Genomic DNA, 288,358 nt, shown 5'->3' on the forward strand with positions numbered 1-288,358 from the left:
GCCCTTCCAATGAATATGCAGGGTTGATTTCGTTTAGGTTTGACTGGTTTATCTCCTTGCTGTCTAAGGGACTCTCAAGAGTGTTTTCCAGCACCACAGTTTGAAGGCATCAATTCTTTGGCGTTCAGCCCTTTTTATTGTCCAGCTCTCACGTCTGTACATAAATACTGGAAAAACCACAGCTTTGACTGTATTGGACCTTTGTTCTTGCTATACCTTGTTTTATTATCTCCATTTCACAGTCAGCTGAAACAATCGAGGTTAAATAAAAGAAACAGAACCTTACAAGTAACATGACTTAGATAATAGGAGATTTATTTTAAGAATTTGACCTTATGCATTTATGGGAACCGGTTAAAGCAGTCTTCATCAAGCTTTGTTTTGTGTCTGGGGTCAGAGTCTAAATCCAGCAAGGCTGGCAGTCAGGAAGGGAAGGTGATGTTAAGTTGGGCAGAGAATGAAATAGGTGGAGCCCATGAGGATGAACTGAAACTTCCTCTCTCTCTCTGTCTCCAGGACTTCAACTTTGCTGACGAGATGTCTTCCAGAACATGGTGTCCTTTAGCACAAGACTAACCAAGCGTTTGGCCCAACAAGGATCCTGCAGGAGCCGCAGAAGCTGCAGGCAGACTTGTGTCCCACACCACCCTGAGAGCCAGCAGGTAAGGGATGGCAACTGTGTGTGTAAACTGTATCCCTGCTGGGTATTCCAAACTGATCTTTCAAGCATAAAATGCTTGCAGCTGCTGCTGCAAGCGTACCAACTCTTGCACAAATGATCTTTGTGATTGCAGTAACTCACTACTGTACAAGGAGGTGCTGGGAAACAGAACTTGAGGGTAGCTAAGATCCACCCAACTGCATGCACAGTTTGCTGTGTACACTTACATGGCCACAAACTGGCTGTAAAAGCTTTCCTTGCGCTCCCTAATTTGGTATTATACGACTCTGATTTTTACATTGTTGCTCTTCTCTTCAGTGTAAAATTATACCTCATTATCCCATTTTGGTTTTAACTTGGCATTTCTATAATTAGTGATAGGTTGAACATATCTTTTTATGTGTACTGACCATTTGTGTTTCCTTTTCTGTGAAAATGCCTATGGAAGTCTCTTGCCTCATCTTTCTCATCTTCTGTTTATTGAGTCAGTAGAGAGCTTCCTATTTTCTTACTGTTAACTGTTTGTTGGTATTTAATTTGCTATCATTGGCTAATTTGTGATTTTTGTTTTCACAAATGGCAGCGCACTCCAGTACTCTTGCCAGGAATATCCCATGGACAGATGGAGGAGCCTGGTAGGCTACAGTCCATGGGATCACAAAGAGTCGGACATGACTGAGCTACTTCACTTTCACTTTTCTTTCTCTTTAAAAGAACACATTTCTTTTAAAATTTCACAGTGGTGAATTTTAAAGTATTATTAGTATAATTATATTTTATATGCTCATGAAATTCTTCCCTGTGCTAAGATCATGAAAGCACTCCAAAAATTTCACATATTCATGTTGTACTTTCCCATTCTAAAGTGTGCTTTGAGATCAGGTTCCAAGTACCATCATCATTGTTTGTCTCATGTGGAAAACCAGTTGTCTCAACATTCATTGTTGAAATATTCTTCGCTTTTTATAATCTATAATACGATTTACATCAAGTTTCTTGATTTAAATCGAGGTTCTATTCAACGACCATGCTGCTGCTGCTGCTGCTAAGTCACTTCAGTCGTGTCCGACTCTGTGCGACCCCATAGACGGCAGCCCACCAGGCTCTGCCGTCCCTGGGATTCTCCAGGCAAGAACACTGGAGCGGGTTGCCATTTCCTTCTCCAGTGCATGAAAGTGAAAAGTGAAAGTGAAGTCGCTCAGTTGTGTCCGACTCTTCGAGACCCCATGGACTGCAGCCCACCAGGCTCCTCCGTCCATGGGATTTTCCAGGCAAGAGTACTGGAGTGGGGTGCCATCGCCTTCTCAGATTCAACTACCATAGCCATACAGTAAACCTTCATAGCAGTTCTTAATGGAGTATGTTGGTAATTATTGACCGTGTGTGCATGCATAGTAAGTCACTTCAGTTGTGTCTGATTCTTTGTGACTCTATGGACCATAGCCCAACAGGCTTCTCTGACCATAGAATTCTCCAGGCAAGAATACTGGAGTGGATTGCCATGTCCTCCTCCAGGGGATATTCCCAGCCCAGGGATCAAACCTGTGTATCCTGCGACTCCTGCATTGCAGGCAGATTCTTTATCACTGAGCCACTAGGGAAGCCCAATTATTGACCATAGCGTCTCTCAAATAAATATTCAAATTATAATAACAAATAACAAATAATTGTATTAAAAATTTTATTGGAATTGCATTAAATTGCATTAAATTGGAATTGCATTAAATCCAAAAGTCAATTTGGATTGAACTAATATATTACAGTGTTTATCTTCACATGTAGAATAGCCGTCCAGTTATTATAATGAGTTCTAATATTATATAAAACTTTATTATTTGTAGGCAGGAAGCTCTTTTCTAATTTTCTTAGGATTGTTTTTAGGTATCAAATAGACTATTTTTTGTTAAAGAATATTGCATCTAATAATGAAAAATCTTTAATCTCTAATAATGAAAAAATCTAATCTTTATATTCAATTATTCTATTTTTACTTTCTTTTTCTGGCCTTATTATAGTGTTTGTGGTCTTTGGTAAAATCTTATTTTTTTATTGTGATAAAAACTCTTAACAAGATTTACCATTTTAGCTTTTTCCAGTGTACAATATTGGTAAGTATATGTACATTGTTGTGCAACTGATTTCTATACATTTTTCATCTTAAAAAACTGAAACTCTGTATCTTTTGAAGGACAACTTTCATTTTCCCCTTTCCCCCACAGTTCCTGCAAATACCATTCTGCTTTCTATTTGTAAGACTTTGACCATTTCAGATACCTCAATACAAGTGGACTCACGCAGCATTTGTTTTATTGTGGTTGGCTTATTTAACTTAACATAATGTCCTCAACCTTCATCTAGATAGCATATGACAGGATCTCCTTTTCCTAGGGTGAATAATACTTTATTATTTGCGTATTCTACATTTATTTATCCATTCATCTATCAGTGGGCCCTTGGGTTGCTTCCTCCTTTTGGCTATTGTGAATAAGGCTGCAGTGAATCTATATATGCAAATATTTCTTGAGATCCTATTTTCGATTCTTGTAGATATATACCAAAAATGAAATTGCTGAATCATGTAGTAATTCTGTGTTTAATTTTTTGAAGATTCTCCATACTGCTTTCTATAGCAGTTGCATCATTTTATATTTTCTCAACTGTAGTTCAAATTCTTTACTGCTTTACCAATGCTTGTTACTTTCTGTTTTTTTTTTTTTTTTTTTTACAGTAGGCATCCTAAAAGGTATGAGGTGATATCTGATTGTTCTTTTGATTTACATTTCTCTGGTAATTAGTAACACTGAGCATCTTTTCATATGCTTGATGACCATTTATATCTCTTCTTTGAAGTAACATGTGTTCAGGTTCTTTGCCTATTTTTTAATTGGATTATTTGAGTTTCTGAAATGTTATTGTTCAGTAATAGGAGTTATTTAAAAAAAAAACAACAACACATTCTAGATATAAAACTCCTTATAAGATGTATGGTTTGCAAATATTTCCTCCCATTCCATAGGTTGCTTTTTCTGCCCTGTTGATTATTTCCTATAATATGTACAGTTTTTAGGGCTTCCTAGGTGGCACTAGTGGTAAAGAACCCGCCTGCCAGTGCAGGAGAAATAAGTGATGTGGATTTGATCCCTGGGTCAGGAAGATCTCCTGGAGGAGGGCGTGGCACCCCTTCTGGTATTCTTGCCTGGGGAGTCCCATGGACAGAGAAACCTGGCAGGTTACAGTTCATGGGGTTGCAAAGAGATGGCCACGACTAAAGCAGCTTAGCATGCTCACACAGTTTTTAAGTTTGATGCAGTCCCATTTACCTATTTTACTTTTGTTGCCTGTGCTTTTAGTTTATACAAGATATCATTGCCACCCAATGTCACACAGATTTTCCTCTATAATTTCTTCTAGGAGTTCATAGTTTCAGGTCTCATGTTGAGATCTTTAATTCATTTTGAGTTAATTTTTGTATATACTATAAGAGTCCAAAATAATTTCTTGGCATGTGTATATACAGTTTTCCCAGCACCATCTGTTAAAAAGATTGTCCATTTCCTATTGTGTGAACTTGACTCTGTCAGCAAAGATCATTTGCCAGTTTCTTTCCAGGCTCTCTTTTTCTATTCCATTCATATATATGTCTGTTTTTATGCCAATACCATACTGTTTTGTTTACTTAGGTGTGAAATATATTTTGAAATCAGGAAGTGTGATGCAACCACTTTTTTATTCTTTCTTAAAATTGTTTTGGCTATTTGGGGTTCTTTTGATTCCTGATGAATTTTAGATTTCTTTTTTTCTTCTACAAACAGTATCATTGTGTTTTGCTAGGTATTGCATTGACTCTGTAGATTATTTTGGATAGTAATGGCATTTTAACAACACTAAGTTTTCCAATCCATGAACACAAAATATTTTTCCATTTATTTGTATCAGTGTTTCAGCATTATTCTGTAGTTTTCAGTGTACAAGTCTTTCATTTCCTTAGTTTATTCTTAAGTATTTTCTTCTTTTTGGTGCTACTGTAAAAAAAATTATTTTCTTAATTTTCTTATTAAATTGCTCATTATTAGTGTGTGGAAATGCTACTATTTTTTGTACATATTTTTGTACAAAAAATATTTTTGTATTTAGTTATATTGTTTTTATTGCTCTTCTCATAATATCAACTCTGACTTCAGATATTTTATCTACTTTGTTTTTTTCCCCTCATAATTTCTGCTCTTTTGTCATATTTTTCTTCTTTCATTTAAAAGCTTTTTTTTTTTTTTTAGCTTTTTATGATTTATTTTCAAATGATCAATTTTATCTGTATTACACAGATTTTGATGTTATATTGTCATGCCTGTGTGCTAAGTTGCTTCAGTTGTGTCTGACTCTTTGCAACCCTATGGACTGTAGCCCGCCAGGCTCCTCTGTCCATAGGATTCTCCAGGCAAGAATGGGTTGCCACGCCCTCCTCCAGGGGATCTTCCTAACCCAGGGACTGCACCTGTGTCTCTTATATCTCAGTCTCCTGTATTGGCAGGCAGTTTCTTTACCACTAGCACCACCTGGCAAGTTCTGTCGTCATTTAGTGCAAAATACTTTCTAGTTGTCTTTGAAATTTTTTTCTTTGACCTATGGATTATTTTCATCATTTATGTTCCAAATATTTAAGCATATTCTAGGTATCTTTTGTTAATTTTCAGCTTATTCATTCTTTATCATAGAATATACTCTATGTGAACTCAAACAGTTGAAATTTTTTGAGACTTGCTTTATGACTCAGACTATGAAGATGATTCCTGATGCTCTTATATAAATTTCTATTTGTATATAATATCTGCATACTATTTTTCCAAATTAATTAAAAATTTGTTGAGAGCTTACCAAAAATTCTCAAAGTTGGATTACTTAAACTAGTCTAAAATCCTTTATAAGTAAAGCAATTTTGTTTGGCTTCTTTTGTATCTTTTTCAACTTTATCACCCCCTAAAAGCTTTGATAAATTCTTTCATCACAGGAAGCCATAATTTTTGTTTTGTACATTATTATTTCATAAAATATTCCTCATTATTATAAAAGATTTATTAAGAAAACAAATACACAGTAACCCATATCTCTTTATTTTCTCATGATAGTGATAGAAATTAAGATCCCCATTACAAATTCATATTCAGTGCTACAATTAGGAAAAAATATAGCATATTAATTAAAATGCTTTTTTACAAAGGGTCTTGATTGCAACATTTTATTTAGCTATTAAAAATCTATTGTATTTCACCATCTTGTTAACAGTGTCTGCCAAGAAGATAATAAAATGAACAAGATGTAAAAAAGAGTTTTGTCTGATTTTTCCATGAGTACTTCAGCAAAATAACCTGCAAAAAAAGAATGAGGTATTGTTATTTTAAAATCCTTAATATAAAAATATAAAATAGCATCATTCCTTTAAAATTTAAGACTTACAATCATATGAAAAAATCAGTGAGTTACCAAAATGTACAATATGGTTGAACTTAATCTGGTTCATCATATATTCAGATGATCTGCAGGTTAGTTGTATTAACACTTACCTAACTCTGATGCTGGGGGGGATTGGGGGCAGGAGGAGAAGGGGACGACAGAGGATGAGATGGCTGGATGGCATCACCGACTCAATTGACATGATTTTGAGTGAACTCCGGGAGCTGGTGATGGACAGGGAGGCCTGCCGTGCTGCGATTCATGGGGTCACAAAGAGTCGGACACGACTGAGCGACTGAACTGAACTGAATGTAATATTGCTAAAATTAGATAATTTTATCTTCATTTTGAATATAGGAGAAATAATCTTAAGATGTTCAAATTGTTTTCCAAAAATTATGCACTATCAAGTAGGAGGTAAGAAGATTAAGTATTTAAGTTAGTGGAAAACCTTTATTTTGTTTGGAGTCTGTGCTCTATTTGAATGATGAGGAGCTCTGATATCACACGAGTAAATTTCTTGTTACCAGTTAGGACCTAACTTTCTGTTGGCATAGACTGAATATGTGGAATTACATTAACAAATAATTTTCTTTTGGAGAATTTTTAAAAATTTTTATTTTTTATTGAAGGATAATTGCTTTACAAAATTTTGGTGTTTTCTGTCAAACATCAACATGAATTGGCCATAGTATGCATATATCCCCTCCCTTTTGAACCTCCCTTCCATCTCCCTCCCCATCCCACCCCTCTAGGTTGATAAGGAGCCCCTGTTTGAGTTTCCTGAACCATACAGCAAATTCCTGTTGGCTGTCTATATTACATATGGTAATGTAAGTTTCCATGTTACTGTTACCATACATCTCACCCTCTCCTCCCCTCTTCCCATGTCCATAAGTCTTTTCTCTATGTCTGTTTCTCCATTGTTGCCCTGTAAATAAATTCTTCAGTACCTTTTTCTAGATTCCGTATATATGTGTTAGAATATAGTATTTATCTTTCTCTTTCTGACTCACTTCACTCTGTATAATAGGTTCTAGGTTCATCCACCTCATTAGAACTGACACAAATGTGTTCTTTTTCTGGCCGAGTAATATTCCATTGTGTATATGTGCTATGACTTCTCTATCCATTCATCCGTCAATGGACATCTAGGTTGTTTCCATGTTCTAGCTATTGTAAATAGTGCTGCAGTGAACAATGGGATACATGTGTCTCTTCCAATTTTGGTTTCCTCAGGGTATATGCTAGGAGTGGGATTGCTGGGTCATATGCTGGTTTATACTTCAGTATAAAATACTTTAGTATTCTTGCCTGGAGAACCCCATGAAGAGTATGAAAAGGCAAAATGATAGGATGCTGAAAGAGGAACTCCACAGGTCATTAAGTGCCCAATATGCAACTGGAGATCGGTGGAGAAAAACTCCAAAAAGAATGAAGGGATGGAGCCCACAAAAACAAGACCCAGTTGTGGATGTGACTGGTAATAGAAGCAAGGTCTGATGCTGTAAGTCCTGGTCAGGTCCATGAATCAAGGCAAATTGGAAGTGGTCAAACAGAGATGGCAAGAGTGAACGTTGAAATTCTAGGAATCAGCGAACTAAAATGGACTGGAATGGGTGAATTTAACTCAGATGAACATTATATCTACTACTGTGGGCCGGAATCCCTCAGACGAAATGCAGTAGCCATCATGGTCAACAAAAGAGTCCGAAATGCAGTACTTGGATGCAATCTCAAAAACAACAGAATGATGTCTGTTTGTTTCCAAGGCAAACCATTCGATATCACGGTTATCCAAGCCTATGCCCCAACCAGTAATGCTGAAGAAGCTGAAGTTGAACAGTTCTTTGAAGACTTACAGGACCTTTTAGAACTAACACCCAAAAATGATGTCCTTTTCATTATAGGGGACTGGAATGCAAAAGTAGGAAGTCAAGAAACACCTGGAGTAACAGGCAAATTTGGCCTTGGAGTACGGAATGAAGCAGGGCAAAGGCTAATAGAGTTTTGCCAAGAAAATGCACTGGTCATAGCAAACACCCTCTTCCAAAAACACAAGAGAAGACTCTACACATGGACATCACCAGATGTCCAAATGGTCAATGATGAGATCAGATTGATTATATTCTTTGCAGCCAAAGATGGAGAAGCTCTATACAGTCAGCAAAAACAAGACCGGTATTGCCAAATTCAGGCTTAAATTGAAGAAAGTAAGGAAAACCACTAGACCATTCAGATAAGACCAAAATCAAATCCATTATGATTATACAGTGGAAGTGAGAAATAGATTTAAGGGACTAGATCTGATAGACAGCATGCCTGATGAACTATGGCTGGAGGTTCCTGACATTGTATAGGAGACAGGGATCAAGACCATCCCCAAGGAAAAGAAATGCAAAAAAGCAAAATGGCTGTATGAGGAGGGCTTACAAATAGCTGTGAAAAGAAGAGAAGCAAAAAGCAAAGAAGAAAAGCAAAGATATAAGCATTGGAATGCAGAGTTCCAAAGAATAGCAAGAAGAGATAAGAAAGCCTTCCTCAGTGATCAATGCAAAGAAATAGAGGAAAACAACAGAATGGGAAAGACTAGAGATCTCTTCAGGAAAATTAGAGATACCAAGGGAAAATTTCATGTGGGCTCATAAACGACAGAACAGGTATGGACCTAACAGAAGCAGAAGATATTAAGAAGAGGTGGCAAGAATACACAGAAGAACTGTACAAAAAAGATCTTCATGACCCAGATAATCAAAATGGTGTGATCACTGACCTAGAGCCAGACATCCTGGAATGTGAAGTCAAGTGGGCTTTAGAAAGCATCACTACAAACAAAGCTAGTGGAGGTGATGGAATTCCAGTTGAGCTATTTCAAATCCTGGAAGATGATGCTGTGAAAGTGCTGCACTCAATATGCCAGCACATTTGGGAAACTCAGCAGTGGCCACAGGACTGAAAAAAATCAGTTTTTCATTCCAGTGCCGAAGAAAGGCAATGCCAAAGAATGCTCAAACTACCGCACAATTGCACTCATCTCACACTCTAGTAAAGTAATGCTCAAAATTCTCCAAGCCAGGCTTCAGCAATACGTGAACCATGAACTTCCTGATGTTCAAGCTGGTTTTAGAAAAGGCAGAGGAACCAGAGATCAAATTGCCAACATCCGCTGGATCATGGAGAAAGCAAGAGAGTTCCAGAAAAACATCTATTTCTGCTCTATTGACTATGCCAAAGCCTTTGACTGTGTGGATCACAAGAAACTGTGGAAAATTCTGAAAGAGATGGGAATACCAGACCACCTGACCTGCCTCTTGAGAAACCTGTATGCAGGTCAGGAAGCAACAGTTAGAACTGGACATGGAACAACAGACTGGTTCCAAATAGGAGAAGGAGTATGTCAAGGCTGTATATTGTCACCCTGCTTATTTAACTTATATGCAAGTACATCATGAGAAACACTGGGCTGGAGGAAGCACAAGCTGGAATCAAGATTGCTGGGAGAAATATCAATAACCTCAGATATGCAGATGACACCACCCTATGGCAGAAAGTGAAGAGGAACTAAAGAGCCTCTTGATGAAAGTGAAAGACGAGAGTGAAAAAGTTGGCCTAAAGCTCAACATTCAGAAAATGAAGATCATGGCATCTGGTCCCATCACTTCATGGGAAATAGTTGGGGAAACAGTGGAAACAGTGTCAGACTTTATTTTTTTGGCTCCAAGATCACTGCAGATGGTGAATGCAGCCATGAAAATAAAAGACACTTACTCCTTGGAAGGAAAGTTATGACCAACCTAGATAGCATATTCAAAAGCAGAGACATAACTTTGCCAACAAAGGTCTGTCTAGTCAAGGGTGTGGTTTTTCCAGTGGTCATGTATGGATGTGAGAGTTGGACTGCAAAGAAAGCTGAGCTCAGAAGAATTGATGCTTTTGAACTGTGGTGTCGGAGAAGACTCTTGAGAGTCCCTTGGACTGCAACGAGGTCCAACCAGTCCATCCTAAAGGAGATCAGTCCTGGGTGTTCTTTGGAAGGACTGATGCTAACGCTGAAACTCCAATACTTTGGCCATCTCATGCGAGGAGTTGACACATTGGAAAAGACCTTGATGCTGGGAGGGATTTGTGGCAGGAGGAGAAGGGGACGACAGAGGATGAGATGACTGGTTGACATCACCAACTCGATGGACATGAGTTTGAGTAAACTCTGGGAGTTGGTGATGGACATGGAGGCCTGGCATGCTGTGATCATGGGGTCGCAAAGAGTCAGATATGACTGAGTGATTGAACTGAACTGAGCTTGATGGTGGTTTTATTCATAGTTTTTTAACGAATCTCCGTACTGTCTTCCATAGTGGCTGTATCGATTTACATTCCCACCAACAGTACAAGAGTGTTCCCTTTTCTCCACACCCTTTCCAGCAATTATTGTTTGTAGACTCTTTGATGAGGGCCATTTTGACTGGTGTGAGGTGATAGCTCATTGTAGCTTTGATTTGCATTTCTCTAATAATGAGCGATGTTGAGCATCTTTTCATGTGTTTGTACTTTTGCAAATAATTTTGAAATGCTAGCTCCTCTGTAATTAGCAGTGTGCTCCATGTTGGAAATACACAGTAACTGAGACAGACAAAAACCTGTCTGATATTCAGAGGTCTGGAGAAATAACCCCCGATTTTGGTGCTTTCAAGGAGTGGTTTTATAATCAGAAAATAACACATCTTCACATTACATTTTCTTTTCAAGAACATATTAGTAATTTTTGAGTCATTATATAGAATGTGATAGTCTAACTTTATTCTGATATAAAATAATACATGCTTACTGAAGAAATGCAGGCAAAATAAAAGAAGTATTAACAAATAATTCATCTAATCTTAACCTTCCTGGGCTCACATTTTGTCCCCCAAATTAGCTTAATACTGAACGTGTATTTTGCTATCTGTTTTTTCCATTTTCCATTACATTTTAAATAAACATAAAATTATTAAATGCTTCTTGTGGGAAAATTTAAAATATCAACAAGTATAAAGAAGAAAAGAAACATTCACTATAGTGTTAGTGTTACCATCCGGGGTGAGAACTTTTAATATTTGATGATTTTTTTTTAGTAAAATACATTTATAATTATAGTATTTGAAATTTGCTGTATATAAAAGTCTTTTTTTTTTCATTGAAGCTTACATCATAATCATTTGGTCACTCATTTTCCTAATTGAGGCTGGTAAAATTTACAAAATTCTGGGAAAGTGATGTTTGCCTATATATCTTGATCTCTAGTTGTGAGTTTTCTAAATGGTAGCTTTGTTGAGCTGCAGTATTTTTGAGTGAATGAATCTAAGAGTTTTCGGTGGGTAGAGTCCACACTGTCTTACTGATTTTCATAATATTCTTAAGATTCCCAAAATCAGTGTCTTGAGAGATTTGTAGTCCTTTGTTCTGTAATTTGGGGTTGTAAAATCTTTTAGAACTGTCATAATATTTTAGGCAAAATGCTATCTTTTTCTTTAAGTTTTATTTGTGTGTTTGTAGTCTGTTTGCATCTTTTCCCAGAGCTATTAAAATTCTTTGCTAGGATGATTCTTTCACTGTGATTTGCAGGGCAAGTGCTTTAAAAAAGGATTCTTTCACAATGTAAACGTTTGGCGAGGGGCTGGACAGTGCAGGGGAAGGGAGCAGAGGGAGCCTGATGTGCACTGGGCTCTTTTGTCGTCAGGTAGACAGGTTGGGTAGACCATGAACTCTGCACAGATTCCTGTTCTGGCTCTGTCTCCTACCAGATATGTGATCCTCACTCTGTCTTCATCAGTTTCCTTATTTGACATCCAATTATGGTATTTTTCAGCTCCAGAATTTCTATTGGAATCCTCTTTGTATTTTCTATCTCTTTATTCACATTCTATTTTTTTTTTTTTTTTGAGACGTGTTCTCCTGGTATTTTCGTTGCTTGTTCATGATATCCTCTGGCTCTTTGAGCATCCATCTTTGTGCATCTAGGTCATTAGGAAATAATCTGAAGATTATTTTGAGGAAAAATATGATAACACACGTTAAGCACTTAGAATAATACTTGGTCTGCTCATAATGAATCCTCAACAAACATCAGCCTGTTGTTATGGAAGACCAGCCCTGACCCAGTCTTGGCTTTGGTGATATAAAAACTTTCACAGTAATCTCTGACGAATATTCTTCCTAAATGTATATAGAATTCCTAACCGGCAGTTGGGCCACCATTGCTATGAGTTGAGGTGAATCTTCACAGGACACCTGGTTTTAAATTTATCCTTCACTGATCCATATATGATGAATCAATAGTAAATAGTATCTATCACAGAAATGACTAAAAAACTGTTCTCATGTTGGTGAATCAAGATTAGCTTCATTATCAGGTTGGTGCAAAAGTAATTATGGTTTTGCATTGTTGAACTTTGCCATTTGATATTGGAATACATTCTTAAATAAATATGGTTATGTTAAATACATCATTTTCGGATAAGGCAATGGCAACCCACTCCAGTACTCTTGCCTGGAAAATCCCATGGACAGAGGGGCCTGGTAGGCTGAAGTCCATGGGGTCACTAGGAGTCAGACACGACTGAGTGACTTCACTTTTACTTTTCACTTTCCTGCACTGGAGAAGGAAATGGCAACCCACTCCGGTGTTCTTGCCTGGAGAATCCCAGGGGCGGCGGAGCCTGGTGGGCTGCAGTCTATGGGGTCACACAGAGTCGGACATGACTGAAGCAACTTAGCAGCAGCAGCATACATTTTAATACACATTTCTTGCTTTATATTTTTAGCTAATGACATTACTTGCTGTTTATTTTATATTTATTTTAGACTATAGAACTGATGTTAGACAAAAAGCAAATTTGAGTGAATTTCTCATTTGAGTTCAAAACGAATTGTAAAGCAGCAGAGACAACTTGCAACCTCAACAATGCATTTGGTCCAGGAACTGCTAACAAACATACAGTATAGTGGTGGCTCAAGAAGTTTTGCAAGGAAGACTAGAGCCCTGAAGATGAAGAGTGTAGTGGCCAGCCATTGGAAGTTGACAGTGATCGATTAAGAGCAATCATTGAAGTTGATCCTCTTATAACTATACAAGAAGTTGCTGAAGAACTCCATGTTGATTATTCTAAGGTCATTCGGCATTTGAAGCATATCAGAAAGATGAAAAAGCTTGATGAGTGGGGGCCTCATGAGCTGACAGAAAATTTAAAAAATCGTTTTTAAGTGTCATCTTCTCTTATTCCGTGAAACAACAATGAACCATTTCTTGATTGGATTGTGTGATGTTTGAAGAAAAGTGGATTTTATGACAATCAGCAATGACCAGATCAGTGGTTGGTCTGAGAAGCTCGAAAGCACTTCCCAAAGTCAAACTTGCACCAAAAAAAGATCATGGTCACTGTTTGGTGGTCTGTTGCCCATCTGATCCACTACAGCTTTCTGAATTCTGAGGACACCATTATACATCTGAGAAATACACTCAGCAAATTCATGAGATGCACCAAAAACTTCAGTGCCTGCAGCCAGCATTGGTCAACAGAATGAGCCCAGTTCTTCTCCATGACAATGCCTGACTGCATGCCACACAACCAATGCTTCAAAAGTTGAACAAATTGGGCTATGAAGGTTTGCCTCATCTACCATAAACACCTAACATCTTGCCAACCAACTACCACTTCTTCAAGCATCTTGACCACTTTTTTGCAGGGAAAGTGCTTCCACAACCAGCAGGATGCAGAAGATGCTTTCCAAGACTTCATCAAATCCTCAAGCATGGATTTTTGTCCTATAGGAATAAACACATATTTCTCATTGGCAAAAATGTGTTTATTGTAAAGGTTCCTATTTTGATTACTAAAGATGTGCTTAAGCCTAGTTATAATGATCTAAAATTCACAGTCTGAAAGCACAATTATGTTTGCACCAAACTAGTACAATGCCGTGGTAAAGACAGATTCTACTGGCATCAAATGAAAGAGATGATCCAAAGACAGTCCAGAAAGTGTCGTAAGTCAATAGAGAAGAGAATCCTTGTTCAGTAAGTACCCTAGGGTATTGGTTTACCAAGTGACAAAAGAACTGCTTAGAGTAATTTAACTTCTTACCTCAACATTATACATTTATTTAAATTTCATAAAGGTCAGTGAGTTTTATTTTTAAGTCTCTGCGAAAATTAAAAAGAAAATTAAAGTGAATTTTTATCAAAACTTTCAAATGACTATTTCCTAACATCTGATGTGATAAAAAATTAAAAGCCTATATTTGAAACAGTCTGCATTGAGAAACATCAAAAATTTAACATTGAAAGACAATTGTCAAGTGTGACATGTAGTTAATATTATTATTATATGTAAAATATCATAAAAAAATAAACAAAACATTTTTTATGATCAGTCAATTCTCAGAGAACGCATTCTAAAAAGAGGAAAGAAAAATAGGAAGTGGATCAGCTCTTTGGCATCAGAGTCTATCAGTTCAGTTCATTTCAGTCGCTCAGTTGTGTCCGACTCTTTGCGACCCCATGAATTGCAGCACGCCAGGCCTCCTTGTCCATCACCAACTCCCGGAGTTCACTCAAACTTACTGTCCATTGAGTCAGTGATGCCATCCAGCCATCTCATCCTCTGTCGTCATCTCATCCTCTGTCGTCCCCTTTTCCTCCTGCCCCCAATCCCTCCCAGCATCAGTCTTTTCCAATGAGTCAACTCTTCGCATGAGGTGGCCAAAGTACTGGAGTTTCAGCTTTAGCATCTTTCCTTCCAATGAACACCCAGGGCTGATCTCCTTTAGAATGGACTGGTTGGATCTCCTTGCAGTCCAAGGGACTCTCAAGAGCCTTCTCCAACACCACAGTTCAAAAGCATCAATTCTTCAGCACTCAGCCTTCTTCACAGTCCAACTCTCACATCCATACATGACCACTGGAAAAACCATAGCCTTGACTAGACGGCCCTTGGTTGGCAAAGTAATGTCTCTGCTTTTGAATATGCTATCTAGGTTGGTCATAACTTTCCTTCTAAGGAGTAAGCGTCTTTTAATTTCATGGCTGCAATGAGAGTCTAATTTAAGCTTCACCCAAACCATCTGAACTAGGAATACATTTCCATCTAATTTCCATCTAATTAATAAGGAGGCTGAAACTAAGGGAGATTCTTTTGCCCAAATCCTCAGCTTGGTAATAATGGTGAAGCTATAGCTCTTCCTTTTATGCATATGTCAAATTCAGTTTCCCTGAGAATCTCATTACACAAAATAAAATAATAATGTGGTATTTTTGTTTAGTAAAGAGTATAAGTTTGAAAATATTAAATCATACATAGGTATAATATCATTTATAAATTAAAAAAGAGAGATGACAACATGAAAAATTCTTTAATATTAGGTTAAAAATAAGATATAGAATTCATCCTGCAATGTCATCTAACTTTAGAATAAATGTAAAAGATTATAAAGCACATCATGTGCAGATGGTGGCTTTTGGTTGTTGTATTTTACCATTTTCTTCTATTATGCATTCATTTTTTTATAGTGAAACTATAAGAATCAATTTTAAAAAGGAAAAAGCATTGTGTGAATATGCTAGTTAAAAAATCTGTTTGTATTAACTTCTTTCCATCTCTTCTTTACCAAAGCAACATATCCTCTTTTCCAACTTGAAATGTATCAAAGGCCACTTGGGCTATTTTCATATTTTCTGCCAGCTGGCACAAAGGGAACATAGATTCATATTTACACAGGGGAATTGGGGGCAAGGGGTGACAGGCATTGCTTTTCTGCAGAGATGGGTTGTTGCTGCAGCTCCTCATGATTGTTAAAATTACTACAGCTGCGTGAAGTTTGACAATTCAGTCTTCTGATACATGCATAATTTGAATTTCATCAGTATTTACTAGCCAGTGAGTATAAATGGTATAATATTAACAATAATATTCTCAATTTTACTGACTTAACAACTTTATGAAATGAAAACTTAACCATTCAGTCCATAGTCTTCAAATGATTTTGAGCATCTCCAAGGTGTGCCCCAGGGACATGCGTGTAACCCAGGTGAAGTACTCTTGGAAAATAAATGAGAATGCAACATTAACTTATAAGTCAATACAAAGTATTTATAAAAGACCATACTAATTTTAACAAGAAAATAGAATAAATTAAATTAAAATAATTTGTAGATTTAAATTTTAAAAAGTACCCAGACATTATGAAAAATAAAGATGATGCTGTATACATAATATCTCAGAGGAATAATACTAAAATATTTACAAGTGTTTTCTTTGAAATTAGATATTCTCTTCCATCCAATAACTATCTAAGGCTTAATGGATAATAGAGATACTGTGGTTAAATAATATAAGAACCTATGGGCTATGTCATGCAAACTCTATTATGATAGGATTGGAAGTATTTTTTCCATACAATTACTTGACTTGTAGAGATATGTAACCCTAATTTTTGTGAATGACAGAATCAGAATTTTCAGTTTACTTTATCTCGGAATACCAAATTCCATTTTCCTGTGCCTGAGATTACCTAGGCCTATTTAACCATACCACTGGTTACAAAGAAATCACATTACAAAAAGTTAAATCTCTTTTCAGGGGATATGATTAGATGCTGAATTAATTCACATTACCTATTTACTCTGACAGAGTGTTCAGATGAATGTAGTTCTTTTCCCTATGAAGTGTCCTGAGCTTTAGATAGTCCTGCCTTTGTTGTCTTCAGTCGCCCAGTCATGTCCAATTGTTTGCGACCCCATAGGCTGAGCACACCAGGCCTCTCTGTTCTTCACCTCTCCTGAAGTTCACCCAAGTTCATGTCAATTGCATTGGTGATATCATCCAGCCATCTTATCCTATGACTCTCTCTTCTCCTTCTGCCCTCAATCTTTTCCAGTGAGTCAGCTGTTCTCATCAGATGACCACAATACTGGAGTTTCAGCTGCAGCATCAGACTTTTGAAGTAATCAGGGTTGATCTCCCTTAAGATTTACTGGTTTGATCTCCTTGCTATCCAAGGAACTTTCAGGCGTCTTCTCCAGCACCATGGTTTGAAGGCTTCAATTCTTCAGTGTTCCGCCTTCTTTACGGTCCAGCTCTCACAACTGTACCTGGCCATAGCCTTGACTATATGGACCTTTGTCAGCAGAGTAATGTCTATGCTTTTCAATACTTTTTAGGTTTGTCATAGCTTTCCTGCCAAGAAGCAAATGTCTTCTGATTTCTTGATTGCAGTCACCATCCACAGTGATTGTAGAGTCAAAGAAGAGAAAATCTGTCACTACTTCCACCTTTTTCCCCTCTATTTGCCATGAAGTAATGGGGCTGGATGCCATGATATTAGTTTTTTTTAATAGTTTTAAGTTTTTAGTTTTAAGCCAGCTCTTTCACTCTCCTCCTTCACCCTCATCTAGAGGCTCTTTAGTTCCTCTTCGCTTTCTGCCACTAGAGTGGTATCATCCGCACATGTGATGTTGTTAATGTTTCTCCCACCTATCTTGAGTCTAGGGTGTAATTCATCCAGCTCAGCATTTCTCATGATGTGCTTAGTGTATAAATTAAACAAGCAGGTTGACAGCAGACAGCCCTGTCATACTCCTTTCTCAATATTGAACCAATCAGTTGTTCTATACATGGTTCTAACTGTTGCTTCTTGACCTGCTTACAGGGTTTTCAGGAGACAGGTAAGGTGGTCTGGTATTCCCTTATCAGTCCACCTTGAAAGAGTTGCAAATTCATTAAAAAAAAAAAAAAAAAAAAGTCTCCTCTTCTGGGCGTGCTGGGACAAATGGGTAACATCTAGGGTCTTTCATTATACTTCTTAAACCCAAAGATAGAGCAGCAACCTTATTTTCCCTATAAGAAGAAATCACCTCTAACACCAAAGCATCTTTTTCTGATATTTACCTGGTTGCAATCTCAGTTTCCAATCTAGTGGAAACACACTGTGTCCCTTCCTGAAAATTGTCGCCTTGAATACTGAAATATCTAAACAATATGATCCAGGGTCATGGGGACCAGAAGCACATATTTTGCTACTGAGCCATTAACTGCTGTTTCATTTGATTCTAGACTACAGGAGAAACAACCCGTGGGATGCTGTATCAGTGCCAGGACCTGCTATTGCTTTATGTCCAGATCACACTAAAACTCTTTTCTGGCCATCTTGCTGTCTTTCCAGAAGCAGCCAAACCAAATTGGTATTAAGTTGCTTTCAAAGTTTAAAGAATTTACTAGAATATGTTACTTCTCCCTTAGAGTACAAGGTCCAAAAAATATTTCCTCATTTTGAAGTAAATATCCTGAGGATGTTGATTCTCAGTGTTAACTTGATTGATTAAGCAGATTCTTCTATTTTCAGAGAATACATTTCCCACCATTGGCATGTATATGTCTTATCATGGCCTTCAGGGTGGTTCCTACTTCCTTCTCTTCAGATTTTGTAAGGATGATGCTATCAGTAGACTGAATCAACATCATGCCTTGTGGCATGAAGATAAATTTAAAGTCCCTGCAGTTTATAATACAGAAACTAAGTGTTGATGACACCTTGAAGTCAGATGTTAATGATGTATAGATGTTTCTACCAGTTAAAGTCAACTGCTTCTCATGGTCTGTGTTTGTTGAAAAGGACAAAAATGCATTTGCCAAATTAACAGCTACATTTATCAGTTACAAGGACTATGTTAATATCCTGCAAGAAACACAAAACCTCTAAATAACATTTGTACTTAAAGTTACCATGTGATTCAAATTATAATAACTCACTCCTAATTTCCTAAACCCATGGACCCCTTAGCATGGGCTAAAATGTTGAAATTAACAAAAATACACTGGAATAATAGCCGTGGGATATTTCAAGTCTTTAATGTGACCCTTTTCTGTGTATTTTCTCCAGAAATGCTGGTTAGCTTTTTGTGTTTATTCCTTTTTTCCATGTTTTGTTTTTGGATGTTATATTTTGCATCTTTTTATTTTGTATTTTTTTAAACTAATTATTGTAGTTATAGTTAATTTTACTACTTGTGTTTTAACTTTACTACTAGCTTTATAACTGGTAATCCACTACTTTTACTACATATTTACCTTTATCAGTAAGATTTTTACCTTCTTATGTTTTCTTGTTACTAATTACTGCCCTTTCTTTTTTAGCTTAAAGAAGTCCCTTTAACATTTCTCTTAAAACCAGTTTAATGGTGAACTCTTTTGCTTGTCTGGAAACATAATCTCACCTTCAGTTTTGAATGACAGTCTTAACTGGGTAGAATATTTTTGATTGGAAGATTTTTATTTTCAGCTCATTGACAATATCATGCCTTTCCCTTTTGACCTTCAAACTTTCTGCTTAAAAAAATCAGCTTTCAGTCTTATAGGGGTTCCCTTGTTTGTCAAAAGTTGTTTTTCTCTTGCTGCTTTTAAGATTCTCTTTTAATCTTTAGCTTTTGACATTTTAATTAAAATGTGTTTATATGAATCTCTTTGAATTCATCTTGTTTGAGAGTCTGTGTTTTTTGAACCTGGATATCTGCTTCCTTCTCTGGATTGAGGAAATTTTTAGCCATTATTTAAAAAAAAAAAAAAAGACTTGTGCACCTTATTCTCTCTCTCTTTTCCTTTTGGGACCCCCTATAATGGGAACTCTGCTCTTTCTGATGTTGTCTTGATGCTCCCTTAGGATATCTTCTGTTTTTAGCATTCTTTATTATTATTATTTTTTTTGCTGTTCTGTTTGTGTGAGTTCTAAATACCTTGTCCAGGTCATTAATCTATTCCGCTGCTTCATCTTGTCTGCTGTTGAACACTTCTAGTGTATTTTTTAGTTCGGTTGTTGTATTCTTCAGTTCTGTGACTTCTGTTTGGTACTTTCTCATGTTTTTTCTTTGTTGAAAATCACACTGTGGTTATGCATTCTTTTGAGTTCAGTGAGCATCTTATGACCACCACTTTGAATCCTTTATCAGTTAAATTTCTTATTTTCTATTTATTAAGATTTTCTCCTTTTGTTGTTGCTGTTGTTCTTTGTTTGGAACGCATTCTTCTGTTTTCTCATTTTACTTGATTCACTGGATTTTTGTGTATTAGGCGAAATACCTCCTCTCCTAGTCTTAAGTCATGGCCTTATGTAGTCAATGAATCTTACTGTTTAACCTTGCCCTAGCTCTTGTTTGTCTCTCAAACCTTTGTGATTGTCTAAGCAGCCTGGTGGATTCTTGATAGGTTCCCAAATGAGATTTTGTCAGGTGCTATCAGTTTTCCAAAGGGAGGGGTCTCAGTCAGGCTGATTGGAAACCAGACCCACAGGCAGCAGCTGTATAAGTATAAAAATATATATAGTTCCTTGGAGTCACCATCATCACGCTCAGTTCAGTCACTCAGTTGTGTCCAACTCTTTGTGACCCCATGAACCGCAGCATGCCAGGCCTCACTGTCCATCACCAACTCCTGGAGTTGAATCCAAACTCATGTCCTTTGAGTCGGTGATGCCATCCAACCATTTCATCCTCTGTCGGCCCCTTCTCCTCCTGCCCTGGATCTCTCCCAGCATCAGGGTCTTTTCAAATGAGTCAGCTCTTTGCATCAGGTGGCTGAAGTATTGGAGTTTCAGCTTCAACATCAGGCCTTCCAATGAACACCCAGGTCTGATCTCATTTAGGATGGACTGGTCAGATCTCCTTGCAGTCCAAGGGACTCTCAAGAGTCTTCTCCAAACCACCAAACAAAGCATCAATTCTTGGGTGATCAGCTTTCTTTGTAGTCCAACTCTCACATCCATACATGACTACTGGAAAAACCATAGCCTTGAAAGGATAGACCTTTGTTGACAAAGTGATGTCTCTGCTTTTTAATATGCTATCTAGGTTGGTCGTAACTTTCCTTCCAAGGAGTAAGTGTATTTTAAAAATTTCATGGCAGCAATCACCATCTGCAGTGATTTTTGGAGCCCAGAAAAATAAAAAGTCTGACACTGTTTCCACTGTTTCCCCATCTGTTTCCCATGTGGTGGGACCGGATGCCATGATCTTCGTTTTCTGAATGTTGAGTTTTAAGCCAACTTTTTCCCTCTCCTCTTTCACTTTCATCAAGAGGCTCTTTAGTTCCTCTTCACTTTCTGCCATAGGGTGGTGTCATCTGCATATCTGAGGTTATTGATATTTCTCCCAGCAATCTTGATTCCAGCTTGTGCTTCCTCCAGCCCAGCGTTTCTCATGAGGTACTCTGCATATAAGTTAAATAAGCAGGGTGACAGTATACAGCCTTGACATACTCCTTTTCCTATTTGTAACGAGTCTGTTGTTCCCTATCCAGTTCTAACTTGTTTCCTGACCTGCCTACAGATTTCTCAAGAGGCAGGTCAGGTGGTCTGGTATTCCCATCTCTTTCAGAATTATCCACAGTTTATTGTGATCCACACAGTCAAAGGCTTTGACATAGTCAATAAAGCAGAAATAGATGTTTTTCTGGAACTCTTTTGCTTTTTCCATGATCCAGCAGATGTTGGCAATTTGATCTCTGGTTCCTCTGCCTTTTCTAAAACCAGCTTGACCATCTGGAAGTTCGCATATTGCTGAAGTCTGGCTTGGAGAATTTTGAGCATTACTTTACTAGTGTGTGAGATGAGTGCAATTGTGCGGTAGTTTGAACATTCATTGACATTGCCTTTCTTAGGGATTGGAATGAAAACTGACCTTTTCCAGTCCTGTGACCACTGCTGAGTTTTCCAAATGTGCTGGCATATTGAGTGCAGCACTTTCACAGCATCATCTCTCAGGATTTGGAATAGCTCAACTGGAATTCCATCACCTCCACTAGCTTTGTTCGTAGTGATGCTTTCTTAGGCCCACTTGACTTCACATTCCAGGATGTCTGGCTCTAGGTGAGTGATCACACCATCGTGATTGTCTGGGTCGTGAAGATCTTTTTTGTACAGTTCTTTTGTGTATTCTTGCCACCTCTTCTTAATATCTTCTGCTTCTGTTAGGTCCATACCAGTTCTGTCCTTTATTGAACCCATCATTGCATGTAATGTTCCCTTGGTATCTCTAATCTTCTTGAAGAGATCTGTAGTCTTTCCCATTCTGTTGTTTTCCTCTATTTCTTTGCATTGATCTCTGAGGAAGGCTTTCTTATCTCTCCTTGCTATTCTTTGGAACTCTGCATTCAGATGGGTATATCTTTCCTTTTCTCCTTTGCTTTTCCCTTCCCTTCTTTCACCACTATTTGTAAGACCTCCTGAGACAGCCATTTTGCTTTTTTGAATTTCTTTTCCATGGGCATGGTCTTGATCCTTGTCTCTTGTACAATATTCAAACCTCCGTCCATAGTTCATCAGGCACTCTGTCTATCAGATCTAGTCCCTTAATCTATTTTTAACTTCCACTGTATAATCGTAAGGGATTTGATGTAGGTCATACCTGAATGGTCTAGTGTTTTTCCCTACTTTCTTCAATTTAAGTCTGAATTTGGCAATAAGGTGTTCATGATCTGAGCCACAGTCAGCTCCCGGTCTTGTTTTTGCTGACTGTATAGAGCTTCTCCATCTTTGGCTGCAAAGAATACAATCAATCTGATTTCAGTGTTGACCATCTGGTGATGTCCATGTGTAGAGTCTTCTCTTGTGTTGTTGGAAGAGGGTGTTTGCTATGACCAGTGCGTTCTCTTGGAAAAACTCTGTTAGCCTTTGCCCTGCTTCATTCTGTACTCCAAGGCCAAATTTGCCTGTTACTCCAGGTGTTTCTTGACTTCCTACTTTTGCATTCCAGTCCCCTATAATGAAAAGGACATTTTTTTGGGGTGTTAGTTCTAGAAGGTCTTGTAGGTCTTCATAGAACCATTCAATTTCAGCTTTTTCAGCATTACTTATTGGGGCATAGACTTGGATTACCATGATATTGAATGGTTTGCCTTGGAAACGCACAGAGATCATTCTGTCATTTTTGAGATTGCATCCAAGTACTGCTTTTCAGATTCTTTTGTTGACTATGATGGCTACTGCATTTCTTCTAAGGGATTCCTGGCCACAGTAGGACTCATAACCCTGCTGACCTCCAAACCCATCAATTTGCAGGTATCCCCTTGTTGATAATTGTAGAAGTCAGAACTCTCAGTGCGTATTTCATTTCCTCTCTGAGAGGTGCAGTGAGGTCAAGGGAGAATGTACAGATGGTGTCCACCCCACTGTGTTCCTCTACAGCCTCTCGATATGTGGCGAACCTGACACCTGCCCTACATGCTGAAGCTTCAGGGAGTTTGTATCTCATATCATGGACTGTAACCCTTGGCACCTGCAATTGGAGAGATAAGCCTGAAAGGTCTGTCTTTGAAAACCATTTGGGCATATGTTTAGGAAATTGAAGAGGCTTTTAGGGAATGAAAATTTTATTACTGGATTTTCCAGCCAAGTGACAAGCTAGAGAGATTTTATTCATTATCACAAGTGAAAGTTGTCTCACATATTTCTTAGTTCATTTTGAAGAAAGTATTCTCTCTGTTGCTAACCACTACATTATGCTCAAGGAAAGCTAAGTGGGTTCCCTCAGAAAACACCAATGTTTAAGGCAGCCATGTAGCCGATCCTAAAATATGACTTCCTTTATTACTATTTGATTGCTCTCCTAGCAGTTTTTGTTATTATTTGTTTAAATCTGTCTCCACATTGAACTCTAAGCTTCATGAGTTGGCTTCATTTGCACTGCGGTTGTTACAAAGTAACTATCAATAAATACTTGTAGATGGAAAGAATTTCTTAATTCTTTATGCTTTAATTCATCAGAATCCTGGCATAACTGGAAAAGAGAGATGAACATTAGGGTGCCTGATGGAAATATGAGGAGGTTATTACTTTTGCTATCAGGCAGGTATATAAAAGTTTACTACGAAAGAGAAGCAAGCCTTAGTAATAGAACTTGAGTTCAAAGGCCTTAAGTGATCAGTGTTCTGTCTTTAATAGAATGGTCTGTCTTGAATGGAAAGGTCTCTGTTTGACTTTGCTTAAAGCCAACCTTGTGACACTGTTACCAAGATTAATGTGTTTTCAAAAAAGAGTTCCTGCTGGTTTCCACATTATGTATTTTGAACAACAACAACAACAAAAACCAGGAAGTAATCTTACTGAGTCTGATGGCTCATTTTTCTTCTCAGCACCCCTATATGATAAGCTTTATAATTCCCATTTTATAGGTGAGAAAAATCACTTCTTTTGCTAGCATGTTTTCCAAAATATAGATGCATATTTTGAAACTTGGTACTTTATAAAAAAAATGAATGTCACCCACTCAGCCATGTGACAACTTAATTGACACTATATCCCCATAAATTTATGTTTTATTGTTCCTCTTTTACCTATGAATTAACCAGTTATGACAGAGCCCTAAATCAGTTCACTAAATTATTTGACCTTTACTCTGGTGGTGAAGAAAATAGCAGTATATCTACTACTGCTGCCGAAGGAATCTTGGTACATCAGTGTTTTGTGAGAGCGGTTTTGGAAAATTAAAATGCCAAGTCATTTGGAGATAATCATATGCTAAAACACAGGAGTCTTAATTTATTACTGTATAGGCAGCCAAAGTTTTTGATTACTGTTTGTTTTGATCCATTATGCTGCTTTTCTTTCCAAATAAAGAAATCTATATTATAGATTAAGACTTAGCACTTCCAACTTTAGTTAATCTTGGTATCTAAATAATGTTAATCTCGTATATGTTATACTTATTGGGCCTTTTGCATATTTCATACTTGGCAATGTTACTTGTGGTTTGCATCCAGAATTTACTTTTCTTTTTCTTTTAAATATCTCTAATATTAATAGCTGAATACCAGCAGGCTGTATGTGCTTTTTGAGACTTACATTTCATTGTTATCTTGGGATACTAGTTGATAGATTGTTTAATTCTTTTACTGCCAGAGGTCAGATTATGATTTTGAGATCATTATATTAGAATCATTATACTTAAACACAATTATCTAATATAGAGATGTTCATATAAAGCCCTGGTCACATACTATGTATTTTATATTAAAAGCCAGATAATTTGTATTTAGAGGACCTACCCAAACAGGAAAAATCAAATTTAGGGTCTCATTGATAGGGAAAATGGCACAGTTGTTTTTCATCCATCATATGCTAGCTGTGTTTTATAAGAATTTGGCTACATTAAAAGTAATTTTGAAGTCAGGAAAGATAAAGTCCTGTTAAATAAAGTGTAACATGTGAAGTCCTAAGAATGCCAGGAGAAACCCAGGTTGTTCCTGTGTGATCTTTTACTCTAAAAGTTTAAACTTATAGAATCTTAATAGAACCTTAAACTCCCAAATTGTTAAGTCTAGAGAGAATGCTCTGCGGAGACAGACTTCTGTGGATTCCTGATCTCCTCTGGATACTTACTTAATGAACTGTGTGAGTATTTTATATAATTATCTTGTAAACACATTTGAACAGTGAGGGAAAAGTCAATAACTATTATAGTGACTCGTTGGCTTTCAATTTTATATTAAAAACCTTTTAAATGCATGTAAGTACTTTATAGTTTTAATCATAGCATGGATCTAGTTTAGTATGCTGGCCTTTTCAATCAACACATAATTAGCAGCAGAATACTGTTTTGGTTTTAAAATGAACCTTGTAATGATATTGCCAACTCTGTCTTCTCTCTCTTTCACTCAAGAAAAACAGCATGTAACTTCTCAAATGGGTCTTTGTTTTGATTTTATGCTGTATTATTCTTATTTTCTTCTGTATTATTTCTTCTGGAAGAAGAAATGAGAATCCAGCAGATCTTCACTGTATAAATTATGTGCTACACAGTGTGGTAAGTGTGGGAGAACACAGAAAAGAGTTGACCCTGACATTTATAATCTAATGACAAAAAGATATATAAACCAAACTACAAAGAAGAAATCAACATGCTAAATGGAAGTCACATCAGATGATATAAGCATGCAGAGGAAGGAACCACCAAGATCAGAAAAAAATGGAGGAAGAAGAGAAGGCTTCAGGAAAGAGGGGGATGTGAGCTGAATCTAGAAAGAAAAGAAAAGTTCCAAATGCAGATATGAGAATGCAGGGCTATCCAGGCTGGGAGAAGAAAACATCATTTTTCATCTTCTTCGATTACTTTTATTATTTTATTATTATTTCTGAAACAAAATCAAAAGTCTTAATTAATGAGATTCCATGGGTTTATGGCATTGTCTTAGGTAACAAGCATATCTCTGAGTTAGAGTATATTTTAATATTCTAAGCAGAAAGAAATTAGAATTTTGATGTACATAATGCACAAAAAACATGAAAATACATTATTACTCTGTAATTAATACTATTTATTCCCCATAATTCAAAATCATCAAATAAATTAGAATGCCATAAAAGTAATTAAGTATGAAAAATTTGCTTTTTATTGACACAGTGCAACCTAAATGGAAAATTTTTCTTAATATTCTGTCTAGCAGTAGTATTTATTGCTTTCAAAATATATTAATTATGCATTTAATCTGCATTTTACTTTGTACTTTAGAAAGTTTCCTAAGTTTTATTTTCCTTCTAATGTGATTTCTATGTTTATTGTTTAGAAATAATTGCATAATGCATATTTCTGGTCTATATATATGTATGTTAGACTCATAGATGCAAAATTAAAAGTTTCATATTTCTTTATGACATTATAATGAAACTCATTAATAACTACCCTGGGAACAAATTATTAGAAGAAATTATGTCTTGAGCAAAGAAATATAGTATAAAAAGGAGAAAGAACTATTTGTTCACACCAGTAAAGAATTTCAATAATGTTAAAAATATAACAAATTATAAAAGTTTCTATTTGAATAATTCATATGCAATGCATGTTAAACACTGAAAAAGAGTCCATTGAAAATTTCTAGCTAATTTGTAACACTTTACCTGAAACTTTAAACATATGCATATGCACCTGTAAATTTAAGACTGCTGAGACTTGCAGCCTGTCTTCGATTATCTGTGTTCACTTTTTTCCTTTGGCCTGAAAACAGTCCCTCTCAAATTGATCAGGTTTATATTATGTTTAACTTTGATAGTAAATAATTTGTAAAGCTTTCTAATTCTACTTTTTGTCAGTTATTTGATGCCATAGAATGTATTGTCATTTGCAATTAATCAAATGTGCAAAAATTTATCACTTATATTTATAGAATCTCGAAGTGAAAATGTTTAATAGCTATATAATTTCTCTCTTCCAATTATATATATATATATATATATATATATATGTATTTATAATGATACCTGGGTTCGAACCCTAGGTTGGGAAGTTTCCCTGGAGAAGGAAATGGCAACCCACTCCAGTACTCTTGCCTAGAAAATTACATGGATGGAGGAGCCTGGTAGGCTACAGTCCATGGGGTCGCAAAGAGTCGGACATGACTGAGCGACTTGACTTATTATTGACTTATTTACAATGATCACATTAGATATAAACTGTCACCTATTTTAAAATAACTTATCAAAAATAAACATCACCAAGTATATGAATATTATCAATTGCAGAAACATTAATATGTGTATGAAGTATATAAGTGTATACATTAATACCTACACAGGCATTTTCTGCCTGTATTCTATAGCCATTCATTTATACATTTATTTAACATAAATGTTGTGTCCCTACTGTAGGTGTGGAAGAGTCTATGTGTCAGGAATAGAAAAATAAATGAGATGTAGTCTATGCTGAGAGTTTGCAGTCTCCCACCTGATGTAGACGTATACACAAATAATTACAGTAAAAATCTGGTGTTACAGTAGAGTTTTGATTAAAATACTAAACATACAAAGAAGAAACATTCAAAATGTGCACTGTTAAAGCGATACTATTGCAAGAATGGTTTGTGGGAGGAAACAAATGTTACTCCTCTTGTGTGATGTCAACAGCCCAAATACTGAATCCACTGAACCCAGTGAAGGGCAGAAACTGGCATGTTTTCTCTTTTGCTTGGCCATTGCCAGAGAAGGTTGCAGAGTCTTAATGTTGAGAATCCCCAGGCCAGTCCTGCCTGCCACACAGACACTATGCCCCGTTTAGCCTAAAATGCGTGACGGACCCCACGCTCCTAAACCAACCAGGTGAGCCAGCGTGTCCGTCACGTGGGGATCAGGAATTTCCTTTGGAGATGGGGCTCTCAGCAGAGGGTGTTTGTCCTTTCTGTCACCCGACCCTCCACCTGTTGTTCATCCTTATGCCATGCACTTGAGCTCTCCCTGCCCTGCCCTGGAAGGTAGAACTTGGTATTTGGAGAAATTTCACCTCCAGGGAAGTTGTTCAGGAACAAATCTCAAGAATTCAGGAGGCACATTTTCTTTACTTCAGGTTAATGGAACTTAACACATTCGTTTTCAAACCACTTTGGAGAAAGGGACAGATGTGTATCTTTCTTACTGTAATTACCTCTCTAACCATCCCCTCTCTCTGATTCTAGAATCTTTTTTCTCTACAAACTTATTCTAGGATCTAAGATCCCTCACTTCCTACATCTTTGTAAATTATGTTTCAGATAACATTAGAGGAGAGTACCATGCTGCTGCTAAGTCGCTTCAGTCGTGTCCGACTCTGTGCGACCCCATAGATGGCAGCCCACCAGGCTCCCCCATCCCTGGGATTCTCCAGGCAAGAACAATGGAGTGGGTTGCCATTTCCTTCTCCAGTGCATGAAAGTGAAAAGTGAAAGTGAAGTTGCTCAGTTGTGTCCAGCTCTTAGGTCCTTGTTAATAAATGGTTTCACAGTGCTATCCCATGCCCCATGTACTCGTTCCTATTTGTCTTAATGTCAATTTTCATATTCCCTGTTGAGAATGAAATTGTGTAAAATACAAGGTTCCTGAGTTAATTTTTATAACCTAATTGCTGAATTGGAAGGCACTTGGCATTTGTAATGTGCCAATTTTAAAAATAACTAGAACATGTTTTTGTGTCACATCAATTACTCTTAATAAAAATGTCTATACTTACAGGACTTAACCTTTTGTGCCTAACCCATTGCTGCTTTGAAAGATAATCCAGGAAGTGGGAGGAGGCACACAGTGTTGGGCAAGGTAATTTTGGGAAAATGAGCACGTTCAGTGCCTAATGGACAGCAGGAATCACAGTCACTACAAAGCAGGTAGTGGAAGTTGCTAAGCATGATAAGGGCAGTATTTCTCAGCATAGCCTTGAGCCAGTAATAACAGAGAGAGAAGACATCCCTTTTTATAAGGGCCCTGATCTTATTATGAGTGCTCTGCTCTCATGACCCAGTCACCTCCCAGCGGCCCCTCCACACATACCTCATGCATCTCACTGGAGATTGTGGTTTCCCCATGTGGATTTGGGAGCAGAAAAGTTCAGTTCATACCAGTATCCACAAAGTAGGAAGAATGTTGTAACTGCAATGATGAAGTTTAGAAGTCTGGACACTGAGAAATGAGTTACTTCTTTTTCTGTGTAAGGGATATTAAAAAAAAAAGTTGTATAAAGCATGTCACTATTGCACTACATTTTGAAAATTGAGGAGGGTTTGGAGAGAGAAAATGTTCAGTTCAGTTCAGTCGCCCAGTTATATCCGACTCTTTGTGACGCCATGGACTGCAGCACACCAGGCCTCCCTGTCCATCACTAACTCCTGGAGCTTGCTCAAACTCATGTCCGTCGAGTCGGTAATGCCATCCATCCATCTCATCCTGTGTCGTCCCTTTTTCCTCTTGCCTTCAATCTTTCCCAGCATCAGGGTCTTTTCCAAGGGGTTAGTTCTTCGTATCAGGCGGGCAAAGTACTAGAGCTTCATCTTCAGCATCAGTCCTTCCAATGAATGTTCAGGACTGATTTCCTTTAGGATGGACTGGGTGGATCTCCTTGCAGTTCAAGGGAGTCTCAAGAGTCTTCTCCAACACTACAGTTCAAAAGCATCAAGTCTTCGGCCCTCAGCTTTCTTTATAATCCAACTCTCACATCCATACATGACTGCTGGAAAAACCATAGCTTTCACCAGACAGACCTTTGTCAGCATAAAATAAGAAATGATGAACTAGAGACTGGTTGCATGAGCATATCAAAGGAGAAAAGATAGGAAAATGACTCAAAGTAGAAATTGTAGGCAATGAACAGGATTCAAAAACTGCCTTTGCTAACGTCAGGTCTAATGCTTGTAGAGTTGCAGTTCAGTTCAGTCGCTCAGTTATGTCCGAGTCTTTGCAACCCCATGAATCACAGCACTCCAGGCCTCCCTGTACCTCACCACTCCCGGAGTCTACTTAACTGACGTCCATTGAGTCGGTGATGCCATGCAGGCATCACATCCTCTGTCATTTCCTTCTCCTCCTGCCCCCAATCCCTCCCAGCATCAGGGTCTTTTCCAGTGAGTCAACTCTTCACATGAGGTGGCCAAAGAATAGGAGTTTCAGCTTTAGCATCAGTCCTTCCAAAGAACACCCAGGACTGATGTCCTTTAATATGGACTGGTTGGATCTCCTTGCAGTCCAAGGGACTCTCAAGAGTCTTCTCCAACACCACAGCTCAAAAGCATCAATTCTTCAGCACTCAGCTTTCTTCACAGTCCAACTCTCACATCCATACATGACCACAGGAAAAATCATAGCCTTGACTAGATGGACCTTTGTTGGCAAAGTAATCTCTCTGCTTTTTAATATGCTATCTAGGTTGGTCATAACTTTCCTTCCAAGGAGTAAGCGTCTTTTATTTTCATGGCTGCATTCACCATCTGCAGTGATTTTGGAGTCCCCAAAAATAAAGTCTGACACTGTTTCCACTGTTTCCCCATCTATTTAACATGAAGTGATGGGACCAGATGCCATGATCTTAGTTTTCTGAATGTTGGACTTTAAGCCAACCTTTTCACTCTTTCACTTTCAACAAGAGGCTTTTTAGTTCCTCTTCACTTTCTGCCATAAGGGTGGTGTCATCTGCATATCTGTCGTTATTGATATTTCTCCCGGCAATCTTGATTCCAGCTTGTGCTTCTTCCAGCCCAGCGTTTCTCATGATGTACTCTGCATAGAAGTTAAATAATCAGGGTGACAATATACAGCCTTGACATACTCCTTTTCCTATTTGGAACCAGTCTGTTGTTCCATGTCCAGTTCTAGCTCTTTCTTCCTGACCTGTATATAGGTTTCTCAGGAGGCAGGTCAGGTGGTCTGGTATTCCCATCTCTTTCAGAATTTTCCACAGTTTCTTGTGATCCACACAGTCAAAGGCTTTGGCATAGTCAATAGAGCAGAAATAGATGTTTTTCTGGAACTCTCTTGCTTTTTCGATGATCCAGCGGATGTTGGCAATTGATCTCTGGTTCCTCTGCCCTTTCTAAAACCAGCTTGAACATCTGGAAGTTCATGGTTGATGTATTGCTAAAGCCTGGCTTGGAGAATTTTGAGCATTACTTTACTAGCGAGTGAGATGAGTGCAATGTGCAGTAGTTTGAACATTTGTGGCATTGCCATTTTAGGGATTGGAATGAAATTGACCTTCCCAGTCCTGTGGCCACTGCTGAGTTTTCCAAATTTGCTGGCATATTGAGTGCAGCACTTTCACAGCATCATCTTTCAGGATTTGAAATAGCCCAACTGGAATTCCATCACCTCCACTAGCTTTGTTTGTAGTGATGCTTTCTAAGGCCCACTTCACTTCACATTCCAGGATGTCTGGCTCTAGGTGAGTGATCCCACCATCGTGATTGTCTGGGTCATGAAGCTCTTTTTTGTACAGTTCTATGTATTCTTGCCACCTCTTCCTAATATCTTCTGCTTCTGTTAGGTCCATACCATTTCTGTCCTTATCGGGCCCATCTTTGCATGTAATGTTCCCCTGGTATCTCTAATTTTCTTGAAGAGATCTCTAGTCTTTCCCATTCTGTTGTTTTCCACTATTTCTTTGCATTGATCGCTGAGGAAGGCTTTCTTATCTCTTCTTGCTATTCTTTGGAACTCTGCATTCAGGTGTTTATATCTTTCCTTTTCTCCTTTGCTTTTTGCTTCTCTTCTTTTCACAGCTATTTGTAAGGCCTCCCCAGACAGCCATTTTGCTTTTTTTGCATTTCTTTTCCTTGGGGATGGTCTTGATCCCTGTCTCCTGTACAATGTCACAATCCTCCGTCTATAGTTAATCAGGCACTCTATCAGATTTAGTCCCTTAAATCTATTTCTCACTTCCACTGTATAATCATAAGGGATTTGATTATAGGTCATTAGGTCATACCTGAATGGTCTAGCGGTTTTCCCCATTTTCTTCAATTTCAGTCCTAATTTGGCAATAAGGAGTTCATGATCCGAGCCACAGTCAGCTCCCGGTCTTGTTTTTGCTGACTGTATAGAGCTTCTCCATCTTTGGCTGCAAAGAATACAATCAGTCTGATTTCGGTGTTGACCATCTGGTGATGTTCGTGTGTAGAGTCTTCTCTTGTGTTATTGGAAGAGGGTGTTTGCTATGACCAGTGCGTTCTCTTGGAAAAACTCTATTAGCCTTTGCCCTGCTTCATTCCGTACTCCAAGGCCAAATTTGCCTGTTACTCCAGGTGTTTCTTGACTTCCTACTTTTGCATTCCAGTCCCCTATAATGAAAAGGACATCTTTTTTGGGTGTTAGTTCTAAAAGGTCTTGTAGGTCTTCATAGAACCGTTCAACTTCAGCTTCTTCAGCATTACTGGTTGGGGCATAGACTTGGATTACTGTGATATTGAATGGTTTGCCTTGGAAACGCACAGAGATCATTCTGTCGTTTTTGAGATTGCATCCAAGTACTGCATTTTGGACTCTTTTGTTGACCATGATGCCTACTCCATTTCTTCTAAGGGATTCCTGCCTATAGTAGTAGATATAATGGTCACCTGAGTTAAATTTACCCATTGCAGTCCATTTTAGTTCGCTGATTCCTAGAATGTCAACACTCACTCTTGCCATCTCTTGTTTGATCACTTCCAATTTGCCTTGATTCATGGACCTGACATTCCAGGTTCCTAAGCAATATTGCTCTTTACAGCATTGGTCCTTGCTTCTATCACCAGTCACATCCACAACTGGGTATTGTTTTTGCTTTGGCTCCATCCCTTCATTCTTTCTGGAGTTATTTCTCCACTGATCTCCAGTAGCATATTGGGCACTTACTGACCTGGGGAGTTCCTCTTTTAGTATCCTATCATTTTGCTTTTTCATACTGTTCATGGGGTTCTCAAGGCAAGAATACTGAAGTGGTTTGCCATTCCTTTTCCAGAGGAGCACATTCTGTCAGACCTCTTCACCGTGTCTCAAGTGGAATTAAATGTGCATGTTGGTCATTTAAAGCCTTACTATTAAAAATAATGAAGATATGGTGGTAAGTGGCTGCAGGGCATTGCAGCTTTGGCGGTTCACAAAGCCAATACTGTTTACCACAAGTACACTCAAGGGAATAGAGAGTTCCTTTGAAAGGCATAAGCTCCCAGAGTACTTGTGTTATTTGTCTGAATCATTCTTTATAGATTAGAATATCCAGTCACCCAATATGGGAATGGGCATTTACTTATCTTTTTCTATTTTCTCCCTTACACATCATCAGTTTTGATCAAGTGATTAGGAAAATAAAGTTAGAAAACAGAATTTATTACCTTTCAAATGTCTAATTTATCCAGTTATGAGAAATCACACTAATCCTCAAAAATATTTAGCCTTTCTGTGCATATTTATGGTAAAATTAACCAGCATTATTAATAGAATACAAAAACAATTAAGATTACTCTAAAATTGTTGACATTAGCTAAACTCACGTTTTAAGCAAATGAGCTGAGACTCAAAAAAAAAAAAAAGTAATTGGCTTTAAATAACATGTTCTCCAAAACAAGGGGATAAAACTGCTGAAGCTTTAGTCTCTTAGTACTGAAAGAGATTTTGGTCTGTGATACCATCACTCAGGAACTGTGCATCTTGTGTGTGGTTTGTCTTCCTGTGAGAACTGAGGTATCTTGCTACGTAACAAATTACCCCCAAATTTGGCAGCTTAAAAAACCCAAACATTTATTACTTCATAATCTGTGGGTTAGAAATCTGCAAGTGGCTTAGTTGTGTTTGCCTCTGGTTCAGGGTCTGGTACAGACTGAAATGAAGTAGATGGCCTGGGCTAAAGTCATCTCAAAACCCACTGGTAGAGGATTGCTTTCATCATGATTCACCTGGTTCCTGGCAGGTCTCAGAAGATCTGAGATTCTACAAAAATATCCATGGTACCTTTATTCATAATAGTGAAAATTTGGTAATAAGTTTATCAACAGAAGAATAAGCAAAAAAAATTTTGTAGATTCATACAATGGAATATTATTGATAAGACATAAAATATTGAATCATAGAACAGTCCATCTCAAAATAATGAAGCCAAACATAAAGAGTATATGCTATATAATTTCCTTTATACACAATTCTAAACAATGCAAATTAATCTGTATTGACAGGAAGCTGATAAGTAATAGGCATGGTATAGAAGGACTGCAAGGAGGGGGAAAAACTTTTGAATATGAAGAAAATATTCTATAACTTGATTGAGGCATTGATTTCATGGGCAAACCAACTGTTAAAATTCATTGAACTATCAGTTAAAATAATTTAGTTGTATATAAATTATACATCAATAGAACTGATGAAAATATGTTAGCATAAGTGAACTCAATAAATGTACTGAAAGCAAGTTAAATGTCCCAGCGTTTTTGTAATATTTTATTTATGTATTTGGCTGCCTCAGGTCTTAGTTGTGGCATGCAGGATGGTTGCAGTGCACAGCCTTTCCAGTTGTGGTGTGTGGACTCAGTGGTTCTGCTGCATGAGCTTAATTGCTCCACGGCATGTGGGATCTTAGTTCCCCAACCAGGGATTGAACCTGCATCCTCTGAATTGCAAGGCGGGTTCTTAACCACTGAACTACCAGGGAAGTCCCTGCTGCGGCTGCTGCTGCTAAGTCGCTTCAGTCGTGTCCGACTCTGTGCGACCCCACAGACCGCAGCCCACCGGGCTCCCCTGTCCCTGGGATTCTCCAGGCAAGAACACTGGAGTGGGTTGCCATTTCCTTCTCCAATGCATGAAAGTGAAAGTGCAAGTGAAGTCGCTCAGTTGTGTCCGACTCTTAGCGACCCCATGGACTGCAGCCTACCAGCCTCTTCCGTCCATGGGATTTCCCAGGCAAGAGTACTGGAGTGGGGTGCCATTGCCTTCTCCGATAAATGTTCCAATTTGATGACAAGCAAATCCCATTGTTCTGATTCCATTTATCAACAAAGAAAACTAATCTCAGAGACAAAGATATTACAAACATTTTAAGTATCAAAAACTATAGAATACAGGAAAAAAAAATCCCACTATGTTTCATGGTCATCTCCTACACCATAATACTATGACCTGTATTTTAAAATTGCAGTGATTTTGTCATGTGATAGGTTCAGTTCAATTCAGTTCAGTCGCTCAGTCATGTCCGACTCTTTGCGACCCCATGGACCACAGCACACCAGGCCTCCCTGACCATCACGAACTCCCCAAGTTTACTCAAACCCATGTCCATTGAATCGGTGATGCCATCCAACCATCTCATCCTCTGTCGTCCCCTTCTCCTCCTGCCCTCAATCTTTCCCAGCATCAGGGTCTTTTCAATTATATGATTTCATATAAATGCATTTTCTTACATATGTGTTTGAATTGATTATGAATAAACTAACTTGAAAAATGACATCATTAGTGAATGATTGAAAGTCTGAGAGCAAAGTTATTCTCTATTCAGTACATTTTTTAAAAAGCATCATTACAACGTATCTGAAAGACATTCCTGGAGATAATTCTGATTATTATGCTCATAAGTAATGATTCCACCATTTAAAGTGAAATACTATTAAAGTTTTAAGTGGTATATTAAAGCAGTATGTCTTCTACTGTGTTTCTATAATTCTTAATAAATGCTACAGTATTAAAATGCAGTTATACTCTAGTGTGTATCTGGAATAGCATTATATGTAACGTTTCTATAACAATGTTTGCTTATAATATTATAGCTGTATGGGTTTATCTATAATACTTTCTGTAATAAGAATATAGTTATGTAATAGCATTTTTATAATTTATTCACATGACAGCTTTTCATAGTATGGTAATATTATTATTGTTCTTTTCAGCATTTTTCTTGAATGGGAATGAGCAGGTTGTTAAAAACATGATGTTTAGGGACTAGGATCCAGGGTATAATCTTTCTTTTTTCCTGAAAACTTAGTTTCTCTTTCTATCATTTCTTTTAATTACATACATATATATGTATTTGTGCATTTTTAAAGGGTGATGGTTTGTATTAAGGGATATTACTCATAAATAGAAGAGAGAATGGTGTGAAAATCCTGAAAGCTCTTCATGTAGATTCATTTTGCATTTCATAATTAAATATGTGAAAACTAACGTGGTACTATTCCACCATCCAGTTTGTGTACCGATACCGAGATTTGAATGCTTGGGTCCATGCTACTATTGTGCTTGGAATCTTTCACCTCTTACCAGTTGGACTTAAAAGGAGTGGAATGAGTTAGGGTAGGTCTTCAGATAAGTGTGAGTTTGATGAGGCAGTAGGGTGGAAAAAACTAATTTTTAACGATGAAAGAACAGATGTGAATAGTAATGAGAAATAGCCACTAAAGACACGTAGATGGATGCTGGAGAGCAAGAAGGGATCCTGCGTGGTGAGTGATTCTCTGAGAAGTCATGGGCAAATGGGACAGGGGATCTGTGGAATGCAGATTGATTCATGAGGGGTTAAGGACTCAATCATCTGGTAAAAGTCCTCATTTAATCTTAGGTAAAAATGAAGTCATCAACTGACTTAGTAGTTTGGAGTTTGGAGAGGACATTTCATCTCTCAGAAGGTAAGAGTGTGAATTTATTAAAACATTTAAAAGAGATGCCTGAAGACTCAGAGGTGTTCTCTGAGACTTCAGTGAGACCATGGATGATATCAGTTCAGTTCAGGTCAGTTCATTTGCTCAGTCATGTCCGATTCTTTGCAACTCCATGGACTGCAGCACACCAGGCCTCCCTGTCCATCACCAACTCCTGGAGTTTACTCAAACTCATGTCCATTGAGTTGGTGATGCCATCCCACCATCTCATCTTCTGTTGTCCCCTTCTCCTCCCTCCTTCAATCTTTCCCAGCATCAGGGTCTTTTCCAATGAGTCAGTTCTTCGAATCAGGTAGCCAAAGTATTGGAGTTTCAGCTTCAGCATCAGTCCTTCCAATGAATATGCAGGACTGATTTCCCTTAGGATGGACTGGTTGGATCTCCTTGCAGTCCAAGGGACTCTCAAGAGTCTTCTCCAACACCACAGTTCAAAAGCATCAATTCTTCAGTGCTCAGCTTTCTTTATAGTCCAACTCTTACATCCATACCTGACTACTGGAAACACCATAGCTTTGACTAGATGGGCCTTTGTTGGCAAAATAATGTGTCTGCTTTTTAATATGCTATCTAGGTTGGTCATAACTTTCCTTCCAAGAAGCAAGCGTCTTTTAATTTCATGGCTGCAGTCAGTATCTGCAGTGATTTTGGAGCCCCAAAATAAAGTCAGCCACTGTTTCCGCTGTTTCTCCATCTATTTGCAATGAAGTGATAGGACCTGATGCTATGACCTTAATTTTCTGAATGTTGAATTTTAAGCCAGCTTTTTCACTCCTTTTTCACTATCACCTAGAGGTTCTTTAGTTCCTCTTCACTTTCTGCCATAAGGGTGGTGTTATTTGCATACCGAGGTGATTGATATTTCTCCCGGCAATCTTGATTCCAGCTTGTGCTTCATCAAGCCCAGCATTTCTCATGATATACTCTGCATATAAGTTAAATAATCAGGGTGACAATATACAGCCTTGACGTTCTCCTTTCCCAATTTGGAACCAGTCTGTTGTTCCATATCCAGCTCTAACTGTTGCTTCTTGACCTACATACAGGTTTCTCAGGAGGCAGGTCAGATGGTCTGGTATTCCCATATTTCAGAATTTTCCACAGTTTGTTGTGATTCGCATAGTCAAAGGCTTTGGCATAGTCAATTAAGCAGAAGTTGATGTTTTTCTGAAACTTGCTTTTTTGTTGATCTAGTGGATGCTGGCACTTTGATCTCTGGTTCCTCTGCCTTTTCTAAATCCAGCTTGAACATCTGGAAGTTCATAATACATGTACTATTGAAGCCTGGCTTGGAGAATTTTGAGCATTACCTTGCAAGCATGTGAGACAAGTGCAATTGTGTGGTAATTTGAGCATTCTTTGGCATTGCCTTTCTTTGGGACTGGAATGAAAACTGACATTTTCCAGTCCTGTGGCCACTGCTGAGTTTTCCAAATTTGCTGGCATATTGAGTGCAGCACTTTCATAGCATCATCTTTTAGGATTTGAAATAGCTCAACTGGAAATCCATCACCTCCACTAGCTTTGTTTGTACTGATGCTTTCTAAGGCCCACTTGACTTTGCATTCCAGGATGTCTGGCTTTAGGTGAGTGATCACATACCATCGTGGTTATCTGGGTCATGAAGATCTTTTTTGTATAGTTCTTCTGTGTATTCTTGCCACCTCTTCTTAATGTCTTCTCCTTCTGTTAGGTCCATACCATTTCTGTCCTTTATTGTGCCCATCTTTGCATGAAATGTTCCCTTGGTATCTCTAATCTTCTTGAAGAGGTCTCTAGTCTTTCCCATTCTGTTGTTTCCCTCTATTTCTTTGCATTGATCTCTGAGGAAGGCTTTCTTATCTCTCCTTGCTATTCATTGGAACTCTGCATTCAAATGGGTATTTCTTTCCTTTTCCCTTTCTCCTTGCCTTTCCCTTCTCTTCTTTTCACAGCTATTTGTAAGGCCTCCTCAGATAGCCATTTGCCTTTTTGCATTTCTTTTTCTGGGAATGGTCTTGATCCTTGCCTGCTGTACAGTGTCCCAAACCTCTGTCCATGGCTCTTCAGACACTCTACCTGTCAGATCTAATCCCTTGAATTACTTCTCACTTCCACTGTACAATGTAAGGGATTTGATTTAGGTCATACCTGAATGGTCTAGTGGTTTTCCCTACTTTCTTCATTTGAAGCTGTTATTTGGCAATAAGTAGTTCATAATCTGAGCCACAGTCAGCTCCTGGTCTTGTTTTTGCTGACTATATAGAGCTTCTCAATCTTTGGCTGCAAATAATATAATCAATTTGATTTGGGTATTGACCATCTGGTGATGTCCATGTGTAGAGTCTTCTATTGTGTTGGAAGAGGGTGTTTGCCATGACCAGTGCATTCTCTTGGCAAAGCTATTAACCTTTGCCCTGCTTCATTCTGTACTCCAAGTCATATTTGCCTGTTACTCCAGCTATCTCGTAACTTCCTACTTTTGCATTCCAGTCCCCTATAATGAAAAGGACATCTTTTTTGTGTGTTAGTTTTAGAAGGTCTTGTAAGTCTTCAGAGAACCTTTCAACCTGAGCTTCTTCAGCATTACTCTTTGGGGCATAGACTTGGATTACTGTGTTGTTGAGTGGTTTGTCTTGGACACGAACAGAGATCATTCTGTTATTTTTGAGATTGCATCCAGGTCTTGCATTTTGGACTCTTTTGTGGCCTATGATGGCTACTCCAATTCTTCTAAGGGATTCTTGCCCACAGTAGTAGATATAATGGTCATCTGAGTTAAATTCACCCATTCCAGTCCATTTTAGTTCACTGATTGCTAAAATGTCGATGTTCACTCTTGCCGTCTCTTGTTTGACCACTTTCAATTTGCCTTGATTCATGGACCTAACATTCCAGGTTCCTGTGCAGTATTGCTCTTTACAGCATTGGAATTTACTTCCATCACCAGTCACATCCACAACTGGATGGTTTTTGGACGGATGGATAATGGTGGCAAGTTCTTACAAAACATGGTCCACTGGAGAAGGGAATGGCAAATCATTTCAATTTCTTGCCTTGAGAACCCCATGATCAGTATGAAAAGGCAAAAAGATAGGACACTGAAAGATGAACTCCCTAGTTTGGTAGGTGCCCAGTATGCTACTGGAGATCAGTGGAGAAGTAACTCCAGAAAGAATGAAGAGATGGAGCCAAAGCAAAAACAACACCCAGTTGTGGATGGATGATGTACTTCTTGATAAGGTAAAGCACATTGAAATGTTACTTCATGTACCAAGTTCTTGTAATTCTTAAAAAAGGTGAAAATAAATGATGCATTGCTGAAATACAGTTGTGAGCTTGTAATCTTTTGTGAAGTTTCCCGTGACAGAAGTTCTGTGTTTAATGAGTAGATTTGATCAGTTAATGAAACATTAATCATCAGAGAAGATAGACTTAAAAATTTTGATTTGTATATGTATAAAAGGGATTCAACAAGTTTCTTGTTCAGCTTCGTAGCTGGCTCACAGTAAAAATGGAACTCAGAGATTTTTATTTTCCACCCCACTGATTCAATCACTCTGATGAAGCAAAAGCAGCTCTGTCTTGAAAAATTACTTTAAACATGGCAATAAATCAAACCAAAAGCAACTTATACCGATTCTTTTATCTCTTCTTCTGACAAATTCAGGTATTGGAATTATAACAGTTTTGAGTAACAAACCAATTTGTATGTATCATGTCAATCTTACAAATTTTGAATTGTCCCAAAGTTCACATGTTTTTTCAAAGTTTAAATTTTTTTAGAGACAGCTTTAAATGAAAGGAGAACATACTTACGCTGGATCCTTCACAGTGATCTTATTTTAGTTTACCATTTCCATTTTATTTCCTTTTATCCTACATCACAAATACAGCTCACTTCACTCCAAATTCCTCCACTAGTTATTTGTCAGATCCATTCCATGACTTAACCAACGTGAATCCTTTACCTGGCATGCTTCTCCCACAAAACCTTGTCTCTATAGAACTTTTAACCTCTCTAGGTCCAGTTCAGTTACTGCCTCTGCCAAGGAACGTTCTAATCATTTCTACAAACTGTTCTTGTTATGATGGACTTGTGTGTGTGTGCGTGTGTGTGTGTATTAAGTGTGTAAAATCAACATCCTATCCACTTCTGGGAGATCCACCTCCTACCTGCTTCAGTGATTTAAATGTGAGTTTCTTTATTTTATAACCCTTTTTAAATGCTGATTAGATTATGAGTTGGCATCTTATGAGGAAAATCAAGTCAATTACAGTACCTTCTACCCTGCACTCTAGTTAACAGGTTCGGGTGTTAGCATCTGACTGAGAAAAGACCAGTTGTTACCTTTCCTTGTAATTACTACTTGAAGCTGGAGAGGTCTGTCTCTTTGAGGTGATGAAATTGAGCTGTAATACTGAAGACACTCACACCATAGATCGTAGCATGTCAGGTGATAATTATTATCTCTTTCAGGTTTGTCTGTATTGCCTTATTTTTTTTAGTGATGAGAAATATTACTTTAAAAACCAGAGTGGGGCTGGGGGGAGCAGGAGTACTAATTAAATTTTGAAAACAAAAGATACTGAAAAAGTTGTGATTTTTTTTTTTAAAGAATATTTGCCTAGCAACAATTAAGCCTTGTAGGTTAATTTCCAGGTAAGTCAGCTTACAGTAAAATCTTGCAGTCTCTTGAGTAAGACCAGCCCACTCTCAATTCCATGACTCTATACTTAACTTTGGTAAGTTCCCTAACCTCTCTGTGCCCCCTATTTATTCATCTGTAAAATGGGGATTATAATACCATCTGCATCTCACAGGTTTGCTTTGAGGATTAAAAGATAAAATATATAAAGAGCTCATTGCAGGGATAGTAAAACCTTAGCAGAGGTTTGCTGTTACTTCTGTTAGACAACTCTTTTAACCAACCTCTACATGATAACTCACTGTGAATGTTCTTAGTTTTCTCTGTGGAAACATGCTGACTTTTGTGCAGTTCACCCTAAAAACTTAAGGTTAGTTGATTCCTTTTTGGTATACCTATATTATTCTGCTCTCACAAAATAAGTGTTTTCTTCCCAAGAATGACTTTTGTTTGGTCTCAATTGTGTTCCTTCTAAGGGTACTTTTAGGTGTCATTTTGCAGTTTAGCAAATCATTATGAAAACCATTGAAATATGACTGTGGAAAGAAATGCTAAAAACTGAAAAAATATTTCAAAATTAGATTTATGCAAGAGTACAAAAACCTAGAAAGTTTTGCTCGTAAAGTAGCTCTGTAAAAGTCTGTCATTTTTTCTGAACCGACTCTGAAGACTATAGATTGATTTTCATGGTGTATTTTTAAAAAATAACGTAGAACTCAGAGGGAAAAACTTGCTACTTCATATAAAATGTTATGTTAGTCCAAATTTTCATTTAGAGTAAAATACTTGGAGTGTGTATGCATAGGTATGTACACTTGTATGTGTAAGATTATATATAATACATACATATAAAAACCTTTTATGACTTCATATTTAACAAAATTTTACATTTAACCTGTCAATTACAAGTCTTGATGGCAATAGATAAATAAGCTTCAATTAGATTTCCTTCCAGTTGGAATCATATTCATTTAGAGTGGTTGCACTCATTATTCTCTGTTGATTTCCTCAGATTGACCAATCTGGTATAACATCTGGTTAATTTTTGGAGTAGAAAAAAAATAGAATACTTGGTAACTTTTTTCAGTTAGTAGATCACAGTCGAGCACAGCTGAAACTACTTTTGAATAATTAAAAGCTGGATCTTTGAGGAACAAAATGTGGACATCATTATTTTTATCTGCCAAGACTAATAGTTAAAGGTTTTATAGATACTCTGGCTTCAGATAGCCTTGTTTTAATTATTTTATCATCCCTTTCACTCAGTCTCAATTCTTTCTCAGTCTCAAATTAAAATATAGTTGTCCTAACCCAGTAATCAACTCTTACCATGGCAGATGTTGCTATCTCCACTAACTCCTTTTGGATTTCCTAATCATCTTTCCAGGCTCCATACCACTGGTTCCTATACTGTAGAGAGCCTCAAAATAACTTGAGCAGCTTGTTAAAAAATATCCCCCAGTACTTACCCCCAAATTGCTTTTATCAGAACCTCTAGTCTGTTTGATTCAGATATACACCACATTTTTATAGGATTGTTTACTTTATTTAATAATAATTCTAACTTGTAACACTATGCCAGTACACTAGAAGAATCTTCTGTCTCTTATTTTCTGTATTTTTCCCCTTAACTTGGTAAAAGCCATTTTTTAAATCAACGTATAGTTGATTTACAGTATTGTGTTAGTTTCAGGTATACAGCATAGTGAGTCAGCTATACACACACAGACACACACGCACACACACCCACGTATATATGCATATTTTCAGATTCTTTTCCATTACAGATTATTACAAAATATTGAACGTAGTTCCCTGTGCTATACAGCATGTCCACGTTATTTATCTATTTTATATATAGTAATGTGTATATGTTAATCCCAAACTCGGCCTTAGCAGTCATTAGGGGAAAACAAGTTGCAGAAAAGGAAACATTAATGTATAAATCAATACATGAAATCCCTGAAGTCTCTATCTCGCTCTTTGAACCCTTATTTGAAATAAGGAGACAGTTCTGAGACTAGAAGGCCACAGAGAGTCTTGAATAGTTGAAAACTTGAATTATCATAGAATTGCTTCATCAGGTTTAAAGAACTAGTCCAGGAGGTCACAGAGAATAAGGGGTTAGGAGTCATTCAAGTAAATGGTCAAGTGTTAGTAGATAGCATTTAAATAGGAAGAGGAAGGAAGCCTAGACATGATTGTCTGGGGAAGAGCCTGGGCAATCCTAGTACCTGGTCCATCATCACATGTAGCATGTGGTGTGAGGACAAGAAATGAAATGGGTCAGGGATTACTGAAAAGGGGAAGTAAAAGATGCAAAATGCATTTAGTTTATTCTTTAAACTTTGAAAATTATCTTGTATTTATACACATTTAGGGACAACTACCACCATTTTTATGTTTCTAATAATGCTGTTAACAGTGTTGTACATAAATCCTCATTCACAATTTTGATAAATTTTTTAGGATGCATAATATTTTAAAAGGTTCTGGCATTTTATGCCTAACTGGAAACATTATTATTAAGTCACCCTGATTTACAACATTTTTTTAGTTTTAGTACTATAATAATTCTTCCATCAGTTGTTAACACTAGTTCCACATTCTTATTAGAATACTACGATATATTTTTATTTGTAAAGCACTTTTGAATTTATTTTAAATCATTTTTATTGAAGTATCATTGATTTACTGGTATACAACATAGTGATTCAATGTTTTCATAGATTATGTCATTTCAAGTTATGACAAAGAAATTCACAGGCCGTCCAGAAATTCACCGGCAGTTCAGTGGTTAGGACTCCATGCTTCCACTGCAGGGGGCATGGGTTTGATACCTGATTGGAGAACTAAGATCTTGAATACCATGGCCAAAAGTTACAAAATAAAGTTATGATAATATGTTGGCTATATCCCTGTGCTATAGGATATATCCTTCTGACTTATTTTTTGTATAGTAGTTTGCACCTCTTAATCTGTGACTCCTATCATGCCTCCCCACTCCCCTCACCCAGTTGGTAATCACTAATTTATTCTCTGTATCTCTGTTTCTGTTTTGGTATATTTATTTGTTTATTTTTTGGATTTCATATATAAGTGATAATATACAGTATTCGTCTTTCTCTATCTGCCTTATTTCACTAAATACTCTCCAGGTCCACCCATGTTATTGCAGATTTCATTCTTTTTTATGACTAATATTCCATTGTGTTTATACACCACATCTTCTTTATCCATTCATCTGTTGACGGACATTTAGGTTGCTCTCATGTCTTGGCTATGGTAAATAATGCTGCTATAAAGGATACATGAATCTTTTAGAATTAGTTCCTTTTTTTCTTTCCAGATATATACCAAGGAGTGGAATTGCTCAATCATATCATAGTTCCATTTTTACTTTTTTGAGGAACCTCCATACTGTTTTCCAAAAGGCCTGCACCAATTTACATTCCCACCAGCAGTAATAGTATTTACTAAGGTTGCCTTTTCTCCATATCCATGCCAACAGTTATTTGTGATGTTTTTGATGGTGGCCATTCTGATAAGTGTGAGGTGATACCTCATTGTGTTTTTGATTTGCATTTCTCTGATGATTAGTGATGTTGAGCATTTTTCATGTGCCTATATGTCTTTAGTGGAAAATATTTCTATTCAGATCTTCTCCCAGTTTTTAAGAAGTCTGATTTTTTTTTTGGCATTGAGCTTTATGAGCTATTTATAAATGTTGGATATTAATCCCTTATCAGTCATATCATTTGCAAATACTTCCTTCCATTCAGTAGGTTGTCTTTTTGTCTAGTTGATGTTTTTTGTTGTTGTTGTTGTGCAAAAGATTTTAAGTTTAATTAGGTCCCATTTGTTTAGTTTTGCTTTTATTTCCTCACCTTAAGGAGACAGATCCAAAAAAATATTGCTATGAATCATGTCAAAGAATGATCTTCCTATACTTTCTTCAACAGGTTTTGTGGTTTCTAGTGTTACATTTAGATATTTATTCCATTTTGAGTTTATTTTTGTATACAGTGTGAAAAAGTGTTCTAATTTCATTCTTTTACTTGTAGCTGTCCAGCACCACTTGTTGAAGAGACTGTCTTTTTACATTGTATATACTTCCTTCCTTTGCAGTAGGTTAATTGACCGTAATTGTGTGGCATTGTTTCTTGACTCTACTGTTTCATGGATCTATGCATCTGTTTTAGTGTCAGTACCATAATATTTCAATTACTATAACTTTGTAGTATAGTTTGAAGTCAGGGAGCGTGATATCTCCCATTTTGTTCTTTTTTCCTTAAGATTGCTTTGGCAGTCATCTATTCTTTTCCATAGTTCAGTTAGCATTCTTATTTAATGCTTTGAATTCTTTATATAGTAAATTATTTATCTCTGTTTCATCAGTTGTTTTTTCAGGGGTTTTTCCTTATTCTTTCATTTGAAACACATTCCTCCAACTTCTCATTTTGCTTAACTTTTTCTGTCTCTATGGAATTATGAGACAGTTTCCTATCCTGGTCTTGTAGGGTGATTTTTGTGGGAGCATCCTTATACAATCTCTGTGTGCCCAGTGGCTCTGGTGGGAGATGTAGTTTTGATGTGTTTGGGAGGGGAGGGGAGCTCAGCATCTTCTTATTTTGCCGTCTTGATCTCCTCATCTCCTCTCCTGTGCTTCCTTTTATGAATCTCTATTTAAAAATTATCTATTCTTCAGACCTTCATATTTAAATCAAGATTTCTCAGCCTTAGTGCTGTTGGTATTTTGGGCTGGGTAATTCTTTGTTGTGGTTGCTATTTAGGCATTGCAGGATCTCCCCCATGAAGATAGTAATAAAATGTGTCTCTAGACATTGTGAAATATTTTCTGAAAGTAAATTTGTACCTGGTTGAAAAGCACTGTTATAAATAAACTGTGACCTAACTGTTAATGAAAAATAAATTCTATTAGCAATTTGGATTGGCATTGAAGTAATCCTATAAATATAAGTGTAAAGAATCATCGTGACAATGTTCATGTTCTTAAGCAAATTCTCTTAGTACCAGCAATGAATTTCTAGCCTGTCTTCTTAGAGATTCACAGATTTGTTCTCCTTTCCTACAAAATATGTGATGTCCACTATTATTTCCATTTTCCACAATATGAGAAATTTATGGCTAAAGGAATGCTAGGAAAAATAGTAATCTTAATTTCTGAAATATTTTTTGGTGTGTATGACTGTGTATATATGCACTTTTGTATCTGAGTTGGCATGGACATAAGACTATATGTATTGTGGGAATTTAGGAAAAACTAAGTTAAGTGGATTCCACTTGCAATACAAGGAGAGGCTCAACTTTCTGAAAAACTCTTTGTGAATAATGGGGCAGGGAGTCAGCTGTGTGCAACAGATTGCTGAAACTGGAAATGATAAACCTGTAAGTAGTACCCATGATTTTAAGGCCACTGGATTTGATCAATACTGGTAAATATTCTTTTTCTAAATAGCTATTTGGCAAAACAACAGATGTCTCATTTCTGTTATTGTGCTGGTCTCTGTGAAGAAAAGTTCGATAAAGCCTTGTATAATCAATTTTCTCAGTTTTCATTTTTGCTATTGACTTTTGGTTTTTGAAAAATTAAGTTGGCTACCAGAAAGAATGTAAATTTCCAAAAAAATAAAGTAGAATTGAGATGAAATAAAACTTCTATCTGCATTCCCATTCAAAAAAATAGTGTTTTGCATATCCTAGCCCTATAATTAATTAATATCATATCTCTATAGTTAATCCTGAAGATTATATATCTATTTTAATATGTTGTTGAGACTCTTTCCTTGGCTGCTACCACCACAAATATGAGTCTGATATGAATGTAGAATGCCATCCATACTCTCTACAGGATTCTGTCTTGCTTTGCCCCCAACCCCCCAAACCAGAGAGGACACATTTACCTATAGGATGAACCATGTAAATATGTACTCTATTACAAAATCTTTAGACTTTTCATTCTTATGTGTTACCTAATATAAATATTAGGATGTTTTAAAAGTTTGACCTGAATTAAAATACTGAGTAAAATTTACAGAGGCAGTGAATTTTATAAACTGTATATAATAATGTCTGCATCATCAAAAATCATAAGCCTTACAAATCTCTAAAAGAACCCTTAGCTGTAAGTGATTGAACTGAGATGTAGCTGAATCCTAAGTAACAGAAAGTAAAATGTTTTTAAGGAGAAAATCCAATATGTTAGATAAGGAGCAAAAACACACAGGCATGTCTTGGTATTAATCCTATTTTTTTAGAAACAGTTTTTCATAGTGATGGGGCTTTCAGGGTAACTCAGTTTGTAAAGAATCCACCTGCAATGCAAGAGATCCTGGTTCGATTCCTGGGTCTGGAAGTTCTCCTGGAGGAAGGAATAAGCTACCCACTCCAGTAGTCTTGGGCTTCCCTGGTGGCTCAGCTGGTAAAGAATTCGCCTGCAATAAGAATGCTCTTTCTGAAGCAGGACTCAGTGCCTGAGTATGGAAAATCAGGCCTGATGTAAATTTTTACAGCAAAGAGATATAAGAGTTATAAGTGGTCAGATTCTGTAAACTGAAGTTATCTTCAAGTATGGGACTTCTAGTCACATCTTTACTACATTGATTCAAGTTGCTGTCATATATAAAGCAGTGCATGGATTCATGAAACATACTTTCACTAATCTTGAAAGTGAATAGAACAGTTCAGTAGCAAAAGCAAATTGGTTTTGAGAGAAAAGCGAAGAAAGAAATCTCTCTGGGACCTAGTTTCATCCTTTCCAAAAGGAATCTATTTGATTTTAGTGATAATAAACAGACACAAAATTTTAAAAACTGTTCATTTCTGACTTAGAAGAAAGCAATGTCAAGGAAATATGACTAGTTTTACAACATTATCTTTTAAAAAATAACATAGAGACTTCAATAATTTGTTGTGGTCAGGCTCATGGTAGATTTTTGTTGGTTTGCTTCAGAAGAGATGATCATACTTTCTGGAATGATATAAATGGGAATGGAAACATTCTTTAGGTTTTTAATTTTTTAATTAATTTATTTTTTATTGAAGGATAATTGCTTTACAGAATTTTGGTGTTTTCTGTCAAACCTCAACATGAATAGGTCATTGGTAAACATATATCCCCTCCCATTTGAAACTCCCTCCCATCTCTCTCCATCCCACCCCTCTAGGTTGATACAGAGCCCCTGTTTGAGTTTCCTGAGCCATACAGCAAATTCCCATTGGCTATCTATTTTACATATGGTAATGTAAGTTTCCATGTTATTCTTTCCATACATCTCACCCTCTCCTCTCCTCTCCCCATGTCCATAAGTCTTTTCTCTATGTCTGTTTCTCCATTGCTGCCCTGTAAACAAATTCTTCGGTACCATTCTTCTAGATTCCATATATATGTGTTAGAATATGGTGTTTATCTTTCTCTTTCTGACTCACTACACTCTGTATAATAGGTTCTAGGTTCATCCACCTCATTAGAACCGACTCAAATGTGTTCCTTTTATGGCTGAGTAATATTCCATTGTGTATATGTACCACAACTTTATCCATTCATCTGTCAGTGGACATCTAGGTTGCTTCCATATTCTAACTATTGTAAATAGTGCTGCAGTGAACAATGGGATACATGTGTCTCTTCCAATTTTGGTTTCCTCAGGATATATGCCTAGGAGTGGGGTTGCTGGGTCATATGGTGGTTTTATTCTTAGTTTTTGAAGGAATTTCCATACCGTCTTCCATAGTGGCTGTATCAATTTACATTCCCACCAACAGTGCAAGAGCATTCCCTTTTCTCCACACCCTCTCCAGGATTTATTGTTTATAGACTTTTTGATGAGGGCCATTCTGACTGGTATGAGGTGATATCTCATTGTAGTTTTGATTAGCATTTCTCTAATAATGAGCAATGTTGAGCATCTTTTCATGTGTTCAGTTCAGTTCAGTTCAGTCGTTCAGTTGTGTCCGACTCTTTGTGACCCCATGAATTGCAGCATGCCAGGCCTCCCTGTCCATCACCAGCTCCCGGAGTTCACCCAAACTCACGTCCATCGAGTCAGTGATGCCATCCAGCCATCTCATCCTCTGCTGTCCCCTTCTCCTCCTGCCCCCAATCCCTCCCAGCATCAGAGTCTTTTCCAATGAGTCAACTCTTCGCATGAGGTGGCCAAAGTACTGGAGTTTCAGCTTCAGCATCATTCCTTCCAAAGAAATCCCAGGGCTGATCTCCTTTAGAATGGACTGGTTGGATCTCCTTGCAGTCCAAGGGAGTCTCAAGAGTCTTCTCCAACACCACAGTTCAAAAGCATCAATTCTTCAGCGCTCAGCTTTCTTCACAGTCCAACTTTCACATCCATACGTGACCACTGGAAAAACCATAGCCTTGACTAGACGGACCTTTGTTGGCAAAGTAATGTCTGTGCTTTTCAATATGCTATCTAGGTTGGTCATAACTTTCCTTCCAAGGAATAAGCGTCTTTTAATTTCATGACTGCAGTCACGGAGAAATGTCTATTTAGGTCTTTTTCCCACTTTTTGATTGGATTTTTTTTTTCTGACATTGAGTTGTATGAGCTACTTGTATATTTTGGAACTTAATCCTTTGTCAGTTGTTTCATTTGCTATTATTTTCTCCCTTTCTGAGGGTTGTCTTTTCACCTTGCTTATAGTTTCCTTTGCTGTGCAAAAGCTCTTAAGTTTAATCAGGTCTCACTTGTTTGCTTTTGTTTTTATTTCTGTTGCTCTAGGAGGTGGGTCATAGAGGATCTTGCTTTGATTTATGTCATTGAGTGTTTTGCCTATGTTTTCCTCTAAGAGTTTTATAGTTTCTGGTCTTACGTTTAGGTCTTTTATCCATTTTGAGTTTATCTTTGTGTGTGGTGTTAGGAAGTGTTCTAATTTCATTCTTTTACATGCAGCTGTCCAGTTTTTCCAGCACCATTTACTGAAGAGGCTGTCTCTGTCCCATTGTATATTGCCTCCTTTGTCAAAAATAAGGTACCCATAGGTGCATGGGTTTATTTCTGGGCTTTCTATCTTGTTCCATTGGTCTATATTTTTGTTTTTGTGCCAGTACCATACTGTCTTGATGACTGTAAGTTTGTCATATAATCTGAAGTCAGGAAGGTTGATTCCTCCAGCTCCATTCTTCTTTCTCAAGACTGCTTTGACTATTCGGGGTCTTTTGTGTTGCCTTATGAATTGTAAAATTTTTTGTTCTAGTTCTGTGAAAAATGTCATTGGTAATTTGATAGGGATCACATTGAATCTGTAGATTGCATTTGGTAGTATAGTCATTTTCACAATATTGATTCTTCTTAGCCAGGAACATGGAATATCTCTTCATCTATTTATGTCATCTTTGATTTATGCCATTAATGTCTTATAATTTTTTGTGTACAGTTCTTTTGTCTCCTTACTAGGTAGGTTTATTGCTAGGTATTTAATTCTTTTTGTTGCAATGGTGAAAGGGATTGATTACTTATTTTCTCTGATTTTTCATTGTTAGTATATAGAAATGCAAGTGATTTCTGTGTATTGATTTTGTATCCTTCAACTTTGCTAAATTCCCTGATTAGCTCTAGTAATTTTCTGATAGTATCTTTAGGGTTTTCTATGTACAGTATCATGTCATCTGCAAACAGTGAGAGCTTTACTTCTTCTTTTCTAATCTGGATTCCTTTTATTTCTTTTTCTTCTCTGATTGCTGTAGCTAGGACTTCCAGAAATATGTTGAATACTAGTGGCAAAAGTGGACACGCTTGTCTTGTTCCTGATCTTAGGGGGATGCTTTCAATTTTTCATCATTTAAAGTAATGTTTGCTGTAGGCTATAATATATGGCCTTTGAGGTAGGTTTCATCTATGCCCATTTTTTGAAGTGTTTTAATCATAAATAGATGCTGAATTTTGTCAAAGGCTTTTTCTGCATCTATTGAGATTATTATATGGTTTTTATCTTTCAATTTGTTAATATGGTGTATCACATTGATTGATTTGCATTTATTGAAGAATCCTTGCATCCCTGGAATAAACCCATCTTGATCATAGTGTTGCTGAATTCTGTTTACTAAAATTTTGTTGAGAATTTTTGCATGTGTGTTCATCAGTGATATTGGCCTATGGTTTTCTTTTTTTGTGTTGTCTCTATCTGGTTTTGGTATCAGGGTGATGGTGGCCTAGTAGAATGAGTTTGGAAGTGTTCCTTCCTCTGCAATTTTTTGAAAGAGTTTTAGAAGGATAGGCATTAGCTCTTCTCTAAATGCTTGATAGAATTCTCCTGTGAAGCCATCTGGTCCTGGGCTTTTGTTTTTTGGGAGATTTTTGATCACAGCTTTAATTTCAGTACTTGTAATTGGGTTTTTCATAATTTCTATTTCTTCCTGGTTCAGTCTTAGAAGATTGAACTTTTCTAAGAATCTGTCCATTTCTTCCAGGTTATCTATTTTGTTGCCGTATAGTTGTTCATAATAACCTCTTATAATCCTTTGTATTTCTGCGTTGTCTGTTGTAACCTCTCTTTTTTAATTTCTAATTTGTCAATTTGATTCTTCTCTCTTTTTTTCTTAATGATTCTGGCTAAAGGTTTGTCAATTTTGTTTATCTTCTCAAACAACCAGCTTTTATTTTTATTAATCTATACTATTGTTTCTTTCATTTCTTTTTCATTTGTTTCTGCTCGGATCTTTATGATTTCTTTCCTTCTACTAGTTTTGGGGTTTTTTTGTTCTTCTTTCTCCAGTTGTTTTCGGTGTAAAGTTAGGTTGTCTATTCAATGTTTTTCTTGTTTTTTGAGGTAGGATTGTATTGCTATAAACATCCCTCTTAGAACTACTTTTGCAGCATCCCATAGGTTTTGAGTTGTCATGTTTTCATTATCATTTGTTTCTAGAAATTTTTTTATTTCCTTTTTGATTTATTCAGTACCCTGTTGGTTATTTAGAAACGGGTTGTTTAGTCTGCCTGTGTTTGTGTTTCTTACACTTTTTTTTTTTTTTCTTGTAATCAATACCTGGTCTCATAGCATTGTGGTTGGAGAAGATGCTTGATATGATTTCAATTTTCTTAAATTCACTGAGGTTTGATTTGTGACCCAAGATGTGGTCTATCCTGGAGAATGTTCCATATGCAAGAATTTATATTCTTCTGCATTTGGGTGGAATGTCTTGAAGATATGAATGAGATCCTTCTCATCTAATGTATCATTTAAGACTTGTGTTTCCTTATTAATTTTCTGTTTTGATGATCTGTCTATTGGGGTGAGTGGGGTGTTAAAATCCCCTACTATTATTTATGTTACTGTCAATTTCTCCTTTTATGTCTGTTAGTGTTTGTCTTATGTATTGATGTGCTCCTATGTTGGGTACATAGATATTTACAATTGTTATGTCTTCCTCTTGGATTGATCCCTTGATCATTATGTAGTGTCCTTCCTTTTCTCTTGCAATCTTCTTTATTTTAAGGTCTATTTTGTCTGATATGAGGATTGCTACTCCAGCTTTCTTTTGCTTCCCATTTACATGGAATATATTTTTCCATCCTCACTTTCAGTCTATATGTGTCTTGAGGTCTGAAGTGGGTTTCTTGTAGATAGCATATATATGGGTCTTGTTTTTGTATCCATTCAGCCAGTCTGTGTCTTTTGGTTGGAGCATTTAATCCATTTACATTTAAAGTAATTATTGATATATATGATCCTATTGCCATTTTCTTACTTGTTTAGGATTGATTTTGTAGATCTTTATTCTTCTGTTGTATTTCTTGACTATATAAGTCCCTTTAACATTTGTTGTAAAGCTGGTTTGGTGGTACTGAATTGTTGCTTGTGTGAAAAGATTTTTATTTCTCCATCAGTTTTGAATGAGATCCTTACTGGGTATAGTAACCTTGGTTGTAGATTTTTCCCTTTCAGTACTTTAAATATATCTTACCATTCCCTTCTGGCCTGCAGTTTCTGCTGAAAGATCAGCTGTTAAGTGTATGGGATTTCCCTTGTATGTTACTTGTTGCTTCTCCCTTGCTGCTTTTAATATTCTTTCTTTGTATTTATTCTTTGTTAGTTTGATTAGTATGTATCTTAAGAGTGTTTCTCCTTGGGTTTATCCTGTATGGGACTCTTTGTGCCTCTTGGACTTGATTGACTATTTCCTTTTCCATGTTGGGGAAATTTTCAACTATAATCTCTTCAAAAATTTTCTCACACCCTTAATTTTTTCTCTCCTTATTCTAGGACCCCTAATATTCGAATGTGGGTGCATTTGATATGGTCCCAGATGTCTCTGAGACTGTCCTCAGCTCTTTTCATTCTTTTTGCATTATTCTGCTCTTCAGAAGTTATTTCCACCATTTTATCTTCCAGCTCACTGATTAGTTCATCTGCTTCAGATATTCTGCTATTGATTCCTTCTAGAGTATTTTTAATTTCAGTAATTGTATTGCTTGTCTCTGTTTGTTTACTCTTTAATTCTTCTAGGTCTTTTCTAATTGATTCTTGCATTTTCTCCATTTTGTTTTCAAAGTTTTTGATCATCTTTACTATCATTATTCTGAATTCTTTTTTAGGTGAAGAAATTTGCCTATTTCCTCTTCATTTATTTGGACTTCTATATTTCTAGTTTGTTCCTTCATTTGTGCAGTATTTCTCGGCCTTTTCATTTTTTTAAAGTTATTGTATTTGAGGTCTCCTTTTCCCAGGTCAAGGAAAGTTGAATTATTTCCTTGAAGAAGGTTGAACTCTTTCTTCCTTTTGGTTTCTGCCCTCCTAAGGTTGGTCCAGTGGTTTGTATGAGTTTCATACAGGGTGAGATTTGTGCTGAGTTTTTGTTTGTTTGTTTTTCCTCTGGTGGGCAAGGCTGAGTGAGGTGGTAATCGGGTCTGCTGATGACTGGGTTTGTATTTTTGTTTTGTTTGTTGTTTGTATGAGGTGTCCTGCACAGAGTGCTACTGGTAGTTGGATGATGCCAGGTCTTGTATTCAGGTGGTTTCCTTTGTGTGAGTTCTCACTATTTGATACTCCTTAGGGTTAGTTCTCTGGTAGTCTAGCGCCTTGGAGTCAGGGCTCCCACTCCAAAGGCTCAGGGCTTGATCTCTGGTCAGGAATGAAGATTCCATAAGTGGTCTGTTATGGTAGTAAGTGAGATTAAAACAAATATCCAAAAATGAGAAAGCAAAGATGAACCCCAGACAAACGGCAGTTACAGAATCAGGCAAATAATAAGTAAAATAATGGAATATACACATATAGATATACATCCATGAGCAAAGTCAAAACAGTCCAACAAAATAAAGTACAGTACATTGACACAGTGAACAAAGGAAATAAAAAATTATATTTACCAGTTAAGAAAAAACTAGCTTAAGCACAAACTAGAAACCAAAACTAAAGTAAGGTGCCAAGTGGGGAATAAAGCAATGAAAACAAAACTAATAAATATATTGAAAGGAAAGGAAAGAAAGAAAAGAAACAAAGAATAGATATGCAAATTTAAAAGAGGTAGATGAAGAAGATTTATATACATTAAAGATTAACTGCAAGGGAAAAAGAATAGTAGGAAAGACAAATGAATAAATGTAGAAAACATATAATAGGTTTAAAAAATTAAAATTACAGAAAAGAAAAAAAAGGAAGAAGAAAGAAAAAAGAAAAAAAAAATCCACAGAATTGCAAAAGCCCAATGTAGAGGCAGAGGTTTATAACAATAGAAAGTGTGACTGAATATACACATATACATATACACCCATAAGCAAAATCAAAACAGTCTAACAAAAATGAAGTACAATGGATTGACCCAGTGAACAGAGGAAACCAAAAATTATATTTACCAGAACAAAACTAATTAAAGCACAAACTGGAAAACAAAGCTAAAGCAAGGTGCCAATTCAGGAATAAAGCAGTGAAAATAAAACTAACAAATATGTTGAAGGAAAGCAGAGAAAGAAAAGAAAGAAAGAATAGACATGCAAAGTTAAGTAGAGGTAGATAAAGAAGATTTATATACGTTAAAGATTAACTGCAAGGGGAAAAGAACAGTAGGAAAAGCAAGCAAAGGAATAAATGTAGAAAAAATAATAATAAGTTTAAAAAATTAAAATTAAAGAAAGAGATAAGAAAAAAAAAGAGGAAAACTCCACAGAACTGCAAAAGTCCAATGTAGAGGCAGAGCTTTATGACAACAATAAAAAATGTGAGAAAAAAAAGCTCAAAAACTTAATTGGATTTCTTAGTGCCAGTAAAATCGACAACTACAACAGAAGTGGAAAAAAAGGAAAAAAAAAAAATCCAAAAGAATCTACAGAACAAGTCAAAAAATAAGAATAATAAATGTTTTTCTTGAGTCACTGCAGTCGGAGTCTTTTCCTTCGCTGGGAGTCACCGTCCACTTCACCTCCCTAGGATGCCCTCCAGCATTCTGCCGATCTCTGGACCTGCTGTGGAGGCATCTCAGAGTCTATTCTGGTCCTACTCCTGTGTGTTCTTGCCTCCAATGTCCGCCGCTATCGGAGCTGGTGCATTTTCTTTTGTGGGAGCTCTCAATGGCCTTTTATATATTCCATAGACACAGAGTCTGCCTAGTTGATTGTGTGAATTTAATGCAGCTTGTACAGATGGTGGGAAGGTTTTGGGTCTTCTTCCTTAGCCACACTGCCCCTGGGTTACAATTGTGGTTTTATTTCCACCTCTGCATGTGGGTCGTCCACTGGGGTTTGCTCCTGAGGCTGTCCTGGAGGACTTGGGTTTGCCCCTGTGAGGGCCAGGTGTGGAGGTGGTGCAGCTGCTTGGGTCACAGGGATTCTGGTAGCACCAGGTACTCAGGGCAGTTGGCAGCTAGAGCAGCAGGAAATACAGTACTTTAAAAGGGTATGGCAAATAGTATTGGCCAGTACACTGCAGTATTCCTGCCTGGAGAACCCCGCTCCCTGACAGAGAAGCCTGGGAGGCCACAGTCTACAGGGTCGCAAAGAGTCGGACACGACCAAAGTGACAGTGCACGCACAGATGCAAGACTTTTTTGCCTGTGGCAGCTCTGCCTCAGTGAGAGTAGAGTGTGAAGGTGGCGCAGCTGCTTGGCTTTCTGGGACCCTGGCGGCACCAAGTGTGCAGGGACACGGACTGCCTCCACCACAGAGTTATGGCCCTATCAGAGTCTTTATTCCAGCCTCTTGTAGCTGGCGATCAGAAGGCCTCTTTGGCCAGTCTTTATCAGTAGCTCCACCCGTCCAGGCACTTAGAGGGCTCCCTTGCCTGGGGTCCTTCTCTGTTGTTTGGCGCCTCAGGCACATAGAGGGGCACCCCAGGCTGGGTTCCTATTCTGTAGATTGGCGTGTCAGTCACTTAAAGGGGCACCCTGTGCGGGGTCCTACTCTGTAGTTCAGTGTTTCAGGCCTTTGCTTGGCCAGCCTCTCTATTGTTCAGTTGCTGATGCTGGTGTGTGGGGAGAGAGAGGCTATGGTGATGGCTCCACCCGCTACGCATGACTCAGCAGTATCGCCTTGCTTCCGTGGCTGCCTGGCTTTTCTCCACCAGCATTTCCCACCAGAATCTCCTCCCTCACATCCCCTCAATCCATCTCACCACAGCAAACAGTAGCCCTTGCCCTGGGATTCCTCCACATTTCCTAAACTCCAGCTCCCAGCCGCTGCCCCTTCCAGGAGACCAGCGTTCCTGTCTGGGGTATGTATGGCTGCGGCAAGGACTGTACGATTCTCATTCCATTTAAGCTGCCACAGATCAGCTGTTTCACTCTCAGCCTTAATGTTTCTCCTCTGACTCAGACAACTGCCCCAGTGTGGGGATCGGACCCCTGCTTCAGTATCCCCACCTGCTGAGGGCAGGTCCAGTCCTACTGACACCACTGTTTTTTCCCCTAGTTCCTTCATCCTATCGAGTTTTGCGTGGGTCTATATATTCTTTCCCACTGGTCAAGTACTTCTGTCTGCTCTCAGCTGGTATTCTGCATGCACTTCCTGTGTCGGTGTATTCCTGATGTATCCATGGAGAGAGATGTACTCCATGACCACCTACTCCCCTGCCATCTCATTCTAGGTCTTTTATGTGACCTGATACAAATAGGTTGACAAGCTTACCATCCACTTACCTGAGTTGCAGCAAAGTTCTAAACAGGGCATGCATTTAAATGATCTATCCCAATGAGTCATGCCAAAGTGTATCATCTTTACTTCAAAAATATATCACTCTTTGAAAAGCTTTTTCTCTGTAGCTTAAGTATGAGCCAGGGAGCATGCGGTGGGTGGGAAGCTCCGATACTGAATATTAAACACTGCTTATCCATGTTTCTTTGATTAGATATAATTATTTTCTTGAATTAATGACCCTTGGATGTTGTTAAATTTCTTTTCAGGATATTGCTTAATTGCTTTTAACAAAAGTACAAATAGACTTCAATTAGAGAATGAATAAAAATGGCTTCTTAAGATCCTGATTTTTTAAGCATAAAGAAAAGAGCAGTATGTGAAATATGTTCCCTTTCTAATCATGAAGGATAAGTTATTTTTCCAGTGTATTAAGGGACAGATTATTGATTGCTTTTAATGTATATTTCTACATCCATTTTTCAAATAATTTTTTTTTTTTTGGTCTAAGTTTGCCTGTCACTATTACCATTACACAATAATTGGCTACCAGGTAAAGTCAGGAGATATTAGGTCATTTTAGCAGGAGCATTTTGTTAATACAGGCACACTTAAAGTGACTTAAAATAATTACAGATCTCTCTATGACCTTGAATTTTAGGCAGTCAAAAATTTAAAGGGACTGATAATCACAATGTTTTAATAGTATATTCAAATAATATATAAAGGCAGTTTTTCTGTAGATTATGTATGTCTTCCAAACAGATATACCTTAAAGCGTGTGGACATTTATTATTATCTTTATTTCTGCATAATGATTCTTCTACCATTTTCTTTGATCTGTTTCCTTCCTTGATCTTGTGTCTTTATACCCACAACCCAGATGTTATTGTGAACAGAAGTGACCATAGTACTCAGCCTGAGTTCCGAATGCTGTAATTATTTATGTTCAACAATAGGGATGGACTGCTGTTAAATCTGACCATCCAGCATTTTCCCTTAAGCATTGGGTTGACAAGTTCATACATGATGTCAGGTCCTAATTTTACAGTAACAGATCATAGATGAAATATTAATTGTGTGCATATTTTGTACACCGTGCTCGTGATAGCTCAGTGTATCATGACATAATACAAGGGAAAATTCAGCAAGAGGCCTAACCAGCTCCATATCTCTCTTTAATTTACTTTAATGACTTATTTTAAGATTCAAAGTCACATAAGTCAGAGTGCATCTTACGTCATTCTTATTCTGATAAGGCAGTATTTGATATTTTGAAAACTAACTGGCGTGTAATCACAATCAAAATATATAAGGGTTTTTAGATGCAAGAAAATGCCTTTCTATTCAATCTTTTTTTTTTTTTCCTAATAAGCCATTAAATGAGCAGCAAATTTCAGGAGATAAGGTTTAACTCAGTTTGCTCAGTGCATTTGTCTTCAGATTGCTTGGAAGAGAGCAAGCAGGGCAATCACCCACTCAAAGATATTGCCTGCTATCTAACATAATATGAATAAAATAGATATCACATTATACATATGAAAAATGATTTCAAGGGTAAATTCAATTTTATTTTTCTTAGAAGCTATTGCTTTAAAGAAGTATAATATTGGAGATGGAACACAGTATTGAAATACAAATTGAGGTATGAAAAGTGATCAAATGCAAAAAAAAAATGTCTAGGCAGAAAGGAAGATGGATGGTTAGAGTGATAGGTGGTAAAGACATCTGTATATGGCCTTTCCTCTACAAATAGTCACTATAGAATTAATCATTTATTTATATACAAATTTATGTTTACTATTTGTTGATAATTAGAAAAAATATGCCTTGTTGATATTTATCAATTAAAATTAAGAATAAAATGTTTTACAGTGTAATCCATTATAAGGACTGTGTTTACTGCTCAGCAGTGTCAAACAAGTACATATCAGCAGTAACTAAATGCCTTGGTTTTTAGTAATACTGCCCAAGTTTGTCAGTGACTTCCTTAGATACCCGTTTTTGCTTCAAATGTTATCTGAAATTATAAGTGACAAGGATCAAGTGAGTTGAGGGTAGTAAAGGGGTGACTCAGCTGTAAAATTATTTGTTTGAGGGCAGAAGTTGTAATATTCAATAACTAGGTTAGTTAATAGAAAAGACCATTTAAGAGTACAGAATAAAGCAATGGAGAAACTCTAAATTGAGTGCAGTTAATCAATACAATATATGTGTATATATATGATATATATATGTATCAGGATATATATCAATCTATATATATTTGTGTTTATGTTTATATATGTATGCATATGTGTGTATATGTGCATGAAAACACAGCATGCATTGAATCAATACATAATTCATAACCATGTATGTACATATATATACAAATATATTTACATATAATTTATATACTCACTCAGTGCTTTTGCCAGTAGCTCTCATATCCCAGACATTCTTTTAGGAGCTAGGGATAAAGCAATGAACAAAAAAGGCCTAAAATCTGTTCATACTGCCCTCAAGGAACTTGCATTCCAGTGAGGACATGTCAACAAGATAGCGAGTAATTAATGCCCTGGAGAAAATCAAAGGAGGGAATGATTAAGGAGTGTTACGAGTGGGGTTAGGAGTAGGGTTGAACTTTTACATGAATGTATTAGCTTTCTATTGCTGCTGTAACAAATTGCCACAAGTTTCGTAGCTTTGTACCTGACAGCAGGAGGAGAACAGTCCACAGGTTACTGCAAGAATTTCTGTAGAAGATAATGGTGGCTTGGTACAGCGAGGAGAGAGATATAGCTGGGTTCTGGCTCTGTGTCAGAAGCAGAGCCAGCAGGATTTGTTGGAGGTTTGCAACTTGAGTGGAAGAAAAAGTAGTTAGGGAACGTTCCAAGGTGCTGCTGGCTTTAATACTTGGGAAAACTCAGTTGCCTTTTATAGAGATGAGTAAGATTATGAGGATATCTGTGTTTTTGTTTTTGTTGTTGGAGGGAAGTAATATTCAGTGTTAGTTTGGTATATGTAAAGTCTAGGCTGGTTGTTGGATATTCAAATTAAGGATGACTAGTAGAGGGTCAAACATATGAGCCTAGAGTTCAGGGAGGACATAAATATTCATAAATGACAGATTGTGTATGATTTCTAAAGCCATGGCATTGATTGAGGTATTCAGTTATGAGTTTAGATAATAGAAGAGATTCAGAAATTAAACACTGGGACACTCCAAACAGAGATCAGGGAAAGGAAGAAAGAAATGAAAACACTGAGGTACAAAAAACAGAGAAGAAATAGGTTAGTGTCAAGTCCTCATAACCTGAAGCAGAAAGTGGTTCCAGGAGAAAGAGAACTGCTGTGTGATGTTGTTTTATGTCCAGAGAGTGGACAGCTGAGAAAGATCATGGGGCTTAGTGATCTCAGGGATTTTGTTGATAAAAACAGTTACAGTGGGAGGTAGAAAAATCAAGGGTTTAAAATTAGAAACAACAAATAAAGTGAATTACTTGTATATATTTTATTCTGAAAGAAATATTGAACAGCACCTAGAGGAGGAAAAAGGCAAACTGCAGTATTTCTAAGATAAGGGAAATAATTTACTATCATAGGGGTGACTTTACCGACAAAGGTCCATATGATCAAAGCTGTGGTTTATTTAGTAGTCATGTATGGATGTGCGAGTTGGACCATAAAGAAAGCTGAACACCAAATAGTTGATGCTTTTGAACTGTGGTATTGGAGAATACTCGTGAGAGTCCCTTGGACTGCAAGGAGATCAAACCAGTCAGTCCTAAAGGAAATCAGTCCTGAACGTTCATTGGAAGGACTGACACTGAACCTGAAGCTCTAATACCGTGGCTGCCTGATGTGAAGAGCTGACTCATTGGAAAAGGCCCTGATGCTGGGAAAGAATGAAGGCAGAAGGAGAAGGGGTCGACAGAGGATGAGATGGTTGGATGGTATCACCGAGTTTGAGCAAACTCCAGGAGTTGATGATGGACAGAGAAGCCTGGTGTGCTGCAGTCCATGGGGTTACAAAGAGTCGGACAAGACTGAGTGACTGAACTGAATCACTGTGAAAACTAAGATGGGCGAAAAGGAAGACCATCCATGAGTATATATGGGAAGAGGTTGGGATCTAGAGTCAAGTATACAGCTTAGCTTTGGCTAGTGGAACATGCAGTACATCTATAGTTACAATAAAGAAAACAAAATATATGTATATAGATATTGAAAGTGGTGGTGATATCTTGTAAAGATTTTCTTCTGATAGCTCAGTGAGATAAGAAATAACACCAGCTCACAGAGAGTGGGTTGTAGCGCTGTATATTTGATAAGAAAAGAAAGTGGAGGAATAGATGGATTTCAGAAGCATAGTATGACTTCATGTCACCACTATGGAGCTATCTCAAGTTAGTGACAGGATTTAGAGAGACTAGTTTTCTTGGTTTTGTGCTTTTTTCAGTCACATTCACTATAGGAGAGCAGACAGACAGTATGTGAGGAACTGAGTTTAACTAGAGTTATGGTTTAACCAAAGGACTGTATCAAACTGATAGAGTCCAAGGGGGTTGGAGTAACGTTCAATGGATTCTCTGTCATATTTAACCATGTGTATTTAAGGAGAGTAAGTGGGGCATTATGGAGAGGAGGGACCACAAAACGATTCTAGTATCAGTGGAGTAAAAGTCTTGGTAGTCTTGGATTCATGAACACCATGTGTTACTATTCTTCCACCCCGCCTCCCCCACAACCCCGATCCCGACCTCTCCCTGACTTTCTCTTCTAAGTCACATGGATTGCACTATCACCTTCTTTAAGACTTTGCTTAAATATTTTTTTTTATGAGGCCTTCCTATCCAGCCTGTAGAAAAGAATCCCAACTACATATCCCTCTCTATTTCCCATATTTTCTTTGCTTTTCTCTCTAGCACTTACTATCTGTGGTCTATTCATGTTTGATTATTTATCAGTATAGCTCTCCCCACTAGAATATAATCTTCACAAGTGTGGAACTTTATATTTCTGTACATGGTTGTTCCTCCATGTTCTGTAACAATACTGGTACCCAGTTGGCACCCAGTCAGCATTTTTAGGAATGGAGGATGGAAGCCTTTTGAAGTCCTCAAGGAAAATGTAGATGAATCAAACAGGAAACAAAGCTGGTAGATCACATCAGGTACAAGGTAAGGCTGTGCTTTGAGGCTTGCAATTTTAACACTAAATTAAATTGCTTAATCTAATTGATTTGTAGTAAGATTTCATCCAAGGGGCTTGAAAGTATGGACAGGCCTGGAATTTTGAAGGGATTGTGGGTGGAGAAACTGACAAAATTCTTCTCCTACCATATCCTTCTGAAGATCATTTGTACAGAGAGGTGGTTGAGGTGAACTGCACTTTTTTGGTAGTACTTCATTATAGATTTGATGGCATTAAATTCATCTGATTGTTTCAGATGAAGAGAAGATGTTATAAAACATAGTGAATGAGACAGCAAGTTTACTTGATAAACAATTCACTATGTTATAAAACAATAGTGAATGAGACAAGTTTACTTGATAAACAATTCCTGATAATCTTGGGTATATATTTGGAGCTTTTAATTATTAATTTAGAGTTAAAAAAACTAAGACTGATTGGGTGATTTCTATCCTGTATATTTCAGAGATGCAGGCATGGAGGAGGGTGGTGGTTAGGTTTATCTAGGCTGGCCTTTTATCAGTACCATGGACAGATGCAAGGGTTTAGGAAGTGGGGGTTCTTTGCAGTCAAGTTGTTACATACTATGGAATATGGAATTGGAGATTTAAAAGGAGGAAAATGAAAATGAGAAAGCTGATACATAGTAAGAACATGAACTTGAATTTGCCTCTAAGGCCTATGCTTTTTTTGACCATAAACCATGATCTACTGGCAATTATTGTATTTTAACCCCTCAAAAAATAGAATGTATGTTTATAAATATCAAAATCACTTAAAACATCACTAATTAAGTTTCTAATATATCTATATTCATTTCTAAGCTATGCAAGGTAAGTAATGTATGTTCTCAGTCATAAAAGATCTCATAGTCTAATGGGAAAGATAGATGTGCAGAGGGATTATTTAAAATGTTAGGTACTTTATAAAAATATGATAGAACACAGAGAAAGGAGAATGGCTGTAATACTTTCTCTGGTCAATAAAGTTAGACTTACACAGTTCTGTTAAATGAATGCATGGGCTTAGTAAGGGTATACATGAAGAAAGCTTGCAGATATTTTTTATTCATTTGTTTGTTTCATGAGAAATTAAGAGTGGCTTAAAAGCACTGACATTTAAAACCTGAAAAGCCCGCTTAGCCTGCCCCTCAGAGGTTTTATAGATATAAAAATTTCTAACTTCCAGAATGCATGAAACACTTTTATAGAGAATGCAAGTGTTTACCAGCTTCTCTTTTTTTGTGCTTCTACTCAAATCTAAAGAAAAATAATGCAGAGGTGATTACTTGAATTTTTTGGTTGATTTCAGTCATCATTTCCCACTAAGTGTTGGAGTATACTCTGTGTCTGCAGTCATTATTACAGGCATTGCTACTAGGGATTAAACAAAACAATGTATAAAATGATCTTAGCACAGTTCTGGGGAAAGGAAAGTGGTGAATACATGTCAGCTATCCAGGTACATCTTGTTGCTATCTTATAAGTATTGTTTTAGAGGTTTCAGGTTCATTCTCAAATTTCTTTCTTCCTCTGCTTATTCACTCTTCTGACCCTTAGGGTGATTTTACCCACTTGTATAAATTTTTAAAAAACTGTCTGTCTGCTAGCAATTCCCAAGTGTACACATCAAGCTTAAAAACAAAGCTAAATCTCAGGAGATTCTAGGTTTTTATACACAATAGGGGTTTGTTAGTAGAAAGACAGTGGATAGAAAGTAATTATTTTCATCACCTTGAGCGGCTATAACAAAATACCATAGGCTGGTGAGTTAAACAACAAACTTTAATTTCTTACAGTTCTGGAGGCTGGAAAGGCTGAGATTATGGTGCCAGCCTGGTTGGCTTCTGGTGAAGGCTCTCTTCCTGACTTGCAGACCACTGTGTTCTTGTTTTGTCTTCAAGTGGCAGAGAGTGGTAGCTCTGGTGTTTCTTCTTCTATTTACAATGGCACAAATTCCATCATATCCACCCACCTTCATGGCCCTCATTTAAACCTGATCATTTCCCACTGCTTCCATCCCCTGCTACCATCACACTGAGGTTAGGGCTTCAACATATGAATTTTGAGGGGATGTGAATTAAAGGCACATTGAATTTGAAATGTCTTTGGGACATCTAAGTAGAAATAGGTATAGAGAGTGTTAGTCACTCAGTTGTGTCTGACCCTGTGTGACCTCATGGACTGCAGCCCACCAAGCTCTTCTGTCCATGCGATTCTCCAGGCAAGAATACTGGAGTGGGTTGCCATTCTCTTCTCCAGGGGATCTTCCCGACCCAGGGATCAAACTCCGGTCTCCTGCATTGCAGGCAGATTCTGTACTATCTGAGCCACCAGGAAGCACATCTTTAATCAAACCACAAGCAGTTATCTACAGCCTTCTGATCTTCCATCATTTCCCATCTGGGCAAAATACTCCTCTATCTACTTAGCTCCTCATTCTGAAAACTATGGCTGATCGTTTACTCCTCAGCCTCTGTTATCTAACACAGGACCTTAGCAAATCAATCATAAAGTCATCTACCCCCAGATATTCACGATTCATCAAATTCTTTCTCTGCTCACTGTAACCATCTTGATCCAATTCACACTGGCTCTTCCCTCTCTAATCAGTCTTGGAGTTACCACTCTCAAACCTAATGGATCCTTCACAAGATAATGGGACATGTCTATCCTATATTTGCCCAATTTCCAACATTTTAGGGATAAACCTTAAAATCTCACTGTGACTATATTTCGTTCCATCCTGTATAAGAAGGTAGAGAAAATTGCTAGAATAAACAGTTTCATCCATGCTTAACTTCTAACCTACTCCATTGGATAATTAATTCCTAATGTGTTTAGGTTTAGAATCTGACTATTGTGGAATCTCTTTATTAGTTGATAGTTTGCTATGATTTAAGACAAGCAAAAGGCTTCATTCATTTTTTACTGGCCTCCTGACTCATGGGTTGGTAGGATGGCCAAGATCCTCTTCTACTTTCTTGTCCCTGTGTACCTTCCTGTTCTGGCCTGGAGAGAACTGTGACTCAGGAGAAGTTGAAGGCTCGGTGACACTGACTTCTAGAGGTCTGTCCTGTTGACAGTGACACTGGGCGCGTAAGTTTGGCCTCTTCAACAGCGCGTTCGGCACCTGGTTGCATCTCTAGGCGTGGCTGCCACAACCCATGAAGTTCATACCCTGTGACTCAGCCTCTTTCTCCTCACTTAGGTGGTAAAACACACACCATGATCTCACTTCAAATAATAAGGCCTTAGTGTCAGGACCTTTTGGTCGTATTGTTAAAATGTATAAAATCCTTTATTGGAGAATCTGTTCCTTGCACTATTTCATAGTGCCTCATGGTCTTCAAGAGAGCAGGCAGTGGCACCCCACTCCAGTCCTCTCGCCTGGAAAATCCCATGGACGGAGGAGCCTGGTGGGCCGCAGTCCACGGGGTCGCTAAGAGTCGGACATGACTGAGCAACTTCACTTTCACTTCTCACTTTCATGCATTGGAGAAGGAAATGGCAACCCACTCCAGTGTTCTTGCCTGGAGAATCCCAGGGACAGGGTGCCTGGTGGGCTGCTGTCTATGGGGTTGCACAGAGTTGGACACGACTGAAGCGACTTAGCAGCAGCAGAATGGTCTTCAAATACATTTGCAAATTGTCTGGAGGCCATGGAATCTTGACCTTCCTTGCTTTTTGTCTCAGAAAGTGGGCATAATTGGGCATACGTTCTAGAGTTATGACCTACAGATGACATAAACTTTTATGAAAAAATTGCAGCTAGGGAAAGGCAAGGTCAATTTACATTGCAGTTAGAATAACACCAACATATCCCCATTAGGGGTTAGTCAGAAGAAGATATAGTAATATTATTATGCACCCAGTAAGTCAATAGCCCAGAGAGATTTGAAACTTTTAAGAGCACATCAATACAAATGTGAGAAGATTGCTTATTGGATAAATGTGTCAGCAAAGTTGATCATTGTTTAGATTTAAGTTTGATTTGTAGTCTTTGGGATTTAATCTTTATTGTATCATCGAAGTATCAGTAGCTTGCCTCTGCTGAATCAAGTTCTCTGAATCTTGGGGCTTCAGTGCCTTCTGCCTGGTGTATATGTATACACACACACAGACACACACACATGTATTTCAGTGTTAATATTATTCATCTTCATTTAAATAATTGTTCCATGGTTTCAAGAATATCAGAAATCTGAGTAATCTTACATTTTCTTATATATTATATATATAATAATGACAGCAGCAACAGCCAGAGCAAGTCTAGAATATGCCAGAAATTTTTACATGTGTCATTTCTAAATCTTACTACAATCCTTGTCATATAGTGTTTTGAGGTGTTTTCGTGTGTTTTTTTTCCCCTATGTTTTCTTCTGACTACTCTAGCCCCAACACATTCCATGTACGCAGATGGTCAGACTTGTGTTTGTTGTTTTAGTGAATTTTGGGGACCAGAGTAAATACAGAAGACTGCTGTGAATCTTCTTAAATTACAGAGATGTGGAAAGTGTGGGACCTAGAAAGCTTTTGCTGCCTAGTATGAGAAGAGATGGTGAGAATAGAGTGGTTTTGGGGTCACAGTCCATAGGGGACATGCCTGAGTTTCCAGTGGAGAAGGCAGAGGCCCAGCAATATTTCCAGAGGCTAAATGGCCTCAAGAGCCATGTAGACAAGTGGAACCACTGGCGCCACCTCAGAAGAAGACCTCAGAGCCCCAGGTAGAGCTTGGACTCATCCAGGGTGTCTCGGTCCTCAGAGTCATGCTGACGTGAGGAAGGACAGTACCTGTCAGGGGCCATGTGGCACCTGGCTTGGCACTGCTTAGGGCTTAAGATAGGGTGCAGATTCTGAGGAAGGGGTAGAAATACTTCCTACGAAACTGAATGAAAGAGGATTTAACCAATCTAGTATCATAACTCTTTCTTGACTTTCTGTTTTTTGCAATAACTAAGGAAAATTACTAAAAATACCAGAGGTGTTTAGAGACTATACTAAATTGAATTGAATTAAACAGTGGGAGTAATTTAGAGTCTAATCATTTTATTCTCATAGAACAATATCCTCTGGCTTTCAGGTCTCTGTTTTTCAGGTGTTATATATTTTCTGAATCAAATTCTTACCTAATTGAAAGCATATTGGAGTTACACATCATAAAGAAGTGTAATTTTTCATGATTCCTTTCTGTCATGAATTTACTGAGTAAAGTTTGTTCTGCATTTTAAGGAATGGCGTTGCAGTAGCTGGCAGTCATTACAATACATCCTAAAGCAAAGTTATGGTGTGCCTATAAATTTCCACCCTAATGTATTTCTATTGTTACATTTTTGCTTACAAAGATTTTAATGTCACTTTATTTAATTGAAATCAAATGATGTTATTTACTTTTTAGTGATGCAAAAAATTGCATTTGTAAGCGACTGTTATTCAAATTGAATTTTCTTATAGAACACTCGAAGGCTTTAGTGCAGAACCTTCTGCATATAAATTTAAAACAAGTGCTCAACTGTGACATGTACTCGGCCAGATCAGTAATGGAGATGATATGGTAGCTGAGGTTGCAGTTGATTATGTGCAAGGCATTGATGAGTCATCAAATGACACAGCATTCAACAAATTATCCTAAAAGCAAAAAGAGCAATGTCTGATATCTTCAGATATTATCATCACTTTGTATAATATATTTAGTAAAATAACTGAGTGATTGCTACTTTAATAATACCCCACGGTAGTCTTTAGTAGCATTGTATGATTACTTTCAGATTTTTCAAAAATATTAGAATGTATATTTTGGACATTAATTCAGAAAAGTGCATATAAATTGGGCCCCTTCTAGAGGAGGTGCTTGTGCTATGACTCTCGGTTATTTTCATTTCCTCAAGACTTAAACTCGGGTATAAAGTTCAAAACCCTTAATTCCTTTGCTTTCATTGTGATTGAAGTCCCCAATCCTGACTTCTTAGCTAAAGTTAATGTCTTATTTGCTTTTGGTAATCGGCTATACTCTGAATTGAAAACATTACTTTCTTTGGCATTTTTGGGAGCGTGCTTTCTATATCTGTGGGTGAATTAGTTAAAACTGCTTTTCCCAATTATATTGTCATGACCCTCCCTGTTTTTAAGTCCTTTACATGTCCACTGGGCTTCTGAACTTGAATCCACAGGGGTATTTTAGACTCTTTCTGGTCTGCTGCAATCTGGCCCTTCTCCCTTCCTTCTTGGTGCCTTGGACACTCTCTTGAATACTGTGGCTCAGGCATGGGGATTACAGAGTAGTTTGAGGAAACACATCTTTGCGGGAAACATTGTTGTTACTTCGACCTATGTGGAACCAGGCTAAATGGTGGCCTCTGTGTTACAATTTCAAGTGTGTTCAAATTATTCCTTTCTAAATAGTCATTGTGCCTAATTTTTGTTGTCATTAAGCTCACTCCTTGAAACAACATTTCCTTGGTTTTTAACATTCACTAATTCTGTATTAGAAAGAGCCACTCATTAATTTACCAGCAAAGGAAGGCATAAGAATGTGTAACTCAGAATAATCCTCTGAAAAGGAGAGAGATAGGAGTGGAGATAATGCATATCATAGAGTGTGTGCTAAGTTGCTTTATTCATATCTGATTCATTGTGTCTTTATGGACTGTAGCCTGCCAGGCTCCTCTGTCCATGGGATTCTGTAGGCAAGAATACTGGCGTAGGTTGCCATTCCTTTTTCCAGGGAATCTTCCCAACCCAGGGATCAAACCCTTGTCTCTTATGCCTCCTGCATTGGCAGGCTGATTCTTTACCACTAACACCACCTGGGAAACCCATATCATGGAGTATACGTTAATAAAATCGACATGTAGACATTTTGGAATTACAGAAACCAGGGTTCAAATATGAACTTCACCACTATTTATCTGTATGACCTTGGGCAGTTAAAATATTTTGAGCTGCATTTTAAAAGTTTTTGTATATTGCAGTTGATACATGATTTAAAATGTTGTTTTGCAGTTCACTTGAGATGTGTGTAAAGCACAGGAGCTAGAAGGACCTCAAAACACTGAGACTGATACATATCTTTTATCATTAGTGGATGGGGCTATGAGGGAAAAGTTCAGGGATGCCTGGGATTTGAAGAAAAAAGGGTGAATCAAAGATGAGGAAGGAAAAGATTAAAGACAAAATTTTCTTCATTTATGGTTTCATCTGTATCTAACCCACATCAATATGTAAAAGACCTGTATTCTTGGGAAATAAATAAGAGGAAAATACCATGAACTGAGAACTTCCAGATGTAGAAGCTGAATTTAGAAAAGGCAGAGGAGCCAGAGATCAAATTGCCAACATCTGTTGGATCATAGAAAGCAAAGGAATTCCAGAAATATATCTACTTCTGCTTCATTGACTACACTAAAGCCCTTGACTGTGTGAATCACAACAAACTGTAGAAAATTCTTTTTTTTTTTTTTTTACTTTACAATATTGTATTGGTTTTGCCATACATCAACATGCATCTGCCACAGGTGTACACGTGTTCCCATCCTGAACCCCCCTCCCACCTCCCTATATCAGACCACCTTATCTGCCTCCTGAGAAACCTGTATTCACGTCAAGAAGCAACAATTAGAACTGGACATGGAACAATGGACTGGTTCCAAATTGGAAAAGGAGTACCTCAAGGCTGTATATTGTCACCCTGCTTAGTTAACTTATATGCAGAGTACATCATGTGAAATGCCAGGCTGGATGATTCACAAGCTGGAATCAAGATTGCCAGGACAAATATCAGTAACCTCAAATATGCAGATGACACCATCCTTATACCAGATAGCAAAGAATAACTAAAGAGCCTCTTGATGAAAGTGAAAGAGGAGAGTGAAAAAGCAGGCTTAAAACTCATCATTCAACAAACTAAGATCATGGCTTCCAGTCCCATCACTTCATGGCGAATAGATAAGGAAACAATGGAAACAGTGAGAGACTTTATTTTCTTTGGCTCCCAAATCACTGCAGACAGTGACTGCAGCCATGAAATTAAAAGACACTTGCTCCTTGGAAGAAAAGCTACGACAAACCTAGATAGCATATTAAAAAGCAGAGAGACTATTTTGCTGACAAATGTTTGTCTAGTCAAAGCTATGGTTTTTCCAGTAGTCATGTATGGATGTGAGAGTTAATGAAGGCCTGAGCACTGAGGAATTGATGCTTTTGAACTGTGGTGTTGGAGAAAACTCTTGAGAGTCCCTTGGACTACAAAGAGATCAAACCAGTCAGTCCTTAAAGAAACCAACCCTGAATATTCACTGGAAGAACTGATGCTGAAGCTCCAATACTTTGGACACCTGAAGTGAAGAGCTGGCTCATTGGAAAAGACCCTGATACTGGAAAAGATAGAAGGCTGGAGAAGAAGGTGATGACAGAGGACAAGATGGTTGGATGGCATTGTTGACTCAGTGGACATGAGTTTGAGCAAGCTCTGTGAGATGGTGAAGGACAGTGAAGCTTGGGGTCCTACAGTCCTTGGGGTTGCAAAGCGGACATGATTGACCAACTGAATAACAACAACCTGAATTGATGAGTGCAGAATTTTACCTTGCAAGAAGAAAAGCCAGATGTCTTATCCACAGAAGAATTAAGTATTGGAATGATTAACTTAGGGAAGTTGCGCAATCTTTATATATGTATGCATGTATGTATATGTGATGCTGGGAAAGATTGAAAACGAGGAGAATGGGTAGGCAGAAGATGAGATGGTTGGATAACGTCACTGACTCAATGGACATCAGTTTGAGCAAACTCTGGGAGATAGTGAAGGACAGGGAAGCCTGGCATACTGTAGTCCATGGGGTCACAAAGAGTCAAACCTGACTTAGTAACTGAACAGCAACATGTATGTATCTATGCACACATGTATTAAATATGTATGTTCCTATTAGTCTTTAAGAAACAGATTTCATTGCTGGATCTGTTTTGAAACAAGTTGATATTCCAGGTTATCTCTTGGCATCGTTCTGGTTTACAAACATATATGGATTTGGGTAGAATAAGGGAGGTCCATTAGCTGCCATGAGGTATTGCCTCTGAAAGATCTGCTTCCCTCCTCCACACCCTGGCAGTTGAGCAGAAGGTTGATTGAACATATTCAGACATGCATTAAAGGCATGCCATAGTGGGTCAATATAGAAAAATACTATGCAGAGAGATTTAGATATTGCTTTTCTCATTCCAGAAGTTTATCTTTACATGCATGATACCTGTTGATTTGCTCCTGTTAATTTTAATGCTTCAGTTTCTATTCAGTAATTTGACTGCATCACTTTCTTTGTTTTTTTGGAACATTGAAAGGGAGATATTTCTATTTAAATATTTATTAAATTATTTTCAAAGTCTTGAATATCAGATAACAACTTGAAGTTTTAATTTGCTTCTTAATTTTTTTTTGTATTTTCCAAAATAAGTATTTATTGCTTTCAGTTCAGTTGCTCAGTCGTGTCCGACTCTTTGTGACCCCATGAATCGCAGCACACCAGGCCTCCCTGTCCATCACGAGCTCCTGGAGTTCACCCAAACTCATGTCCATCGAGTTGGTGATGCCATCCAGCCATCTCATCCTCTCTCGTCCCCTTCTCCTCCTGCCCTCAATCCCTCCCAGCATCAGAGTCTTTTCCAATGAGTTAACTCTTCACATGAGGTGGCCAAAGTATTGGAGTTTCAACTTTAGCATCAGTCCTTCCAATGAACACCCAGGACGGATCTCCTTTAGAATGGACTGGTTGGATCTCCTTGAAGTCCAAGAGACTCTCAAGAGTCTTCTCCAACACCACAGTTCAAAAGCATCAATTCTTCGGCACTCAGCTTTCTTCACAGTCCAACTTTCACATCCATACATGACCACTGGAAAAACCATGTGGTTTTTCCAGGCTTTGACTAGACAGACCTTTGTTGGCAAACTAATGTCTCTGCTTTTGAATATGCTTTCTAGGTTGGTCATAACTTTCCTTCCAAGGAGTAAGCGTCTTTTAATTTCATGGCTGCAGTCACCATCTGCAGTGATTTTGGAGCCCGAAAAAATAAAGTCTGACACTGTTTCCACTGTTTCCCCATCTATTTCCCATGAAGTGATTGCACCAGATGCCATGATCTTTGTTTTCTGAATGTTGAGCTTTAAGCCAACTTTTTCACTTTCCTCTTTCACTTTCATCAAGAGGCTTTTTAGTTCCTCTTCACTTTCTGCCATAAGGGTGGTGTCATCTGCTCTCCCCGCCATCTTGATTCCAGCTTGTGCTTCTTCTAGCCCAGTGTTTCTCATGATGTACTCTGCATGTAAGTTAAATAAGCAGGGTGACAATATACAGCCTTGACATACTCCTTTTCCTGTTTGGAACCAGTCTGTTGTTCCATGTCCAGTTCTAACTGTTGCTTCCTGACCTGCATATAGGTTTCTCAAGAGGCAGGTCAGGTGGTCTGGTATTCCCATCTCTCAGAATTTTCCACAGTTTATTGTGATCCACACAGTCAAAGGCTTTGGCATAGTCAATAAAGCAGAAATAGATGTTTTTCTGGAACTCTTGCTTTTTCAGTGATCCAGAGGATGTTGGCAATTTGATCTCTGGTTCCTCTGCCTTTTCTAAAAGCAGCTTGAACATCTGGAAGTTCACAGTTCACGTATTGCTGAAGTCTGGCTTGGAGAATTTTGAGCATTACTTTACTAGCGTGTGAGATGAGTGCAATTGCTTTAATAAAGAGGAAAATTAAATATGACCTTTTCCAAGTTTAAGAAGCAAGGTTATGTATGACTTAATCTAGAATCATATATAAATCAAAGTGTAAACTCTGCAAACTTTAAAAATGTGTGGTTAAAAAAAAAAGTGTGGTCATTTCAAACTAATGTCCTTAACATTCTTGTGAAAACATTCTTAATTTAAGTATATCTCAAATAGAAGAATACAATAAAATAGTATTTTTTGTGTGTGTGCTGACTACAGGTGATACTGCTTTTCATTCATTAAAATTTCCTGATATATAATTATTTGTTTCAAGTTTAATGAAAAATAAACTGAAAAAATATGTATGCCAAATTATAATTTAATAAACTTTAAAAGGTTTGCAAAACACTACTTTGTATCCTATTGCTCTTTAAAGAGACATCATTTGAGCGCCTAAGTTTTACTACTCAAGCTTTTCAAAGCTGTACTGTGTTTTGTAAGGAAAAGGCCATGATGATTGACCAAAATCTCAAAGTGCAACATGTATGAGAAATGAAAGACTTTATCCATAGATTATTACTATAGACTTTTCTTCATTATTAATTCTTAATTACTTTGAAAGTGTTTAAAAGAAGGCCACTTCTCATTTGCCAATTAGGCTAAGTGTTTATATATATATATATATATATATATATACACATATATATAATGATATAAAGTATTTACTGCAGGAAGATAAAAATATGAAACTTTGAGTTGGTTTATTGACTATATGCTAAATGTATTTTTTTAATCATTATGAACTGTTAGAGGATCCACTCTGCTTATGTCTATGGGACACAAATTTCAGCAAAATAAAATATATAGACAGTAGAATTCTATCTGATGAACTAAAACACACTTGATTCAGTTCATTACCAATGAGGATAGTGTGCGTGAAACTTGGCTTGCTTTTGAAAGGGGTAATATCTGAAGTTCAATGGAATAATGAGCAGTTCCTGAATTACTCTTCGTTCATATTTCTTTTCAAAGGTTAATTTCTTTAATAAGGCATTCTGCTTTAATAGATAGTAATTTCAGTGAAAATCATTTTGAGTCATTTGTTCTCTCAGCTGTAAACATTATAATTATAAGCACTGGAAATATAATTTAAAGCATTAGAGTCTGATACAGCAAAGCCTGTAGTGTTAACTGGAAATGCTTTTTGGCAGTGGGGCTTTGACAGAAGGACTGCTGAGAGTCTCCAGAGCCTACAGACCCACCTGTCTTGAGGGACTGTACTCTTTACAGCTTTAGAAAGAGTCAGCCTTTCTGCAGTTAATGGTAAGTGGAACTGAAATGAAAATCAAAATTCCACTGAAGTTTTGGAGTTAGATACCTCACTGGTTTTTCTTTACTGATGTCTGTGTTTATTGCTTTCCCTAGAACCCTGTTCACTAAGGTCCTGATAGCATGCTGATCAGAAAGTTTTGGTAGTATGTTTCATTTTCCTTCAATAAATTCTGATATAATTCCCATAATTCCATCACCCAGAACAATCTTCCCAAGCACAGAAAAGTTATGACATTTCTGTACTGCATGTGCTAACTAATTAGTGATATAAATTTGGTTCAATCTGGAATCCCTTTAATTAAATGCATTAAACACAGGTAAAATACTTTTACTGTATAACACAGGCATATTCAAGACCTCTTTTGGATGTTACAGAAAATAATATATTCAAGTATTCATTTTAGTTGTTGTGTTCGTTTAATTTAGTTGTTCAGTAAGATTCACTCATAACTATTATGGGCTTCCAAGGTGGCACTAGTGGTAAAGAGCCAGCCTTCCAGTGCAGGAGACATAAGAGATGCAGGTTTGATCCCTCCATCAAAGGAAGATCCCCCTGAAGGGAAATGGCAACCCTCTCCAATATTCTTGCCTGGAGAATCCCATGGACAGAGGAGCCTGGTGGGCTACCATCCATGGGGTTGCAAAAAGTCAGACGTGACTGAAGTACCTTAGCCCTCAATGACATATTATGGGTAAATAATGATGGCAGACATTGAGAATGCAGAGTAATTACAACTCAGGAATGTAGTTAGAGACGCAGGCAGGACAACCACTAGTTACAGAGTATCATGACAGATGTTCATAGATTTGTACAGCAAGTGTTGTGGAAGCACAGAAGAGGAGCTATTAACTAAACTATGTCTATGAAATCAGAGCAAAAGTCCCATTGCATGTGTATGAGTGTGGTGGTAGAGAGTCAGAGAGAGTGATCTGACCTTAATCAGGATATATGGTATGGTTTTTTCCAAGTGGGCAAATGAAGTGGGGTTGGTGAAGGACAAATATAATTTATAGCAATAGTATCACTATGTGGTTAAGAACTTGTAGTTAGGAGTTTGGCAAATTTAATTTGAGTCCCTGTTTTATCACTTCACACATGCGTGACCTTGACAAGTTACTTAATCACTCTGAAGATGAATACAAATAAAAATAGTACATATTTCATAAGCTTCTTAAGCAGCTTATAAAGAGAACTACTTATAAAATACTTAGCAGCATGGCTGGCTTATGATAAACAATCAACCAATGATAACTAATTACTGCTTTTTGTATAGGGTTAAAAGTCAATAAGGATTATTTAGATATTCATTCAAATAATTAGAAAAATGGAGGTCTAAGTATGTTGATTTATGTTGAATATAACATCTATAATTAAAAATAGAATCAAATGTCTATATACCTTTAAGAAAGCAAAAATAACAATTCACTGGAGAAGGAACTGGCAACCCACTCTAGTATTCTTGCCTGGGAAATTCCATGGACGGAGGAGTCTGGTGGGCTACAGTCCATTGGGTTGCAAAGAGTCGGATGTGACTGAGGACACAACAGAATTCGTATAGCAAAAGTAACTAATTTATTTGAAGATGAAATTCTTATAATGTTATAAAATTATATAAGAGAATGAAGCTCAAACATATTTATCATGACAGTTAATGTTAAAATTTCCTATTAAAGACAGAGATAGTCATATGGTGTCAGAAAATAATATACAATATCCACAAATCAGAGTGCTATCAGTTCAGTTCAGTTCAGTTCAGTCGCTCAGTTGTGTTTGACTCTTTGCGACCCCATGGACTGCAAGGGCTTCCCTGCCCATCACCAACTCCCAGAGCTTGCTCAAACTCGTGTCCATTGAGTCCGTGATGCCATCCAACCACTCATCTCATTGGGCTTCCTTTGTGGCTCAGCTAGTAAAGAACCTGCCTGCAATGCGGGAGACCTGGGTTCGATCCCTGGGTTGGGAAGATCCCCTGGAGAAGGGAAAGGTTACCCACTCCAGTATTTTTAGCCTGGAGAATTCCATGGACTGTATAGTCCATGGGGTCGCAAAGAGTCAGATGTTACTTTCAGAGGGCTATACCACATTACGGAGAAGGCAATGGCACCCCACTCCAGTACTCTTGCCTGGAGAATCCCATGGATGGAGAAGTCTGGTGGGCTGCAGTCCATGGGGTCGCTAAGAGTTGGATACAACTGAGCGACTTCCCTTTCACTTTTCACTTTCATGCATTGGAGAAGGAAATGGCAACCCACTCCAGTGTTCTTGCCTGGAGAATCCCAGGGACAGGGGAGCCTGTTGGGCTGCCGTCTCTGGGGTCGCACAGAGTTGGACACGACTGAAGCGACTTAGCAGCAGCATACCACATTAACAAAATACAGGATGAAGATCATAGGATCATCTCAATAAATGTAGAAAAAGCCTTTAACAAAATTCAACATCCATTTATGATTAAAACTCTCAACAAAGTAGGCTATGAGGGACCATACCTCAACATAATAAAGGCCATTTATGAGAATCCCACAGGTAACATCATACTCAACAATTTCTTACCATAAGAAAAAATTTGTACCTTTGCATGGTGGTAGATGATAACTAGACTTACTGCATGATCATTTCACAGTGTATACAAATTTTGAATCATGTTGTACACCTGCAACTAGTATAACGTTATATGTCAATTTTACCTCAGTTTTAAAAAGAGAAAGTTATGCTTCAGGCATTAAAAAAGAAAAGATTACATAATTATACAATAAAATCTTGTCGAATAAAATCATCTTTAGAAAAGGCAAAATGAATTTGTAGTATTAAAAAGAACTAGTTTAACCAAAGAAAGAGTTTCTGGTAGGAGTTGTTTTATAGTTACCAAAAGGATAAGAATTTTGGTGATATAGTTAATATTTGGCATAAGGAAAGTACTGTCTTTTTGGTGAGTTATCACTAGAGTGTACAATCCGAGCCTCATCACTTTGCTAGAGTATGCTAACAGTATATTTTCTGAACAACAGAAGTATGAGCATGAATTAAAGTAATGCTATTCTATGCTTAAGAACCACTCAAAAAGGTAAATAAACTACTCTTAAAAAACTATCCAATTTTTACTTGGAAAACACATTAGAATATAAAAATGGTAATTTGTTTTTTAACTCCTGAACATTGCCAAAGTCAGGTTCCTAAAATCTTGGGAAGTCAAGATGACCACTTATCTTCTTATAAGTCTTTGTGTTTAATTCTGTTTTTCTTAATTAAAAAAGGGAAGAACACATTGAACTCATATATTTGACAGTTTTAAAAAAATGTGTATTCTGTTTTTACCCTCATTCAGAAATTTAGACTTTTTTCTACTAAAAAGTATACAAGAATTTTACATAGTAATCTTTGTTGTCAGGTAACGATAGAAAGAAATGTAATCATGTCATGTTCAATGAGTGATTTTGTGACTATGTTTCATTTATCATCTTCACTGAAGCATTATATGAATATGCATAATCTTGCTTTCTTTATTGAGCTTTTACAGTGTAATTTCACAAGTAGATGAAAAATGCTGTATTTAGATGTTTGGCTGAATTCCCAGTTTTTTTTTCTCTATTGTCTGAAATTTGAGGGCATTATAGATTGATTCATTTTTTTATATGTGCTCTGCCTTTTTTAGTTAATTTATAATGAATAATTTCTAATGTCTTTAGTTAATGATAGAATCCTGTAGTAATCTCAATTCTTTTGCTTCTAATTTTTCTGATAATCTCAGAAGTTCTTCATAAACTAATATATCCATAAAATCATAACATTTAAAAACTATTAATAGCAAAGATAAATAACATTATTGAATTCCTTTGTGCCAAACACAATAAATAGTTTACTTGAATTCACTATAATCCTATACAACAATGTTTCTTTTAATCATATTAGAATATCAGCAAACTGAAGGCCACACAGATGATAGATACTAGGTTAGGATCCAAATTCTGAGTCAGGTAGTATGACTTTAGCACTCTGAGAATCTTAACCTCTAATGTTTCCCAAATAATGCAATGATAAATATATACTGACTTTATCCCTAACTGCCTCAGTTCATCCAAAGACATTTAAAGTTATTGACCAAGTACATGTGATTTTTCAAGCATTGCTTCTGGGGATTCAAGTGCTAAGTGAAAATGACAGACAAGGTTCCTGCTCTTAGTTTACTGTTCTGGTTGGAAGAGACAAATAAAAAACAGGTGGCCAGATAAATAAATAAACATGATTTAAGAAAGTGCTAAGTGCATTGAAGGACATAAAGTCCTGAGATAGAGGCTGACTGTTGTGTGTTCTGTTTGATGGGATAATCAGAGGTTTCTCAGGAATGAAACATATTCATAGATCTGAAGGTTGAGAAGAAGCCAGCCATACAAAGATATAGAGAATGAGCATTCCAGGCAGGATAGACAGTTAAGTTTAAAGGCCTGCATGTGGCAGCAAGATTGGTGTTTTAGAGGAATTTTAAACATTTATGATATTATTCTTTTTTAATTTATTTTATTTTTTAACTTTACAATATTGTATTGGTTTTGCCATAGATCAACATGAATCCGCCACAGGTATACACGTGTTCCCCATCCTGCACCCTCCTCCTTCCTCCCTCCCCATACCATCCCCCTGGGTCGTCCCAGCGCACCAGCCCCAAGCACCCAGCATCGTGCATTGAACCTGGACTTTTCAGCTAAGAGAGGTAGTGAGCATTGCTACAGGAGTTTAATCATCCATTAATATTATAGTATTATAAAATCATGAAACAAACTTAATATAAATGAATACCAATAAGATAGGATAATTCCTTTGAGTTTATTATAAATGTGTAAATCCCTCAAATACTGAAAGTGATTTAGATTGGAATATCTCTTTACTGAAGACAGAAGGAGAACCTCTATTGAGAACACCTCTTAAATCTTACGAAATTTATAGAGTGGATCCTAAAAAGCACCAAGATTTAGAAATCTAAGTGGGGTGGTGGTGGGTAGGTGCTGGAGGATGAGGGAATGGGGGAGATTTGATGGATTTTATGAGTACCCCTTGGGTTAACATTCATTCTCCATTGTGCTTGAGAGATAAGGAGAAATTTAAATACTTTAGACAGGAAAATGTTTAGATAAGTTTTATAAACTCTTCTTTTGGCTTAGAAAGGTAATTGCATCTGTTGCTTGGTTGAGGTGATTCCTTCAAGACAGACATCAACGCACAGGATGATGTAACTTTAACCCCATTAAACAAACCTCACATCTGAACACAGAATTGCAGAGCAGGACACTTAAGATCTGATTCCACCAACCGATTTGCCTTTATCGTGGTGCTATCAGAAAATAATGAACCTTTGTTTTATCTGTTCCCTCATCTTTCCTAAAACTCTATTCATGTTTTTTTCTTCTCTCATTCCTGATTTCCCACTTTTCAATTACAAATGAGATAGTCCTAAATTTCTCTTTCCATCTTCATTTTTTACCATTGCTAATTTTAAAACTCCAAAATTAACCCCCAAACCCCCCAAATATCAACAGTAAGAGAATTGTAGACATTGCATAACATTTTTGAAAGTAATTTAGAAAATCTTTGCCCTGTAATATTATATATATATTTTATTAACCATTTTTATTGAAGTAGAGTTAAAGTATTGTGTTAATTTCAGGTATACAGTGAAGTGATTCAGTTTATATATATATGTGTATATATATTCTTTTTAATATTATTTTCTATTATAGATTATTACAAGACATAGTTCCCCATGCTATACAGTAGGTCCTTTATTGTTTATATTTAATATGGAGTAGTATGTGTATGTTAATCCTAAACTCCTAATTTATCCCCAACCCCTGTTATCTGCTTTGGTAACTATAAGTTTGTTTTCTGTGTTTGCATATCATTTTATGTTTTGTAAATAAGTTCATTTATGCCATTTTTTAGATTCCACATATAAATTGTATATAATATTTGTCATTCTTTGTTTAACTTCATTTAATACGATAATCTCTAGTTCCATTTATACTGCAAATGGCATTATTTCATTCTTTTTCATGGCTGAGTAATATTCCATTGTATATATATATGTACCTACATACCCCTGGAGGAGGGCATGGCGATCTACTCTTACCTGGAGAATCCCATAGACGAAGGATCCTGGCAGGCTTTAGTCCATATGGTTGCAAAGAGTCGGACATGACACATATATACATATATATACACACACACACCACATCTTCTTTGTCCATTCATCTGTCCATGGACTTTTAGGTTGCTTTCATGTCTTGGCTGTTGTAAGCAGTGCCACTATTAATACTGGAGTGCGTGTATCTTTTTGAATTAGAGCGTTTGGCTTTTCCTGGAATGGGATTACAGGCTCATATTGTAGCTCTTGTTAGTTTTTTAAGAAACCTCCATTCTGTTATCCATAATGGTTGCACAAATTTACATCCCACTAGCAGTGAAGGAGAGTTTCTTTTTCTCAACACCCTTTCTAGCATAATTTGTAGATTTTATTTTTTTTTTTTTATTTTTAATTTTTTTTGTTTTTGTATTTTATAAGGCACACATTTTTTTTTTTTTTTTTCAATTTTATTTTTTTAAAAAAAATCACATGCTCCCCATCCTGAACCCTCCTCCCTCCCAACCTCCCCATACCGTCCCCCTGGGCCTTCCCAGCGCACCAGCCCCAAGCATCCAGCATCGTGCACTGAACCTGGACTGGCATCTCGTTTCATACATGACATTTCACATGTTTCAATGACATTCTCCCAAATCTTCCCACCCTCTCCCACAGAGTCCATAAGACTGTTCTATACATCAGTGTCTCTTTTGCTGTCTCGTACACAGGGTTATCGTTACCATCTTTCTAAATTCCATATACATGCGTTAGTATACTGTATTTATGTTTTTCCTTCTGGCTTACTTCACTAATAATGAGAAAACAGAAAGAGAAATTAAGGAAATAATTTGTAGATTTTAAAAATAATGGCCATTCTGATCGTGTGAGGTAGTTTTTTGATTTGCATTTCTCTAATAAATAGCAGTGTTGAGCATATGAGAGTTTTAAATTACCATGAACTAATAATTTAAAACTGTCTGTACTTAAAAATATAGCCTAGAAATATATAAAATAAATATTTTCATAACTTCAAGACTGATATCTCAAAAAACATAGCACAAAATCTTTATCTCACTTGTATTGACAGAAATATAAAGCAAGAAAAGAAGGAACAGCATCACTGTGAAATGATCTTGTCACTTTCTGCTAAAGTTGTTTTACCTTAAAGTCTATTTTCTTTAGTAACAATATAGCTACATTAGCTTTCTTTTGCTAAATATTTACATGTTCTTTATTCATACATCTGCTTTCAGTGTATTCTCATATTTTATGTTTGTATCTTGTAAACAACTTATAGTTTGACTTTTAATCCTGTCTTGCACTATTTTTGTTCTAATTAGTGTAGTTATTCCATTTATTTAATGTTATATTAATTGTATATTCCCCAATTTAATTTTATTTGTCCCACCTGCTCTATTTTAATTTTTCCCTGTTATGTAGCCTTTGACATTGCTTTATTTATTTATTTTTTGCTTATTTTTTTAAAAATCTCTCACAGTTTCAATTCATTTAGTTGTTGTTGTAGTATGATACTGTAATATAATAAGAAATCTGTATTTGAATTTTAGTCTTTAGTATCTGGTTCCTGACACAGGACCTCCTGAAACTCTCGGAATTTTCTGAGTGATAGGAGTGTTTTTTGTTGTTTACAGTATGTGCCTTTCAACCATATCTGAGTTTATGCTAATAGGATGACTCCCCGCAGCCTCTGTTGAGCATCAGGATGGTGACTGTCAGAGGAAACAACCAGGCCTGATCCCTGAGTACAGGGAGGGGCTGGAGTTAGTTAATCATCAACAGTAAGTGATTTAATTAGCCATCCCTACATTACTGAAATCTCCATAAAAGTCCTGAAAATGGGATTTGGAGAGTTAATAGGTTAGAACACACAGAGGCGCACACCTGGAGAAGCCAAGAGGATCCCGTGCCCACACTTCACCTTATGCATCTCTGTTGCATTTGGCTGTTCCCAAGTTGTACCATTTATAATAAGCCAGTGATAGTAAGGAAAGAGTCTTTCTGAGTTCTGTTAGCTGTTACAGAAGGTCACTGAACCTGAGGAGGGTGCTGTGGGAACCCCCTATTATAGCTGACCTGTCAGAAGTACCAAGAGCCTAGGACTTGGAGTCGACAGCTGAAGTGGGGCACAGTCTTGGTGGGTCTGAGCCCCTAAGCTGTGTAGTCTGCCTTAACTCCAGTAGTTAGTGTTGGAATTGGATTGAATTGTAGGACACCCGTGTTGGTATTCAGAGAGTTGGAGATTTGGTTGTTGGTGTGGGAAAAAAACCCACACATTCGCTGTCAGAAGTATTATGAGTAAAAACAGTTCATACATAAGAATGAAAACCTCTGTACAAAACAAACCAAAGTCTAAAGTTTAACACTCCCTCCTACCCTCAACAATAAGGATTCCAAAACATTTCGCCTTTACTGCCTTCCTCTTGTTTACTGTTAGTTTTGTCTTGTATCCTAATGTGTTCTTAATAAACCACGGGAGTGCATAACTGTAGCTGTGACATGTTTAGAGTGTGTGGGGTTGCTGGTTTCCTTCTGTTTCAGCCTGGCACTATGAGTATTTCCACTTACTGTGTGAAGTCGCTTGTTACTTCTTAGGCTGCATAAGTTGATCAGGTCTTGGCCTCAGACATCTTCTTCCTCTGAGCAGACTCCACAATTGAGGCCAGCTTCCCCTGAAAATCCCATGGACAGAGGAGCATGGTGGGCTACAGTCCACGGGGTTGCAGAGAGTCAGACATGACTGAGTGACTTCACTTCACTTCCCCTGAGTGGGTCAGTCTTCCTGCCCCAAATCAACTTTGGTGCTCCTCTGCTCGACTGGCTTCCATGGGGCCACCTTTCCCTTTATTTTGATATGTCTTTACTACCTTTGCACATTTTGGATGTTCCTAGAAAATATCCATTTATAATTCAGCAGTGTTAGTTGTTTTCAGCAAGTAGGGGAGGGGCTTAATTTATAACAACTGTTTCCTTCACCGGAATTCAGCTACAAGAGGGGAAGTTCATAGTCTTTTGTAGAACAGCCCCAGTTAATCTCCTAAAAATAATAATTTAATTCATAACTTTGTCACATATGCCTGTCTGTTCCTATCACATGCGGAAGCCATGTCGGGCCCATCCTTGGGTCTTCCTTAGGCAGGCATGTCCACGGCAATCCTGTTGGCCCTTCTAACCCCTGGGGGTGCTGCTAAGGTACCACTAGTGAGGTTAGCAGCATAAGAACAGGGATCTTTCGCCACCTGGGAAGCCCAAAGACATCTAATACACCTCTATAATAACAGTTTTTTTGGTACTATACCATGGTTATGATGAAAATAAATAATTTTTTTCTATTCATGACTTATAGTAACCGTGTTGTAGAAAAGTGAAAGGAATGAACAGTTGAAAGTCAGCAAAAAAGCACATTAATATGGATACAACTCCAGTGTTCATTAGGTTATTTAAGTGGGAAGATTGCTGTGAATATATATGATACTGAAGTATATTGCACTTAAAATGCTTCATAGTTCAGACATGAAACTGTCAAGTTGGAGTTTGTTCACATCACTCTTGAAGAAGTAAGAACACTTTTAATCTTGTTGTTTTGGCATTTCTTCTTGTCATGATAATTTCATGGGGTCCCTTTATACTCTTTTCTGTGTGATTTCTCTCTAACTGCAACAATAGATTATAGTTGGACAAAATAACAATTTTTTTTTCAATCAGGTTTCAGTTCACCCTAAAAGAAAATTGCTTTTGTTCCGTCTGTACAAAGGATCTTATGATGTTTGAGGTTAAACAAAATGACCTAGTAGAAAATCTATCAGTCAGAACCACAAGACTTGTAATCAAAGATGTCATAGTGAATTTTCAGAATATGACATGAACATTGATTCAAATATCCTCTAAAAATGTCTTATTGTATTCACAAATAAGTAATAGCAGGTTTTTTATTGGTAAGGTATTTACAAAAGAAATGTATACACCTGCTTAAATTGCTTAGTAAAATGTAATGTTAATATAATTCAAGACCCTTTTACTTAAGAAATGAATCCTCTATTTGTATAGCCAAAGTAAAGTAGTAACTTTTGAACTCCAAATTGTAGAACTGTAGAAGGCTTTATTTAAATGGAATATAAGAGATCAACTAGTCAAAACTCTTGAATTTGAATAAGGGAAATTTGCAACTGATGGTTGACAAGTTGGATGATAAAATTGATGGCTTAAATAAAACTTTTAAGAACTATCATTCTTTTATTTGCTTTATTAATGGAAGTATTGCCATGGTATTTACACTTTAAAAAAGTTATTGATTTAGAGTGTCTCACCTTTTAGAAATGAAAGGAACATCTCCAACACTGGTAGCAGATCCTTCTTTCTGTCACAGAAACTATGCATCTGTGTTGTTTCTTTATATTTAGCATTTTGTATACCTAGCATTTGGAATAAAATAGACAATTTTAAGCTGAGCATTTGTGTACTCAAGTTAAACTATCCCTCCATTTATTTCACCATATAAATATCTTTTGAGGAAAGCATCACATTGCCGCCCACAGGGCCTCCTGTACAATTTCTGTTTGTGGACTGTACAGCCCTAGCACGCAGTAGTCCCATGAAAGGCTGGGTGAGATGGTGGCCCCTGGGCCATGCAGAGCACAATCTTCTGGTCTATGGCAGCCCTTACTCCCCCTCTTCCCAGAATTAGTTATCATTCTGTATATGTTTGGAGGTATATATCCAGTCATACCTGGCACATGTGTACCCAGTTTAGTGAGCAGGAATTCATTGGGAGTCTAAAGCAGAATTGCTTTATTTCTCTTCATATGCAGGCTTCCATACTACAATGATATGGACTTCACCTACTCATAAACCCCCTAAAATGGGATTTATTAAATAGTTATAGATTCATTCATATTTTTTACTTTTTTCTTTCTTTCTTTCTTTCTTTCTTTATTTAACTTGGATATTTCTAGAAAAATAGTGGATTCAAAACTTTCTAATAGTTTGATATAACTCCTATTCAATGATGGTTTTACATAATTCATATCTTCAATTATTAGCTATTAGATATGGCAGTATACATGCAGTCCTTCCTTGGTGATCAACACAAAGAAATAGAGGAAAGCAATAGAATGGGAAAGACTAGAGATCTCTTCAAGAAAATTACCAAGGGAATACTTCGTGCAAAGATGGGCACAATAAAGGACAAAAATGGTATGGACGTAACAGAAGCAGAAGATATTAAGAAGAGGTGGCAAGAATACATAGAAGAACTGTACAAAAAAAGATCTTAACTCAGATAACCACAATGGTGTGATCACTCACCTAGACCCAGACATCTTGGAATGAGAAGTCAAGTGGGCCTTAGGAAGCATCACTATGAACAAAGCTAATGGAGGTGATGGAATTCCAGTGGAGCTGTTTCAAATCCTGAAAGATGATGCTGTGAAAGTGCTGCACTCAATACGCCAGCAAATTTGGAAAACTCAGCAGTGGCCACAGGACTGGAAAAGGTCAGCTTTCATTCCAATCCCAAAGAAAGACAGTGCCAAAGAATGTTCAAACTACCGCACAATTGCACTCATCTCACACGCTAGTAAGGTAATGTTCAAAATTCTTCAAGCAAGGCTTCAACACTATGTGAACTACGAACTTCCAGATATTCAAGCTGGATTTAGAAAAGGCAGAGGAACCAGAGACCAAATTGCCAACATCCGTTGGATCATCAAAAAAGCAAGAGAGTTCCGGAAAAACATCTACGTCTGCTTTATTGACTATGCCAAAGCCTTTGACTATGTAGGTCACAACAAACTGTGGAAAATTCTCAAAGAGATGGGAATACCAGACCACCTGACATGCCTCTTGAGAAATCTATATGCAGGTCAAGAAGCAATAGTTAGAACTGGACATGAAACAGCTGGTTCCTTTGGAACCAGTTGGGAACTGGTTGGTAAAGGAGTACGTCAGGGCTGTATATTGTCACCCTGCTTATTAAACTTATATGCAGAATACATCATGCAAAATGCCGGACCATGATTCACAAGCTGGAATCAAGATTGCCAGGAGAAATACCAATAACCTCAGATATGCAGATGATACCACCCTAATGGCAGAAAGTGACAAATGAAAGAGCCTCTTGATGAAAGGGAAAGAGGAGAGATAAAGTTGGCTTAAAACTCAGCATTCAGAAAACTAAGATCATGGCATCTGGTCTGACCACTTCTTGGCAAATAGATGGGGAAAAAATGGAAACAGTGACAGACTGTATTTTTTGGGGGGCTCCAAAATCACTGCAGATGGTGACTGCAGCCCTATAATTAAAAGACACCTGCTTCTTGGAAGAAAAGCTATGACCAACCTAGACAGCATATTAAAAAGCAGAGACATTACTTTGCCAACAAAGGTCCAGCTCATCAAAGCTATGGTTTTTCCAGTGGTCATGTATGGATGTGAGAGTTGGACTGTAAAGAATGCTGAGTGCCAAAGAGTTGGTGCTTTTTGAACTATGGTGTTGAAGAAGACTGTTGAGAGTCCCTTGCAATGCAAGGAGATCCAACCAGTCCATCCTAAGGAAATCAGTCCTGAATATTCATTGGAAGGACTGATGCTGAAACTCCAGTACTTTGACCACCTGATGTGAATAACTGACTCATTGTAAAAGACCCTGATGCTGGGAAAGATTGAAGGCATGAGGAGAAGGGGCGACAGAGGATGAGATGGTTGGATGGAATCACCGACTCGATGGACATGAGTTTGAGCAAACTCTGAAAGTTGCTGATGTACAGGGACGCCTGGAGTGCTGCAGTCCATGGGGTCACAAAGAGTCAGACACGACTGAGCGACTGAACTGAGTGATACAGTGCTTGAAAAAGTTCTTGCTATTTACTAATGGTCATACAAGTCTTAGTTATTATTTTCATTACTATGTAACTTTATAAATCTATCCAAGGCATAAACAATTGATAATTAGTGCATTTTATTCCAAATATTTTAACGGTGTTTTCTCTGTTTTATTCAATAATATTTTAAAGAGTTTTCTGTTTCATCTTTGTTGTGACCCAAGGACGAAAGAGCAGATAACCAAGGAGGGTCTTGGAATGCAGGAATGGAAAACCAGACCCTTGTCTTCCTTCCCTCCTGCATGTTGTAACTATTAATGGAACAGTATAACCTGTCTCCCCTCCTACCCCATAGGGAGGGGGTATTTGCCTTACTCTTCCCCCACCCAGTATACATGTCTCATCCAATCAGCCAATGACCCGCAAGACCCCTATCCCACTGGTGTACTCTGGGTATAAAAAGGGACTAAGGACCCCCATTCAGTGTTGGTTCTCCCTTGAGCTGGCCTGCTGTTCTAACAGTGTTTCCCAGTCTAATAAACTTTATTTCCCTCTCGTTATTTATGTCTCATGCCTGGAAATTCTTTTCCAACCTGTGCCTGGACCACAACGATCTTATTTTCCTTTATCATTTGAATTTGTAAGATTATAATGTCCACAACTGGAAAAACTCTATCTGAAACTTTTAACTATCTCTAACCCAAGACCTTAGAGCTCTTAAAAATCTATTCACTTTTCCTTTATTCTTACTATTTTTTGTCTGTTATTATAGTTTTAACAACTCTTTAATCAATATTTGTTTGTTTTATAAAACCAGTGCTTATTTAGATATAATCACAGTTTACAACATTCTTGTTCATCTTTCTTTCCTGTTGTATCTCTATCATTCCTTTAGGGTTCACTTATTTTGTTTCTGAAGAATGTTATTTCATGGAAATATTTTTAGTCATAATATCTTTAAAATTTTTTTATTAGAACACCGATGTTTTTTCTCACTCTGAAGTAGTTACTTAGCTAGCTTCAGAATCTCAAATGGTGAGTGGTTTCCTTTTTATGTCTGAAGACATGGCTTCCCTGATGGGTAAAGAATCTGCCTACAGTGCAAGAGACACAGGAGACATGGGTTCCATCCCTGGGTTGGGAAGATCCCCTAGAGAAGGATATGGTGACCCACTCCACTATTCTTGTCTGGAAAATCCCATGGAGAGAGGAACCTGGCGGGCTATAGCCCATAGGGTCACAGAGTCAGCCACGACTGAGTGACTAAGCATGCGTGATATCTGAAGACATTTTTCTAATACCTTTCAGCTTCTTCTGCTGCAGAGACATTTACTGTCCACATTAGTTTCTATGTTGGCAATGTTTTCCTTCCTGTGTGTTGTGAATAGATCCTCTTGGTTTTGACGTTCTGCCATTTTACTACAATGCATCAAGATGAGGTTATTTCTAATTAACATGTTCAGGGAATATTGTGCTTTTTGAATATGAAGACTCATGTCTTTTATCAAATCTGAAAAGTTCTTTGTCATTAATTTCTCAAATATTGCCTCTTTGTTCTCCTCTTTCTTTCCTTTTGGAACTCCAAGTAGATAGAGTTAGAGGTTTTCATACTTTCTCTCCTGACCTTCTGACTGGTTTTGACATTTCTTGTTTGTCTGTTTTTTTGCTGCCTTATTTGTAATGTCCTCGGGTTGACATTTAAATACATAAATTTCTTTTTCCTTGTCTATAAAACACTTCTATGATGCTTTATTGGCTATCTTATTTTCAAAATTAAATGTTTCTTTCAAAAGTGACCTGATTTTCTAATGTGATTTCTTTTTCTTTTTATATCTTTACCTATTTTATCCTTTCATATTAAAATGGCTATTGTGCTCAGTCACGTCCAACTCTTTGCAGCCCTCGGGTTGCAGCAGGCTCCTCTGTTCATTGGATTTTTCAGGCGAGAACACTGGAGTGGCTTGCATTTCCTAGAATTCCATTAATTGAACTTTTCAGATGTTCAATCTTGTGTTTCTTCTGCAGATTACCTTATTTGGTGCATTTATTGTGTGTTCATTTCATTTCGTGTTGTAATCCTTTTTCCAGAGCCTTACAAATGGAAGTTCTTAACAGAAATGCAGGAGGATCTGTTGGAGAATGTTTCCCACTGTAGCAGATAATCTTACTTGTGTTGAAAAGAAACAATTTTTGTATTAATTTCTTTCTTCAAGTTCTTAGAAAGTACAAGTGGTATTTTCAGGGGATTCATTTTTTTCTATTCCTTAGCAAACTTCCTTCTACTTAAGCTGGAATTTTTTCTGAGACTGTCCTCTGATAGGTGACATAGCCTTTCCAAGGGTCTTAGCTTTAAACCATAATCTCAGTTATGAGTCTTAATTTCCTAGGGACCCCAGTCCACGGCTTCTCTCTCTGTTTTTCAACCTACTCTTGCTTTGAGGGCTAGATGGATTCCCTTATTTTCTAGAGAATTCAATTGTACATTTAAAAGAGTGCTTATTCTATGACATGTGTGTGTGTGTGTGTGTGTGTGTACTATTTGCATATTCTTCAGATATTTATATTTGGAACATTTTCAGATTATTTATTTTATTATCTTGATATAATCTTAAGTACTGATATTGTTCTTTTAAGAGAATAATAACTATTGTGTTTGACTACTTTAGAGGTAATTTTTTTAAGAATTAGAGGATAACAGAATTATCTTCTGAGTCCCTTAAAGTTTAGATATAAACTGCTATCACAAAAATTTTTAATGTAACTAAACATAAAAGCAAAATGAACAGGGAAATTGGATTACAAAGTACAGAATTATAGAGAATTCCAAGAATATCTACACAAGTACCTTTTTCTTTGTCTCACTGTAAATGATAGCAAAGGCCCTACCAAGTGGTATTAATATGTATATTTATTGCATTAGCATATGAAGTTTATACCAAATGTATTTTGTTAAGTTAAAGTCATTCCCAAGATATACTCTAAAATTTTTAAATATATTCTGAAAGAGATCAGCCCTGGGATTTCTTTGGAAGGAATGATGCTAAAGCTGAAACTCCAGTACTTTGGCCACCTCATGCGAAGAGTTGACTCATTGGAAAAGACTCTGATGCTGGGAGGGATTGGGGACAGGAGGAGAAGGGGACGACAGAGGATGAGATGGCTGGATGGCATCACCGACTCAATCCATGGACATGAGTCTGAGTGAACTCCAGGAGTTGGTGATGGACAGAGAGGCCTGGCGTGCTGCGATTCATGGGGTCGCAAAGAGTCGGACATGACTGAGCGACTGAACTGAACTGATGTATATTTGAATAAACTATGTGTATGTAATGTTTCATGGTTTTAATAAATTATTTCTGTTGGGGTAGTAAGTTAAGCTAATAACTATACATTTACAGATAACATGAATTAATAAAACACATAGAGCAATGAAAACAATCTGAAGTTTGAAGACTGTTTTTAATTACAAACATTTAGACAGCTAAATTTCCAAACTTAATAATGAAACATTAAGGCAAATCTGTTTCTTTGAGGGAATGCTCGTGATGTAATGTTAAGTACAGAAACAAGTTCTAAATATGTATGGTCTCTATTGTGTAATGTTTCATTTCACCAAAATGAAAAGTGCGTATCTATGGGTCGGGGGATTTGAATGTTTAATCACTTTATTTTGACAATTTGTGACATTTTCTAGAACTCTTAAAATAAGCATGATTATTTTTAATGATAGTGAAAACCATTAACTTTTACAAAACTGTCTCTATTTGGGTGTTTTTTCAAGTTTGTGACTATTCCGAATACATCTTTTAGTTTCTTTATTTTCTAGGAATAATTTTGTGACTATCAGAGGCTTGTTTATCAACTATACTAGGTATATTATCAACTATTCTAGGTTTAATGATATGGTAAGTTGATTACATTTATATAATTATTCTCACTGGTAGTTATTTATGTTTACAATAAATTTGGATTTATGTGTGGCATATCAGCAAAGAACTGAAATGTACATAAAACAGAAGTTCATTACTCCTTTAGAGTTCTCTATTTAGAGTTCTCTAAAATATAGAATGTCTTTATTTTTCCCTTTGAATTTTGCATATAGTGTGAATGTCACAGAAATATTTCAGTTTATAGCTGATATATTCTTATCAAAATACATCTGATTTAGTTGAAAATTATAAACAACTTGAAAGGACAGTAATTATTTAATTTTAAATCCACTGATGAGGTGCAGAATAATAATAATGAATGACTTTACATTTTTGGATATTCAGTATTTAAATATGTGAAAAGTTAACATAACATTATATATTAGCTTGAATTTTATAATTTAACATGAACTTTTATGAAACCATACAATATCCAAATAATTATTCTATAATCATTGTGTCTATAGGATTATTGTTTTGATAATTATATTATTTTGATTGCACAAGGAACTAGAGAGGATTTTATAGTAAGAAAATAAAATGGTCTTTGTCCCATCTCTTAATACCTAGCTCTCAAAACGCTCATATCAATTTCAGTCCTTTTGTGAATCTAAACCCCAAAATAAAATCATTCTCATTCCCCAAACTGAGTTTAAATAAAATTAACTAAAGAAATAAAGTATCAATCTTCTTTCCTAGGCTGCAAATATGAAACTTTATGGGAATGCAATTGCTAGCTAAAATAAATATTTTACTGTTTAAGTGTGTGTAATTCTGTATTTTACTATTAGGAAAAATTCTCAGGTTTCTTTTTAGTTCTGAGAAAAATGATAGAACTTTCCTCTTAAAGTTATTGTGACAGTTACATGACTTCATTTATGTACGTCTGTTATCACTAAAACAGGCACATACTAATGTATCAGTTACGGTATTGACATTATTGTTTATTCCATCACTTTTGTCATTATTTATAGAATGATATGGAGAAACTTTAAAGCAAGTATTATGGTATCATCATTTCTTTTTCTTGAAAAATTGCTGTATACTTTGGAAGAGTGTGTGATATAACTTTTACTCTATTCATCTAAGTATTTAAGGGACTGCAAGAATATCTCTACACAAGTCCCTTTATCCTTGCATCACTATAAATGGCAGTGTAGGTGGTACCCAGCAGGCTCTAGGGAACAGGGAACAGTTCCTGTATGGTGTGCTTTTGCATCTCATAGGGTGCAGAGAACTCAGAGTAAGTTTGGCAGATCAAACAGTGGATAGTAAAATCTGTTAACAGTCATGGAAAACATATGTTAATTTAATAATTTAGCTAACTATAATTTTAGTTAAAGTATAACCTTGGAGTGATTAAGCTCTTGAAGGCTTTTTCAATGCATAGGCATTCTTTAATTTATCAAATTGTAAGTAAATTTGCTTCCTGTTCTTTAAGGAGAACATTTAACTCATCCTGAGTATATAACACATTACTTTCTAAAATGAAATATAGTGTTATCATACCCAGGAATAAATCAAATATTGTGTTAATTGATATAACACTGTCTAAAGGTATTCCTGGCTTAGTGCGCCATGCCAGTCGCAGCCGCAACCGCGCTAAGCGCGGCCAGAGAGGAGCTACCCTAAGTCTAGTCAAGTCAAGGCTATGGTTTTTCCTGTGGTCATGTATGGATGTGAGAGTTGGACTGTGAAGAAGCCTGAGCGCCAAAGAATTGATGCTTTTGAACTGTGGTGTTGGAGAAGACTCTTGAGAGTCTTGGACTGCAAGGTGATCCAACCAGTCCATTCTGAAGGAGGTCAGCCCTGGGATTTCTTTGGAGGGAATGATGCTGATGCTGAAACTCCAGTTCTTTGGCCACCTCATGCGAAGAGTTGACTCATTGGAAAAGACTCTGATGCTGGGAGGGATTGGGGGCAAGAGGAGAAGGGGACGACAGAGAATGAGATGGCTGGATGGCATCACTGACTCGATGGACGTGAGTCTGAGTGAACTCCGGGAGTTGGTGATGGACAGGGGGCCTGGTGTGCTTCGATTCATGTGGTCACAAAGAGTCGGACACGACTGAGCGACTGAACTGAACTGAACTGAAAGGTATTCCCAGGCTTCCCTGGTGGCTCAGGTGATAAACAAATGCTTGCAGTGCAGGAGACAAAGTTTCGATCCCTGGGTTGGGAAGATCCCCTGGAGAGGGAAATGGCAACCTACTCCAGTATTCTTGCCAGGGAAATCCTATGGAGAAAGGCACCTGTTGGGCTGCAGTCCAAAGAGTCGGACACAATTAAGTGACTACAGCAAATGTGTTCCCACTGGGAAGTATTTCTCACTGTGTATTTGAGATTGAAGGTACATCAGTTCAGCTCAGTTCAGTTCAGTCGCTCAGTAGTGTCCAACTCTTTGCAATGCCATGGACTGCAGTGCGCCATGCTTCCCTGTTCATCACCAACTCCTGGAGCTAGTTCAAACTCAGGTCCATCTAGTTGGTGATGCCATCCAACCATCTCATCCTCTGTTGTCCCCTTCTCCTGCTTTCAATCTTTCCCAGCATCAGGGTCTTTTCCAGTGAGTCTGTCTTTACATCAAGTGGCCAAACTATTGGAGCTTCAGTTTCAGTCCTTTCAATGCATATTCAGGACTGATTTCCTTTAGGACTGACTGGTTTGATCTCCTTGCAATCCAAGGAACTCTCGAGTCTTCTCCAACACCATAGTTCAAAAGCATCAATTCTTTGGTGTTCAACTTTCTTTATGGTCCGACTCTCACATCCATACATGACACACAACAAATGTGAAAGTAGAAAATTTTAAAGAGTAAATATAAAATAGCTCTTGTAGCTTTTGGTGTATACTGGCAATCCTAAGCATTCCTTCACTTCCAGATACATCACTTAGGTCCCCTTGTCACCTCCTCACTGTGTCTTCACAGCGTCCTTCCTCTGTGTGTCCCTGTGTCCCAGTTTCCCCTTTTCAATAGGGCACAAGTCACACTGGGTGGAGGCCCACTTGAGTGACCTCATTTTAACTTGAATATCAATGTAGAGACAACATTGCTATGTGAAGTCACATTCTGAGGCACTAGGGGGTTTTTATCATATCTTTGCAGGAGGACACATATCAATCCATACAATAACATAAAAAGGAAGGAAGAGCATACAATCAGGTGTGATGGACTTCAGAAAATAGAACTAGTCGGGCTGGGAGATAAGAGACAGGAAAGTGTGGGTGATTAGAATTCTCATTTCGCCCATTCTATAGAACAAAGGCAGTCTGGAAAGACTAGGAGTTCTTCTTCCCAGCCTGTAGGATCCCCTGTGCCTATAACTGGAAAAGCTCTGAGTTTCTCCTTGCAGACTATTTCTTGGCAATTTCCAACAAATTTTAAGAATATTCCTATGTAGAACATTCTCCTTTGAGTTATTTATATGCTAAACAATCACGGATTGATTTTGATCAGCTCTTCAAATTCACTTTCCCTAAACTCTAAAATTGAGTATGGCATATCAAGTAATTCACCAGCAGATTAAAAAGAATCTTTTTTCATTATTTTCATTAGTTCCACTATTTATCTAACTCGAAGTAATGACTTCTTTAATTTCATGTGCATCGCTGTTGCTCATTAGAGCAGTGAATTTCTGCAATGGGGAAAAGAAAGGATTCTAAGCATATTTAACTGAACTGAAATCCAAGTAAGCTTGTTGTATTTCAGAAACTGAAAAGCCACCAGTTCTGTTGGACGCACAATGCTGTGATAAAGGAATATCCTAAATCTGCCATTTTTAAGGCCTTTAACGCAGGGGTTATTTTTTATTACTTTATACCTTTACTTATGCATGTTCAGCGCTGAGAGCTGGCATTAAGTAAAGAAGTTGATTGAAGATTCTCAAACTCAGTCTTTTGTACATTTATGGAGGGAATAATTTCCATCATCAAGAATGAGAGAAGTTTACACACTGATAAGGCAATTTCTTTTAGAAAGTGAAGTGAAAGTGCAAGTTGCTCAGTCATGTCTGAATCTTTGCAATCCCATGGACTATGTATAGTCCATGGAATTCTCCAGGCCAGAATACTGGAGTGGGTAGCCTTTCCCTTCTCCAGGCGATCTTCCCAACTCAGGGATAGAACCCAGATCTCCTGCATTACAGGCAGATTCTTCACCATCTGAGCCATAGGGGAAGCCACAAGGGAAGAAATTTCTTTTTAGTTATTTTTATATTAATTCTTAGTTCAAAGTATATATCTCCAAATTTTCTAAGCTCATTTCTAAATTTATCTTAATTTTCTATGGTAAAGCTGCACATCTTTTAATGTTTATTAATAGATTTCATTATTTTTTCTTGAATCAGTTCAGTTCAGTTGCTCAGTCGTGTCCGACTCTTTGTGACCCCATGAATCGCAGCACGCCAGGCCTCCCTGTCCATCACTAACTCCTGGAGTTCACTCACACTCACGTCCATTGAGTCAGTGATGCCATCCAGCCATCCCATCCTCTGTCATCCCCTTCTCCTCCTGCTCCTAATCCCTCCCAGCATCAGAATCTTTTCCAATGAGTCAACTCTTCACATGAGGTGGCCAAAGTTCTGGAGTTTCAGCTTTAGCATCATTCCTTCCAAAGAACATCCAGGGCTGATCTCCTTCAGAATGGACTGGTTGCATCTCCTTGCAGTCCAAAGGACTCTCAAGAGTCTTCTCCAACACCACAGTTCAAAAGCATCAATTCTTCGGAGCTCAGCTTTCTTCACAGTCCAACTCTCACATCCATACATGACCACTGGAAAAACCATAGCCTTGACTAGACGGACCTTTGTTGGCAAAGTAATGTCTCTGCTTTTCAATATGCTATCTAAGTTGGTCATAACTTTCCTTCCAACGAGTAAGTGTCTTTTAATTTCATGGCTGCAATCACCATCTGTGATGATTTTGGAGTCCAGAAAAATAAAGTCTGACACTGTTTCCACTGTTTCTCCATCTATTTCCCATGAAGTGATGGGACCAGGTGCCATGATCTTCATTTTCTGAATGTTGAGCTTTAAGCCAACTTTTTCACTCTCCACTTTCACTTTCATCAAGAGCCTTTTGAGTTCCTCTTCAATTTCTGCCATAAGGGTGGTGTCGTCTGCATGTCTGAGGTTATTGATATTTCTCCTGGCAATCTTGATTCCAGCTTGTGCTTCTTCCAGCTCAGCGTTTCTCATGGTGTATTCTGCATAGAAGTTAAATAAGCAGGGTGACAATATACAGCCTTGACGTACTCCTTTTCCTATTTGGAACCAGTCTGTTGTTCCATGTCCAGTTCTAACTGTTGCTTCCTGACCTGCATATAGGTTTCTCAAGAGGCAGGTCAGGTGGTCTGGTATTCCCCTCTCTTGAAGAATTTTCCACAGTTTATTGTGATCCACACAGTCAAAGGCATTGGCATAGTCAATAAAGCAGAAATAGATGTTTTTCTGGAACTCTCTTGCTTTTTCTATGATCCAGCACCTATCCATATTCTTTGACCATTTTCATAAGCATGTTTTTTTCTTATAAATATGCAGTGTATCTTTGTAGATTCTGCAGACTTATATTTTCTATATTATTTACATTTTCCTAGTCATATGTTAGTCTTTTAAATTTGCGTAATCATCCTTTTGACATAGAAACATTTTGTATTTGTATATATTTAAATATATAAAACTGTACCTTTATAAGTTCTTCATTTTTTGTGTATGTTGTTTATGGAAGTCTTCCTAGATAAAATACAATGAAAACATTTCATTTTTTTCTTTATTTACGTCTTACATCTATTGGGAATTTATTTTTTGGTGTCAGTATTGGATATTTTTCTAATAGATATATAATTGCATTAGATATTCAGTTGCCCCCTCAGAGTTAGTGTTAAATTTTGACTACTCCATATTTTTACCAATAACTTGAAGTACTTTGTGATAATCGTTGATACGTATTTAGCTTTATAGTGTTTCTGAACATTCAGTTGTATACTATTATTTTCTTTAATTCTGCTGAACTAAAAATATTTTAGTGACTCTAGTTTTATATCCTACTTTGTCACTTACTAGACAATTTCTACTTGCCACTTCTTTCTCTTTCCAGTAGCATAAAATTGATTGTCAAATTGCATGAAAAGTTTTGTTTGGATTGCACTAAATTTTAACATTTATGAGGAGAAAAATAGCATTTTTTATTTTTATTAATTGGAGGAAAATTGCTTTACAGTGTTGTGTTGGCTTCTGTTGTACAACAATATGAATCAGTCATAATCCTATATTAATATATATCCTCTCCCTGTTGAGCCTCCCTCCCCTCCACCACCCCACCCCTCTAGGTCATCACAGTGCCAGGCTAGGTTCCTTGTGTTATATAGCATTTTCTAACATTTTTTTAGAATCACATTTCTCCATTCATTGTATTGATAGGTGGCTCCATTGTGGTTAAATTTTATATTTTTTATTTATATTTAATAGATTTAGTAGCCAAAAAATATCTTACGTAAGTATAGGCTTGATTAGTAATTTGTATTTTGTAAATATTGTATTGCTTTGTGAATGAGATGTATTCTATTACATTTTTAAATGGCAGCCCACTCCAGTATTCTTGCCTGGAGAATTCCATGGACCGAGGAGCCTCTTGGGCTACAGTCCATGGGGTTGCAAAGAGTGAGACATGACTAAATGACTAACACTATGACTGGTTTCTAGAAATGCATTAATTTTGTTGTTGGTAGTGATACATTGAGTTATCTTACTGAATTTTCTACTTGTGCTAGTTTGCAGTTACTTGGCTTGATTTTTATAGAATATTGTAATCTCTGCAAATAAAAACAGCCCTGTCTTTTCTTTACAATGTTTCTTCAGCCGTGTCTTTTCTTTACAATATTTCTTCCTCATTTCTTTTTGTATCAGTTAAATTGACTTGTTGGGAATACTGACTGTTCACAAGAAAGTAAAACTTCTTGTTTCTCAAACATGTTGTATTCAGTTGTGTCCAACTCTTAGCGACCCCACAGAATGTAGTCCATCAGGCTCCTCTGTCTATGGAATTTCCCAGGCAAAAATTGTCATTTCCTACTCCAGGGGATCTTCCCAACCTAGGGATCAAATCCATGTCTCTTGTTTCTCCTGCATTGGCAGGTGGATTCTTTACAACTGTGTCACCTAGGAAACCCTAAGATACTTAAATCAAGTTTGGGAATCCTTACAAAATGAAATTTAAAAAATTTAGAATGGACATTAAATGTTACATCTTGATCTTTTTATTTTATTAACTGTCAAGTTATATACAGTATTTCAAAAATAAAATCCTGTCTTTTCTGGTGGATATTTATTGTTTTCTTTTTCTATTGTTTTTAATTTTTTCCTTCTTTTTCTTTCTAGTACACTCCCACCTAGGAAAGCTATGTTGGCCTTTTGACAACTAAGTTATATTATTTTGAAAATAAGGTTCTTTGTTGATTTGCATTTTTATTTTAAAGTGAACTACCTTCATTTAAAAAATTACTTATGTCTATTTTCTTTGGACTTTTTTTCTAATTTTTCTAGCTGAAACATGAGTATATTAACTTCCTAGTATTGGCATAATAAAATACAATGAACTGAGTGGCTTAAGACAACAGAAATATATTGTCTCATAGTTCCAGAGACTAGAAGTTCCAGAGACTCCAACTTGTGGTGGTTTATTGGTTTGGCATTCCTTGGTTTGGAAGCACAAAACTCCAATCTTTGCCTTTGTTTTCACATGTGTTATCACATACATGGTTTTCTCCATGTATGTCCATGTTTCTTCACATGGTCGTCATCTTATAAGATGCCAGTCATATTGGATTTGGAGAAGGAAATGGCAACCCTCTCCAGTATTCTTTCCTGGAAAATGCCTTGGACAGAGGAGCCTGGTGGGCTACAGTCCATGGGGTCACAGTCGGACATGACTGAGCGACTATCACTCACTTACTCACTTTAGAGGCTTCTACTCTAGTATAATCTCATCCTAACTAATTACAGTTGCAATGACTTTATTTCCAAATAAGATTACATTCTTGTGTGCTGGAGTAAGGACTCCCATCATATCCTTTTGTGGGGATTCAACCTTTAATGAACAAGGGCTTAGTTTCTTTATAATTAATCTCTTTGTTTCTATTAATTCTGTAAATTCTCATCTGAGTATTGTTATGAGCACATATCATAAGATTTGATACATATCTGAAAGGTTGTTGTTGAATCACATGAAGACACCGGGATTCTTGGACCCGGAGGAGAAGAATTCAATCCGGGGCCAGAGACGAGGCTTGATCGCTCAGAGCTTTTGTGTAATAAAGTTTTATTAAAGTATAAAGGAGATAGAGAAAGCTTCTGACATAGGCATCAGAAGGGGGCAGAAAGAGTATCCCCTTGCTAGTGTTAACAATGAAGTTATATAATGCAAAGAATATCTGGAGGTTGTAAAGACCTCATCAGACCTACTCCCATAATTAACATTTTAAGATAACAAGGTTTAATCCAAAGACTGTCCTTAGGCAGGATACATTATTATATAATCCTAAGGAATGTGGAGAAAGAAAAAAGTTTGTCCTTTCTTCCTCCTTGAGAATTCCAGACCCCTCTCTCCTTGGGAACCCCTAGACTCCTTATCAACCTGCCTAGGAACTGACTCTCTCATATCTCATGTGCAATCATGTGCAAAGAAAGAGCTCTATTATTACCTAGAATTGAAAGCATAAACATTTCTCTTTAGAACTAAGGGAATAATTTTTCTTGATAAAGATGATCAGAGACAGAATGGAGAGATAATAAGATCACCTGCAGAGTATATTGGCAAAAGATAAGGTGAGAGATAGTACATGAAGCCTAATGTAAATAAAAATGAGGCCATTTGATATTGAAATCTCATAAAGAAGAGAAAATGTCAGGTGATTAAAAGTCTAAAGAGGTTGATGGAAATTACAGTAGAGGAGGAACAGAGACAGTGTTATAGAGCCAATCAGAGGAGGAAAGCAGAATTTAGTCTTACAGGAAATTGAATTATAGGAAAGTTTTAGAAGTAGAACTGAGTCACACTGGGATCACAGATGAGTTCTCACATAGTTTCTGGTCTACTGATTAGCTGCACTGTCTTGGGCAAGAACATCTCACATCCTTATTGTTATGTGTGAAAATTTGCTTAGAAAGAGATCAAGGCTGAGTCTGAAGTTGCAGTCAAGTGGTTCAGTAGCCGGCACTGTGTCTGCTGTATGTGAAAGACACTTACATAAGATTTCTTAAAAAAAAAAAAAAAATCAATCTTCCCAGTTTATATAGAGAGCGGACTGCAGGGATTATTAGGAGACAGTGATGTATAAATTTCTGACACAGCAATATGCCCTAATGGTCTATTTGCATATCTGATACTGAAAGGAGGAAAAACTGTTTAAAGTAAAGCACGGACTTTTGAAAACCTTGAACAACACTTCACTCACCTCACTTATGACTTTTTAATGGCTGTTTTATGGTTATCAAACAGCTCTAAAAAATGATAATTCAGACAGGATCATCATGAATAAATTCTGCAGCTTTATGTGTTATAATCTTACATCTAGTTATGCAGATGGCTGTTAAATCTCAATAAATTAGATGATTACATAATATCAGGGAAGTTAAAGCAAATGAAACTTCAAATGTAAAACGACACTGACATTTATCACATCAAATTTAAACAAGTCTTTGTGGTGTTTACACTTTAAATTTATGTGTGTAATTCAGTTCAAACTGCAGAGAAACCCAAGAAAACATTTATGATAATACACTGTGTACTTCAAATGTGCTTCAGTATTAACAAATAGAGACTGTTCACTAAACTTCTTTATTATTTATTTTGGAGAAACGGATATAATACAAAAATGAATATATGAACATCCTATTTACATGCAGTACAGATTACTTGATCAAGACTTTGCTTGTAGATTTGATATCCATGAAGTAGAAAATGGCACTAACATATTCCTTTGGTAGTTTTCTCTGAATCTTTTAAGAACTTCTGTTTCTAAAATTATTGAAGTACCAAAGCTATTGTGATGATTTCATTTTTGTAGGATACACTATTACAAACTACAAAAGCCTGAACCCTTGGGAAATGGCAAAGGGATGACAAGTGGGAAGTGGATCCATTGCCTTTGTTTATAATGAGATGTCCAGAGTGAATACTAACAAATATAGAAAAGATTATCCTACTGAGATCCAGACCAAAAATGTACTCTTTTTTTTTTTTTTGGATTGTGAACTCTTTTTCTAACAGTCTGTATTACATTGTCTTTTCAGGAGAGATTATTCTAACTTTCCATAATACATAATACACACAGTTTTCAAATAAACAGTTGTTTTGAGAATGGTGCTTTTCATATCATGGTCAGTCATCTCAGTGATACCTTACATGTCATCTGTGTTTACTACTTTTTAATCAACTAATACCATTATTTTGGACTCTTTTCTCTCGTTGCATGCAATAAACTCCAATTTGATATCAGCATGTGTGTGTGTGTATATATATATATATATGCTCTGAAAGTGCTGCACTCAATGTGCCAGCAAATTTGGAAAACTCAGCAGTGGCCACAGGACTGGAAAAGGTCAGTTTCATTCCAATCCCAAAGAAAGGCAATGCCAAAGAATGCTCAAACTGCTGCACAATTGCACTCATCTCATGTGCTAGAAAGGTAATGCTCAAAATTGTCCAAGCCAGGCTTCAACAGTACATGAACTGTGAACTTCCGTATGTTCAAACTGGATTCAGAAAAGGCAGAGGAACCAGAGATCAAATTGCCAACATCCATTGGATCATCAAAAAAGCAAGAGAGTTCCAGGAAAACATCTACTTCTGCTTTATTGACTACACCACAGCCTTTGACTGTGTGGATCACAGCAAACTGTGGAAAATTCTGAAATAGATGGGAATACCAGACCGCCTTACCTGCCTCCTGAGAAACTTATATGCAGGTCAAGAAGCAAAGGTTAGAAGGGGATATGGAACAACAGACTGGTTCCAAATAGGAAAAGGAGAATATCAAGGCTGTATATTGTCACCCTGCTTATTTAATTTATATGCAGAGTACATCATGTGAAATGCCAGACTGGATAAAACACAAGCTGGAATCAAGATTGCTGGGAGAAATATCAATAACTTCAGATATGCAGTTAACACCACCCTTATTGCAGAAAGTGAGCAAAAACTAAAGAGCTTCTTGATGAAAGTGAAAGAAAGGAGTGAAAAAGCTGGCTTTAAACTCAACATTCAGAAAACTAAGATCATGGCATGTGGTCCCATCAGTTCAGTTCAGTTCAGTTCAGTCGCTCAGTCATGTCTGACTCTTTGTGACCCCATGAACTGCAGCACGCCAGGCCTCCCTATCCATGACCAACTCCCGGAGTCCACCCAAACCCATGTCCATTGAGTTGGTGATGCCATCCAACCATCTCCTCTTCTTTTGTCCCCTTCTCCTGACCTCAATCTTTCTGAGCATCAGGGTTTTTTCCAGTGAGTCAACTCTTCACATTAGGTGGCCAAAGTATTGGAGTTTCGGCTTCAACATGAGTCCTTCCAAAGAACACCCAGGACTGATCTCCTTTAGGATAGACTCATCACTTCATGGCAAATAGATGGGGAAACAGTGGAAGCAGTGACAGAATTTATTTTGGGGGGCTCCAAAATCACTCCAGATGGTGACTGCAGCCATGAACATAAAAGACACTTGCTCCTTGGAAGAAAAGCTATGACCAACCTAGCTGCTGCTGCTAAGTCACTTCAGTTGTGTCCGACTCTGTGCGACCCCATAGACGGCAGCCCACCAGGCTCCCCCGTCCCTGGGATTCTCCAGGCAAGAACACTAGAGTGGGTTGCCATTTCCTTCTCCAATGCATGAAAGTGAAAAGTGAAAGTGAAGTTGCTCAGTTGTGCCGACCCTTAGCGACCCCATTGACTGCAGCCTACCAGGCTCCTCCATCCATGGGATTTTCCAGGCAAGAGTACTGGAGTGGGGTGCCACTGCCTTCTCCGTGACCAACCTAGAACAGCATACTAAAAAGCAGAGACATTACTTTGTCGACAAAGGTGCATCTAGTCAAAGCTATGGTTTTTCCAGTAGTCATGCATCAATGTGAGAGTTGGACTGTAAAGAAAGCTGAGCACCGAAGAATGGATGCTTTTGAGCTGTTGTGTTGGATAAGACTCTTGAGAGTCCCTTGGACTGCAAGGAGATCCAACCTGTCCATCCTAAAGGAAATCAGTCCTGAATATCCATTGAAAGGACTGATGCTGAAGCTGAAACTCCAATACTTTAGCCACCTGATGCAAAGAACTAACTCATTGCAAAAGTTCTTGATGCTGGAAAAGATTGAAGGTGGGAGGAGAAGGGGACGACAGAGGATGAGATGGTTGGATGGCATCACTGACTCAATGGATATGAGTTTGAGTAAGCTCTGGGAGTTGGTGATGGACAAGGAAGCCTGGCATGCTTCAGTCCATTGGGTCACAAAGAGTCGGATATGACTGAGTGCTTGAACTGACTAACTGATATGTGTGTGTGTGTGTGTGTGTATGTGTGTATATATATATATAAGTGGCAATGATATTTAGAAGAATTGAATACCACCCCCCCCCCGCCCCCGCCACTATTAACAGTTGGCCTGGCTAAACCTTATTTATCCTGTTTTCTACTTCTCAAATGGAATTTCTTCAAAGTCATTCCTGATTAGCTTCTTATCTAAATTAGGCTTCCTTTTATTGGTCTGTATCCAAATCAGCTTTTCCTTCCAGTATTCAAAATTTTATGTACTTTGAATATTGACTGTTAGATTGAGCTGTAGACCATCTCATGTTTCCATACTGCCTACTGGTTTCTAGTAGGCTTGCTGTAAGTATTTGTTGAAGGAGTAAATGATTGAACCTTTTATATATAGAGAAATAAAGGATAAATAAGTTCTTTATAAACCATGTAAAATGATGTCTAGCCCTTGACAAGTGCTCTATAATTTTTGGTTTGAGATTTATTATACAGGAAGAATTCTCAAAATTGGAATTGTTAGAGCATAGGATTTATACATTTTTTTAGTGCATCACTCATTTCTGACCCATTGTGACCGCATGACCCAGTTCCTCTGTCCATGGAATTTTCCAGGCAAGAATACTGTAGTGAGTTGCCATTTTCTATTCTAGGGGTGATTCCCTTCCAGACCCAGGGATCTAACCTGTGTATCCTACTCTGATCAGATCAGATCAGTTGCTCAGTCGTGTCTGACTCTTTGCTACCCCATGAATCGCAGCATGCCAGGCCTCCCTGTCCATCACCAACTCCCCGAGTTCACTCAGACTCACGTCCATCGAGTCAGTGATGCCATCCAGCTATCTCATCCTCTGTTGTCCCCTTCTCCTCCTGCCCCCAATCCCTCCTAGCATCAGAGTCTTTTCCAATGAGTCAACTCTTCACATGAGGTGGCCAAAGGTACTGGAATTTCAGCTTTAGCATCATTCCTTCCACAGAAATCCCAGGGCTGATCTCCTTCAGAATGGACTGGTTGGATCTCCTTGCAGTCCAAGGGACTCTCAAGAGTCTTCTCCAACACCACAGTTCAAAAGCATCAATTCTTCGGAGCTCAGCCTTCTTCACAGTCCAACTCTCACATCCATACATGACCACTGGAAAAACCATAGCCTTGACTAGACAGACCTTTGTTGGCAAAGTAACGTCTCTGCTTTTGAATATGCTATCTAGGTTGGTCATAACTTTCCTTCCAAGGAGTAAGCGTCTTTTAATTTCATGGCTGCAGTCACCATCTGTAGTGATTTTGGAGCCCAGAAAAATAAAGTCTGACACTGTTTCCACTGTTTCCCCATCTATTTCCCATGAAGTGATGGGACCAGATGCCATGATCTTCGTTTTCTGAATGTTGAGCTTTAAGCCAACTTTTTCACTCTCCTCTTTCACTTTCATCAAGAGCCTTTTGAGTTCCTCTTCACTTTATGCCATAAGGGTGGTGTCATCTGCATGTCTGAGGTTATTGATATTTCTCCCGGCAATCTTGATTCCAGCTTATGTTTCTTCCAGTCCAGCATTTCTCATGATGTACTCTGCATATAAGTTAAATAAACAGGGTGACAATATACAGCCTTGATGAACTCCTTTTCCTATTTGGAACCAGTCTGTTGTTCCATGTCCAGTTCTAACTGTTGCTTCCTGACCTGCATACACATTTCTCAAGAGGCAGATCAGGTGGTCTGGTATTCCCATCTCTCAGAATTTTCCACAGTTTATTGGGATCCACACAGTCAAAGACATTGGCATAGTCAATAAAGCAGAAATAGATGCTTTTCTGGAACTCTCTTGCTTTTTCCATGATCCAGCTGATGTTGGCAACTTGATCTTTGGTTCCTCTGCCCTTTCTAAAACCAGCTTGAACATCAGGAAGTTCATGGTTCACATATTGCTGAAGCCTGGCTTGGAGAATTTTGAGCATTACTTTACTAGCATGTGAGATGAGTGCAACTGTGTGGTAGTTTGAGCATTCTTTGGCATTGCCTTTCTTTGGGATTGGAATGAAAACTGACCTTTTCCAGTCCTGTGGCCACTGCTGAGTTTTCCAAATTTGCTGACATATTGAGTGCAGCACTTTCACAGCATCATCTTTCAGGATTTGGAATAGCTCAACTGGAATTCCATCACCTCCACTAGCTTTGTTCATAGTGATGCTTTCTAAGGCCCACTTGACTTCACATTCCAGGATGTCTGGCTCTAGGTCAGTGATCACACCATTGTGATTATCTGGGTTGTGAAGATCTTTTTTGTACAGTTCTTCTGTGTATTCTTGCCATCTCTTCTTAATATCTTCTGCTTCTGTTAGATCCATACCATTTCTGTCCTTTATCGAGCCCATCTTTGCATGAAATGTTCCCTTGGTATCTCTGATTTTCTTGAAGAGATCCCTAGTCTTTCCCATTCTGTTGTTTTCCTCGATTTCTTTGCATTGATCGCTAAAGAAAGCTTTCTTATCTCTTCTTGCTGTTCTTTGGAACTCTGCATTCAGATGTTTATATCTTTCCTTTTCTTCTTTGCTTTTCACTTCTCTTCTTTTCACAGCTATTTGTAAGGCCTCCCCAGACCACCATTTTGCTTTTTTGCATTTCTTTTCCATGGGGATGGTCTTGATCCCTGTCTCCTGTACAATGTCACGAACCTCATTCCATAGTTCATCAGGCACTCTATCTATCAGATCTAGGCCCTTAAATCTATTTCTCACTTCCACTGTATAATCATAAGGGATTTGATTTAGGTCATACCTGAATGGTCTAGTGGTTTTCCCTACTTTCTTCAATTTAAGTCTGAATTTGGCAATAAGGAGTTCATGGTCTGAGCCACAGTCAGCTCCTGGTCTTGTTTTTGCTGACTGTATAGAGCTTCTCCATCTTTGGCTGCAAAGAATATAATCAATCTGATTTCGGTTTTGACCATCTGGTGATGTCCATGTGTAGAGTCTTCTCTTGTGTTGTTGGAAGAGGGTGTTGTTATGACCAGTGCATTTTCTTGGCAAAACTCTATTAGTCTTTGCCCTGTTTCATTCTGTATTCCAAGGCCAAATTTGCCTGTTACTCCAGGTGTTTCTTGACTTCCTACTTTTGCATTCCAGTCCCCTATAATGAAAAGGACGTCTTTTTTGGGTGTTAGTTCTAAAACGTCTTGTAAGTCTTCATAGAACCATTCAACTTCAGCTTCTTCAGCGTTACTGGTTGGGGCACAGACTTGGATTACTGTGATATTGAATGGTTTGCCTTGGAAATGAACAGAGATCATTCTGTCGTTTTTGAGTTTGTCGTTTTTGAATACACCTACTCTGGTAGGGGTATTCTTTTCTACTGGCACCACCTGGGAAGCCCCCCCACCTTTTTTTTTTTTTTTTCTTTTTTAGTAATTACAAATAATTAACTTTCTTAAAGTATAATTTATATTCCATAATTTTCCCTATTTAAGTGTATAATTGTATAATTTTATATACATATATTTTAATAAATAAAAACACATTCTGAAATTGCAGACTTACTGCCCTGGATCCCCTGTGGTCAGTGCTGGACCTGGCTTTGAAGGGAGGAAGAAATAAAAAGGTCACACCTTCCTAATTCTTCACCTTCCTAATCCTCTGTCTCAGGATTCTTACCACAATCAGAGACACAAAAATACAGCTTTTTATCTTTCCTGTATTTTAATAAGAACGTCAGCAAGAAGTTAAACATTCTAACCTCTACTCTACTTTTTGATGCCCTCACAAAATACAGGGGTTCAGTCCACATTGGAGGAAACCCTAGTTCTGAGTTGACAATAATCTCCAGGGAAAATAAAAAAAAGCTCCTGGGAACCTTCTCCTTTCTTCAGGGTCTTAGTCTTAATCATTTCCTTTGTTTTGTCTAAATGACTTCTTTTGAACTGAGGCAGCCATCGTCCATCAGTTTTCTATAATAAATGAGTTTAAACTCACTAGGGAGCCTTTTCAAAATTTCGACAAATTCACCATGTAGTTTTAGGAAACATATACAGTGTTACCAAAAGAAGTTTTCTGGTTTGGACTTCTATGGACAAGATTTCCTTTCCTTTGTATGATCCTTCAAATTTTCTATCATTTTACTTATCTTACTGGTATAATCTGAGGTCAAATTTATAAAGCATTCAACAAGAAAATACTGTGGAAATTGAATCAATAAATAAATGTACATTCAGCAACATTTTTCTCTCAGGCTTTATGTGCATTTATTATTATTCATAATTTAACATTTATTGAGCACTAAGAATCATGCTGTGTTTGGAACAGAAAAGGAGATGCTATCTCTGCTTACCAGACTTACAGTCTCACAGAGAATTCCATTTGTACAGTTTCAAAAGTTAACCCTCCCTGTTAGATAAATCAAGGGAGAAAATAGACTATAAAGTTTGAACAAACTTTGATTAAAATTTATTTTCACCTATAAAACCCTGACTAATGTCTGTGTGGAGATTAAAATCTTGCTAAAACATGACTGACGTGCAGGAGTATTAACTAAAAGATATGACCTTGATATCTGCAGTATCATATTAACGCTAAGTGAATCCAGTTAAAGTTGGATTAACAAAACAACTATTTGCCCCAGGAACAAAGTCATTTGTGTTTCCGAGAATTCCAGGTAATCTTGATCTGCTTCATTGTTGCTGCTAATGTTCAGATTTAGTCTCAGTGGGATTTGGTGTCCATTTTAGTTGAGAAATTTAGTAACTTCTCTAGTTTATTCAGAGCAAGTTCACAGGGAATTCTACAATCTGTGTGTCTACTCTTGGTTTTGCTTTTTATGAACTAAGTATAACTTTGACAAAGATCAGGACTGGGCAAAACTGCAAAGAATGCTTATTATCTAAAAGTGAGGTCTGCCTCTGCCCCGTTTTTACCCTAGTCTAGGTCGGGGGAGCCTTGTGGGAGGCCGTCTATGGGTTCGCACAGAGTTGGACACGACTGAGTGACTTCACTTTCACTTTTCACTTTCATGCATTGGAGAAGGAAATGGCAACCGACTCCAGTGTTCTTGCCTGGAGAATCCCAGGGACAGAGGAGCCTGGTAGGAGGCCGTCTATGGGGTTGCACAGAGTCGGACACGACTGAAGTGACTTGGCAGCAACAGCAGCAACCTGAAACTATACTCTTGATTCTGACCAAATAAGACAGTTGATTTGTGAGTACAAATCAGAGCTATCATTGGCTTACCATTTTTTTCTGATAGTCCAATCTCCTACAGAAACTGATGAACTGATATTTTGTTGGCAGCCTTGTAAGCAGAAAACACTTACAACAATTCCACAGACTCTAGAGCTTCAAACAGACTTTAATTGATCCAGTAGTAGATCTTTACTCAGCCACATACTTAACAGACAGAGAAGGAAGAGGACCTGTGAATAGCAGGACTTCATGTGATGAGTAGGTGTATAAACTTCAAGGGCTCATAGTGCCTCATCAGCCAGAAGCAGAGGTATCAAGTTGGATGCCTTCTGCTTCAAGCAATTGGAATGCTTGATTCCGACAGGCATTTGAATTCTCTCCTACTACAATAAGTCTACAAATAGGACAGAGTCTAGGTTCATATGTCAAGGCTCTCTTGGTTGTTAAGATTCTTTTAGTTTCACCTATTTCCACTGTTTAGCTTCAAGGCCAGGTTGTTGGAAATAAATTCAGTTTCAGCAGTTTCAAACATCTCTTGTCCTGAAAACAATAGGAATCAACTATCTTCATCTTTTATATAGAGGCAAGAAATGTTTCTGCAAAGCTCTTTTGTAGCAAACATTCCTTAGTCCTTGTTATCCAGGTCTGAGTTATTTGATCTTCTCTAACCAGTCCATCCTAAAGGAGATCAGCCCTGGGTGTTCTTTGGAAGGAATGATGCTAAGGCTGAAACTCCAGTACTTTGGCCACCTCATGTGAAGAATTGACTCATTGGAAAAGACTCTGATGCTGGAAGGGATTGGGGGCAGGAGGAAAAGGGGACAACAGAGGATGAGATGGCTGATGGCATCACCGACTCGATGGACGTGAGTTTGAATGAACTCCAGGAGTTGGTGATGGACAGGGAGGCCTGGGGTGCTGCGATTCATGGGGTCGCAAGGAGTCAGACACAACTGAGCGACTGAACTGAACCGAACTGAAACCATTCACAGTAAAGAGAAATGAGATTTCATTTGGCATAAATGGTTGTTGAAAAGAGAATTGTGTTGACCATTATAGAATGTCATTTGTGGAGGCAGAACATAAATTTTAAAGTATTTTAAAAAAAATTTTTATTTATTTTTTGGCTAAGCTGGATCTTCACTGATGCATGGTCTTTTCTCTAGTTGTGGTGTGTGGGCTTCTCATTGCAGTGGCTTCTCTTGTTGCAGAGCATGGGCTCAGCTTCAGGAGCTGTGGCTCCCGGGCTCTAGAGCACAGACTAAATAGTTGTGGTGCGTGGGCTTAGTTGCTCTGCAGCGTGGGGGGTCTTTCCAGATCAGGGATTGAACCCGTGTCTCCTGCATTGGAAGGCAGATTCTTTACCACTGAGTCACCAGGGAAGCCCTTTAACTGTCTTAAGTTGAACTCAACATTCAAAAAACAAAGATCATGACATCCAGTCCCATCATCATGGCAAATAGATGGGGAAACAATGGAAACAGGGACAGATTTTATTTTCCTGGGCTCCAGAACCACTGCAGATGGTGACTGCAGCCATGAAATTAAAAGACGCTTGCTCCTTAGAAGAAAAGCTATGATCAACCCGCTGCTGCTGCTAAGTTGCTTCAGTCGTGTCCGACTCTGTGTGACCTGGTAGATGGCAGCCCACCAGGCTCCACCATCCCTGGGATTCTCCAGGCAAGAACACTGGAGTGGGCTGCCATTTCCTTCTCCAATGCATGAAAGTGAAAAGTGAAAGTGAAGTCGCTCAGTCGTGTCCAACTCTTCGCAACCCCATGGACTGCAGCCTACGAGGGTCCTCCATCCATGGGATTTTCCAGGCAAGAGTACTGGAGTGGGGTGCCATTGCCTTCTCCAATCAACCTAGACAGCATATTAAAAAGCAGAGACATTACTTTGCCAACAAAGGTCCATCTAGTCAAAGCTATGATTTTTCCAGTAGTTATGCATAGATGTGAGAGTTGGACCATAAAGAAAGCCGAGCACCGAGGAATTGATGCTTTTGAACCGTGGTGTTGGAGAAGACTCTTGAGAGTCCCTTGGACTGCAAGGAGATCCAACCAGTCCATCCTAAAGGAAATCAGTCTTGAATATTCATTGGAAGGACTGATGCTGAAGCTGAAGCTCCAATACTTTGGCCACCTCATGCGAAGAACTGACTCATTGTTAAAAGACCCTGATGCAGGGAAAGATTCAAGGTGGGAGGAGAAGGGGATGACAGAGGCTGAGATGGTTGGATGGCATCACTTCCTCAATGGACATGCGTTTGAGCAAGCTCCGGGAGTTGGTGATGGACAGGGAAGCCTGGTGTGCTGCAGTCCATGGGGCTGCAAACAGTCAGACATGATTGAGTAATTGAACTGAACTGAAGTTGCACTTTTTAGAAGTGATACCCTAATAAAAGCTTGGCCTTTTAAAAAATAACACGTTATAATTCCTAATGCTTATGTTTTACTTTCTTATTTGGGGCCTTATAAGCAAATTTATTTCAGGTATAATATAATTTCCTTCCATTTTTGTCTGATAAAGTCTCCAAGGATCTCATACCTCCCTGCTTTGTATTTTTACTGATAATTGCTTCTCTAAACATCCATGTTGATAATTTCTTTATATTTTCCTTTAATCTGGAAAAGTAAAAGCTGCTTTTACATTTTCAGTATTAAAACAATTACTTCTTAATATTTGGAGAAGTAAATGTGAACAGTTTTACCAAATTTCTTGGATTATTTTATTCATTGTTTATGATTTAGAAAGAGTTATTGTTATGGTTAAAAATATGCTATAACATAACATATGATTTAATACACCCTTTATGATATAATTCTGAAATTCCACATAATTCAGTGACAAATCTTTCCTCTATTTCTTTAGTACCTTCTTTGGGGGAGAGATTATTGGCACTTTAGAGTTAAATTTTCCCTGTTTGATAATGCTAACATTTGAAGCAACTTGAAGTCCTGATTCCCTTCCTACACTTAGCAAATGAAGACCAGGCCATAAGATTTGGTCTTACCTTAATTTATAGAAGAAAAGAGAAAAAGAGCTTTCCTTAGTATTATATAGACTGTGTGCTATGGATTGAATGTTTGTATCCCTCCAAATTCACATCCTAGAGTCCTAATTCCCAATGCAATAGGATTTGGGGTAGGGTCTTTGTAGGTATTTAGGGTTAAACAAGATTCACGAGGTTTAGGAATAAGTGTTTGTCACGTAAGCCACCCTGTCTGCGATTTGTTATAACAGCCCAGACTAAGACACTGGCCTGCAGATGGTGCTGGGCTATGTAAAGTTTGTTCCTGTCATGTGATGAGGTTAGTCCAGACACAGAATAAGTTTTGGTTTACTCCTTTCAGACTTCCCTGGTGGCTCAGATGGTAAAGCATCTGCCTACAATGCGGAAGACCTGGGTTCGATCCCTGGGTTGAGAAGATCCCCTGGAGAAGGAAATGTCAACCCATTCCAGTACTCTTGCCTGGAAAATCCCATGGATGGAGGAGCCTGGTAGGCTGCAGTCCATGGGGTCACAAAGAGTCGGACACGACTGATCAACTTCACTTCACTTTACTCCTTCCATTGCATAGGGTATAGGGCAATTTGTATGTTGTAGACCTCACAAGGCCAATTGATGGGTGGTGGAGAGAGCTGCATGCTGTCTGCTGTGGGACATAGTATTGTAAAGCTAGTTTGTCAACTGTAAAGGATAACAGTACTGAACTCAGGGCAGCTGCTTGCTGCTCAGAAGCCTATACTAAAGAGGCAAGTGTTGTTAGAAAGGAAAGTTTGTTTTATTCTGGATGGTGACAACCTGGAGAGAAGGTAGACTCATGTCTGGAGACTGACTCCCCCTGCTGACAAGTGGGCCAGAGCTTTTAAAGGGGAGTTTCAGGGGTGTATGGTCAGAGGAAAGGGACTACATTCAGAAACAAAACAGTCGGCTCTGACAGATATCTTGAAACTGGTCATGCAGTGGTCTGACCAGCATCATCTTGATTATTTTAAGTACAGCTTATGTCATGGCTGCAGTCTTGTCATCAGGTAGTTAACTTCTTCCACCTGGTAGGATTTTCAGTGTTTACAAAACAGCTCAAAGGATGTAGCTCAGAATAAATCTATAGGCCTTGAGAAGGAACTAAAGGTCTTTGGATTTGACTGAAGTATTACTATTTTGTTTTGTTTGACTGCTTTCCTTTGCCTCTACAGTTCTTCCCTTCTATGATTAAACTCACCTATGACTAAAGTTTTTCTATAGATGACAGGCAGGCAGAGGACATAGCGGGGGCGATGTCTGTCCTGGGAAGGCCTTGTAGGGTCCCTCTCCATTTCAGTAAGTACATAAAATCCAGAGTTGATTTTTTTCCCAACAAAAGACAATTGAAATTTAACTGTAACTTTACAAGATGTAACTAGCTACTGATGAAGGATTGCAAATGAATTTTGTAGTGCAGCATCAGTCCCTTTATTTTGGTTAATCATTAATGATGAATATACTGAGCTTGCCCAAACTGCTTTAAAATCTCTTCTGTTCTTGTCTCCTATCAAGACTGCTCCATATTTTATGATTATTATTAAAATAGTTTGGATATACATTATGTCCTACCGTATAAGTAGCACATCTATATAACCCAATTCCATAAGCTTACAAGACTGTAATTTCCACTTTTTTTGTATAAAGAGTTACAACATGTATAGATTTTATAACTCTTTTATTTTTCTGTCCTTATACTTTTAAAAATTTGAGGCTTTTACTTTGTATGCCTGCTTCTATTTCACTGTTCCAGCTATTAATCTTTTTCTTTTAACAAAAGATTGGTATAAAATAGATTGGGGAAAAAGGCCAGATCTTTTATCACAAATATTTTATGAAGTACCCTAAGGAACAAACTATATCTATTCTAATATTATTTGGGATTAGTGAGTAGTGAAAATACAGATACTTATTAAACAAAATTCAGCTTTAAGATGAAAACAAAAATAATTGTATAGGTGCTATCTCCAGAAAAATTACTCCTCCCTTTCCATAAAGTACTAATCATGAGCCCCAGTATCCCTAAATTTTATTTCATTTTTTAAAAACTCTTTCTTTTGTATTGGGGTATAGCCATTTAACAAACAGTGTTGTGACGGTTTCAGGTGAACAGTGAAGGGACTCAGCATACATATACATGTGTCCATTCTCCCCCAGACGCTCTTCCCATCCAGGCTGCCACATAATATTGAGCAGAGTTCCAGTAGGTCCTTGGTGGTTATCCATTTTAAATAAAGCAGTACATGTCCGTCTCAAACTCCCAAACTATCCCTTCCTCACACCCTTCCCCCCAGCAACCATCAAATTTTTTAAATTTAAATCTGGTGGGTAGATATGCAGATGGAGGGAAGGAGCAAACAACCACATTATAAAAGAATTTAATTGAGTCATGGGTGAATCTATGGATGTGGCTAAAGCGCAGATGCATATGAGGTGGAGAAACAAGGCTGTAGCCAAGTCAGAGAGGAAAAATAAAGGGGAAAGAGACAGAGTGAAAGCCAGCAAAAATAATAAACTTTCTCTCCACCATGTTGAGAAGATCTTCGCATCCTTGTGTCTTGGGTAGAAAGTAGACTAAAGAAGTCCTGACTACTTAGACTGTAGGTTTTTGATTTCCACAAGGCAGGCAAGTGTTTGAAAACACATTAAATTAGCTAGGAAGATAGTGTAGAGAAGAGTGGAGAGAGGCCAGGTGGCAGGAGAATGCTGGCAGCTTAAATGAGTCAGGCTATGTGATGAGTCCTGAGGAAGGCCAGTGTTGCAAACACAGTCAGCTCATCTACTCGTCAATGATAATACATGATATTGAAGGAGAATTCACTTTGTCCCAAGCATGTGCAAATTGCTATATAAAGATTATGTAACTGAACCCACATACCAGTCCTATGAGGTATGATAATATCATCTTCATTTCACTGATGAAGAAACTGAATCCTGGAAGTCTGGGCCCATTAGATGCCCTTGTTAATGACTATGCTATCTTGCTTCAATAATTCCTTTCGTCTGTCTTTTGGGTAAGAGGTCTTGCTTCACATTTCAGGTACTACCTCAAGTTTTCCAAATAGGGAAGGGGGTTTTATGTTCTGTCCACATTCTGAAAGCAGTTTCCTTGAGAGGTTACATGAAAACTCAACACATTCTATGCATTTTAAGGGCAAATAAAAGAGTAAACATGGGGAACAAAAAAATTAGAGGTATATTAGAATGGCTTTTTTAAATCAAAGATTTGAATGCATTTTAAATCTAACTTTTATCTACCCAATAAGGTATCTTTGAAATTAATTCATTCCCCAGTAGATGAACTTAATGATGAGCTTTGCTGGAATTTCAGTATTAGAACTGGAAGGCTGCCATTATCTTCTGTTCTCAGCAGACAGGACCTTCTCTCTTACTGAATTTAGACTGGACTTGAAAGTCTCAGGAATTAGCACACCAAAATATCATTATCTATCAGTGGATTATAGCTGATACAAGAGATGATCCCTATTTGCCATCCAAGGTTTAGGGGAATCCCATAGCAGTCTTTATGCTGGGTTGTATATTTTAAGCTTTACTATAAAGTTGACAAAATATTATATAAATTTTAAGTAGAATATTGCTGTAATAAAAACAGTGTCAGTTTTCTTAAACATTTGTTAAAGCTGCTCCAAACACAGGCGTTCTGCAACCAAGACAATTTTTTATAACTTCCTCAGTCTTTGAGCATGTATGACGGTCAGCTTTGTTTAGCTTTTGAACTCTGACAAAAATAAAGCCTCAAATGGAGCAAGGAGAAGAAGAAAGCTTCGGTTAAACAAAATATTGACAAAAAGTGCTGACCCCGAAGAAAGAAGAAAAAAAGAGACTGAAAAATAGATTTTTTTTTTTTTTTGGTTACAGTTTGCTTCGTGTGCAAATTGTAAATTGCTCAAATCATTGATATAGAAAGATCTCCATTTACTGTCTGTCTTGCTGCCTTTTCTGCTTCAGTCCCTTAACTGCAAGTAAATGTTTATGTTTTCTGAAAACTCCAGAATATGGATTATGTAACAGAGTGTCAAATCCTCATGTGGAACACACCACACTGCCAATTTTATAAGGCACTACTAAATTGCTGAGAAAAGAAAATTACATTTGGATGAGTGTAAACGAATATTGAATGAATAATTATATCTACAGCTTTTAATATATTAACTGAAGAACATGTGCAATGAATTTCTTAAAGTCAAAACCCTTTAGCTATGGTTTCACTGAAAAATAAAATCTATTGTACTTGTCATGCTGCTCTGAAGGCTAATAACTAGCTTTATTGGGAACACTGTGACACATTTATATCCCCACTGTTGAAGTGTGGTCGCTGAAATGTGGCAAGAGAATCAAAAACACACACCCTCAGACAGAGCACATCACCAGCCTGGACTCTCAATTACTTGTTTGTAGATGATCTGGGCTCACTGTTAGTCTTTGCTTCAGTTTTTATATGACCACTGTACCCCCAGAAGGAAGGCAATATATTAGGTTTTTTATATTGTCTAGTTCAATGTAGGGTTTCATGAAATAGTAGTTTACAAATATGGTGCAAATGAGATTTCTGATTATTTTGTGCATTTCAGTCAGTCCGTTTCTCTGTCCCAAAGTCATATGAGATGACTGTGTACTGTTTATGTTATTCAGAGTAGGATTCTTTGCACATTATAAACAAAACTTAGAGCAGACAAAGACACAGCCATCTGTCATGCTTATGTAATTTGGATTTCTAAGCCCATAATTAGAAATGTGTGCCATAATTTAAAAAGCTGAAAATGTGGGTCATTCTTTATCTAGGATGGAGTGAGATTTAAAAACCTTCTTCCAATTCAAAAAGTCCAGACACAAGCTGTTTACTTTCTGGCCAATTATACTCTTAATTAAAAATAGTTTTCTTATATAAACCTCCACCATAATGTATCTTAGAGCTGTATTAAATTAATCCTCAATTAAAGAAAACTGCACAAGAATAATTTTTTATCTAATGCTAATCTTAATGTACAAACTTTGAGTCTGTACAGTTTGTATTTTGTATGAGCTTCTTAAGGGCTAATTTTTAATTGGTTTTGGCCATGTTACAATCTAGTCCAGTAAAAGCAAGTTAGCCAGAAATTGGAAATGAACTTCAACCAAATCTATAATCAGCTCTCATCTGCTGACTCTGCTGTAGCAGCAAGATTGTCAAGTACAGAATAAATTAATGAATGTCATTAGGATATGTTTGATGTGACTTAGAGCAGAATTTTCAAAACCAGCACTTACATTTAATTAAAATTATGGTTTTCTTATAAGTGAAAGTGAAAGTCACTCAGTCATGTCCAACTCTTTGTGACCCCATGGACCGTAACCTGCCAGGCTTCCCTGTCCATGGAGTTCTCCAGGCCAGAATACTAGAGTGGGTAGCCGTTCCCTTCTCCAGGGGATCTTCCCAACCCAGGGATCAAATCCAGGTCTCCTACATTGCAGGCAGATTCTTTACCATCTGAGCCACCAGGGAAGCAATAAAAAATAGGAACCAAACACTATTTCTTATAAGGGTGAGCAATTTTTGCGAAATTTAATGATTAATTGTCATGGTCTCATTAAATACTGCTAAGCCTATTGCAATATATTCCTAAAGACACTTCTGTTCAATTATTAACTAAAAAATAGGAACTGAACACTCACTATGTGTTCAGTTTAGTTCAGTCGCTCAGTCATGTCCGACTCTTTGCGACCCCATGAATCGCAGCACGCCAGGCCACCCTGTCCATCACCAACTCCCGGAGTTCACTCAGACTCACGTCCATTGAGTCAGTGATGCCATCCAGCCATCTCATCCTCTGTCGTCCCCTTCTCCTCCTGCCCCCAATCCCTCCCAGCATCAGAGTCTTTTCCAATGAGTCAACTCTTCGCATAAGGTGGCCAAAGTAATGTGTTAGATAATGTTTATATTACAGATCAACACAAATAAAAATCTGTGCTTTCATAGAGTTTTATTTTTAGGGAGATAGGACACTCAGTCTGCTAAATGTATGAACCTTTACAGCACAAGGGTAAAAGCTAGGGAGTTGAAATAAAGTGGGGAAGTGGTGGTAGTGGTCAGTGGTGAGGATCTGCAGTTGTTCACAGGGCGGCCAGGAAATGCCTCACTGAAAAGTTGCTTCTGAAGAAGCTCTGGAAGGAGCAATGAATGTACCTGGGGGAAAAGCATTCCAGGCAATGGAACAGCAAATTCAAGGTCCTGCGAGGGTTGTTTCACATTTCAAGGAGCTGAAAGGTGGTCTACTCTTCTGGCTGGAACAGAGGAAATACCAGAGATCAAGTTCAAGGTCAAAATGTGAGAGCAGAGGTTCTGATCATAAAGATCATAAAGAGAGTTTCTGATCATAAAGAGCCTTGACAGTCACATGAAAATTTTGACTTTTATTCTAAAAGGTACGGAAGTTTTTGAAAGGGTTTGAACTCCAGTGAATTGATACTGAATTTTTACAGTATTCTTCATACTGAGAAATCATTAGAAAGTTATTGCAGTCATTTAGAGGAGAGAAAGTAGCATTTGGGATCAGAGTGGTAGGTTGGAGAAGTGGAGGTAATGAGAAGTAATCAGAATCTGGATGTACATTTTCTGTATTTTTAGTTCTTTTTTTTTTTATTGAAGTATAGTTGATTTACAATGTTGTTTGATTTTAGAAGGCAAATTACATGTTTAGAAGATAAATTATGTATATTTAGAAGATAAAAGATAAATGTTTTAAATAATCAGAAGAGTTTGATAAGGAACATAAAATGGTTTTGACAACATATCTGAATAAGGACATACAACTCATTATTATGAAATATCAAATTATAGAATATAACCTGTATTTTGAGGAGAAGGAATTATGGTTTAAACATCCTTTTCAGAATGTTTTCTTCTGAAAACATTCATCTGAAACAGTGGACAGATTGAAGATGTTTTCATCCTTTTCACACATAATTTAAACTGAATTTTCCAGGGAAGACTCATATCACCAAATCATTACATATTAGGTTGCACCACGACTTTTCTAATATTCAATCATCCTTAACCTACAAATTAGAAATTTCATATAGTACAAATTAATACATTAAATATATTTACATCTTAGTAATGTATTAGTATATCTTAAAAATTCTTCATAAATTTAAGATCATCTGCCTTCCTCCAAAAGAGATCTAGTCTCTCCCTCTCTCTTATTTTTTTTTTAAGAGGAGAATGGTTTTACTTGAGATGGTATATAACTTGTGGTCTAATATATAGGAAGATACCTTTCTTTAACTGATCATTTTTGTCTCTAACTCTGAAAATATTTTATTTAAAAAAATTTTTTTTCTCTTCTCATTTTTATTTTTTAAAAAAGACAGATTTAGGATTTCGTAAGAAATTACTGTTACTTTTTTTTTTAATCTGTCAAGTACTACAGTAATGGAACAAATAAATAAGATTTTTTTGTAAGTTCAATGTGTATAGACATATTTATTAAAAAAATGACTGAATTAAAAGACATTAAATAATGCTGACATGCATGAAAATATTTTAGAATGCTGGCATCTCAAGTGAGATTTGCAAGATATGACTTTGAGATAAGGGAGGAAAATATTAGCATGTATTTAACTATTTTAATATATTAATAATTATGTGTTTCTCATTCTATAGTGAGTGGATTGGCTTTGTTACTCAGTCCTCCCATCAGATGATCTCATATTAGTCGCACTTCTCATATGCTGCCCCCATATCCTGAGGGACAAATGGAACTTCAAGAAAGCTAATCTCATGTATTCATTTGTTTTCAGGGGATTAAGATATTTTACAGTTTTCATATACCTGGTTAAGCAGACTTACAGATCATACTGTCTAGTTGGAAGACAACTAACTCACACAAAATGAACAAAAGTTTTATAAAGGTTCACTGCTCTAAACAGTGGACAGATTGAAGATAATACTTATCTTTTGAAAACAAGTTAAGGATAAAAATAAAATGGCAGAGCTCTAATTTCACTTCCATGAAATGTGAGTTCTGCATCAGTCAAAATATGAGGCAAATGTAATAGTGACCTGTGAAGCAACCAAAACACAAAACTTGAAAACATTGAGGAATTTATAAAATATCAAATGAAGACTATTTAAAATATTTATTTGCAGCTACATAATTCATAGTGAAATGAAGTCACTTAGTTGCATCCAACTCTTTGCAACCCCATGGATTGTAGCCTATCAGGCTTCTCCATCCCTGGGATTTTCCAGGCAAGAGTACTCGAGTGGGTTGCCATTTCCTTCTCCAGGGGATCTTCCATACCCAGGGATCGACCCCAGGTCTCCCGCTTTGTAGGCAGATGCTTTTACCATCTGAGCCACAGTGAACATCAGCTTATATGATGCCTTGAAGTATTAACAGTGAAGTATGAAGTTACCATTACTAGAATGACATTTGACTCAGGATTCACAAAATGAAGGTAAACTTCTGTAATTTTTAAGTGATAATTAAAGTCACTCAATACTCAATCAGTACTCTACAAAATTCCCCTAAACTTTGTGATAAATATTAAAATACATTTTGAGGTTTCCTCCTCAATGACAAAGAAGCAGAATGCCACTTTGGGAAACATATTCATTCTATTAAAATAATATCAGAATCTGTGTGATGAAAAACTAACATTTTATCAGCAAATATTGAAGATTTGAAGAAACTAGTACTGAAATCACAGCATGAATTGCTTGCAGTACACCTGTACAGAACTGTAGCCTTGCTAACAAGTTTAAATTAATGGGAACTTGGTAGATTCTATTTCAATAATAAAATACACTGAGGTCGTTTTTTTTTTTTCCCCCAGCCTTTACAGCAAAGGTGTTTTGAAAAATATTTTATTTCAGAAGTAAATATCTAGTTAATAAGTAAAAACAAGACAGTATTTGAGGCAGAAAAAACCAATATTGGAATAGCTGCTTTGAACAGAAATTTTAAGTAATTATTTAAAGAAAGTTTAAAATTATTTTTTGGAGTATAGTTAATTTACAATATTGTGTTAGTTTCTGGTCTGTAGCAAAGTGAATCAGTTATACATGTACATATATCCACTCTTTTTTAGATTCTTTCCCCATATAGGTCATTACAGAGTATTGGGTAGAGTTTCCTGTGTTCTATAGTAGGTCCTTATTAGTTAGCTATTTTATATATAGTAGTGTGAATAGAAGTTTTTAAAAGGGATTCTGTAGAGGACAACGCTAGTGAATTTCAATCACTGCATCAATCATAAGCAAGGCATTGAAAGTAAAGAAGGCAGAAATACTATGTCACTGATATGGTCATTTTTATATAAAAAGTGATTCTTCAAACTCTAGAAGGACATTTATAACAATTGTAATCAGCTGAGAATGACCAAATAATGAGAACTATATTCCTTCCCAACTGTTGCAAATCTGAACTTATTTTTCTTGCTTTTACTGAGCTGGCCAGGACATTTAGTACAGTGTCCAAAAAAAAAGTTGGTTATAGTAGCACCCTTGTCTTATCCCTGGTATTAGAGTGATTGTCAACTTTTTCTCTACTAAGTATTCTGTTTGCTATAGGTTTATCAATTTATGGAAGTTTAATTCAGTTCATAGTTTAGATTTTCTTCATCTTTGAAGTGACTGAGGATCTTTAACTTTTTTCATTGTGGTAAACTTCATTCTTTATAAAGTTAAAATCATCCTTTCATTTCTGGAATAGGGTTGTTAGTGTTTTATGAATGGTTGAGTCTCTTTGCTCCATATTTGGCTTAGGGTGCTTGAATTTTGTTTATGAGGGAGATTGACATGGTGTTTTCCATTTTTTGTACTATCTTTATCAGATGTGAATATTAAATCAAATTTACTAGTCCTGTAAAATGACATGGGGAATGTTTCTCCCTTTACTCAGAAATATTTATTTAAAATTAAAATTTTGTCCCTTTAATGTTTGGTAAAACTCCCCTGTAAAAGTATGTTGATTATATTTTACATTTAGGATTAAATTTTAGATGCCTATTTATTTCATCAAATTCTCACTTTTATAGGGTTTTATTTTAAATTACTGTTTCTATATTTTCTATGGCATTTTTAGATTATTTTATAAATGAGCATCTGTCAGAGTGTTTAGTCTATATACTTCCAGAAATGAAAGTTCTCTCTCATCCATGTTAATACCTTTATATGGAGATCTCTGCTTTGGACGGTCAAGAAACTATCCCATATGGAAAGCGCTTTTCTTCTTTTTGGTCTTCCTTTTGAGTGAAAAAGGAAAAGAATATATTCAGGGTGAAATAATTGCATATTCAAAAGTCCAGAACTAAGAGAACACTTGTCTTATTAGGAAAACTCAAAGTAACTCACTCTCACTGGGCTTGAGGGAGTATGTTATCTGAGTAGTCCTGGAGATTCATAAAATCTTGGAAGGCATTCACAGAAAACTTAAAATTTTGAATTTTATTCTGGGAATACTGGAGATAATTTGATGGTCATGATGGTTGTATAAATATATACTACTTCTTGAATTATTACCACTTATTATGCCCTTTGCTATAAACTATACAGATTGTTTTTAATCTTCAAAATAAACCCATGGAGTAAGTTTTGGGGATATTAAGAAATAAATACACATATATTCATTCACTATGTGGAGGTTGTCCTGGGAACTTGTGATATGAACAGATTTTAATAATAATGGCTAATCAGAGATGGCTAAAGCCTGTGAATGGATAAATTAATAGTAACAGTCATAGTGGTAATATTATGAAGCAAAGGAGCATCTTTTTATACTGTAATCTTTTTCATTGTATAGTAGCAACATTTTGCCCTTATCACATACTTATTTGCTTATTATCTTTCTTTTATCATTAAAACTGAATCTTAGAAAATGATGCTATGATCTCATTCAAAATTAAGCTAAAAATTTATCTCTCCCAAGGGAAATTACAGTTTATTTTGGAGAAGAAAATCTTATTTTTTTCATTGTAACCATCATAAAATCAGTATAAAAAATGTAAGTGATGTGCAAAGTTTCTTCTCGTCTGTCTGTCAAAGAGCAAGTAGGTACTCATTTCATCCAACTACATGGAAAGATATTTCAAGTTTCAGACTGAGTTCTTGTGTAATTATGCATAAGGATTGTTTGGATGAACTGAAACTTTCTAATTTTCTAGAGGCTAAATATTTATGTATTTATTCATGTGTTTATCTTTGTGCATCAAGCAAGTATTGATAACCTAATATACTCCAGGGGTTGAGGACCTATAGTGCTGAATTATAAATAGTTCAAGTCTTGCTACACTTGTAACAAAATGGGAAAATATCCGCATTAAAAGTATATAAGTGAGAATTTCTGGTTAAGATAGTAATGGAAAGCTTCCCACAGTATTTCCCATCCTAGTCTCTAACGAAGTATTCTTTCATGTATAGAAGTGACAGTCAAGGCTTCTCACATATGAAAGAAGTTTTGCAATACTTCACCAGTATATTGTGTATTGTTATTGGGATATAATCGACAAAATAATTCAGCAAACTATGTACTTCATCCTTATAGAGAACTTAGGAATGGCCAAAAAATACAAAACAAAAACAAAACTTGATCCAGTAGCGATTATCAGTGACTTTTCTAAACCTAGAATTTCTGTAAGAAAATGTGTGAAATGGGTTGCAGAAGAGAGAAACAGTATACATTTTGTTAACAGAAATAAGGAAGTGGTCAGAGTGAAAGTGAGAACTATGTGAGTTTCAAGTTTGAGTCTATGGATCTAGTAATATCTAAAATTAAAACATGCAGTTAAATAATATTGACTGAAGTTCTTTGCTTTAATTACGCTTTATTCCTAATGCCAGAAGTATCTTTTAAGAGAACAGTCTCTCTCAGGATAAAGAAATTTATATTTGTTTTTTTAGCAGGGTTTGACTGAGGTTTTCAGTCTTACTTGAGATGTTCTTTTACTAAATTTGAACTAACCCAATTTAATATTGGGTACTAAATTAGCATAAACTGTATGATCACATTTTAGAAGTTGCCTTATCTCCTGATTGATCAGTTCTACTTTCATATATTGTGTCTGAATCAGGAACTAGTCCAAAACACAGAGTTTATGCCAGGTAGCCCAATAGAAGGGCTTGATTATTGGAGACTAATTGCAAACATGTTTAAAGAGCTGAAAGATAAGTAGGGACCATTCAGGTAATCTATGGATTAGCAACACCAAGAAGTCAGTATCACGTTATGGCTGGAGATGATGGATGCGAGGGTACCTCAGTCCCAAAGCCAGGGTTTCCAGATTGGAATGGGATGGCTGACTGTATGTGAAAGGTGCATGACGGGACCCAGAACCAGAGACAAAGGGGCTGTCCAGAACGAGCCAAGGCTATGGAGAGACAGAGCTTTCACCAGAGAAGCAGCTCAAAGCAGAAACAAAAGAGAACCAACTCTGTTTCTGCTACTCAGTCTTTAGGATCCTGTCAGTTCTTTACAACTGCAAAGCCTAGCCAGAACCCAGTGATCAAAGATGGCGAAATGTCCAGAAGAAAGACAGAAAAGACATCCAAGTGGCTGGTACATCTGCTTAGAAAGATATTCAAGTTGATCGTTATTTTTGCTTAAAAGTGTTTATTTCTAAATGTTGAACTTCTGAATGATTTAATTTTTTTTCTTGTTTTTACTATAGATAAGCTAGAAGAAACTTCCAAATGCTGATTGTTGAAATTAGTATTCAAACTTAGATTGGTCAAGAAGGAATAAAAGTATTTAAAGTGGAGTTCACAGTGAGAAAATTATTAAGAATATTTGGAGAAAAACAATACATTGGATATTGCTGCCACAGTTTACATAGAAGGATGAGAAGATAGCAAGGTAAGAATGGAGAGGAATTTTTATACTTTTTTTAAGTTTCCTGGTTTGCATTGGACCCTTCTAAGAAGTTTTTAAATTAGAAAGAGACACAGTCACATATGTGTTCTAGGTCAACTGCCCTGAAAGCATTAAGGAATATAGTGGAGGAAAAAATGGTTGCATTAAAAACAAAAAATAGAAATCTTACAGTATATTTATATCACATGTATGAGTTATTAATTATGCTTTAAACTTGCAATAATGTTTGCGAGGCAATCAGCTTAGTTCTGGAAAAGACATTTGTGTTGTCTTTAGGTTAATAACTTCTTCACTTGATCTAATAGGGATGTCATTGGAATATAGACAAATGGAAAATTTAGGAAATTTGATAGCTCATTATAGTTGGCAAAAATCTCATATAAAAATTGTTGAAGAAATTAACCCCAGGTCTAAAGTTAATCAGCTAAAGATTCCCCCATTTACTCTTAAAAAAATTTAGCAATTCAATTTTCAAGTGTTGATTAACGACTAGTGTGTGCATATAATAATAGATACTGAAGAGAAAATATAAATGAAGTATATTGTTTACATTAATAAGTTCAAAAGTTAATGGAAGGTATAATATGCATTAAATATTAGATTCAATGATAATATAGATTGTATATAGTGAAGGGCAAATTGAATGGCTGGCAGCAGATGCTGCCATAAAAGCTCAAATAATTAGGAACCCAATATGGAGTGATTTGATTGAAGAAAATTTCATAAAGTAAAGACATCTTAGGATTTTCTTACAGTTTTATGTCGTTTTACTTTCTTCATGATTATCACTGTTTCATTATTCCCAAATGACTTTTAGAAATATTTTTGCAGCCTATTGATATAGAATTATTTATTAACAAATGAAATGCTTGTGTTAGATTTTCTTTATTTCACAAAGAGCAGAAGTAATTATGATTAAAATGTAGTCCAGGTGCCTTCATCTGTTTTTCGAATTTCTTCCTTTTATTTTTATTTCATTGAAAATGTATTCATTACCACATTGGAGAACTGATGTTCATATTGTTTTATTAAACCCATTTTGTATGTATATCCTTGAAATATTTCAAAGCCATTGAAGATATTGATTGATGAAATACCATACTGGTGACATGGCAGATAATGATTTGTTTTTCAAGAAACCCTTTGGGCGTAGTAGATGATATATTTATTGATTTATCAGTATATGTGGAGAAAGAGCACAGTAATATAAAGTAAAACATGAGTCTCTTATACCATAAATGTTTCTGTTTTGAAATATTCAAAGTAAAATATGGGATTCAATAGGTTGATTTTGCCTGAAATGTAATGACATGTTATGTTTACATTTAAGAATCTTAAATCTCAAGAAGACATAGTTGTCTCTGTCCCCTATTTTTGCCAGAGTGATGAAGACTAGGTATGACTTTCTTTTTGTTGGTTAGTCAACTTATAAGGACATCCAGTTTTTTATCTACTAGTTAAAAACCAACCTTCTTTGACTTTCTTTTCCCCTCCAGTCCAACCATGAGGTCATTATGTTAGAGCTAGCTACTGATACAAACTAACCCACTGTTCAGTTGGGCCCCATGACAAAGGTCTGCTCCCCTTTCCATCAACAAGAAGAGAGGCCTAAAAATTAACATGTGAACCCAACAAAGTAATTGAATATTTTATCCAGTGCATTTCTATATAGAGTAGGCAAATAAAGGCCTCTTTCTTCTGTGATATAAATATCTGAGCTCACAGTTCCAGAAGGCCTTGTCTTCCTTCGTGCAGAGAACTCACAGACAAGGAAGCCAGCAATTTGCTTTGACTGCATGAATTTCTTGATTGAAAGCATGTTAAACTGAAACTACTGAAAATTTGCATCTTTCTTCATTTCTATGTGCAATTGAAGTATCCTTCTATGAATCATCTTTTTAATTTAAATTCTTTATAACCTAAAACATAAGAATATCACCTTATTGCATATCTTCCACAATACAGGTCCACAATATTTTATTCTAAATCTTTGGTGCAGATACAGATACAATTTGGAATTTAGATATGTTGTGTAGAATTCCAGGGATGTCAGGGTAACACTCTAGAGAAAAACTTATTAAGATTTCTACAGTGATATGAATGAACAGTCTCACTCAGTTCAGTTCAGTTCAGTTGCTGAGTCGTGTCAAACTCTTTGCGACCCCATGAATTGCAGCACTCCAGGCCTCCCTGACATCACCATCGCCTGGAGTTCACTCAAACTCACATCCATGAGTCGGTGATGCCATCCAGCCATCTCATCCTCTGTCGTCCACTTTTCCTCCTGCCCCCAATCCCTCCCAGCATCAGAGTCTTTTCCAATGAGTCAACTCTTCTCATGAGGTGGCCATAGTATTGGAGTTTCAGCTTTAGCATCATTCCTTCCAAAGAACACCCAGGGCTGATCTCCTTTAGAATGGACTGGTTGGATCTCCTTGCAGTCCAAGGGACTCTCAAAAGTCTTCAACACCACAGTTCAAAAGCATCAATTCTTCGGCACTCAGCTTTCTTCACAGTCCAACTCTCACATCCATACATGACCACAGGAAAAACCATAGCCTTGACTAGACGGACCTTTGTTGGCAAAGTAATGTCTCTGCTTTTCAATATGCAATCTAGGTTGGTCATAATTTTTCTTCCAAGGAGTGAGCATCTTTTAATTTCATGGCTGCAATCACCATCTGCAGTGATTTTGGAGACCAAAAAAATAAAGTCTGACACTGTTTCCCCATCTATTTCCCATGAAGTGATGGGACCAGATGCCATGATCTTCGTTTTCTGAATGTTGAGCTTTAAGCCAACTTTTTCACTCTCCACTTTCACTTTCATCAAGAGGCTTTTTAGTTCCTCTTCACTTTCTGCCATAAGGATGGTGTCATCTGCATATCTGAGGTTATTGGTATTTCTCCCGGCAATCTTGATTCCAGCTTGTGCTTCTTCCAGACCAGCGTTTCTCATGATGTACTCTGCATAGAAGTTAAATAAGCAGGGTGACAACATACAGCCTTGACATACTCCTTTTCCTATTTAGAACCAGTCTGTTGTTCCATGTCTAGTCTCACTAAATGGGATTAAAAAGAGTTAGGAATATCCTGCTGTCAGTTCAGATCAGTTTTGTTTCCAAATGATTTTTAACACCAAGCCTAGGGGGGAAAAGAAAACAAACTTATTTTCAGGGATCTTTGGATTTTGGAAATGCAGAAAAGGATTAGGAACTATGCTTTAGTTCATGTTGACTATTGAGTATTTTATCTCCTAATCTTAAAGATATAATTTTTAGAGTCATGTCTGATGAAAGCTTGCAGTAACTATCTCATACTTTGACTCCAGCCATTCCTGTCTCCCACCCAGAGGCTATTCCCAGTGAGGCAGTATTGTTTGCAGGGATGAAATGCATAGGATGAATGTGGGCTTTTGGGATTGAAATGTAAGTAGCAAGACTTCTGTATCTATCTATCCATCCATCCATCCATCCATTCAGGAATGAGAGAGAGAGAGAACAGAGAGGGACACACAAAATTATTATAAGAAATTGGCTCAAGAAATTTTGGAGGGTGGCCATCCAAAATCTGCAGAGCCAGTGTAGGCAGTGGCACCCCACTCCAGTACTCTTGCCTGGAAAATCCCATGGACAGAGGAGCCTGGTGGGCTACAGTCCATGGGGTCGCAAAGAGTTGGACACAACTGAGTGACTTCACTTTCTTTCACCTTTTATTGCTGTTCTTCTAAAATGAAAATAAATACACTCAAACATAGGATATTTAATTCATTTGAAAATCATCCTATTTCCTCTTTAAATAATTCAGAAATTTAGTATAATTTATTATCATTTCATCACTTTTTATCTCTCTGGCTCTTCTTTGAGTTCTCAATATTCCTCTTTCAAAGAGAAGCTGAAAGTAATGTTGCCTAAAAGTTTCCATGTGTTGATTTATCTCTGTGAAAACCAGAAGCTGACAGATTGTAATATAATTAACACATTGCCTATATTTTGATGAGTAAGTAATTCTGAAAAAAAATCACTTGTTGAGATTTCATCTTTCATCTTACAAATGTAAAAAATATTAATTTCATAATTTCTGTTATTCAGCATTGATTTGATTATATTTTTGTCATGTTATACACTACCCACATGAGGATACTTACTTCAGTGTCCTATATAGTTGAATATACATTTGACCTTATAAAATATTTTTTTAGAAGTTGAGCTTATTGCATGAGAAACTGGCCTATGTCACACAATTCCAGTTATTTGACATAATAATTTTATTACAAGTCATAATGAAATACTTTTTCCCCACAAAGATGATGGAAGGCATCAAAATATCCTATGTCTGATAGTATTTCTTCAAAACAATAAACTTATAATCTGCAACAGAAAATTGCTAGCTCTAAGAAATGATACACTTCTTATCATCTATGGTATTTTTCACCAACCAGTCATATAGAACTATTATTGAATAATATTTCATCAACATCCTCAAAAATACCAATGAAGTCACAAGTATTACCAATGATATTTCCTATAAATAAATAACATACATTTATAATTACTGTTTAAATTAAAAAATCACTGTAAAGTTGCTTACCAGTTAATTCAACATAAATGGAGGCTTCAAAGATAAATATAAAATCTTACTCTGTGTCAGACATTTTCATAATGCAAAGGTGCACAAGCCTATACACTCTTTGCCCACACAGAGGATAAGTTGCAGGACATGTTGTAGAGCATTGCTAGGGGCTATCAGTTTGACTTTCCAGCACAGTCCAGGCCTTGGTGCTTCCTTTGGTTAGTGTTGATTTTGGTTACGTTGCTGTTTCCTCATCAATTCTAAGGGAAATGACTCTTGGGAGCTATTTTCAAACATTAAAAGTTAAGTGTTTTTCAGAGTTTTAAGAGGAAAATTAACTTATATTTATTGAAATGGATACATACTTTCATTTACAAAATTATTCAGAGCATATGCACAAAATTTCAGAAGAGCATTTGATTTTTTTTTAAATAGCAACTTTTTGACCTTTCCACATATAGATGGTTCGATTTTTAAAATCATTGTTATATGTTGGTTCAATTTTTAAAATCATTTGTTATATATTGGCATACCTTTAAGGTTAAGGAATAGAAAATTTGGAAAAAAACTTAAAGATAAGAACAATTTAAGTTTCAAAACAGCAAGACAGCAACAGAAGTAAATCCTCACCCACTGGGAAGTAAGCTGATTAAAGATGATTACTACATGCAAACTGGAAGCATAAATGCATAGGTTATCTAAGGTCCTGGGATGAAGTGAAAGTCAGTAGTACAACAGCAGGGCAGCCACTACTTACTTCAGGGAAGTGCAGATCAAAGATCCAGATTAGAGTTCCTGAGTCCATCTCTCTAGGTCTTTGCATTATGATGCCCTATGTCACCCAAACATAAACATAGCATAAAAAGTAAAACTCATTCACACTACACTGGGTGGACATTTTTGAAGACTGTAGGTGGTTTAAACACTGGAAGATGATTTAGGTTTTTACACCTTGCCAGAGTCCAACTCCAGCAGCAAGGGATTCAACCTGAAGGGGTGAGTGGTGTCAGCGAGAAACTGAGGCAGCCTCTCAGTTTTCTTTGACTGCTTGTTTATTCCAAGCTTATGATTCTGTTTTATACTTTTACAAAAGCATTAGGTCAGAGGTTTGATATTTTTAGTTCCCATTGACCCAGATTTATTTTTCTCCAAAAATCATTGTTGCCCCTCAAAAGGAGTTCCTTCCTCAGCGATTCTCTTATTTACTTTTCTCATGTGTCCTTGTGAATACACTGTAACTCATGCCAGATTCCTCAGTTTATTTCTTATCTTTCTAAGTCCTGTTCGCCCCTAGTATCCTAAGCTCACTATTTCTTAGAAAGGGCTTCTAGCTAATAATACCTCTAAAGTCCCTAATTTCTATAAGCTATAGTAGAATATGTTAACATTACAGGAATCCTTAAATCTTTAGCTTCTAACTATTTTAATTATTCCTAAGCCCTAAATTCAGCAAACTCCTTTGCCATAAACACGTTTCTCACAAATGGGCTTAGCAGTCCCTCCCATGGCCTCAAGCTGCAGCCTGCATGCTCACCCTGGAACAGTCTTTTGTAAAAGTTCTTGAACAAATGTCAATGATTAACTTTATGAATTATTCTTTGAGCACAGCTGCAGAAGGCTTTATGCCTTCTCATGCTCCTCTCGAAGACAATAAGCACCTTAACATTCTCTTCAGTCAACTCAGCCAAGGAAAGGAAAAAACAAGTCAGAATCACAAAGCCTAACTCCTTCATTCCGGGTCCGTGCCTATGGAACAAACGGAGGGGGTTTAGGGCGTGCCTCCATTTTGTCAGTAATGCCTAACGTGGCTCCCGACAACACCTGGTGATACATTCACTTCTCAAACCAGTCCATAAAGTCCAAAGCACCTATACTTAAATAACTTAATGAAGCAACTTAAAAGTTAGGCATGTTCTCAATTTTTAAAGATATAATCTAAGCATAAATTTGTCTTATTGAATAGAGCCAAGTAAACACTACAGGGAATTAATATGAAACTAAATCTGAATTGAAGGTCTCTTTGGTGAGTTTAAAAATAGGCACTTCCCTGCCAATGAAATAGAACACATGTGAATATTCATCTGTTACTGTGAAATTTAGTTCCCTTCTTCAAGAAAGTGCCATTAGCAGCTGTAATTTGCACAATTATCAGCTCCAAGTTTTCTCTTTTGTCTTCCATTTGAAAGTGTGAAGAAGGGAGGAGCTAAGATGGCGGAGGAGTAGGATGGGGAGAACACTTTCTCCCCCACAAATTCATCAAAAGAACATTTAAACGCTGAGTAAATTCCACAAAACAACTCCTGAATGCCGGCAGAGGACATCAGGCACCCAGAAAAGCAACCCATGTCTTCGAAAGGAGATTACGAGCCCTATGGTAACTCCCCCAGTGGAGAAGTGGCACAGACGCCTGCACACACCACTAGCAAGTGGGGGCTGGGAAGGGAGGTGCCACACGGGCTACATCGCTTAGAGTAAGGATCTGGCCTGAATACCCCGAGCGCTATCTGAGCGAAATAATTTGGGCTAGCAAACCAGACTGTGGGATATCTACCACGTGAAAAGCCAGCCCTAACCTACGACACCGCCAGGCCCGAGCACGGAACAAAGGACTGTACAGAGATAGCTGGCTGCAGACCGTCCCCCTCCAGTGACAGGCAGCCAGAGCCGGAAAGGGGCAATCACAGCCCCAGAGAGACATTATCTACGAAACTGTAAGCAGGCTTCTTTGCTAACTAAAACTTCTTGGGGGTCTGGACGGTCAACATCCGCCTGAGAAGGTGCGCCGGTTGTACACCTAGATAACGGAGCCGCGGGGAGGAGATAAGTCGCAGCAACCGCGTTCACCAAACACCTCATCACCTGAGCTGCTCGGACCTGGGAAGGGCACAAAACACAGGCCCAACTGAGTCTGCGCCTCTGAGGACTACCAGAGTGCCTGAACCTGAGCGGCTTAGACCTGGGAGGTGCAAGCAGCCCAGGGCCGGCCACGGATGGTTCCGGTGGAGCAACCTAGAGCCTGAGCAGTGTGGGCAGGGAGGCTACACGCACCATGAGTGGGGGCAGGCCCAGTGTGGCTGAGGCACTGCGAGTACATGCCAATGTTATTTGTTTGCAGCGTCCCTCCCTCCCCACAGCGCGACTGAACAAGTGAGCCTAAAAAAAAAAAAGTGTCCACCACCGTCCCCTTTGTGTCAGGGCGGAAACCAGACACTGAAGAGACCAGCAAACAGAAGAAGCTATAACAAAGGGAACCGCCTTGGAAGCTACAGGCAATAGATTAAAACCCTGTGATGTTTTATCAATGGTGCTGTATAGAAGTTTTGAAACTACTGTAAAAATAAGACCAATAACTCCAGGGAACTCCTGACTCCAGGGAACATTAATTGACAGAAGCTCATCAAACGCCTCCATACCTACACTGAAACCAAGCACCACACAAGGGCCAACAAGTTCCAGGGCAAGACATACCAAGCAAATTCTCCAGCAACACAGGAACACAACCCTGAGCTCCAATATACAGGCTGCCCAAAGTCACCCCAAAACCATAGACATCTCATAACTCATAACTCATTGCACTCCAGAGAGAAGAAATCCAGCTCCACCCACCAGAACACTGACACAAGCTTCCCTAACCAAGAAACCTTGACAAGCCACCTGTACAAACCCACACACAGCGAGGAAACGCCACAATAAAGAGAACTCCACAGACTGCCAGAATACAGAAAGGACACCCCAAACTCAGCAATTTAAACAAGATGAAGAGACAGAGGAATACCCAGCAGGTAAAGGAACAGGATAAATGCCCACCAATATACAGGCTGCCCAAAGTCACCCCAAAACCATAGACATCTCATAATTCATAACTCATTGCACTCCAGAGAGAAGAAATCCAGCTCCACCCACCAGAACACCGACACAAGCTTCCCTAACCAAGAAACCTTGACAAGCCGCCTGTACAAACCCACACACAGTGAGGAAACGCCACAATAAAGAGAACTCCACAAACTGCCAGAATACAGAAAGGACACCCCAAACTCAGCAATTTAAACAAGATGAAGAGACAGAGGAATACCCAGCAGGTAAAGGAACAGGATAAATGCCCACCAATATACAGGCTGCCCAAAGTCACCCCAAAACCATAGACATCTCATAATTCATAACTCATTGCACTCCAGAGAGAAGAAATCCAGCTCCACCCACCAGAACACCGACACAAGCTTCCCTAACCAAGAAACCTTGACAAGCCGCCTGTACAAACCCACACACAGTGAGGAAACGCCACAATAAAGAGAACTCCACAAACTGCCAGAATACAGAAAGGACACCCCAAACTCAGCAATTTAAACAAGATGAAGAGACAGAGGAGTACCCAGCAGGTAAAGGAACAGGATAAATGCCCACCAAACCAAACAAAAGAGGAAGAGATAGGGAATCTACCTGATAAAGAATTCCAAATAATGATAGTGAAATTGATCCAAAATCTTGAAATCAAAATGGAATCACAGATTAATAGCCTGGAGACAAGGATTGAGAAGATGCAAGAAAGGTTTAACAAAGACCTAGAAGAAATAAAAAAGAGTCAATATATAATGAATAATGCAATAAATGAAATCAAAAACACTCTGGAGGCAACAAATAGTAGAATAACAGAGGCAGAAGATAGGATTAGTGAATTAGAAGATAGAATTGTAGAAATAAATGAATCAGAGAGGAAAAAAGAAAAACGAATTAAAAGAAATGAGGACAATCTCAGAGACATCCAGGACAACATTAAACGCTACAACATTTGAATCATAGGGGTCCCAGAAGAAGACAACAAGAAAGACCATGAGAAAATACTTGAGGAGATAATAGTTGAAAACTTCCCTAAAATGGGGAAGGAAATAATCACTCAAGTCCAAGAAACTCAGAGAGTCCCAAACAGGATAAACCCAAGGCGAAACACCCCAAGACACATATTAGTCAAATTAACAAAGATCAAACACAAAGAACAAATATTAAAAGCAGCAAGGGAAAAACAACAAATAACACACAAGGGAATTCCCATAAGGATAACAGCTGATCTTTCAATAGAAACTCTTCAAGCCAGGAGGGTATGGCAAGACATACTTAAAGCGATGAAAGACAATAACCTACAGCCCAGATTATTGTACCCAGCAAGGATCTCATTCAAATATGAAGGAGAAATCAAAAGCTTCTCAGACAAGCAAAAGCTGAGAGAATTCTGCACCACCAAACCAGCTCTCCAACAAATACTAAAGGATATTCTCTAGACAGGAAACACAAAAACGGTGTATGAAATCGAACCCAAAACAATAGAGTAAATGGCAATGGGATCATATTTATCAATAATTACCTTAAACGTAAATGGGTTGAATGCACCAACCAAAAGACAAAGACTGGCTAAATGGATACAAAAACAAGACCCCTACATATGCTGTCTACAAAAGACCCACCTCAAAACAGGGGACACATACAGACTGAAAGTGAAGGGCTGGAAAAAGATTTTCCATGCAAATAGGGACCAAAAGAAAGCAGGAGTAGCAATACTCATATCAGATAAAATAGACTTTAAAACAAAGGCTGTGAAAAGAGACAAAGACGGTCACTACATAATGATCAAAGAATCAACCCAAGAAGAAGATATAACAATTATAAATATATATGCACCCAACACGGTGCCTCTTTGACAAAAGAGGCAAGAGTATACAATGGATTAAAGACAATCTCTTTAACAAGTGGTGCTGGGAAAACTGGTCAACCACTTGTAGAAGAATGAAACTAGACCACTTTCTAACACCACACACAAAAATAAACTCAAATTGGATTAAAGATCTAAACGTAAGACCAGAAACTATAAAACCCCTAGAGGAGAACATAGGCAAAACACTCTCCGATATACATCACAGCAGGATCTTCTATGACCCACCTCCCAGAATATTGGAAATAAAAGCAAAAATAAACAAATGGGACCTAATTAAACTTAAAAGCTTCTGCACAACTAAGGAAACTATAAGCAAGGTGAAAAGACAGCCTTCAGAATGGGAGAAAATAATAGCAAATGAAGTGATTGACAAACAACTAATCTCAAAAATATACAAGCAACTCCTACAGCTCAACTCCAGAAAAATAAATGACCCAATCAAAAAATGGGCCAAAGAACTAAACAGACATTTCTCCAAAGAAGACATACAGATGGCTAACAAACACATGAAAAGATGCTCAACATCACTCATTATCAGAGAAATGCAAATCAAAACCACTATGAGGTACCATTTCACGCCAGTCAGAATGGCTGCGATCCAAAAGTCTACAAGTAATAAATGCTGGAGAGGGTGTGGAGAAAAGGGAACCCTCTTACACTGTTGGTGGGAATGCAAACTAGTACAGCCACTATGGAGAACAGTGTGGAGATTCCTTAAAAAACTGGAGATAGAACTGCCTTATGATCCAGCAATCCCACTGCTGGGCATACACGCTGAGGAAACCAGAAGGGAAATAGACACGTGTACCCCAATGTTCATCGCAGCACTGTTTATAATAGCCAGGACATGGAAGCAACCTAGATGTCCATCAGCAGATGAATGGATAAGAAAGCAGTGGTACATATACACAATGGAGTATTACTCAGCCATTAAAAAGAATACATTTGAATCAGTTCTAATGAGGTGGATGAAACTGGAGCCTATTATACAGAGTGAAGTAAGCCAGAAAGAGAAACACCAATACAGTATACTAACGCATATATATGGAATTTAGAAAGATGGTAACGACAACCCTGTATACGAGACAGCAAAAGAGACACTGATGTATAGAACAGTCTTTTGGACTCTGTGGGAGAGGGAGAGGGTGGGATGATTTGGGAGAATGGCATTGAAATATGTATAATATCATATATGAAATGAGTCGCCAGTCCAGGTTCGATGCACGATACTGGATTCTTGGGGCTGGTGCACTGGGATGACCCAGAGGGATGGTATGGGGAGGGAGGAGGGAGGAGGGAGGAGGGTTCAGGATGGGGCACACATGTATGCCTGTGTCGGATTCGTTTCGATATATGGCAAAACCAATACAATATTGTAAAGTTTAAAAATAAAATTAAATTAAAAAAAAGAAAAGTGTGAAGAATTTTGATTATCTGTACTAATCAGGCTGATGAGTAATATGTACAAAATATATAGTTAGTCTGAAAATGAAGTTTGAAGCCATGGGTGTGTGTATGCACGCGTGCATGTGTGTGCTTAGTCACTCAGTTGTGTCTGACTCTTTGTGACCCATGGATTGTAGCTTGCCAGGCTCCCCTGTCCATGGGATTTACCAGGCAAGGGTACTTGAGTGGGTTGCTGTTTCCTTCTCCAGGGGATCTTCCCAACCGAGAGATTGAGCCTGGGTCACCTGCATTGCAGGGAGATTCTTTACTGTCTGAGCTGCCAGGGAAGCCCATATATATATAACTGAATTACTGTGCTGTACATCTGAACATAACATGAATTGTAAATCAACTATACTTTGTTAAAAAAATATATACTAATATGAATGAGATAAAATATAATAATCATAAATATATTCAAGCATCTAAAAAAACTGCATTTGTGTTTATGAATAGGGGGAAAGACTCAGTAAATCAGGAAAATTTTATGATGACAGACACGGGCTTTGATTATAGAGAGTGGGCTTCTTCCATGCATCAGAAGTAAATTTCCACAAGGACTTTGAGAATTTTAGAGAAACAATTTTCCTATTCTTACAACTTAAGAGAATTTGAAAATTAAAAGTGTCTCTGTCACTTCAGTTGTCAGCTGTCACACAGACCTAGTCAAATACTGATGACCAGAGCTAACTTAACTGGCTATTCCCAAGAAAATTAGACATTTTAAAGCTTAATCATTTCCCTAAAATATAAAAGGAAAGAGTGGTGGGAGTGGATATGTGAATAAGAGAGAAGGGGGCCACTTTGGGAGAGTGAGTATTTTACATGCAGTTTTTGAAATTTTGCCTGGAGTGTAATATTTGAGAGCTTAAATTTTACCTTTCCTATATTTGGATTTTTATGTGAGTGATAAATTATAATGTTGGTTGGTTTACCTTTTTTTTTTTCTGTACTTACAATCAATATTTGTTTAAATCTTGGTTTTCTTTGCTGTATTTGTAATTGCTTTCTCACTTCTCAACAATTTATTTATAGCGCCAAAACAAAGAGGTTGGTAATTCAAGGCCAAATTCTCCTAATTCTGATCCAAATTTGCAAGAATGAAGCAAAGGCAACATTTATTTGTCAGCTTCCTGGCAGAATGCTTATGTTGGGAAATCATTTGTGTTGTTTTTAGAAAAGGAGGGCTAAAAGCCTTATTTTTCCTTCCTGCATAAAATAAATTCTGGACTAAATGACAATCTTTAACACCAAGTCCAATGTGTAGAATTTGTTTTTCTGAAATGACTTCAAAATTCTGTGCTATTGTTGCTTTATAAAAAAGCACTCATCTTATTCAATATTGGAAGCCTTCTCTAGGTTATCCGCACCCTCCTTCAGCTAAATATGTTAGTTCTGAAAATAAGTTAGGATCAGTGTGACTTCATTTAGATTTGGCCATGCTGCACAGCCTATGGGATCTTCCCTGACCAGGGGTCAAACCTGTGTCCCCGCAGTGAAAGTGTGGAGTCTTCACCACTGGACCTCCAGGGATGTCCAGTGTGACTTAAAAGACAGATCATGGACCTTGTCGCTGTCTGCTGAATAAGTGTTCCTTTTTTTCCTCCTCTTTCCCTCAACCCCCCCACCAAAGTGTCCTTCGTTGCATTTTTTTCCCCACCCAACAATGATTCCCTGTTTCTCCCTGTTAATCTGATATTGATTCGAATTTGGAAAACAAGAGCTAGACATGTATTAATAGTTTGAATTACCCTACTACCAGTTTAAAAGTGATTCAACATGCTGGACTAGTATTTCAACTTCCTTGAGAACTTGACCTTTAAAGTGAAGAAATTAGGATGCCTGATCAGTTAGTCCTTCTATAATGTAATGACTCTCCAGGAGCATTAAGTTCTGACACTTTATAATAATAAGCTTCTGTATACTCTGTATCGGAGAAGGCAACGGCACCCTACTCCAGTACTCTTGCCTGGAAAATCCCATGGACGGAGGAGCCTGGTAGGCTGTAGTCCATGGGGTCGCTAAGAGTCGGGCATGACTGAGCGACTTCACTTTCACTTTTCACGCATTGGAGAAGGAAATGGCAACCCACTCCAGTGTTCTTGCCTGGAGAATCCCAGGGACAGAGGAGCCTGATGGGCTGCAGTCTGTGGGGTCGCACAGAGTCAGACACGACTGAAGCGACTTAGCAGCAGCAGCAGCAGCATCATACTCTGTATAATTTACTTAGTGCTGATAGAATCTGACTCCAGTATGATGCACAGTATGGCTTCCTAAACAAACACAGGTCCAAGGCATGGACATAGCTGCTGTGCTGCTTCCTCCAGTGGGGTTTTTTTTCCCCCACTCTACTTACTTATTCTAACCTTCCAAATGGTGAAGTAATGTTGCAGTGCATCATTTATATGGCTTAAATTCAAGAACACACACAGGAGGTACAGGTGTGAATTCATGTTAGTTCTAGAGAATAGCCAAATTTGAAAATGAGTGTTAGTTCAAGAGGCTGTATGTTTTATTTTATTTAACTTCAAAGTGTTGTTTTTTTCTTCTGACTCAATACCGGTAGAACTTCAGCTTTTTTTCAGTTAGCCAAGAAAGATTTCTTGGTTCTTGGGATTCATCCTTTGCCAGGCATAGTGTGTTCTATAACACAAAGATACACTGAGAGCTTTTCAAACATGAAACTCTCTTGTTTCAAGTTACTTTGGATAGCATAGATTATACTTCTTTAAATGGTTATATCGGAGAAGGCAATGGCACCACACTCCAGTACTTTTGCCTGGAAAATCCCATGGATGGAGGAGCCTGGTGGGCTGCAGTCCATGGGGTCGCTAGAGTCGAACACGACTGAGCGACTTCACTTTCACTTTTCACTTTCATGCATTGGAGAAGGAAATGGCAACCCACTCCAGTGTTCTTGCCTGGAGAATCCCAGGGATGGGGGAGCCTGGTGGGCTGCCGCCTCTGGGGTCGCACAGAGTCGGACACGACTGGAGTGACTTAGCAGCAAGTGGTTATATATCAACATCATAATAAATAGAATTCCAACATAACAGCAAACATGTTATTAAACAAAATAATAGCATATGCAAAATAGCCACCACCTCATAGAAGCCTTTTTAAAATGGAAAGTCAGTCAGCCATCTTTGTTTTCTAGGCTAGTTAGGAATTATAGAATAAAATATGGGGAGGAAACTGTGAAGATACCTTTTTTTCCTTATAAAGATTCAAAAAGTAATTTCCTATTGCCTGCTATGAGATTTTATAAGTATTCTCCATAGGCTTTAGGGGTTGTTTTCTTATTTCTTGTTTAAATATTAGTCATAGAATATTAATTATATAACTATAGTTTTACTCCACAAATACTATAATTATAAAATGTTGATAACCTGATTACCACTAATTATAATATTCTGATAGAAAACTAATTATGAAACTGATGCTGTAATCTGAGCAAATGTATTTGGCAGTAGTTGCCAGAATTTAATTTTCTACTTAAATAGCTGTACTTTTAATAATGTTATTCCAGAATTTAAAGAAGAAGATTATATGTGTCTTTTTCATTGCTTGTTTCTTTTCTATCAAGTTAGTATTTTTGTGGCTAAATATACTTCAAGCACTTTTTCAGACTCATACAATTTGCTTTCAGGTTGAAGCAATTTCAAAACCCAGATAAGTGGCTGAAGTAGAAAGTTTTATCTTTGTTAGCAATAAATCAACAAATCCAATTAGGAAAATGTGTATCTCCAAAAATTTGACAAGACTATATAGTCAGCTTTCATTTTTATAGGATCAGCAACTTAAGGCAGGTACACATAAAATAAGCTCAAATATATTATTCAAGAAATGGGCCATAAAATTCCATTGATTAACCAGCAGAAAAGGTTTGTCAAGGGGATAAATTGTTCTGTGGCCCCTGCAGGTTTAATCTAAACCTGAATCTTGTTTTGCGGTGCTTTTGACTGCTTACCCTAAGGCCTGAAAGGGTAAGTTCTCCTAGGACCACCGGTGAAGAAAATCTCTCATACAAGGTTGACCGCACCCACCACTGTCTTTTCTCTTAGAATAATGCATAATTTGCTAGCTAATGACAATGTTAGGTAGTTAGAATAGGAAAAAGGAGTCCAAAATGGCAGTGGCTAAAAGACAAAGAAGGGAAAAGCTTGCAGAAATAGAACAAAAGAAGGTCCAAGGACTGGAGTGAGACTCTCAGGTAAAACAGCCCTCCTGGCTAGCTCAATTTACACAGGGCAGGCTCAGGGGGTGGAGAAAAAAACATATAAAAAGAGGAGCCAAAATTGAGCCCGAGGAGGGCTTCTTTTCTCTTGACATCTTTTGGGTTGGCCCACCCTCATGCCTCGAGGATGTATTTTCCTCTGCTTTTAAATAAAACTGAGCTGTGACACAAAGCTGTAACACTGATGTGTCCAAGAAAATTACACAGGGCTGTAACACTGATGCATCCATCGCTTCAAATTTTTGTTGCAATGAGACAGAACTGAGGAAATTACATACTCCCCTAACATCTGTGGTGCTGTGATTCAGATTTAACCTGGCTGAAACAACCTCAGCTCAGCCCCCACAAGGCGGAGGCCAAACACAGTAGAAGCCCAACTTGGAGAAAGCTGCCATGGTGGAAGCTGAATGTGAAGAAAACCCAGTGCAGGGGAAGTGACAAGGAGCCCAGGCTGCTGGAAACTGGGACAGCAAAAACAAACTTGGCAAAGCTCACATGGCTCAGTCTCAGATTCCAGAAGACCTGCAGTTGGGGTAGGAAGTCCTCACCCCTATAGTTGGACATATGGCTAACAAAATCTTAATTCTTTTACAATCGCTCATTTCTTATTTCCTCGAACCCCTGTGAATAGGCAAGCGGTGGTAGGTACAACTGAGGGACTCTGGCAGGGGCTACTCCTCAGTGTGTCCCAAAGGCTCCGCAATTGGCTGTGCCCTCGTAGCTGTTGCCCAATTGGGTGGAGGTTCTTCTGCTCTTAATCTTCTTTGTGCCAAGGATCAGGCCAATGAAAACTGAGTACAGGTCAAGTATTTAGCAGGTTTTCCAGCAGGTTATGAAGGGGATTCCTTGGCGTAGGAATAAGTTGGCATAAGTTTTTCCCACTGCTATTTCCTCCTGTCCTTCAGCAACTCTCTCCTGGAACTTGAGCTTGGCCAAAACCTGTGGTGCCTGGCTTCGGGACCTAATGAAGCTCAGGCTCTTGATGTCTCATTGAAAACACTTCAGTGAGAGACAGAAAGACAGGTAAGAGGTGGATTTGTTCAGATTCAGAGAGAAGCACACTCCACAGAGTGTGGGCCATCACAGGGTGAGTGTGGTGGCCGTGCAATGTGGTGTGGTTAGTTTTTTCGGAGCTGGATGATTTCATATGCTAATGAGTGGGAGGATCAACCTAACAATCAACCACCCACTCCTCAGTCATTTGACAGTGACTTAGAACTGATCTGGAGCCTCTGGGTGTGTCATTTGGCTTGCAGATTGAGGATCAAGGTTTAATTGAATTTGACTTGTCATATTGGACCAATTTGATTTTAATTGGTTTAAATATACCCTTGGGCTATGTCATTCTTTCAAAAGTTGTGCTCTGCCCACTTCCTTCCTGTGTCTTGCTCTTTTCCTGAGCCCAGTTGGGACCCACAATGTTGCCTTTACAATCTTCTTGAGGGGCAACCAGAAAATAGCTGGCCCTTGGGAGGGAAATACTGTATAATATCCAATCCCTCTAGATATTCAGGCCTTCATCTTCCATGTTTCCTACGACATGTGCAACAACAGTATCTCTCAGTGAACCTGCTAGGGTGGGCGACAGGCACACAGTGCCTGCTAGAAGTCCATCTGTTGGTGGCATCCCTTCAAGGGCAATTGGGCTTCCAGGGATGTTTGCCACTTTGGGAGTTAGCCCTTCAGGCTAACATTTAAGCCCAAACCTTTACCACCCTTTTCCTAAAGTTACAAACATACACCTGGATCAAATCTCTACTCTACTTTTTTGGAACACCTGGTTTGTTGCCTCTTATCAATTTCTTCTTAAGTGAAGTGAAGTGAAGTGAAGTCGCTCAGTCGTGTCCGACTCTTTGTGACCCCGTGGACTGTAGCCCACCAGGCTCCTCTGTCCATGGGATTCTCCAGGCAAGAATACTGAAGTGGGTTACCGTTTCCTTCTCCAGGGGATCTTCCTGACCCAGGGATCAGACCCAGGTCTCCCACATTGGAGGAGCATTTAAACGCTTTAACCTGGATTCTCCAGGCAAGAATACTGAAATGGGTTATCATTTCCTTCTCCAGGGGATCTTCCTGACCCAGGGATCAAACCCAGGTCTCCCACATTGGAGGAGCCTTAAACGCTTTAACCTCTGAGCCACCAGGGCAATCAAGACCCTGCCCCTTGTAGGCAACATCACTCCACCCTGCTTATTATTATTAAAATACTCCTAACACCCCTAACTGGAGAAGGCAATGGCACCCCACTCCAGTACTCTTGCCTGGAAAATCCCATGGATGGAGGAGCCTGGTAGGCTGCAGTCCATGGGGTCACTAGGAGTCGGATACGACTGAGTGACTTCACTTTCACTTTTCACTTTCATGCATTGGAGAAGGAAATGGCAACCCACTCCAGTGTTCTTGCCTGGAGAATCCCAGGGACGGGGGGGCCTGGTGGTCTACCATCTCTGGGGTCGCACAGAGTCGGACACGACTGAAGCGACTTAGCAGCAGCAGCAGCAACACCCCTAACAGGACCAGATAACCTGCTCTTTTGTCATTACTTCTGTTATTACCTAAAGTGGGTCTATGACAATGAAATGTTTACCACTGGAAACACCCTAAAATGCTCTTAATGGGGGACTAGGGGAAGAAATCAGTGACTTACATTCCCTCAGAGCAAGTAAGAGGATAAGGCTTATGGCTGTTTCACCAGGTTCCCAGTCTCAGGGCACAGGCTTGGACTGCTTTACATCGTGGTATCTCTTCCCATCCATGGTAGACAAACCAACAATGAGTTACAACCCCTTAATCCTACCCAGCACTGGTCACACTGGAGACCTGGGGGATGCCCAACTCCAGTCCAGGGGACCCAGGAGGTATACATGCCTCAACCTGCCCAGAGACCCAATTCTTGGGAGGCCAACCTTCCTTGACCTGCCTGGGGATTTGATCTCCAGTGGGCTGTCACTCTTCAGCCTGGGGATCTGCACCCTGACCCGGGGACACATGGCTCTCGGGTTGCAGCAGTACTGGATAGGATAAGCTTCAGAAAGACACACCTCTAAGGAAGTCCACCCATGGAAATAGAAGGAAGCCTATTAGTTGTGGTGCTGTGCCCAGTCTCAGCAATAACTCAGGAGTGCAACAAGAACCACATTGCCTTTCTGGAAAGGCTAAAAGAGGCCCTCCAAATGTTTACCAATCTGGACTTAGACTCTTACGAGGGACAGGTAGTTTTAAAGGACAAATTCCTGTCCCACTGTGCATCAGATATCAGGATAAAGTTACTACAGTTACAACAGCAGGACCCTGTTACTCTATAGATGAGATGGTCCAGACAGCCACCAATACTTTTTATAACAGAACAGGAGAGGGCAGCCAAGGCCCAGGAAATGGAGAAAAGGAAAGTGATAAGGCATGCCCAGATGCTGGCTGCCCTCCAGGGAAGCCCTATGGCAAACCCCGAGTCCTTAAAGGACAAGGCATGAGACAAATGCCTAATCTGTAGACAGGCAGGGCATTGGGCCAAAGAGTGTGCAAACTGTGACAAGTCTCCTAAAAGGGCTTGCTACAAATGCCATCAATTGGCATATTAAGCGGCTCTCTGCCTTTGGGACTCGAGTCTCAAGGTCAAGCGTCAAGCCTTCCCGCAGGATGGTTCAACAGGACTGAAGTGGCCCACTCCAGCCAGCCCACCTGTCACAGATACCCATCATGGGGCTGGAGTCAAGGGTGCAACTGGATGTGGTGGGTAGGTCCGAGAATTTCTTGGTTGACACAGGGGTTACTTACTCTGACCCGACCTCCTTAATCTGGAGCCTTCTCCTCCTAAACCTGTAGTATTTTAGGTGCTACAAGAAAAACAATTACAAAAATATTCACCTGAGCAGTTTGTTCCTGAGATGGACAAATATTTCCCACCAGTTTCTGGGGGTCCCTGAGTGTCCTATTCCCTTATTGGGAAGAGATTTTTCCCTGCCTTCGAAATCTTGCTGCTATTACATTCCTGATAGAAGATGCTTTAAAACTCTCTTTTGGGGGCAAATTAACTATTTTTCGCAGTCACCAAGTGAAACAACTCCTGGATGGGAGAGGCCATTTGTGGATGTCTAATCAAAGAATCCTCATGTACCAAGTAGTGCTGATGGAAAATCCAGGCCTGGCTATACCCCCTTGTGAGGTTCTTAACCCAGCCACCCTCCTGCCTACCCCTGAGGGCTCTCTCCCCTTTCACTCTTGACTAGAAACTGTGGACCACTGGACAAAACCCCAAGAGTGATTGTCAGAAGATCCTCCATTGGGGACTGAGACTGGAGGCCTCAGTCTTCAGGAAAAGTAGAAAGTCAATCAATTCTTAAAATCAGCAATAAAAAGATAACCCAGGAGACCTCCCTGGGATGCAAGGAGGCTTTACCAATAGTTCTCCTCTGCACCTGCATTGCCCCTAAGGAACAGGTTGGTCTTAGTCCTTATGAGATGCTATATGGGAGACCTTTTGTGTATGTTAATGACTTCTTTTTAAATCCAGAGGCTGAAACCCTCTGATCTTATACCATGGCCTTTGGGCAATTCCAATAAGATATATGCTTGTGGGGTGTCAACCAGGACCCAAAAGATTCTAAAGATCTACCACTATATGCTCCAGAGACTCAAGTCCTAATTAAAGTCTGGAAGGATGGGTCCCCAAGAGCTCAACTCAGCCCACATGGATGGGCCCCTACCCTGTAATACTTTCTGCTCCCACAGCAGTCAAGGTACCAGGACATGAGTCCTGGATTTGCTACTTACTAGTCAAGCCGTGGAAGAAAACAAAAGAGGACACTCAATACACCTGTGAGCCCCTGGGAGATCAGGACTACAAATGAGTGCCATTCTAATGAACATCCCCCAAATCAAGTTTCTGGGGATAAGATTTCTCAGGATGGCTCTAAAGAGCCAGCATAGCTTGGCAGGGGTTATACTCCAAAATAGACAGGAGATAGATCTCCTGATTCCTGAACAAGGAGAGACTTGAGCCATCTTGAATGAGACATGTTGTTTCTGGGTAAATACCCCCAGCTAAGATAAAGAAGGTCTCACAGTCCTAAAGAAAAACATTCTAGATCCTACAGGACCTCAAAGAATGAGCTAGAGAGTTCTTGGGGGTGGCTACAGTCTCTCTTTGGGGGATCCTTCTCCTGGTGATGGGGAATTTGGAGTTGGCTAATGCCTTTACTAATTCTTGTTATCACCATATTGATGCTGCTTACAATTGCTCCATGTATAATCAAGTGTCTAACCCATTTTGTCTCTGCCCAGGTCAACAGGCTATATAACATACAGTGCCAGTTCAACAAGGATATATAAAACTACAGCTGACCACGGAAAATATCATTCATGTTTAGATGGACACCACTATAAGGACTCTGAGGCTTGAGACTAGCAAGAGGGGGAGGCCCAATGCCCCTTGCCATCCCAGCTCAGCAGGAAATAGCCAGAGAGACCTCAACACCCATATTTCCAAAGAATTGGGCCTCCCATATCCTGAGGAGGGACTCTTAGGTAGTTAGAATAGGAAAAAGGAGTCCAAAATGGTGGTGGCTAAAAGACAAAGAAGGGAAAAGTCCGTGAAAATAGAATAAAGGAAGGTCTAAGGACTGGAGTGAGAACCTCAGGTAAACAGCCCTCCTGGCTAGCCCAATTTACATAGGGCAGGCTCAGGGGGAGGAGAAAAAAACATATAAAAGAGGAGCCAGATTGAGCCCTGGGAGGGCTTCTCTTCTCTTCGCATCTTTTGGGTCAGCCTACTCTCACACCTCGAAGATGTATTTCCCTTTGCTTTCTAAATAAAGCTGAGCTGTAACTCAGAGCTTTAACACTGGTCCATCCGAGGAAATTACACGGGGCTGTAACACTAGTCCATCCATCGCTTCCAATTTTTGTTGCGACAAGACAGAACCAAGGAAATTACACACTCCCCCAACAACATCATCAGAGTAAAGATTGGTTTTACTAACAGGATGTTTTTCTCTGAATTCTCTTGAGGTAATACATAATTTTATAAATCGTAGTGACATAATATTGGAAAAAGTCTTTAAAAAAATTCATAATTGCATTTTTATAATATTTGCTTCAGAACAGATACTTCAGTCCTGGGAATGTTAAGTTACAGTCTAGATTTAAAAAAAGAGAGAGAGAAAGAAACTTCTTAATATAAATTACAAGGTCAAAAAAACGATTAATTTTAAGTTTTAATAATGTTTTATAAATAATTGGTTAGCATGCTAAGAGGGACTATGTAAAGAACGTTAAGAATCTTTGACCCTTTCAAAGCATTATGCTAAATACATATTATAATTTTTAATGTGTGGTTATAATGCAGTACTTAACCTCTGTGAATATTGATCATTTCATAGCAGGAGAAGTTTTTAATCTTTATAGCTTAAATGTTGCTGAACACGAATTAAGAGCCGGTAGCAGTGGGTGAGACTGAGGGGGACTGATAACATATCTTTCTCCCTTTCCTCTGGAATTATCGCCATCAGTTTACTAGTCCAGGTAAAAGAGAGCCTTTTGAGAACTGCCTCTAAAGAAATGATTTGATGGTGATGGGTCCGGTTTCACGCACATGCATGTTACTTAAGCCAATGAATGATGGGTGGTGGCAGGCCCCTCTATTAAATTATATCTGCCCCACTGTCCATTTGAGTTCCCCAGTGGGCACTTCTTTAGAGATGAAAATGTAATTGTTACCTGAATATATGATAATGATATTGGCAAATGGAAACAGATCCAAAATACAAGTGATCAATTTCATGAGGGTCTAAGAAATTTATGAGTAATAAATTAAAGGAAATGTGGTATTTAGAGTTGTGCAAAATAAAAGAATTTGGAGAGAGGAAGCTGGTATTTCTCTCCTAGTCTAAGAAAGAGAGATATATGCAAGAGAGAATATAGCACATTCATTCTAGGTGGCTTCAAAGGCAGAAATAGGAACAATGGCTAGAAATCACAGGGGATCCAATGTGAATAAATATATTAAAAAGATTGTACAATTTCAGTGGTCCAAAATGAAATGAACTGCCGCAGGAGATGAAGGTACCTCTGGAGATAATGATTGGTTTATAAACCATATGCTGGGGATAGTGGAAAAAAGAAAATTAATATATAAATTGTTGCATGTGCTGTACCCTGTTTTCAGTGCTTAACATATTTTCAATGCATTTAATCCTGATGACAATCTAGAAAGGTAAGTTCTGCATCATTCCATTTGACAGATGAAGCAAAGAGAAGTTTAAATAACATATCCAAGGACCCACACATGGTAAGTATGGAGCTGTGTTTTGAATTTATGCAATTTGGCTTCAATATCTATTCTTTTTACCACTGTGCTGTTTTGACTCTTAAGAGCTACCTGTTTATACTACTGATATTACTAGTATACAAATATTTATCAGTTTTTTAGTGTGATGGAATTATGAAGAGGATTATATGAATGGAAGTGATAAGGAAATCAGAAAAAGTCAAGAGTGTTGAATGTTGCTATAAACACCTCACAGAATGACACTGTAAAATGAGTTAGAAGACTTCCCCAAGAAAATTACCCAGTATATTTCAGGCTGATCATTCCTTCTAGATTAAAGTGGAGAATAAAATTTCAGTTTTTCTCAGTTGGCAGACTGTGGAATAAAATCTTTCCCACAAAGAAAGCTTCAAAAGTACCTATTTTTACCACATTTCTTACTGCTAGGTAGTTTTCTGCAAAGTTGAGTATAATTTTAGGTCCCCTATAATCTGACCCTACTCTAATGTTCAAACACTTTGGTGAGTTGATTTTTCTCACTTTACTTTTCCATATTCACCATCTATACGTTACCTCAATATAGCTTCTGTTCCTTAGCTTAGGTTATCTTTTATTAACCCCAGAATAACCTAACAGAAGCAGAAGATATCAAGAAGAGGTGGCAAGAATACACAGAAGAACTGTACAAAAAAGATCTTCATGACCCAGATAATCACGATGGTGTCATCACTGACCTAGAGCCAGACATCCTGGAATGTGAAGTCAAGTGGGCCTTAGAAAGCATCACTACGAACAAAGCTAGTGGAGGTGATGGAATTCCAATTGAGCTATTTCAAATCCTGAAAGATGATGCTGTGAAAGTGCTGCACTCAATGTGACAGCAAATTTGGAAAACTCAGCAGTGGCCACAGGACTGGAAAAGGTCAGTTTTCATTCCAATCCCAAAGAAAGGCAATGCCAAAGAATGCTTCAACTACCGCACAATTGCACTCATCTCACACACTAGTAAGGTAATGCTTAAAATTCTCCAAGCCAGGCTTCAGCAATACGTGAACAGTGAACTTCCTGATGCTCAAGCTGGTTTTAGAAAAGGCAGAGGAACCAGAGATCAAATTGCCAACATCCGCTGGATCATGGAAAAAGCAAGAGAGTTCCAGAAAAACATCTATTTCTGCTTTATTGACTATGCCAAAGCCTTTGACTGTGTGGATCACAAAAAACTGTGGAAAATTCTGAAAGAGATGGAATACCAGACCACCTGACCTGCCTCTTGAGAAACCTATATGCAGGTCAGGAAGCAACAGTTAGAACTGGACATGGAACAACAGACTGGTTCCAAATAGGAAAAGGAGTACATCAAGGCTGTATATTGTCACCCTGCTTATTTAACTTCTATGCAGAGTACATCATGAGAAACACTGGGCTGGAAGAAGCACAAGGTGGAATCAAGATTGCCAGGAGAAATATCAATAACCTCAGATATGCAGATGACACCACCCTTATGGCAGAATGTGAAGAGGAACTCAAAAGCCTCTTGATGAAAGTGAAAGAGGAGAGTGAAAAAGTTGGCTTAAAGCTCAACATTCAGAAAACAAAGATCATGGCATCCGGCCCCATCACTTCATGGGAAATAGATGGGGAAACAGTGGAAACAGTGTCAGACTTTATTTTTCTGGGCTCCAAAATCACTGCAGATGGTGATTTCAGCCATGAAATTAAAAGATGACCAACCTAGATAGCATATTGAAAAGCAGAGACATTACTTTGCCAACAAAGGTCCATGTAGTCAAGGCTATGGTTTTTCCAGTGGTCATATATGGATGTGAGAGTTGGACTGTGAAGAAGGCTAAGCACCGAAGAATTGATGCTTTTGAACTGTGGTGTTGGAGAAGACTCTTGAGAGTCCCTTGGACTGCAAGGAGATCCAACCAGTCCATTCTGAAGGAGATCAGCCCTGGGATTTCTTTGGAGGGAATGATGCTGAAGCTGAAACTCTAGTACTTTGGCCACCTCATGTGAAGAGCTGACTCATTGGAAAAGACTCTGATGCTGGGAGGGATTGGGGGCAGGAGGAGAAGGGGACGACAGAGGATGAGATGGCTAGATGGCATCACTGACTCAATGGACGTGAGTCTGAGTGAACTCCAGGAGTTGGTGATGGACAGGGAGGCCTGGCGTGCTGCGATTCATGGGGTCGCGAAGAGTCAGACACAACTGAGCGACTGAACTGAACTTAACTGAGTTCACCTAAAAGTACATGTTAGGTTTAATCTCCTTTTGAAAGCTTTCCAGAGTTGCCCACACCAGTCTTTTTTTTGTGATATATTATGGCGTAAATGTAGTTGGTTGGTTTAGCATAGCTTAATCCTCTAATTAGTTCTCTCCATGAGGAATGTAAACCATTGATTATGTATACTTTAGCAGCTGTAGTTCAGTATTAGTATTTTTGATGTTCTGGATAACTGGAGGATTTACTTCTTTTAACTTTCTCTAGTTGCCTGATACAGTCATTTCTATAGAAGTAACAGTGAGCAATTTTTATTTTGTAACAAATTTCTATTAGATCTCTAAAAAACTTGTTAAAAACACATTCTCTGATGTTCCAGTTACTGGTCTACTGGCTCTCAGCTTCAATCCAGCCTTCCATTGTTCTCCTTTGTACGGTAGCTGGAAGTGAACAAAGTTGTCATCTTTTACTCACTTGCTGACAAATAGTTCCACAGAAATTTGGCCAATGGGAAGCACTAGCAGGAGACTGCAAGAGGAAAGAAAAAAGAAACATTCTTTAATTTCCATTTCTGTGATGTCTCTGGTGGCAGCACAGGAAGGTGACTCTGAGCTGTAGAAGCGACTTTTAAGTGGCAAGGTCCTGAGTGTTTCAGCACTGCCAGTAGAAACCAGTAGTCCCTTAGTTCCTTTGTTATAGTCACAGAAACTACAGCCTTGACATGTCTGTCAGCTGAAGGGCTGGATCCTGAGTTCAGCCCGGGGTTAGAAAGACAGCTCTGACATCCCCTTCTCACACTCCTCCAGTATTGTCCCTTTTTTAGTTTTGCTTCTTTTACCCTTACGACAGCAGAGTACATCATACAAAATACCAGGTTAGATGAAGCCCAAGCCTGAATCAGGATTGCCCAGAGAAATATCAACAACCTCAGATATGCAGATGACACCACCCTTATGGCAGAAAGCAAAGAGGAACTATAGAGCCTCTTGATGAAAGTGAAAGAGGATAGTGAAAAAGCTGGCTTAAAATTCAGCATTCACAAAACTAAGATCCTGGCATCTGGTCCTATCACTTCATGACAAATAGATGGGGAAACAATGGAAACAGTGACAGACTTTATTTTGTTGGGCTTCAAAATCACTGCAGATGGTGACTACAGCCATGAATTAAAAGATGTTTCCTCCTTGGAATAAAAGCTATGAGAAACCTAGACAGCATATTAAAAAGTAGAGGGATTACTTTGCTGACAAAGGTCTGTATAGTCAAAGCTATGCTTTTTCCAGTAGTCATGTATGGATGTGAGAGTTGGGCCATAAAGAAGGTTTAGTGCCAAAGAATTGATGCTTTTGAACTGTGGTATTGCAGAAGACTCTTGAGAGTCCCTTGAAATGCAAGGAGATCAAACGAGTCAATCCTAGAGGAAATTGACCCTCAATATTCATCAGAAAGACTGATGCTAAAGCTGAAGCTGCAATACATTGGCTACCTGATACATAGAACCAACTCATTAGAAAAGACCCTGATGCTGGGAAAGGTTGAAGGCAGGAGGAAAGAGGGACAGAAGATGAGTTGGTTGGATGGCAGACCGACTCGATGGACATGAGTTTGAGCAAGCTCTGGGAAATGGTGATGGACAGGGAGGCCTGGAGTGCTACAGTCCATGGGGTCACAAAGAGTCAGACACAACTGAGTGACTGAACAACAACAACCCTTATGACATTTTTGTTAGCAAACCTTCCATTAAACCTCTCTCGGCTTGAAATGTCTGTAGTAGTTCCTGCTTTCTTGACTAGATGCTGACTGTTACATCGAGACCAATTCTATCTCTGGGGCTGGGATCATTCCTACAATATCTTCTCAAGAATCTGGTTTCTGCCAGATTTTCTCATTGAGATTGGGCACACTAAAGACAATGCATGCTGTCTCTGAATAGCCTTCATTAAAAAACAGGAAGTTCTCTAGTATATCGACCTAACTCTGTCTCATTATATTTTCTTCTCACTCCTGTTTCATGGGCTTCAGGACACCCAACAAATACTAGTCATTATACCCGTCTGAATTCTGTGCCTATTAGAGTTAGATCAAAAGTGTAGAGAGGTGGACATACAATTAAGTGCTAGAATAATGACAAACTCTGTGTAGAATGCAGGTTTAGGTCTTTGACCATAGAAATGTGCTAATATTTGACCTGTGATGTGAAATGCACATAGTTTATTTGTTGTTGTTCATTTTACAAATACTTTTGAGCCCACCCCATAACCCAGGCAAATTTCTGAGTATGGAGGCTGAGACTAGTGAGCCAAACAGACTAGTTCCTTAAAATGGCAAAGAGGAAAGGTTGAGGGAGCACCTGTGATTCTTTGTCCTAAACACACCAATTAGAGAAGTCAGTGCTTTCTTTCCAGGGTGGGGTGATCAGAGACCATGGAGATAAGCCAAGAGCCAGCCAGAGTCAGGTGGGAGTCTCTTTTTGGAAATAAGGAGTGGAAAGATTGAGGCTCCCTTTGGCTTAAACTAGACATCAGTTCAGTTCAGTTCAGTCACTGAGTCGTGTGCGACTCTTTGTGACCCCATGGACTGCAGCACACTAGGCCTCCCTGTCCATCACCAACTCTAGAGTTTACTCAGACTCATGTCCATTGAGTTAGTGATGCCAGCCAACCATCTCATCCTCTGTCATCCCCTTCTCCTCCTGCCTTCAATCTTTCCCAGCATCAGGGTCTTTTCTAGTGAGTCAGCTCTTCACATCAGGTGGCCAAAGTATTGGAGTTTCTGCTTCAGCATCATTCCTTCCAATGAATATTCAGGACGGATTTCCTTTAGGATGGACTGGTTTGATCTTGCAGTTCAAAGGATTCTCAAAAGCATCAGTTCTTCAGCACTCAGCTTTCTTTATATTCCAACTCTCACATCCATACTGGAAAAACCATAGCTTTGACTAGATGGAACTTTGTTGGCAAAGTAATATCTCTTCCTTTTAATAAGCTGTGTAGGTTGGTCATAACTTTTCTTCCAAGGAGCAAGCATGTTTTAATTTCATGGCTGCAGTCACCATCTGCATCCAAAACTAGGTGTAGTCAGTATTAAAATGGGAATATCATGGGAGAGATAACAGATTGACCTTTTCTTTCATGTAGACATCAGGATATTTTCTGTGAAGAGCTTGTAAATAAGTATCAGAGAAGGCCCCAGAAACACTGAAAGTAGTGATAGTCAAAATATTTAATATGCGGTTTGTCATGGGCACTGACTGGTTTGCGTGGACACTGGCTATAAACTGTCCTATGGCCACACCAAATTATGCTGGTGAACCTTGTCACTGGTCACTGAAGAACTGAAAAAATATCAAGGTAGAGAGTGACAAGGATCTGGAGTCACTAAATATAAAGTCACTCACTTTTGTTTATTGACACCTGGCCTCAACATAATTCTGATGCTAATTTTGGCAAATTACATAATCAAGAATTACTTTTACTCTGCAATTAAGAAGATTACATTCAACTTGTAAATTATTTGGCAACATATTCACTTTCCCATACATTCTAGAAATAACTTTTTATCTGATAATGTATTAAATGTTTGTTTAGCTACTTAACTGCCTGGATTTTCAAACAAGTGTCTAGCTGTGCAAGTAATCTTCACTGTATATGCTTATTCTTACTTTAAGTTATTTCTAATTTTTCAGGTAATTTGCTGTCTGTTTTTGTTATTCTTTTATGTTGTATTTATGAAATATTTTAGAAGTACTTGGTACATTTTCAGTGATCTCACTTGATCTGTCATTATCAATACTGAGTCTTTTAAGGCATTTTTAACTGAGGATCAAGCCATTAAATGTATACAGTCAACTTTTAATTGCATAGTGCAAAATGTTGTGGCTATATGAAATCTTTTTCAAAAATGATTTTTATAATCATTTATAATTTTTATATTTTCAAATGCTACCAAAAATATGATTTGCTTTCATAATCAGAAACATTTTGTATCAGTTAAGACCTTTGTACACATAATCTTGATATACTGGATTACCTTTTTTTAGTTCAGTTCAGTCTCTCAGTCGTGTCCAACTCCTTGCGACCACATATCTTTTTTTAGGTATGTCATATTTTCATCAAAAAATAATTGGAGAGTTTTACAAGCATACTTTTATTTGGTTGAGTTGTTTTAAAGAAATAGCACAACTGTCTTACTCACTATCGTTAAAATATGCATTTGCTTTAGCTAAAAACTTAAGATTTATTATAAGTCAGTAACAAAGGCACAGTTTCCTTCTAAGCCTGTTACTAACTAGATCTTGCTAAGGTGTATTGATCTAATTTAGTTTTACTGCACTTTCCAGCCCAGGAATCTCAATGAAGATAAATAAAAAGGCAATTGCTAGATTTTTAATTAGAAAAATATGTAATAATGACATTATTTTCTTGGTATATACACAATGTATATACATATTTCAGTTTTATAACCAAAGTCACAGAGCTTTGCATTTCACAGTTCATTTGATATGTATTAATTCAAATTTCAGTATCTAATGATTTATTCATTTAGAGTTTTATACCATGATAACAGAAAATAAATATTAATGTTGGCAGCCTATATTTAAAAATACCAGGAATGGTGATCTTTTATATTAAAATATCTAACTTGCTAAATTTCAAAAACTAGAGATACAATATACAACATGGAACAAACCTCATTTTTCATAAACATTCATAAAATACCCCAAATTATTACCTGACATGTAGCTGGCTTAGTTTAGAAAGGTGAAGCTTAAGTTCAGCTGTGCTTAGACACCTCATTCATACTTCCAAGATGACACAGTTTACAAAGATAACATTGGCACATAGCCCACCCAGAGGTTAACTGCCCACTGTGATTTGAGTGGATAAGTTTATGCCACATATCATTGTCATAAGATTTAAATGATTGACTCATTTGTAGTATAAATTAAGTTTGTACTGTTTTGCACGCTGGACAATGTGGTTTACGTTTTGGGTTTTCCTTAGTGTGGGACCTCTTCAATCCTACCACGTGTGCTTTCATCATGTTCTTCTTTCCTTAAGTGAGGAAAGAGAAAGGGGGTGGGTATGAATGGTTTTGGAGATTCCTGGGGCTTATGTGGGTATGTGTTCAAAGCCTGTGATTTAGTTTCTCCCCAGAGTTTGTGGAACCCCAGTAGAAAATGATTATGTAGGAATTCTAGTCCTAGTTAAGGAGCCAATACCCTTAGGGGTATGGGCTTTGACATCACTTATGGATTGAATGCCTCCTTTTAGCAAGTACAATCTATGCACATTTAGGTAGGCTAGTTAATGTTTCTCTGCTTCAATTTCCTGGATTTTATCTCAGTGATACTCACCCTGGATTGCTAGTCTGCAGAACTGTAAGATAATAAGTTTGTGCTGCTTTAAGGCCTTAGGTTTGTGGTGATTTGTTACAACGTCCACAGAAATAAATATAATATTTTCGTGATCAAAATGACTTGTTTTGTGTAAGTGATAACACCTACAGCCCTTTGAGAACTCATCTGCTAAATCAGATTTAGCCAAGCTATGTCCTGATACAGCAGAGAAGCACTTTAGGAGCTGTACTGGTGATCTATTATTTCTTGCTTTATTTCTGCCTCATGGATATTTGTATCCTTGAAATCAGTAGTAAAGTGTGATATTGTCTAAAATCTTTTTCCTGTGAGTCTGACTTAGCAGACTGTCTCCTTTAATATTCTTATTGCCTTTTTTTTTCTACATGAAACTATCTGATATATCACTTTTCAGTTCAATAGATTTTTTAAGATGATATCATATATTCATATAGATTAGATTAGTATATAAATACATAGTGAAATAATGACTGTATTAAAGAACTTACAGTCTACTTGAATCATCTCAGTTATAACTGAATAGATATCAGAACATCATTTGAAGGATCATTTTCCCTCTGCACAAGATGAGAGGGCCTCAAGAAAATCCCACGAAAATTTTTGTATCTGTGCAGCAATGTTGAGAGATCTTGAGTACTATTACTGAAAAAAAGAAAATCAGTTCTGGATAGTGATCTGAACAGAAAAGAAAATGCTAATATAAATTGCTTTGCTCTTTGTGAATCTAAGGGAGTTTTATACTTGGTATACTCCATCTCCAAGAGCTGTTTGTTGAGAGTAATTGAGTCATCATAGAAGCCAGATAGAGAAAGAATTAAGTCTGATCCATCATGCTCTGCTTCTATCCCCTCTATTGATGTAGCACGAATAACGCCAACTCAATAAGGTGAAAAGTCCAAACTTGTCAAGTCAAGAATAAACTTGATCTGGATCTGAATAAACAGATCCAGTCATCTGGATCATTACTATAACAGGAGAAAATTGGAAAAGCTGGTTTGTACATTACTATTATACTTCTGTACATAACTATAGCTTTGACTTGAAGATGTAGATTTTAGTTGTGATACTTCAAACACAATCAGTACACAAGCCTAGGTTGAAATAGCAAGGAGGAGAAAAAGAAAAATAAGAAAATCTCTGAACTGAAGAAATAAAGCTTAAGTGTCCTGTAAATTTTCAGGGATTAATATCTGGTTAGCTTTTTGTAAACTAGAACTGAAAACGGCTGAAGTAATTATCTGATATTACTGACTGATGTTATGTAAGATTGTTTAATATATGTAATGATTATCTAAAAATAAAAGTAATAATTTCATAATGTGCCAGATTTTATTATATCACTCAAGAGCTCTATGATTTTATTGTCTACTATTCTTATAGTTCCTATTTCACTTGAAACATAAAGGAAATCCACAGTAATGGAATACAGTCTTTAAATGGCACTTCAATGTGAGGATGGTGATAAAAATGATGATGACTGGGCTTACTGAGTACTTAAACATATCAGACACTGCATGCCCGGTGACTGCCTGCATATCTCACATCTTCCAACAGCCTAATGAGGTTGGTCTTTAACATCCCTTATTTAGATGATGAAATTAAGGTCAATAAAGATTAGGTTACCTGGGTTGATAATATATGCAGTACTCAGAAAACCTCAAGTTGACATCCTTGTCTATGACATAGTGTATGCATTTAGCAGCAATCTAGATAACTTCTCACTGTTACTTCCTCTATTTACCTGTTCTGTCCATCTAGAAAATGTCAGTTCATTGAAGACTCATTTTAAAGGTCATTACCCATTAGAATATTTGACTATTCTAGGTGTAGTCTAATAGAGAACATTAAAAATTGCTTTATTTTAAGCTTTTCTGTAGCTGAGAGCATTATTTGATAACAGAAGTTATTTCATGAACTGATAAGTACAGGATTTCTGATAACATGAAGTTTACAATCAAAATGGAAATAGCCAAGCATCACTCAACAAAGAGCATTGAATACCCTTAATAATTTCAAGGAATTTGCAAGCATCAAAATGGATGTGGAAACACAATGAATCTCCAGATAGTTAGCTTTGTCTACAGAACTTGCTCATTGTGCTGACTGTTGAGAGTTTCCCAATTTAAACATCACTTTTTCCTCTTTACTTTCAATGTGCTAATTCTAATAGCCACCTCTCCCCATCACCTTCCTTTCTTGCTCCCTCTCTCTCCCCTCCTCTCTTTCTTCATCACTTTCCTTCCTCAGAGGTCACTAACAGTTTGCTTTCCTAAGCAAATTGTTAAAAGATTAAATTTGTCTTCAGCATATTCTTCTCCCATAACCCACACTAAATAACATATTGCCTTTGCAGTTCATTCGAGCTACCAGTAAAATGTCAAGGTTGAAAGTATAAACTAATTAATATAATTAACTTACAGGTATCCTATGAGTACTGTGAAATCACTTTCATCACAATTATAATGGAGCCGTTGGGAAGATTTGCAGCAATGCTCTGGTGAGTATGCCTGACTCTAAGATCAGTTTAACATAGGAAATTTAAAATATTTTAAGTTATATTAACTGTAAAATAATATAGTACTAATTAAAAGAAAGGAGATCCAACCAGTCCATTCTAAAGGAGATCAGTCCTGGGTGTTCTTTGGAAGGAATGATGCTAAAGCTGAAACTCCAGCACTTTGGCCACCTCATGCCAAGAGTTGACTCATTGGAAAAGACCCTGATGCTGGGAGGGATTGGGGGCAGGAGTGGAAGGGGACGACAGAGGATGAGATGGCTGGATGGCATCACCAACACAATGGACGTGAGTCTGAGTGAACTCCGGGAGTTGGTGATGGACAGGGAGGCCTGGCGTGCTGCAATTCATGGGGTCGCAAAGAGCCGGACACGACTGAGCAACTGAACTGAACTGAAGTGAATTAAAAGAAAAAGAAAATGAATTGTACATGCTGACATGTTGTGTTTATGGGAAGACACCCATCGTCCTTGAATGAAGGACTGTATTTTCCTGACATTGGGTACATGCCCTGAGATCTTTAAAGCATCAGTATGTCTGGGTTCTACTGTCACATCCAAAATGTGAATGATTAGACAGAGCAAACTACAGAGGTCAAAGTCTGATGAACTAGGTCTGTTTCCCTGACTTTTCTGGGACCGCTATCTGTGCAGGACAGTGGTTTGATTGTTTATAATGATGTGGTTACTCTGAATGACAAATGGTAGCCTTTTGTGTAGAGGTATAACCAGTCCCTAATGCACTTTCAGCATTTCCAGCCAGAAATGTTTCTTACAGAAGATATATTCACACATAGCTCAGTATCTCTTTGCTGATAACATTTTCGATGCCTCCTATTTCCTAGCTTGAACTTAAAATCTTTGAGCGTCCTTGTGTTCCTTTTGATTATGAGGTGATGGTAAAGGCAGGATGGGATATCCTTTGTAGGATTTATGAAAAACTTGAAATAACTGACACCATGTGACATCCCAACACTGTACTGAGGATCTAATCAAAACCTGAGAAGTGTCTTCAGCCATTTACTCATTACAAATTGTGAGCAACTTCCCTGAACTTGATTCTTTAAGATTAAATCACTCTAATTTCTTCTCTCAGTATCTTTTAACCTAATCATCAGGTCTGTTAACACACTCACTTAGGAAGTGATGACATTAACTAAAAAGAAGAACAGAGTTTGAGTGAAAGAGTTGCATTTTATTAACATTATGCTATAAATTCATTACCCAGTTATAGTAACAGCAAAGAGGTCATGGTTCAGAATTGGAACAAATACTCCATTGCCCTGCCGGAATTCAGATCCTTAAACCTAGGTTGAAATTTGCTGTTGCTGACCTGGTAGCTCAGATGGTAAAGAATCTGCCTGCAATGCAGGAGACCCAGGTAAATCCGTGGGTCCGAAGATCCCCTGGAGGGGGAATAGCTACTCACTCCACTCCAGTATTGCCTGAAGAATTTTGTGGACAGAGGAGCCTGGCAGACTACAGTTCACAGGGGTGGTAAGTTGAATATCCAGCCTAAAATTATGCTTATAAGAATAGGCATGTAGGCTATTATAAAATAGTGGTGAAATAACAACTGTGGCTTTTGAAACCAGTTTTGTAACAAAATATACAAAATAGATTTTCGTGTATGTGTTTGTGTAAATTATGTATCGATTCCATATATAATGTATATTGTATCAAATTATATAACTGAACACAAAGTTCAGTTCTGTGTATAATATCTGTTCTCTCTATATAATGTATGTATAGGATGTATATAATGTATACATACATTATATATATATAACATAAATAATATATATATAAAATTTAATGTGTATATAACATATATGTTATGTATGTATCCATTATCTATAGCATGATTTTTGTTCAGCCACTCAGTCATGTCTGACTCTGCGACCCCATGGACTGCAGCATGCCAGGCTTCCCTGTCCTTCACTGTCTCCCAGAGCTTGGTCAAACTCATGTCCATTGAGTCCATGATGCCATCCAACCATCTCATCCTCTGTCATCACTTTTTCCTCCTGCCTTCAATCTTTCGCAGCATCAAGGTCTTTTGCAATGAGTCAGTTCTTTGCATCACATGGCCAAAGTATTGGAGTTTCAACTTAAGCAGCAGTCCTTCCAATGAATATTCAGGACTGATTTCCTTTAGGATGGACTGGTTGGATCTCCTTGCAGTCCAAGGGACTCTTAAGAGTCTTCTCTTAAGAGAAGTTGTCTTAAGTGAGAGTTGGACTGTGAAGAAGGCTGAGCGCCAAAGAATTGATGCTTTTGAACTGTGGTGTTGGAGAAGACTCTTGAGAGTCCCTTGGACTGCAAGGAGATCCAACCAGTCCATTCTGAAGGAGACCAGCCCTGGGATTTCTTTGGAAGGAATGATGCTAAAGCTGAAACTCCAGTATTTTGACCACCTCATGAGAAGAGTTGACTCATTGGAAAAGACTCTGATGCTGGGAGGGATTGGGGGCAGGAGGAGAAGGGGGCGACAGAGGATGAGATGGATGGATGGCATCACTGACTCGATGGACGTGAGTCTGAGTAAACTCCGGGAGTTGGTGATGGACAGGGAGGCCTGGTGTGCTGCGATTCATGGGGTCGCAAAGAGTCGGACACGACTGAGCGACTGAACTGAACTGAAGAGTCTTCTCCAACACCACAGTTCAAAAACATAAATTCTTTGGCACTTAGCCTTCTTTATGGTCCAACTCTCACATACATATGTGACTACTGGGAAAACCATAGCTTTGACTATACGGACCTTTGTTGGCAAACTAATGTCTTTGCTTTTTAATACACTGTCTAGGTTTGTCATAACTTTTCTTCCAAGGAGCAAGTGTCTTTTACTTTCATGGATGCAGTCACCATCTGCAGTGATTTTGGAGCCCAAGAAAATAAATTCTGACACTGTTTTCATTCTTTCCCCATCTATTTGCCATGAAGTGATGGGACCGGGTACCATGATCTTCATTCTTTGAATGTAGAGTTTTAAGCCAGCTTTTTCACTCTCCTCTTTCACATTCATCAAGAGGCTCTTTAGTTCCTCTTTGCTTTCTGCTATAAGGGTGGAAAACTCAGCCATGGCCACAGGACTGGAAAAGGTCAGTTTTCATTCCAATCCCAAAGAAAGGCAATGCCAAAGAATGCTCAAACTACCGCACAATTGCACTCATCTCATACGCTAGTAAAGTAATGCTCAAAATTTTCCAAGCCAAACTTCAGCAATATGTGAACCATGAACTTCCAGATGTTCAAGCTGGATTTAGAAAAGGCAGAGGAACCAGAGATCAAATTGCCAACATCCGCTGGATCATGGAAAAAACAAGAGACTTCCAGAAAAACATCTGTTTCTGCTTTATTGACTATGCCAAAGCCTTTGACTGTGTGGATCACAAAAAACTGTGGAAAATTCTGAAAGAGATGGGAATACCAGACCACCTGACCTGCCTCTTGAGAAATCTGTATGCACGTCAGGAAGCAACAGTTAGAACTGGACATGGAACAACAGACTGGTTCCAAATAGGAAAAGGAGTACGTCAAAGCTGTATATTGTCACCTTGCTTATTTAACTTCTATGTAGAGTACATCATGAGAAACACTGGGCTAGAAGAAGCACAAGGTGGAATCAAGATTGCCAGGAGAAATATCAATAACCTCAGATATGCAGATGATACCACCCTTAGGGCAGAATGTGAAGAGGAACTCAAAAGCCTATTGATGAAAGTGAAAGAGGAGAGTGAAAATGTTGGCATAAAGCTCAATATTCAGAAAAGGAAGATCATGGCATCTTGTCCCATCACTTCATGGGAAATAGATGGGGAAACAGTGGAAACAGTGTCAGACTTTTTTTGGGCTCCAGAATCACTGCAGATGGTGACTGCAGCCATGAAATTAAAAGACGCTTACTCCTTGGAAGGAAAGTTATGACCAACCTAGATAGCATATTGAAAAGCAGAGACATTACTTTGCCAACAAAGGTCCATCTAGTCAAGGGTATGGTTTTTCCAGTGGTCATGTATGGATGTGAGAGCTGGACTGTGAAGAAAGCTGAGCACCGAAGAATTGATGCTTTTGAAGTGTGGTGTTGGAGAAGACTCTTGAGAGTCCCTTGGACTGCAAGGAGATCAACCAGTCCATTCTGAAGGAGATCAGCCCTGGGATTTCTTTGGAAGGAATGATGCTAAAGCTGAAACTCCAGTACTTTGACCACCTCATGAGAAGAGTTGACTCATTGGAAAAGACTCTGATGCTGGGAGGGGTTGGGGGCAGGAGGAGAAGGGGACAACAGAGGATGAGATGGCTGGATGGCATCACCGACTCGATGGATGTAAGTTTGAGTGAATCTCGGGAGTTGGTGATGGATGGCGAGGCCTGGCGTGCTGCAATTCATGCGGTTGCAAAGAGTCAGACATGACTGAGTGACTGAACTGAACTGAGCTGATAAGGGTGGTGTCATCTGCATATCAGAGGTTACTGATATTTCTCCTGGATATCTTGATTTCAGCTTATGCTTCATCCAGCCCGGGATTTTGCATGGTATACTATGTATATAAGTTAAATAAACAGGGTGAAAATATACAGCCTTGAGGTACCCTGTCCCAATTCAGAACCAGTCCATTGTTCCATGTCTGGTTGTAATTGTTGCTTCTTGACTTGCATACAGCTTTCTCATGAGACAGGTAAGGTCATCGGGTATTCCCATTGCTTGACGAATTTTCCACAGTTTGTTGTGATCCACACAGTCCATGGCTGTAGCATAGTCAATGAAGCAGAAGTAGATGTTTTTCTGGAATTATCTTGCTTTTCAATGATCCAATGGATATTGGCATTTTGATCTCTGGTTCCTCTGCCTTTTCTAAATCCAGCTTGAACATCTGGAAGTTCTTGGTTCACATACTGGTAATGTGTAGCTTGGAGAATTTTGAGCATTACTTTGCTAGTGTGTGAGATGAGTGCAATTGTGTGGTAGTCTGAACATTCTTTGGCATTGCCTTCTTTTGGGATTGGAGAGAAACCTGACCTTTTATAGTTCTGTGGCCACTGCCAAGTTTTCCAAATTTGCTGGCATATTAATACAGCACTTTTACAGCATCATCTTTTAGGATTTGAAATAGCTCAGCTGGAATTCCATCACCTCCACTAGCTTTGTTCGTAGTGATGCTTCCTAAGGCCCACTTGACTTCACACTGCAGGATCTAGGTGAGTGATCAGACCGTCATGGTTTTCTGGTTCATTAAAATTTATTTTGTATAGTTCTTCTGTGTATTCTTACCACCTCTTCTTAATATAACATGCATATATGTATATAATATGTCAAATCCTATAGCTTAATACAAGGGTTAGAAGATGAGAAAATGTCCACATCAGTCATTTAAATACTAGGTGTTAGTCTCCTTGATTGGCCCAACAAGGAAGCAGAGTGGCTTAGATCATCGGAAAGTTGTGTCACACTCTGAAGGCTGGGAGTCTTGGATCCAGGTGTCAGCAAGGCCGTGTTCCCTCTGAAGCCTGGGGAGGGCAGCTCCTCTCTGTGTTTTCTGCAACTGCAGCAGCAGTGTTCCTGGGCTTGGGGCAGCCTAGCTCCAGTCTTCACACCGCAGCTCCTTCTGTCTCTCCACAGTCTTCCCTCTGTGCATGACATTTTCTGTATCCAAATGGCTCTTTACGAAGTACATCAGCCATAGAGGAGTAGCATCCACTCTAATGACCTTCTTTAAACGTCATTATCTCTGTAAAGATCTCATTTCCAAATAAAACACATTTTGAGGAGTTAGGAGTTAAGGCTTAAACCTATTGCTTTTTAAAGAGAGATACAATTCATCATGTAACAGGTTACAAACATTTTTAATTTGGAAATTTTCCAGATTTTTTCTTAGAAGCCTGTGTGTTTTACCTTTTTGTGACACAATGCTTTATCAAGTTCCGTTGTTACAGCATTTCTGCTTTTTGTCAAATGTTGGAATTCCCTCTGATCATAACTAAAAGATTTATTATACCTAGTTTTGTTCCACAGATAAGGTTTGAGGCAAAATAAATTCACATGATACTGATTTATTAGAAGTATAATAGTTGTTTTATGTAAGTCTTTGTCTAAGTTAGGCAAATAAATTATTTTTTTTCCTAAGAATTTTGTTCAACATAAATTACTGTTTTCCACATTATATTGTTTTTCCAGTGCTTTCTTTGTGAAAGAAATGTTTCCCTTGCACGTTGGGCGTCTACTGTGTTATTCCAGCTCTATTTCTGGATGATGGTGGAAGTTTTAGGGGATGAGACTGGCTTCTTTGTGTTATCAAATGTTATCAAATGTCTAGCTGCTTGTGGAAAATTATCTTTATCCTTTCTTTGCCCGTGAAACATAGCATAGAATGTGGGGACAAACACATGGGTGTTCAGGTGTCATTGTCTAAACGCTGGTTCTGGATCTCTAAGTAAGGCATTTTCATATTGGGCATTTCAGAATAATAACTTGAACTTTATATTGCAGCTAATTTAGCATACAGCTTTTATTGAGAAATAAATGAGAGTTTTTATATTTTAATAAATATCTTCCTAGTTTTCTAATAAAAGATTGTGTCACAATTTAGATTGCAGACACTGTGATGGCATTTACCATGCAGTGTGTTTATTAAGGGGCCATCTTGGGATTTGCACTGGCAAAAATGATAGAGAAGTCAGGACTGGGTAAAGGAAAGTTCTGGAGGTAGAATGGCCCCTCAGAGTTGTCTGCAGACGGGTTGAGCTGGCCAGGTCCAGGTCATCTCTAAGAGATTAGCTGTGAGATATGAGCCCGGGGAGAAAGGGCACCATCTTGAGGAGACCACCTTCTCCCCCTGAGGCATCCCCGAAGGATACCCATGCAGCCCACCCAGCAACTGGGGCCACACGTCCTCCTCCACTGGGACATCTGGGCAGCTCATCACGGTGTGCACCACAGGGAAAAGAATCATATCACAATCTTGAGATGTGCTTTCAACCATGCTTTTGGTGGCTCTGTAGTAATGTAGATCTATAAAGGCTGTACATTTTTTAAAGTTTTATTCATTGCATAACAATTAAAAAACAACCCTACGCATGTTGTTTGTTTCCATTTTCCTTATTAATCTTATTGAAGCATCACATAACTGAATATTGCCTCACTTTCATTGTAACTGGAGGTAGAGAATATGAACATGGGGATGTTTCTACTCAAAATTGCCAGTCCTGTGAGTCATTATCCTTATCTGGGGTACATAATCTTGATCTAATGTGAAGAAGGGTGCATGTGTATGTATGAGAATGGGACATGCGTGTAATCCTGAGAGTAATATCACCATGTTACCAAGAATTTTGTATTTGTCTATGCTATAACCAGAGAAAATATAATGGACAAATCTAGGTGCTATTCCCATATTTCCAACAGGGTTCTCAAATTCTCCCATAAACCACACAGTATCTTGGGCTCTGAAAGTCCACATCTGTCTCATTTGTGGAGATTTCCACCTTGTGTGTGGGTAATGCCTTTCTAAAAATTGAGTGGAGAAATAGTAAAGTCTCAATTTTTTTTGTCAGCAGAATCATTCTGAATTGTGCTAAAGTAAGAGACTGAAAGAACACAGCTAGTTTTCTGACAACAAGGGGAATGACTTTTAGGGAAAATAGATATATTTTGACTGATAAATCAGCAGCTTTGATTGGAGAGTATTCAAGACAGTGTAGGAATGACACTATTGCCAGCTGTCATTTTTCCTTAAACATTTGTCTCTAAATGCATAAGAGTAAATCTCGGATGGTCTTAACTACACACTGCTAGTATGTCATGTCTGCTTAATATTGATCCTTTTCTATTCTGAAGTTCATTTAAATTTGCTTTATAACAGCGCCTAGACTATTACAAAATGTTTCATTCCAATCCAGTTAGTTAAAATGCCTTTTTGGATTATCGAAATGCACTTCTATCTGATTTCCCTACGTCTCCTACTCAAAATTAAAACAGTCAGTTTAATTTTCCAAATATGCAGCTCTGTTTGAATTACATCCCTGCTCAGAAAGCTCTGTGCACCTCAGTGCTATTAACTGAAGCTTCATCTTGGCTGCAAGGTCATTTGTCAGATTGTTTCAGTCCATATTTAAGTTCCACATTTACAGTACTCTAACCTGCATGAGCTGAATCAAATGTAGCATAACTGAACTCCAGGATCTTAAATTAGAGCTTCATATGACAATATATGCCCTCCTCCCCTCCCCTATGGTCACAGATTGGTTACTTGACGAAATTTTTAGTATTTCCCTTAACATCAGTGTTCTAAAAGTTTTGCAAAAATTATTTCTTTTATTGCATTGAGTCTTCCTAATTATACATTTCCTTATTTCCTTCCTTTCTTTCCTTTTCTTTTTGTTGTACAACCCATGCTTCTCTTGACATCTTTCAAGTTTGTAAATTCATCCCCACAATGTGAAGAACAATACTAGAAGTGTGTTCCAAGATGGATTTGACTTGTAAATACCACGGTAACAGGATGACTGCATGCTTTCAACATGCTCTTCACTCTTCCGTAAGTCACTTTATTTTTCTTACTTTTAAAAATGATAAAGAGCTTTCTGAATTGGTATTCAAATGAACACACATGTATTTATTCCACAATTTAAATTTTAGATTTTTAAAAATCTTGTTTAGTATGCCAGTTTGGCAATAATCAGTTTAGTTCACTACTCTTTTATCTGAGCAGACTTTTTGAACTTTGAGCATCAATATTATCTTCCAATCTATTTGTGTTTGGAAATTCTAGTTATAGTCTTTAACCTTTGCTTCACTTAATTAGTGATTTAGACAACTGAGTTGATAATAAAGGAAGTGTTTTTCGTATATTTTCCAATGGTACAGCATAAAACAACAGGAGAATAATTAAGAAATCACTTAAATAATTATGACAGAAATTGATTATCAATATAATTTTGAATAAGAATACACAGCAAATGTAACAGAAACAGTATTAAAAACTAAGTACAGCTTTCCTTAGGCAAAAAAAGAAACAAGGAAGAAGGATAAGGAAAAAGCCAGGTCTAAGACCTAGGTAGAGGAGAAGAAAGAACTTATCTGCAAAAGAGACAAAATTAAGCTTACCAAGTGGGAAAAAATATACTTCCTGATTTCATAATTTATTATAATCAAAAAGGTGTGATATTGGCATATGTATATGTATATACGTGGTGGTGGTGGTTTAGTCACTGAGTCGTGTCCAGCTCTTGCGACCACATGAAATGTAGCCCTCCAGGCTTCTCTGTCCTTGGGATTTCCCAGGTAAGAATACTGGAGTGGGTTGCCATTCCCTTCTCCAGGGGATCTTCCCAACTCAGGAAGATGTGCTTCCTGTGTCTCCGGAATTGCTGATGGATTCTTTACCTACTGAGCCACCAGGGAAGCCCATTAGGGAAATGCAAATTAAAACCACAATGAAATACTACTATTGTTAAAAAAAAAAAAAAGAAATAACAAGTGTTAGTAAGGGTATGGAGAAATTATAACTTGTGAGTTGCTGGTAATAATGTAAAATGTTATGGCTGCTCTGGAAAGCAGTAATTCTGTTGATTCAAAAATGTAGACATAGAATTACCATGTGACTCAGCACTTCCACTTATATGTCCCAAGGAACTGAAAGCAGAGATTCAAACATACATTTATATGCCAATGTTCATAGCAACATTCACAATAACCACAAGGGAGAAACAACCCAAATGTCCAAAGTCTATCAACAGATGAATGGATAAGCAAAATGTGATACTTATACACACACACTCACATGCACACACACACACAATGGAATATCATTCAACCTTAAAAAGGAGGGAATTCTGATATGTTACAACATGGGTGAAACTTGAGGGTATTATTAAATATAAGTGATTATGCTAGACACAAAAAGACAAATATTGTATTATTCCCAACTACATGAGGTACCTAGAACAGTCCAATTCATAGAGTCAGAAAGAGAACAGTGGTGGAGAGAAAAGGAGGATACGATATTGTTTTTTAAGGGTACACAGATTCAGTTCGAGATGATGAAAAGTTCTAGAGATGGATACTAGTGATGGTTATGCACCAATGTGAATCTGTTCAATATCACTAAATTATAAACTTTAAAGTGGTTCAAATGCTAAATATTGTTTTATGTGTATTTTACCATAATTAAGTAAAAAAGAATGAATTAGCTCTAACCCCACAGAATTCTAGAAGTGTGATCTCTACATCTGTGAAGTGAAGATGTCACTGCCTGTTTCATTCAATTGCTATGAGAATTAACTGGAGCGGCATCTATAAAGAATATAGCACAGTGTCTGACATGTTAGAGCTTCCCTGGTGGCTCAGCGATAAAGAATCTGCCTGCAATGCAGAAGACCTGGATTTGATCTCTGGGTTGGGACGATCCCCTAGAGCAGGGCATGGCAACCCACTCCAGTATTCTTGCCTGGAGAATCCTATGGACAGAGGAGCCTGGCGGGCTACAGTCCATAGGGTCGCACAGGGTCAGACACGACTGAAGTGACTAAGCAGCAGGAGCAGCAGCTGTCATGCTAAGAGAGAAAAAACTCTTAAACTTATGTGGCATTAGGTCAGATATGTCATTTTATCTTTGCTTTAAAGTGAATTTCTGAAATACATTGTCAGTTTTATAAAATATAGACAATTTTCTCATTTTAATCATTTATCCCCATTTTAAACGCTTATCTGTCTTTGTTCTATAATTTCCAAATAAAAGAGAAAATCCTTCTTATGTTTGGAAACTACCAGCTCATGGAAAATGTTTGAATTCATTTATTTCTTTATGAGCAATTTGTTTTTATTACATTGGGTAAAGTACATTATAAAATGATTTTTAATAGGCATCTTTAAATGCCAAAGCTAAATATGTAGATATTCTTCTCTAGTTTACTTTTAATGATTTTGAAATGAATATCTGATTTTTGTTTTATAGTACCTGTCTGAAAAATAGACAAAGCATAGAATTAAACTAAAATGTGGAGACAATGTTATGGTGTAATTATGTTTAAACATCTAGAGCAGTATATTAGTTTAATGAAAAAAGCAATTATAGTAACAAGAATTCAATTCTTTTATATTATATATTTATATTCCATTGATCTGCAGTTATGGATCAATTAGAGTTTTTAACAATACCCTTTTAGTTCAGGATCCTTATCCAAAATATCAGGCCACGATGAGTTAGCCAATGAAAGACTTAGTAAACTCTGCTCCTTCATTCCTCCCATCTGCCAGGCATCATAGTAAGTCTTTGACATATAGTGCCTCTAATCTTAAATGAATTCTAAGGGCCAGAGAGAAGAGATGAAAGTCAGCTTTTGTAATATGCCTGAATCACACAAGTAATAAGGGTGGTGTTATTGTTTAGTCGCTAAGTTGTGTGTGTCTCTGTGTTTCCTGGATTATTAGCAGCCAGATTCTTTACCACTGAGCCACAAGGGAAGCCCAATAAGGACATAAGCTGCTTCGATCATGTCCGACTCTTTCAGACACCATGGGATAAGGGCATATATGGACTTAAATGCAGGATTATTTCATTTTTTATACCCAGAGGACTTTTCAATGGTGTTCTTCTGTATTCTCTGATGTATATTTACACTTTTTTTTTTTATTATCTCATTTTGACCCAGAAACTAGGGAAAGAGAGTAAAGCTACCTAAACTTCTAGCACTGACTTATTCAAAGTAAAACTATAGCTTACTCTATAATAGAATTCCTGGTGAATTTAATGAGTTTCAGAGGAAATCATCAAAATATTCTGAATGGGAAATTCTCTAAACCTTTACTAAGACATTATCCAATTTCAGACTAAGCCTAAAAATTCTAAATAATGTATTTTCACCATGATTCTCCCCAGAAACAGCAGACGTGTACTCCTCGGAGTGTTTCATGGCACCAAGTACAAGATACTTTAGAAGTAACCACCTTGCCTCTCCAACTCCTATTCCATCTCTGTCTTTTTACCTATCATTAGCGAACCATTACAGGTACCCACCTTTCGTGAAAACCACACCAGCTGTTATTCAAAGATATGCTGTAGTTCTATTTAAAAAGTCATGTGGTTAAGATGTCTGTAAACGTTTTATCAGATTTAAATGAGATGTGTATAACTCAATATAAAAGACAGTTTCATTACCTACAGAGTAGTTGGGTTTTCTGGTCACATGCAGGATATTTTCAAAGAAGTATTGTGTTCCCATTCTTTATTCTCTGAGTTGCATGTTTAAAAAATAATTCTATTAAAAAAACAGAAATTACCTGTAAAATTAAACAGACCTGAATTAAGCGTATTACATGATTTTTATCTTGCATAGAAACCAGATTTGTTTCTGATAGGTGGGGAGAATTGCAAGGTATTTTGCAGACTCTACAACACTAAAAAGGACAACTGCAATAAAATTTTTATAATTAAATAAGATTCTTGGAAATCTAAATATGCTAGGTCAGAAGATAGCTTTCTTCAGCTCTGCTTGTTTTTTAGAAGTTACATATTTAAAGCATAGAACAACATATAATATCACTATTTTACTGTGAAAGAAGAAATTTTAATAAATATACAATGGTATGTATATAAATAGAAATGTTGTTGTTCTTTAGTCGCTAAGTCCTGTCCGACTCTTTGTGACCCCGTGAACTGTAGCACGCCTGGCTTCCCTGTCCTTCACTATGTCCCAGAGTATGCTCAAACTCATTTGCACTGAGTAGATGATGCCATCCAACTATCTCATCCTCTGTCGTCCCGTTCTCCTCCTGCTCTCAACTTTCCCAGCATCAGAGTCTTTTCTAATGAGTCAGTTCTTCACATCAGGTGGCCAATGTATTGGAGCTTCACCTGCAGCATCAGTCCTTCCAGTGAATATTCAGGAATGATTTCCTTAAGGATTGACCGGTTTGATCTCCTTGCAGTCCAGGGGACTCTGAAGCGTCTTCTCCAATACCACAGTTCGAAAGCACCGTTTCTTTGGCACTCAGCCTTCTTTATGGTCCATTTCTTCACTACTGTAAAATCCATAGCTTTGACTATATGAACCTTTGTCAGCAAAGTGATGTCTATGCTTTTTGATACACTGTCTAGGTTTGTCACAGCTTTCCTTCTAAGGAGTGAGCATCTTTTAATTTCATGCTGCAGTCACCATGTGCAGTGATTTAGGATCCCAACAAAATAAAATATGTCATTGTTTCCACTTTTCCCCCTTCTATTTGTCATGAAGTAATTGGACCAGATGCCATGATCTTAGTTTTCTGAATGTTGAGTTTTAAGCCAGCTTTTTCACTCTCTTCTTTGACCCTCATAAAGAGGCTGTTTAGTTCCTCTTCTATTTCTGCCACCTGGGTGGTATCCTCTGAATAGCTGAGGTTGTTGATGTTTCTCCTGACAATCTTGATTCCAGCTTGTGCTTCATGCAGTCTGGCATTTCACATTATGTACTCTGCATAGAAGTTAAATAAGCAGTGTGACAATATACAGCCTTGAGGTACTCCTTTCCCAATTTTGAATCAGTCTGTTGTTCCATGTCTGGTTCTAACTATTGCTTCTTGACCTGCATGCAAGGTAAATGGAGGCAGGTAAAATGGCCTGGTATTCCCATCTCTTTAAGAATTTTCCAGTTTGTTGTGATCCACACAGGAGCAGTGGATGTTTTCCTGGAATTCTCTTGCTTTTTCTATGAGCCAACAGATGTTGGCAATTTTATCCCTAGTTCCTTTGCCTTCACTAAATCCAGCGTGTACATCTGGAAGTTCTTGGTTCATGTACTGCCTATCTTAAAGGATTTTCAGCATTACCTTGCAAGCATGTGAAATGAACACAATTGTGCGGTAGTTTGGGCATTCTTTGGCATTGCCCTTATTTAGGATTGGAATGAAAACTGACCTTTTCCAGTCCTGTGGCCAATGCTGAGTTTTCCAAATTTGCTGACATATTGAGTGCAGCACTTTAAAGCATCATCTGTTAGGATTTTAAATACTTCAGCTGGAATTCTGTCACCTCCACTAGCTTTGTTCACAGTAATGCTTCCTAAGGCCCCTTTGACTTCCCACCCCAGAATGTCTGGCTCTAGGTGAGTGACCACAGCATTGTGGTCATCTGGATCATAAAGACCTTTTTTGTATAGTTCTTCTGTGTGCTCTTGCCACCTCTTCTTAGTATCTTTTGCTTTTGTTAGGTCCTCACTGTTTCTGTCCTTTATTGTACCCATCCTTGCATGAAATGTTCACTTGTTATCTCCAATTTTATTTGAAGAGATCTTGGGTCTTTTCTATTGTTTTCCTCTATTGCTTTGCTTTGCATTGTTCATTTAAGAAGGCCCTCTTATCTCTCCTTGTTATTTTCTGGGACTCTGCATTCAGTTGGGTATATCTTTTCCCTTCTCCCTTCCCTTCCCTCAGCTGTTTGTGAAGCCTGCTTAGACAACCACTTTGCCTACTTGCATTTCTTTTTCTTTGGGATGGTTTTGGTCCCTGCCTCCTGTACAATGTTATGAACTATCATAGTTCTTTAGGCACTCTGTACAATGTTAGGAACTGTCATAGTTCTTTAGGCACTCTGTCTACCAGATCTAATCCCTTGAAGCTATTCGTCACCTCCACTGTGTAACCATAGTGATTTGATTTAGTTCATACCTGAATGGCCTAGTGGTTTTCCCCATTTTCTTCAGTTTAATCCTTAATTTTACATTCAGGAGCTGATGATCTAAGCCATAGTCAGCTCCAGGTCTTCTTTTTGCTGACTGTATAGTACTTCTTCATCTTTTGCTACAAAGAATATAATCAATCTGATTTTGGTATTGGCTAGCTGGTGATGTCCATGTGTAGAGTCATGTCTTACGTTGTTCAGTTAAGTCACTCATTGGTGTCCAGCTCTTTGTGACCCCAAGGACTGCAGCATGCCAGGCTTCCCTGTCCATCACCAACTCCTGAAGCTTGCTCAAACTCATGTCCATCAAGTCACTGATGCCATCCAACCATCTCATCCTCTGTTGTCCCCTTCTCTTCCTGCCTTCAGTCTTTCCCAGCATCAGGGTCTTTTCAAGTGAGTCAGTTCTTTGAATCAGGTGGCCAAAGTATTGGGAGTTTCAGCTTCAGCATCAGTCCTTCCAATGAATATTCAGGACTGATTTCCTTTAGGATTGACTGGCTGGATCTCCTGGCAGTCCAAGGCCTCTCAAGAGTCTTCTCCAACATCACAGTTTAAAAGCATCAATTCTTCAGTGCTCAGCCTTCTTTATAGTCCAAATCTCACACCCATACATGACTACTGGAAAAACCATAGCTTTGACTATACAGACCTTTGTTGGCAATATATTCAATTCATATGAATTGAAATATTCATAATATTTCAATATGCTATCTAGGTTGGTCATAGATTTTCTCCCAAGGAGCAGGCATCTTTTAATTTTATGGCTTCAGTCACCATCTGCAGTGATTTTGAGCCCCCAAATAAAGTCTGTCACTGTTTCCATTGTTTTCCCATCTATTTGCCATGAAGTTATGGGACTAGATGCCATGATTTTAGTTTTCTGAATATTGAATTTTAATCCAACTTTTTCACTCCTCTTTCACTTTCATCAGGAGGCTGTTTAGTTCTTTGCTTTCTGCCATAAGGGTGGTATCATCTGTATATGTGAAGTTATTGATATTTCTCCCAGCAATCTTGATTCCAGCTTGTGCTTCATCCAGCCCAGATTTTACACGATATACTCTGCATATAAGTTAAATAAGCAGGGTGAAGATATACAACTTTGACGTACTCCTTTCTCTAGTTTGAACCAGCCTGTAGTTCATGTCCAGTTTTAACTGTTGCTGTTTGATCTGCATACTGATTTCTCAGGAAGCAGATCAGGTGGTCTGATATTCCCATCTTTTTAAGAATTTTCCACACAGTCAAAGGCTGTGGCATAGTCAGTAAAGCACAAATACATTTTTTTTTTCTGGAACTCTGTTGCTTTTTCAGTGACCCAACAGATGTTGGCAATTGGATCACTGGTTCCTCTGCCTTTTCTAAATCCAGCTTGAACATCTGGAAGTACATGGTTCACATACTCTTGAAAGCCTGGCTTGGAGAATTTTGAGCATTACCTTCCTAGCATGTGAGATGTGTGCAATTGTGTGGTAGTTTAAACATTCTTTGGCATTGCCTTTCTTTTGGATTGGAATGATTGTGTTGTTGAAAGAGGGTATTTGTTATGACCAGTGTGTTCTCTTGACAAAACTCTGTTAGCCTTTGCCCCACTTCATTTTATACTTCAAGGCCAAATTTAACCTGTTACTCCAGGTATCTCTTGACTTTCCTACTTTTGCATTCCAATCCCCTCTGATGAAAAGGACATCTTTTTTTTGGTGTTAGCTCAAGAAGGTCTTGTAGGTCTTCATAGAACCAGTTAACCTCTGCTGCTTCAGCATTAGTGGTTGGAGCATGGTCATGGATTGCTGTGATATTGAATGGTTTGCCTTGGAAATGAACAAAGATCATTGTGTCATTTTTGAGATTGCACCTAAGTACTGTATTTCAAACTCTTTTGTTGACTATTAGGGCTACTCCATTTCTTCTAAGGCACTCTTGCCATGATAGTAGATACAATGATCATCTGAATTAAATTTGTCCATTTTCATCCATTTTAGTTTACTGATTCCTAACATGTCAATTTTCATGCTTGCCATCTCCTGCTTGACCACATCCAGTTTATCTTGATTCATGGACCTAACGTTCCAGGTTCTTATGCAGTATTGTTTATAGCATCAGACTTTACTTTCACCACCAGACATATCCACAACTGAGAGTCGTTTCAGCTTTGGCCCAGCCTCTTCATTCTTTCTAGCGCTATTTCTCCACTCTTCCCCAGTAGCATATTGAATACCTTCTGACCTGAGGGGCTCATCTTCCAGTGTCATATCTTTCTGCTTTTCAAATGGTTCATTGGATTCTCAAGGCAAGACTATTGGAGTGGTTTGCCATTCACTCCTCCAGTGGACCACGCTTTGTCAGAAATCTCCACTAACGAACCATGCTGTGCAGATAAAATTATACTTTATGTGAAATACACATTTCTTATCGGGCTTCCCAGGTGACTCATTGGTATAGAATTCACTTGCCAATGCAGGGGACTCAGTAGATGCGGGTTCAATGCCTGGGTCGGGAAGATCCCCTTGAGGAGGAAATTGCACTCACTCTAGTATTCTTGCCTGGGAAATCCCATGGATAGAGGAGCTTGGATTGCTGCAGTCCATGGGGTCACAAAGACACGACTGTGCAGTTGGGTATGCACACCCATAAATCTCTTGCTGCTGCTGCTGCTGCTGCTAAGTTGCTTCAGTCATGTCCGACTCTGTGCAACCCCATAGACGGCACCCCACCAGGCTCCACCATCCCTGGGATTCTCCAGGCAAGAACACTGGAGTGGGTTGCCATTTCCTTCTCCAATGCATTAAAGTGAAAAGTGAAAGTGAAGTCTCTCAGTCCTGTCCGACTCCTAGCGACCCCATGGACTGCAGCCTACGAGGGTCCTCCATCCATGGGATTTTCCAGGCAAGAGTACTGGAGTGGGGTGCCATTGCCTTCTCTAGAACCAAATTCAAGTATGGTTTAAAATATGTCATCTTTTCACTTTGTCATATTGAGGTATTTTTGCATGTTGTCACATTGCAGCAATACAATTCTGTAAAGGTATTTGATTTTATGTCTTTTTCTTACTATCTTGTCAGTGGTAAAATAAGCAAAAAACTTATCTGTGCAGGTAACTTCAGCAGCAATGACTTGATATTTAATGATCTCAGGAAAGACACACACAAGCAAAATTTTAACAAGCAGTCCCCTGAGGTCAGAGATTTTGCCCACCTTTAGATAACGTTATTCTACCATGAGATGGCATCTATTGACAGTAGGCTGTCTATTTCCTGAATTTCAATTCTTTGTTGCTGCATTGGGTAAAATAATTAAAGATATTGTGATCTTCATGTAAAAATATTCAAAATATTTTGTGGAGAAAATATTTTTCCAAAGATTTTCAGATTATTCTGTATTCCTATATTTCTAAGATATCTCAGTTTTTTTTATTAGGTGAAGAATATTTAGGTTGTCAGATATAAATAATACATACTACATATAACTATCCCTAATGATTTCCCAGTCCATTTTATTAAGCTTTTTAATCTTAGAAATGTGACAATATCTAATTGCATATTTTGCTGCTAGTAATGAAGTAAAGTCACAAAAGAACATCAGCCATAGCCTAACATGCAAAACAAGCCAAATAATCTACAGAATCACTGTTTTTGTTTGTTAATTTGTTTGCTTCACCATCAAGACCTGAAGACTCAATAAAAGTCAATCCACTAAATTCTGGATAGTGACAGCACTTTCTAGGAGTTAAGAGAACCATGGTAGAGCTCATCTTCTCTGGTGGAGTAGTGGTATTAGAAGATGAGAAGGTTAGCACTGAAAGCATAAAGAGAAACTGATAAATCATCATGAACTTTTTATGGCTCTATTTGGACTATTAGAACACTAGGTTGCTGAGGAGTCAGGTACCAGGTGAGTCATAGGTACCACCGAAGTCTGAGCGACCAGGTGTTTCTCATAGCTTTGCACTCTGTGAGTGGGAATTCTCCATGAAAGACTGGGGTCAGAGCATGATAAATCCACTAAAGGCACCTCAGACTTTCAACAATTGAAGACTGAGATTGGCACAGGAAAATTGAGAAATTTTCCAAGACATGCCTGACTTTGGAAAGCTAAAGGTAGAAAACCTGAGAGAAATTCCTCTTAACAATCCTTCACTTTCATAAAGTATAGAGCATCTCTACTTCAAGGATGAGACAGGGTAGAAGGCTAGAGTCAAGAGTGAGCCAAGAGCAGGACTGGGACACAGAGAGCAAGACTCCAGCATTGGAGCCTGTCTATGAAGGGAAGTTACGGATCCTAAAGCTTGGGCTTAGCTGCAAAGGAAAATAGCTTATTGGAATAACACCAGCCCTTAGCTACCAGCCCTTACAAAAGGAAAATTTATGATCTCATAGTCAAAGCCAATGGGAAATTTAAACATAAAATTTATATCAAATCCCAGACCTCCTTTCACTGTAGATGTTATTGCTTTAGCTTATTGACTCTAGCACCTTATAAGTATAAGCAAGTATACTTGCAGGTTTTGCTTTTAACATCACAACATAACAGTTTCTATTGTTATTTCTACAAAAGAGCAACAGCTCCCCAAAATACAATAAAAAAGAGCATTTAACCCCAAATCAGGAAAATAGTCAATTATAGGTAAATATTGTGATGAGTGTAAAATTGGAAATGTCAGAAAAGCTATTTAAAATAACTCTGATAAAATGTAAAATGTTAGATAGTATCTTTAAAATAACTGTGACAAAAATGCCAAAGTATTTGTTGGGAAAACTGGCCAACATGTGTCAACAGTTGGAAATTTTCTGAAAATAAAAAATAAACTATTAATACAAAAAGAACAAAATGGATATACTAAATAAAATATAAGACAAAAAATAATTCATTACATGGGTTTTACAACAGAGACAACAAAAGTAAAAATCAATGAACATGACAAAGGAGGAGGAGAAAGTATCCAAACTGGGAAAAAAAAAAAAAAGACCAGAAAAGAAAAAGAGAGAGGAAAAAGCAAACAAAAGAAAAACAGAACAGCCAATGTCTGTGGCAAAATATCAAGTGGTATAACACATGTAATTGAGCATCGAGAAAGAAAATGAGAATGGACAGGTAAAATATTTAAAAAGGTAAAGCAGAGACATTACTTTGCCAACAAAGGTCCGTCTAGTCAAGGCTGTGGTTTTTCCAGCGGTCATGTATGGATGTGAGAGTTGGACCGTGAAGAAAGCTGAGTGCCGAAGAATTGTTGCTTTTGAACTGTGGTGTTGGAGAAGGCTCTTGAGAGTCCCTTAGACTGCAAGGAGACCCAGCCAGTCCATTCTGAAGGAGATCAGCCCTGGGATTTCTTTAGAAGGAATGATGCTAAAGCTGAAACTCCAGTACTTTGGCCACCTCATGCGAAGAGTTGACTCATTGGAAAAGACTCTGATGCTGGGAGGGATTGGGGGCGGGAGGAGAAGGGGACGACAGAGGATGAGATGGCTGGATGGCATCACTGACTCGATGGATGTGAGTCTGAGTGAACTCCGGGAGTTGGTGATGGACAGGGAGGCCTGGTGTGCTGTGATTCATGGGGTCACAAAGAGTTGGACATGACTGAGCGACTGAACTCAACTGAACTGAATGTCTGAGAACTTTCCAAAATTGTTGAATACTATTAAATCACCCATCAAAGAAACTGAGCAAATTCTAAAGGAGGATAAATAAAGATATAACTACAGCAAGACACATCATAGTCAAACTTCTGAAAAATCAGAGTAATAAAAGTTTAAGTAGCCAGAGAAAGACATAACATACAGAAGAACCAAGATTTGACAGTGATTCTGACTGCTCATTAGTAACAATTGAGACTAGAAAACACTAAAATTTCATTTTCAAAGTGCTAAAGAAATTATCTAGGATTCCATAGCCAATGAAAATATTATTAAGTTGAAAGGAGGAAAATGACAATTTCAGGTGAACCAAAACTGAAATGATTTATTTATAATTGAAATACCTTACAATAAATGCTAAAAGAAATACTTTAAGATGAAGGAGAATGATACCAGGCAAAAACCTTAGACCTACTGGAAGCAATGAAGGGCTTTCTTATAGAGTGTGTTATGTGTATACACACACACATATATGTATATACTCATATGTGTTTGTATACACATGTCTACATTGTTTAAAACAATAACTATTTTAAAATTTTTGGCAAAAGTACAGGTAAATTTATATAGGATAACACAAAAGATGAGGGAGGGATGGAAGAAATAATAAAGTTAAGAGTTTTTACATTATGAGATGGTGAAATATTATTTAAAGATAAACTATAATAACACAAAATGGCTAAGATAATCTCTATAGTAATCAGTAAAAACACAAAGAGGTAGAGTTAAAATGGTAAAAGAAAAGAGAAAATGGAATTTTGAAAATACTCAGTTCACTGAAAAGAAGACAAAAAATAGGACCAAAGAAACAGAGATAAAGTAGGATAAAAGGAAAATAAATAACAAATATTATCAAGTCTAATCATGTCAGAAGTTACATTACATGTAAATGGACTAACCTCCCCTCCCCCCAGTTAAAAGTTCAAGATTATCAGAGTGGGTGAAAAAGCAAGAGTCAACTCTGTTTGAAATACAGATAATTGTGTTTATAGAGAAATATTTTAAAAGAATTTGTAGTAAAGTCACCATACAAACACTAAGCAATGGCTATATCAAAGTAAACATCATGGGGAAGAGTATTACTAGAGATTGAGAGAGAGAATTTGTACTGATAGAAGAATCAATTCTTCAAGGATTCATAGAAATTTGAAATATTCGTGCACTTAACAGAATTTCAAAGTATGTGATAAAAAACTTTTACAGAATACAAAAATGCTACAGACAAATCCACAACAGGGCAGATTTCAAAGTTAATAACATTTTAAGAACACTGTGAACCAACCTGAGCTAATTGATATTTATAGAAATATTATATCCATTACATAAGACTGTACATTATTTTAAAGGACATATCCGCAGGCGGCTGTGACGGGTGCGCCAAAGCGCAGGCGGCTGCGAAGGGTGCTCCAAAGCGCGGCTGAGAGGAGCCACCCCACGTCCGAGGTCAGGGGCAGAAGCCGGGAGGACCCCATGCCCGAAGGGCGGTGGCCAAGAGGAGTTACCCCATGTCCAAGGTCAGGGGCAGCGGCTGAGAGTACCAGACTGCGGCGGCGCAGGAACGGCCGAGAGGAGCTACCCCGCGTCTGAGGTCAGGGGGGGCGGCCGAGAGGAGATACCCAGCTTCCGAGGTCAGGGGCAGCGGCGAGAGGAGTTACCCCGTGTCCGAGGTCAGAGGCAGTGACGAGAGGAGTTACCCCACGTCTGAGGTCTAGGCGGTGACCGGGAGGAGATACCCCACCCCCCAAGCCCGAGGCCAGGGGCGGTGGGTGGGAGGAGCTACCCCCAGGCCCCCATGCCGGAGGCCAGGGGTGGTGGCCAGGAGGACCAACTCCATGTCCAAGGAGCTGTGGCTGTGCGGGCGCAGGAGGGCCTAGAGGAGCTATCCCACGTTGAAGGTCTGGAATCCCACGTTGAAGGTCTGGAAGGGTGGTGGTGAGGAGATACCCCTTGTCCAAGGTAAGGAGCAATGGCTGCGCTTTGCTGGAGCAGCCGTGGAGAGATACCCAACACCCAACGTAAGAGAAACCCAAGTAAGATGGTAGGTGTTGCAAGAGGGCATCAGAGGGCAAACACACTGAAACCATACTCAAGTAGTCAATCTAATCACACTAGGACCACAGCCTTGTCTAACTCAATGAAACTAAGCCATGCCCGTGGGGCAACCCAAGACGGGCGGGTCATGGTGGAGAGATTTGACAGAATGTGGTCTGCTGGAGAAGGGAATGGCAAACCACTTCAGTATTCTTGCTTTGAGAACTCCATGAATAGTATGAAAAGGCAAAATGATAGGATACTGAAAAAGGAACTCCCCAGGTCAGTAGGTGCCCAATATGCTACTGGAGATCAGTGGAGAAATAACTCCAGAAAGAATGAAGGGATGGAGCCAAAGCAAAAACAATACCCAGCTGTGGATGTGACTGGTGATAGAAGCAAGGTCTGATGCTGTAAAGAGCAATATTGCACAGGAATGCCAGGTCCATGAATCAAGGCAAATTGGAAGTGGTCAAACAAGAGATGGCAAGAGTGAATGTTGACATTCTAGGAATCAGTGAGCTGAAATGGACTGGAATGGGTGAATTTAACTCAGATGACCATTATATCTACTACTGTAGGTAGGAATCCCTCAGAAGAAATGCAGTGGCCATCATGGTCAAAAAAAGAGTCCGAAATGCAGTAATTGGATGCAATCTCATATACCTGTGGCGGATTCATTTTGATATTTGGCAAAACTAATACAATTATGTAAAGTTAAAAAAAAAAAAAAAAAGACAATTATCTCTGTTCGTTTCCAAGGCAAACCATTCAATATCACAGTAATCCAAATCTATGCCCCAACCAGTAATGCTGAAGAAGCTGAAGTTGAACGGTTCTATGAAGACCTACAAGACCTTTTAGAACTAACACCCAAAAAAGATGTCCTTTTCATTATAGGGGACTGGAATGCAAAAGTAGGAAGTCAAGAAACACCTGGAGTAACAGGCAAATTTGGCCTTGGAATACGGAATGAAGCAGGGCAAAGACTAATAGAGTTTTGCCAAGAAAATGCACTGGTCATAACAAACACCCTCTTCCAACAGCACAAGAGAAGACTCTATACATGGACATCACCAGATGGTCAACACCGAAATCAGATTGATTATATTCTTTGCAGTCAAAGATGGAGAAGCTCTATACAGTCAGCAAAAACAAGACCAGGAGCTGACTGTGGCTCAGACCATGAACTCCTTATTGCCGAATTCAGACTTAAATGGAAGAAAGTAGGGAAAACCACTAGACCATTCAGGTATGACTTAAATCAAATCCTTTATGATTATACAGTGGAAGTGAGAAATAGATTTAAGGGCCTAGATCTGATAGATAGAGTGCCTGATGAACTACTGAATGAGGTTTGTGACGTCGTACAGGAGACAGGAATCAAGACCATCCCCATGGAAAAGAAATGCAAAAAAGCAAAACGGTGGTCTGGGGAGGCCTTACAAATAGCTGTGAAAAGAAGAGAAGAGAAAAGCAAAGAAGAAAAGGAAAGATATAAACATCTGAATGCAGAGTTCCAAAGAACAGCAAGAAGAGATAAGAAAGCCTTCTTCAGCAATCAGTGCAAAGAAATAGAGGAAAACAACAGAATGGGAAAGACTAGGGATCTCTTTAAGAAAATCAGAGATACCAAGGGAACATTTCATGCAAAGATGAGCTCGATAAAGGACAGAAATGGTATGGACCTAACAGAAGCAGAAGATATTAAGAAGAGATGGCAAGAATACACAGAAGAACTGTACAAAAAAGATCTTCACGACCCAGATAATCACAATGGTGTGATCACTGACCTAGAGCCAGACACCCTGGAATGTGAAGTCAAGTGGGCTTTAGAAAGCATCACTACGAACAAAGCTAGTGGAGGTGATGGAATTCCAATTGAGCTATTCCAAATCCTGAAAGATGATGCTGTGAAAGTGCTGCACTCAATATGCCAGCAAATTTTGAAAACTCAGCAGTGGCCACAGGACTAGAAAAGGTCAGTTTTCATTCCAATCCCAAAGAAAGACAATGCCAAAGAATGCTCAAACTACTGCACAATTGCACTCATCTCACACGCTAGTAAAGTAATGCTCAAAATTCTCCAAGCCAGGCTTCAGCAATATGTGAACAGTGAACTTCCTGATGTTCAAGTTGGTTTTAGAAAAGGCAGAGGAACCAGAAATCAAATTGCCAACATCCGCTGGATCATAGAAAAAGCAGGAGAGTTCCAGAAAAACATCTATTTCTGCTTTATTGACTATGCCAAAGCCTTTGACTGTGTGGATCACAATAAACTGGAAAATTCTGAAAGAGATGGGAATACCAGACACCTGATCTGCCTCTTGAGAAATTTTTATGCAGGTCAGGAAGCAACAGTTAGAACTGGACATGGAACAACAGACTGGTTCCAAATAGGAAAAGGAGTTCGTCAAGGCTGTATATTATCACCCTGTTTATTTAACTTATATGCAGAGTACTCATGAGAAACGCTGGACTGGAAGAAACACAAGGTGGAATCAAGATTGCCTGGAGAAATATCAATAACCTCAGATATGCAGATGATACCACCCTTATGGCAGAAAGTGAAGAGGAACTCAAAAGCCTCTTGATGAAAGTGAAAGTGGAGAGTGAAAAAGTTGGCTTAAAACTCAACATTCAGAAAACGAAGATCATGGCATCCGGTCCCACCACTTCATGGGAAATAGATAGGGAAACAGTGAAAACAGTGTCAGACTTTATTTTTCTGGGCTCCAAAATCACTACAGATGGTGACTGCAGCCATGAAATTAAAAGACGCTTACTCCTTGGAAGGAAAATTTTGACCAACCTAGATAGCGTATTCAAAAGCAGAGACATTACTTTGCCAACAAAGGTTCGCCTAGTCAAGGCGAACTATAGTTTTTCCTGTGGTCATGTATGGATGTGAGAGTTGGACTGTGAAGAAGGCTGAGCACTGAAGAATTGATGCTTTTGAACTGTGGTGTTAGAGAAGACTCTTGAGAGTCCCTTGGACTGCAAGGAGACCCAACCAGTCCATTCTGAAGGAGATCAGCCCTGGGATTTCTTTGGAAGGAATGATGATAAAGCTGAAACTCCAGTACTTTGGCCATCTCATGCGAAGAGTTGACTCCTTGGAACAGATTCTGATGCTGGGAGGGATTGGGGGCAGGAGGAGAAGGGGATGACGGAGCATGAGATGGCTGGATGGCATCACTGACTCGATGGACGTGAGTCTGAGTGAACTCCGGGAGTTGGTGATGGACAGGGAGGCCTAGCGTGCTGTGATTCATGGGGTCACAAAGAGTCGGACACGACTGAGTGACTGAACTGATCTGATCTGATCTGATGAGACATTTAATAGTTCTCAATACATATACATGTTCAATACATCATAAAAATATTTGTCAGACAACAATGGAAATATATTCAAAGTCTATTAGAAAATGATATATTGAAAACCCAAATATTTTAAAATTAATTCACAGAAGGAATTACACAGAAATTTTAAAAAACAGGATTTCGAATGACAATAGGAATTTGTTGGGTGCATCTAAACCGGAATTAAAAAGAAGTGTATACTGTCAAGTGCTTATATTAGAATAGAAGAAAGTAAAATTAATAGTGTAAGCACCCAACATAAAATTATGAAAAAGAGAAATTAAACTATAAATTGTTGTGAACAAAAGAAATAATATAGATTACTGAAATAACATAGACAAAGAATAACTTGAAGAAATTAACTCAAAAATTATAATGAAAAGAAGAGTAAGTTACTTTTGATGAAAAAGTTGTGATGTAGAAATAAAGATAAATGAGAACAAGAAAAGGCTATTTGTTCAGAGCTTGCTGTAACAAAGGAGTCAGCCACCATCATTTGTATTTTGGCAGCAGCTCAACCACAGGCAGGGAGGTGGTGGAAAAGGAAGGCTTAGGTGTGCCCTGATTGTTGTCATGGGGAAGCTATAGGTAGACTAGTAAGGTGTGTCCTCTGTGATTGATTAAGAGTGTGTATTTGGTTGTCTCTCTTGGTCCTAAATTGGAAGTGTGGACGAAAAGCAGGGAAGCTGTTGTTGATTAATCAAGTCCTGGCCATGTGGAGCTGCTTGATATTATACAGATTACTGGAGCAATATAGTTTGACTTCCAGGAGCAGTATTGTTACTAGAGATAGCAGTCTGACTTCCTCCAAGTCTGACTTAGAAGGGACTGACTTTCTGGGCTAGTTATTGTAGATAAGGAGTTAAAATCAATAGTTGGGGATTTGTGATTAGGGAGGAGATCTTATGATACTAATTTCCTTATCCTTTCTTTGCAGGAATATGATCGATATTCTATAAAGCAGAAAACAGTCAGTATAAAAACATATTGATCCTCTCATCTTAATGCTTTTTTTTTTTACAATCTCTTTTTATAACCTTAGAGAAATATATTGGAGAAGGCAATGGCACCCCACTCCAGTACTCTTGCCTGGAAAATCCCATGGACGGAGGAGCCTGGTAGGCTGCAGACCATGGGGTCACGAAGAGTCGGACACGACTGAGCGACTTCACTTTCACTTTTCCCTTTCATGCATTGGAGAAGGAAATGGCAACCCACTCCAGTGTTCTTGCCTGGAGAATCCCAGGGACGAAGGAGCCTGGTGGGCTGCCGTCTATGGGGTTGCACAGAGTCGGACACGACTGAAGAGACTTAGCAGCAGCAGAGAAATATATTGTTAAAAAATATTTAACTGGAATCCTTAAACTGCTTAACTTCAGTCTAGTTTATTTTTCTTCTTTCAATTTCAAATAAAGAAATATAAAGATTTTATTAATCCAGCATAGGATGATTCCATTTTTATAAAATCATTTCTATATATCTAGCTACTTACTGGCTTCCCAGGTGGTACAGTGATAAAGAATCTGCCTACCAATGCAGGAAATGCAGGAGATGCAGGAGACACAGGTTCTATCCCTGGGTTGGGAAGATCTCTTGCAGAAAGAAATGGCAACCCACTCCAGGATTCTTGCCTGGAAAAATCCCGTGGACAGAGGAGCCTGGTGGGCTACAGTCCATGGGGTCATGAAGAGTCAGACACAACTGAGTGACTGAGTACATCATAGCTAGTTACTTGTCCTTTTTGTGTGTTGAGGGGCTTGAGAAATATCTGAATGCTGGGGCTTTATCTCCTGCTGTTCATGCACCCAAATCACCATCTGAGCGTTCTGAGACTAACAGGCTGGAAGGATTCATGAGAAGCACGTGGAGAAGAATGGGTTTTTCCTATTTACACCAGCTTGTTTGGAATTTTTTTAATCTCCCAGTTAGATCCTGGACTGTTTCCAGCATCATCTGAAAATATAGTTTCCTGCTGCTAGAAATGAAAGGCCCTTTAGATACTGACATGAAGGCCTTCTGGCTTTCACAACATGCCTTCAGTTAATAATTGACTGCGATGGGATTGCCAGTTTCTTCCTTAAAGGTGCTGATGGCAATGAACAACAATGAGTTCTTTCATATTTCTTATTTTCATGTCTTTCATGTTCAGTTTGTTGCTTACATCAGTCCGTATTTTCCACCAGTGTTCATCCCAATTCACTTTAGGTTGTTGAACAGTCAGGCATTCTGATCATTCCCAGTCATCCCTAGTCCTTGATCCCATACTGTCATCTGTCATGTTAGTGAACCAATTCTAAAATTCCATCCTGAATAGTCTGTTTCTTAGGACCACTTCTAGGACTTAGGACCATCAATTTGGTTGAGTTCCCCTGGAAGCTGTCTTTTGAGATGGATCTTTGAGTGTTAAGGAGTTTGTTTGGAAGGTGAGGTCAGAAAACAGTGGTGTGGGAACTGAACAAGCCAATAAACAGTGTTATCAAGTAAGTTATGACTGTGGGAAATTACAGCTCACAGCTGTTTGGGAAATCTGGGAAGCAGCATTCAGAGAGCTGCAAGATCTAGGGAATTTTCCAGGCCTTGTAGAGTCAGTGTTTGTGAGATACTCCCAGAGTACATCAATCCTAAACATGTCTGGACTGTCTTTCAATCCTCAGGTGGCATTGGAGGGGCTGGTGGTTGAAATTTAGGTAGCAATGTGAGAAGTTCTAAGCTGATATGAGCAAGACAAAGATAACATGTACTATGGTAAGCAAAATAAGAGTTAATTAAAATATTTACTGGTCCTTGTACTATCAAGAAGGATAAAATTTTTAATTAACATATGGTTTTTGATAAATTAAGCATTCATGTTTTAATTTCTGGAATAACCTATTAAAAACAATAATTTGGGGATAAATACCATAATTTCTTTCTCCGATCCCTGGGTTGGGAAGATTCCCTGGAGAAGGGAAAGGCTACCAATTCCGGTATTCTGGGCTGGAGAATTCATGAACTGTATAGACCATGAGGTCGCAGAGTCGGACACGACTGAACAGCTTTCACTAGCAGCAAATAATTCCTTAATAGGTGAAATTTGTAACTTGGTCTTTTTCCCCTTGGAACACATTTTCCAAATGACCTTAGACTCTAGAATTGTCTGTGTTTATTTTCTAGAAAGCTTAGAAATACCACAGTCTCACTTGGATAGAATTAACCTGAAAACACTTGGCCATATTATGATATTAGAATAATATTTTCAGACACAGAAATTTAAAAACTGAGCATATTTTTATTTTTATTTTTTTTATTTTATTTTATTTTTTTAATTTTTTTTTCTCTAATTTTATTTTATTTTTAAACTTTACATAATTGTATTAGTTTTGCCAAATATCAAAATGAATCCGCCACAGGTATACATGTGTTCCCCATCCCGAACCCTCCTCCCTCCTCCCTCCCCATACCATCCCTCTGGGCCGTCCCAGTGCACCAGCCCCAAGCATCCAGCATCATGCATCGAACCTGGACTGGCAACTCGTTTTCTACATGATATTTTACATGTTTCATTGCCATTCTCCCAAATCTTCCCACCCTCTCCCTCTCCCACTGAGTCCATAAGACTGTTCTATACATCAGTGTCTCTTTTGCTGTCTCGTACACCGGGTTATTGTTACCATGTTTCTAAATTCCATATATATGCGTTAGTATACTGTATTTATGTTTTTCCTTCTGGCTTACTTCACTCTGTATAATAGGCTCCAGTTTCATCCACCTCATTAGAACTGATTCAAATGTATTCTTTTTAATGGCTGAGTAATACTCCATTGTGTATATGTACCACAGCTTTCTTATCCATTCATCTGCTGATGGACATCTAGGTTGCTTCCATGTCTTGGCTATTATAAACAGTGCTGCGATGAACATTGGGGTACACGTGTCTCTTTCCCTTCTGGTTTCCTCAGTGTGTATGCCCAGCAGTGGGGTTGCTGGATCATAAGGCAGTTCTATTTCCAGTTTTTTAAGGAATCTCCACACTGTTCTCCATAGTGGCTGTACTAGTTTGCATTCCCACCAACAGTGTAAAAGGGTTCCCTTTTCTCCACACCCTCTCCAGCATTTATTATTTGTAGACTTTTGGATTGCAGCCATTCTGACTGGTGTGAAATGGTACCTCATAGTGGTTTTGATTTGCATTTCTCTGATAATGAGTGATGTTGAGCATCTTTTCATGTGTTTGTTAGCCATCTGTATGTCTTTTTTGGAGAAATGTCTATTTAGTTCTTTGGCCCATTTTTTGATTGGGTCGTTTATTTTTCTGGAGTTGAGCTGTAGGAGTTGCTTGTATATTTTTGAGATTAGTTGTTTGTCGGTTGCTTCATTTGCTATTATTTTCTCCCATTCTGAAGGCTGTCTTTTCACCTTGCTAATAGTTTCCTTTGATGTGCAGAAGCTTTTAAGGTTAATTAGGTCCCATTTGTTTATTTTTGCTTTTATTTCCAATATTCTGGGAGGTGGGTCATAGAGGATCCTGCTGTGATGTATGTCGGAGAGTGTTTTGCCTATGTTCTCCTCTAGGAGTTTTATAGTTTCTGGTCTTACGTTTAGATCTTTAATCCATTTTGAGTTTATTTTTGTGTATGGTGTTAGAAAGTGGTCCAGTTTCATTCTTTTACAAGTGGTTGACCAGATTTCCCAGCACCTCTTGTTAAAGAGATTGTCTTTAATCCATTGTATATTCTTGCCTCCTTTGTCGAAGATAAGGTGTCCATATGTGCGTGGATTTATCTCTGGGCTTTCTATTTTATTCCATTGATCAATATTTCTGTCTTTGTGCCAGTACCATACTGTCTTGATAACTGTGGCTTTGTAGAAATCTTAAAAATTAGAGCAGAAATAAATGCAAAAGAAACAAAAGAGACCATAGCAAAAATCAACAAAACCAAAAGCTGGTTCTTTGAAAGGATAAATAAAATTGACAAACCATTAGCCAGACTCATCAAGAAACAAAGGGAGAAAAATCAAATCAACAAAATTAGAAACGAAAATGGAGAGATCACAACAGACAACACAGAAATACAAAGGATCATAAGAGACTACTATCAACAATTATATGCCAATAAAATGGACAACGTGGAAGAAATGGACAAATTCTTAGAAAAGCATATTTTTAAAAAGTGATTAGAAGATGTATTCCAACAGATTCCATATTTTTATACTCAGGTTCTTATTTCAAATAAACCAAAGAAAATAGAATTGCTGTCAGATTTTTAAACACTAATGTTCAACATTAATAAATGTTGAACCATACTTAATGATACTCAAGGAAAAAACTATGAGCCAAAGATTTTGTAATTAACTACCTTTTCTTTCAAATCACTTGCATTAGGAGCTCCAGCAAAGCAAGGTGTTTTGTTATTGTTTTTGTTGTTTTACCCCTGGAGAATGACTGCAACCTATTCACTGGCTTGGTTAGTATGGAATCTTCCTTTCTCTGTGTGAGAGCAGATGCTTGCCTTTCATTCTGTGTCACTGTAGGAAAAGTAGGCTGATGAGTAGTATGTGCGTGGAAACACTTCACTGTATAATACTGGAGATGGGTGGTCATTCCTTGATTCAAAGTGGAGAGTGCTTGAATTTTTGTTGCTCCTTTTGGAAACCATTAAATCAAAAGTATCATATCTGAAGATATTTAGAAAGCATTTTAACTATTAAGTAACTTTGGTTTATTTTACAATATATTTCTTAGAGCAGCAATAAGCAGGTTAAAGACTGCCACCCCCCCCCCACCCCCGTTAATTCTCATCTTATTCCTGTTAAGTAGACCTCAGTGGTGTAAGAGAAGAACTCAGTACACACATGAGCAATTGAGGCAGTGGGAAGTTTGATGTTAATGCCAAATAGCATGTCAGCAATAAAGCCAGAAGCAGAAGCAAAGCTTTGTAATTCCCAACAGTGCTCTTGCTACTAAAACATAGGATTTCCTCCCTTAAGAACTGCAAAGCTGTTTTGTAGGTTTAAATGTGATGTCATTTTTTTTTTCATATGAAAAGATAGTAAAGCATTCATTTGCAAATCCAAGTATTTACAATCACAGACACTCTTGTATACAATGGTGGAATTTGATGTTAGAGGATAGAGTTGGAACAAAGATCACAGGCTCCCAGCAATCACGGTTTCCAACTTCTGAACAGTTTATTCATTGTGTGATCAGGAAACATGGGAGGAACAATGATAGAGAGTTTGATAGATAATGTGTGACAGGTGACATTCATGCAATTGTGATCGTGTCCTCATGTATTAATGTTGCAGAAATGTAGTTTGGCACCCAGAAAATCCTATGTAGTTTTGGACTAATCATTTATAAGTGCTGTTTTTAAAACTTCTTTCTTACTTACGGACATATAAATTCAGGTGATACTGTAGGGAACTTCCCAAAATAATGTATTCCACCTTATTTAAGGAACATGCCTTCAATCCCAAGTGACCTTTTTTTTTTTTTTTTTTTACAGATTTACTTTATAGATCAAAGGTCAAGATTTAGCTGATATAGTTATTTATTCAAGATTTAGTTATTTCAGTCCAGTCAATTTTGTTTCCTACCTGTTTTTAATCCTTGCATAAAAGCGACCGCTTGTTCATGATCATAGAAGGGAAAGCACTATCTTGACATAAACTAATTTTGCATTTTGTGTGACAGTAGTACTGAGAATCAATTTCAAATTATTCCTCCAAAGTGATGCACGTGGTTCATGACAAGGTTGTAAAAAGAGACCATTTATATATGTATCTCCATGTCAGCATTTGACTAGAACTGCTATACAGAAACTTTGCAGAGAAAGAGGAAAGCTTTAATGGGTCATTTGCTCACATTAGATGATTACAAGAAACAGGATATATGGCTTCTTGTGTTTGGCTCATACTTAGCATTTGTTTGGCTCAGACAGTAAAGAATCTGCCTGCAATGCAGGCGATCTGGGTTCAATCCCTGGGTCAGGAAGATCCCCTGGAGAAGGGAATGGCTACCCACCCCAGTATTCTTGCTGGAGAATTCCATGGACAGAGGAGCCTAGTGGGCTACAGTCCATAGGGTGGCAAAGAGTAGGAAACAACTGAGCAACTAACACACACTAGCATTTGTTACAGATTTGTTCATTTAGAATGTCTTTTCATTATAATTTTTTGTTGTTGTACCACGTAGAGTTTAAATCAGGCATATACAAGCAAAACAAAACGCCTGTTAAATTTACCCACTATTGTGTTCAAATGCTTAATATTCAATAGCAAATGTACAAGCTACAGAAATAATATCTTTATCATCAAATTTGAACATCTTCATTTTTATTTCTATAGTTAATCTCCTTAAATACAATTAATCAAATTCTACTCGTGAAGATCACTATTAATTACTCTGACTATGTCTAGTGTGGTAGCCACAAGCTCCAAGTGGCTGTTGAGCAATTAAAGTATAGCTGGTGTAATCAAAGAACTGAATTTTAAATTTCTTAATTTAAAATCAAGTTAATCAAAAATCAAAGCAGCATATACTTTTATATTAAGCACATAGTATGAAATGTTGAAAAATTTTGATGCAAAAGATCTAAGAACAAAAAACAGTGAAATGGTAAATCATAAAGTTATAATAGGGATTGTTATTCCATATACTTAATTAATCAGAGACATATTTTCTTATGAAAAATGAGAGTAATGAAGTCTCCCAGAAGAAACTACCAAGAGCATCTGAAGAGTTTACTAGATTACAGGAATTATTACACAAAATCCCCTAAATTGCCAACTTGTTGATCTGAAACTCCTGGGTAGGTAATAGTTAACAGTTTTTCGAGAAGTTTGTGACTCTTTGATGTACTAATTTGTTTAAGTCTAAATAATATTACATATATTTTTTAGGTAAAAAAATTTTAGATTTTTCCTGTACTTTAAGATAAAATATAGTTAATTTTAAAAATATGAAAGATTACTGATACTATTTTTCTGTTTTATTCAACACTACTCTCATCCTATAAGATTTTATGCCTGTATAATTGCCGTATGTTTCAGTTATCTGTTGCCATTATAATGCCATGGTAATGAACAAAATGATTAAAAACATAATATCATAAGGGAGCAACTTTTTCTATTGCATGGTTGCTGTTTTTCCAGAGTTGTCTTCTGGTCAGTGCCAGACCTGGTTGATCTTGGTGAGGGTTATTTTAATGCATTTGTAGGAAACTGAGGAGTTGTCTGTGCCTGTCTTGTCTGAGGTTGCCTCTACTGGGTGAATTATCTCTTCCTTGGCTGTGACAGGGTCCAAGAGAAAGTGTAAAAATGAAAGACTCTATGCTCAGAAGTAGAGAACCGCCACTTACATCAGTGTCTTTTGTCTGAAGTCCATCACAAGGCCAAGTATTTAAAAGTGGTGAAATATTCTGTCTGTCTGGAAGGGAGAGTCTAGGAAATCATATTCCAATCATATTCCAATCATATTCCATATTCCATTATGGATACAAGAAGGTTACTAAGTTGTGAATCATATTCCAATCATATTCCATATTCCATTATGGACACAAGAAGGATACTAAGTTGTGAATACTTACATAAGCAATCCACAGTCCAAGTGATTCAGCCTGCCTTGTTGTTAGAGAATATTTTCTTGCCCTTCTGTCTGGCTTGGCCATGTGATGGGCTTTGGTTGGTGTACTGGGATTAGAAGTGTTCAATGTCTCTACTAGCCATTGCATCCTTTACTCACTCGCTTGATCTTCTCTCTCTACTACAAGAACAGCTTGTCTATGGTGGGGTCTGCTTAGCAACTGAAATGATGCTGTTAAAAGACACATGGAGTGGTCCTATAGCCAAACCATAGCCACAAATCTCCCATTTGAGTTGGAAGTAAGCCTTCCTTACTATAAGTCAGTTAGATTGTTTTTGTCATAGTACAATCCACCATGAACTATTGTAAAAATGTTATTAGAAGCTTTATGTTACTAAGCACTTTCTCAACCAGCAGATTTTAAATATACCACTATTTTCAAGTACCTGTCAGTACACCCTTTTTCTGTATTGTAACATCCTCATACAGTAAATATTAGAATCTATGTTGCAAGGCAGTTGCTTCTATGAGTTGCAAAAAAAGAATATGTGAATCCTATACCTGGTTTCTTCCCTGACATAGAAATGATCTGTTTGTGAGTTTCTTGTTTCTTTCTAATTGTATCTTCAGGAGTTTTGAAGCCTATTGAACAAGTAGCCTCCTGACCTGAGAATCAGAGTGATAAATTCTGCCTTCAAGAATAAAAGATGAAAGTGAGAGGAGGGCATATGAAAACCAAGAAATATTTATAACAGAGAGTTGTGAATGTAGAATTAAACCACTATGAACACAGTGACAAATGTCTTAAACTCTGAAAATTCTGCTTATCTTTTTGTTGTTGTATCATATATACTAAGTCCTTTCTTTGTTTTCCAGAGAAGCAGATAGTTGAGAGTTGATGCAAAGATTTTCTATCTCCTATCTTAGATTCACAGAGTATACTCTGAATAAATGGTTATTAATGATAGCTTTTAGAAATTAAAAAAAAAGAAAGCAGACAATTGCTGGAACAGTTTGAAAAATAGTAAGTGGTTCACTGGAATCCAGCCCAGCTTGAATATTGAATCTGGAGGCTTAAATATCAGGAAAACATTTTTTTCTTACATTTCTACCACTTTTACTCATTTTTTTCCTCAAATGATTTAAGATACAGCTTTATGAGGTTACAAAGGAGTAAGATAGAGACAGAAATGTTACAACAAGTCAAGTGAATATGTGGCAAGTTGATAATGACTCAAACACACAGGGAGAACTCTCCTTTTCCACCACCCGTTCCCTGATATGTCCTGATTTGAAGTAGAGAAAAATCTGTAACACAGCCTAGCTGGAAATCCATTACAGTTTCAATTTAAAGTGAAATGAGAAGCTGAAGGGGAGCATGTTGAGATATGTTTATTTTATGGTCCTTGAAAAGATTGATTTCAAAATCTCTAGCAGAATCCTGAGGGCTCTAATTCTGGACAAAAATAGATGAAGCAACATATCTCTGGCTCAGAATTGCCACAAATTCATGTATTTATGGGCTTCAGGACATTTGCAAAGCCCTAGTTATATGAAGTTCTTATTAATCAAGAAGAATTTACTGCATGTCTGTTATGCATAAATGCTTTCACCTCATTTTTTTTTTTCAACATTTACTGTAGTCAAATTGCTTTTTAGTATCCACACTACACAGAGCAACAAACACTTTGAAAAGCCGGTGGATGGTTATTTACTTATGACTTGCTCAGACTCTTCATTTTCTTCTATTTGAACAACTTCCCACTATGAAAAAGCAATGAGGAGATAACACTAAGATTTGTACAAATGCTAGTATTTTACCTCGTAATAAAAAAGGCAAAATCTGTTATGATAGAATCAGCTTTGTTGCAGCGACACGCATCGCCAAAAGTGTCTGCAGCTTAAGATATTTAAAAAAAAAAAAAAAAAGTCTTGTTCCACTAGGGTCGCAAAGAGTTGGACACAACTGAGCAACTAAGTACAGCACAGCACTGTCTCATCACGTGAAGGTTTGTGCAGGGCTAAAGGTCCATCTAGTCAAGGCTGTGGTTTTTCCAGGGGTCATGTATGGATGTGAGAGTTGGACTGCGAAGAAAGCTGAGCACCAAAGAATTGATGATTTTGAACTGTGGTGTTGGAGAAGACTCTTGAGAGTCCCTTGGACTGCAAGGAGATCCAACCAGTCCATTCTAAAGGAGATCAGTCCTGGGTGTTCATTGGCAGGACTGATGCTGAAGCTGAAACTCCAGTACTTTGGCCACCTCATGCGAAGAGTTGACTCATTGGAAAAGACTCTGATGCTGGGAGGGATTGGGGGCAAGAGGAGAAGGGGACGACAGAGGATGAGATGGCTGGATGGCCTCACCGACTTGATGCACATGAGTTTGGGTAAACTCCGGGAGTTGGTGATGGACAGGGAGGCCTGGCTTGCTGCGATTCATGGTGTCACAAAGAGTCAGACACGACTGAGCGACTGAACTGAACTGAACTGAACTACTCCACACAGAATGTTAGGGACTCAGGTCAACAGAAGTTGTGTCATCTTTTAGCTCCACCACCAGGAATAAGGCACTCGGTTGCTCTGGCATGAAATAACCCAGAAGAGAGATATGCTCTGCAATTAAATACTTAGGCCAAAAGGTGACGCGTGTCACAAATGCTTGCTACCTATTGGGCAGAACGAATCATGTGATCCCAGAAGTAGACTTGTCTGCTCACCTAGCAGACAAAACAAAATCTTTAAAAAATCAATGTTAGTGAGAAATAGCAGTATCTCAGCATTTAGTTCACTTAAATTACAATGATTGTTGATGATCCTTGAAGATAACATTGTGTCATATATTGTGATGAATGCAGAAATGAGCAAAATGCACCCACTTTGCCATAACTGAGAAGGCGTCATACTGAATTTGCAAGTTATATCTGTGCCAACAATATTAGTACTAATAGCTAACACTCTACACTTATTACATGCAGGATATTCTATAAGATGTACAATTAAATGAATACCCTCAAAAACTAAAGTTAGGTCTATTGCTTTTTTCCCCCTTGTTGCAAATAGAAAAGTGACACAGAAAGTTGAATTGGCAAAATTTGATTTGCAAACATAAACTGCTTTGAGACCAAAGATGTAATGATAGGAAAATAATAAAACTCAAGTTTTGTTCACAGCACTCAGTAAACCTCTTTCCATTATTTAATTTTCTATATCCAGACTTCTCAATAAAGATAAAACATGTGGGTGAGCCGATGTTAATTATAACTGACTGTCCTTAATTTATTCAGGTTACTCTGGGAGTCATACCAAAACAGAATGAAATCTGGATATGATCATTTAAAAAACCTTTCTTTCATATCTTTAATAATAGATTTCACTTAAAAGTTTCATTTTTTTTCTTTTTTTAAAGCATTTTTACCATCTTGGGAATATATATCCATGTAATGACATTTATTATATGCTGAAATACCCATAAAATTTTATTTAATAATTTCAAGTCAAATTGTATAATTAAAATTGTTTATCCTACAATTTCAACATATATTAATGAACATAGATTTATTTGATATTGACCCTGTTCAATTCAGTGGAGATGCATTTCAAATAAAATTGGTTTTCATGAAAGAAAAAAATGATCAAATCTAAGGAAAACATAGCTTTCAAAACTAATTCATAATAAGCTTGAAAATATTTATAACAAATTAAGGAATTTGAGGAGAAGGCAATGGCAATCCACTCCAGTACTCTTGACTGGAAAATCCCATGGATGGAGGAGCCTGGTAGGCTGCAGTCCATGAGGTCACTAAGAGTTGGACACGACTGAGTGACTTCACTTTCATTTTTCACTTTCATGCATTGGAAAAGGAAATGGCAACCCACTCCAGTGTTCTTGCCTGGAGAATCCCAGGGATGGGGGAGCCTGGTGGGCTGCCGTCTATGGGGTCGCACAGAGCCGGGCATGACTGAAGCGACTTAGCACCAGCAGTAGCAGCAAGGAATTTGAATACATTAAAAAATATACAACAAATAATTTTTAGATGATTTGAAAGTTTTGTTCACCAAACTATCAAATAGATAATTCCTATAAACATTTATTTTCTATTATTTACAAGCTTTGCCAGAGAAAATAAAAAGAGAACATTGTCATTTTGTTTAATAAGACTTATATAACTGTTGTCAAAATTAGATGAGGATGGGATAATCAATCTCATTAATATTAACACACACAAAAATAGCCTTTCAAGTTTACTCAAGAAGAGAATCGTGCTTTAGTGTTGGGGAAATTGTGTTTGCCTAAGTCCCCATTGTAACAAATTGAATAAATACTACAGTATTATCTCAATAGATGTGTTAGAAACATTTGAAAAGTTTTGATACCACTTTATTTTTCAAATACTTTCCAATTAGAAATAGAATTGATCTTTACCACGTTGAATGATATCTACTGCTAGCATGAAATTAATATTAAACATAGAAGCATGTTTAATACAGTAAATGACAAAAAATGGCCATTGCCATGGCTTTTATTCAATATTTCATTTTGTTGAATAAAAAAGAATTTTAAAATATAGGGAAATAATTAAATATTTGAAAAGAAACAAAGTAAATATTAGTTACAAATTAAGTAATTGCATACATAGGATACCACAATAATTTAGCAAAAAAGTTATTGTAATTCATCAGACAATTCACCAAATGGCTCAATTTAAAATCAATATAAAAACCAATTATATTTCTCTATGCCAACAACCTAAAGATCTTGATATTTAACACCAAATTAGACTTACAGAAATTAGACCAAAATAAATAGAGACAAAATCATATTATCTAGACAGGAAGATCCATTTTCATAAATATATGTGTTCCAAAATTGATTAAAATATTCAATGATCTTCACTTAAATTCCAATGGGGATCTTTGTGGAGTTTTCCAAGTTAATCATGGGTGAATGTGTAGACTAAGAGAAGTGCTTGTATACTGCAGGTGGCTATGGACTTTGTACATGTACTTTTAAAAATTTAGTGCGACATTCTTTGGTGGAGTTAAAATGCTTCACATCTACAAAATCCTAGAGAAATTAGTGACTTCATCAAGAATGTTCATTGCAACTTTGTTCCTAAAAATAAAAAAAATCTAGCAATAATCCTAATGATTATCACCAGAAAAATAAGTAAATATCCTGTATTATAATCATCTAAAGTAATAATATACAATGACAAAAATTAAGGTATCAGCCCTTCAGTAGTCAGCACAGGTTCATCACAAAAGCACAGGATGATAGAGTACGTGTAGTATGGTGTCATTTGTATAAAGTCTGTAAACCTACAAAACCTAACTCTATGTATTTCATAGATGTATATGTGTAGTTAAACTATAGTGAAAAACATGAGAATCAGTACCAGTAAATTTAAATGATACACTTTTATGAGAAATGTTATGAAGGAGGGGCAGAAGGTGGCTTCTAGGTTCTTTCAAGTACTCAGTTGCTTAATCTGGGGAGTAATTCCATAGGTTTTTACTTCATTATTCTTTTTACTTTAAATATTCATTACATGTGTTTTTCATGTTTGAAATGTCAGATATTAAAAATAATTTCCAAAAAAAAGAGGAACAAAAGTAGTTATTTTAGCACTCTTTTGTTGTGTGGGTAAGATGAAAGGGGTAATACATTTTAATCAGAAGCACCAGGCAAGTTCAGGAAACAGAGATAGCACATAACAAGAACTGAAGAATTTAAGGCCACCCTCTCTCCTATGACCAGAATGATCCTTCACAAAATGAGGACCTTACATGTGAGTCTTTACAGGGCCTCTCATAGAGTTAAACACTCTTAGTTCTTTATTTTGAACAACAACAAAAACTTTTGAGAAAAGGTATAATAGCTTAAAACTACCTCAGTCTAGGATGGTTTAAAATAGTTCTAAAGTTTGGGAGAAATATCAATAACCTCAGATATGGAGATGACACCACCCTTATGGCAGAAAGGGAAGAGGAACTAAAAAGCCTCTTGATGAGAGTGAAAGAGGAGAGTGAAAAAGTTGGCTTAAAGCTCAACATTCAGAAAACTAAGATCATGGCATCTGGTCCCATTACTTCATGGGAAATAGATGGGATAACAGTGGAAACAGTGTCAGACTTTATTTTTCTGGGCTCCAAAATCACTACAGATGATGACTGCAGCCATGAAATTAAAAGACGCTTACTCCTTGGAAGGAAAGTTATGACCAACCTAGATAGCATATTGAAAAGCAGAGACGTTACTTTGCCAACAAAGGTTCGTCTAGTCAAGGCTATGGTTTTTCCAGTGGTCATGTATGGATGTGAGAGTTGGACTGTGAAGAAGGCTGAGCGCCGAAGAATTGATGCTTTTGAACTGTGGTGTTAGAGAAGTCTCTTGAGAGTCCCTTGGACTGCAAGGAGATCCAACCAGTCCATTCTGAAGGAGATCAGCCCTGGGATTTCTTTGGAAGGAATGATGCTAAAGCTGAAACTCCAGTACTTTGGCCACCTCATGCGAAGAGTTGACTCATTGGAAAAGACTCTGATGCTGGGAGGGATTGGGGGCAGGAGGAGAGGGGACGACAGAGGATGAGATGGCTGGATGGCATCACTGACTCGATGGACGTGAGTCTGAGTGAACTCCGGGAGTTGGTGATGGACAGGGAGGCCTGGTGTGCTGTGATTCAGGGGGTCGCAAAGAGTCGGACACGACTGAGTGACTGAACTGAACTGAACTGAAGTTCACACCGGAGGGTATCAGCAAGTCAAGAACCGAGGGACAATCACAGCCCTAGGGAGCATCTACGGGAACAGCCCCTCCGGAAATTATTTGAATGGATCCTAAGAGTATTAAAATTCTGGGAGTCATGGACTCTTATTTAAAAGCTGAAGGATTTTGAAACTTTCGTTAAAATTTTAGCCTCAATTTTGATGAAAATGTAATAATGCAAATTTCAGTAAACACTGCAAATTGTGCTTTTCTGTATTGCTCAACATAGGTTCAGAGATTTAAGTGGCATACTAAATTTAAATTTAAGTAAATTTAAATTCACTGATGATTCCTTGTTGATCATCTCTGCTGCTTGTAGCTTTATTTCTGTTTTCACCAAAGAATAAAGAGAAATATCCCAGCCTTTGGTAAAGCTATTTGGGTTTATGCTTGTAGTGCTTTGAAAGAATAAAACATTGCCTAAAAGAAATGTTTTTTCTTTACTATGACTGGATAGCAGTACATGGAACTTATAAGTAGGCCATAAAACTTTGAAATATACATCTTCTAAAAAATATAAAATTAAACTTATGTCTGCTAATTTTCTCCCAGATTATAGCCTTAAACCATGCTTGTTTAAGTGCTGGGTGGCATATGGCTTCATTATTGCTATAGCTCTGGTTAGGCCAGCCTTCATGGATCCCAAAGAATAAATATTTCTCACTCTAAACCCTCAACGAGTACAAAGGTTTTGAACCATCAGAAAAGATTGGTTTGCATCTTCTTTTACTTAAATGTTTCTTTTTATCTTTCCCCAGATATTCGTACTTGCCAAGTCTATTCAGGAAAGTACTTAAGCATTCCTGGACTCATGGTGAACACCTAGCCTCATTCCTTGTAATCATATAAGAAAAATACATTTCATTTGCTGAACAGCATGATGTAGGATTGTATCAATCATTGTGCTTCTCCATGAAAGGTAAGTGTGGTTGCTGCTAAATTAATCTTTCCTTAAAACAAAACTAAATTGCATTCTCTCGTGGCTAATCACAAAACAGGTAAATTCTATGGTTCAGAGTAAATACCACCTGCTGATAATAGTTATGTCCTTATTCTCAGTTTTTAACTAATTATATTGTCAAGAGGTTTTAGAAAATAATACTCATAAATTAGATAAGTAAGAGGTTACATTTAAACATTAAAATCCAAAGTTTTAAGCACACCACTCTATGTATTGTCTGATAAAATGTATGACAGCAATAAATAGGTAGAATTTGCCAAGATATATATTTACATTGCAATATGGTTTCCTCAGATGTTAAATTGTAGATGTGCTTGAAGAGTAACAAAGACAAAAATTTAATCAAATATTACAATATACAGTATTTATAAGAAAAAAGTATTGAATAATCTTTTGCTGTTAATAGAAACAATTTGTATTCTTCTCAATAGTCTACTGCTTATTCATGCCACATAGATTGCTTAATTAGAGACTTCCATATAGAAATAATCATGTTTGGCAAAAGTTCATGACCATTTTCTAGAGATTTATAGAGGAAAAGTATATCTCATGATATAAAAATTTATTATTAAGATAATATTTACTTTATTTCACTCCTTCAAACTTCTCATAAAATACTAGTAATTAATTTTGGAGGTTAATTATTTTATAGTTGCATTAATAAGACACTTGTCTTTGTTATTATGATATACCCTTGCTAAAATGGTTAAGATGTATTTGGCCAACATAATAGCATAGAGGATTCTTTTTCAGAAAGGAGAAAAATTAAAATGGTTCTCAAGACTTGACTATACAAAAGTACTCATGTTGTACACTTTGAAACAGGAGCACCAGAAACTTTGAGAAACCTATTTTGAAAGCTACTGTTTGCTTTAGGAAAGCAGAGATAAACCCAGAGGGATGCCCTTTTATGCCAGGAGATGAGAATGTCTCTAACTCTGGGCTCTGGGACCCCCTGCTGTGCACTGGTTGAGTTCTATATGTGCCATGATCTGATCTCCCTACCGAGGAAGAAGGATTTTACATTTTCTGTGGCTGTGACAGAAGAGTCCACAAAATAGAGTAGGAGACGTATGGTTCTTCTTTCTTTTTAAGTTAGACTAGTTTTTGTACTTCATCTTTATCACTGCAACCAAGCAATGGTGTCCCCACCAACCCTGTTCCAGTGATAACTTTTACAACAAGATAAGAAACTGAGCTGTTACACAGTGAGTGCGTGCTCAGTCATGTCAACTCTTTGTGATGCCATGTCCATGGAATTTCCCAGGCAAGTAAGCACTAGATAAATATGTATTGAATGAAATAAGAAATTTATTGTCAATGTCCTCATAACTAAATTGTCTCTTTAGTGCACACTGAGTTTCAATGAAATTTTTAAAAATTTTCTTGTGATTTTTGAAGATCCTTTCCATGAAATTGTTCTTATTGAATATCTATTCTACTTGTGAATCATGAGAAACACAGTCAGTTTGAAAAAATATATGATACAGAGCATAAAAACAACAAAAACGAAGAAAAAGAGGATTAAGGAGATGTTTAGTACTTTTGTTGCTGGATTTTTCCCCAGAACTTTTTGGATAATTCTCTTCAGTTCAGTTCAGTTCAGTTCAGTCGCTCAGTCACGTCCAACTCTTTGCGACCCCATGAATCGCAGCACGCCAGGCCTCCCAGTCCATCACCATCTCCCGGAGTTCACTCCAACTCACGTCCATAGAGTCGGTGATGCCATCAAGACATCTCATCCTCTGTTGTCCCCTCTTCCTCCTGCCCCCAATCCCCCTTAGCATCAGAGTCTTTTCCAATGAGTCAACTCTTTGCATGAGGTGGCCAAAGTACTGGAGTTTCAGCTTTAGCATCATTCCTTCCAAAGAACACCCAGGGCTGATCACCTTTTGAATGTTATTAGAGCATGACAGGAAGCTTTTGTTATTGTTATTTTCATTGTTCTTAATTTTTATTCTGTGTTATCAAAGCTTGACTTTATTGAGGAAAAGCTTAGTTTTAGGTATTTTTTAAGAACAAACAAGTCCATTTAAGAAATTATTATGAGAACCTTGTAATTTTGTATGTAATATTTTTACTAAACCATGTGGTATTTGACATCAAATGAGGTGATGAAAAGCATGGATTTGAAGTTATTCTTTATGATGCAATGGTAGATGGGGTTGTTTCCTAGAGAATGTTAGTTTCCAATCCCAGAGTTGAAATCTGGCAATTAACTCATTCTTTCTAGATGTATCTGATCCTTACTTATAAGTAGAAATGTAGTCTCACATCATTATAAATGTTACAATGTGTTTTAAGAACTTAGCACAGTACCTGGCATAAAATAAGCACAAAATAAATATTTGCTATCACCTGTAAAACTTAGTAAGAAGACAGAATGTCTGCTATTGAAAAGCATGGTTCAGTTCAGTTCAGTTCAGTCGCTCAGTCATGTCTGACTCTTTGCGACCCCATGGGCTACAGTACACCAGGCTTCCCTGTCCATCACTAACTCCCAGAGCTTACTCAAACTCATGTCCATTGAGTCAGTGATGTCATCCAATCATCTCATCCTCTGTCATCCCCTTCTCCTCCCACCTTCAATCATTCCCAGTATCAGGGTCTTTTCCAATGAGTCAGTTCTTCACATCAGATGGCCAAAGTATTGGAGTTTCAGCTTCAGCATCAGTACTTCCAATGAATATTTAAGACTGACTTCCTCTAGGATTGACTGGTTGGATCTCCTTGCTGTCCAAGGGACTCTTAAGAGTCTTCTCCAACACCACAGTTCTAATGCATCAATTCTTCGGCACTCAGCTTTCTTTATAGTCCAACTCTCACATCCATACGTGACTACTGGAAAAACCAAGCTTTGACTACATGGACCTTTGTAGGCAAAGTAATGTCTCTGCTTTTTAATTTGCTGGCTAGGTTGGTCATAACTTTTTTTCCAAGGAACAAGTGTCTTTTAATTTCATGGCTGCAATCATCATCTGCAGTAATTTTGGAGCCCAAGAGAATAGTCTTTCACTGTTTCTATTGTTTCCCCATCTATTTGCCATGAAGTGATTGGACCAGATGCCATGGTCTTAGTTTTCTGAATGTTGAGTATTAAGCCATCTTTTTCACTCTCCTCTTTCACTTTTGTCAAGAGACTCTTTAGTTCCTCTTTGCTTTCTGCCATAAGGGTGGTGTCATCTGCATATCTGAGGTTATTGATATTTCTCCCAACAATCTTGATTCCAGCTTGTGCTTCATCCAGTCCAGCATTTCTCATGATGTACTCTGCATATGAGTTAAATAAGCAGGGTGACAATATACAGCCTTGATGTACTCCTTTCCTGATTTGGAATCAGTCTGTTGTTCCATGTCCAGTTCTATCTGTTGCTTGCTGACCTCCATACACATTTCTCAGGAGGCAGGTAAGGTGGTCTGGTATTCCCATCTTTTTAAGAATTTTCCAGAGTTTGTTGTGATCCACACAGTCAAAGTCTTTGGCATAGTCAATAAAGCTGAAGTAGCTGTTTTTCTGAAACTCTATCACTTTTTCAATGATCAAAATGATGTTGGCAATTTGATCTCTGGTTCCTCTGCCTTTTCTAAATCCAGCTTGAACATCTGGAATTTCACGGTTCACATACTGTTGAAGCCTGGCTTAGAGAACTTAGAGCATTACTTTGCTAGCGTGTGAGATGAGTGCAGTTGTGCCGTAGTTTGAACATAGTGATGCTTCCAAAGGTCCATTTGACTCTGCATTCCAGGATGTATGGCTCTAGGTGAGTGATCATACCATCAATATTATCTAGGTCATAAAGATCTTTTTTGTATAGTACTTCTGTGTATTCTTGCTACCTTTTCTTAATATCTTTTGCTTCTGTTAGGTCCATACCATTTCTGTCCTTTATTGTGCCCATCTTTGCATGAAATGTTCCCTTGGTATCTCTAGTTTTCTTGAAGAGATCTCTAGTCTTTCCCATTCTGTTGTTTTCCTCTATTTCTTTGCATTGATCTCTGAGGAAGGCTTTCTTATCTCCCCTTGCTATTCTTTGGAACTCTGCATTCAAATGGGTATATCTTTCCTTTTCTCCTTTGCCTTTAGCTTCTCTCCTTTTCACAGCTATTTGTCAGGCCTCCTCAGACAACCATTTTGCATTTCTTTTTTGGGGGAATGGTCTTGATCCCTGCCTCCTGTACAATGTCACGAACTTCATCCATAGTTCTTCAGGCACTCTGTCTATCAGATCTAATCCCTTGAATCTATTTGTCACTTCCACTGTATAATCATAAGGGATTTGATTTAGATCATACCTGAATGGTCTAGTGGTTTTCCCTACGTTCTTCAATTTAAGCCTGAATTTGGCAATAAGGAGTTCATGGTCTGAGCCACAGTCAGCTCCTGGTCTTGTTTTTGCTGACTGTATAGAGCTTCTCCATCTTTGGCTGCAAAGAATATAATCAATCTGATTTTGGTGTTGACCATCTGGTGATGTCTGTGTGTAGAGTCTTCTCTTGTGTTGTTTGAAGAAGATGTTTGTTATGACCAGTGCATTTTCTTGGCAAAATTCTGTTAGCCTTTGCCATGCTTCATTCTGTACTCCAAGGCCAAATTTGTGTGTTACTCCAGATTTTTCTTGACTTCCTGCTTTTGTATTCCAGTCCCCTATAATGAAAAGGACATCTTTTGTGGGTGTTAGTTCTAAAAGGTCTTGTAGGTCTTCATAGAACTGTTCAACTTCAACTTCTTCAGCTTTATTGGTCAGGAAATAGACCTGGATTACTGTGATATCGAATGGTTTGCCTTGGAAATGAACAGAGATCATTCTGTCATTTTTGATATTGCATCCAAGTACTGCTTTTTGGACTTTTTTGTGGACTATGGGGGCTACTCCATTTCTTCTAAGGTATTTTTGCCCACAGTAGTAGATATAATGGTCATCTGAGTTAAATTCGCCCATCCCAGTCCATTTTAGTTTGCTGATTCCTAAAATGTCGATGTTCACTCTTGCCATCTCCTATTTGACCACTTTCAATTTGCCTTGATTCATAGACCTAACATTCCAGGTTCCTATGCAGTATTGCTCTTTACAGCATCGGAATTACTTCCATCACCAGTCACATCCACAACTGGGTGTTGTTTTTGCTTTGGCTCAATCTCTTCATTCTTTCTGTAGTTATTTCTCCACTCTTCTCTAGTAGCATATTGGGCACCTACTGACCTGGGGAGTTCATCTTTCAGTGTCCTCTATCTTTTTGCCTTTTCATACTGTTCTTGGGGTTCTCAAGGCAAGAGTATAGAAGTGGTTTGCCATTCCCTTCTCCAGTGGACCATGTTTTGTCAGAATTCTCCACTATGACCCATCCCTCTTGGGTGGCTCTACATGGCATGGCTCGTAGTTTCATTGAGTTAGACAAGGCTGTGATCCATGTGATCAGATTGGTTAGTTTTCTGTGATTGTGGTTTTCTTTCTGTCTGCCCTCTGAGGAAGGATAACAGGCTTTCTGATGGGAGAGACTGACTGAGGGGGAAAAACATGGTATTAGGAGACAATAACCAATTATACATAAAACTATGTGGAGACACTGAGCTTATTAATTTGATAGAATGGTAACTATTTCCCTTAGGCGGAGCCATATTGTTTTGGATTTCTTATTACTGTGTGTAAGACATGATTTTAAGTCACACTGTCAACTGAGTAATTGTTAGCAGAGCAGTAAAGAGCCAGAGGGATTTCAATGGTTTAAAATAGTGGGGAGGCCTTTTAGTTAAAGGAAGAGATGAACATGAGCATATATAGGGGAATGAGCTGAGTGTCTCTAGGAATTCATGTCCTGAAGTCTTTGAAGTATCTGAAAAATAGAGGTAAGGTGGAAAATAAGGGCGGAATACTCAAGACCAGAATGCATAAAGACTTCTGTCACTCTGTTGATTACCAGGGTAAATTCAGAGTTTTGGCTGTTTCTCCCCCACCATTTTGTGTGCATATCTATTCAAATATATTCCATTAGAAAGTATTTAAAATAGATAAAATACATTTTTGCTTTAGTAATTCACTGGTAGCTATGCTACTTTGCTGCAACCATGAAATAAGATCTAAAAATTCACATATAGGAAAAAATGTTATCATTTCTCCCTCTTTGGTAGAAGACTTGGGATGCTATATATGGTAGTAGGTGACTCAGGGACCCTGTTGAAAAACAGTCATTCCTGGGATCCTCTTTCCAGCATGCAGTACAGATTTCACCCTAGGAATGAGGTCAAGGGACACAGTTTTGGCAGGAGAAGCTTCTGACAGTGAGAATGGAGTAACAAGGGATGAACAGAGAATGTAGAAATTCTAAGGGGTTCATTAATTCATTGTGCTATGGTACTGTTATGCATGGCCTCGAGTGTCTTGAAAGAGATCCAGAGAAGTCTTTTTGTTTGTTTGTTTTTTGGTCATGCCATGGCGGTGGACTTCCCTCATAGCTCAGTTGGTAAAGAATCCGCCTGCAATGTGGGAGACCTGGGTTCGACCCCTGGGTTGGGAAGAGCCTCTGGAGAAGGTAAAGGCTACCTACTCCAGTATTCTGGCCTGGATAATTCCATGGACAGTACATTCAATGGAGTCGCAAAGAGTTGGACACGCCTGAGCCACTTTCACTTTCACATGCCATGGCATGTAGGATCTTAGTTTCCTGACCAAGGATTGAACCCATGCCTCCTGCAGTGGACTTACGGAATCCTAACCACTGGACAAACTGGGAATTCTCTAGAGAAGTCTTAAGGGACCAAGGTGAACCATGATCATTCTAAATACATTGTGGTTTTGGATGAAATGCAAAACACAATTCTAAATGTAAATAGAGTTCTCCAGAGCTCAAGGTTTGAATGGAGTCACTCACATTAACATTTAATTCAACCCTTACTCATCGTTGTTGTCCCCCCTTTCTGAAACAAGGTCTCAGAGTCCAGGGGAAGTACACAAATCAGCTTTTGTGGCAACCGCCTTTGGCTTTTTTTGCCAGGGCAGCTTCACTGTCCACAGTTCACAGCCAATGGCCAGTGCTGCTACTTCAGTCATGGCCGGAGCCCAGGCTGCTCTGCTGGGCCTCCTGGAACCCGCTCTGCCTCTGATGAGCCCCGATGGGCAGCAAGTATGGTCTCGCCTGCTTTGTCAACTACAACTGAGATTTGCTAGGTTGAATCAGCAGGATACAACAAGGGAGGATTCCCACTATTTTAAATTAAACAATTTCAAAGCAGTGTCACATTTTAGTAATTTACAAATAGCTTTGTTGAAATCTTTCTTTTAACCTTTGCATGAAAACAATGGGAAAATCAAAAGCAAATTAAAGCAATAGGAACTGTGAACTATAAAGAATTTCTGTTCCCCTTTTTGTTACCAGGAGTTTGTTTCTGAATTAATGCCATTTTGCTCAGCAGCCTTCTGCAAAGTTTCCTAGACCAAAATTTCTCTCAAGAAGACTTTCAGTGGCCCATAACAATAGGCGTTTGTCAGGTCACCTCATTAGTTTTCAGACACACAATTCCAGATGTCTAGACCCCAGAAGTAGGTACAGATCCAAGAAAATCTTCGCCTGCATATAAATAAGATTGCATGAGAGTGGTACCATCATATTTATAAATATATCCACGAATACCTAAAATTCTAACAGTGTACAGAGAAAGTTAAGTTCAAAATGATACTTCTGTTACATTAAAAAATGTGGATATAACCCAGTTTAAATTATCAAATATATCAAAGTCATCCTGTTAATTGTTCTTATTCTATTTTTGGACCACAGCGAAACAGTAATGCTTAAATTCTCTTCATCTCCAAAATAATAATCCAAAGTTTTAGGGAAAGTATATATATCATCAACCAGCTGCTTCTGAAATAAAGTTGTAGAATATTAAAATATAGCTTTCAGTTGTAGTAAAGACTTATGTCTGTCATCAATCAGTTATAAAAAACAGTGTATTCAAAATATGAGGATTTTTGTTTGTCATTTTCCCCTGCAGGTTAAAGAGAAAATTTTGTTACCTAAAGTCCATTTTAAATTGAATTTTTTTTTCAGTGTTATGAAAACTAAAGTAGAAAAAGAGGCAAAGATGCATTTGATGATTAGGAGAATAGAGACTAACAAACTTCCTTAGGAATAGAGTCTGGATGCGGGCAGGAGACAGCACTGTGGTCTGGAGGACTTGGGTGTTATGAATACAGACGCCACTAAGACTTCCAGAGCTACATGGAGCCACTGTTGGCAATCACTTCACCTGTAAAAGCCACACACTGGATACTGCTTGATTAATAACACTGTCTTACAGCAGGAATAATTTTGATGTGAGTTAAGCTTCAGGTAATATTTCTATTAATATAAATAATATTTTAGAAAGAAAGTTCTAAGGTAAGCTCATGATAAAAGCACTTATCAAAAATCTTCCATTCTCTTTTTCAGCTACTTGAATCTTTTGTTAGGGCAAACTCAAGCTTCCATATCCTGACTGTTTGGGTCCAAGTTATTTTTCAAATCGCTTTCTCTCATATTTTTTTCCTCTGAGCCCCAATCTGTCCTGAAAAAATGTTTTTTTCACTTCCATGGATGGGTCTAAAACATTTTTTACTCCTTGAATGCTGACATCTCTCTGTCCAAGGCCCAAAATATTCCAGCACAATTCTTACCTAGCTCCTTGAAAAATAACAATAATGACATCTATCATGAAATTTTTCTCCTTTAAAATTTTCACACCCATTTGCTTATGGTACCACTGATTTAGCAGTGAATAACATGTTTCTTTGCGACCTTTGTACATTATTATTTACCAATTTATAATGTTTTAAAGCATTTTCTTTGGATAATCCCCATAACTAGATGGTAAAGTCCAGGAAGTCAGGACCTCGATATGCTATTCTAATGTTACATACCAACTTTGGACATCAAAACCCTAAGTAGTCTTTTTTTTTTTTTAATAAATATGGTCCCTTCCAACTGACCAAAATAGGCATGCCATCCTCCAAAGCTAATCATGTAATTAGGATCATTAAGGGAGAAATGGAAGACTGAAGTCTGGTAGTTTTTCCCCATAGCATTCCTGTTGGGAAGATAATCTTCAGTAAACCTAGGATTTATATCCATAAAGAAAGCAATCAGTAATTCTGAAACTATTGAATTTAAGCCAGAAAAAAACATTTTCAACATGATCATTAGTCTCTGTGGTCCTGACATACAAATCTTCATGTTTCTTTCTGCCTTTAATGCAAGCTAAGGGGGAACATTTATAATGAAGGAACATAAAATTATTTTGTATTGGATGCCTACTGTATCCTTAGCCCTAAATGAACCTAGTAGAGGACACAAAGGCAGGTGTAATCCAATATTTGCTTCCTCCAGGGAGCCATCAATCACAACTCCCACTTCAAACTGATTTTGTTGTTGTTTGGTCACTCAGTTGTGTCTATTTGCCATGAAGTGATGGGACCAGATGCCATGATCTTAGTTTTCTGAATGTTCAGCTTTAAGCCAACTTTTTCACTCTCCTCTTTCACTTTCACCAAGAGGCTTTTTAGTTCTTCTTCACTTTCTGCCATAAGGGTGATGTCATCTGCATATCTGAGGTTATTGATATTTCTCCCAGCAATCTTGATTCCAGCTTGTACTTCATCCAACCCAGCGTTTCTCATGATGTACTCTGCATATGAGTTAAATAAGCAGGGTGGCAATATACAGCCTTGACGTACTCCTTTTCCTATTTGGCACCAGCCTGTTGTTCCATGTCCAGTTCTAACTGTTGCTTCCTGACCTGCTACAGGTTTCTCAAGAGGCAGATCAGGTGGTCTGGTATTCCCATCTCTTTCAGAATTTTCCACAGTTTATTGTGATCCACACAGTCAAAGACTTTGACATAGTCAATAAAGCAGAAATAGATGTTTTTCTGGAACTCTCTTGCTTTTTCAATGATCCAACGGATATTGGCAATTTGTTCTCTGGTTCCTCTGCCTTTTCTAAAACTAGCTTGAACATCTGGAAGTTCATAGTTCATGTACTGTTGAAGCCTGGCTTAGAGAATTTTGAGCATTACTTTACTAGCGTGTGAGATGAGTGCAATTGTGTGCTAGTTGGAGCATTCTTTGGCATTGCCTTTCTTTGGGATTGGAATGAAAACTGACCTTTTCCAGTCGTGTGGCCACTGCTGAGTTTTCCAAATTTGCTGGCATATTGAGTGCAGCACTTTCACAGCATCATCTTTTAGGATTTGAAATAACTCAACTGGAATAGCTGTGAAATATTAGTATAATCTAATAAATATTCTGAATTAATAAGGGTTCATGGGTCTAAGCAATATAATCCAACTCTAGATGATTGCGCAACAAAAAATGTTTAATAAAATGTTAAACCAGCATAGCTGCTCTTAGGTGTTCATTAGAAAGACGTAAAAGAACATGTCCACCAAAAAAGACAAGTATGAATGTTTGCAACAGATTAATTCATAACAGCTTCAAACTGGAAACAAATAAAATGCACATGAGCAGGAGAATGAGTTAAACAAATCATAACATATTCATTCAAAGGAGAACTTTTCAGAAATAAAACAAGTATGAATTAGTCCCCTCTGTGATAAAATGGACAAATCTCAAAAATGTGAGGTTGAGCAAAAGAAGCCAGACAGAAATGTATGTATACTCTATGGTTCTAGTCATACGAAGTTTTTGTCACCAAGGCTATCCATAGGGATAAAACTAGAACAGCGCTGCTGTCACGGGAGAGAGAACTGCTGACAAAGAGGCCTGTGACCCTCCTCCAGCAGTTATGAAAATATTCTAAAGAACATCAGAGATCAGAGATCAGATCAGCTGCTCAGTCGTGTCCGACTCTTTGCAACCCCATGAATCGCAGCACGCCAGGCCTCCTTGTCCATCACCAACTCCCAGAGTTCACTCAGACTCACGTCCATCGAGTCAGTGATGCCATCCAGCCATCTCATTCTCTGTAATCCCCTTCTCCTCCTGCCCCCAATCCCTCCCAGCATCAGAGTCTTTTCCAATGAGTCAACTCTTCGCATGAGGTGGCCAAAGTACTGGAGTTTCAGCTTTAGCATCATTCCTTCCAAAGAAATCCCAGGGCTGATGTCCTTCAGAATGGACTGGTTGGATCTCCTTGCAGTCCAAGGGACTCTCAAGAGTCTTCTCCAACACCACAGTTCAAAAGCACCAATTCTTCAGCGCTCAGCCTTCTTCACAGTCCAACTTTCACTCCATACATGACCACAGGAAAAACCATAGCCTTGACTAGATGAACCTTTGTTGGCAAAGTAACGTCTCTCCTTTTGAATATGCTATCTAGGCTGGTCATAACTTTCCTTCCAAGGAGTGTCTTTTAATTTCATGGCTGCAGTCACCATCTGTAGTGATTTTGGAACATAGGAGATGGTTAAAGTGCTATACAGGCTTCCCTGTGGCTCAGGTGGTAAAAAAATCTGCCTGTAATGCAGGAGACCTGGGTTTGGTCCCTGAGTTGGGAAGATCCCCTGGAGAAAGGAAAGGCAACCCACTCCAGTAATCTTGCCTTGAGAATTTCACTTTCACAAAGTGATATATACATTAAAAAATTCTCCAAACTGTACATTTAAGTTCTTTACATTTTAATCTGGTCAAAATGCATCTCAATAATGTTAAAAATATATAGAGTAGTTTAACCAATCACTGGGAGCTGCTACAAACTGGTTTTGTTTGCCCCCAAATAATTTGCTGTAACATAATACCTGATTTGATGATATTTGAAGGTGGGGCCTTGGGGAGATGATCCAGCCATAAGACAGAGCCCTAATAAAATGGGATTAGTGTCCTTACAAAAGAGATCCCAGAGTGCTCACTTTCCTTTCTGCCATGGGAGAGCACAGCAAAAAGACAAATGTCTGTGACTCAGGAAGTCAGCTCTCACCAGACACTGAATCTGCTGGCACCTTGATCTTGGACTTTATAGCCTCCAGAGACTTTGGCTGAGGATGAAAGAGGAGAGTGAAAAAGCTGGCTTAAAACTCTTAAGAGTTTTAAAAACTAAGATCATAGCATCTGGTCCCATCACTTCATGGCAAATAGGAGGGGGAAAAGTGGAGACTGTGACAGATTTTATTTTCTTGGGCTGCAAAATCTCTGTGAATGGTGACTGCAACCATGAAATTAAAAGACACTTGCTCATTGCAAGGAAAGCTATGACAAACATAGACAGAATATTAAAAAACAGAGACATCACTTTGCCAACAAAGGTGATGGTTTTTCCAGTAGTCATATACAGATGTGAAAGCTGTACAATAAAGAAGGCTGAGTGCCAAAAAATCGATGCTTTGGAATTGTGGTGCTGGAGAAGACTCTTGAGAATCCTTTGGACTGCAAGGAGATCAAATCAGTCAATCCTAAAAAATCAACCCCGAATATTCGTTGGAAGGACTGATGCTGAAGCACCACTACTTTGGCCACCTGATGCAAAGGTGGAAAAGACCCTGATGCTGGGAAAGATTGGGGACAGGAGGAGAAGGGGTGATGGTTGGATGACATCACTGACTCAGTGGACATGCATTTGAGCAAACTCTGGGTGATGGTGATGGACAAGGAAGCCTGGCTTGCTGTAGTCCCTGGGGGTGCAGAGAGTCAGACACGACTGAGCAACAAAAACAACAAAGCCTCCAAAACAGTGAGAGAGAAATTTCTGTTGTTAATGAGCTTCTCAGTTTATGGTGTCATGTTAGGGCAAGCAGCCTGGATGGACGAAGACAGGAGCTTTTCAGATGAGGGACAAACCACTCCTTTTTTGATGAGAACATGAACACTTTTGTCACCACTGAGCTCTGAACCTTAGTACATCCCTAGAGGTGTGAGCCCCTTTGGCACACATACATTTGTGTGTGTGTGTATCTGTGTGTGTACTTGGTGTGCACATATGCACGTGTTTTTATGACTGTGCCTCACTGCATTTGCTGTCAAAGCCCCTGATGCTGTGGCTCAGCTTAGGGAACCAGAACTCCTCTTTGCAACTATATCTATGGTTACTGCCACCAGCATGATGCCCGCTCACTGTTCAATCTTATGTCAGATCCCTGGTGAGTCAGGTCTGGCACCATGTATCCAATGAGCAAAGTCTGAATCACAACCCTCTGTCCTAGAGAGGCTGGAATCAAGTACTCAGGAGCTCAGATTTCCTCAACTAAGATTCATAAGGGCTGTCCTTGTGGCTCAGCTGGTAAAGAATCTGCCTGCATTGTGGGAGATCTGGGTTTGATCCCTGGGTGGGGAAGATCTCCTGGAGAAGGGAAAGGCTACCCACTCCAGTATTCTGGTTTGGAGAATTCCATGGACTGCATAGTCCATGGGGTCGCAAAGAGTCAGACATGACTGAGCGACTTTCACTTTCAAGATTCATAAAGCAGGAATTCTCCAACAAGGACTGGAAGCGCTGGTTCTCTGGAGTGGATACTGCTTGCTGTCTGTGAAATGTGTTTTCTCCTCTTCTTGTGCATGTGACCAGACTACATTTCTTTATTATTTTTCTTTTTTAGTTCACTGTAGCATGTGTCCAGGACTTCCCTGGTGGCCCAGTGGTAAAGAATCTGCCTGCAATGCAGAAGACCTGGGTTTGATCCCTTGGTTGGGAAGATTCCCTGGAGGAGGGCATGGCAACCCATTCCAGCACTCTTGCCTGGAGAATCCCATGGACAGAGGAGACTGACAGGCTACAGTCCATGGGATTGTATAGAGTTGGACATGACTGAAGCAATTTAGCAGCATCATGTATCTGTGGTCTTTCATGTGACACGTGCAGCTTGCAAGCCCAGGCTGGAAACAAGAGCAATTCAGTTTTAACCTTATAATGACAGTTTCCTAAGGGACTGCAGAGCAACAAGACAAAAAAGTCTATGTCCTTGAGTTACTGTGTAGAGAGCAGCCACCTGACCATTGAAACTCCATTTCAGGCTATTACACAGGAGGAAAATAAACTTCTACCTTCTTTAATTCAGTTCTCTACTATAGTGTCCTATTCTTGCCTTAAGACAGCCTCCAAAACCAGTCACCAACACCAAGTAGAGTATTTTATGTTCAGTTGTATTTATTTCACCTATGTTAAGTCTATATTATTGGAAATCTTCCTCTTAGTCAAGACCTAAGAAATCTGTATATTAGGAAACACAGCAGCTCTTTCTATGTAAAATTTTAAAATATAATTTTATACAAAAATAAAAATGAGTATGTAACTGAATACTTAGGTTATGATATTCTAATCTAAAATAGGAAAGGATAATATGGAAATTATGATATTCTAATCTAAAATAGGAAAGGATAATATGGAAATTCTTCAATAGGAAAGGATAATATGGAAATTCTTCAAGAATGTACAGAATGTACATCTGTAAGATGTACAGAATTATACATCTGTCATCAATGTTAACATTTTAAGTAAAACATTGTGTATCAGTTAGGTACTTTATGAACCTGAGTAAATATATATTTGCTAGCATTTACTTAATACGTTTGAAATTCATATCATGTTATAGATTTAATAGGCATTTTGTCATATTTTATTGGCATTCCTACTAAACATCTGCTCATTAAAGATTTCTTCTATTAAAAAAAAGAAACCAGTGAACTGTATTATGAACTTTGGTTACTATTGTATTTCCTTTTTCTTTGAAGATTATTCAATTTTAATTTACATTTCAAAGTAACCTGTTTCTTGGAAACCTGTTTCTGAAATGCCAAGAGTGTTCTCAAATGTACACATTGTGACCTTTTCTGTAATACACTCATGCTTCTTTAAATTATAAAGTGTTAGCCCGTGTTAGTGTTCTGGAAGATACGGTTTTATATTCCAAGCTGTTTGGTTACACCACATTCTTGTACATGGTATTTCCTCAGTTCCAAACATCATCCCATCCCGTCTTATTCTTATTTGTCATTCAAAGCCCACGCAGTCTCCTATCAGGTCCCCAGAAAGCAGTCTTCTGTTCCGTCTCTCTCTTGTCTGTGTATTTGTACATTGTTCCGTTTTCACAAGCTCTGGATATTTTTAATCATTTCTTTGCATCTCTGCCTCCCTTATTGAATCATGAGTACTGGTGAACAATTTCCATTATGCCTTTATTTTTTTATATTCTCTATGTCTAAAACATAAGTGGCACATTGTAAATGTTTTCCATTTGAGTTTTATTATATTGTAGTGAAGTCATCAGTACACTCCTATACATAACAGTAAGTATGCTTTTCACTTGAATGTTTGACTTGAGATAACATGCTTCTTAATATTTCTCACATTTCCTGCTGTTACTTAAAATGTAGGTGATTCTATTCCACTCTCCCTTCTTTAATTTTATCCATTAAATTAGGTGTAAAGTGGTCTCTCATTGATTTTGATTTCATTGCTGTGATCATTAATGATCTTTAGCATAATTTCACATGTAATCCTTTTATTTACAATCCATAGATTTTCTGCGGTATGTCTGTGCCTCTCTTCCTGCCCTGCAAAAAGGTTTATCAGTACTATTTTTCTAGATTCCACATATATATGTGTTAATATACAATATTTGTTTTTTCTCTCTCTCACTTTCTTCATTCTGTATAACAGGCTCCAGGTTCATTGACATCACTACAGCTGACTCAGTTTCATTACTTTTTATGGATTAGTAATAGTCCAGTGTATTTATATGGTACCACATCTTCTTTATCCATTCATCTGTCATTGGACGTCTAGGTTGTTTCCACGTCCTGGTTATTATAAGTAGTACAACAATGAACCCTGGGGTACATGTGTCTTTTTGAGTTATGGATTTCTCAGGGTTTATGCCCAGCAGTGGGATTGCTGGATCATATGGTAGTTTTATGTTTAGTTTTTTAAGGAACCTCCATACTGTTCTCTACGCTAGATATGTCAGTTTACATCCCCACCAACAGTATAGGAGGGTTCCCTTCTCTCTGTACCACCTCCAGCATGTATTGTTTGTAGATGTCTTGATGATAGCCATACTGGCTGGTGTAAAGTGATACCTCATAGTTTTGATTTGTATTGAATGGACTTGTGGACACAGGTGGGGAAGGAGAGGGTGGGATGAATTGACATATATACACAGCCATGTGTAAAATAGTTTGTAGGAAGCTGCTGTATAGCACAGGGACCTCAGCTTAGTGCTTTGTGATGACCTAGAGGGACGGAGGAGCCTGGTGGGCTGCCGTCTATGGAGTCGCACAGAGTTTAGCAACAGCAGCAACAACAGCAGAGGGGTGGGATGGGGAAGTGGGAGAGAGGCTGGAGAGGGATAGAATATGTATACATGTGGCTGATTTACATTGTTTTACAGCAGGAACTAATACAACATTGTAAAGCAACTTAAACATTTTTCCAATTAAAAAAATCTGTTGTGGTAAAGTGTTTAAAAAAATTTTTTTAGCATATTTCACTAGGTTTTGTATTTTTCTTACTGAATTTTAAGTTATTTTGGCTACTCTAGATCCTTTGTATTTCGATATAAATTTTAGAATTATCTTGTTAATTTTGTTCAAAGAAACCTGCTTTGAATGTGATTTAATTTGTGTTGGATTGAATCTACATGGCATTTGTGATGCATTATTTTGCTAGGTTTGCCGAAACAAAGTACCATAGACTGGGTAGCTTAAACAACAGAAATTTATTGTCCCTCAGTCCTGACATCTGGAAGTCCCAAAGTGTAGCAGGCTTGCTTCCTTTTGTGTGTGAGGGAAGGATCTGCACCAGGCTTTCTCCCTGGTAGGTGGTCACGTTCTCCCTTTGTCTCTCCACATCATCCTCCTTGTTTGGGTCTTTCTGCCTGTATTTCCCCTTTGCATAGGGACACCCATCGTGTTGGACTAGAACCTATCCAGCTCGAATGACCTCAGTTTAGCTTGATTATTTCTGCAAGGACCCTATCTCCCAGTAAGGTCACATTCTGACTGCTTAGGGTAGGGACTTTACATGAACTGGAAGACACAATTCAACCAATAACATGTAGCTCCTGGCTAACATAATACATAATAGAATTAGAACCTCTTACTGGCAAATTAAAATATTTGGCTCTCAAAGCGTTGGCCAGAACTTGTCACATGACCCTGGCTCCAAAGAGTGTGGGACAGTGCAGTCCACTCTGTCAGGAAGGCCAGAAACAAACATACCTGGTGATTAGCACTAATGATCACTTGCTCTATGATTGGATTTTTTAATATTTTTATGATAAGCAATGGAGGAATTAATGATCAAGTCAAGATACTGGTGATCACATTTTTCTTCTACACAGTAGTCATTTTTCATATACATTAAAGTGTTCTCTTATTTCTTTAAAATTTCCCATGGGTGTAGAAAGATGTGAGGATAATAACAATAATATTTTGATTCCTCCATTCTTGAAATTTATATAGTTGTAAAACTGTAAAAGTGTCTATATGGAGACTAGTGTCCTATTTAAATGTTATGCCTTCTGAATTCCCATCAGGTTTGAGGAAATCATGGTAAAACTAAATCTTATTAATGTTTACAAGGATATTAAGAAAAAGGATGCCTTCCTGAAAAATGGGACATTCTACACTTATAATTTGCTATTTCATTTCTAATTTAAAAAAAGAAACTTCATTCTCCATGGCATGGCACATTATATAATACACATGATATAAAATACCTTATAAAATCTAACACATGCTGTATGGTAAATGCTCTGTAGAAACGTACGTCTCTTAATAATATTGAATTTTATTATCTTGTATAGTTAACATCAAATTTCCAGACAAACACTTATTATTTATTTGACTTTTCTTGTTTTGGCCACTACCATAATGTCAGTGTATAATTCAGTGACCCACAGTAATCCTCCATTATTTTCCTTTCCTTTAATATTGTAAGCCACAAATATGTCCCTGTTTATGTATTGATATCATCTATCACAAAGTTATTTTCTGCAGGTGTATGTGTTCCTTTGTTTGATGACCTTAGCTTATTGTTACAAAAAACTTATTAAATATGATTTCTTGTCTACATAAACAACCTTCTTTCTCAGTTTTTAATAGTTAGAGCCACAATGCTAGAACTTTGTCACATATTACAGTGCTTCTTAGAGAATATTTGTAAGCAAATATTAAGGAATGTTCTAGGAAATGAATAAATATTAGAAATGGAATAAAGGAAATAGGAAATAATTCTCCAAGTATAAAGTACTTAAAAGAAATTTTAATGAATTATAAACTTGCTTTTTATTTCAGGTTTATAGAAAATCAATTATTGAAAGCCCATTTAATTTTATAAAATATGTATTTTATATTATATTAAAATGGAATCCGGTCAATGATAGAATGAAGAGGGGCAATATTTAGTGCAAAATGTGGGAAAAGGGAATAGTTGTCTTGCTTCCTAACAAATTCAAAAGCAGTTAAAATATATAGAAATACATATTAAAAATACAGAACTATTTTAAATATATAGAAATACATAGGTGATATTGCTTTAATCTGAGGCACGTTTAAGTTTACACTGAGACATATCTGAGATGCATTTAAGTTATACTCAGTCATTACAGGTCGAAATGATAAAACTGTAGAGAGAATGATCTTATTCAGCTCATATACATGTGCATCTCAGAGTCCGTGGTATCATGTGGCTATTTCTCTGGTTCATTTTATTCTTAACTCATCTGCTAAACAACACTCTATGTTGTTTATCCGACTGTAGCTTAATTACCCATAGAGACGCACCCTTGAGAAGAGGAGGGTGTGACACACTCGGTGCCCTCACTGGCATTGCTGCCAAACCTCATGGGAATGAAATTCAGTGACAGCTGTGGAGGGACTTGGAGATCTCTAGGGGAATGCAAAGAAATAATGAAGTGAGCCCTCTGCACAAGTGAATAGGAGAAAGCTGCATTTTGTGTTTCCTTCTAACATGGTAATTCAGCTATCAGTCTACAGTCCTCTGGATAAATAGCCTTCTCCCTAGAATATGGCTGTTTCCCACTTTTTGCCTCATGCTAGACCATGCTGGGATTTCTTTGGAAGGAATGATACTAAAGCTGGAACTCCAGTACTTTGGCCACCTCATGTGAAGAGTTGACTCGTTGGAAAAGACTCTGAGCTGGGAGGGATTGGGGGCAGGAGGAGAAGGGGACAACAGAGGATGAGATGGCTGTATAGCATCACTGACTCAATGGATGCGAGTCTGAGTGAACTCTGGGAGTTGGTGATGGACAGGGAGGCCTGGCATGCTGCGATTCATGGGGTCGCAAAAAGTCGGACATGACTGAGTGACTGAACTGAATTGAACTGAGACCATGCTGCTGCTGCTAAGTCGCTTTAGTTGTGTCCGACTCTGTGCGACCCCAGAGACGGCAGCCCACCAGGCTGCCCCGTCCCTGGGATTCTCCAGGCAAGAGCACTGGAGTGGGTTGCCATTTCCTTTTCCAATGCATCAAAGTGAAAGTGAAGTCACTCAGTTGTGTACGACCCTCAGTGACCCCATGGACTGCAGCCCACCAGGCTCCTCCATCCATGGGATTCTCCAGGCAAGAGTACTGAAGTAGGGTGCCATTGTCTTCTCCGTGCTAGACATGATAGAGTTTCAAAAACTGCCTGTAGATGAATGTAGATTTGTGAAAAGTAGAGGAGGTATTTATATCTATTTGTGAGCCCCTTTGTAAAAGTTACTTTAAGAGGTGCTTCAAAGAGGTTTTCCTTTGGTTTATTTGACTTTCTGAATTTTGATTGCTTTCTCTAGTTATCTTTTACAAGTAACTAAGACTAAATGAAAAAAAAGCACATTAAAACAAAAATAAAATATACAATCAATGATATTTGAAAATACACTGAAAGTGTCTAAAGTAATAATTAGGATAATAAGGAGAAATCATTTTGTAGATTTGCAATGTAATTTATTGGTAAGTAATTGTCATAACAGACTTCCCTGATGTCTCATTAGAAAAGAATCTGCCTGTCAAAACAGGAGACATGGGTTTGATCCCTGGGTTGGGAAGATCCCCTGGAGAGGGAAATGGCAATCTGCTCCAATATTCTTGCCTGGGAAATCCCATGGACAGAGGAGCCTGGCAGGCTGCAATCCATAGGGTCACAAAAGAGTTGGACATGACTTAGCCACTAAACAATAACAACTATTGTTGTAACATTGACATAAATAATCTTGATGAGTGTAGAATTTTAGAAAATTTTAAAAAAGACAGAACAACAACAATAAACAAACAAAACAACCATGATCAGAAAACTACCTAAGAAAAATCGTAAGCAAAATCTGGTGTATGAAATTGCAGAGACCAAAGGGTTACGTTTGTAGCAGAGTTGGATACCGTAACTAAAACTTGCTTTTATTTCCTTATCAGATTATTTAAAAATAACTTAAATCGTAAACCCTGCTGAAAATGCACGGTGAGCTTTAATCTGTTATTCAAATTGACTGGCAAAGTATGTATGTATTAGCATGGTTAATGAAGCATAAAACACATTCTTCGTTGTTTTATTCGAAGACGCTGCTACTAAAAATCTTATTATCTGTACCTGCAGCTATAACTAAAGGAATGGATATAAAACTGACACTGCTTCCTAAATCATATGAACTAAAAATAATTCTGCAATTAAAGAAAATCAAACCTGTTTTCCAGCACACTTTTGTTTTGTTCAAGAAGCACATCATCTCAAATGTTCTATAAGAGTTTAATTCTGATGTTCTTAAATTCACCAGTTACTCAGAACTTGTTGATGTGCTTTATGGAATTTTGTAGACTACTGCTGTCCCTCAATATTTCCTCATGAGTGAACAGCTAATTGATAGCTTCATTTACTCCTAAATTTCACTCTTCATCAATATTTCTGATGCTGGGAGGGATTGGGGGAGAAGGGGACGACAGAGGATGAGATGGCTAGATGGCACCACTGACTCGATGGACGTGAGTCTGGGTGAACTCCGGGAGTTGGTGATGGACAGGGAGGCCTGGCTTGCTGCGATTCATGGGGTCGCAAAGAGTCGGACACGACTGAGTGACTGAACTGAACTGAACTCTTAGTATTCTCTGATCTACCATTCTTATGTATTCACCACTTTCCAATTCATTTCCTGTGCTACAGATTGATTAGCATTGCCCATGAAGCTTTCTTCTTTGCTTCTGGGTCTTTGTTCCTATTTTATTAATAGACACTATCCTGAGATAGCTATATTTGGGCCTAACATAGTGACCAACATGCATAAAGTGATCAGTGGTCTTTGTCTGCCTGTTCAAGTCAGTTCAGTCGCTCAGTCGTGTCTGACTCTTTGCGACCCCATGGACTGCAGCACACAAGGCCTCCCTGTCCATCACCAACTCCCGGAGTTTACTCAAACTCATGTCCATCGAGTCAGTGATGCCATCTCATCCTCTGTCATCCCCTCTCCTCCTGCCCCCAATCCCTCCCAGCATCAGAGTCTTTTCCAATGAGTCAACTCTTCGCATGAGGTGGCCAAAGTACTGGAGTTTCAGCTTTAGCATCATTCCTTCCAAAGAAATCCCAGGGCTGATCTCCTTCAGAATGGACTGGTTGGATCTCCTTGCAGTCCAAGGGACTCTCAAGAGTCTTCTCCAACACCACAGTTCAAAAGCATCAATTCTTCAATGCTCAGCTTTGTTTATAGTCTAACTCTCATATCCATACAAGACTACTGGAAAAACCATAGCCTTAACTAGATGGACCTTTGTTGGCAAAGTAATGTCCCTGCTTTTTAATATGCTGTCTGGACTAAATATTACTCCATTCAAATATTAAGTTATTAGAGATAAGTATAAAGAGTTACCATTTAATTTGAAGAACTGTTTATTCATTAATAGGTGGGTAGTATGAGAGTCCCTTGGACTGCAAGGAGATCCAACCAGTCCATTCTGAATGAGATCAGCCCTGGAATTTCTTTGGAAGGAATGATGCTGAAGCTGAAACTCCAGTACTTTGGCCACCTCATGCGAAGAGTTGACTCATTGGAAAAGACTCTGATGCTGGGAGGGATTGGGGGCAGGAGGAGAGGGGATGACAGAGGATGAGATGGCTGGATGGCATCACTGACTTGATGGACATGAGTCTGGGTGAACTCCGGGAGTTGGTGATGGACAGGGAGGCCTGGCGTGCTGCGATTCATGGGGTCGCAAAGAGTCGGACACGACTGAGCCACTGAACTGAACTGAACTGAACTGATATGTTTAAAATTTCATAATCTCTATGATATTCATTGCAATGGAGCCAAGCTGAAATAGGTCTTAAATATGGCAAGGCACATTCTGTTTTAGCAGACCATTGTTGCATAAAACATTATCTTCAGATTTAGGTAAAGCCATCTTAGCATTTTACAGGTCAGGGAATCAGAAGGGACTTTTCTGGGCAGTCCCCTTTTGCAGTCACATGTTAGTAGTGTGTAATAAAGAAGTTGCGATTAGGTGAGTGACTGGTTGCAGTCTATGTGGAGGGAGGCCATATGGGGGGGCCTCTTTGCTAGGAGTCACCTGCTGCAGTGCCCCGTCTTTGATTAGTGCATAGTCATTCTGCACCTTGTAAGGATTAAAAGCAAAGACTTCTTCTCTTGTGCACTACTTTAATTTGTTATTTCCTGAATCCAAATATGTTTCCCACTGTCAATGGAAAGATGCTTTAACCTCATTCATATGGCTGAAATTCCTTTCTTTTTCAAGGGAGAGGAGATGAGAGGGTGTTAGAATGTTTTTCTTAAATGGACTCACATTTGCTAACTTCAAAATCAACATCTTGAGTTCTCCTTTCGATTCTTGTTAAAAAAAAAATTCAGAGATAATCTTAATCTCATTCAGAGCTGAGTTTTTTCCCACCAGATGGCTTCCCCCAAACCAATCACAAACATAAGAGCTGGTAATGGCATAATGTGTGATAAATCATCTGACGAATTTCCCTTTGTCTAGAAGACTGTTCAATCAACTTAGATAAGGACAAATTTAATTATTTCCCAGAAGACTTTAGGGCAAAATTACAATTTCAGAATTTCATTTTAAGCAATACCAAATCCTCATGTTTATATCAGCCAATATTTCAATTTCATCTTAAGAGATTTGTTATTGCAACAATGAGTTTGCTACTATCAAAGGATAATTCTTGGTCAAATATGCAAACATGTTTTATGAATGTCAATATAATGCAAATGAAGCATGAAAAAGGTTTTGCAAATTGCACCAGTAATTCAATGCAATACCATGAATTTGATTAGTCAATGTAGATAGTTCTGAAAACAGAATAACTGAATCTGCCTTTGATAAAATCATTTGGTTGGTTGGATGATTTGTATACTGAACAAAGTATTTTTTGTCTCCCACTGGCTTCCCTAGTGGCTCAGATGGTAAAGAATCCACCTGCAGTGTGGAAGACCTGGGTTCGAACCCTGAGTTAGGAAGATCCACTGAAGGAGAGCATGGCAACCCACTCCAATATTCTTGCATGGAGAATCCTGACAGACAGAGGCTTCTGGAGGGCTGAAGTTTATGGTGTCATAAAGAGTTGCACATGACTGAGAAACTAACACACACACACACATCATTCTATGTGATTATGATTAAAAATGAATTGTATTTTGACCGAGTTTCAGTAGATTCATTATATATCTTAGATTAAATTACATAGTGCTATGTGTAATAGCTTAATAATAAGGTTAATTATACAAGTAAATTATAAACTATGTTTATTGTTTAGCAATCCCCCAAATGCACCATTTCTTTTAATTTACTGGAGGGATTTAGGGAGGAATCTCCCTCTGCCATTTTTTGTTAAGAAATCATCTTTCTCTGGAACTATTTTAAGAATAATATTGACAATATAATTATTTTAAAAGTGCTTTTTTTTTTTTTTTTGATCCTAGAACATTTATTTCCACAGGTTCTTGATAAAAGAGCACAATCCTGTATAAAAGTATACAGTACACACGAGGGCAAAATTACATAGCAAGCCACGGCTGCACTGACACCTTCCACAGGGAAAACCCAGGGAGGAACTTTCCACCTCCTGACAGTTTTATCATCATTTGCATTTCCAACGCACTACAAGCCCCATCCCACCTCTCACTTTCTCCAGCCTCTAACTGAAATGTGTGTTCATAAGCTGTGCATGTGTGTACAGAAGACTCACTCTACCTACTGGATGGGAAGCTGAGACAACAAGCTGTATGTCACCCCAGCATGGAGGGGAGCCAAGCTAGGGAGGCTGCGGAGCCAGGCCTAGCTCTATCCTCCAGAGTTTTTACATGCCACTGGGGTCTCTGAAATTCGAAAGCCAGAAGGTCTTGTGCTTGCTCCTGTACTGAACTTCTCCCAGTTCAGGTCTGGGAAGGGCAAGCTCAGGAGGAGAGCCTGCACTTAAGGAGACCAGGGGTTCCCTTTTCTCCACACCCTCTCCAGCATTTATTATTTGTAGACTTTTGGATCGCAGCCATTCTGACTGGTGTGAAATGGTACCTCATAGTGGTTTTGATTTGCATTTCTCTGATAATGAGTGATGTTGAGCATCTTTTCATGTGTTTGTTAGCCATCTGTATGTCTTCTTTGGAGAAGTGTCTATTTAGATCTTTGGCCCATTTTTTGATTGGGTCATTTATTTTTCTGGAGTTGAGCTGTAGGAGTTGCTTGTATATTTTTGAGATTAGTTGTTTGTCGGTTGCTTCATTTGCTATTATTTTCTCCCATTCTGAAGGCTGTCTTTTCACCTTGCTAATAGTTTCCTTTGATGTGCAGAAGCTTTTAAGGTTAATTAGGTCCCATTTGTTTATTTTTGCTTTTATTTCCAATATTCTGGGAGATGGGTCATAGAGGATCCTGCTGTGATGTATGTCAGAGAGTGTTTTGCCTATGTTCTCCTCTAGGAGTTTTATAGTTTCTGGTCTTACATTTAGATCTTTAATCCATTTTGAGTTTATTTTTGTGTATGGTGTTAGAAAGTATTCTAGTTTCATTCTTTTACAAGTGGTTGACCAGATTTCCTAGCACCACTTGTTAAAGAGATTGTCTTTAATCCATTGTATATTCTTGCCTCCTTTGTCAAAGATAAGGTGTCCATATGTGCGTGGATTTATCTCTGGGCTTTCTATTTTGTTCCATTGATCTATATTTCTGTCTTTGTGCCAGTACCATACTGTCTTGATAGCTGTGGCTTTGTAGTAGAGCCTGAAGTCAGGTAGGTTGATTCCTCCAGTTCCATTTTTCTTTCTCAAGATCGCTTTGGCTATTCGAGGTTTTTTGTATTTCCATACAAATTGTGAAATTATTTGTTCTAGCTCTGTGAAGAATACTGTCGGTAGCTTGATAAGGATTGCATTGAATCTATAAATTGCTTTGGGTAGTATACTCATTTTCACTATATTGATTCTTCCAATCCATGAACATGGTATATTTCTCCATCTATTAGTGTCCTCTTTGATTTCTTTCACCTTCCAGAAAATTGCAGAGGAAGGTAAACTTCCAAACTCATTCTATGAGGCCACCATCACCCTAATACCAAAACCTGACAAATATCCCACAAAAAAAGAAAACTACAGGCCAATATCACTGATGAACATAGATGCAAAAATCCTAAACAAAATTCTAGCAATCAGAATCCAACAACACATTAAAAAGATCATACACCATGACCAAGTGGGCTTTATCCCAGGGATGCAAGGATTCTTCAATATCCGCAAATCAATCAATGTAATACACCACATTAACAAATTGAAAAATAAAAACCATATGATTATCTCAATAGATGCAGAGAAAGCCTTTGACAAAATTCAACACCCATTTATGATAAAAACTCTCCAGAAAGCAGGAATAGAAGGAACATACCTCAACATAATAAAAGCTATATATGACAAACCCACAGCAAACATTATCCTCAATGGTGAAAAATTGAAAGCATTTCCTCTAAAGTCAGGAACAAGACAAGGGTGCCCACTTTCACCATTACTATTCAACATAGTTTTGGAAGTTTTGGCCACAGCAATCAGAGCAGAAAAAGAAATAAAAGGAATCCAAATTGGAAAAGAAGAAGTAAAACTCTCACTATTTGCAGATGACATGATCCTCTACATAGAAAACCCTAAAGACTCCACCAGAAAATTACTAGAAGTAATCAATGATTATAGTAAAGTTGCAGGATATAAAATCAACACACAGTGCTTTATTTTTAAATTATTAAATTTATAATACTTATCATTGAAATTTTATTTCTCTAGTTCAGTTCGGTTCAGTTGCTTAGTCAGGTCCAACTCTTTGCGACCCATGGACTGCAGCATGTCAGGCCTCTCTGTCCATCACCAACACCTGGAGTTTACTCAAACTCATATCCATTGAGTTGGTGATACCATCCAACCGTCTCATTCTCTGTCATCCCCTTCTCCTCCTGCCTTCAATCTTTCCCAGCATCAGGGTCTTTTCCACTGAGTCAGTTCTTCATATCAGGTGGCCAAAGTATTGGAGTTTCAGCTTCAGCATCAGTCCTTCCAATGAATATTCAGGGTTGATTTCCTTTAGGATGAACTGGTTGGATCTCCTTGCAGTTCAAGGGACTCTTCAAGAGTCTTCTCTAACACCACAGTTCAAAAGCATCAATTCTTCAGCATTCAGCTTTCTTTATTGTCCAACTCTCACATTCATACATGACTACTGGAAAAACCATAGCTTTGACTAGTCAGACCTTTGTTGGCAAAGTAATGTATCTGCTTTTTAATATGCTATGTATGTTGGTCATAACTTTTATTCCAAAGAGCAAGCATCTTTTAATTTCATGGCTGCAGTCATCATCTGCAGTGATTTTGGAACCCCCCAAAATAAGGTCTGTCACTGTTTCCACTGTTTCCCCATCTATTTGCCATGAAGTGATAGGACCAGGTGCCATGATCTTAGGTTTCTGAATGTTGAGTTTTAAGCCAACTTTTTCACACTTTTCTTTTACTTTCATCAAGAGGCTCTTTAGTTCCTCTTCACTTTCTGCCATAAGTGGAGTGTCATCTGCGTATCTGAGGTTATTGATATTTTTCCCAGCAATCTTGATTCCAGCTGTGCTTCATCCAACCCAGAGTTTCTCATGATGTATCCTGCATATATGTTAAATAAGCAGGGTGACAATATATAGCCTTGACATACTCCTTTCCTGATTTGGAGCCAGTCTGTTGTTCCATGTCCAGTTCTAGCTGTTGCTTCTTGACCTGCATACAGATTTCAGGAGGCAGGTCAGGTGGTCTAGTATTCCCATCTCTTTCAGAATTTTCCACAGTTTGTTGTGATCCACACAGTCAAAGGCTTTGCAAAGTCAATAAAGCAGAAGTATTTCATTAGTAGTGGAGAGTTAAAATTAAAAGACATACATATATGTAAATACATGCATAACTAAACATGTGCACATGTACATGTGTATATACTATAACTATATCAGTTACTTATTGCAGCCCAGTGAAGTGTCCTAGAACTTTTGGCTTAAAATAAGCAACATATATTTGGCTCACAATTCTGTGAGTTCACACTTGGTCCTGGGCTCACCTGGATGGTTTGTGTGTTTTTCAGCTGGGCTCATGCACATGTCTACAGGTTACTCTCCAGCTTGGCTGGTGGTCTCTTAAAATCAGTCAAACTAACTTTTGCTGTTGACAGTTGACCTGGCTTATTAACTTTGGCTTGGCAGTTCAGGGTTCCAAGAGAGCAAGAATGAAAATTCAAGGCTTCTGAAGGCCTCATCTCAGAACAGGCAGAATGTAACTTGTGCAGTAATAGGTCAAAACATGTCGTAAAACCAGCCCATATTCAAGCAGTGGAGAAACTGATTCTATGAACTGATGTAGAATTGCAAAATTTTGTGGCAAGTCTTGCAGTTTTTCACATCTAAAATTACCATTTTTCTCTGTGTGATAGACACAGTTCTTTCCATCTAATAGATATTCAGTCTATGAATATTGAATTGATACATTTATTCTGAATTTACATATGCTTTTGAATAAAATTTAGGTCTGAAAGAAACAATCTTTGTCCATTAAATGTAATGAGCTTATAGTATCATGGAACCTTGAACTGGAAGTGACTTTTGAAATAGATACTTTAATTATGTTTTTTGATGAACTGATATTGGCCTGTTGAAACTGAGTCTATTAAATGCAGTGACTTTTAGGTGACCCAGGGCTAGAACGTTGGGTCTCTCAGTCCTTGTGCAGCATTGTTTATACTATAATGAAGTCATTATGAACTTGGATATTTAGCAACTTCAAACTCTGCAAAACAACTCATTAGTAGAATGAATTAGCCATAAGTTAGTAGTAGTTTTTTTCTGCATTATATAAAAATATATTAAGTATAATATTCTCTCCATTTTACCCATTCCTCTGTCACCTAATTTACATGAAGACTAAACAAGCATTATTAATTTTAAATGGGATGTTATAGATCTTTTGATGAATTTGTGATAAAAATGTAGAGCGTGATTTAATAGGGAAATAACTGTCTCTTTATAAAAACTGAAAATGAAATCAAAATTGCTATACAAGCAACATCAAAATACCTCAAGATGATGGATAAAGATGACATTTACAAGGTTTGGTAATGCCGAACAGTAAAGTTTACAGGAAATTAATCTAATATTGGAGACATCTCATTTTTCATCAGAGCAGAATCATAATTCAGCTGTCTCTCCCTGAATTTTGACAAGGTCAGAATTTACCACTATGCAACGCAAATGCTGTAGCTGAAGCAGTTTCATCACATCCTAAATCGGTTTCTGTATAATTTCATCTACAAAATCAAATTCTGGGGCAAGTATCTACCCTTAATATATTAAAAAATAAAACAAGAAAAACCTTGGAAACTTTATGTTCAACTATCACAGAAAAATAAAACTGTAGTTTGATCCATAATTAATCAAAATTATCAGCAGCTGGGTTTCATCCATATTGCTGGGAATTATAATGCAAAACAAAGCCAGCTGTTTCTTTCAGCGTATCAACTCCATTACTGTCTCAAGAGCTATTCTGATTAAGCCTAACATGATGTGATCACTTTCATCAATTTGCAGCTGCTTGTACAGTGTTTAGATTTCAAAATCAGCATATGCTGTATATTCCTAAACGTAAGTAAACTAAATTCACATCTGTGTCATTTAAATGGCTCCAAAATTAATTGGCATGCTTTCACTGAGATGGGTGGGTGTTTTTCTTTTGCTTCCAGATAATATATGCACTTTAGTGAGGTAGATATATTTTGAATAGGACTTAAGTTCATGCTTTAGAGGTTTGTAAAATAATGTAGAACACCTTATACAGGTCATGGCATGTAGAAACTATCAATATGTGTCCAAGACACATATTATTATTATACACTGATCATGAAAAGATTATAAATATAATAAAAACACAATACTAGGGTTCATGGTCTTCATTTGGAAATGACATTAAATGATGATGACAAATTCAGAATGTGCTGTGTTTACTATAACTGCCCTTTTCTTAAAGCAGTCGTATGATTAATTAATTCATTAGTTCAAATGAAAACCATTGAGCCATTTGCTTCAAGTATATTTTCTTTGTTATAGTCAAGAAAAATTTTGATGTTAATAGCCAGTACGTAGAGCATTCTTCCCACCATCATTCCATTCCATTTAAACAGCTCACCATTCAACAAGCTACTTTTGCTTCTTTCAGTTTCCCATTGCAAATCATATCTTTTCCCTAAGAAGTTTATTATGGTGAATTAAAGTAAAGAAAGTTTAGGTTGGCCTCTTGCACTTTAAGCATAACTCTGCACCTTTATTTAAGGCAAATTCCATTTCTTCCCATCTGAGAAACTCTTTCTCTTAAATATTCAGTTGTTCTCTCTCCACTGGCAACTCAGTCTATGAAGAAGCTCAGTTCTATAAAGCCTGCTTTTAAATCCGAGATTGAAAATAACATCTCCTTCCTTTGACAGGTGATTCTCAAATGTAGGCAAACATAAAATACACTTTATCAGAGCCTGTACCAGAAATTAATTTCTAATCTGATCTACAGAAGGAAAATGCATTTAAGCAAGAACCTCAGATGACAGAAGATTCACACATGGAAAACTTTGTTCTGTTCCTATATTTGTACTTCTTTTGGAATATCTGTTATATTCTACTCTGCTACTCATTCATACCCATATTTTTCTAGAAAATTACTGGTGGGAAATGTAAAATGGTACAGCTGATAATGGAAAACAGTACAGTTGTTCCTCATAAAGTTAAAATGGAAATACCATATGGTCCCAGAAATTCCAATTCTGGATCTATGTCCAAAAGTATTGAAAGCAGAGACTTGAACAGGTAATTGTACATCAATGTTCACAGTAGCATTATTCACAAAAGCAAAAGATAGAAGCAACTCAGGTATCCATCCACAGGTGAATGAATCAACAAAATGTGGTAGATACATACAATGAAATATTACTCAACACTAAAAAGGATGGAAATTATGACATTTAAAAGCAGGGATATGGGCTTTCCCAATGGCTCAGTGCTAAAAATTCTGCCTGCCAGTGCAGGAGATGCAGGAGATGCCAGTTTGATCCCTGGGCTGGGAAGATCCCCTGGAGGAGGAAATGGCAACCTGCTCCAATATTCTTGCCTGGAAAATTCCATGGACAGAGGAGATTGATGGACCGCAGTCCATGGCATCACAAAGAGCTGGACACAACTCAGTGACTAAACAATAACAAGAAACCTTGTAGACATTGTACTAAGTAACATAAGCCAGTCACAAAAGGGCAAGTATTGGGTCATTCCACTCACATGAGGCCTAAAATAGTGAAACCATAAAGAGGGAAAGTAAACAGAGTGACAGTTTTCTCTTGCTGGGGAGAGAGAGGAGTAGAGAGTAAGTAATTATCTATAGATACAGAGTTTCAATTTGGGAAAAAGAAGAGAGTTCTGCAGATGGATGGTGGTGCTGACTGCCCAACATTGTGAAGGTACACTTAAAATGGTTAGAGCAGTAAAGTTGATGTTTCCTTTTTTAAATATAAATTTATTTATTTTAATTGGAGGCTAATTACTTTACAATATTGTATTGATTTTGCCATACATTGACATGAATCAGCCACGGGTGTACATGTGTTCCCCATCCTGAGCCCCTCACCCACCTCCCTCCCCATCCCATCCCTCTGGGTCATCCCAGTGCACCAGCCCCGAACACCCTGTCTTATGCATCGAACCTGGACTGGTGATTCATTTCACATATGATAATATACATGTTTCAATGCCATTTTCCCAAATCATCCCACCCTCACCCTCTCCCACAGAGTCCAAAAGACTGTTCTGTACATCTGTGTCTCTTTTGCTGTCTCACATATAGGGTTATCATTACCATCTTTCTAAATTCCATATATATGCATTAGTATACTGTATTGGAGAAGGAAATGGCAACCCACTCCAGTGTTCTTGCCTGGAGAATCCCAGGGACAGGGGAGCCTGGTGGGCTGCCGTCTATGGGGTCGCATAGAGTCGGACACGACTGAAGTGACTTAGCAGCTTAGCAGCATACTGTATTGGTGTTTTTCTTTCTGGATTACTTTGATGTTTATCATTTATATATGTGTGCTTTATATACATGTATGTATATATATATATATCCACAACTTACAGAAATAAAATATGTTGGGTAAATTTGCTTGTTTATCAAAATGACATAATTAGGGTTAAAATAAGCTTTGGTTAGATGTTCATGGTAAAATTTGTTAAATATGCATGATAGTATTTCAATGGAAATGATTAAAGAATAGATATAGAGGCTTCAACTTCCAAACAGTACAGAAAAGGAAAAAAAAAAAACTTAAATTGATTCAGGAAAAGGAACAAAGGGAGAAAAACAAGTATAGAAGATGCTAGACAAAGGAAATACAAAAATAAGCTAGTAAAGTAAGTCCCAATATGTCAATTGTTACATAAATATCAATTATTTAAACTTGGTAGTTAAAAGAATAGACTCACTGCTAAGTCACTTCAGTCGTGTCCGACTCTGTGTGATCCCATAGACGGCAGCCCACCAGGCTCCCCCGTCCCTGGGATTCTCCAGGCAAGAACACTGGAGTGGGTTGCCATTGCCTTCTCCAATGCATCAAAGTGAAAAGTGAAAGTGAAGTCGCTCAGTCGTGTCCGACTCCTAGCGACCCCATGGACTGCAGCCTACCAGGCTCCTCCTTCCATGGGATTTTTCACGCAAGAGTACTGGAGTGGGGTGCCATTGCCTTCTCCGATAGAGACTCACATTGGAGTTAAAAAAACACACAAACTCTGTTACATGTGTTTTAAAAACGTTTAAACCACAAATATATGAAAAATTTGAATAGAAGAAGACATATCAGGAAAATACCAACGGAAAGAAATCTGGGAAAGGTAATTTGATATCAGGCAAAATGGACTTAAGGAAAAAATACTGTTATGGATAAAGACAAACCTGGGAAGTAAGATTCTAAATAGTCTCTCTCATATATATAGGTTAAATCTGGAAGAATTCACTAGCCTATTATTAAATATTCAAGGTAGATCAAAGGCCAAGAACAGCCATGATGCTCCTGAAACAATAAAATGGACTTTCCCTTTGAAAATCAATACTTAGTATACCTATTTTAATTAAAATATTATGATACTGGGCAGGGTAGTGTATCAGAGGGCTCACTTATATGTGCATTGGAGATCTATAATATAAACAGATAGCACTGCTAATTAGTAAGGGAGGAGGGGCCTACTAAAAACTGGTACTAAGACAGTTGGATATCTATATTTTTATAAAAAGAAAATAAATCCCTTATGCAATAATTTCTGGCCAGGTACAGTTCCAAAGCAATAGTAGGTGAAATTAGGAATTAAAGATGAAGAGCATAGCAATACTGGCAGCCCTTGCTTGCATGAGACTGCAGGCTTATAAGAACGGTTAAGCAGGGCTTCCCTGATGGCTCAGTGGTAAATAATCCACCTGCCAGTGCAGGAGACATGAATTTGATCCCTGATCTGGAAAGATCCCAGATGCTGCATGGCAGCCAAGCCTGTGGGTCACAACTACTGAGCCTGTGCTCCAGAGCCTAGGAGCCACGACCACTGAAGCCCGCTTGTTCTAGAGCCTGCAGCTCTGCAATAAGAAAGGCCACTGCAATGAGAAGCTCGGCACTGCGGCTGGAGAGTAGCCCCCAGTCGCCACAACGAGAGAACAGCCCACACAGCAACGAAGACCCGACACAGCCAAAAATAAATAAATAAATATAAATGTTTTTAAAAAGAACAATTAAGCAAGTTGAAAATATGCAGAATGATCTTCATAATCATTTTAAGAAATTGTTTGTTCCATAACCTCTAAGCTTTGTTCCAAGCATTAAAACTCTTTTACGGTTGCTTATCAATGTATAGGAAAAGAAAAAATAAAATAGAATAAAAAATAGAATAAAACTAAGACTTATTTAGTACAATGGCAGTGTAAAACATTACAAACATTGAGAATTAGTGTTTTGTTTCCTTGTAAAAAAATAAAAATAATGACTAGTGACTTGCACAATTTCATTGAACATATCCAGTGCTATGGAGCATGCATCTTTCCTGTGCCTTTGGATTAGATTTCTATAGTCTATCCTGTGTGCTTTGAAGGTTGTGCAGCATCTCCAAGGATTCTTTTCATGTGTGTTCTCTGCTGGTGTCGTTTCCTCTGGGACCTCATCTTTGTCATCCCCACCACATTCCTCATTTATGTTGATAAGGTCAGTGTCATTAAATTCCCCTGGCTGCATTATCTAGAGTCTCTGAGACGCCGCGTGTCATCATTCCCGTGTCAGCCGTTTCACCTATAACTCCATTTCTGTTCAATTTGTATTTCACTCCCGTTGTCAGCACTCTTCTGTCCTTTGTTGCATCCTCATCAGTTTTGGTCAGTTTCCTCCTCTGATGATCTATACTGTTTAAATGCCATATGGGTTTATCGCTGGGTGATAATGCAGCACATGTGCATGCTTTTATGTCTATGCCTGAATTGAGTAAGGGATGCAGAGTGACTAATAATCAACAGGCTCAGAAAAATGTGACATGGTTTGTCACTGACCATGGTAGGCATCTTTTATTTATTTAGCAACTTGTGGACTGTAGAACTGCAGTGAAATTTGTACTTTATGCAGTTATTCATGCTTATTATACCATAGTAAGTGACATTTGAACCATGCTGTTGGGGGATCGGTTAACTAAACCATGATAACTGAAATTTGTGCATATCAGAACCATGCAAATCAAGGGATGTCTGTACTTTAACATGTTTAAAAAGAAATTATAAAGGATATTTTTATCCTCTTGAGATAGAAAATTATTTTGTAGGCAAGACTCCAATATACATAAAAGAAAATATCAGTGAATTTTTCTGTATTAAAATTGAAAGCTATTATTCCTCAATAGACCCCATAAAATGGAGAGATAATAATAGGCACTTTCATAAAAGAAAAAAGCTAGTTTTATAAAATAGAAATCATTAAGCAAAACTCAAGCAAATAAAAATGTTTAAAAAAATGAATGGGCAATAGGCAATAAACAAAAATATGTTTGTACAGAGTTAAATATATGTTAAGATCATAATTGACCTAATAATATGCTAAAAATTAAAAAGCCTAATAGTAGCAGGTTTTTAAAAAAATTATGTTCAACTCTTGAATATTACCTCATAAAAGTTGAATTTATGTATACCCAGTTTTTGTGTGTCTGGAAATGTCTTGATTTCATTGTCCTTTTGAAAGAATTTTTTGGAGGATAAAAAATTCTAGATTGATTGGTTTTTTTTTTTTTTTTTTCCAGTGCTGTCTTCTAAAGATGTTGTTCCATTGTCTTCTAGCATTCATTGTTTCTGATGAGAAAACAACAAACACCTTTACACTTTTTCCCCCTGTACAAAACTTGACTTTTTTTCCCCTCTTGTTGTTTCTAAGATTTTTCTCTTTACCACTAACTTTAAGCATTTTATTATACTGAGCTTTGGCGTGGTTTCCTTCATGTTTCTTTTTTTGGGGTTCACTGAGCCTCTTGCAACTGAAGGATTATATTTTAAAAAAAGGATTTATACTTGATACTTGAGAATTTTTACCCATCATTCTTCAAATACTTCTTCCATCCCTCATTTCTCTCCTTTGGGCATTCCAGTTGCACATATAATTAAGCACTTTAAATTGTCCACAGCTCACTAATGGTCTGTTTTTTTTTTTTTTTTTTTAAATATACTTTTTTCACTTCTTTCCCCACTATGTTTCCTTTTGGATAGTTTCTATTTTTCTTTGTCCAAATTCCCTAATCTTTCCTTCTGTATTTTCCAATCTGCTATTAAACATCAGTATCTTTTTAAAAATCCCATGCTTTGTAGTTTCCACCTCTAGAATTTATATTTGGCTGTTTTTGTCTTTCATGTCATGTTTCATGTAACATAAGATGCTTAGGTTTTCTTCTACCTTCTTGGAGTGATAGATTACACTAACGATAGCTATTTTGATGCTATTAATTATTAATTCTATCACATATGTCTTTTCTGAGTCATATTTCTAATTATTTTTCCTCTCTTTTATGGGTTGTATTTTTCTGCTTCTTTTCATACCTGATAATTTTTTTTATGATACCAGATGGTGCTGGATATTTTTGCTTGCTAAAATATTTTGGAGCTTTGCTGTGAGATGCATTCAAGTTACCTGAATTCAATTTGATTCTTAATATTAGTACTGCTGATCCCTGAATTATAAAGTTTTACATTCTGCCTTGGGAATGGATATTATCCTGACCTTGTGTGACCTGTAAGTACTGTTTCCTGTAATCCTTTGGGGCATTTTCCCCGCAGCCTCAAATAGCTTCCTCATATATGTGTTGAACTGTCAGGACTCAGTTGTATTTTGGAGAGGGACAGTGCTCATCTCAAGGGTTGTCTTACTGTGCAACTTTCTCCTCTTCAGTATCCTGTCCTGAACAGCACTGGCTTCACTGCTCCAATGTCTGACTCTAACCCTCCTGGTTCTATGGTCTTCGCACTCTCTCCAGCAAGTGAAATAGGCATTTGTAGGTGACACGTCATTTGATGTCTGTCCCTTGTGAATCCCTGAGGTTTTCTTCCCTAATGACCAATGTTCTCTGTGCCAATGTTTCTTATATTTTAGCTTTTCTTATTATTTTACAGGAGACTTAAATCCAGTTCTTGTTATGAATCAGTATGTAGATTGTTTATTACAGAAGTTTACTCTGTTCTAACTACTGTAAAAAATTATTATAAAAAGAGTGAGCTGAATAACTCGAAATATGCTGCATGGTCATAGCAGTCAGGCAGCTTTTGTAGCAAGGACACAGATAATTCAGGTTGGATAGCTATATACCTCTCTTGTGTCAGAGAAAATATTTTCTACAGCTGTCACCTTTGATAACTTGGAAAGCAGACTACATGCCTACTAAGTTTGCCATTCTAGAAGAAGCATTTGTATAGAGCCAGAATGTCAATATGTATCAGTGGTTCCTTGAGGATTACAGCAGGGTACTATAAAAAAAAAAAAACATAGGTTTAGGCAAAATTTGTATGCTTTAGAAGCAAGCAGTGGAGGTAATTAATAATTCAGGCCCTTTAAGGTTGGAAAGCTAACTGCAATTTCATTCCTCCCAAGACTGGTGTTTCAGATAGCCTCAAGATATATACCATTGTGTATGTATATGTATGCATGCATGTGTGTGTATTAGAGAGAGAGAGGGAGAGAAAGTAGAACATAAAAATAAATAAATGGAGCAAGAAGTTCCATATCCAGAAAAGATTTTAATGTGAATATTAGCACATAGATCTTACTATAATCACATGTTCCTAGAAACTTTTTATATTTTTTTGGAGAATTATATTACTGATGAAATCCAAAACTTGGCCTGAGAAGTATGTGCCTAATTGACATTTGATATAACTCTTTGGATCCCAGACTTACACCTTTTAAAAGTAGACTATGGAAGAGTCTCATTGCCCAAGAAAGGCATACTCTCCTATTTACACTAAACTGTTGTGTTAAAGGATCATGGCAAAGTAAAGAATGTCTGAGCAGGTGAATTCAGAGCCAAGAAGAGCAATGGATGATGTATTTCCTTTGCTTGAGGTATTTTCTCCATTTATAGTGAAGATTGCCATGGTTAAGAGTAAGCTGGTCATAACTTTTGGGCTAGCACTTTGACTCAAAGAGGTTATCTGAGAATATCTTTCATGTGTGTACAAGACGTATGTACAAAGGAATCTCTTTCTAGCATTATTTATAAAAGAATCACTCACACAATGCAGCCATAAGAACCATATTATAGATATATGATTTCAAATATGGGAAGATCTCTAAAACTTATTAAGATTTTTTTTTTAAAAAGGTTATATAACAGTATCCATGGTATGCTCTCATTTCTGCAAAGGAAAAAAAAAAAAAACAAGGAGTGAACTGTGTATATAAAAGTGCAAATGGGACCTAATTAAACTTAAAAGCTTCTGCACAACAAAGGAAACTATAAGCAAAGTGAAAAGACAGCCTTCAGAATGGGAGAAAATAATAGCAAATGAAGCAACTGACAAACAACTAATCTCAAAAATATACAAGCAACTCCTACAGCTCAATTTCAGAAAAATAAATGACCCAATCAAAAAGTGGGCCAAAGAACTAAATAGACATTTCTCCAAAAAAGACATATAGATGGCTAACAAACATATGAAAAGATGCTCAACATCACTCATTATCAGAGAAATGCAAATCAAAACCACTATGAGGTACCATTTCATGCCAGTCAGAATGGCTGCGATCCAAAAGTCTACAAACAATAAATGCTGGAGAGGGTGTGGAGAAAAGGGATCCCTCTTATACTGTTGGTGGGAATGCAAACTAGTACAGCCACTATGGAGAACAGTGTGGAGATTCCTTAAAAAACTGGAGATAGAACTGCCTTATGATCCAGCAATCCCACTGCTGGGCATACACACTGAGGAAACCAGAAGGGAAAGAGACACGTGTACTCCACTGTTCATCGCAGCACTGTTTATAATAGCCAGGACATGGAAGCAACCTAGATGTCCATCAGCAGATGAATGGATAAGAAAGCAGTGGTACGTATACACAATGGAGTATTACTCAGCCATTAAAAAGAATACATTTGAATCAGTTCTAATGAGGTGGATGAAACTGGAGCCTATTATACAGAGTGAAGTAAGCCAGAAAGAAAAACACCAATACAGTATACTAATGCATATATATGGAATTTAGAAAGATGGTAACAATAACCTTGTATGAGAGACAGCAAAAGAGACACAGATGTATAGAACAGTCTTTTGGACTCTGTGGGAGAGGGAGAGGGTGGGATGATTTGGGAGAATGGCATTGAAACATGTATAATATCATATATGAAACAAATTTCCAGTCCAGGTTCGATGCATGATACTGGATGCTTGGGGCTGGTGCACTGGGACGACCCAGAGGGATGGTATGGGGAGGAAGGTGGGAGTGGGGTTCAGGATGGGGAGCACATGTACACCCGTGGCGGATTCATGTTGATGTATGGCAAAACCAATACAATATTGTAAAGTAATTAGCCTCCAATTTAAATAAATAAATTTATATTTAAAAAATAAATAAAAATTAAAAAAAATAAAAGTGCATATGTATGTAACTATGCAAGAAGAAATAACACATGCCCTTCATTGCTTATGAGACAAGTTCCCTCTTGAGATGGAATGGGTTGCTGGAGTATATCTCTAGATTATTGGATTTGAGATTTGTCAGAATGAGCACTCTGACACATAAATCCTATACAAGTTACATTATATTCCAATAAACAATGAAGGAACATACTGGGACACTTCAGGCGCAGGCAAGTTATAAGAACTAATTACTCAATTTTCTCAAGTTGTTCAAGGGAGCTACCCTCAGCTTGGGGGTAATGGGGTATTATAGCCATCCTCTCTAAGATAACTATAAATTAAATGAACTTGTAAGTGACTGCATCAAAAATCTTTTTGTACTCCCTGCCACGTTGCTTTGAATTTCTGTATAGCCATTTAAAATTATTGTTGCTGCTATACTATTCAATTACCCATCTGATTATAAGCTTTGTTATGGGTAAAAGCCATTTGCTAAAGTACAAATCTTATTTTATTTTATGGTCCACAAGGGCAGTTTTCATTCATTTGGAAAAATGACCAGACTGTTAGCTTATACAATCAGTAATCTTTGGTGTCAGGAAAAGACTTTGCAAGGAAGAACTAGGCCAGACTACCCACAAAATGGTAGGAAGAGGAGTTACTCTAAATTTGCATATTCATGTTTTACTCACACAAGCCTAAAAGAATTCTTACAGAGCCATCAACCACTAGATGTGTTAAAGAAGCTGATCTTTGTTTCCAACATTGTTCTCATTGATGGAAATGAAGCTCCCCTTTGTCAACTTTTTGCATTTCCCAAAATAAGTTTGAAAAATGCAAGTATAAGGCTTCTCTTGAAATTTTGTTTGGAATATTAGCATAGTAAAGTGTATATAAAAAATTTTAAGACAATAATTGTATCTACTCTGCATTTCTTAAACTAACAGGATGCGTATATTATTCCTAAAATGCAATTACTAACATCTTTCAGAAGAGTTTTCTCTGGGACTTACCACACTGAGCTTATCATGTTTTAATAGTTTTCCTTCAGACAGAAACTATTCATACCACACTGGAGTGGGTAGCCATTCCCTTCCCCAGAGGATCTTCCTGACCCAGGGATTGAATCCTGGTCTCCTGCATTGCGGATGGATTCTTTAACATCTGAGCCACCAGGGAAGCCCATTCATACCATTGCACATATCCAGTATTTTAGGTTTCATTTCCTTGTAGTCACTTAAAGTTTGGATATTTCAAAACTTCTTTAGTTCCTGCCACTAGTTATTCTCAGAGCTTGCTACTACAGATAGATAATCCCATCCTTTATGTGTAGATGTAAACCAGTTAAAGCCAGGAAGTAATCTGAATTCAGTGATCTTGATAATTGTGTTGGGGAGGTAGTTCAGGGGACTGGAGGAGAAAGCCATGGAGTAGCAGGTTTCTTTCAGGGACTTTCTCATGAAGAGGATCTGATCTAGTGCTTTTCCACACATATGTACCAATTTGATGAGGGAGAAAGGTGAAAGCTTCATGGATGCTGACCTGGCCCTATCAGCCCCAAGCCATCTTCTTCCCTACGTGATTTCTCTGTTATACTCTAAATATTAAGTTTCAACATGTAATCTTCCTGTAGGCAAAAAGACTGTACTATTCCATATACTACAGATGCAAGTGTTTGGCAATTACTGTTTTAGCTCTGTCTGTTTACTTCACAGAGATGCAGACTGAGGATGCAGAGAATTTAGGTGAGTCACCACTGGTTACAGAGCTTGTGACCTTAGTCAGCTCTTCGCTGTGCTGTGCTTAGTTGCTCAGTTGTGTGCGACTCTTTGGGATGCCGTGGACCGTAGCCCACCAGGCTCCTCCCTCTGTCCATGGGGATTCTCTAGGCAAGAATTCTGGAGTGAGTTGCCATGCCGTCCTCCAGGGGATTTTCTCAACCCAGGGATCAGACCCAGGTCTTCCACATTGCAGGCGGATTCTTTACCATCTGAGCCATCAGGAAAGCCTTTCTACTAAGCTGTAGCTCATCTGACTTTCACTCTTCCTGTTGCTGCCCTTACAAATAGCAAGCCTATTTGATGTCTCTCTCTTGTTAAAAGTACAGGAGGTGTTCCTTAGAGATGTCTCTCCGACCTCTTCAGTGTAAAGAGGAGATAAGAGGCAGATTGTGTGACTGGCAGAAGGGGCAGGGGACCAGGGCATCTAACTCCCATCAAGTTTTCTGCAATGGTATCATGTGCTCTGTTAATCGCATGGGGAGTGTCCTTGAAAAATCCCATACTCCAGCTATTCTAAGAAGTTTGCTTCCAATAGGGGTGCAATCCAAATTCAGTCTACACGAAGTAGAAAGAGAGGCTTCTGATTTTTCTGAACTCATTCCAGAAACGATAAGTCTCAATTTAGAAAATCATCCTGATTTAAGCAGTCCCTCCTTGTGGGATGCAGAGAATGATATCTTAAGGGGTATGTCTTATTTTCACAAAACTCATACATGGGCCGTGTGGTGAGTTTCCATACACTATAGCTTCCTAGGCAACAAAGCAAGGAGAGCACCACTATCTCATATGCAAAAGAGGCGATCAAAAAGAATTTCAGAAGTGAGTGTATTTCTCAGGTACTACTCAGAGTTGCTGCCATTTATCAGTATATTTTAAATTCTCTAGAGGCCTACGTGAGTGAATACAATGGTTTCCATGGAATATACTCAGAATTGTCCCAAGAGGTTTCTACATTTTGTTGTAGGATGTCGTGATGCAATAGTCTAACCCATTGGCAATGACCACTGTTTTGATCAAGCCCTTCTTCAGAGTTAAACATGGAGAGGTCCAAGGTGAAGGACCAGCAGGAAAACTATGAAATCACACTGGTATCCACAAATATGCTAAATATTCAGAAGTGCACACAGCAGCAAAGAATAAGCATCTTCTTATTATAATAAGGCAATAAATAGCTATGATAACATTTACCTTATGGTTTGAAAAATGTATTTTATGAAGTAGCAAAGAGGGAATCCTTTCCATCTTTTATTGTTACACTTAGTCCTTTAAGAGTCTCTGTAACTGTATGGTTTGGGAATAATTTTTTAAAAAATCAATGCAAAAATCCTGTTGGTGAGTCGTGTTTTGATAACCTCTCTACAGAAGCTATTCTGGACATCCTTTACCACTTGCCTGTGTGCATTATCTGTAATTGTCTTTTAATAGACTGAGACTAAATTATTAAGAAAAAATTGCATTGCCAGGGAGTAAGGGTTGTCAGATACTACTGAGATGTAATACATCAAATGCTCAGGCATTCAGCTTTATCTCATAGGCTGTTTATTTTCAGGACACAGGTTTTAAAAAAGTTTTAAACCTTCGTAACCTGTTCTGATTTCAAATGAGCAAAGTAATGAGCACTAACAACAAGGAGAACAATAGAATTAATGAGTCCTGGACATCAGCAACATATTAGATAAAGGATTTGTGACTAAAGGAAGATAATAATGTAATCTTTTTTTTTTTTTTTTTTTACCAAGGAGCAAACATTGTCCTCTCAAAACTAATTAAAAGTTCTTAAGGAAAGAGATTTCTTTAATAGTCCAGACTTACAATGGCTTCACAGTTTTTGAGAAAAGTGTATTTTGTAAATGGAAAATTTCGTGATTATCAAAGATACATTTTTTGTCTTGCAGTCTCATCAACGCAATATAATTGTCAATATGTAATCCATTCCTAAACCAGTTCTGCATGGCAAAAGAATAATAATAATAATAATTAAAGATTTGATAAATAACAATCATAGATAAAAAAATTTTAAGTGCTTTCTTTTTAATTATATTTTGCTTTCAGTTGACCTCTGTTTGCCTTGGTCATTTTTAGTTCCTCTGGACATTTCTGCCATTCATGTTAGGAACAAGTGTCTGACCACACACTGTCTTCCTCCTCCATCCTATATTAGAATCCTTTCCATATTTTTCTACTAATATTTTTCTTTTTTAGTCTGGCTCTATTATTTATTGCCATAACTGCAATGGATTCTTTGTATTCAGCAAATGGCAGCCTTCTTAACACAGATCATTAAAACAGACTTTAAAACACAAGTCATTATTCAGCCTCTCAATCTTATAATTTTCTGAGTACAAACAGGGTTATATGGTCTTGTTTCTGATCTAAAGGTAAGTAGTCTATTCTGATCCACACTCTCTAATCTACATTTTAAAAAATGCTAATAGTAAAAGTCTCAATATTTATATTCTCCATGAAGCCATAATTCCACTATTTGGAGTTCTCTCTGTGAAAATGTATGCAAAGATTTTATTAAATCAGGTTCACAACATGGTGTTATTAAATAGAAGTCATCAGGAACCAAATAGCCAACAAATAGGAATGGGCTAAATAAATTATGATGGGCTGATTTATTATTTATAAAATGAAGTAATGAAAATAATTTAAAAATATATATTGAGTAGAAAATATACTTAAAATGAATAAAACTAAATGAAAATCTGTTCAGTATTATACTGTTTCTTAAACATAAATTTTTAAATATGTATAAGTTCATAGAGAAAAACTGCAAAATATTTCATCATACTTCACATATTATCTTTGTTTAGTAGGATGAAATGATAAACTTTCATTTGGTTTTTTAAAACTTCTGAGTTATTAACAATAAACATATTTATATGAAAAGGAAAATGCTATTTAAAAATATACATACTTTGGTTTCTTTTTATTTCTTATTTAAAGGGTGCTATTTTTACCCAAGGCTTACCACTGCATAAAGAACTTTTGATGACTTCCTTTTTTTTTGCAAAGGACATAAGCAATGTCGTGGATGAATATCTCTGTGCATATTTATAATCGTCAAGCTAAATTTGGACTCAAAACCGGAAATAGAGAAACTGCAATGCTCTTAATTTTCATTTTACTCATGTTTTCATCATTATAAATAAAACTTTAACTAAAAGGATTTGATTTCAGATTGTTCCCTAGACCAAAGATCAATCCTTTTTCTTCCTTTGCCTATAAAATTCTTAAAGGCAAGGATTATATAACAGATTGCTTTTATGTTTACTCTTATGCCAAGGCTTATGGGGTATTTTTGTTGAAAGGAATTTATATTTAGGTATGTTTAATTAAAGGAATATCTTTAATTAAATATATTAAAATATGATTAGATTTATGCCAATATACTTTTATTCCAGAATTACTAGAAATAGAGAGAAATAATTTATAATGTCCCCACTCTGACTAATTTTGGTTCATAAATGTTCAGATACTTTTCTATATTTACTTCTATAATTCTGTGTATCCCATATCAAGTGCTTTTATAGTGCTTAAAATTTCTTAAGCATATGGTGTTTTTACTTTTTGCCTGGTAATGTCCATTTTTCCATTATTTTTTCTATAATGCAGGGTGAGGGATCATGCTTAGAAAGAAATATATATAAATAAACTATATCTATAGATATAAACTATTATAAATAAGTAAACTGTATCCCCTTATAGTTTATACATTTGCATGAATTCCCTTCTCGTAATAAAATGTGTGTTGATGAGTATTTTAATACATAAGAAGATATGACAATTTACTATGTTTTTATTTTAAATGAATTTTTATTACTAAAGTTCATTAAAATATCAACCTGTTATAAATCTCCTCAAGCTCCACAGTCACCTTCTACATTCTCAAAAAATGTGAGCTCATTTACTCCTTTTTCCAAAAAAGTAAGATTATCAAATAATACCTTTGTCACACGCTCTCCTAAACTATAATGTGTGGTCTGAGAATAGACCACACATAGACAGAATAAAAACTCATTTCCACTGGTGCTTCTCTTCTTTAGTTTCAGAGGATGTGTTAAACACTTGAAAGGCATTTATCATAAATTCTCTCACAGCAGGATTGTGTTTACTTCCCCTTTTCCTCTTTATTTGCTAGATATCTTTTTAACTTTTTAAAATTAATTTGTTTTTTATTGAAGGATAATTGCTTTACAGAATTTTGCTGTTTTCTGTCAAACCTCAACATGAATCAGTCATAGGTATCCATATATCCCCTCCCTTTTGAACCTCCCTCCCATCTCCCTCCATCCTACCCCTTTAGGTTGATACAGAGCCCCTGTTTGAGTTCCCTGAGCCATACAGCAAATTCCTGTTGGCTATCTATTTTACATATGGTAATGTAAGTTTCCATGTTACTCTTTCCATACATGTCACCCTCTCCTCCCCTCTCCCCATGTCAATAGTCTTTTCTCTATGTCTGTTTCTCCATTGTTGCCCTGTAAATAAATTTTTCAGTACCATTTTTCTAGATTCCACATATAAAATATATTTCTAGGGCTTCCCAGGTGGTGCTGGTCATAAAGAACCAATCTACCAATGCAGGAGATGCAAGAGACATGGATTTGATCTCTGGGACAGAAAGATCCCCTGGAGGAAGGCATGGCAACCCACTCCAGTATTCTTGCCTGGAGAATCCCAAGGACAGAGGAGTGTGGCAGTTTACAGTCTATAGGGTCGCACAGAATTGGACACAACAATTTAGCACACCTGCACAAAGTCTGTTTCTAATGTCCATGGTTTTGTCAAAGAGGAAAAAAATGGAATGATAGTTTTTTTAATCTGTTTTTCCTTTACAAAGAAAGAAAAGATTTGATAAAAGAGATTTTTTACATAAAGTCACCTCCTTCTAAGAAGTGTGTGTAGCATGAAAGTGAAAGTCACTCAGTCGTGTCTGACTCTTTGTGATCCCATGGACTGTAGCCTGCCAGACTCCTCTGTCCATGGAATTCTCCAGGTAGGAATACTGGAGTGGGAAGCCTTTCCCTTCTCCAGGGGATTTTCTGGACCCAGGGATTGAACCCAGGTCTCCCACATTGCAGGCAGATTCTTTATCATCTCAGCCACCATGCTGCTAAGTCACTTCAGTGGTGTCCGACTCTGTGGGACCCCATAGACGGCAGCCCACCAGGCTCCACCATCCCTGGGATTCTCCAGGCAAGAACACTGGAGTGGGTTGCCATTTCCTTCTCCAATGCATGAAAGCGAAAAGTGAAAGTGAAGCTGCTCAGTGGTGTCTGACTCTTAGCGACCGCATGGACTGCAGCCCACCAGGTTCCTCTGTCCATGGGATTTTCCAGGCAAGAGTACTGGAGTGGGGTGCCATTGCCTTCTCCTCAGCCACCATAGTGGCCAATCAAATATATATCTTGTCCAATTGGTAACTCAGATGAGTCAAATGCTTTCAATCTAAATTGTTGAGGAAAAACTCAACAATAACTTAAAGGGAAATTCAGGCTGTTTTTTTCTCTGATTCATCAAAAGGATTTTATCTCAGTCAGTTCAGACACTCAGTTGAGTCCGACTCTTTGCGACCCCCCGAACCGCAGCACGCCAGGCTTCCCTGTCCGTCACCAATTCCCAGAGTCCACCCAAACCCATGTCCATTGAGTCAGCGATGCCATCCAACCATTCCATCTTCTGTCGTCCCCTCTCCTCCTGCCCTCAATCTTAGTTGAATATAATTTGGAAAAGTTGCAGGGCAAATTATATGTGGTAGCATCTATAAAAGAAATGATGCAATTTTGATAAGCTTCTTTCATAGGCTGAAGAATCTGTGTTTTTTCCTTTAATAATCTTTTTAATTCCCCCTCAACAATGGTAATTCATAAAATAGGAAATAATGGAGTCTTTATATCCTATAAATCTTGAGTAGACACCAAAAACAGTTTTTATGAAGATTGTGCTTTATTAGATCAGATCAATTTGGTAGTTAAAACACACACACGCACACACACAAACACACACAGAGAATATAATCATATTTCTCTACCAATAACATTTTTACTTTCAGTTTTTTATTTTTTCCTAAGGACTTTTTTGCATAAGGACTTTAGTTTTTCTCAATAAATGTTTACTATAGTAACATTGATATATTAACAGATTTATTTTAATTTCTGGGTGTTTGTTTTTCTGCTCATGGCCCTTTCACCAAGGGACTTTTATGCTGAAATATTCTGATGAATATTATCATTTTTGAGGATGAATAGATTTTCAAAATTCAAAGCAGAGGGAATAATCTTAAAATTAGAAGATTTTAACTATCAAGAGTGTTTTAAATCACAATAGCCTAAGCCTTGAAGAAGGCAAAGAGTAGCATATGTCCCACAATCATTAAGTTGACAAGAGGGTTGAGACAGGAAAAGAACAGTAGGATTTAAATTCTAACCACTAACTGGCTGTATCTTTACTTGAAAAGTGTCCCCCCATGGCCCCCAGTGGTATAGCAAAAGATGTTTGAAAGCTGTAAAAGGTAGAGAAATGGTGCTGAAAGAGAAAGGATATATTGGGTTTCTTTTTTACTGAATAAATCTATAACAAAAACCAATTATTTCTGTTACGAAGGCCAACTTCATCTATTCACTATATGGATAGCAAATGGTTGCATTTAAAACATCCTGTTTGCATGCTGTAAAATTGAATTGTGTCGAAACCCAGTTTGATAAATTAATAGTTTTGGTTAAACTGACCGATGCAATCATTCTGTGTAACTGGAATCTCTTTCCAAGTACAAGTTGATTTAATTTTAAAACATTTACTTGAAACTATTTGAAAATGCTTTAACTATGGATGACTTAAGTATATTATAAATGAGAATTTGAAGAACAACTGGACATAAGAAATTGCACAATATAATTTTCAATGATTTCTGCTTTGTGAGTCCCTAAAAGCTGAGTTTTTTGTGAGTTTAGGACCCTGAACATAAGAGAGCATATTTCCCTTCCGATCCCTTGCTTTTTCTCTGAACAATTGTGAAGAGGAAGCAATCTGCTTACCATTAATATTGACCAGAGACTTAATTCTTTCATAAGATAAGATTTCTAATTCTTGTGCACTATTTTAAGTCCTCTCAATGTGATGAAATTATAAATGCTCTTTGACATTAGGTTGAATATTAATCAAAGAAAAGAAAGTGAAGTCACTCAGTCATGTCCGACTCTTTGCGACCCCATGGACTGTAGCCTACCAGGCTCCTCTGTCCATGGGATTTTCCAGGCAAGAATACTGGAGTGGGTTGCCATTTCCTTCTCCAGGGAATCTTCCCAACCCAGGGATCAAACCCGGGTCTCCCACATTGCAGGCAGACACTTTACCGTCTGAGCCACCAGGGAAGCTAATTAATCAAGTACTGTTCTAATTTTCCTTAGAACCATTTTGCTAGAAAATATATATAACTCCACCAATGGTTTCCCAAGTGTATAGGAGTAATAAAACATAAATATAGAATGTACTTAAGACATTCTAACCTGTACTGTCTCAGAAATAGTTGCATGAAAGTGAAGTGTTAGAATCCATTTTTATATTATATACAATTTCATAATTTAGTTTAGCTGTATAAGTTTACATCTAACTTATATAAAAGATATGAAATATTTGCAAGATGCTAAATTTTTTGGCCAAGTGATCGAGGCATACTTAGAAAATAAGGCTCAATTTGCTTCAGATGTTTTCCAAATTAATAATTGAGCTTGATTTTTCAAGCATGTAATTGTGACTTAATAAACTCTGCAGCATTCTATTCAAATACTCTGGACTTCTGAAAGAGTTAAAAATGCTTCCAAAGCTAATTTGCTCAAAAGTTATAGCTTATGCCTTGGGAAAAATCTCAATTATAATGTGTCCCAGTGACTATGTATGTATTGCCAGAACCAATTATGGGTAGTTAAGTTCCCTGTCTTTTCCCAAAAAGGCTGTATTAAAAGGAAACTATGAGAAAAACTATCAATAAATCAGAAATTGCTTTTTTACAAATAAGTAAAAATGTTAATTGACCTATTTTCAGTTTCCAATGAAATAAAATCATTTTGTCATTCTTAAAACAACTTACTGATTCTTGTAATTGAAGTGTATATGAATATCTGTTTTGTTGAGAATTTATATGATGCCTGTTGCAAGAAAAAAAAAAAACCAGAATGGAAAAGATTTCCATACTGATTGCACATTTCATTGTAGAGGGGTACCACAGTAAACTATGGCTAATGTTGTCATTCCAAGGATACAGTTGTCAGCTGCCATTATGTTTTAAAAAATGAACTATAGTTGATTTATAGTATTGTGTTAGTTTCGGGTATATATAGCAGGGTGATTCAGTTATGTATATATATTTATTTTTTTCAGATTAATTTTCATTATAGGTTATCACATATAGTGAATATATTTCCCTGTGCTATACAGTAAATCTTTATTTCTTATCTGTTTTATGTATAGTAGTAGTTTGTATCTCTTAATCACGTATTCCTAGTTTATCATTCTCTTCCCTTTTTTTATCTTCAGTAACCGAAAGTTGGTTTTATATGTCCATGAGTCTATTTCTGCTTTGTATATAGATTTATCTGTATTTTACTTATAATTTTTTTAGATTCCATATGTAAGTGATATAGTATTTGTCTCTTTGTCTGATTTATTTCATTTAGTAAGATATTCTCTAAATACATCCTTGTTGCTGCAAAGGGCCCTATTTCATTTTCTTATGGCTAAGTAATAATCTGTTCTATATATACCACATCTTCTAAAACCAGTTGTCTGTTGATAAGCACTTGGGTTGGTTAAGTATTTGTTTATTATAAATACTGCTGCTATGAACATAAAGGTGCATATGTCTTTTCAAATTTGAGATTTTGCCTTTTCGGAACAGACAGGAGTGGAGTTGCTAAATCAAATGATGTGCTGTGATGGGCTTCTGTTGTGGCTCAGCTGGTAAAGAAACCGCCTGCAATGAGGGAGACCTGGGTTCAATCCCTGGGTTGGGAAGATGCCCTGGAGAAGGGAACAGCTACCCACTCCAGTATTCTGGCCTGGAGAATTCCATGTTCTATATAGTCCATGGGGTTGCAAAGAGTCAGACACAACTAAGCAACTTTAAGAAGAAGAAGAATTATGTTCTGTGGTTAGTCACTCAGTCATGCCTGACTCTTTGTGATCCCTTGGACTGTAGTCCTCCAGGCTCCTCTGTCCATGGGGATTCTCCAGGTAAGAATACTGGAGTGGGTTGCCATGCACTCCTCCAGGGGATTGTCCCAACCCAGGGATCAAACCCAGGTCTCCCGCATTGCAGGCGGATTCTTTACTGTCTGAGCCATCAGGGAAACCCAAGAATACTGGAATGGGCAGCCTATCCCTTCTCCAGGGGATCTTCCTAACCTGTTTTGCCTTCCCACCAACAGTGTGAGAAGGTTCCCTTTTCCCTACACCCTTTCCAGCATTTATTATTTGTAGACTCTTTTCTAATTGGGATAAGGTTGCTTTGAAATGTTGTGTTAGTTTTTGTTGTACAGTGAAGTGAATCAGCTATATGTACACATATATCCCCTCCCTCCTGAACCTCTGTCCCACCCAAGCCCCCATCCTACCCATCTAGGGAACCTCAGAGCACCGAGCTGAGCTCCCTGTGCTATTCAGCAGGTTCCCGCTAGTCGTCTGTCTTAAACATGGCAGTGCACATTTGTCAATCCCAATCTCCCAGTTCACCCCACTCCCTGCTGTCCACACATCCATTCTCTACGTCTGTGTCTCTGTTTCTATTTGGCAAATAGTTTCATCGATACCATTTTTCTAGATTCCACATATATGTGTTAAGATACGATATTTGTTTTTCTCTTTCTGGCTTACTTCACTCTGTACGACAGACACTAGGTCCATTCCACATTTCTACAAATGGCCCAGTTTTGTTCCTTTCTATGACTGAGTAATATTTCATTGTATATATATACTACATCTTATTTATCTGTTCATCTGTCAGGGGACATCTAGGTTGCTTCCATGTGCTGGCTACAGCAGCTCATAGTGCTGTGATGAACATTGGGGTAATGCATCTTTTTGAATTATGGTTTTCCCAGGGCATATGCCCAGGAGTGGGATTGCTGGGTCATATGATAGTTCCATTTTTAGTTTTTAAGGAACTTCCATACTCTTCTGCTTAGTGGCTGTATCAATTTACATTCCCATCAACAATGTAAAAGGGTTCCCTTTTCTCAACACACTTTTGATGGCTATTCTGACCAGTGTAAAGTGACAACCTCATTGTAGTTTTGACTTGCATTTCTCACTAATAATTTAGTGATGTTGAGCATCTTTGCATGTGTTTGTTGGCCATCTTTATGTTTCCTTTGGAGAAATGTCCGTTTAGATCTTCTGCCCATTTTTTAATTGTGTTGTTTGTTCTTTTGATATTGAGCTTCATGAGCTGTTCATATATTTTGGAGATTAATTCCTTGTCTATTGCTTCATTTGCAAATGTTTTCTCTCATTCTGAGAGTTGTCTTTTTGTCCTGTTTATGGTTTTCTTTGCTGTGCAAAAGTGTTCAAATTTAATTAGAGTCCAAGCTGCTGGATTATTTGTAGACTTTTTGATGATAGTCATTCTGACTGGTGTGAGGTGATACCTCATTGTGGTTTTGGTTTTGGAATACTTTGAGAAGGATAGGCATAAGTTCTTCTTCGTATGTTTTGGTAGAATTCTCCAGTGAAGCCATTTTTCCTGGACTTTTGATTGCAGGGAGTTTTCTTCCAGATTCTGTTTCACTTCTAGTGATTATCTATTGATAATCTTTCTTTTAGCATTTTTATTACCTCCTTTTTGAATTCAAGGTCGAATAGACTGGGGGGGTCCATTTTATTATTTGTTCTTTCAGGGGATCTCTTCCTTTAATTGAGAGTAGTTCCTCTGTCTTTTCATTTCCCTATCTTTGCCTATCTTTCTCTGTCCCTATGAATTTGGGAGAAACAGGTATCTAGTGTGGCCTTTAAGGAATATTTTTTGTGGGAGCATCCCTATTATACTGTGTAGGTCCAACGTATCTGCTGCAGGGGCGTTTTGGATACGAATGCCAGCCACATCTTTCCTCAGCGTGCTGGCCACTTCCCTTGACAGTGATGTGACTGATGTGATAGTGTGCAGAGCCTGCACCGGATGTGGGGCAGGGCCTCCTCTTTGCTCTGTGGACACAGCCCTTGGACAGGGTCTTAGCTCCAGCTGTTGGAATGGAGGCCCTGAGGGTCAGGTTTGATAAGGTGCCCTTGCCCTTGAGCGTGTGCTGTGTCTGGAGGGAGGTAAGTCAAATGAAGCAAGTGAGATTCCACGTTCACAACGAACCTATGCACCACCCACAGAATCTGTGGTTCTGTCCAGAAGCAACTCAAGGTCTTGTCCTTTTTTCCGTTGTGTTCGTCTCAGACCTGGGGTTGGGCTGTGCTGTGAAGTGAGCTGGTTCTGGGGACTGGTGTGTTGGGTTGCAGAAACTGAGAAGGTTAGGTCCCCTGGAACCTGAGCTGCCTCTGTGGAACTGGAGCTGTATGCTGTGAAGAGACCAACTATCCAGCAGCGAAGAAAGTTTCAGCATCACACATTTGAAAGCAGCAGCTGAGAAATAATGAAAACTTTTCTTCTCAACATAAGGTGTTGAGACTCCTCTAAGCACCCGTTACGCAGGTGATAAAACTACAATTAGCCACAGAAGCAACAATAATTACAAGTGTTCTTAGAAGCTTTCAAATTAAAGCAATAAAAGCTTTATACTTTATAAAGTAAAACTGAATTCAGAAAATATTTTCACATCTTTTGTTGCAGATGAAATAGCTGTTTTTTTCCATTAATATTACTGATTGCTATTTGAAAGAAAGATTAGAATATTATCAATTATTGGATTATTTAGTTTCTATTTCTTTTCCTGTATGTGTAAACTGGTTTTTACCAACTTTTAACAGTCACTTTAAACAAAAATTTATAACAGTGGTAAAGTATAATGCTGCTTGAAGGCTTGAGATTTTGTCTCTTAGATGTGTCTGGAAGACTCTTACTGACTCTCAAAGCTGATTATTTCTGGGAAACTTATCCTTTGGGCATCTCAACTGCCCTGCTGTTTGTTCTTTTCTTGCTGTATACCAATTTCATCATCTCTGTTGAAGATAGTGGCCCTTATAAGGTACGAAAGATTCTCAGATTTAGTGGGCACATCTATTTTTTTTTTTGCTCTGTTTTGTAAACACCAAATAGCATTAACATTATATTAGAAATTCTGAGATTTAAGGAAAGTATCAATGTTTGAAGCATCGTGTGATGTCCTAATAATTTTTTTTATATATGACCTAAAATTTTTTAAAAAACAAAATATATGTTCAGTTCTTATTTGGCAAAAGTGATTTTAAAGTTCCCATGATATAGATCAAACTTTTAGACAGATTTAAAAACTTAGTTCCAGGCAATGTAGAGGAAGAATATAAAATAAAATGTTCTTTGCTTACTACTAATGGATAATCTACTTTTTTTTTTAATTTTGGGGGGCATTTTACTTTATCTAAATGTACATATGTTATGTTCTGATTTAGTAAAGAACAAAAGCATAGTTTTTGGTTAATTTCTCCATGTCTATCAAAATTATCATGAATTAATCAAAGAATTAGTTTATGTAGCACCTTCACCTACAAGGAACAGCCTATAAGTTTGTTGGTCCAAAACAGTTAATCAGTAAAACCTCCAGGTCATTTCATCTCAGGAACTATAGTAGCATGTTTTGACTCATGAGGAATCTTTTTAACAACTTCAATCTAACGGAAAATCTACTCTCTTGCAAAGAAAAGAGAATACTGAACTTTTATCATCACCACAAAAGTAGGAAGCAGTGGAAAGGTAACACACAGAGAAAACCTGAGATGATAGAATCAAAATTTCTATGCAAAGTATTAGCAAATTAAAATCCAACGATATATAAAAATGGTAACATGCCAAGACCAAATATCCCAGGATAGCTAGGTTGGTTTAACATTTGAAAATCAATATAATTCACTATATTAAAAGAATAAAGGAAGAAATATATATGATCATCTCAAGGATACAGAGAAATTATTTGATAAAATTTAATATTCATTTATAATAAGAGAAAAAAATCTGAGCAAATTCGGTATAAAAGGAAACACAATTCAGTAGACAGTTGGAACAAAAAATCATCAACCAACATCACCTTTAATGGTGAAATAGTAAAAAGCTTTCCATTCAGACTGGGAACAAAACAAGAATGTTTCCAGTCTTCATTATATCAGGGCTCCTTGAAAATACAGTGAAGCAAGAAATTTTTTAAATGTAAGGATTAGAAAAGAAGAAATGAAACTGCCATCATTGAAGGTAATATCGCTGTGTTATGTAGAAAATCCGAAATATTAATTAGCCTTGTATCCCTTATTGTGATAATTACAAAGCTACAAGATATTATCCATCAGTATACATAATGGATCGTACTTAACTATTACAGCCAAGAATAATGGATTAAGGGATACCTTATATAGAAGATTTCATTAACCAGGCTTATTTCTGCTTTGAAGTACAAAATGTTTTGAAAACCTTATGACAGCAAATTTAATCTTTACTACATTTTTAGGAAGAGGATGCTACTACCTCTGTAGGTAACTTTTTAAAAGCAGAGGAAGTTAGGCACCGAGCCAGGTCATGATTTGCAATAGTTAGTCTGACATAGTTTACTGAACAGCATAAAACCATTTCAGTAATTCGTAATGAGAAATGCAAAAGAGGAAAACTTTCCACCTCCTTGGTTATTAAAAGCAAAACTCCAAATGGAACTGGAACCCAGCAAGGTGACATGGTGATGCACCCTGAAACACTTTCATAAATTTAAGTGTGAACTGAGCAGAACTTAGTTTGCATGTTTTGGATTAAACTCCAAGTGCTTTTTTAAAGGCTTTCTATCCCTGGTGGCTCAGTGGTAAAGAATCCACCTGCCAGTGCAGGAGACACGGGTTCATTCCCTGGTCCAGGAGGATTACACATGCTGTGTAAGCTAAAGTCCATGTGCCGCAACCCTTGAGCCTGTGCTGTAGAGTCTAGGAGCCACGGCTATTGAACCCACGTGCCGCAACCACTGAAGGCCACGTGCCCCAGAGCCTGTTCTCTGCATCAGGGGAAGCCACTGCAATGAGAAGCCAGCACACCACAACTGCTTGCCTCAGCTAGAGAAAAAGCCAGTGTAGCAACGAAGACTCACCACAGCCCAAAATAAATACAAAAAATTATAAAAATAAAAAATAAAAGTTGTATAACAGTTTTTTCAGTAAAACTGAGTAGTTCATTGCTTTGACAAAATACACACTTATCAGCTACTTGAACCTAATTAGCAGACAAGGAAGAACTAGTATAAACCAAATATCATGTGGAGAGAATGCAAGTCTCAAATACATAATCAAACAAAACAAAATTGTGATTAAACGAAATGTCTGGAAAACATTTTTGTTGTTGTTCAGTCGCTCAGTCATGTCCAGCTTTTTGCAACCCCATGGACTGCAGGACTCCAGGCTTCCCTGTCCTTCACTATCTCCCAGAGCTTGCTCAAACTCATGTCCATTGAGTTGATGATGCCATCCATGCTCAAGAGTCTTCTCCAACACCACAATTCAAAAGCATCAATTCTTTAGCACTCAGCTTTCTTTATGGTCCAGCTCTTACATCCATACCTGACTACTGGAAAAACCATAGCTTTGACTATACATAGCTCTTAAACATTTACCTCATCTATAATAAACTCTTTTTCTGAAAGCATTCAAGTATTGAGGAATTAATTTCATTTTTTAGAAAACATTCTAAGGGACAATTATAGAATATTAAAATTTTGTATGAAAAGGGAAAGCATAGTACTATGGTGTTTTTGAATTGAAACTACCCTTCATAATCTAAAGTGAAGATCTGGTACACAGAAACGACTTGGGAAATTTTTTGCAGCTTATATTATAGACAGAGGTTTGCTACATATCAAACATCTTAATGTCTCATTTTAATAAGAAAAAATGCAAATACCAATTCAGAGTTAATCAGCCTTGGAAAGGCTCATTCATACAACTCACAAATGACAATACATTAAAAATTTCAACTGGATTAGTTATAAGATGTATAGAAAAGAAATAAAATACCATTAGGAGCATAAAATTGGTGGGAAAATAATAATGATAATATCCATTTTAAAGGTGAGGCTTCTGGCAAACTGTTAGTATAGCCTTTTCATTTGATGACTTGGTAACAAACTAATAAAAAGTCCTAAAAAATTTTGTGAGGCACTTGTATATTTAGAAATGTCTGTTAAAGCATCTGCCCCTGATGCAGGAGACCTGGGTTCAATCCCTGGGTCAGGAAGATCCCCTGGAAAAGGAAATGGCACTCCACTCCAGTATTCTTGCCTGGAGAATCCCATGGACGGAGGAGCCTGGTAGGCTATAGTCCACGGTGTCGCAAAGAGTCGGACATGACTGAGCGACTTCACTTTCACCACGGAAATGGTTAAAGCATTAGAAACATGTTTCAATATAGAAATATTCCCCAAAGATTACAAAAATTATATAATTTTTCAATTGCTTGAAAGTACAAGTTATTAATTAGTTAAGTAGACTGTTTCCTTGCAATGGAATAGTATTCAAGTAAAACAAATATTATATATTATTGCAGAGATTTATTTTGCTATAGAAATACTTGATTCAAATGTATAGAAAGAATAAATATATTATGAATTTATTTTATGCTATTCTGCATAGTATTCACATATTACAGGGATTGCTTCTTGGTGCCAGTTTTGTAAATACTTATTTCCTTTTTCCTATGTAGCTGTCTTTCATTTGGGTTTTTCTGAAGTATAAATTATTCATCCTTTTCCCAATTAATTTTACATTTCTATTATATTCCAAATTATTTCATATCCCTTGGACGGAGGACCCTGGTAGGCTGCAGTCCATGGGGTCGCTAGGAGTTGGACAAGACTGAACAACTTCACTTTCACTTTTCACTTTCATGCTTTGGAGAAGGAAATGGCAACCCACTCCAGTGTTCTTGCCTGGAGAATCCCAGGGACAGGGGAGCCTGGTGGGCTGCCGTCTCTGGGGTCGCACAGAGTCAGACATGACTGAAGCGACTTAGCAGCAGCAGCAGCAGCAGACTTATTATAGTCATTGTGTATTTTGGAATAAATAGCATCAGGAGATAAAAGTCTTCCTTCATTATTTTCATTAAAAAGTAATTTTGAATGAGTTGTAATTATTGTTCTTCCAGGTAACTTTATGATTAGTTCAGGAAGGTGTATGTAAAACAAAATATACAAACAAATCCTTTCATTTCTAATCTAATTAGAAAAGCATTATTCAGTATTGGCATCTTTAAAGTATTTAATCTCTTCATCTAACTATGTAGAATACTCTCAATAATCAATCCCTCTTTGAGTAAATTTTGTGACTCTTCATATCTTTCCTATAATATTTCTGACAGTTTTATAATTTTAAAATGTTGTTTAATTCTTCTTGCTATTGTGAATGGAATATTTTGCTTAACATTTTAAATTCATCATTATAGGTAGTATATGTGGCTTTATCTTGAAAAAATGAAAAGAACAGTAGCACATACCTTTTTTTGGTAGAGCTAAAGGGCGATATTTTGGTAATTTAGGTAAATATGTTCATTTTGTGGAGAAGAAAGTGGTGACCCACTCCAGTATTCTTGCCTGGGGAACCCCATGGACAGAGGAGCCTTGCGAGCTACAGTACATGGGGTCACAAAGAGTCAGCCATGACTGAAGTGACTTAGCACATGTTTGTTTTGCAAATGAAGAATTAAATTCTATTAAGTTATTTGCCTCTAGTCACATATAGCCTACTGCCTAATATCAGTAGATAATAAATATTTGCCCCATAACTTTTTGTTAAATAAACATAATCAATTAATGCATAACTCATACTCACGCTTAGTCACTCTAGTTCCTAATTTAAGGAAAGAAACACATATTCTCATCATAGACATTTCCATTCAAGTGTTGTCAATAATTTTTTAAGAAATCCTTGATAATCAAGAAATTCTTAAGGCATTTATATTTTAATTAGTCTGAGGCTGTTATAAAAATGTGAAGAATCATCACTGCATCAATTTCTGGAAAAGGAGAGATACATGACCAGAGAGCAGAGAACAAAATGCCCGAAAAGGCCACAAATCCATTCCACCTGCTGGGAGGCCGTCACTCTGTCAGCACAAAGGATGAGCTGCCGGCTCGTGTCATAAGGAAACATTCCAGTGCCTCCCAGAACCTTAAGCCACAGACATCTCTTTCATCGGCTTTGCATGGAATTTTAAATAGACCATTGCAAGACAAATTGTTCAAGCCTTTCTATTTCCTTTTTATTGTTGATGTGGTTGTTACAGGGAAAATGACCTTGCATATAACATAAAGTACTTTTTGTTACTTTCAACTAATGTTTTATTTGTTTTGAAGGCAATTTATCCTAAATTGAATATAGAGAGCCTAGAGTGCAATTGAAAATATGATTCTGTCCAATTGCCAATTAATCAGGAGATAAAAGCACTTGAGCAGAGAATTGGCCAAACCCTCCAGTCAGAGGGAAGAGGAGACCTTCTTTATCATATAAATGAAGACATTTCCCATTAAAGAAAAAAAAAGTCAGAAAATGAAAGGCATTATTGTCACATTACCCAGATCATTTAATTTTGTTTTCTCCTCTCTTATAAAATTTGTCACTAAACAAGTAGATGACATTGGATGTCTGTGCACTGCTGCTGGTACCTTAACTTCCAGCATGATTTAGAGATCCTTCCTTTGATGCTTTGACAATTCAAGCAGATTCTAGCACCTCTCCTGAGTAATAGACATTTGCATTTTTGTCTTCTTATTTATATGGGCTTAAATTTAGCAGGGTTGTTATTTCCAAGTTCAAGGAGAAACGTCTCTGTCAGCATGTGATCTTGTATCTGCATAGAAATAAGTTCATTCTGACAGTTGTTCACAAGCATTACAAAAACTTTGAGTAAAGTGAGATGTCATCTTAAACTCTGGGATGAAGGTAGCCACAATCTTTTTATAATTCCAAATATAACTCCTCTTCTGCCTGGAATAGCCAGTGTCTGGTCTGCCATTAAATTGTCCTTGTATCCATCAAGAAGGGAATATCTTTTCAGTGTCATCAAGGCTGGGGAGTGACTTCACTTGTCCCCTGGGCACTTGAATTATTTTGTTGAATTTAAGAATTTTTTGGAGAATTTTCAAAGCAATGGGATAAAGGTAGAAGGATTAACACATGTACCACTGTCCTTCACTTTCGTATCATATGTAGATAATGTTGCTATATGTCTGTGCAAATCTGGTTTAAAAGGCAAGTGAAAGCCAACAGACCCTTGTTTCCAGCTGCATACAAATGAAGACTGATTTTACTCTGTTGTCAAACAGCGTTTCCTTTCTTTTTCTTCCTTCCGCAGTGAGCCGCCAAGTTGTCTGATGTTTCTGAGTTGTGTGGTTCTGTCTGCTGCTGTCTTGCCCCAGCTTCTTTGCATCCGTTCAGTATGGGTGCTTATGCAAGCTGACACTGCATCTTGCCCTGTAGCCTGCTGGGGTTTCTTTTGCCCATCCTGTCGAAAGCAATTTCATTTTACCTGTAATACAGCAGCTGTTTGTGTACCCTTTTGTCATCCAGCCACCACACATTAACAAAGGTTTTATATTTCAAAGGAATAAAAAAGTGACTTTACTGCTAATAGAAAGGCTATATTCCAGGAATTCATTTGTAGACAATCTACCTGAAATTTACAAATTGTTAGAACCTTGCTTAAAGCTTACAAAATACTCCCTGTTATCCTAAATTTTTGCTATCAGCATCCACATCATAAACATATAATGGAGCAGTTACTTTTTTTGGACAACACTGAGCAAAGGGATTTACCAGAATCATCTCATGCAATTTTCTTCCTCATAAAAATAACATAAACGTCGAGAGAGGAATGAAGAGAAAAATCATCAGTAGAACATGTAAGTAAGTCTCTCCTAGAGTCATAGAAATTAGTGAGGATGGGGGACAAAGTTCTGCAGACTACTCGGTCACCTTATAGAGTGATCAGAAATACCAATGAAATGCCTAATGAAACCAAATATTTAATTTTTCTGTACCTCAGTTTTCTCTTCTCTAAAATGCATGTAATAGTAATTCTAGACTATCTTACCTGTCTCCTGAAGAACCTGTATGCAGGTCAAGAAGCAACATTTAGGACCCTTTATGTAACAACTGATTGTCTCAGGATTGAGAAAGGAGTACAGCAGGGCTGTCTGCTATCACCCTGTTTGTTTAATCCATATGCTGAGCACATCTTGAGAAATGCTGGGCTGGAAAAATTATAAGCTGGAATAAGTGTAATAGGTAGGAGAAACATTAATGACCTTAGATTTGCGGATGATACTGCTCTAATGGCAGAAAGCAAAGAGGAACTAAAGGCCCTCTTGATGAGGGTGAAGGAGGAGAATGAAAGAGCCAGCTTAAAACTATTAAAAAAAAAAAACTAAGGTCATGGCATCTTGTCCCATTACTTCATGACAAATTGAGGGAGAAAAGGTTTAAGTAGTGACAGATTTCATTTTCTTGGGCTCCAAGATCATTGTGGATGGTGACTGCGGCCATGAAATCAGAAGACAGTTGCTTCTTGGCCGGAAGGCTATAACAAACGTAGACAGTGTGGTGAACAGCGGAGACAATGCTTTGCCAACGAAGGTCTATATAGTCAAGGCTATGGTCTTCCCAGTGGTCATGGGCTGTTGTGAGCGCTGGACTATAAGGAAGACAGAGTGCTGAAGAATGGATGCCTTTGAACTGTGGTGTTGGAACTGCTCAGAGTCCCTTGACAGCAAGGAGATCAAACCAGTCAATCTTAAGGGAAATCAACCCTGAATACTCATTTGAAGGACTGGTGCTGATGCTGAAATTCCAGTATTTTGGTCATCTGATGTAAACAGATGGCTCACTGGAAAAGTCCCTGATGCTGAGAAAGATTGAAGGCAGAGGGAGAATAGGGCTGTCAGAGGATGAGATGGCTGGATCGTATCACCAATGCAATGGACATGAACTTGGGCGAACTTCAGGAGATGGTGAGGGACAGAGAGGCCTAGTGTGCTGCAGTCCACGGGGTTGCACAGTTGGACACAACTGGGCAACTGAACAACAAAACCAATAGTAGTCTGAAATAGTTTTGAAATAGTCTAAGCTTACATTATTATAATTTATTTTGTTTGAAACAAAGAATGAACCAGATGTGAATGAAGCTGAATAGAGAATTGCTTTAAGAAATATCAGAATATAGCAGAGCTTTTGAGTTTGCTTACAAATCCCAGCTCTGCTGACGGTATCAAACATTTTGGTAACTCATAAAGAATAAAAATGTGAATATTTATGTGGGAAAAAGGATCAATAACACAAAGAGAAATTATAAAACATAGAAAACATTTTTTAATGAGTCAGATGAATGCTTTATAGTGAACAAAAAGCCATTCCAACAATTTACTGTGATATATACATTTTCTTTATAGCAATAAAAATAGTGTTAGGTATTAATTTCTACAGAATCATTTCTATTCAAATTAATGTAAAAGTATTCTTTAAAGCACTCACTGTAATATTCCTTGCTCACCATCATTTATTTTTAAACTACTTATATATTATTAATCTTCATGATTTGGAAAAATCATTATTGGAGATAACAAGGATACTGCCGTATGTAGATTGATGCATAATCTTTTAAGTTTTCTTTTTTGTGTATGTTTTACCCAGTAGATTTAGGTTTCAGATTTTGAAATGAAATTAGTTGAAACAAGATGATTAAGAGAAATTTCAGTGATTTTGGAAAATCTCAATCTTTTTCTCTTCAATATTGCCTCTTTTCTCTAAAGCTCCAGTAAAGGAGGTATTAGACATTTGAATTCGTGGTGTCATTGACATAGCCTCCTTTCCCCCTACCCTATACTGAATTTTGTTTCCTTCCTTCAAATCAATATTTCTGTTCAGCGATTCCCTGTTCAGCCATTTCTTATCTTCTGTTTAATCCATCTATTGAATCTTCATCTTTCAATCTCAAAAATTACAGTTTTCTGGAAGTTAAAATTACATTTCTGAAAGTTCTATTTGATTCTTTTCCTATATTGCTGTTCTTTCTTGGTAATCTAATTGCTGCCTCATATGCTACCTTGGGGTTTCCTGGTGGTTCAGATGGTAAAGAATCCGCCTGCAATGTGGGAGACCTGAGTTCGATCCCTGGTTTGGGAAGATCCCCTGGAGGAGGGCATGGCAACCCACTCCAGTATTCTTGCCTGAAGAATCCCCATGGACAGAGGAGCCTGGTGAGCTACAGTCCATGGGGTTGCAAAGAGTCGAACACCACTGAGTGACTGAGCACATGCTACCTTACATTTCTTTAGTCATTTTATACATGGTTATTCTCCTTGGCAACTGTGTGTTCTCTGACACTTTGATCCTCAAAATTCCTTTGTGGGCCTGGGCAGCTGTTCACTGTTTGCACTGGTGCTCACTTAGTGCCTTGCCCCCTGTGTTCTTTCTGATACCTGTGTGAAGTCATATCTGCCTATTTTCCATCTGCATGACTAATGAGTAGTTGTATTGGGAACGTTCTCTGCCAGGGAAATTTTACATCTGCTTTTGCTACAAGTTGGCATACTTCAAATCGAAATATTTGAGGGAGGAAAATGGCAGCACTTTCTCCTTCTTTGAGTGCGTCAGCACCGTCTGGGTGCCCAGGTATAGTTCCCAGGCCTAGCTGCTGGGCCAGGGCTCCGTGTTTGGGTGGGAACATTGTCAGGAGCATTCACTGTCAAACAAGGTTGGTTCTCTAGCTTGCTGTTGCTGACCACTACCAGATCCAGTGTACACTCATGGTTTGTTTCCTGTTTTATTTTTCTTTAGACAAGGTGAAGGATGGGAACCTGGCATGCTTCAGTCCATGGGATTGCAAAGAGTCAGACATGACTTAGAGACTGAACAACAACAGAGAAGGTTCATGTAAGTTTTACTGCTAATTATCTGTCTCTAACAGTGACTGTCAGTTAAGGGTTTTCTGGTTTTCATTTGTTAGACAGCAGGATCCTTGCATTTTACCCACTCATTGGTTTAGATCCTTAAGTGAACCAATGGACACTGCACCCTCCATGAATGACTGCATTGAAAAGGCATGTCCTTCTGCAGGACCTGTTTCTTCACGCCTTTCTTGCCTTCTTCTCTCTGTCTCTTTGTCCTGTCCATCCATGGTTTTCATGACCAGGACCGTGTAAGTAATAAAATCAGTGTGGAATAGTAGAAACCTGCTCTTGTAATAATCATAATAAAGCAACAGTTATATTTGGCCCCATTCCACTGGCTCACCTTTCCTTGTAATGAACTTTTCAAGAGGGCTATGGTATAAATTAGATATGCTGACATTGGCATAATATTACAATATCATCTTGTACTTCACACAAGCCAAGTACCTACCCTAGAATGCACAGACTATTTATATTTGGAGTAGAGAAACACCTGAACTTTCCTTTGAATTATGCTCTGTTTCAGTCCAGAGAGAAGGAACAGCATAGATAAGGCAAAGATTAAGGAATGTTTCTAGATTTCTCACATACCCATTTGGGAAATTGAACTTAAATCTAATAAGAATGTCATATTGATTTTATGTTCAATCATATACATACTGATTTTATTTTTTGTATTTTTTTCATTTATTTGTGGCCTTATGACAGTAAAAACAGGCAATAAAATGAAAAATCAGTCTCACTGAAGATTGCCTAAGAGAAAAGCAATTATTTATAGGCCTCTGTAGAGAATTTCAGAATCCTCCTTCCTCTTTTTAATTTTTCAAAAATTCTAAAGGCATTCATTTTGCAACATGCATAGCATCTTGGTAAAAATAAATTGTTTAATAAAAAGATACATAATATATTTCTCTGAGGAATGGTAACAAATGGGATATAAGTTCAATCTAAGTATAAAATAAATAATGAAATGCCTCTCAGAACATGAAGGAAATAAAAAAGAGTATGTATTTTTGTAGTGATTCATAATACAGTGTTGAGTTAGCAAAAAAGTAGAGAGCTAGCATTGAATAAATGTGTGTTCTTTGAAAACAACATCCATGATACAGAAGGAACACATCCTACTTCTTTTCTCAAATAGTCTTCCTGTATCTAAACTATACAGGTGCATCTTTTTAGGCATATCCATATCCCCACTGGAAATCAGTCCTGAATATTCACTGGTGGGACTGATGCTGAAGCTGAAACTCCAATACTTTGGCCACCTGATGTGAAGAACTGACTCATTTGAAAAGACCTTGATGCTGGGAAAGATTGAAGACAGGAGGAGAAAAGGATGACAGAGGATGAGATGGTTGGATGGCATCACCAACTCGATGGACATGAGTTTGAGTGAACTATGGGAGTTGGCAATGGACAGGGAGCCTAGCGTGCTGCAGTCCATGGGGTTGCAAAGAGTCAGACATGACTGAGCGACTGAACTGAACTGAATTGATATCCCCACTGGACATTTTTCATCATTAGTAATAGGATTTCATATTAATGTCTGTAAGACTGAAAGGTACAACGGGGCAAATGTTGTTCAGTCGCTAAGTTGTATCCTAATTCTTTGCAACACCATGGACTGCAGCACACCAGGCTTTCCTGTCTTTCACTTTCTCCCAGAGTTTCCTCAACTTCATGTCTGTTGAGTCAGTGATACCACCCAACCATCTCACCCTCTGTCTCCCCTTTCTCCTCCTGCCCTCAGTCTTTCCCAGCATCAGGATCTTTTCCAGTGAGCTGACTCAGGTGGCTAAAGTACTGGAGCTTCAGCTTCAGCATCAGTCCTTCCAACAAATATTCAGGGTTGATTTCCTTTAAGGATGGACTGGTTTGCTCTCCTTGCAGTTCAAGGGACATATAGCTTAATTTCTTTCCCTGGAAAATTTTGTGCTTCCCACCAAGTTTGAATGTCTTCTTCTGTGTAATGCAATGCACTGTGAGATTACAGAGGAATGGTAAATACCATGGGGGGACTGAAACAAATATGGTGCTGCTAAAGTCAGCAATGCGAAGTCCATGTTTATCCTTTTATCTCTGAAGAGTTTACAGCCTGCAGATGTAAATATACATTTTATCCTATGGGTAGAATGTAATGCTACTGAATGCTATTGAAATGGATTCTATAAAGTTAGAAAATTAAAAAAAGCAGGGCCTTGAGAAACTTGAAATTGAGATATTAGATAAAGGATGAACTGGCAAAGGAGGCCAGGAAAAGGGGGCCGAGATTGTTGATGAAACCATGGAGAATACAGAATCACAGAAGTCAGTGATTATGTTAAAAGTGGTAAACCATGTGAAATATTCTAAATTACAAGTCTAATAATGATTGGAGCTTTTGGATAGGATTGCTGGTAGGTAAGCCATTGGTGACACTGACAAGAAGTGCTTTGGTGAACGTTGAGGACCAAATGAGACTGGAGTGGGCTGCAGAGTGAGTTGTAGGTAAGAAGGTAGAAGTTGTGCTTGTGCCTTCACTCTTTTGAGTAGAGTCTCAATTGAAGCAGAAAGCAGGAACATGACAACAAAGAACGCAGAGTTAAGAAGAGCTTCTGATTTCATTACAACAGTCAACAGACATGAGTTAAGTAATTCTGTGATCCAGGTCCTCTTCCAAGTAATGGGACCACAACACTGCCTGAGACTGAGAAAACCTGTCTTCTCATGGAAAACCTGTCTTCTCGTGGAGCTAATGTCCCAGTGGTAGAAGATAGAAAATATTCTTGATAATTATGTATCATGTATAATATATTACCTGGTGATAAACACTAATGAGAAAAATAAAGCAAAAAATCAGAGTAGGGCCATATAAAATGACAGGTGAAATTGGAGACAGGTCTCACAGAGAAACAGGGCTTTTGAGTAAAGACCTGAAGGGAATGAGAGAGCTACCTTGTGACTTTTCAAGAAGAGCATCTCCATGAGGAGGAAATTCAAGTACCAAGTCTCGGAAGTGAGAGCAGGTATGAAGCCTTCCACCTACAGGAGTAAAAACTACTGTAGCCAAATAAGGAAGAATAAAACTAGAGAAAATCAGACAGATACATGGAACACACACATTCTAGCATACCGGGGAGTTGCTGTGGAGAATATGTCTTTTACTCTGAGACAGGCAGACACTGGGGAAAGGACAGGCCAAGACTCATGTTTTAACAGGATCCCAGTGACTGTGGTGCTGTGAACACTCTCTGGAGCCAAGGCAGACGTCAGAAGATAGGTCGGGAGCCTATCACAATAACTGAAGAGAGAATATGGTGCCAAGATCAGCATGGTGCCTGCTGGGTTCGTCCTGACTTGTGATAGAATTCTGTGTTTCTTTTTAAGGAAGAGCAGGTAGGATTTGCTGATGGAGCAGATGAGGCTTTAGCTGGAAAAAGGAGGAGTGGAAGGTGGGCAGAAGTTTTAAACATCAGCAAGGGAAAGAATTGATTGCTATTAAGTGAGATGTGGATGGCTGAGAGCAGCAGAAGTTCTGGAAGAGAACAGGGAAAGGGTGTCCCCTAGACGTGCACCTGGAGACCCCAGTTAGACTGATACAGGACATGCAGACCAGAAGTTCAGGGGAGACACAGAGCTGCAGGTGTAAATGGAGGAGTTATCAAACTATAGATGAGAAGCAATGAGATTGGATGAAATCTCTTAGGGGGTCACCGTACATAGGAAAGGAAAGAAGTCAGCAACTGAGACTGGGGTTACAGATTTAAAGGTTAACATGAGAAGGAAATAGGAAAGGAGTTAATAGGAATAACCAAAAAAGTAAGAAGAAACCTAGGTGATAAGATGCCCTGTGAAGGACGTATGTCAAAAGGGCCAGAAAGTCAATTTTTCTAATGCTGCCACATTAGATAAGATAGAGACCCTGAAAAGTTCCATCAGTGTTAAGTGCGGCAGAAAAAAGTCAACATGGCAAGGAGATGAAGAGAGCCTGAGAAGTCAAGGCTGGGAAGACCTCTTTGAGAGCAGCTGTCAGAGAGTCCTCATGTGGAGTGAAACCTGAGTGAGGGAAAGGAACCAGACCTGCAAAGATGCAGGAGAAACGCAACTCGGACAGAGGAATGGAAAGAAATTAGCTTGGCAAGCTCAGGGAATGGTAAAAAGCCATATGGCTAGAGCAGTCTTAGTGGCAACAGCCAGGGTAAGGGAGACACCACTGGAATGGATTGTGTGAGTATTATTGACCTGATTTATAATTAAGAATATGTCTCCACTGCAGTGAGAGGCCACTGAAGACTTTTAAGTAGGGAAATAATATGTGCAGCAGAGACTCTAAGGGCAAAAAAAGAAGGGAAAGAGTTCCATAGTCACATTTTTAGAAAGAAGTATTGGTTAGTGATAACAAATCCTGGTTTGTAAGGAATTTTCCTGGTTTATCCATGTTGTCCCAGAAAAATTACTGGTATTTCCCACATTGGATAGTAAATTTTTTGGTCTTTCTAATATCAATTCATATAGTAGCAAAATTTTTTAAAATATTTGTTAAAACGTTGGGACACGAAATATTTTCTTTTCCTTCTATTTTGCAAATGATGGAGAATAATTCTGATGAGAATGACCAAGGCATCACTCCATGCAAATAGCACATGATGCTTTGTACTGGACTCCTTTCTCATTTCCACTCCAGGATTTGATGAATTATATTATTTCACATTAGGTTGAGAATTATGATCCAGTTCTAAACCTGCATCAAGAAATTATCCAAATGGATTGTAAATCATCTTTTTATTATCCCCCCAGTTGCTGCTGAATTGTTTAGATAGGAAAGAGGTTATCAAGCTCTTTTATTAACTTGGACAAAAGTGGAAAAGCAATAAAACGCCCAGAAAATTGCCACACAGGGGCAATAAAGTTGTGATAAAAGTGACTAGGATTTTGTTATTCATATTTGCTATTTGGCATCCAGTGCTTAGAAACAGAGAAGGGGGCCTTATTTTATGGTCAATAAATTATTCAAAACCTTTGGGTTGTAAAGTTAAAGCAGTGAAATACTAAGTATTCTTTCTGGTCTGTTCTTTCCCACTTTCCTTCATTACTATGTAGCTAGGCTTTATTTAAAATGGAATCTGAGAAGGAAAGCAAAGCATGAGGCAGCTTACTTCCTCCAGAACAAAACTGTAGCATTAAAATCTAAAGTATTTAAAAACCTCAGAAATCCAATCCAGTTGAAGTTTTCTAGGAACCAAGCCACATGCTCCCTCTTGGCAGTTTTAGATGTTTTGCTACTGCAGTCAATGCCACATAACTTTTCTTCTGAGTTTTTAATATTTTATTTTTATTGTTACAAAGAGTCTAAAGTATAAACCTCATTGATGTAGGGTCTAAAACACAAGTTATGTGGAAATAAACTGTGAACATAATTGTAAACAAAAGGAAAAAAAAATGTAAATATCCCAGCTTACACATTCAGCAACTAACCCTTGGGTTTCCTTGGAAATGTTTTATTCCCACTTTTGATCCGTGGGCACCACCATTTGGCTCCTTCCCTGTAGGTTTTGTGGTAACTTTAGCATTAAGAAAATGACTGACGGTCCACAGTTCTTTTTGGAGATGTCAGCATGAAGTAGAAATTACTTTCCTGAAACTTTTTTTTTTTTCCAATCAGGTCGTTGCCCTCATTAAACAAACAGACAAACAAGCAAGCAAACAATCTCAACAATACACAGTTGTCCACAGTGTAAAACCTCTCAGTACATTGTATATTGTACACATGTTATTTCACAGACCGGTCATTCTGTCTGTAGCTTCTACCGCGAGCCCCACAGTCAGCTCCCAGCTGAGTCAGGCATTTTGCATACTTCATACTTCTGCTCATTTTATTTCTCTTTTGATGCTTTGTTTTTAAGACCGTATTAAGTGCCTTCCTTTCTTTGAAGCTTTCTGTGACCCCCTGGGAAGAAGAATCTCTCTCCCTGCCATCTTCCGTTGCACCCAGCTTCAGGGTGGTGGCGCTAAACTGTTTTGAGCACTGTTCCCGGGTGGTGGCTTCAGCCTTGTGCCACGCTGTGTGGAGTAGATGTTGTTTCTGCCTCCCTGTGCTTAAAGCCGCTGAGACTCAGAGAGGCAGACAGGGAGCATTCGTGAAGTGAAGCACAGCCGTTGGGAGGGACACCAACTCACTGCCCGTTTTGACTGGCCCCATACCCACGCTATTCCCTACCTTATAGGGATGGCATGATAGTAGTCCTACCCTATCATCTTTTATTATGGTTATTTTTCCAGTCACTTCGGTAGGCTCACTTGATGTTTGTGAGTGTAAAGAAGGAGGCTCCTGTATTTATGTCTGTAATGTTTAAAGTTCTAAATTACCTCCAATGTCCAGCCTCAGTTTCACCCCAGGGCCCAGCAGCCAGCTCAGCTGGAGTAGCCCTCATCTCCTGCAGCCTAAAGCTGAAGAGCTGAGTTCCACCATCCAGGCCCTCCTCCAGTCCTGTGACCTCTAAGCCTCTGAGGAGGGCTGGCCAAAGGCGAGCCTGGCCCAGGACCAGAGCTGCCTGAACCACCATGGGGACCTGAATGATGGGTGGCTTTCTCTCCCTAAGACTGCCCTTTTAAAACCAGTTTTCCAGCAATTCTAAATGCCTCCACTTGGGCAGAGGGGAAGGTGGGTGCATGGTCATCTGCAGAACTGGTCTGCTTAGACGCTGCGCTGGGTGATTTCGAGAGACTAGCCACGGAAAGCATGGCCACGCCGTCCCCGGGCCACGCTCCCCGCATGCTGGGAGACTGCGGGGGCAGAAGTGCTGTATCCTCTCGCCTGGGGGACTCACTTCCGCCTCTGCAGTCTCCCTTGGTTCACTATGCTGCTGAACTTGCACATCACTTTCTCATAAGACCAAATCAGGGGAAAAAATAAAAGTCCTTGGGTTTCAGTGTTTGAGGAAGATGTGACCGGATCTGAGGGTGGCAGTGTCCTCAGCTGGACACTGGTTGCAAGGACTGGCTTTAGTCGTCTTTTTATAGTCCTCGGAAAAATTAGGAGATGCGTGATTGCTTGCTAAATGAATTTTAATGAGATAAAATATGTTTTCTATTGGATCATCATTAATGAAGAAGCTGTATTATCCTTGGGGACCCATAACATAGCAGATGTATAATTGCAGAGAAGCGTACTAGTCAATTAAAAATTCACATGCTGCTGTTTCTGATTCATAGGCTCTGGAAATTCATGGTGTATTGGGGTCATTTTCTGCCTCTTTTTTCTATTTCTTTCCTTTTGTATATTTTACCAATGAGTGTTCACGGATGCTCTCAAACCACGATTCCATATCTTCATAGATATTAGTCCTTGTGCAAGCCAGAGACATGCAAGACTGCTGTGCCTTTAAAAACTACTCGTTTTTAAACAACAATTCCGTGGACTTGTCACCTCTTTCCCTTGTAACCTGAAAATTCATTCATTTCTTCTGAGCACTTGTGAGTTAGCCAGTGAGGACACAGTAGTGCATAGGTTTTTGAGCTGATCTCCATCATTGCATTTTCCCCCCTTACAATCCATTCTTCTCAGAGCAGCCAAAATGGGGTTTTAAAATCATAAATCAGAAAATACCATTTCTATACTTAAACCCTCAAGCAGCTTTTAAATGCGCTAGTCCAGGCTCTGGGCCAACATTTGCCAGGTTCCTTCATGATCTCTGGTCCTTTTAAGGCTCTGCTACGTAGGTTACCATTTGATCACCACTCTCCAGACACCCAGGGCTTTCTACTCTAATACACCACGTCTGTGCCTACCACAGGGCCTTTTCATGTGAGGCTCTCCATGTCAGCCGTAAAGTCAGCTCCTCAGAGACATAATAATGGATCCACCTTTCAAAAGTTTCTCTCTGCCCACACCTCGGTACCCTCACCCACACCTTGGCACCTTCAGCATTTGGTGGCATGGCCTATATTCTGCACAGCAACTATTGATGTGTGACAGTATCTTACTTATTTACAAATAATTTTATGTGAGTGCCTAGAAGTTTCTTCTACACCTGCCTTATTTCTAATTCCAGGGACTCCATAGCTGTGAAGCCATGGAGTCTGCCATTGCACTTGCTTAATAAATCAATGGTGGGTTATTGCCTTTACGTGGAAATGATGTGAAGGATCCTTCTACAAAGTTATGCTATGACTCCGCTGCCATCATTTCAGAAAATGACATTTTATTTTATGACTAAAATGTTAATCATAACATGTAAATGTTACATGATTTCAGTTCTTTTTTCAGCTAAATAACTTGCAATCTTTTTTTTCCCTTGTAGTTCCTTTTGTTTGCTGTCTTTGTCTTGAGATGTTAAATGCTTCTTTAGTTATTTCTTGAGGAGATTACATATACATGTTTTAAAAATATATATGTTTTAATATATTCCATATATATGTTTTAAAAATTATTTAAAATTTTCATATATAAGTTTAAAAAATTATTTTAGGTATAACTCAATGTATGTTTGAAATATCATTACTTTCCAAAATGCAAAGCAGCCTGCTGGAGATCTTTAGTATACATTTAGTGTTATCTGTTATGGCTTATTAAGAATATATTTCCTGAGGGAAGGTGACAGGAATACTCAAAGACACATTACGTGCCTAAATTATAAAAGCAAAAATAATTTTACTGGTTTCCTCAGGAGGATGTTGCATTTTGAACTGAGCTGCCCTTGGTTATGTAGTTTTTTTCTTTATATTGTCTTTAATTTATAAAACATTATTTTTCTTCCTCCAAATTCTTTAAATATTTATGAAGAATTACTCATGAGTAATCCATATCTTCCAATCTAAACATGTTTCTGAATTTCTTTTTGAATACTGGCATTCATATTTTAGAGAAATGTATCAAAAGTAAAATAATATCTTTTAAAAGCATTGAAATACTTGGTAGCTTTATCTTTAAAAACTGTGTCTGCTAACTAATGAAAAAAATTCTAAACAACCAGCAATGTATCATTTCAAACCTCCAGGTAAATTTTCATATGGGCTGAGATATTAGTTAGCTAAGGTTGTGACAACAAGATACCACAAATGGGGTGGTTTAAACAAGAGACTGGTTGTCTCACAGTGCTGGAAGGGACAAGCCCCAAATCAAGTCATTGCAGGGTTGGTTCCCCCTGAGGACTGTGAAGGAAGGGTCAGTTGCAAATCTTTGGCTTGTAAATGGCTGTCCTTTACTCCTATCTTGTCACATTATCTTCCCTGTACCTATTTTTAACTCCAAATTTCCCCTTTTACTAAAGACACCAGCTCAGACAGTAAAGAAGCAGCCTGCAATGCCGGAGACCCAGTTTCAATCCCTGGGTCGGGAAGATCTCCTGGGGAAGGAAATGACAACCTACTCCAGTATTCTTGCCTGGACAGTTTCATGGACAGAGGAGCCTGGTGGGGTCACAAAGAGTCAGACATGACTGAGTGACTAACATACACACCAGTCATACTGGACTGGAGCCTGCCTGAAGAACCTTGTGTTAACTTGATTAACTCTGTAAATACCTATCTCCAAGTAAAGTCACATTCTGAGTTACTGGGCGTTAGGACTTACATGTAAATTTGGGGCTACACAAGTCAACCCATATCATTACATTAGCCTGTTACAAAGCTCTATTTTTTAGCATCAACTGACTTTCCTTATATTTCTCACATGATTATGTTATTGCATTCACCAAAAGTTTCGTGTGAGTTTTTCCATTAGATGTTACAGAAAATCCTGAACGAACTTTTTGGCCAACCCAATATTTTAAAAATATCTCAAATTGATTTATACTTTATGTCTATATAGATTCAGTGTGAAAATAGAAACAAAATTCCTGCTAACACAATGACTTCCCCTATTCGTTCTGCACAAAAAGAGCCTTTGTTGAAATAAGAAGCAATCGGACGTGAAGGGTTCAGTCGGTGAGAAGCTCTCCGCTTCATTCCCCAGGTCATCCCACTCCATTGCCCTCTCTCTGATCCTGTGTTATCTTGTCGGTTTTAATGTAGCATCTTTCCTATCTACATGAACTATGAAAATTCATTTGCTAACTAAATCTTGTAAAATTCCGTTATCAGTGACTCAGTACATGTGTGAAGATTTGGCCTCAGAATCTTTTAAAAATCAGTTCACAGGGGATTTTTTTGTTTGATTTTGTTGGGTTTTTTGGCTGCTGTGCACAACATGCAGGTCTTAGTTCCCTGCGTGTTCAGTGCACGCTCAGTCCCTTCAGTCATGTCCAACCCTTTGCAACTGCATGGCATGTAGCCTGCCAGGCAAGAAGACTGGAGTGGGTTGCCATTTCCTCCTCCAGGAAATCGAATCTACGTCTTCCCAACCCAGAAATTGAATCTACATCTCTGTATCTCCTGCATCACAGATGGATTCTTTACCACTGAGCCACCAGGGAAGCCCTTGACTAGGAATTAAACTCTTGTCCCCTGCAGTGGAAGCTTGGAGACTCAACCACTGGATTGTCAGGGAAGTCCTGGGTTTTGTTTGGTTTTGTTTTTCAATCAAAAATTGAAAAGTTAAATTTATTAGAAGGTAGAATCAAGAGCAATTGCTGTTCGCCAAAAGTCATTTGACATCTCTTTTCAGGTTTTAACTCTTTCACAGAAGGACTTATTGAAAATGATTAGATTTAACTTGATTAGCATTGTATTATATTATGTACTGTAGGTTACATATGTTAGTTTATATATAAAATATTTTTTCTGTAGATTTCATCCTCCTCTAACATTTTACAATCAATTTACAGTTTAAGGGCATTATTTTGGTTTCTTTTCTCTGTCAAGGAAGCCTGGCATGGGGTTGCAGAGTTGGACACGAATGACTGACTGAATAACAACAATTCTCTAAGAACCTTTTATGCTTTTTTTCCCCTGAATTTAAGTTTTATATTTCCATACTCTAATACAAGTGACTGAAATTTTATTTCAAAATGAAAAGGATGATATTAATGATGAAAGTTCTCCCTACAAATAAAAGGAGTTAGTTCAATACAGTTCGGTCATTCAGTCGTGTCCAACTCTTTGCTACCCCATGGACTGCAGCATGCCAGGCCTTCCTGTCCTTTGCCAACTTCCAGAATTTACTCAAACTCATGTCCATTGTGTTGGTGATGCCATCCAATGATCTCATCCTCTGTCATCCCCTTCTCCTCCTGCCTTGAATCTCTCCCAGCATAAGGGTCTTCTCTCATGAGTCAGTTCTTTGCATCAGATGGTGAAGTTTCAGCTTCAGCATCAGTCCTTTCAATGAATATTCAGGACTGATTTCGTTTAGGATGGACTGGCTGGAATTCCTTGCAGTCCAAGGGACTCTCAAGAGTCTGCTCCAACACCACAGTTCAAAAGCATCAGTTCTTCAGGCACTCAGCTTTCTTTATAGTTCAACTCTCACATCCATACATGACTACTGGGGAAAACATAGCTTTGACTAGATGGACCTCTGTTGGAAAAATAATGTTTCTTTTTTAATATGCTGTCTAGGCTGATTATAACTTTTCCTCCAATTAGCAAGCCTCTTTTAATTTCATGGCTGCAGTCACCATCTGCAATGATTTTAGAGACCCCAAAAATAAAGTCTGCCACTGTTTCCACTGTTTCTCCATCTGGAAGTCATGGGACCGGATGCCATGATTTTAGTTTTCTGAATGTTTAGTTTTAAGCCAACTTTTTCACTCTCCTCTTTCACTTTCATCAAAAGGCTCTTTAGTTCTTCTTCACTTTCTGCCATAAGGGTGATGTCATCTGCATATCTGAGGTGATTGATATTTCTCCTGGCAATCTTGATTCCAGCTTGTGCGTCTTCCAGCCCAGCGTTTCTCATGATGTACTCTGCATATAAGTTAAAGAAGCAGGGTGACAATATACAGACTTGATGTACTTCTTTTCCTATTTGGAACCAGTCTGTTGTTCCATGTCCAGTTCTAACTGTTGCTTCCTGACCTGCATACACATTTCTCAAGAGGCAGGTCAGGTGGTCTGGTATTCCCATCTCTTTAAGAATTTTCCACAGTTTGTTGTGGTCCACACAGTCAAAGGCTTTGGCATAGTCAATAAAGCAGAAATAGATGTTTTTCTGGAACTCTCTTGCCTTTTCGATAATCCAACAGATGTTGGCAATTTGATCTCTGGTTCCTCTGCCTTTTCTAAATCCAGCTTGAACATCTGGAAATTCATAGTTCATGTACTGTTGAAGCCTGGCTTGGAGAATTTTGAGCATTACTTTACTAGCGTGTGAGATGAGTACAATTGTGCAGTAGTTTGAGCATTCCTTGGCATTGCCTTTCTTTGGGATTGGAATGAAAACTGACCTTTTCCAGTCCTGTGGCCACTGCTGAGTTTTCCAAAGTTGCTGGCATATTGAGTGCAGCACTATCACAGCATCATCTCCCAGGATTTGAAATAGCTCCACTGGAATTCCATCACCTCCACTAGCTTTGTTCATAGTGATGCTTCCTAAGGCCCACTTGACTTCGCATTCCAGAATGTCTATCTCTAGGTTAGTGATCACACTATTGTGATTATCTGGGTCGTGAAGATCTTTTTTGTACAGTTCTTCTGTGTATTCTTGCCACCTCTTCTTAATATCTTCTGCTTCTGTTAGGTTCATACCATTTCTGTCCTTTATCGAGCCCATCTTTGCATGAAATGTTCCCTTGGTATCTCTAATTGTCTTGAAGAGATCTCTAGTCTTTCCAATTCTATTGTTTTCCTCTATTTCTTTGAATTGATCACTGAGGAAGGCTTTCTTATCTCTTTCCTTGCTATTCTTTGGAACTCTGCATTCAGATGGGTATATCTTTCCTTTTCTCATTTGCCTTTTGCTTCTCTTCTATTCGGGCTTCCCTGTGACTCAGAGGGTAAAGTGTCTGCCTACAATGTGGGAGACCTGGGTTTGATCCCTGGGTCGGGAAGATCCCCTGGAGAAGGAAATGGCAACCCAATCCAGTACTCTTGCCTGGAAAATCCCATGGACTTAGAAGGCTGGTACGATACAGTCTATGGGCTTGCAAAGAGTCGGACATGACTGAGTGACTTCACTTTGACTTTTCTCATCTATTCACAGCTATCTGTAAGTCCTCCTCAGACAACTATTTTGCCTTTTTGCATTTCCTTTTCTTGGGTATGATCTTTTTCCCTGCCTCCTATACAATGTCAGGAACCTCCGTCCATAGTTTTTCAGGAATTCTGTCTAACAAATCTAATCCCTTGAATCTATTTGTCACTTCCACTGTATGATCATAAGGGATTTGATTTAGGCCATACCTGAATGGTCTAGTGGTTTTCCCTACTTTCTTCAATTTAAGTCTGAATTTGGCAATAAGGAGTTCATGATCTGAGCCACAGTCAGCTCCCGGTCTTGTTTTTGCTGACTGTATAGAACTTCTCCATCTTTGGCTGCAAAGAATATAATCAACCTGATTTCAGTGTTGACCATCTGGTGATGTCCATGTGTTAAGTCTTCTCTTGTGTTGTTCAAAGAGGGTGTTTGCTATGACCAATGCTTTCTCTTGGCAAAACGCTATTAGCCTTTGCCCTGCTTCATTCTGTACTCCAAGGCCAAATGGTGTTTCTTCTACAACTCAGGCAAATACTGTAAATATTTGGATGAACATAATTTCAGATATTATCTATGTATCCAAATCTCTCTCTAGCTATACATCTAGAAAATCATAATCACTAAGAATACACTTTTACACCTGGCTTTTTTTCCCTGATAAAATGTCATGAAAAAGTTTGGATGTCAATAAATATAGAAACATACATATAGATATCTATATAGATATATACCTTTATTTTAGTAATTGCTATATATTTATATAAGTACATATATGTAGGCATATGTACTAGAGGCATATGTCATAATATTAACAATTGAATAATTTAGTTTTTTGTATGTCACTCATGAAATGTATAATAAAAATGCAATAATATATATGATAAAATGTAAGTAATAATACTAACATATTTCTATGCCCCCCACACACTTTAAAAATAGATTATTTATAATTGCCAAAGCTTGGAAGCAACCAAGTATCCCTCAATACATAAATGAAAAAACAACTGTGGTACATTCATGCAATGGACTGTTATTCAATGATAAAAATAAATGAGTTCTTAGGTCACAAGAAAATGCAGAGGAACTTTAAAGGCATATTGCTAAGCAAATGACGCCAATCTGAAAAGGCTTTGTTTTGTGTGATTCTAACTGTATAACATTCTGGAAAAGGCAAAACTATGGAGACAGTAGAAAGAGCAATGGTTGCCAGAAGTTGTGGGAAGGAGGAGGGATGAATAGGTGGAACAGAGGGGATTTTTAGGGCATTGAAACTATTGTGTTCATGCAGTGTGTGACACTGTAATGATGGATACATATCTGTGTCCAGTGTCAAAACTTCCAGAATGTGAGACACAAAAGAGTGAGCCTTAATGTAAACTGTGAGCTTTAGTTAATAATAATGTATCGATATTGGCTAGTCAGTTCTAACAAATATACCACACTAATGTAAGATGTTAATAATCGGAAAAAACTGGGGGAAAGGTGAAGGGAAGGGACTCATAGAAAAGCTCAGTATGTTCTGCTCAGTATTTATGAACCTAGATGCTGTTCTAAATAAGAAATCTATGAATGAAAAAAGTCAAGTGTATCACCCGTATTTCTGAAACTCTCTGATGTTCCCCTAGATTGCAGGTTGAAACTTACCCATTCATGAGTCTGGATTTTGAGTTAATAATTCAACTGTTTTCCTTCATGTTTTTGCCAGTATCCTCCAAAATAAAATATTTATTTTTTTCCAGTTTTAAAATTTTCACAAATGTAACCTAATTATATGTATTCATCTAGAATTAGTATTTTTTTCTCAACATGTTCCTGAAATTCATTTATGCTGATTAGCTCTTCTTTATTCAATTTCTCTTCTTATAGTAAACCTTTAAGTCAATAGATCTAATTTAGTTGTTCATCCTACTGTAGTTGGATATTTGAATCTTTATTTGAATTTTTTGTTTGTTATTTTCTGCTATAATACACAATGCTGTTATTGATACCCTTAATGCCAGCTTCTTCCTTGTCTGTGTGTTGTCAAGTTTTGTCTGATTACAAGCAAGTTAGGGTTAGAATATTTGGAAATGGAAATGGTTCTTTGAAACAATATATTTCATTGAAGGGTGCAAGTAATTAGCATTTTTGTTCTTTGCTTTTTCTGTTTTATAAATGGTACAAAAGTTACAGAAATGTGATAATGAACAGTTTATAATTATAAAAATATGAACATAAGTCAGAAGTGGTGAATGTATAAAGTGGTTATCCTCCACTGAATTGGGGCAGTTCTCTGCTTGTCTTTGGAGATACTTAGAATTCTGGCACTGCTTCCTAGCCAAAATTAGGATGAGATGCTCTGATTAGTGATTGATGATGTGCTGTGTAAAGTTCAAGCCTGTCCTTCAGACACCAGGGGCAAGCCTTTTTGCATTATTTCAGAATATATGGAATGATGCCTTAGACCTGATTTTACCAGTTTCACTGCCTGCCTTGGCTATGTGACCAGTGGGTCAGAAAAGATCTCCTGGGAAACGTTGCCTCACTGCAGCTGAGATTCCCAAGGCTTGTCTCAGAAGAGGAACCACCTCCTGGGTTCCCGGGACAGGCCTCTGCGGGCTGCCCCTGAAAACCCCTCTGATGCAGCGCTGCCTGTGCTCACTTTCTCCTCTTCCCGTCTGTCTTTGTGCCTTTATTAAGAGCTGCCTGACTCTGTGTGCACTGAGAAGTCCATGCTTGTTCCCAAGTAGTGTCAATGACACAAGGCAGTTTTATCAATAACACATGGAAATTTGTGTTTTTACTACAGACAAATCGATCAATGCTTTTCTGGTTTCCGATTTGGCTAATATTAATAATAACTAACACTTACTGAATGCTTATTATTTGTCAGACACTGTTCTAGATACTTCTAAAAATATTAATTCATTGCTCCTCAAAATAACCTTGCATGCAGGTTAAAAAAAAATGGTTTATTATTTCCAGTTTTCACAAGAGGAAGCTGAAGTGATGAAATCCAAGGAATTGATTTTTCCAGGTCATTTTTATTAGTTAAGCTATGAACCACTGCAGTCAGATCTGAAAGTCCATGTCGTGCCCTTCCATTCTCTGCTGCCTAATATACTTTTAGGTTAGAAAGCTGTTTCTCAACCCCAGATTATAAAACTATTGGTATATATATTTTTTGTCCTATCCTCATTTCTTGCATACTCAATTATTTGTAGTTTCTTAAAGATTTTATATTTTCTACCATCACCTTAGTTTCTTTAAGTCTCTCTTTCTATACAGAAAACCTTTCTCTGGTCCACAATCTCCTTTCATCTAATTCCCCTTGTTAGGACTCTCCCCTCCCCACAGCAGTCTGAGCTCAGTGTCCCTATGAAATGTTCCAGTGACGAAGTCAGCATTCTTGTGCTATGAGGACTCTTCATGCTGGGATTTTCATCTTTGTTTCCTAACATGCATTTGTTTTCCTGGTGTGTATTTTAACCTCAACATGGAAGCTTTGACATCAGAATTATGCCTTAAAGTTTGCATCTTCAGGGTTCAACACAATTTCTGAGACAACAGTAGTTGTTGAAGAAATATGTGTTAATTAAGTAAATATGCCAAGGCTTATATTTTTGTTTAAAAGAATTCTAGCCTTTTGACAAGTTTTTGCTGTCTGCCTTTATCATTTGGTCCTTTACTTCCTCTGCCTTCAAATCAAATACCACTGGTTTACTTAGGTTTTTATTTATGGGAATATCAAACACTGAACCATCAACACTCACTTTACTTTTTTGTGAAACAAATGGAGTATGCAATGATATATAAAACTAATTATCCTAGGAGCCTTCCAGGCAATCCAGTGGTTAAGGCTTCACCTTCCAATGCAAGTTGCTTGGGTACGATCCCTGGTTGGGGAGCTAAAAGCCCAGATGCCTTGTGGCCAAAAAAACAAAACAGGAAACAGAAGCAGTGTTGGGAGAAACTCAATAAAGACTTTAAAAATTATCCTAAAACATGAGATAAAATATAGCAGAATATAAATTGATGTTTAATATGTATTAAAGTTATAACTTTTTGAGTCTACTTTGGAGGGAATGCTGAATTTCCTGCTCTTGTCTGAACTCTCAAATGTATCTTTTTTAGCTCATTCCAAGAATATGCACTATGAATTTCCTAAAGAATATTGTCAATTATCTCTTCTTTAAGAAAGGTGAAATGAGAATTTTAGTGAATATAATTAGGTTCATTTATTAAGTATGCTTGAGTTAGAATGCAAGGTCTTGAATTAATGAGTTGAAGACAACTTTGGACTGGTTTTAATCCATCAGAAAGCCAAAGCAATTTTAATCTGGTTTAAGAGTCAATACAGCAGTGAGATTTTAGACCCTGCATCTTATATAACTTCCTTGTAGTAGATGGGCCATTAAACATGGAGTAGTACCAGTTTGGGGAGGACTGCAGTTCTTAGCTTACAACATTTCATTTTATCTGGATATGACCCAGTCCTACTCTACTTCTAATGGAAGCCACAAATTGCCCAAGAGAGCAGAGCCAAGTCATATCCGTGGGGAGCCATTAGCATCACATTTATCGCCATTCTCATTGGGTCAATAGGAGGAAATACTTAGATTATAAGAGCTTCCTGCCCTACTCCTGGTGGGAGAGTAGTGCCATCTCTTATTCTTTGTACTCATAAGAGACCCCTCTGCTTTTTATTTCTACTTATTTATTTTTTAATCTTGATGTTTTTCTTATTAAGTATTTAACTCCTATAGGAACTATTCTTAGCCATTGGTAACTTCATTTGAAAAACATTTCTCACTTCTGTTAATCCCTTTTATTCTCTTTTCCTAAGACTCAGTGTCTGTCCTGACATTGATGAGGCCTCCCTGGAGGTACACACCTGAGTTTTTCTAGCTGTGTCGGGATGCCTGTTCTCTCTTTTGGGATGGAGACAGTCACATCATTAAATATCCCTGTTTATGGTCTCTAGCAGTGATGGAACTGTTTTCCTCAATAAATACAGGATCCCATGGCACAGCTTAACTATCACCTGCAAAACTTCTGTGTTAGAATTGGGTTTCTTTCCTCCTATGATCCCACGTGCTTTTGTCATTAATCCCTTCTTCTGAAATATTTCTAAAGTTTGGAACTCTGCTGCTTTCACTTTATACTCATTTCCTCCCATCTCTCAGTGAATCACTCTTCTAAGAGCACTTCCTCTCCCTGCCAGAGGTCCAGGTCTTTGACTCTTGGTCTCTCTCTGCAGCTCAACCACCCAGGTTGTCTCCTGGCACCATTATCAAAACAGTGCGGTTACGCTCATATCCAGGGCTAACGAAATTCTCCTTGTAAGCTCCTTCCCATTATTCCTCCACTTTCTGTGCTCCTCTGGCCTTATACAGCAGTCGCATGACTTTCTGGAGTGGCTCAGGATGCTCCTTGGACTCGTGCACTTCTGAATAGAGGAATTGTAAGAAGTCTTTTTCTCTGGTTGTGTGCCCCTCAAGGGGTATCTCAAAGTGTGGGTCTAGGGAAAATGCCATTACCTAGGAAAGGGTTTCACTGGGTTTCACACCAGCTGAGAGTTGAATTTAATTATTCAAATATGTTTCTCTGTGACTTCACCAGCCTTTAGCCTTACATACAAGCCGAGAGCCTCATTCTTCATTGCATTTTGGATCTAAGATGTGAATACAAGGGAAGCTTCTCTAAAATCCCCACAGCAATTCAGAATTTAATGATTTGTAGTAAGGTTCTGGAGCCACCAGTCCCTGTTCTTTACAAATTCCACAACTTTTAAAGGTTCTTCTGCCTTGGGTTAAACCATCTCTGTTTCACTCTGCACTTCAGCCAGACCACTAGCCGAGGCAGCAGGGCGGCTCATCTTGCAGTTTCCTGTCTCTCATCCTTTGCTGTCTTGTATGCTGTCGTATGTCTATTATCTGAAAATTGTTTTCATTTTTATCTAGTTTTACAGTTATTTGGGGCAAGAGGAGAAATTTAGTTCCTGTTACTCCATCACGACTGGAAGCAGAAGTTCTGTTTTTTTTCCATCTTAGTAAAAGAAGAAACAAGAGAAACTTAAAATTTACATCTGTATTTAATATTCATATTGAAACTGGCAGTTTCATTTAGTTCTTCTGTCACATGCTGCATCAGGGGTTATCTTGTGATAAAACTGTTTCTTATTGCAAAGCAGTTGGTAGGGGCCTTATTTCCTTTGCAGAGAATTGAAATTAATGTTTATAATTAAGCATATGAAGAGTTCCTGTTATCTAGTTTTAATGACAATGAATGGCCAAGTATTCTAAAAAAACTCACCAAGACAAACCATATGTTGGAGATTTTTAAGGGCAAAAGAATAATAAGAAAATTGTTTTGTTGTCATGCCTGCACTAAACATGAACTCTTTATCAGCTCCATTATGAGGCTGAAACCTTGATGACCTAATCTAAAGTGATAAGTTACCAAAAAAGAAATTAAATTAATGAGTGTTCTGAAATATAAAATCGCACTTATTATTGTGGAAAAACAAACTGGATTGTGAATGGATTCCATGTTTGAGATATTAGCTAATAATACAGTGAAAGCTTCTTGATTAGCTAGATATTTAAAAGAGTACAACAGAAAGACCAACGAAACAGAACAAGAGCCCAGTAGCAAACCCATTATGCATAGAGGGTCATTTGATCTGTGACATAGATTGTAATGTGGTACTGTGGGGAAAAGAATATCTTTTAAATAAATGCTGCTAGGTTAGTTAGATATCTGCATGGAAATGGCCAAATCAGATCAGTTCAGTTCAGTCACTCAGTCATGTCCAATTCTCTGCAACCCATGGACTGCAACACGCCAGGCTTCCCTGTCCATTACCAATTCCCGAAGCTTGCTCAAACTCATGTCCATTGAGTCAGTGATGCCATCCAACCATCTCATCCTCTGTAGTTCCCCTTCTCCTCCTGCCTTCAATCTTTCCCAGCATCAGGGTCTTTTCCAGTGAGTTAGTTCTTTGCATCAGGTGGCCAAATCAGATCTCTATTACATAAAACACAACAATCAGTTCCAGCTGTATTATGGAGCTAATATTGAAATAAATAATAAAGCTTTTAGGAGAAAGCAGAAGAGAATACCCTGAAGACCTGAATAAAGGCAAAGAAATTTCTTCAAAAAGCTACAAAGAAGAGTTAAAAGAAAGAAAAGCTAACTACTATCCTCAAAGAAGATATTTTCTATATATGTTTGACAAAGGACTTATATAAAACACAGAAAATTTCCTATAAGTCAAAAGGTATCAACCCAGCAGAAAAATGGACCAAAACCTCAAACAGGATTTCATAAATGAGGATATCCAAAAGCTGATTAACATATAAAATGGTGCTCAAATTGATTAGTCATCAGAGAAAGGCAAACTAAAGTCACATATATAACAGAGTGGCTAATACAAAAAAGGCAGAAAATACCAAATTTAATAGGAAAGCATCTGAAAACTAATTTAATGATAGCATGGGTATAAATTGGTATAAATACTTTGAAAAAATTGCTCATCATTATCTATTAAATCTGAATATTTGCATACTCTGTTATCTATAAATTTCATTTTTGTATTCATGAAAAAGTATTAATGTTAAAAGATATTTTTATATAGTGGGAACATACTGAAACATACATGTAATAATCTTTATAGCAATATTGTTTATATTGACCCTAAATCAAAGTCTAAAAGTAAATTTAAAGAAAAATATACAACAGTTCAAATGATTCATAAAGAACTTATTTAATAGAAATACTAAGGATAAGTTAAATTACGCCACAAATGTACAATCTGTTAACCTCAATAAGAATGCCAATAAAAATATCTATAGTAAGAAATTCATAAAATTAAGCTATTAACTTTGAATTCTAGCATTCTTTTGAAAGTCTGTGATGCATTTTATATTCTTGCTTTCTTCAAGTCAAGAGCTGAATAAACATGTATAAAACTTATCTCTAATAATGAACAAAACAGTAACTGTTTACACCGTAGCTATTTCAAAAGTAAGAAAGGAAGTAGAGAATTGTTTCTTACCCAAATTATTGGACCATTCCAGATAAGGCAGAGTAAAACCCAACCCCAAGGTCAATTTAAGTTCTAAAGGCCTCAGGATGAATCTATACAAATGTGGAATATGAGTAGAGTACATATTTGTATCCACCATTTAGAAACTTCAAGCATGTGTATACTTTGTTCTATTTCCTACTGAGTTATGAAAATAATGTATTTAAGGACCGCATTTCATGCACTTACTGAGTGTCCAGTTTTTTAATGTATTCAACTGTGGTGCAGTCTGTGAAATGGACATAGGTATATGTTCTTAGTAAGAAGTGCATAGATTAGAAATGGAAAGCTTTTGATATTATTGAATTTGGTGTTCAAATAGCCAAGGGAATCTTTCCATAATTCTTGGAATCTTTCCAAAAATTAGAGATTGATCATGAATACAAAAGTTATTTTCTTTTCTCATCCATTTCTTGTATATATGAAGCCATAAAGACTTGGTGTAAGCATTAATACATACTTTCTTCATAGTAAGGAAAGTAAAGACAATTGTCTTGGGAATAAAATCTCGGTGTAGGTATAGATACAGGTTTTGTGTGATTTAGAATAAAATTTTTTCTTTTCTACTATGGTTTATTATAGGGTATTGATTATAGTTCCCTGTGCTGTACAGCAGGGCCTTGTTGATCCACTCTGCACATAAGAGCTTGCATCTGCTGGTCCCAAACTCTCAGTCCAGCCCTATAACTTGGCAGCCACATGTTTATTCTCTTTGGTGAAAGTGACAGTGAGTGTTGATCGGTCGTGTTCGACACTTTGCGACCCCGTGAACTATAGCCCGCCAGGATCCTCTGTCCATGGAATTCTCCAGGCTAGAATCCTGGAGTGGGTAGCTTTCTCCTTTCCAGGGCATCTTCCCAACCCAGGGATTGCACCTTGCAGGCAGCTTCTTTACCATCTGAGCTTCCAGGGAAGCCCTTTACCCTGTAGAACATATTCTCTATGTTTGTGAATGTTTTTCTGCTTTGTAGATAAATTCATTTGTGTCACAGCTCAGATTCCACATATAAGTAATATCATATGGTATTTGTCTTCCTGACTTACTTCACCTAGTATGATAATCTCTAGGTGCAAAATAAATTTTAATTTTTAATTTTTAAATTGTCACATTAAAATGCAGTTGTGGTGTTTTCAAAATACTGAACCATGAAAAGCTACAAATAAGTCAAGTGTTTTACTTCCATCCCATATTTTTATGTAGACTTGGCCTCATTGTTTATTTTGAGATTCAAGATCCATCCTGGTATGTACACATATATATTTATATAAGGCTCTATGTGCATAAACACTTTAATATGGTGACTAATTATTCATAAAATTAAAAACGTTTTTAAAGTTTTCATGTAGTAATTCTTATTCATGACGTAATTTTCATTCTTCATCATGGGGGAAACTTTCTTATTTATACCTTGCAGTTGCCATGTAAGAAATCTAAATTTAATATTATAGTTTAGTCTGTACCAATATTTCAAGATACAGTGTCATAATTGGTACAATGTATTGTTGTCACATTTCTAGACCGACACTTAGTCCCACACAGTTATGGCCAATTACAGTAAAACCTATTGAAACTCATCTTGCAATCTTCCATAAAGAAGGGGGATAATGAGGGAAGAAGACAGCCTATCCTCTGGTTCTTTGAAAATTTCCTTCCATCATTTAGTGGAGGAAAAATTAACTTAGCTTGTTGCCACCTGAGTGACCATCTAAGATTGAGTACAATTATTTTTTGATCCATTCTTTCAAACATTTATCATTAACATTTACTCTGGATTGTGTGTAAAGAAAGGTGAAAGATTTGAAAGATATGGGGAGGATAGCTGATGGTCTGCTGTGTACCTAGAGACAACGGACTTCCCTAGCTCAGCAAGAGAGGAGCCAGTTGACACAGGCCAGATAAAAGTACACAGAGGGTTTGAAGCAACTGGAGAGGAAGGCATGGTAGATGTTGTCCGGTGAGGAATAATTTCATCTTGATAGATGGCTTGTAATCATTCTCATTCAGTCATTAATTTCAGCTTTACTTCAGGCAGAGGATTAAAATGTTCACATACAGGGAACAACTTAATACCATTTACTTCATTTAGTTGCCCTCTCCCACTTCCCATGCCCAAGGAACATCTGATACAAACACTCATGTGCAAGCAGTTTTTTGTTGCCAATTGTTTTAGTTTTAATTTTTGACTGACCCTAGGAAGAGACCTGGAAAGATGAAAAAACGGAAGGAGTTAAGACAGCACAAGATCTTTTATCAAGTTGGCCAGTATTATAGGTGACTTGTGCTCAAGTCCAGACCTGAAGAGACTTAATTAAACATGACTCAGAGTAGCCTACCTGAAGATAGGAAGAAGAGCATTATCCTCCAGTTTCTGCCCCATTGGTCAAAGATAACCCTACTTCTTCAAATGACAACCTTCGAGGTTTTAGGTGACCCTGATATCAGAGTGACAGTGTCAGCAAAAACTCTGGGATAGAAAACAAGAGGTACGTGGTAAGAGCTTTGGGCACACCTGTGGCATGCCCAGTGTGTGGGTGAAGCCCACCATGAACTGGATGCTTCAGTAGCAGCCACAGCAAAAACCGGAGCTCAGACTGTGCACTGGTACACAAGAGGTGTCTAATGGAAACCTTAGATGTTGCACAAAAGAGCATTACCCTTAATAGTGCGCCTCTCTAGTGAAGAGAAGCCTGCTAGACTACTGTTTGAACTTAATACAATGTTGTCAATGTGCGCGTTAGAGTGGAGGAAGCAATGGGGAGGGAACAAGCCCTGTTTCTACCTCACGGTTTTCCAAAAATGTGCCTTGTTATTTTCCAGAATGATTTCGAGACTAATTTAAATATCCAAACTGGGGTTCAGAATGTTGAATAAATAAGATTAGTGGCACGTGCCTTTGTTTTTCTAGAAATGTAGACATAATGCTGCATGCTAATGTTTAGAAATTATAATAAATTTCAAAACAGAAATGTTAAGCCAGTTATAATAAAAAAAGCCTCATATCTAGTCTACCAGAATTTATTTTCAAATTTTAATAAGGGTATAAGGAATGTGCAGTGAACCAGAGACTCAGATTACAGAAATGCTAAACAGAGCATTTATAGTTCTGTGACATAAAAGGAGGCTAGGGACAAAGCAATCTCAGAGTCTAGGGAATGAAATCTTGACTTGTCTTTTAATCTTTATGCACACAACCGCAAAATGCAGGGCAAATGCTATCCTGGTACCATGGGAAACTGTCAATATTGATATTGCTTATAGATAAACGGCACTTACAATGGGAAAACAAACTAAGCAAACCAACTTAACTATGTCAAAGAAGTCCAATTAAATCATTTTTGAGAACTACTCTATGTGAATATTCACCATGCCTTTCATTAAATGTCATTAAATGTATATCAATAGAATTATAAGTTATTTGAATTTTAAAATGGTGTGTTTGTATTTAGTTTCTTGATCACCCTCTTTCAGATCACAACTTATAAAATGATATTAGCTAACTTATAAGCCAGGCTTCAACAGTGTGTGAACCAAGAACTTCAGATGTTCAAGCTGGATTTAGAAAAGGCAGAAGAACCAGAGATCAAATTGTCAACATCCATTGGATCATAGAAAAAGCATAGGAATTCCAGAAAAACATCTACTTGTGTTCCTAGACTATGCTAAAACCTTTGACTGTGTGGATCACAGCATACAGTGGAAATTTTAAAGAGATGGGAATACCAGACCACCTTACCTGCCTCCTGAGAAATCTGTATGCAGGTCAAGAGCCAACAGTTAGAACCAGATGTGAAACAACAGACTGGTTCCAAATTGGGAAGGGGTACATCAAGGTTGTATATGGTCACCCTGCTTATTTAACTTACATGCACAGTACATCATATGAAATGCTGGGCTGGATGAAGAACAAGCTAGAATCAAGATTGCCAGAAGAAATATCAATAACCTCAGATATGCAGATGATACCACCCTTATGGCAGAAAACAAAGAGGAACTAAAGAGCCTCTTGATGAAAGTGAAAGAGGAGAGTGAAAAATATGGCT

General features: G+C 37.8%; 1 long non-coding RNA gene across 6 annotated transcripts; it reads left to right on the plus strand.

The window, feature by feature from the left end:
- Positions 1–41,304: 41,304 nt before the first annotated feature.
- Positions 41,305–200,686, plus strand: LOC147343642 (uncharacterized). Of its 6 annotated transcripts, XR_015156318.1 has the most exons (5): positions 41,305–41,748; positions 74,834–74,945; positions 125,214–125,398; positions 158,663–158,739; positions 200,532–200,686. It is a non-coding gene; the product is annotated as an uncharacterized LOC147343642 (long non-coding RNA). The 6 variants fall into 6 exon arrangements; XR_015156320.1 differs by lacking the exons at positions 158,663–158,739; positions 200,532–200,686 and adding an exon at positions 142,280–142,488; XR_015156321.1 differs by lacking the exons at positions 158,663–158,739; positions 200,532–200,686 and adding an exon at positions 132,174–135,147.
- Positions 200,687–288,358: the final 87,672 nt, after the last annotated feature.

Source organism: Bos grunniens, chromosome 27, assembly GCF_055505025.1.
Source record: "Bos grunniens cultivar Pamir isolate PY7600 chromosome 27, Bosgru_T2T1.0, whole genome shotgun sequence".
Taxonomy (NCBI): Eukaryota; Metazoa; Chordata; class Mammalia; order Artiodactyla; family Bovidae; genus Bos; species Bos grunniens.